This window comes from Girardinichthys multiradiatus, chromosome 11 (genome assembly GCF_021462225.1).
Source record: "Girardinichthys multiradiatus isolate DD_20200921_A chromosome 11, DD_fGirMul_XY1, whole genome shotgun sequence".
NCBI classification, from domain to species: Eukaryota; Metazoa; Chordata; class Actinopteri; order Cyprinodontiformes; family Goodeidae; genus Girardinichthys; species Girardinichthys multiradiatus.
The window spans coordinates 33,757,846-34,032,880 of record NC_061804.1 but is presented as its reverse complement, the minus strand read 5'-3'; the positions used below and the strand labels follow the sequence as shown (position 1 = coordinate 34,032,880).

Below are 275,035 nucleotides of genomic sequence, written 5' to 3'. Positions count from 1 at the left end.
CCACTCAGGTAAGTGAGTGGTATGATAAGTGAAAACTCACTGTTAGAGAACAGCAGTGAGTGGCATTCTAGGGTCATCAAATTTCCATACCAACCATTAGATACTTTCTACATGCCAATCAGTTGTTTAGGAGGAACGGCAGCAAAATACCTTTTCTGCCGTATTTTGGTCAAATTAGACTAAAATTGAGCTTTTTAGCAATAAGCACTCCAGGTAAACCTGGTGCGAAACAAAGGATGAATATGAAGCAAATCACATCATACCTACTGTTAAGTACGGTGAAAGATCTATGATGCTGTGGGCTTCTTTCTCTTCCAAAGGGCCTAGGAACCAGGTTAGAGAGCATGGTATCAATAATTCTTTGAAATGCTAAAATATTTTCAATTAGAATCCAGAGGCCTCTGTCAGGAAACTGAAAATTGCCCATCATTGCGTGTTTCAACTGGATGAAAATCCAACACAAATGGCTAAATCAACACATAAATTGTTTTCCAGACAAACAAACAACACTCTTGCATGATCATCTCATTTCCCAGACATAAATCCTACTGTAAATCTGTGAGGTGAGGTAAAGCCAAAATAACTACAAAAAGGATCCGGGACTGTGATCTAGAGCCTTTGTGCAAAGAGGAATGGTCCAGGATTTCTCTTTCTCTCTTTGTCTATTCCAGTGTTGTGAAGAGTTATAAGAGAATGCTCAAAAGCAAAGGTACCAATAACTGTGCTACTTGTGTTTTTGTTAAAAACAGTATTTTCCCAAATTAATAGTGTGAGATTATGTGACTGTAATAAAAGGTGAATACATTTGAAGTATTTTTTTTTTTTTTTACATATTTTCATCAGTGATGCCAATAAATATGGCTGGCACTGTAACATATCATACCTTTAGCATTACCTTTTAGGCTACCTTTAAAGGAAATTTAAACAATGGTCAAATAAGTCAGTAAAAATATAAATTTTTTCAAGCAATAGTTTAATGGTAATTACTTCATACTAAATGGACTGAACTTATATAGCGCTTTTCCAGTTATACAGACTGCTCAAAGCACTTTACACTAGCACCACATTCACACTCACACATTCATACACCGATATGCAGATTGGTAGGCAACTTGAGGTTAAGTGCCTTACCCAGGGGCACATCAACATATGGCAGGAAGAAGCTGGAATTGAACCCACAACCTTCTGATTGCAAGACAACTACTCTTCCTACTGAGCCACAGTCGCCTCTACTATACATATCATATAAAATTATACATTAAACTGCTGAATATAAAATTCCATCCCTGGATCCAAATCCAAAGTCTTCTCCTGCAGCAAGATGGGCTTCCCAGGAAGTGGAGCTCATTTTCTTAGGGTGAGTACTATCCAAAAAACCCTGTAAGAAAGCAAAAGCAACAACGGTAAAGTGCAACAGTAGTGTGGCTCTATCTGAAATTATAATTTAAGATCTTAAAAAAACTTCATGGCTCTGTTTGGTTAATTAATTCCTGATCTTTTTGTCATTTATCATCCTTTGGTGATTGAAATGCTTTTTAATGTTTTTATTTTAGTTCCATTGATCTACTTTCAAAGAAATGTCAAGAAATACGCAACCAGAACTGTAATTTATGAAATGACAAGTTGAGATGTTCACTTCTTGCTATAAATAACAAGTAACAGAGATGGAAACTACAATTAAAGTAAGACTTGCTCTTTACCTTGTTGTGTTGTTGAGGAATCGCTCTTGAATGCAGCAGCAGAAAAGTAATGAGCACAAAGAAAGATCTCAGCAAAGAGGAATACGAAGACATTGCATTTGGTGTTAACTGAAGAAAATTCAAAAATCATAAATGTGAGACGACCTCTGAAGAGCATTGTTTTATAGGTCTACACGATTCAGCAGCATGACGACACAGCTGCTGTGCTTTTGTTTTGTTTTGAACAAACCTTAGAAAAACTATCCTGTAGGTCCAGAGGGCTGTGCTATGCTCAGCTGCTTTATAGGTGAAGCATTACCATGTTAATTCAGATTTAATATGAACTGTCTTTTATTCAACTCAGCAGGAGGTATCATTAAAAGTGCAAGAAGTGTTAAAAAGGAAAAGGATTAAAACGAATCAGTTCTTCAGTTCACAAAGTCTGGATGAATTACTATGTCTTATAAAACAAGCAACTTTGTATAGCTCTGTTGAGAAAAAATATTTTAAGAACAGTTAATAGTTGGCTTTAATTCCAAATTATACCTGAGAACATTTACAAAATGAGCAGTGCCTTGCAAAACATTGAACCTTTTCACATTTTTTCTTATCATAAGCACAAACTTCAATGTATGTTATTGGGATCTTATGCGACAGACGAACACAAAGTAGTGATTAATTGTCAATAGGAAGGAAAATGACACACAGTTTTCCAAATCTTTATGAATGGAAATCTTACATTTGTGACGTGCATTTGTGATTCAGCCTGTTTTTCTTTGCAAATGGGAGCACCACCATGAGTCAATGTTCACACATAGCACTTTACAAGTAAAAGGTTTGCAAAAAGTAGTTTTTTGGTCTGATCTTTGTAGTGCAACTTCTTCTATATGTTTAGTCAGTGCATGTTTCGTGGCAAACTGCAGATGGGACGACTTGTGGCTTTCTGCTGCCTCTCTTGCATAAGAATAAAATTGGTGAACAAGAAATTTAGAGATAGTTCTGTCTGAACTGTGGATTTCTGCCGCTTAACCAGTTACCACGGGCTTGCTTGCTCCTGGCTGCTTCTCTGATTCCTTACCCCAGCTTGGGCTGACAGTCTCCTCTTTGTTGGTTTCCATTTTTGGAAGATGGCTTTTCTTTCTTTACAAAATGTTGCACAAGTTAGTGTTGCTCTACCACATTAGATCTCAGAAACACACATTGAAGTTTGTGGTTGTCGTGTGAAAGTTCAAAGGGTGTGAATACTTATGCAAATCACTTTAACATTTAACCTGAGGTTCAGTCAATAAATGTATAGTCTTTAAAAACCTTCATAAAGATGTGAATCAGTTGTAATCAATATGTGACAAACTGAAGATAGCTCAGGTTTATATGTCAATGCAGTATGTTGTGCACACACACACACGCTACACGCACACACCATATTTTTAGCTCTATTGTTTCTGACATGTTTCATTCAGCAAGTTGCCCAAGCTCTTATTAGTTCCTCTCAATGGCTTTGAATTAATTAGAATATTTTCTTGGGTGAGCTGTGCTTTACCAAATTTTAGCCTTTTATTATTTTTAATAAAACTGCCTGTGACTCATTCCGGTTCTATTGACTCAGACCAACAGAAGGTGATGAGGATAATGAAATTAATGTTTTATTTTGCAGCACAGTATTGGCTTTCTGCACACTATTGTTGTTTCTCCGGATTTTAAGCTGGTTCATCGATCTGTGACTCCTGTTCCACTGCTGAATGTTTCTTGGTTAGGCCCTATATATTACTGACTAAAGTGTAGATCAATAGTTCACTGGGCTCCCTGAAAGTCTTTGGAAGTTTTTCCTCTGCTGCTTTTTCATTGTACTAAATCATGACAGAGTGCAGCATGTGCTAAAGAAGAAGGAAATAGGAAAACAATGCATCAAAGACAGACACAGCACTGTGGAAATATAAATGCCTTATCATTAGTAGCTAAAGCTAAGATATATTTGGGATTTGCTGCTTATAGATTGATTATTATTAGGAGTTTTTAGTTATGCTTTTGAGAGTTAAAAAAATCCTTAAACAGTAGCTTCTAGTGTGGTCACACAATGAGTGTTTATTATTCAAGGTTAAAGCTTGCAGGTGTTTTCTGTCTGTATCGTGAGAAGCTGGCAGTATATTATGGAGGCATGGTACTTCTCTCCTTGAAGATTCCTGAAGATGTGTGGGAAACAATTCTTTAATTAAATGATGTGTCTCTGTTTCTTTGATACTGTTGCTGGGGAGACATCCACAGACAGAATGATTGTGTATGTGTACTGCATAGCAGCGTGAGGTATAAAATGTAAGGTGGCGCACCCCCAGTGAGACAGCACACAGACGTTTCCAGGTACCAGTGTAAGTGTGATGTCTCCCTCTCTGAATTCAGATTGGTTTTAATAAACTTGTGGAAGCGTACAACTGATCTCTGACTGAGGATTGTCCTTTGGGGTGTCAAATAAAAAGAGTCGATGAGAGGTGAGGAGTAATGTACGGCCAGTAAAGTTTTCCTACCTCAACAATTGGTGCCGTGACCCGCATTTGGCACTAACTAAAGGATAATTAATTGACTATGAGGCGGATGTCATTTTACAACACCACAGGGTCGACCCAAAACAAAAGGTAAGGAGATCTATATTTATTCTCCTTTTGCCTGCTAATAGTGTAGGTGGTGTTGTGGAATAGATATCTGTTTTCTCTTAAATTTACAGTCTTGATCAGTTTTGGGTAAAATATTTATTGGTTGAAATAATGGATTACGGTAAAGAAATGATATATTGCGTAAAAATATTTGTTGATTGACACAAGATAAATTTTAGCCGAGATACTTGAATGTTGAGGCTGTAACATACTTTTCACTGAAGATACTTAAATGGTGACGGTGTTGAAGTAAATAAGTTCCGGATTTGGCAATCCAAACTCAGTCCTGACGAGGACTGGGGTATTTAGGCTGGGGTTAGTAAGACCCTCCCCGAGGGACTGAGGACGCCTCAAAGTGGCCAGGGATAGGACCCCGAGACCCTGTACTGGCAGGTGAGGGAAGACAGTTGAGATACTTAAATGGTGAAACTGTAAGAATAAGATTAAGTAAAAGGAATTCCAGGGAGTCCACGGAGGGTTGATTCCTAGGTGTCAAACTCGGTTTGGCATCACAGCAGTCGAACCAGGAGAGACTGAAAAAGTCCCGCTGAGTGGAAGGGTTCAAGGCCCTCTGCAATTGTGTTAAATATGCTTTAATTTGGGAAGATAAGTTTGGTTTTTCACAGAGTGGAAGTTTTAGGGTAAATAAGTTAAATAGTTTCAAGAGTTTCAAGTAAAACAGTTGATGGATGGAGATGAGAAAAATAAAAAACATAAGAAAAAGATTAAAAAGGACAGAGTGCATCAATTAAGGTGTTAAAGAGTTAAAACTTTCCTGCAGGAAGTTTCGTTTGTCTTAAATATTGCGATCAGTCGGAAAAGAAAGGAGTATAGTGCATGTTATGGTGGACAACTGACTGACTGACTGATAATATTTCTGTGTGCAAAATCTCAACCTATACTAAACTTCTCATCTGCCTCTCTCACACACACACACACACATACATACATGTATGGGATTTAAGTGTAACATCTGCGTTTTTGAGTCTGGACTTTAGAAACCTGTCTCATGGCCACTCGACCAGAGACGCTTCTTCAGCATGGCCTGAAAGAGAGAGATCTGCCTGCCTGTCTGCCTGCTGCAAATCACAGTGTGAGTTTCCACCAGAACGAAACTCAGAAGAAGTCTGGCCCCAAACCCACTGAGATGGACAACGATCCATGCTGTTTGCCAGAGCCAGAAGAGCGATACACTGGATTTATATTGAAAGCACATCTTATGCGGGCAGAAGAGAAACAGGCCGGAGCAAAGTTCTTTCTCCCTCCTCGAGAAGTTAAAGAGGACAAGGAGTGAATGTCTCACCAACAGACCTGAAAGGCTTGGGTTGTTGTTTTGGACTGATAAAAGACTGTGTGCCATCACAGTCTGACTCTGGAGCGATTTAGAAACTGATGGGGGTAACGTACAAACACACACACATTTACATAACTCTTTTCCTATTTTCTGCAATGAAGAACGCTTATTAACCGCTGCTCATGTGACACGCTGGCCTGACGTTGACAGATATAGCGGGTTAAAATATTATTTTAGGGTTAGAAAAGTATCGTCAAAAGGGTGATAACTTAACTCATTTGATACTTTCCAGTTAATTCTTTTAGAGAAACAAGTTCTCTTTCGTCGTGGAATATTCAGGGTCAATTATTCTAGTTATTAAAAGTTATTAAAAAGCAGAGGAAGTTACGACATCTCCAAAACTCAGCAGTAACCAAGTGTTTCTATGTTATTCTCAGGACAGATCTCATGAAGGAGCATTTTTAAAACCCATTGCATACGTAAAACCTGATGGGTTTCTCCTTCAGGTATTATTTTCTGTTGTCAGAGTTTGTATCCCATAAATCTAATGGGTAGAGACCTCATTAAAACAGGCTTAGTTCTACTGCAGATGGTCTTCATACAGTCTCTGACACAGTAACGTTTGGTGCAGTTTTTGTCCGCAAGTGCTAACTGACGCTTATGGAAAGTACAAATTCATTGTTTTTCACAGCAGCTGCTGGGAAGAGGTTAAATTAATTTCTTTCCTTCCCTCTTCTGATTCATGCAGCGTGTTGATTTACACTGTACCTTATATCAGGTCCTGACAAAAACTATGAAAGGCTTGGTTCTGCAGGTTCTTTTTTCTCCCTTTGGGGAAGGAAAGGAAACCTAATCAGTTCTGTGCTGCATAGGAATCTTAAAACACTTGTTGTTTTCTAAGATATCACCAGCTAAAACATTTTTAAACTTTTGAGAGTAATTGGTTTTGTTAAACACATTTTCCTTGGCAAGACAAACCTTTAAAATGAGAATTAAAAAATTGGGTTATTTTTGAAGGTAAGAAAGATTCTGATTGGACAGTGGTACCACACAAAAATTAAACAAATCTCATGTTTCCTAAAAGACTCTGCATGAAAAGGCCTTCAGAACCATGGAGTTATTTCCCACCACAGTACCAAATTTTTTAAGCATGCTTTTTACTTTATTTTAAAACAGATCTGTGTTTTTTGTTTTTGGTTTTTTAGCATATTGATGTCTGAAGCTTCTTATGAACTGTGTTAGGAGCAAATATGATCTGAGGTAAATTAGGATATGTGAACTAGTTATTTTTAAATCTGATTATTGTGCAAGCAGAAATCATACACTAACAGTTCTGGGGATATTTAGCCAATCCTTTAAGAGAGCTAACATCATTGTTCAATGCAGCAATACTCAACCTGTGGATCCTGGACTCCTGAAGCCCGTAAGCCATAGATTTTGGGTCCATAAAATTATGATACTTAATTAAAGGTAGACCAATTACCTATTAAAATAGATCTAAGCCAATGATGAGTTCCAGTCATTTGGTGGCTTTGAAATGCAATAATACTCAAAATTTCTACTCTGGGGGACACAGATTGGGGTTGAAGAGTTTTGTTTTGGAACCAAGGTTAGGATTTTTATAACGGAATAAAGAAAATCCTTCATTTTAGGAAAAGAAAAGAAATAAAGGCTCCTTGTTTGATTTCTTAGGGTTTAAAGATTAAAATAATACATAGGAGTACAAAGGTACACAGGGTAATTTCAGATTATTAAATCATAAAATATTGGAACATTTATCAGCATTTGGATTATTAAAGAGGGGTTCTAGTAATAATTTTCTCCCCAACTCTCAAAATTTAAATAGCCAAATTAAGGAAAATTATGTGTGTCTTCCCTTTGAAACACTATGTGGAAAAAAGTCCAGTTTGGAGTCAAGCTTCTTATCTTAATTTCTGATTAAGTCAAACACTGCAGTTTTTGTTTTGTTTGGGTATACCATAAAAATGTCAACGCCGGCTTAAAATACTTCTTTGCATTTAACCTGAGCAGAGAAATTCTTGAATGCAGCTGCGATCAAATTGAGCAAAACAAAAAGAGAATTATAACAATAACTCTCAGGATTGTAGTTATTATTATTATAGGATTACAGTACAAAGAATTGGCAAAAGGGTTTCAGCATCAGTGAATTTGGATTCATTTAAGAGAAAACTGTTGCTGTGCTTCTAAATAGTTTGAGATCTTTTTGGACTACATGCACTCATCTTAAAACAGGATCCTGAAGATTGTCATAACAAAATTGATCAATTATAGCATTAAAAGATATGGCTGAGAAAACATATTCTGAAAAGAGATTGTTAAAAAATTTATTTGAATTCTTGAAGTTTCAAATTTGGCCATTTGTCTGTCTTTGATGTTTTGTGTGTGTTTTGTTGGAATGAATGTTTGTTTATATGTTGCATGAAACAATAATCCATGTTTAGAATGTTTCTAAATCCAAGATTGATTAAACCTTGAGTTTTCAGGAGAGTTAAGAAGCAGCTTGTTTCTGAGGTAGGTGCATGTTAACAGTTTTGCAGTTTAAGGTTCATGAAGATGAGTTGGAATGAAGAAACTGTGGGTCCGCCCATAGGCTGCCAATCAGAGGTTAGTTCTGCCTGACTCCGCCCACCTATCAGGTTGGTTCATGCCTTTGTTGTCATGGTAACGCTCAGCACCTCCCTTCCTGAGTTTTAACACTGTTTAAGAGACAATAGAATCAAAATGCTTGTAGTGATTGTTGCCTTGAAAACATGTTTTTTGTGTAATAATTAAGGATGTAGCATGACATTTAGATTTATGTATTTTACTATTAAAGGTTAATGAAATAGTTTGAACTAGTTTGAAGAATTAGTTTTACATACAGAATCATTGGTGATTTATTAGATTGAAAGTTTTCCCTTGTGCCATTAAGCTAACTGACAGTTCAAGATATGCCAAAAGTAAGGAATATATTTTTGATGAAGAATCAGAGTTATGATTTCATATTTGACAGGAATTATTTATTCAATTAAATTTGTAGAGTGTATGTGTCAATATTACATTAGATTTCCATTAGTCCAATATTTATCTTCATACAAGACAAATCAGGATGATATGTGACTTATTTCTAAGTGAAATATTGATGAACTGAATAATGACTGAAGTTTGTGTTTTGTTGTTGATGGAACTGAGTTACAGTTAAAAACATCTGGATTTTATTTATGTTGCTTTCGTTAAATTCATAGAGACACATAGTTATGTCAGAATTCATTTCTTTGGTTCTATGTAATGTGATCTTGGTTTCTAGAACATTCTTGTTTAAACCTTTTGCTGGATTGTCGCAGGGGTTGGACCCTGCGCCAGAAGGGGGGAATGTCAGAATAAAGTAACGTGGGGACATTGCCAAGATCAATTTAAAGTAACATGGGGATATTGCCAAGATCAATTTTTTCCACATCTTTGTGTGAAGGTAGGATGGTGTTCCCTCCTGGACTTAAACAGGAACTTTTTTCTGAGGCACATGGAGTAGGATACGTTGGAATTAAACAGATGCTGGAGAATCTGAAGGAGTGGAGGCATCCTTTTATGACAGACATGGTGAAACACCTTGTGATGTACAGTGTGTGGGCAATTCAACCCAAAGAAAACTTTGACACCGTTGCAGGGAAAATTTCCTTTAATCACAAGGCCAGGAAAGGACATAATTATTGACTATACAGACATGGTGCAGTCAGTAAGAGGTTTCTGATATCTGCTTGTGTGTGTGGATGCTTTCACAGGATGGCCAGAAGCATGGCCAGCAAAAAGGAAGATAGCAAAACTGTGGTTAAATGTCTCATTAACCATTACATTCCCAGACACGGGTTTCCTGAAAAGATAAGGACTGACAATGGAACCCATTTTAAGAACCAGGAGCTGCAACAGGTGGAGTCCAGTTTGGAGCTGAAACACAGGTGTTCAGTGAATTCAACCACAGGATACACTCCATACGAGCTGGAAACCGGAAGAAGTTTTCCGGGACAATGAAGAGCAGGTGATATACAGAATCCCCACGCAGTGAGGCTGAAGGGCAAAGGAGACATGTGGTTTCATTGGAGCCAGTGCGTCGAGGCACCGGAACCAGGGAGACCCCTGGAGGAGATTGGAGGAAACACAGCTTCATCACGAGGGGCAGAATAATCCCCTGAGCTGTCAGACAACTAGGCAGTCTACCTTAGGTGTTGAAAAAAGAAGACCAACAGACACCAGCGCACAAGATGTCACCTGTATAAGGGACCAACGAACAGCGAGATTTCGCCACCCGGAGGACGAAAGGACGAGAGAAAAATAAATATATATTTTCAATTTATGGTTTTTACATAACAAAAGTTATATTTTATATGTTTTTGCATTTTTACTCTTTTATTATATTCATCTATTGTTGTGCTTACTGTTCAGGGGCCATAAGGATTGTAGTGATTGAACCCAGACATTGTTTGTTTTTAATTAAGAAACGCAGTTAATTAATAGGACTGAGAAGACATCCTCCACTTAGAAGGGGTCAAGACATCCCTGCAAAGGATCAGAAGGTTTTAAGCACCCTGAGACTACAGAAGCAGGAAATGCAATAGTTCTCAGGCAAAAGGTGAGGCAGAGGCAGCAGGGCCTAAAGCATAATTAATGTAAAAGAATCCTTCTGTTCCCTCTGGAGTAAGAGGTGTATATTGATATTGGTTTAATTCATTTTTATCTTCTCTCTGAAAGTCTTAATTAAAGTTCACAGGATGATTCAATTTCAGCGAGTTCCATTGCATTGTCGGTTCCAGGCATGCTTAATTACAGTAACTCTGAGTAAAACTATGCACAAGCATTCAGGGATTGACAATGCATTGGAGCAATGGTTCACTGATATGTTTGGAAAATGGAAAGGTTTAGTCATGTCATTAATGATTTCTATAGCTATTTTTGTTGCCACTATTGTTACCTGTGGTTGTTGTTGTGTACCATGCATCAGGGCTCTGATGGTTCGCTTCGTCACTGCCACAATTGAGAAGGGGAGTGCTGAATCTAAACCTCCTACTTATCAGATGTGTGCTTTGACGGTGGGACTTCAGGGGCTGGAGCTGGCTGCACCCTATGTGGAGTGATCTCCTGGTGGAGATCAAAAGGAGGAATTGTGGAAATATAAATGCCTTATCATTAGTAGCTAAAGCTAAGATATATTTGGGATTTGCTGCTTATAGAATGATTATTATTAGGAGTTTTTAGTTATGCTTTTGAGAGTTAGAAAAATACTTAAACTAGCTTCTAGTGTGGTCACACAATGAGTGTTTATTATTCAAGGTTAAAGCTTGCAGGTGTTTTCTGTCTGTATCGTGAGAAGCTGGCAGTGGATTGGGGAGGCATGGTACTTCTCTCCCTGAAGATTCCTGAAGACGTGTGGGAAACAATTCTTTAATTAAATGATGAAATGTATCTCTGTTTCTTTGATACTGTTGCTGGGGAGACGTCCACAGACAGAATGATTGTGTATGTGTACTGCATAGCAGCGTGGGGTATAAAATGTAATGTGGCGCACCCCCAGTGAGACAACACACAGACGTTTTCAGGTACCAGTGTAAGTGTGATGTCTCCCTCTCTGAATTCAGATTGGTTTTAATAAACTTGTGGAAACGTACAACTGATCTCTGACTGAGGATTGTCCTTTGGGGTGTCAAATTAAAAGAGTCGATGAGAGGTGAGGAGTAATGTACGGCCAGTAAAATTTTCCTACCTCAACAGCACCTAAGAGAAGGATTATATTTCAGACGATAGTCTACAATATGCAGAGTTTTCAGCTAATAAACCTTCTGGAATCCCCTTCTCGATGCTAATAAGCCATTTTAGGTCTGCCAAATTGTCACACTTGTTCATTTCTAAAGATCGTAAGAAGTAGATACATTGTGATTGTGTTTCAGGCTGCTAATAACAATAAAGTGCTTAAAATATTTAATTTATAGGTAATCTTGGGTTTCTGTTCTGTGTAAACAAACACTGGTTCATACGTTGGAATTTGAATCATTCATAGGACAAAGTTTAAAAACTAAACAAACTAAAGCATTACCTCATCTATTTGCCTGTAATAACAGCTAACAAGGGGAAATAAAATTATAATAGGTATAAAAAAAGACTATTCATAAAACGACTCTGCCAAGGTATTCATGCCCGTTTCACAGTTTCTTCAGTGTATTTTATTAGGATTTAGTAGTGCATAATTGCAAAGTTTCTTTACAAATCTGAAGTTTATTTTTATTCAGCATCCATCACTTTGACTCCCCAAAATAAAGCCCTGTGCAACCAACTGTCCGCCGAAGTCAATCAGTAAAGAGAGCAGATCTGTTCTAATTGATTCTCAGTTTAATTACAGGAAGGGGCACAGCAGGGACAGGTCAGGTTAGGTTCTGGAGAAGCTTAAAGCAGGTTTAGCTTATAACACAGCCTGCTAAAGTTGCAACATCTCACAGAGCTCTGTTCAGTCATTCAAAAATTTTAAAACCCAAGCTGACAGCCTTTAGTCAGAGAAGCAGCCACAATGTCAATGGTAACTCTGGAGGAGCCACAGAGACAGAAAAACTATTACCTGCGCCTTTCATAACTCTGGCCTTTAAAGAACAGAGGCAAGAGGAAACCCATAGAATATCAGCAGCTTTCAGTTTACCACACGTCATGTAGAGGACAGAGCAAACATGTGGTAGAAGATGCTCTGGTCATCAAAATCTAACTTTTTAGTCAACATGCAAAGCTCCATGTGTTGTGACCAACTAACACTGCACATCACGCTGAACACACCCTTCCCCATAGTAATGCATGGTGGTGGCAGCATCATTCCGAAGTAGAAATGTGTAAAACCGAGTATCCTTTTTCTTACAGTTCACAATTATGCTCTGCTGTAAACAGCCTAAAAAAACACATTTAAGTTCTTGGCTTTCATGTCACAAAAAGTGAAAAAGTTCAAGTCAGTGAAATAGTTTCACACAGGAGTGAAGTGCCACTTTAGTTATGGTGATATAAAAGTCTGAATAACAACACTACAAATAATTATTTTTCATAATGGCTTTATTATCAAGAATTATGTGTCAATTAGCATTTGTAAAGAGAAATTATGTAACTTTCCTATTACAACAAATTATGGCAACACAGTCCCATTTCAATTCATTTCACTCTTTATACAAACAACACATTTGTCTTTACCTCTCAAGACCTTTACATAGTTTATGGATTATCAATCTTGGTTTATACTCTGTACATGTAGCATCTGATAATCTAGGCACATTCTAAAAAAACAAAATCTGTGATAATTAACATTTGAAGATTATACATTTCCATTTGTTTCCGTTAATAGAACAAAGCTGAAACATAGGAAAAAAAGGTACAGTACAAAAGATATTTGAAGCATTTTGTGAATAGGAAAACAATTAATTCATTGCAAACAGGTTCAAATCAACCATTACTAGTGCAGGGGTCACTGGGCAGTAGAATGTGAAGGAATGTTAATAATCCACAGTCCTGCTGCACCTTCATACCCTGCCCACTAAAAGATAATCCCCACAATTTGTTCATCATATGTAGTGTTTCCTCTGTCTTAAGATTCATGGACTTATATCAAATCATCAAATAATTGCACTATTTCTTCATAGAAAAATCAGAACTCTTAATGTACATCTCCAAATACAAAGCTTGTTTGACTATGTCGACAGTAACACAAAATGACCATAAAAAACCCTGTGTACATGGTTTTAGAGTGGTACAGATCATCAAGTTATAACAGTAGTCAATAGTTTTCAGCTTTAGATCCAATTTGTATAATTAATATTTATTTTAGCAATAAAACATTATGGCCAAACCCACTTAAGAATTCCACTTGTGAAGCTTTTTACATAAATCAGCAGGTTTGACCCAAAACAGGTCCTTAATTTTATAAGACCTGTCCTGATGTCAGGTTACAAATAAAAGCATTTTCCATGCTGATTAATACAGCTACAGAAACACAAGCTCTCTCAACTTTAAAAAAAAACAGGAAGCAAGTTATTAGATTACGGAACAAGAGACAGATCAACAGGAAGAATATAATAAGAAAAGAAGGGAGTGTCTATATCGACTATTGATTTGCAGACATTTAACACACACGTGAACATCAAGGCCAACATAAGTCAACGCACTTTATCCCGAAAACGCTTTTCAACACCACAATTCTCAATCTGTACGTAAATAAAAATGTAAAAAAAGAAGAAGTAATTTAGGTGTGGGTCAATATTTCAGAGTAAAAGAGAAGCAAAAACCTAAAATTTCATTTACATGACCAAACCCGACTGCTAATTGTTTTGCACTTGCTTTTTCACTTACAAACCCAAAATTAAATGTTTTAATTGTGAAAGAAACCTGAGTTCACTCAACTTAATAAATGGGATAAAGCTAAAAATTTGAACTACCTACATAGCAATGTCAACAACAATGTAAAAGCAGCAGTACAATGTAAAATGTTTCCAATGTTCTATTATAGCGTAATCATCAAAAACAGAAGAATCTAGTTCTCTTAAGAGAAATAAAACTAAAAAGAAAAACATTGTCACCTTCCCTGTAGTACAAACATCTAAAGAGATGATTGAAAAGAGCGGAAATGACTGGGAGCTTTCCTTCATAACCCACTTTAACCAAAATAACTTTTTTCAGACTATAAATCTTCCATCTAACTTGTCATGCTCAAACAGCATGAATAGAGGCAAAACCTTCCTCCCCGCTTGTTTTGCCTTCTTTTAGGATTAAAACTTTCCTAATATTCTTGTAGTTAAGTTCAGACCACCACTCCGTTCCTACCAATGAGCCGAGCTGTATCATCCTCACTGTGGTGCAGATCCTCTTCTCCGTCACCACTTTCCGAGTCAGTGTCCTCCTGTGGGGAGTAGTAGCCTTCGTAGCCCAGGATGGGAGAGTCACAGTGAGCTGGAGAGACGAGGCACTGGGCAGCAGTGGTGGTGGCTAAGTAGGCCCCTGGGGTCCCAGATGGAGAGCCAGGGTTGGATGGGCGCAGCAGAGGAGTGCGCTCAGAGTCTCCCTCGCCCTCTCTTTCTTCCTCCTCTCGTCGACCTCCTGCTTCTTCCTCAGAGTCGGACTCGGAGGGCTCCGTGTTGCTCCGGGTGACGCGCTGTTTGCACACGGGACACGTCTTCTTGGTCTGGGTGAGCCAAGGGTCGACGCACTTGCAGTGATACGCTATATAAAAAATAAAATAAAAAAAGAAATAGATTCCAGAAAAGAAACAATGTGATGAGTAGAGAAATACAGTTAAAAATAAACTAATAACACAGCAGAACACTATGAAAGAGAGAGGTAAGTGTTTAACCAACACCCATAAAACCTTCACAAAATATAAGAGAATTTCTTAGTAATCTCTTACATTCAAAATTTTAAACATCGAAGTTAACGTAACGCCATACAAAATATTCACCATGTGAGCAAGGTAAAACTCTCAGCTTGTCTCCTTCTTCATACTCATCCAGACAGATAGCACACAAATCATAGTCATCTCCTGAAATTAAAGAAAAGCAAGGCATCAGGGGGGGTGTCAGCTGATGGACTCTGTCATCGAAATAAAAATAACAAAAGTTTGTAGTTCCAAAAAGGAGCTCAGGCATCCTCTCAGCTCATTTTTAAAGACCGTTTATCAAATGCACTGAGAGGAAAATATCAATAAGAAATCTAGATCTAAGTCATCGTAGCTGTGAATGAAAAAGTAGCTATTTGTGGAAGAACTGTAACTTTGACAGACTACACAGTTCTGACAAAGAGAGTCTGATTAAATTGATTTGTCAGACAAGCAATAATACACATTTATAAAACAGCAAGGGAAATATCACATCTGTAAAGACCCACATTATTAAATCTCTTCTGAGAAAGTTCCACATAACATACACAATACAACAACAAAAAATCTATAGATTGCAGTGCCAGTAAAATGATTACAGCAGCAGTTACCTTTCCTGAACTTATGAGTTGGAATCCGCTTTAACTGATCCTTGGTCAACCGATTTTTCCTCAGACGTTTTCTGTACTGCACACACCGTATAATCTGAGCAACACAGAAGAGAAACCGAACATAAACTGAATTTAATAACTAAAACGGTACTTCTTAAGCTTATATTCAACTCACACCATAAGAAATTAGGCAAAGAAATTAGAAAACAAACTAAGAAACAGAGACAAAGGAAGGACGTTTCCAGTGAATACATGTAGCATTTAAAGAAGAATTTCTGCTGGCTCTAACTCAATAAGGTCATAATGTTTTGCTACAACAATAGCAAAGTGAGCCTCCAGTACCCATGACCAAATCAAAAGGGAAAAAAAGATTATATATATAATCACCTTGATATTCAATAAACTACACTAATAATTTTGATGTTTTTTTACCTAACAACATAAATGTAAAGAACAAAATCAGGAACCAATTAAGACAACAAAAAAATACTTTTTTAGGAATCATTCCTATTCCCCTCCAGCCACTGGGGTTATAAACCATTCCCTCGGACTGAACAGTATCCCAGAAATCAGCTCTGGTATTTTTTTAAAATATATTTTTTCGGCACTAGTGGCCTTTATTTTTATTTTTTGACAGTAGGCAGACAGGAAAGAGGTGTAGAGAGAGGCGGAGACATTCTGCAAATGTCGCCGGATCCAGGACTTGAACCCGGGACAGCCGCCTCAAGGACTGTAGCCTCAGCACATGGTCGCCCACTCAACCCCTACACTATCAGCGCCACGCCCCGGTAGACAGGTATTACCCCAAACCTTTATAGTGGAGATCTAATCGGATTGGTTGAATTTTCTCATCATCAGGTTTCAGTCATTCCAGCCATATTTTCTGTTAACTTTCTGTAACAGATTTTAAATCACTTCGACTTCGACAATCAAAGCCCCTCAAAAGTGTGCATCAGTTAATAATTTTTGAAAGAAACAAGGCCTAGGTCTGCAGTGTGTGAAGCGCAATATTGGAACATCGTTTGGCCTAATTTACCAAATATTATTAATGTTAGATGATTCCTTTGAGCTTGGAGGGGTCTTAATTTGGTTTCAGTCAGACATTACGGCGGCAGAAGAACATGTGGTAATCTGCTTGGATTTCCCATTTTCTCCTCTGCCACATATGTGAGTAAAAAGAAGTTTAATTGTCCATGAAAAACATATGAAACTTGTTGTAGCTGCACCAGAGTTTGGAGTAACTGAACATGATTTCCAGAGAGAAGGGACTGTGAAAGAGTCATTGGTTATAATTTTATTGCTGAAAACAGCTGTTTTTGCTTACGCGAGAGACACTGCAGAACATTCCTGCAGTAAGCAGTAGGTGGGCATAGAGGCATCATAAGATGTATTTCACATAAACAGCACCAATAGCAATGGCCCTTCTAACAAACAGCCAAGAGTAGAAAGAGGGTTTCCAGTAACTAAGTTCAGAGGATAAATGGTTAGGGTAGTAAAATGGAGATGCACCATCTGCAAGATACCCTGGTGCATCGAAACTTCATCTATTCCAGTGCCTGCATCATATATACTTACCAGGATTACACACATCACGATAATAATCATGCCAACTACCCCAGTGAATGGAATAAGGTAGTAAGAAAGTGGAAAAATAAATTCCGGCTTGAGTATCACATAGGCTCTGTCGACAGAGAAAAATCATGCGTCAAATCCAACAATGTGACAAAGTCTGTAAATTGTTATCATGTCCAAATACAATGCTGACTATTAAACAGTTTGTGGACTTTGTTCATTTTTAATGAATTACCTAGAGTACGTTCTAAACATATTTTGTTCCTCACCCTTGTTCTTGAATTACAACGTCCTTAAGCAAGTTTGCAGCATAGTTGCTGGTGAACACAGAGGGAATTTCAATCTGCTTTGCAATAGTGCCTGAAAAGAAAAAAGTAAATTGCTAAATTAAATGTTTTAATCACTTAGAATGACCTTAGTGTGTTACATTTGTGACTGCACATATTTTCTGTGTGAAATATGCAAAAATAAAATGTGTTTTCACTTAAAAGGGCTTTTATCTCATTAAATCAGTCACACAAAGAACAGCAGTAGATTCCTTTTGAGTCAAAATGCAAACAATTCAGAGATACCCATTGGTATCTGCTAGTAGTGCTAACAGTAGTTAGCCTAGTCACAAAGCACAACAACAACCGAGTACAAGTTTTCCAACATCCAATTGGAACACAACTTCATTCCCAGATCCAAGCTTCACCCTCCAAGGTAAGGCAGCAATTTAAACACTTACCGTTGCTGAAGTTCATTCTAAGAAGAAGGTCTGAGTACATGTTGTAAACAACGGCTGCACTGTATCCAGCCTGCTGTGCATTCAAAACCTGAAATAACATCATAACAGCATAAGCTCAGTTTGTGTCACAAACTCCACTAATCATTCTTTGTCAAACACTGCTCACCTTTATATCAAAATCACATTCGTAGCGCTTAATGAGAGCGATAAATTTAGTGGTGTTGGCATCGTAGTTTGTTGGCAGTAGAGGAGGAGGATCCATTATTGTACAACCATTGAGTGGACTGGAAACCACCAAAACTCCCTTTTTGAATGCAGGAAAAAGTAAAGTCAGAAAAAATATCATCATCGACAATGATCATCTATGTGCAGTAATAAATAAAAGATAGGCTTCACCATCAATCCCTGCTTAGGAAGAGAAGGTCCAAATAAAGCAGGTAGGTCCTCAAACAACATGGAGGTCATGTTGTTAAAATGCTGGTGAAAGAAAAACACAATATTAGTGGAATATGATTACAAACTCACTTTCTAGACAAATCCTATCAGTAAATGCATTTTAAATCCTTAATTTTACTTACGACAAATATGTAAGCATGTGATGGTGAGGGAACATACATGCAGCAGAAAACTAGTAAAAAGACACTCATTTGAGTCTGCATACACCAGACACCAAGGTGAGCCATCCTTGGTCGCTTTCAGGGACACTAAAACAAGAAAAAATACAAAATAATACTTCATGATCAAAAATGTGTGCCTTTGCCAAACAAAAAAAAGACTGAAATAAAACAACTGGCATAAATCAACTTGAGTCTTATTTTCTTATTCTAACACTTTTACGCTTTACTGACGTAAGTCTTAATGACACTCGAGTGGAGAGTTTCATCTCATCAGCCTGGAGCACCACTTTGAACAGACAGTTCCACCCAAAATTGTTCAACCCCCACTATAGATTTGATTCATTGACAAAATTTTAAACTGACCTGACGTTTACAATGAACAACTAATGCAGTGTCAACATTATTCAACCCCTTGAAAAGTGTTCTTTATTAGAGCACACATTGACAAATTAGCTGTAGTCTCAGACTTTCCTGATGCAACCAATCCAGGCCTTCATTAGTTGGATGAGGCGTGTTTGAGCTGGAGAACCTCACATAAATGTACTGCAGACTGTGACTTTTCATTGCGAGTTAGAAATACTGCCAAGTCAAGAGAATTTCAACGATGAGTGCATTGCCTTCCATAACAGGGAAAAGGATACGAAAACACAGCAAAGTCCCCAAATGTCCTTAGACATAACAAGTTTGCAAATTCAAACTTAAAGGAACAGTGGCTGCACCACCGTGTGGTGGCAAAGACAAAAAGCTATCAAGGCCTTTTGTCATTTTGGAGAAATCAGTTGTAATATTAGTTGTGTTAAGATATTTAAATTATTCTTGTTTATTATTCTGGTTTGTATTTTTTTTCCAGTAAACATAATTTGTTTTGGTGTTGAATATTTTTATTTGGCTGGAACAGTAAGTATTGGTCTAAATAAACAAAAAAGAGGGAGATATAATTTGTCAAAGTGTGTTTTGTTTATATCAAAGCTTAACTACAAAACCAACAGTAAGTTCTGTTTACAGAATATAAGGCACTTTAGGATTTATACTTTTAAGATATTTACTGCCAAGAGATTCTCCTCTTGTTATACATTTGTTTTTTTTGGGAATGCAGGTAGTGACATAAGTGGACATAAGTGAAAATGCAGTGATTTCTTCAATTATGAAAGAAAATAATAGAATAAAATTTCCAAAGATCCTCCTACTAGAAGGAAGGAGAATGAAGGGATTGCTGATTACAGTCAACATTAACATTTGTAGGTAAACAAGACAATTCAGGTTCTTTAGGAATGGAAATAGACAGAGATGAACTGTGAAGTAGATGAACAGCAGGCATTAGTTTGAAGCAATTGTCATTTAGCAGGGATTGAGATTCTGCTTTTCAGAATGCAAATCTATTCTCTAGACTTCTTTTGTTTGAAATTAAATGACAAAGGACATTTCTGCCAAAAGAACTACTGCAGTGAGGATCGTTGCACACCGATCAGACTTTTAGATCTTAACAAGGACTCATGAAGACAATCTACTACATTGCACTTATCTACAATATCAACATTACTTGCACAAACTACAAACAATTTTATAGACCAACAAAAAGTAGTGCATATTGGTGATATGGTAGGAAATCATACCTGGTTTTATAATGCTTTACAAATAAAATATGTATGGTGTGCATATTTAGCCCCCTTTACACTGACACAGCAAAATAAAATGCACCATTAGTTGCAGAGTAATATTGTGCACTCCGTAAATTTATGTTAGAGCGGTGAGAAAGACGATAAATTTAACTTGACCAAAAGGTATGCAGTGGACACAGCAAAAATATGGAAGAAGTTGCTCTGGTCTGGTGAGACCAAAATGTGAACTTATGTTTCTTTTCTGTGCTAACAATGCAAATCTCTCTGAACACAGCACACCCACAATGGCACATGGTGATGGCAGAATCATGCTCTGGGAATGCGTTTATTCGCAGAAACCGGAAAGCTGCTTATAACAGAAAATGGAGACTGCTACTTACAGAGCCGTACTGGAAGAAACCCGGAAGTTCACCTTCCAGCAGGACAACAACAAACATACAGCCAGAGCTACAATGCAACGGTTTACATCTTAAGCACAGTAATGTTATGGTCCAAACAAAGTCCAGACTTTCCATTCAGAACATTTGGCAAGAGTTAAAAATGATAATTACAAACGCTATTTGGCAAATAAAAACGGGCAAACGTTTAGTTCTCTAGTGTAAGACTGCTCTCCAAAAGTAGCTGTAAATGCAGCGAAATGCGGTTCTACAAAGTATTGAACCTGGTTTCATTTACATTCAACTTTACATGCATTATTTTTTCCCGGCTTTGCAATATGTAGCCCAAAAGTAGTGAGGACTTGTTCACTTGCACAAAAATGTGACTAATACCGATACGAAGTTACTTCCAAATCAAACCGATATAATTTTAAACAGCCTAAGTTGCTTCTCCTCCAATGAGAAATCAGAAACCCGTTGAATGGAAGCACTGTATTCAGTAATGTGTACATAACTAAGTAACACAGCAATATTGTTTATGTGACATTGTATTGAGGCACTCACCGTATTCCGGTTTATGTCTGTACACCGTGGGCTATAATCGACACTGGGCGTCTAACTACAATTCGTAAATGAACCAGGCTGTTCCGGTCCAATGTGGACTGTTTTATTTCCCCAGTGTATATATATTTCCAGCAGAAAACAAAGCAAACGGACAGGATTAACTTGAGGTTAGCCGACGTTTAGCTAGAGTTAGCAACTGTTAGATAACAGGTTCAGATGTCGTCTCCCTTTCGGGGCGGCGATACATAGTTTATACAGAATCAGTTAAATAAGAATAACTAATCTACTAAAACGTAAACCCGGCAAAACTAAGACCTAATGTTTCCACAAGCTAAATTAGCTGGTCTCGTTTGTTTGTTTGCTAATGTTTCTGTCTTCTTCTTCGTGGTCGTCGTTGTGTTTAGCGTCCGTCAACTTTCAAACCACTTAACGCGCACTACCGCCACCAACTGGTATGGAATGAGTAATTTGAGGTTTTTTTACACGTCTAATAAATAAATAAATCCACTGTCAGTTCTAACGAAACCCCTGCTTTCAGTGTCTTGTCAACAACTGATTACTTACTTAGTAAAAAACAATAATGAGACAAAACAAATTGTTTTGTGGAAACTTTGAATTTTAGATGCAAGCATGCAATTCCAATTCATTATAAAAGAAAATATTTTAAGTTTACAAATTATTTAATGCATAGAAACTGTAAACGACCAACGAATTGCACAGGAAAGCACAGGCAGCATAAGTTCAGTTTTACTGCATTCAGTGGTCATTAGGCATTTCAGATAGGAGTCTTTTTCTATCATTGTTTATGTTGCAACAATTCTCTCCTAATGTTTAAATAGATAGATAGATAGATAGATAGATAGATAGATAGATAGATAGATAGATAGATAGATAGATAGATAGATAGATAGATAGATAGATAGATAGATAGATAGATAGATAGATAGATAGATAGATAGATAGATAGATAGATAGATAGATAGATAGATAGATAGATAGATAGATAGATAGATAGATAGATAGATAGATAGATAGATAGATAGATAGATAGATAGATAGATAGATAGATAGATAGATAGATAGATAGATAGATAGATAGATAGATAGATAGATAGATAGATAGATAGATAGATAGATAGATAGATAGATAGATAGATAGATAGATAGATAACCTAAAATATCTTAAATGCAACGCATGGGAAATGTAAAAAAATAAATAAGTCTAGAATTGATATATGCCCAACAATGTAGAAGTACAGGGGTTGGACAATGAAACTGAAACACCTGTCATTTTAGTGTGGGAGGTTTCATGGCTAAATTGGACCAGCCTGGTAGCCAGTCTTCATTGATTGCACATTGCACCAGTAAGAGCAGAGTGTGAAGGTTCAATTAGCAGGGTAAGAGCGCAGTTTTGCTCAAAATATTGAAATGCACACAACATTATGGGTGACATACCAGAGTTCAAAAGAGGACAAATTGTTGGTGCACGTCTTGCTGGCGCATCTGTGACCAAGACAGCAAGTCTTTGTGATGTATCAAGAGCCACGGTATCCAGGGTAATGTCAGCATACCACCAAGAAGGACGAACCACATCCAACAGGATTAACTGTGGACACAAGAGGAAGCTGTCTGAAAGGGATGTTCAGGTGCTAACCCGGATTGTATCCAAAAAACATAAAACCACGGCTGCCCAAATCACGGCAGAATTAATGTGCACCTCAACTCTCCTGTTTCCACCAGAACTGTCCTTCGGGAGCTCCACAGGGTCAATATACTCGGCCGGGCTGCTATAGCCAAACCTTTGGTCACTCATGCCAATGCCAAACGTCGGTTTCAATGGTGCAAGGAGCGCAAATCTTGTTCTGTGGACAATGTGAAACATGTATTGTTCTCTGATGAGTCCACCTTTACTGTTTTCCCCACATCCAGGAGAGTTACAGTGTGGAGAAGCCCCAAAGAAGTGTACCACCCTTACTGTTGCATGCCCAGAGCGAAGCATGGGGGTGGATCAGTGATGGTTTGGGCTGCCATATCATGGCATTCCCTTGGCCCAATACTTGTGCTAGATGGGCTGCCAAGGACTGCCGAACCATTCTTGAGGACCATGTGCATCCAATGGTTCAAACATTGTATCCTGAAGGTGGTGCCGTGTATCAGGATGACAATGCTCCAATACACACAGCAAGACTGGTGAAAGATTGGTTTGATGAACATGAAAGTGAAGTTGAACATCTCCCATGGCCTGCACAGTCACCAGATCTAAATATTATTGAGACACTTTGGGGTGTTTTGGAGGAGCGAGTCAGGAAACGTTTTCCTCCACCAGTATCACGTAGTGACCTGGCCACTATCCTGCAAGAAGAATGGCTTAAAATCCCTCTGACCACTGTGCAGGACTTGTATATGTCATTCCCAAGACGAATTGACGCTGTATTGGCTGCAAAAGAAGGCCCTACACCATACTAATAAATTATTGTGGTCTAAAACCAGGTGTTTCAGTTTCATTGTCCAACCCCTGTAGTTATTTCTGTGTGACGTTTATCAACAGTTTAGAGACTACATGTCTGAGTCACTTCCTCCTGATAATGTCACATTTACTGTGTCTTTGTAAAAGCAGAGTCACCAGTCCAATCTGAAGGTCATTGTGATACAGAAAACTGCACTATGTCATTCATCTTATGGAACGGTTTAGAGGTAACCTACTATAATAATCGCATGGAGCTCTGGCACCTAAAGCTTGTTCAAGCAAAACTCAAGGCTTCAGTGTTAGACCAATGTAAGACCTTACAGCTTTAGGTGCAGAGCAAATAACAGAAAATAGTTGTCATAATATTAGTCACAAAGTCCAGTTCCTTATTTATGCTCAGATACAGTATATCTTTCCTGTGACAATTAAAATAACAATAATGTTTTCTATGAAAGGAGTCTTTTGACATTTCATGAATTAATAATCATCTGAAGCTGTGAAGACAGAAATAAGCTTCTGTGTGTCTTAGATCAACATTACCAGTTGTTAACGGTCTGATTCCAGATAAGTTCTTCATCGAAGCTTCCAGCACCTTTCAGTCTGTGCTGCTGAATGAACTATCTATAACTATGCATATGAGCAACGCTTGCAGGGTCTCAGTCTTTGTAAATTTGTATTCCCCCCCGTTTTCAACCGTGCATTGATTGTATCCCACTTTCACAATCTGAAAAAACATAGAGTTATGTGAAAAGTATTCGCTTTTTTGCTGATTTATTTTGTTGTTGCTTCACTGTCAAACGTAAATGTTTCAGATCAACAACACATTTTACTACCAGACAAAGAGATCCAGAGTAAATAAAAAATGCACGTTCAAGTGAATTCATTTATTAAGGGGGAAAAGTTATTGAAACCAACCTGGCCCTGTGTAAAAAAGCATTTGCCCCACTTTAATTAATTGTTATTACCAACATTTTTGGGTTCAGCACAGATGTAGCAACTGAAATGATTAAACTAGCAACATTACATAATGACTGTTAGAGAATTGAAGTACACCCTTTCATCAAACGTTTTGACAGGTGGGTGGGACTTCCGGTGAGGGTGGGACTTCCGGTTGGCGCCATGTGGGCGCAATGTGGGCAGGAGGTCACGTGGTCAAGCAGGTGGTGTGTCCAAGGGGGCGTAACCGTGGATGCTGATTGGTTGTCGTCATTAGGGGCGATACCGTAAATGAGTCAATTAAAACACAGGGGTGTGTTTAAGGGTGTTACGGGGAAGGCCTTAAATGAGCCAATTAAAACACACAGGGGTGTGTTTAAGGGTGTTATTAATAATCTGTATGTTTTTTCAGGCGTTAATACATCTAAAAACAAAAAGACATGCATCCTTTTATATTTTAAAGGTATAATCAACTTAATGTTGACCTATCACATGTAATCCTAATAAATGAACTGTGTAACCTGACAGAATTGTAAGTTCATTTTGCTTTTACAGCAGGACCTATTTTGTTGAATATATGAGCCAGTCTAAATCAGTTCAAAAATAGAAAAGACCTAAAAAGTAAATAAAAGATTGTGCTTCACTACATCGATGGAACGAGAAAAACCTTCAGCTTCTGCGTCAACATACTGGAAAAGCAGCTGAAAGAGGTAAGACGAATATGAGATTAACAGAAAAAAAAAAGAACTTCAGTATACTGTTTCCAAGTTATAAATTGACTCTAGCAATGATGTGTTTGTTTTTGAATCATGAGAGACTCCATTTTAGGAAAAAGGAATGATAATTTTAGTTACCTGTAGCTTTTCTAAAACGTTTACTTTTCATCTTAGAGTAAAAGGTTATTCAGGGCGTTTCAGTTATTCTATATCCAACTGTTAGGGGCGATGTCAGGAAGGGCAGTTAGGTCTGTTCCTTAGATAACCATATCACCTTTGAACTCAAGAAGGGTTTTGGTCTTAAAACATAGAGTCTTTGCAGTTGAGATAACACTGTCATTTGGATTGCCTCATCCCACCGAACCTCTGTGTTATTGGAGAAAAGCTGCAAAAACCATTATTAGAAGTTTTGATGGTTAGGAAAATTCCACAACAGATAACACTGTCATGTTCTGGTATAAATACTGTGTGTAAATGTTGTCCGGGGGCTCTGTTTCATTGGCTATCCTCAGTGTCAGGGTCTTCAAATGCTGAATGTCTTTGAACCATAACACTTGTTACATTGAAAATACCAGTACTGACAAGAACAAATGTCGGTAAATATTTCAGGAAACCTGGAAATTGTGGAATCTACTTCTAATAATAATTCACAAAAGTACAATGACATCTTTAAAAGTAAGTAAGTAAGTAAGTATTCATCTTTAAGAAATCATTAAATGCATGTGAATGTTCTCTAATTTTGTTTATATATATTGTTTATATATATATATTTGTTTCTTTGTCATAGAACCCACCGCTGATGACCTTGATGATTTCATCTTGACACAATCAGATTATGGTAAGTAAATGTTAAATGCAATAAAATATATATATATATATATATATATATATATATATATATATATTATAGTTAACCCTTGACAATGTTTCAATTTATAGATTTGATGAGAGAGGTAAACCTGAATGATCAAGTTGGAGGATTCAGCGGCTGGAATCGACAGTCAAAATTGAGAAGGCGAATTATTTCCAAACAAGAAAAACCCCCAACAACAACAACAACATCTGAACTTTCTTCTAACACAGAAATTAAAACTGATTCTTTGAATACTCCTCCGCCACTTATCATCATTTCCCCTGAAGACACACCGGATAAGTTACCGGCACCTGTCAAAAAGTTTGATGAAAGTAAGTAAGTCCTAAGAACTAACTATTTTTCTTTGAGAGTGAATGTATTTTAAACCTCAGAGAAAACTGTTTACAGATTTGACTGAGAGCTCTGTGGAAGACACAGCTGTCGAGCAGCAGCAGCAGCAGCAGGGTAGAAAAAAAATAAAAATTAAATAAAAACAATATATATATATATATATGTATTTTAAGCATAGTTCAATAAAATGTCATATAAACCTGTTTACAGATACATCCAAAGATGCCACATTGAATCCGCCCACCAGAAGGTCGCTTTTCAAAGATCAACACAGCTTTCAGCAGAGAGGCACCGTTTCAGTCCAACAAGAAGCGAAATCTGGAGGTTTTACCGCAAAGAATCGGAGTAAGATTTAAAAAAAACTTGCGTATTTTAAAAACTATTTTCGTTTTATTTATGAACGCTGTGCTGCGCAGTGTAAGATAACTTTTATTGTCTTCTATTTTTACAGAATATTTAACCCCGGCCAAAAGACAGCGACTCTCTGCGCTACAAAGCAGAGCAACGCTAGTGAGTGGATTAATGAACGGTACGTTTTAATTCATACATACTGAATTAATTTGAATTCCCTTTTTTTTTCAGCTTTAATGTGATTATTTCAATATATATATACATATTTTTATTTATTTATTTTTTGTTCATTCTCCTTACAGAGGTAACATTGATGGTAGGACAGATTGGCTACAGAAACGGACAACACAGGAAGACAGTCTCTACAGCCTCACGGAATCTTCGTAATAAGACCTCATCGTTAACGCTTCTGGCAGCATGTCAGATTCTGTTAAAGAAGCATTTTGGTGACATCAAGGTGATTTTAAACTGAACTGATCACTGTGTTTTGTTTTTGTTTTTCTGTAGGTTAGTTTTATTTTATTTTATTTATTTTTTCTTATGTTTATAGAAATGGATAACCAAATCAGACTTGCCCTGGATGAAATAAGAAATTTAGTTAATGAACTTAACGAAATTCCCGTTAATGCAGAAGTAGCAGATAACATCGTTTTAAATGCATCTCCTGCTAACAGTGAAAATGTAATAAATGAAGATCAGCACGGTGACTTTTTAAACGTAATCAATCAGGCTCTTTCCGATTAAAATAGCGCACTGTATCCACTCAGCATTGAGCAAAATGATTCACCTGACAGTCATCAGAATCCTTCTACGTCACACGCCGCAGATCGGCACGGTGACGTTTTAAACGTAATCAATCAGGCTCTTGATGATTTAAATAGAGCATTTTGTCCACTCAGTATTGAGCAAAATGATCCACCTGACACTCATCAGAATCCTTCTACGTCACACGCCGCAGATCAGCACGGGGGTCATTTCAATACGGACGTAGCATTTAGTTCTGATCAAATAGGACGAAACCCTCCAGCCGTGGTTGAACGTGAACATTTTAATAACCATGAAATAAGGAGACCTTTTACCATACCGCCGCCCTGTCCAAGTAACGTTCCAGATTTAGCAGCATTCTATACAGACATCATGCGTATTATAATTGAATTAGCCGACGCTGCGAGATCGTTAACCAGACGTAACGACGTTGTGCAGCTGGAATTAGTGGGTGAAAATCTCAATTGTCACATCACATTTACTGTTACAGATGATGGAAATATGATCCTGCCTGCTTTCGAAAACTTCCTCGACGATTTAGTACAATCGAATGCAAATATACCTGTAGATAATAACATGGAATTTGTTCTTCAGGTTGTTAATGACCCAGCAGGAGGTTCTAAGCGTAAAGCTGCAGGAACGTTAGACTGTGAACTGTTTAATAAGAAAATGCGTCATTTGTATATTATAAACAATACCGGTAATCAGTTATGTTTTGCAATCAGCCTCGCACACGTCTCTGATCCTGAGCTCACGGATCACCGTGCTGTAGAACTGGGGAGGAGATGGCAGCATCAGGCAGGCCTCGACGAGCAAACAGCAGTTACTTTTAGTGATATTGGTAAATTTGAAACCATTCTGAAGAGAAAAATTGTAGTGTTTCACAGAACCACGGGCTCTACTGCTCTGTGTAAATTTGAGACCAGTTTCCCTGATCGTTCAAACCCTGTGTTTTTGCTGTTATTTCAAGGTCATTACTATGGGATAAAAAATCTCAAAGGTTTTATGGGGTGCAGATATATTTGTAATTACTGTTACGCCAACTATGAGAATGCAAACACACACCATTGTGAAGGTTATCGTCCACTGTGTGAAACATATAAATGTATGCAAGAGATTACCAATGCTGTAAGCTGTGCAGGCTGTCAAAGAGTCTGTCGTAATTCCTCATGTTTCAGCAGACACAGGGAACCGTGCATCAGAAATAGTGCTGAAAGGCCTATGAGTGACTGTGAGTTGGTAAAACTGTGTAAAGTATGCAAACGGATATACGTTATTTCAATCAGTAAACCGAATAAACCACACGTGTGTAATGTAAAATGCAGTATTTGCAGTGAAAATGTACCCCCCAGCCTAGACGTTACATGCGATGATCATAAGTGTTACATTCTGCCTTGCAGTGCAATTAATCAGCTTGATGATAAACTGATTTTTTATGATTTTGAATGCCTCGTCAATGAGAGCGGCGTGCATACCCCCTTTCTGGTCTGTGCTAAAACAGTGAAAGGTGATAAATGGTACGCTTATGGACTGAATTGCACCCAAAAATTTCTCCTGCATTTCAGGAGGCCGAAGTACAGAGGCTTCACCTTAATAGCGCACAATGCGCGGGGGTACGATGGTTACCTGATTCTAAATGCAATGTTGCAGTTAGGGATTAAACCTCATCTCGTCATGGTAGGAAGTAAACTTCTCTGTTTAACCGACCCTGATTACAGGTTAAAATACATTGACAGCTTGTCATTTATGTGCATAAAGCTTAGCGCCATGCCGAAAGCGTTAGGCTTTACCGATCAAAGCAAGGTTTTTTTTTCCCCACCTATTTTCCTCTGAACAACGTCTCCAGTATGTGGGGCCTTTTCCTCCTCCATCCTGCTACGCTGTAGAACGCATGAGTGTTCAAGAACAACAGGTGTTTAGCAGCTGGTACAGAGAAGCGAGCAAAGAGGTCTTTGACTTTAAGAAAGAAGCTATTCGTTATTGTAAAAATGACGTTGAAATTCTTTTTCAAGGATGCTTAAAATTCAGAGACGAGTTCTTTAAGGAGACAAGTGTGGATCCGTTTAAAAGTATCACAATAGCATCAGCCTGCATGAAGGTTTTTGTAACCAATTTCCTTCCTCCTCAAACCTTAGCCATTCCATCACCTCTGGACTACAGACGTAGCAGTAAAACGTTCTCCAGCACGTCCATTCAATGGCTCGGCTGGATTGCAGACTGCAGAGCCATATTTATCGAGCATGCATTAAATAGGGGTGAAAAGAAAATCGGCCCATATTCAGTGGATGGGTATGCAGAGATTAACGGTGTCAAAGTTGCGTTTGAATTTTACGGCTGTTTTTTCCACGGCTGTAAAAAGTGTTACATGCCTCATGACAAGTGTCCGTTGAGAGGGGTCGCATTTGAACAGTTTTACGCAGCCACTGTTGAGAGAAGCAAGGTGTTACACACTGTGTACGGCCTTCGTCTCGAAGTCATATGGGAGCATGAGTGGATTGAAATGAAAAAATCAGACCCAGGGGTGATCAGCTTTCTTGAGAAAGTTAATGCACCCGAACCGCTATCCCTCCGGGATGCGCTGTATGGTGGACGCACCTGTCCTATGAAGTTGAGGTACGCAGCAGAACCGGATGAAACTGTACACTATGTGGATTACACATCTCTGTACCCTTATGTAAACGCCAACTGCGTTTTTCCCCTCGGACACCCCACCATCATTTACAAAGATTTTGATGACCCCAGCAGCTACTTCGGTATAATCAAAGCTGTGGTCTACCCACCACGTAACCTGTTGTTCCCTGTTTTACCTTACAGAACATCCCAAGGTAAACTTGTGTTCACTCTCTGCCGCACATGCGCTGAATTAAATTACCAGTCAGGTCCCTGCATGCATAATGATGAGGACAGAGCTCTGACGGGTGTATGGGTGAGTGTAGAACTCTGTAAAGCGTTGGAGTGTAGTTATCGTCTTGCTAAAATCACAGAGGTGTGGCATTTTGAAAAGAGAAGTGATACAATCTTTAAAGGTTACATTCATTGCTTTTTAAAGGGTAAGCAGGAGGCTTCAGGCTATCCGTCTGAAGCAGTGGATGAGGAGAGTAAGTCAAAGTATATAAGCGACTACAAATTGCATCAGGGCATCCAATTAGACCCTGAGAAAATCGAGATGAATCCTGCCAAAAGGCAGGTTGCAAAATTGTGTTTAAACAGTTTTTGGGGAAAATTTGCGCAAAGAAGTGATCTGTCTCAGACCACAGTCATCACTAACCCTGAAGACGTTTTCAGCTTCATGTTCTCGAGTAAATACAGGGTTAACTATTTTCATTTTTTCAACCCTGAAATGTGTGTAGTGCAGTGGAATTTCAGTAAACGTGTCATATATCCACCAAGTAAGACAAATAATGTGTTTATAGCAGCATTCACCACCGCCTATGCACGTTTAAAACTTCTCAGCAGCATGGAGAAGTTACAGGACAGATTGATTTATATTGACATGGACAGTTTGATTTATGTGACAAAAAGTGGTGAAACTCCTCTGGAATTGGGGAATTATCTGGGTGATCTTACTGACGAGTTAGATGGTGACAGCATTTCGGAGTTTGCATCGACAGGACCCAAGAGTTATGCATACCAGACCAAAAACCGTAAAAATGTCATGATACGTGCTAAAGGCATCACTCAGACGCATGAATGCAGCGAGAGGGTCAATTTTGACAGCATCAAAGGGCTGGTCGAGGGCTACTTACAGGGGTCAAGTGAGGGTGTCATTGAAATCCCTCAGCACACGATCAGGAGGGATAAAAAGAGATTCCGTTTGACAAACGCAACATTTCTTAAAAAGTTTCAACTGGTGTATGATAAGAGACGTCTTTTTTCTGACGGGACAACTCTGCCTTTCGGTTATTAGAGTTGAAGAATAAATAAAATAAAAAGTCACATGGATTTACAGGAGATTGATTTTGATCCTAGATTTAGAGCACCTTTCTCATGTATGATAGTTGGACCAGCGGCTGCGGGAAAACTTTCTTTGTAAAAAGTATTTTACAAAACTGTAATCATGTCATGGATATTGTTCCAGAAAATATTGTATGGATTTACACATCTTTTCAACCCATGTATGCTGAATTGCAGAAGATGAATAAAAATATTACCTTTGTGGAAGGATTGCCTCATTCTTTTGAAGATGAAAACCTGTTTCCTCCTGATCAGAATCATCTGATTATTCTAGACGATGTTATTGCTCAAGCCTCAGATGATGAAAACGTGATGAAGGTCTTTACCCAGTATCGACATCATCGAAATATGAGCGTTATTATGCTGACTCAGAATGTTTTTCATCAGGGAAAGTTCAGTCGCACTATTAGTTTGAACTGTAATTATATGGTGTTGTTTAAGAACCCGAGAGATAAGCTGCAGCTGAGTATACTGGCCCGCCAAATGTTTCCATCTCAAAAGGGTCTCTTCTTGGAGAGTTTTGAAAACGCAACGAGAGAAGCTCATGGATATTTAATCATCGATTTTACGCCTACCTGCCCAGAACATTTCAGATTGAGAACAGGCATACTTCCTCAGCAGTGGCCTGCTGTGTACGTGCCCAGAACAAAGTAAGTCATCATGTCTGCGCGTATAAAAAGGAATTTACCATTATTCAGAGCTTTGTACCAGGCCTGTCCACAGAAACGTAAAGATATTCTCGCACACTGCTCTCCCGACTTTATTCAGGCTCTGTGCGAGATTGCACTGAATGTCCTAAAAGGTAACATTAAACTATCACCCTCTCAACACCGACAATTGAAGAAACAAAGAAATATAATCAGATTGTTGGGTGATAAAAGAACCGGGATAAAAACTAAACAGCTGGCTCTCAAAAGGTAACGAGGTGGTTTTATTCTCCCCATCTTAACGGCTCTTGCACCCTTGATTGGTGATCTAGTGGGTGGAATCATCAGGAGATAATGTCTCTCAGAACATCGCAGAAGATGTTTCTCATTTCACCTCATCAATTCAAGCATCTGACCTAGTCAGACACGTCCATCAGACAGACGGCGGAGGAGAATTTGGATGCTGAAATGAGAGCAATATTAAACGAGCCGGGTTTGACTTCTTATGAAAAAATCAAGAGATACGATGCTCTTCTCCAGAGGTATCTGACTTTACTTAAGCAAGGTATCAAAGAAGAAAAACAGCGGGTCAGTTTAACGCTGCAGCATGACACAGAGGTTCCTGAACATGAGCGGTCCCAAGAAAAACAAGGCCCAGGGCAGGACGAGGCCCCTAAGGATCAGGTTCTTACGGAAGTACTGAAAAGCCTTCCTAAACACAACTGTAAAAATGCCGAGTACGTTTTGAAGAAATTATCCGAGAGAAGTGAGAGTTGGACTTCGCGAGGTGAATTTGTATTTAAAGGAAATGTTATAAAAGGGTCCCACATTATTGATTTGTTGAAAAATCTCATGCTTCCGTTTAAAAAATCTGGAGCATCACAAACCCGAGGATGGTCTGACTTTCTACACACCTTGTCAGAGGTAAACATCCCTATATCTTCAGTCATTAACCTCGTGAAGAATATAGACAGTTCAAAACAGGGGGTACGTCGATTGAAAATGGGGGTACACCCCCCAGCGTTAAGCAGAGAAGAAAAAGAAGAAGAAGGCAGATAACTCATTCTCCCTACTGGTTGAGATCTGAGCTGGAAGGTCCAAAAAATGCTGATGGGAGATCAAAAAGGTCTCTTCGTAAGACGACACTACCACCCCGATGGATTACATTTTCACCATAAACCGTTATAAGAAAATGAAACATGTAGCCTATTTCTTTTATTCAATAAAATATTTATTGATTATATTTTTCAAGTCTAACTTCGGTCTCTACTTCACACACTAACATATGATATCATTACACAAATATTAAATCATAAGAAAAAAAAAAAAAACAAACAATGAAAAAAAAATAAGACAATTTAAATTCCATAACAATCCATAAATATCTCCAAAGAGCATGTTCCGTGAGTATAAAATGTACAACTTTGATTAACGACACATTTCTGATATTTTTTCACAAAGTTAGATACCATTAAATCATTCTTAATCACATCTCCAGTGTATTTCAACAACACTTGCTGCATTGATAATCCGCACGCTCTATGACATGGATAAAAAATGCAATGGTGACCGCACACAGTGGACAGAGTGTTTTGAAGCTGATTATTATGATACAATATTTTTGAGGATCTGTCTTCTAAAAATGTTACGATGCTTGACGGGTAGAACTCGAAATCCGGAGAGAATCCATAAGAGTCAAAAAAGCTGGATTGACCATTCTCATCCAATGTCAGAGCTAGCCAGTGTTCTCCAGGCATGTGTGAAGGATGTGTGTTCACAATAAAGTAGGCCGGCCCTGGGAATTTGTCAGCTAGCAGCGGCAGCAGGTTGCACGGCCATACACCACAAAACAAATCTCCCAGCAGATGACGCATCAGGCTCTCAATTTCATGATTATTCATGCCTGATTAGATTAATAATAATCCACCAGCACACGCCTCTTTGAATCAATCTCTAAAATAGAGTCATAACAAGCGTAGATGATTAGCGTGGTGGTATGAGGCAACGGGTTTCTGAAGCGCATTTCCAATCTTAAATTCCCACTGGAAACTGGAGATAGAGCATTTGTGTCCTCGCTCGGGTTAAGATTAAATGTGAATAGAGAGTATCCTTGATTAAATTCCTGACGTGTTATACTCAGTGGAAGATCTTTTAGATGTCGTCCTGTAGCTGTAAACAAGTTGTAATACTCTCTCACTGAATGACCTTGGTTAAAATTTGGCTGGAAGGCTTTAGCAGGAATTTGTCTGCCATCCTTACACAAAGCTAAATATTCCATATCAAAATGATTAAAGTCAAACGGATTGAGATTGCGTGTTCCTGTAAAAGCGTCATGATCCAGTAACGCAATCACCACATACTTGGGAAAGACGCCTAAGAAAAGATTCTCTTGGTTGCATACCCTTGAATTTTCAGGGATGGAATATGTTTTTACATTCACACGTGAAAGTGGATACAGAGCATTTGCCTTCATTAAAGCTGTAGTGTGACCCAGTCGTACAGCTGGAGAGACAGTAACTTTTTTGATAAAAAGAGATGCTCCTAATATCCTGAGTTTGTAAGTGGAGTCTCTTGCTGCCATGAGACAAAAGGCATCGTTGGCTCTTGTAAGTTTAATTTTGAGGTCAACAGAGTTTAAAAGAAGTCTCTCACAGAAAAATATGTCTGCATGCAGGGGGCCTAGGAGATGTACCTCCCTGGAATTTGCCGTAAAGCCTGCTCTGCTGTTAAGACCTTGGTTAGGGCCGTTAGTTGTAACAATAGAGTTCAGAGCACCTGCAGTGTCTTTATAAAAAAGACCAGAGCTAAACTGGGTTTTTAAAGAATCCTCAGAAAAGTTTAACAATGTCTCAATCATGGCTCTATATGGATGTGTAGGGCTGACTGACGTCACACTGACTGAAGATGGTGTTTAACGGGTAGTTGATGAGCCCTACAGGTGCATCATCTGGCAGGTTTGTTCCATTCTCGTTAGTAATTTTCACTCTGAGATGCAACAGCGTATCGTTGAGATCCAGATACTTTTCTCCGTCTCCCGGAATGAAAAACTCGATCGGGCCTCCATCAGTGATTGCTGATAAAGGCTGGATCTCGGTGTAAATTTTATCTTCGATCGATAGCTGTGTCATCTGGGCAGAAAATAAGTCCAACTCTGCCAGCGTGCACTCTGATGATTTGTTATGTAAAAGAGCCATTATTTAAATATATCAAAACTTGCGGATGACTTCCTTCCTCTTCGTTTGTCAGCTGCGACTGATCTCCTTTTTCGCGTTTGTCGTTGTTTTTTAACCATCCTTAAACGATCACCAGGGGGTCTTGTTCTGGGTCTTTTGGATAAAACCATAATTCCTGAACCTTCTTGACCGTCGGTGTGTGTAGAACCACTCATTTTACTCACGGCTCTACCGATGACATCCGAAGCGATATTTGATGCAGCCGTTTTAAGATGGAGTTTTGCAATTGCAAATCCTTTTTTAACCAGAGGGGATACGAAGCGGAATAATTTTGAAAATAATGATCCAATTCCACGTCCGTACATGACCGGGGCCCCATAAAACCCTGGCAGATTACCGCCTGATTGACTTACATAGTAATTTACAAAGCGATTTGGATCACATCTCAGACTTAGCTGTGCCATGTTCTCTCTTGCCTGCTTGATGCAGTGTTGAATGACCAGCGTAATATGAATGATAACCAATCAGTCTTAGAGGTTATATACATATCTCTGGAATAGTTTATACAAATAAAATTTATCTCAGGCTACGTTGTGATATCACCGGTCTGAAGTGTAGTCTTATGACGGTCTTTCCATAGACGAAATTTACAGGAACGTTTTGGTCCGATTTAATTTCTATATTGATATTTTCAATATGTCTTCTGGAGACTGGAAGGTAGTGGGCGGGGTTAAACGTCTGAGTAATCATATCACTGAATTTGCCTTGTACTTTGACGGTCTGCAGTAAAGGTGCAAAAGTGTCGCCTACTATTTGTGGGTTGACCACGTCGCTGTAACAGTATAGGTGTTAGAAACCAGCCTTTATATCCGCCGGAAAAGGAGCCAGTTTTGGTTCAGAAACATGAATCCATTCCCCTGGTTTCACGCCCATCATATAAGCTAGAGTGTTGAAGAAGCGTATTTCATACGGACTGTTTGCTTGAAATGCAAATCTCTTTTGAACTTTGCTGAATTTAATGCGTAAACCCGATTTCAATTTTTTAAAAAACATTTCCATCTCTGTCTCGAGTTGAATAACGCTGTTATAGTTGCCACTTCTGATCCTTTGCGTATTGATCTCCACATCACCAACCTTCCTCCATTCAAAGTAGGCATCATAATCCGGTAAATTATGCCATGTATGAGGATATGAAATCTCTGCTAATGCAACCATCCATTGGCCTTCTAAATCAATATGTTGAGCTAAATTTACACGGAAACTTGAACTGGTATTATTTTTAAACACTTCCATGCTAGCATTAGATGGAAGAGTAACGTAAAAGCCATCATCCTCTACCTGACGGTTCATGATGCTGTGTCAACTGTGAGGTTTAGTGCAAACCTTTTTTATACGTTTCGAAGTTCATCAAACTTGATCCAACTGTTGAATTTCTCAGGCCAGTTTTTCCAGCTTACAAAAACCTGTTTGACTCCCTTGACCGTACGTCGTTTTAATATTTTTTCCACTTGATACATCTTGTCGTTAAATATTTTTACTTTTTGAAGTTCCTCAGCGTAAAAGGAACCCTTGATAGGTTCTCTATCCAAATCTTTGAGTTTGTATACAGGAGGAGAACGGGGTATCCGCTCATACACTGTAAACACTTCATCCGTAAAACTCTGTTCGTATTTTTTGTCAAACACTCCACGGACCTCGGATATTCTGACAAGATCCCCTTGTTTAAACGTTGTCACTGAGTCCTTGCAATATTTGTTGGACTTGACATCATACAGATTCTGAAACACTTGAAAGGCATTTTCTGGGGTCACTTCCATAGGGCTCATTTTAATGCTGGAGTGGTAGGAATGGTTGTAGCTTCTAGCTAGGTTTTGCAGTACATCGACGTACCGCCGGGTATTGTTAGCTGTAAAATATCTCCACATCCTTGATTTTAATGTGCGGTTAAATCTCTCGACCACTGAAGCTTTTGCTTCACTCGCTGTGGCAAAATGTTCAATACCGTGTTTCTCCATTAAAACCTTACATTTCTTGTTAAAAAAGTCTTTACCGGCATCAGTCTGAAGTTTTTTGTGGATCTGACTTTCTGTAAAAACTGATTCAAATGCCTTTACCACCTCAGCGGCTGTTTTCCTCTTCAAAACTCGTACATACGCCCTTTTTGAAAAGATGTCAATGACTGTTAATAAATAATTATAACCATAATTTTCCATGGCCAGAGCTTGCATGTCACAGAGATCAGCCTGGAACTGCCTCAATGGTCTGGTGACAAATACTCTGTTTCTCGGGAACTTTATTCTTGCAGGTTTATGTAGAGTATAGGTATCTTCTCCTGATAAAAAATCTTTAACTTTTTCAACCGCAACCTTCTTTCTCCTCAGCCTATCTACACCCCCAAAACTTCCCGGATTTGAAGGGCTATAATATACTTTCTTCATCAGCCGTCTTCCTGCCATCTCTGCCTTATGCTCACTCTGCCGATTACTTGTTAAATAATGAGAAAAAACACACAGGAGGGTAGATTTATCCTTATTTTTTTATTTATTTTTGTATTTAATATTTAAAAAAAAATCAACCAAAAAACAAAATCAGATAAAATGCAGATTAATGCAGATGAATTCAAACACTACTAGCTTTTAAGCAACACTTTTGGGAAAGGTTACTATGTTCCTACTTTAATTGTATTTAATAGTAAAAAGAAAAAAGAAGACAAATCATATAATGCAGATTAATTAAAGTACTGGAATACTAAAAAAAAAAAATGATACAACAAGTCATCAAACATGTGAGATCAGTTTGTCAGTCCATAGCACTCTGAAACAGAGTTAAGTTGTTTGAGATGTTTCTCATCGACCATGCGATCATAAACGTGCGCTATTGCACTGTGGATGCTTTGTACCGATTTCAGTTCATATAAAACCGTCTTGGCAATCGTCTTCACTCTGAAGTCATTCGCTTGTATGCGTCGAAGTACCAGAAGATTCTGAATAGCAGGAACGAGTTTGGGGGTTACGAGTCGTCGTACGATGCGTTGAAAGTTGACTTGGTAATAATCCTCCCCCAGTACCTCCAGGCAATGGTGTTGACGCTGGCTTGGGTGGTTCGTTATACATCCATAGCAGGTTTCTCTGAGATAGTTCAAAGAGGTTATGTTGAATAAATGAAGTATCGCTGTTTTCACCGTATTGATGAGGGTGGTTGAGAACCAACCGTCAATTTTGTCCTCCTGGTTACTCTCATCCTCTGCTGAAGGCTGAGGGTCCTCCATCGGTTCCAGGGTTTGTGTAGGGGTTTCGGTAGAGGGTGAGTAGCTGGTGGCTACCTCCTCCTCCACGACCACCTTCATGTCTTCAGGCAGGACATTCGCGTCTACAGACTCAGCCATGAATAGCGGTGATGGTGAGCAGAGGTCTGGAGAAAGCGGTAGATATTTCATGTTGTATCCTGTAGGTGATGCAGGACTGAAGTGGTTCTCTGAGAATGAGGATGTTGAGGTGGATGGTGAGAAGAGGTCAGGGGAAGGCGGATGATATGGTCCAATGTTGAAGCTTTCATCGTGCTCAGGAGAGAAGTGGATCTCTACTCGGTGGTTGTAGAGATCCCTGTATGGTGTCGGTCCACTCATTCTCATGATACGATTCTCAGTGTCTGTGAGCTTGCAGTTATCCCCCCGTATATATTTCATAGGAAGGGGCATGTCCTCAGAAGAGGGTTCGTTCTAAACGTAAAACAGGAAACGTCAGGGTTTTTTTCACTGACATGACATCGATCCAACTTCGTGACTTGTGGAAAAGGTCGGAAAGACAATGTCCAATTTCACTCATCTTCTCTGCCCAAGCTTCAAACGGCAGAGCCAGCATTGTCTTGAATACGCCGCAGTCCTGATTGAAAGCCTCCAACACAAACAGATCTGAGGGACTCGTCCGGTTGTTCCTGCGTCTGCTTGCCCGAAAAGACCAGCGGCCATTTGCTGTGGTTTTTGACCCCCACACTGCGCTAAAGAGAGGTTCTCTCTCAGCTATTTCAACATCGGATGGTATATGAAACATTCTCGCCCGTTTTACAGGTCGAGGAGACAGTTCATTTTCTTCTTCTTCTTCCTCCCTCTCCTGCCTTGAGACTGTTTCAGGGCTATCATTAAGGTGCGGGATTGCAAGCCTTAACACAGCCCAGTCGCTATGGGTGAGAGTACACAGAGCCAGTGATCCATTAAATACCTCATCTTGATCCAATTGATACAGGCAAAGCTCTCCTATTTCATACATGAAAATATAACCCCAGCTGCCAACCAGGCCATATGGCTCCAAAGACCATTCTTCCTGCAGAGTGTCGAACACGGGTCTTTGTACCCTGCAGATGTAGTATGTTGATTTCTTAGGAGCATTCAATTCACGGGATGAATACTGGTAGACGGTCACTGGGGTTTCGCACAGAACTGACATGGCGCCAACCGGAAATCCCACCCTCACCGGAAGTCCCACCCACCTGTCAAAAAGTTTGATGAAAGGGTGTACTTAAATTCTCTCTACTGTTAACTAGAAAACTATAAAGACTGTCATTTGTATGATCACAACTAGTATATCTGTGAGCTGTTTTAAGTGCTAAATACATTTAAAATATAAATTTAAAAGAATTTGAAACACTTTTCAAATTAGCTATTTTTACATTGTTTATCTTAATAAACATAAAAGTTTTAAGCTCCATTTTCTGTGTGAGAAAACAGTTGTTCTTGCCGTATTCCGATCTACCAGAAGTAACAAAAATTACACTGTGAACGCAATGAATGGTAAAGTGGTAAAGACGGGGGCAATAAAATCAAGGCAGTGAATGAAAATGTTAAATTTGATAACCTTAATATTTATAACATTAACATTTACCATGTTATCATTTCAATGACCTCCAAATTCATGGACTCACAGAGGCGAAATTAATCACATGTTGGTTTTTACGACACTCACTTTTACCATGTTCAGTATTTCACACCTTCAGTTTATTTCGAGTACATTTTTGTTACTTTGACCCTTCATATTGGTGGGCTTCCTGCTGTGTTGTGGACCCTAAGCTGGAGCTTAGTTTGCTTATATCTTAGGCTGTCTCTGCTTGCCCCTTGCCATAAAACCCTTTCTATTTACCCTTTTACTTTCTCAAGTTTTTCAGATTGTGCTTTTTTATTTCCAATTAAGCCCCCAGCTGATGATTTTCCTAAATTCTAAAATGTTACATCTTTTTACCCTCCTACAGCTAGGAAAATCATTGATATAAAGAGTTTCACCCTCAGCAAAACTTATCTAAATGATACATGCAATAGAACGTATATAGGTGAAGCATCTTGCTTTCTCAAAGACCGCATTTATAACCGCTAGTTCTATTATGAGCAATGTGTGTAACAAAGTGCCTTTGTTACACACGTTAATTAAAACATTTAAATACAAAACACTACAAAAGCTTTATTTTTTAATTTTTTACAGGTAATAAATAAATAAAGCCAAAGAGGTGAGAACATCAATTCAATTAGAGAAAAGAGAGGAATGATTAATTTACTTCAAGAGTTATTTCCTGGGAGAATAAATGAGGATTTTTCAATCAATGAGTTTCTATAATTAGCTTTATTATGCTTCTATGATGTTCCCAACTGTGCTACATGGAAGTAGAGCAAACCTTAGATAAGAAATAAAAAGAAAGTTGTTTTTTTTTTTTGCAAATGATTTTAACCAAATACTTAGTTTTGAGAGCCAGCTTTCTTGTCAGATATATTTATAAAACCCCTTAACAGTCTTCTGGGATCATTTTCATTACACCATTGCATAATTGGAACTAGGCTGCATAGTGGGATTGGGCGGTTGCTAAAAACTGTTACCTCGCACTAAGAAAGTCTTGAATCCTGGTGCGGCCTTTATGTGTAGACTCTCCATTTTTATCTGGGGTCTTCAGTATCCTCCCACAATCCAAAAACATAAATGTTCGGTTAATCTTTCAATAATCTTTAGATGTGTGAATGTGCGGTTGTTCGTCTCTGTGTTACTTTATGATGGACTGGGGACCTTTAAAGGGTGCACCCTGCATTATGCTCAACAATTGTTGGACGTAAGCCATCAGACCCCTCTGTAGATAAAGATCAACATTGCTTTGCCATTAATAAAAATAATGAGTAAAAACTAAATCTGAACGTAAGTCTAAACATGTTTGCATTAAAATAAAAATCACAATAACAAATTTCAGAAAAGAAAAAGGTTTGCATATTTTATTCAAAACAACATTTTTGCTTCATTAAAATGAACAAAAAGAAAAAAAAATTAGCATTTAATAACAAGTTATAAAATACACTTTGTTATAAAAGCCAAACACAACTCTCTGCATACGTGTTGTCTGCTTCACTTTATCTTTAATCCATGGAGCATCTATTAGCATGACTGGATTACTGCAGGTACAGATCAGGTCTGTCCGCCTCAGAGAAAATGAGAAACACAGCACCTAAGAATGAAAAAGTGAAACATGTTGCATTTCTTTTGCTATGATACGTTCTCAGTGCATTCACATAAAGCATCTTCAGAATAATACTCACAAGAAGCCTTTGCCACAGCCCAGCGGTCCAAAAAACATTTCTGTTGGAAGGCATACCTTCCTGCACACTCCACTAAGGCTGGGACAGGACCAAGGAAATGATGCAGTTTCACTTTCAACAACTGTGTAAAACAACAGCAGGTTTTCAAGATGCTTTGCAGAGAAAAACCTCTTTAAATCCCATCAGTTTGCAGGAAACCATGTAGATCTTTAAGAACAAGACTCACCATGTTGAAGCAGGAGCCCTAAGACAAAGAAAGCTGCTATACGATATGAAAACATGGTTGTGTCTGACAGTCTTGCTCCAAAATGATGGTTTGGTCTGGATCTGTGTAGTTTTGGTCAGGAAGGAGGAGTGAAGTTAATATGATGCAGCAGACTGGTCACCAGATTTTTATTTCGCTGCATCACAAGAAGCCTTAAGAGAGTATGCCTTTCTTAATTACATCAAGAAAACAGCATCAGCATTTTTAACCCATGACCCAAGTGTTGTCATGGGACAAGTCACTGAAATATTCCAAAAGAAAAATGGCCAGTTTTAAAGCTGATTTAAAACACATGCACATTCTTAGTGGCTCTTGCTCCATGGAGGATACAAGATTCTCTTCTCCATGAAAAATGAGAACGGTCTCAAAAAGTGTCACTGGGGCTTGCAAATCTGTGGAAGAGAGCACATTTGTTTCTAAAATTGTACTGATATTCAAAATGTATCTATTTTATTCTTGATCAGCATGTCAACCTGATAAAAAAAAGAGGTTAAGACCACTTACAACAACCTATAACACAAGCCTTATCTCTGGAACAAATTTGGTCATGTTATAACACAAACCTCAATTAATTTTTAATGGGATTTTATGTGATACACCAACACGAAGTAGTGCCTATTTGTGGGCCATACTCTGAATGTGAACTTGTCTTTTATTCTGTGGAATAGTTACATGTTTGAAACGGTTGAAATGTGAACTCAGCCTTAGTCATGAGACCGTTATTATGGCTATAATAGATTTTGACATTTTTAGACTAAATAGAAATCTCAGACATCTAAAACGAGGAGTTTTAGAAACAATATTAGATCCCGTTTGTTTTGGCTGTCTAACATGACATAGTTCTCACAGGGTCTGAAACAATTAATTGGATTAATCGATTTTTGAAATAATCATCAACTAATTTAGTGATCGAATAATTGTTTATCTGGAGGAAACAGACTCTAAAACATGCCATTTGCTGAAAGAACAACCCACTCAGAGCTGTTTTTGAATGGTAAATGGGCTGCACTTGAGTGCTTTATCTAGTCCGAGGACTCCAAAGTGCTTTACACTACAATCAGTCATCCACCCATTCATGCACACATTCACACACTGACATTGGTAAGCAACACTGTAGCCACAGCTGCCCTCTGACCACCATCAGCAGGCAAGGCGGGTGAAGTATCTTTCCCAAGGACACAAAAACTGAGAAGTACAGAGCAAGGGTCTGAACCAGCAACCCACCGCTTACAGGACGAACCCCTACTACTGCCCCTAATTAAGTAATTATGCCAATACTACCAAAAAATATATACATTTTGCACTTAAGATGAAAAACCTTCTGGTTTAAATGTTATAAAAAAGTCCTATTAAGCACTTTTTGCTGTCCGATTATTAATCGGTTAATCGAAAAAAGAGTCAACAGATTACTCTACCGGGTGCAGTGGTGGAACTGGAGGTAAGCGTGCGATCCATGCCTGGAGGCCTCGAACACGTTGTCACGTGTTCAAGTTCCGGTCCCTTGACGTTTGCTGAATGTCTTACCCCTCCGTCCACCACATTTCCTATTGGTTCACATTCAAAAACGATTTAGAAAAATAAAGATCACAACTGCCTATAAAACTATATGTAAAACAATAGATTAATAAATCTGCAAAATAATCGTTAGTTGCAGCCCTAGTTCTGACTGATGGAGGCTATGGATTGGTGAGAACATTAGTTGTCTTCTAAATGGAAAGTTGTGGGTTCAGTTCCAGTATCCGCCAATTTAATCCCAAATTGCTTATCTGGGTGAATGAGACGCTAGTGTAGAAGTGTTTTGATTGTCATTTATGACTGGAAAAAGTGCTTCTTAAGTTTAGCCTATTTATGTTACCCTAAGTCTGCTTCTGATTTGCTCATTAGTCCCTTGTGTCAACACTTCTCTTGGAGGAGAATGTTTCCAAGAAGCTGAATCTGGAACCTAAAGAAATAACTTTAAAATCCATAAAGAAGACTTGCCCAACCTATTGAGGAGAAATGATCATCAACATCCAGTTGTGTTAGATGTGTTTTTTTGTTTGCATCATATGCTGTGTTAGGTATTTTCATGTACAATTACTGCAGGACTTTTTTTTTGTTTTTCCTCAAATCATTCAAGGGGAGTGTTTCCCTTAAATACTGTTCAATTGTTTCCACATTGATCCAAAAGCACCCTCCAGGTATCCCAAGTTGTGCACCAGAATAAATCACCACGCAGTATCATTCACAAGAATTAAACAGCCCATGTCTGACCAAATAGGCACTTTTTCCCCTTTGTTGCATTTCTGGTGTAAGCTTTTCATCAATCCACATACCCAGGCACTTATGGGACAACACCCCTTTTGTACCATTAAGTGTGATGAATTTTAGACTGTCAAGATTTTGCAAGTGAGCCTACAATAAATGTAGTAGGTGAATGGTCAACTGAATCAAAACCTCTTGAAAAATCTATACACTAATGAGATCATTTGTCACAAACATGGCAGCAGTAATAGTACTGTGATTACTACTAACACCTGACTGATAATCACATAAAGTATTATTACACTCTTTCACTGCTCCATGCTCCATGCTCCACGCTCCGTTGACTCCATGTTCCCTATTTCTCCATTGCAATGCCTGATCTGCATTTGCTGGTTTACATGTGTTAAGTTCTTGAACCTTGTAAGTCTTTCTATTTTTATTTATTAAAAGATTATTTCTCAATTCAGTCAGACTCTTTTCTGAGGTCCTTTAAACCAAAATACGTCAGATTTAGCATTGTTCGTCTTTGTTTGTCAACCATCATATTTGCTAGTTTGCATGTTTCTTTTGCTTAATTAATCAATAGAGAGTAGATTAATTAAATGTAGCTCTCATTCAATCGTATTGTATTATCTGAATAAACTGAAATCCTTCTCATGCTTATTTTTAAACAACAGAAAGTATTTCCTGGAAAAGGTAGGAAGGATTCTTCAGATTGATTTTTGAAACTTTATTAGACTGGATGGCCTTTGAACATTGATTTAATTTAATGTAGCTTAGTAGTGCTACAATGGTTTTGCCAAAAACGTTTAATTTGTAAAATCCAGTTTGAAAAACTGTATGATAAGTAAAACAAATATTGCAGTGAATGACCTTACCTAAGGGTCAAGAGCCTTGGACAGAGTTTCAACTACTGGTTGTCTCCTGACTTTTATCTCTGTTCAGTTGTGTTCATGACTTTCAAGAGGAACGACACACATTTGACTGAGTTTTGCTCTTAAGTCTATTCACTAGAGAGGTTTTGGTGGAAAATTTGACCTGACACACAGTCAACTATAGTAAAGCATAGATTTTACACTCCAGTTTGCCACAGTGTGAGTGATTAACAATAGGATTTGTTAAACTTGCTTGCAATAAAAAGTCAGGGGGTAAAAATGCTGAGCTTGTTTTTGTTGATTAGACACATTAAATTGATGTGTGGTTGGGGATGCAATAATATGGGTCTTTTAAATGCTGGGTCAGTATGCATAAGTTTTCATTACGCTATATTTAAATTTAAAGAAACAAATAAAAATGACTTTGATAACAAGTTCTATGAGATTAGTGAAATTTGTTAAATTTTGAACTTTGAAAATGCATTACTTTTTCTCTTTTTTAACAGTCCAGATAATTGTAAATGACAGATTTCAAGACATCATTACTAAAAATGTGAAATGTATTTTGTTTACATACTATGGGCAAATTAACAGAGAACTAATGTTATGTTCTTTCTGAATGATTTCTGTTTCTTCCAGCCTTGTGAAACAACTTAGGAAAATAAATAAACAAAACACATACAATTTTATTTTTGCCCAGCAAGGTGATTCCCAAAAATTGTATCTCTGTGTTTCTGTCAGGCTTCTAATGACTAAGACCTCCAGGTCTGCAGGCCATCTCATGTCTTGTGAATTTCCTAAAGGCACTGCCTGCTGCCCCTCCCCCAATTTATTGTTTATCTCCTATACTTTCAGTGGGAAACAATTATGTTTGCATGATTGACCTCTTAAAACTGACATACAGATGCAGTCAAATTGTGTGGCTCTCCTGGCAAAGATGTGTAAAAAGCCTTAAAATAAATATATTTTCTTGCAGTGGCATGATCTAGCACAAAAGTTTTATAACTTCAGTATATTATTTAGTGTTAGACAAGAAATAATTGTTTTTAGCAAAATCACAAGGGGTAAAATTGCTTGCAACTTGCTGGTTGAGGCAACCAGATTGATATTAAAACCTCTTATTTCAAAGACTCCATTAGCCCATGCTTTCTAGCAATATTCCGAGGGCCTGTACAAGAAAACAGGTCCACAGCATCATAGATCCTCCACCATACATAACAGTGGGCATGGGTGTCTTTTCCACTTACTCATTCATACTTTGTTGCATTTGGCATTTGGTATTTTGGTAAAGCTAATTCATTTTATTGGGTCTAAACTTAAGATAATCAGATCAATAAAAAAATAAATGTACGTAGATGATGTAATCTATAACTCCCCATGTCTTGATCTTAGATGATCCAAACCAGTGCTTGTGTGCTGTGAAGTTATCGCTGTACAGGTACAGAGAGTGACCTTCTCTGACAGGGGAACAAATATAAAGCTGCAGTTTTTCTGCTCAGAGCAGTTAAATGCCAAATTAGGTTACCAACTCAGATCAAGTTGTTTTAACATGCATTTCTCTTTTGTTACATCTTTTTATCTGTCTGCCTCAGCTACTTAATTGTAAACTTTGCATGCTCAGATACATTCATAGTTAACATCATCTGCCTACTATGTGCAGCTGTTTACACAGTTTCACAGCTGATCATGATTTTTTACTCATACAGACACATCCTGCCCATTTGCATAATGTTGATCAGCATATCCAAGTTCAAGGCCCTACGGACTTGCATTCCCCACTTACTAGCTGTAATCAAATACGCCACAGGATGCCTTTTTGAGCCACCACCGGGTTGCCTTGACAACAGACACATGTCTTATCATACTAAGCTGTTTTTGTCCCTGCACATTTTGTTAATTCCATTGCTCCTAAATCCACTAACATATGGCTTGGGCACACAAATTAGAAGAGGTCCGACTCCTAAGTTTTTTAGCAAGAAAAATGCAAAGGATGTAGTAAAGACAATCATATTTGGTTTCATTAAATGTGTATCCAGGATGGCATTCAGAATACTTCTAGATGTGGCTTTATTTTAGGCACATTTGAGCACTTATTTTAACAGCAGTCTGAATTCATGTCATGCCAGACTGTTTGTTTCTTCATGACGCATGAGTACAATACCATATAAAGACATTTTATATTGTCAACCTTTGTAATTCTTGTCAGTCTAACCACCATTTTGTTTAATTTTAGTGGATGCACAGATGATTTAAATACACACTATCCCCTCTGAGCGGTGGAAAAACATTTGCCTCTTATAGGATTTCCACTAAATGTTTCAGATCATCAAAGAAATGTTGATATCAGACAAAGATAACCTGGGTAAATACAAAAGGCAGTTTTTATTTAGATTTTATTTATTTTGTGGTCTTGACTTAACTTTCTGATAAGAGGACTTCTGAAGTCAATTGGTTACACCAGATCCTATTTAGAGATATCACAGTAGAGGGGGGTGAATATAAATGCATACCAGACAACTGAAATGTCTATTTATAAAATACTGTAAAAAATCATCACATTTTCTTTCCACTTCACACTATCTAAAGGTCTGTGGCAGTAAGAGGGCAAAATGTGATTTAAAGAGGTTGAATATTTTTTTGCAGTATATTGATCATTGATATCCCTTTGAACCAACCTTTGTCAGGCAACTTGATTTTTTTAGCAGTTTCTCACTGACCTGAACAACATAAAACAACAAGCCTCATTTATGCCTGTACCATACTTTAATCTTAAAATAGAAAAAAAAATATGTAGCTACAATATGGCACAGGTGTGCAGTATGAGTCCATTTCAAATAGCATGGTAATGTACTTTAGTCTTACAGAGCATGCTTCTCCATTAAACACTTACTAAATACATTTTTTTCCTATATTTTATGGTTAACATTAAGAGAAAAAAAAATCACATTTTTGGGCCAGTGTTTATAATAAGTACAGAAAACACACTGTGCTGGTTGTGGGCATGTGGTGTGGGATGAAGGGTGGGAGAGATAACACCAGTATTCTCTGAACCAAATGCACTTAGAGTTACAAAACTGTCATACAAACAATCAGGTAGACAGCATGCATACAAAAATAGACAACTATTCTTATCGCTCCATTGTAATTTACAACATTAGCTCATTATTGCCAGGCGTTACATTTTTGTGCCTCTGTTCTGAGGAATTAGCTCGCTCTCTGAATCTTATCTCGTCTCTCTTTATTTAAAAAGGTACAATTTACATTCACTATCACTGAGGCACAGCACTTGATGTACAGATTAAATAAGTAGCCAAACAAAACGTGGTGTGGTCACTGTTGTAGGAATGTAATATTAAATATACAACATATGTTAATATGTTTAACACCCTGTACACTCACAGAACATACCCAGGGATCAAATGTACATGCACAATAAAAAGTGGCGTAGAACCAAAAATTGCTTTTGAAGAGGAGCTGTACACAACTCCAGCATAAAGGTGTAAAACAATCAACAGAAGAGAGGGAGGTTAAAATGCATGGAAGTGATGATTTTAAAAGCTCTGAGATGAATATGTGTAATGGAAACAAAGTGCTTTCAATTAATCCAATCTTTGTTTGGATCCCTCCTTGAGAATGAGATAAGGCAAAAAGCGACATCAGTTGTTTTTGTTTCTGCTTTTGAGAGAAGCAGTAGAAAGAAAAAAGATAGATGGATGGCTGAGGAGGTAAAATGTGTGTTTTTGGTGCCTTTGACTCCAAATATGCAGAGGCAAAGCTGTGGGGGTGGCGCTCAGCGGGCTAACCTAAAAACCCCAGCGACTGGTTTGTGTCTTGAAGAGGAACATTCTGCAGGAAAACACAACCACTGATTACTGATCGGGAAACACAGCACAAATGGATAAAAATCGGTTTTTCAACATTCTTTCTATACCTTCAGTGAGCTGTGAAGGATCCGCAAGCGGTGGAGCTTGTCATTTAGAAGGGGGTCGTTAACTCTGCGGACAAAGGACCGTTTGTACTCTAGGCGACTGGCTGATCGGTGGTCAGCAGAGGTGGACAAACTGGTCTGCTCCAGAGCCCGGTACAAATCCACCAGTGAGTCGGTCTGCATTCTGCAGTCACGTCCACGACCTTGGTAAAAGGATCAGCAAATAAAAGCAAAAGGTTTATGTCTCAATAAAAGCTAAAGCTACTCTGCCATGCAAAATAATTTACACCTCTTACAGACATCAGGGAATTTTTCTACACAAAGTAGTGCATAATTATGAAGTGGAAAGAAAATGATGCATGGTTTTTAAAATGTTGTTACAATAATTAAAGAAGAGTGGCATTACTCTGACACTCCTACATAAAATCTAGTGTAAAATCCAGATGAACAATTATGCACTACTTTGTGCTTTTACTTTACTTTACTTTACTTTACCTGTTAGATGAAACACAAAATCAGACACATGTTAAGTTGTATTTTCTATCTAAATGCCTGTATGAAGGGATACATAATGTGTTATAAGCAATAGTTGGGGTAGAAATAAAAGCAGAAATTTAACTTCTCCCTCTTGTCTCCTTTTAACATACAGTACCCTCTTCTGGCATTATACGCACATTACACTAAGACATGTCCTGCGAGGTTCTGGTTCTGTAGTTTGACGGTGGAGGGGTATGATCTAAAGCTTTGAGGCTGTGCTTTGAAATGTATGACACTCTGATGCATGTTTAGCGTCCCTCTCATCTTCATGGGAAATGTTGGAGAGAACAAACATTGGAGCGATAGATAAATGAGGGCATCAAGACAGGGACCCTCCGGCATGTTTCTTTATCTTGTTCCGAATTCAATATTAACGCAGACTGAAAGGATTGCTCTTCGCCTCTCTGTCCAAACAGAGCCGAGAGGATACAATGGCATCTGGATCGGGCATGAGAAAAAGCAAAATGAAAGAGGGGTGCGAGAGAGGAAAAAGAAGAGCAGACTGTCAAAAAAAATCAGTATCAAAAAAGATAGAGTTTGATTTTCCGTAGACAAACGCCCTCAAGGTTTAAGAGGGATGGCAAATAGGGCAGCTTCAAATCTAACCCTATAAAGGAATAATAGTGAGCATTAAACCTTTGACATTTACCGGGTCTGACTGAATGTTTGGAATTTAAAAAGATCCCTGATGACAAACAGTGGCAATGGTGCACTCCAATCCAGATGAAAGACTTCACTGCTTTTAAAATGACAAGACGTTTTGTGTGATTCCTTGATCTACTATAATGGTCTACTTCAATGGTTTTTGTGCTTTATGTAATGTTAGTTAGGGTGGCTTTTCATTTGGATCAAATATGCTATAAATACAATGCTTTGAGCTGTCTTTCAGTCCTGTGTTATTTAATGTGTTTGGTAAAATACAATAGGCATTATTTAACCCCCTATTTGTTTAATTCTTCTTTGCAAAATAGCTCAAGCTTGGTTAGGTTAAGATTCTCTGCAGCCGCTAATGTTCCTTCTTCTATTATTGCCTGGTGTTTAGTTCCATCCATCTTCCCAAAAAAGAAAAGCATCCAACAGCATGATGCTGCCACCACTGTGTTTTACCATGAGAACAGTGTGTTCAAGGTACATTGTTACATTGTATGCATGCCATACCTTTCTGATTTTTATTTGTAAAACATGTTGAAAACACATATCCTTTTCCTTCCACTTTGCAGTTGTGAAGTGGACGGAAGAGAGCACAAGCTTTTTTATTGATTGATAGATAAACCCTTTGTGTTAGTCAATCACATAAAATCTCAAAAACGAAATATGTAGTTGTAACTGTAATTGTGTTGAGGGAAATTAATTGACAGCAAAAGTATTGCACATTTCCAAATTAATAATAATAGATTAAATTATTTGCAATATAGAGCTACATGCTTTGTTTTATATTTATGTAGTTTAAAAAATAATTTAATTTATTCTGAGACTAATTTGTGTGCATCTGGGTAAAAAAAGGTAATATTAACATATTCAAACACCTTCAAATTTAATTTTCCCCTTCAAACAAGAGTTAAAATAAATTTTTTTGCCTGTTCTCGTACCTCACCTCTCAGGAGATTTAGTGAGGTAGTTTTCAAGGAATCTCACAGAAAAAGGAGGAATGTAAGCAAATGGATCAATGTGTAGAATATGTAACTACGAAACAGATTCCCTAAATATATATTTTTGGTATTTACACTTCACTATGAGGTGAAACGCACTGTTTAGGCACTATGAGTCTGACCTGTTTCTCTGGCCCGGTCAAGCTGGTAGTTCTGGGTCTCCCTCTGATCCGATGCAGCAGTAGCAGCCAGGATAGCATGGAGTCCACTGTCTCTGGGAAGTGTAAAGCTGCGAGGTTTCCCTCCTGCGTCGGACTCGATGCTTGCCCTGAGGGGCAGCGGCAGGGCCCTGTACTGCTCCTGCAGCAGGCTGCGCTGTGCAGGTAGAGTGGACTGCCTGCGATACTCCATGGCCAGGTGATCTCTGTCCGTAGACTGCATGGATTCTTCCACAGGATACGTCTGCAGGTAGTGCATCCTGGAGTTGCCTTCCATCTGGTCATGCCACGAGTTTCGTTGGCTGTTCGTCTTCCGCCCGGGGGAGATGCTGTTGTTGATGCTGTTTTCCTGAGGTTCCGAGTGAAACTCCTCATGTGAGGAACGGGACTGGAATGTGTCAGAAGAGGAGAGATGGCTACGCTTTGGCTCCAGGTAGGGACTTACCTACATAAAAAAAGATGGCTGTGGCTAGAAAACAAGGCCGTGCCACATAGAGTGATACCTGCTACTGCATCTTTTAAACTACCAGTGTGGAAACTCACTGAGGCTGCTCTGGGATAGGTGTCATAAGGTGGTGGTGGACTGTCCCGTTTGGGCACTGGGGGCATCTCTAAGTCCTCATGATCACTCTCGCTCCAGTAATCTGAAATGAATCACACAATTATGTCAGTACTTACTTACAGTCAAAACTCAAGTTGACCTACACATACAGATGATATTTATACACTCTGAGTGAACCAGAAAGCTGTGGCCTTGAAATAGTGCTCTGACTGTATCAAGACTGTTGAAGTTGAATATGAAGATGGACAGATATAAGGTGTGAGAACTTCCTGTGAAATCTTCTGGAGGTGTTATGAATCTAATAAAAAAAAACTTGGCTATAATAAAGAAAAGCCCCCTCTTCAGAGACAAAACTGTTCTCACACACCCACCTTGGCAGGGTTTGTACGTAGGCACCTTCAAATAGCAGAAGGGTCAGCTGCATTACTTCCTTTCTGTTTGTTAGAAGCCAAAGAACATTAAGCTGTATGAATAACAAAAATATCCAGCCTGTCTCAGCCTGGAGCAGAAATAACCTCCTGGAAGAGAAAACCAAATGCACTAGCTGCTGGCAGAGAAATGAATGTCTTCACTAAAATGAATAAATCTGATCTTATTTTACCAAATTATTGCTTTAACACAAAGTAGAAGAATATGTTAAGTTTAATTATATAAGATATTCCCCTCTATAACTTTCAGTTTTTGACAAAAAAGGTCTATGACAGATGATTTATTTTCAGAAGTATTCCTAATTTACTTAAGCCAGAGTTAATATTGAAAAATGTATAATGTGTTCTGTGTAAAATCTAATTTCAGGCCTGATTTAGTCTTTGTATAGGACTCAGGACCTTATTTTAGTGATGTACCAATATGGAAATGTACCGATTTATATATATTTCCCTACGCTTTCAACACGTTTTTTTTGCAAGAACACAAAACTTAAGAGTTACTAAGTTAAACAAATCTAAGACATCTGGTCAACAAGTATAAGAATATAAATATTTTAATTTAGCTAAAAAAGGCTTGCATGTTTTGAGTGATACCAACAATGACTGCACTAATTAAAAAAGTGGAAAAGTTCAACATTTGATTTAAATATATTTATTGAGTAGAATAATAGAAATTTTTAACAAAGTCAGCAGTGCCACAATTACTGGCACCCCAAAAACCCCTACAAAATAAATGTAAACAAAATATTTGTATACATTTTTCTTTTTTTAACATTTGATTAGAGTGTTGAGGAACGTTTTGTAATCTGTGATTTTCTGTTTTAATGAGGGATAACTAAGACGTACCACAGAGGCCAATTTCATCACTCCGCACAATGAAAACGACAAGAGAACAATCCACTCAGGTAAAGCAGATGTGTGTTAATCTTCAGAAGAAAATGGTTATACAAAATAGCTTGTCCATATCTCCTTTCAAAACGGTTACCAGTGTTAATAGTCGCCATGAGGAAACTTCCAATGGCTGGTGTTGTTTTAAAAGGAAATAACCACTAAAACCATTCTTGATTAGCACACTTTTTAAACACTAAGTGATTCTGATTCTGTGATTGACCATCAAATGCAATATCTCAGTTTTCCACAGACACAAGCAGAGGTGTTGAAAGTAGAGCTGAGATATTTTGACCCACAGAAAGCCTCAAGAGTTAAAGGTAGCTGCATGTTGAACATTATTTCTGTCCAAGGAAGAAAATATTTGGGTCCTCACCACATGCAAATGGAAAATACACAAGTTACGCTCTGCCTCTGGCTGTCACTGGCTGCCTAGCAGCTAATGCCAATCAGTTAACTTTCAGCTGGATGTAGGCAGTCTTTAGAAGCTTTGAAAAGTTAGATCGGCAGTATGTCTGGAGGAGGAAGAATGATACAAACACACACTGCCTACAATGAAGCATGGCAGTGGCTCAGTGACACTCTGGGGCACTTTAGCTCCTCTGGCACTGGGAAAAAACTTTGTAAACTCATTATTTATCTATATAACTGATTTACATTCAAAATCTTAGCCTTGTTTATATACACACTGTCTCATTCTTAAGCCAAAATATATGGTTAGAAACAGATGTGATGTAATACAGTAAATGTTCTGCATGTGTCAAGGTGAGAATCAATATGTGAAATTATGACAAATAAATCAATAATAACAATAATAATAGTAAAAATGTGCTAACCCAACCCTTGACAACATTTATAGTGCAAGATAACTGATTACTGCACTCCTAGTACAATACCCTCAGCATGCAATCATGCTTTTAGCTTACATATGCAACATATTCTAACAAAACTAACTGATTAAACTGATTACTGTGATGTTTTTTTACACAATAGCCCTGATACATAATTTTTACCTTATTACATAAGTCGGAGCGCTCCTTAAAATTTTTAAAACAACTGGAACTGTGATGAACAAGACTGGAAGAGGATACAAGCTTTTGTTGTCATTACTCAGTGAGTAGGATGATAAATGAGCTCACTGTAAGAGAAACCTGCAGCAAAGAGTAACATCCTGGGGTCACCATGTTACCATAACAACCAGGCTATACATAGCCCCAGTGTGTATAACTTTACTAGATGTGATGTCTATATAGCAGGGAATAGTTTGTCACAGTTACCCACCAGCAAGGTCACTGAAAGCTTATAGCATCTTTACATGCAACGATAGCATCCTTTAATACTGAATGAGATGTATAACATTTTAAGTTTAACTATGACCCCCCTAAGAAGGGCACATCGTCACAACCAAAAGTGTCCCAGTGTGTCATTGTAGCAGCTCTTGACCCCTAGCTGGCATTTTGTTTGAGGATTTATGATGAGGCTCTGTGACTAATCTCACCTTGTTCCTGGCGCATTTTCTCCTGCTCAGAGAAGCTTGCAACAGCCATACTGAGGCGACTTAGCCACCTATGGGGGAGAATAACACTGATGACGCATACTGTAAATTAATTTGTCTTTTTTTAGATAGCTTATATTTCTCTCCTTGACCAATTACCTTGCAAAACTACCCAATTTTGAGGAGAGTGGGAGGTTTAATAAGGCAGTTCAGTTCTTGGAGAATAGAGGGTTTGAAATGCAGGACTGGAGGAGTTTGCAGCATGGCTGTCAAAGCCTCGGATACTCACCGGGACATGTCATCTACATTTTCCGCAGCAAAGTAGAAGGTCTTTATCTTGGGATGGCAAGCCTTGAAAGCACTGCAAGAGAAGGAGTTTAATTATATGTGAGAGCACAAACAAGGGCAGGCAGTATAGCAGGCATTACCATATGAATGCAAGACTAAGACATGGCTACATGTAAAGTAGTTAAAAGTTTAGATTTTCACATTTTTGTTTTTATTAGATAACAAATACAAAACTGCTGCTATTTTGTCACAACGATAAATAAGTACTGGCTGATATATCAGTGTAAATTTGTAGGAATAATAATTACTCTTATTTGATTAGTTTACAGTTGAAGGAGAATGTTCTTCAACTTTTGACATATTGAAACATTTGTGGACATTTTGAAGAAAAAAAAACTAAAATATAAAATGTGCCATTTGCTTAGGTTTACCTTGACAATGTAAAACATTTTAACAGACAAATATCCAAATCTATATTAATAATTGTCAGCTGACAATCATGGATCTCAAATTGATCATATTATCAATTGTTCCTCATGCAGGTTTGCCAACTTTATTTAGCTACAGCAGTGGTTCGTTTTGTCTCAGCCAACTAAACAACAGTTTCCAAATTAATAGTATTAGCTTCAAGTTACTTTTTTGAGTCTAAAAAATGTTGTGGGAATATGAATATAGACAGAATCATAAAGCTTGAGTGGTGTGATAGACAGTGTCTTTGAAATAACATTTTACAGTAAAACGCATACTGATTATGTGAAGAAAGATGAAACTTTCAGCTGCTTCCATTCACTGCTGATATGTTTTACACAATCACTGAATGGCTCACTGATATATGCATTCTGGTGAGAGTTGTTGAGAAAAGGGAGTGCTGAAGCCCATCTGTGCCATCAAAGCAGAAATGCTGGTCAGAACCAGAGCAAAAGCTATAAATCTTAGTTGCTGCAAGAATTTGGGTTTTTTTGAACAACAATTTCTGTAAACACTGTGTTGAGTTACAGGTACACTTGGCTCAGTACAGAGTGCTTTTAAATCTCTGAGTAGGGTGCCAGGCTGTTAGGTCTTCAAGTCACTGCTCTCAGACAACATTTCTCCTAACTTTAGAAGCTTTGTAATTCCTACTTTTTTCTTAGGGAGGCATTGTGCCGTCCAACCGTGGTTTGTAGGTTACTCCATTAATCTTTTGCTACTGTCAGCTGTGTTCTCTTTTGCCTTGGGTTTGATTTCTTTCTTTCCCTGCTTTCATACATCTTTGTCCACTTGAGACATAAAAAAAAATATAATTATGAGACACAAGTCCAAATATGAGATACAAGACAAAAATATAAAATGACAATACATGACCTTTTTGGAACTGTATTACATTGCATGCCATAACTCTTTGCTGATGGCTTTATGAAGTGTTTAAATCTGAGGCCAAATAAACATCTCAGGGCAACAGTATAAATTTACACTCACTATTTTCTTCTGCATTCAGTGGCACGATCAATCCTGAATTCTGGGAGGCTCACAAAGCCCTCTGCCTTTTCATCCTGAGACAAGCAAAGATAAAGTTTCATCCAAACATCGTCATTTTTATTAGTATAATGGTCTATGTTGTAAAAAAGAAATCTTCCTACTCACCTCTTCATTCATGTACCAGTAAAGGCACGTGTCTTTCAGAATGAACCAGTACTTCTTCCACTTCTGCGAAAAATATGTTTTAGCATCTTTCTTCTTCCACAGCCAGCCCTGGCAATCCCCCTGACCCAGGTCCCTGCAGGAAATCCTTCGTTTACTGATTGAAGACATCGGGCTTGCAGCTGCAGGTGGCAGCAGGGGAGCAGAAAAGAAAAAAAACATCTAATGAAAGAAACACTGAGTTTGAGCACACATGTGCATAAAATGATTCCTACCTTGTTTTTTCTTCTTAGACCTAGACAGCATTGAGGATCGCTCAAACACCTGAAAATTACAAAAACTTAAATTCAAATACAGGTCCTTCTCAAAATATTAGCATATTGTGATAAAGTTCATTATTTTCCACAATGTCATGATGAAAATTTAACATTCATATATTTTAGATTCATTGCACACTAACTGAAATATTTCAGGTCTTTTATTGTCTTACGGATGATTTTGGCATACAGCTCATGAAAACCCAAAATTCCTATCTCACAAAATTAGCATATTTCATCCGACCAATAAAAGAAAAGTGTTTTTAATACAAAAAACGTCAACCTTCAAATAATCATGTACAGTTATGCACCCAATACTTGGTCGGGAATCCTTTGGCAGAAATGACTGCTTCAATGCGGCGTGGCATGGAGGCAATCAGCCTGTGGCACTGCTGAGGTCTTATGGAGGCCCAGGATGCTTCGATAGCGGCCTTTAGCTCATCCAGAGTGTTGGGTCTTGAGTCTCTCAACGTTCTCTTCACAATATCCCACAGATTCTCTATGGGGTTCAGGTCAGGAGAGTTGGCAGGCCAATTGAGCACAGTGATACCATGGTCAGTAAACCATTTACCAGTGGTTTTGGCACTGTGAGCAGGTGCCAGGTCGTGCTGAAAAATGAAATCTTCATCTCCATAAAGCTTTTCAGCAGATGGAAGCATGAAGTGCTCCAAAATCTCCTGATAGCTAGCTGCATTGACCCTGCCCTTGATAAAACACAGTGGACCAACACCAGCAGCTGACACGGCACCCCAGACCATCACTGACTGTGGGTACTTGACACTGGACCTCTGGCATTTTGGCATTTCCTTCTCCCCAGTCTTCCTCCAAACTCTGGCACCTTGATTTCCGAATGACATTCAGAATTTGCTTTCATCCGAAAAAAGTACTTTGGACCACTGAGCAACAGTCCAGTGCTGCTTCTCTGTAGCCCAGCTCAGGCGCTTCTGCTGCTGTTTCTGGTTCAAAAGTGGCTTGACCTGGGGAATGCGGCACCTGTAGCCCATTTCCTGCACACGCCTGTGCACGGTGGCTCTGGATGTTTCTACTCCAGACTCAGTCCACTGCTTCCGCAGGTCCCCCAAGGTCTGGAATCGGCCCTTCTCCACAATCTTCCTCAGGGTCCGGTCACCTCTTCTCGTTGTGCAGCGTTTTCTGCCACACTTTTTCCTTCCCACAGACTTCCCACTGAGGTGCCTTGATACAGCACTCTGGGAACAGCCTATTTGTTCAGAAATGTCTTTCTGTGTCTTACCCTCTTGCTTGAGGGTGTCAATAGTGGCCTTCTGGACAGCAGTCAGGTCGGCAGTCTTACCCATGATTGGGGTTTTGAGTGATGAACCAGGCTGGGAGTTTTAAAGGCCTCAGGAATCTTTTGCAGGTGTTTAGAGTTAACTCGTTGATTCAGATGATTAGGTTCATGGCTCGTTTAGAGACCCTTTTAATGATATGCTAATTTTGTGAGATAGGAATTTTGGGTTTTCATGAGCTGTATTCCAAAATCATCCGTATTAAGACAATAAAAGACCTGAAATATTTCAGTTAGTGTGCAATGAATCTAAAATATATGTATGTTAAATTTTCATCATGACATTATGGAAAATAATGAACTTTATCACAATATGCTAATATTTTGAGAAGGACCTGTATAATGGCAGGTAACCGATCATAGTTCTAATGCATGTTGCTTTTGTTACTTCTTGCGTTTTGGAGGGACTGACATGATAAAGCGATGCGGAGTCGGAGCTGGACGTGGACATGGCGACTTCCAGGGCAGGAACAAGCGTGTAGTGGGTGGGGCTGCTTCCTCTCTCCATCTTCCTCCTGTTCTGACTCAGACTGCGGCCCAATAGGAAATTCTCACTAGAGGGTTTGTCCTCACTGGGGAAACGCAGGAGGGAGTTCTCTGTAGGGACAAGAAAGAAGCAAACTCAGGACTGAACGTAATATAGACTTCAGGAAGAGATAATTAAAAGTTTTGAGGTCAATTTACCCATGCCTCTTTGTGTAAGAAAGTGATGGATGTTTGCCTGCTAAAGGACGGGCAAGGAAGTCAGGTATCTGAAGCCACAATTTTTTTTATTTACCTCTTGAAGTACCCAGCAGGCTCATTTTTGTGGTATAAAATATTTGTGTGGGTATATTATGATACCAGCTATCAAGCAGACTCAAAGCAATCCTCTTGTGAATGAAAGTAGACACATTTCAACCAGTTTACAGGCAGCTGCAAACAGGTTTTAAATGTTACTACAGTTGCAGTGACAGATTCATTTCACAGACTGTCACAGTAAGTCTCAGTGGGACATGAAACAGAGGCTCGCTTTTAAGGATGATGAACAGATGCTGCAACCAGTCCACTTCCCAATTATTATTTGTTTTGAAAAATTGTTGCAATGGCTTGTATGGCTAAAGTATTCATATTCCTTCAACTTTTTTTTATATTTTGTGTGTTTTTTATTTTTATGTTCTGTGACAGAGCAACACAATTGAACATAATTGTGCTACAAAAGTGGATAAAATGTTCTACCTCATTTTCCTTACAGGTATGGCATGCATCACTATTCAGCTCCTCTAAGTCAGTACCTTGTAGAACCACCTTTTGCTACAATTACAGCTACAAGTCCTTTAGATTGTTTCTCTACAAGATGTGAACATCTAGAGACTGAACATTTTCTCCATCCTTCTTTGTTGCCATAAAGAAAGTCATTTATAGACACCTATCAGAAAGTCCTTAGTTCTTTAGTTTGCCACAAGCCATGTAGGGGACATAGCAAACACATGGGAGAATTTGCTGTGGTCAGATGAGACCAAACTTGAACCTAATGACTTACACACAACACAAAGTGTGGCAGAAAACTAACATCCTGAACACACCATCACCACGATGAAACGTTATGGTGGCAGCATCAGGGACAACAAACCTTGTCAGATCTGATGAGAAGGTGGATGATAGAGCTAAACACTGGGCAATTCTTGAAGAAAACCTGTTAGAGGCTTCTAAAGAATTCAAACTGGAGCTGAGGTCCAATTTCAAGCAGGTCAGCATCCCTAAAAATTAAACCAAATCTATAATGGAAGGGTTCAGATCAAAGAATACTATTTAAGTAAGTAAGTAACATTTATTTATATAGCACCTTTCACAGACATTAAAGAGCTTCACAAAGACAAAAAACATAAAAACAAAATACACATTAGAAATAAGTAAAGCAGTCTAGTTATAAAAGCCTGTCAATATAAAATTGTCTAAACAGAGACAGTGGAGTTCATGCAGCATGGTCCAGTCAAAGTCAGTCTCCAGATGTGCTCACCTGGCAAATTCATAACCCAAATGACTTGCTGTGAAAGGTGACTCTAAAAGGTATCAAATCAGGGAGGTGAAAAACAATGTACACAAAACTTGTCCGATTTTTATTTTTAAAAACATGTGTCAGATTCCTTCCACTTCACAATTATGTGATACTCGGTGTAGGTATACCACATAGAATCCCCGTAAAATGCAATGAAGTTTGAGTGTGCAATGCCACAAAATGTGAAACTGTTTAATTCTGTGAATGCTCCTTCAACACATGGTATTCATCAGCCTTTAAACCATGGCTAGTTGACCGCTGTCTGATTACAAAAGACTAAAGACAAAGTTCAAACAACCTGTAACAAGTAGGTTAGTGGGGCACAACACTATCAAATCCAGCACCCATCCTAACAACATACACAATACCGAGCACTGGTCTGTGTGATATCCTGACCAGTCTGCAAATAATGTTTAAAAAACTTCTGCTGCAATACCTAAAAGTCATTATGCAATCTGCAGAGGAAGGAATTGTCAGACACATGCCCCCAAACGTCTTTGAAAGGTCTCTTTCCGATAAATATAGCCCCATCACTTTTTTTTTGAAAAGCCTAGGAGCAAGTATCCCTCCCTGAGGAAACAAACACATCACTCAAGTCTTTCTTGGGTCAGATTTAAAGGAAATGCAGCCCCCTCCCACAGTACATTTACCACCGAGCTTAGCAGCCACCAATGAAAAGTAAGCACCTCAAGAAAATATATTTATACCTTTGCCAAAGCAAGTGTACTTTTTATATCCAAACAGAGAACAGCAGTGCCGACAGAGACGGGGATAAAGAAGAAAAAGGAGCAGCTATAGATTCCGAACATATGGAGGAGAAAGAGGCAGGAGCTGATATCCAGCATGTTATCAGTGTTGACAGACCACCTCATGCATCAACTTCTTGGCTCAGAGATCTGAGAGGGTGCGGGTATTATAAGATATCCACCCCCTCACCCCAGCTTCCCTCTGTCCTTCTCTGCCTCCCTTACTTTCTCTCTCCCACTACCTCCCACTCACCTCTCCTGCTCTCTCTCCTCAGCTTCGCCAGGTCTTCGTCATCTCCCACCCAGTTGTATTCCACGGGCATTGAGATGGGCCTGAGCCTGCCTGCAGCAAGTAGGCGCAGGGGGATGTCAATATTACACCGCCATCCACACACAACACATCAAACAGCTGCAGATGTCTCAGAAGCACCTAAAAACCCACACGCAGCTTATTCCCATGACTTTGTGCTGCTAATGATCACGATTTCTTACCATAGGTGGGAGTGCTTCCCCTGCGTACCGATGAAGCCTCCTGGTTCTGGTCGTACTCGTAACAGTAGAGTATGGAGTCTTCCTCCACCAGAGGGAATTGTCGCCGACACTCCTGGTCCAGATAGGAGTTTGGTGAATCGGATCGCTCTGCGGCTGGGGCATCCGACTGAGGATCTTTGTCTGTCACATTTGCCTTGTCGTCTCTTTTGAAGAAACCAAGATTTCAAAAAAGGCCAAAATGTGACACAACTAAGCTTTCAGTTGAAACAAACAGGTGGATCTTAGTCAATGTATGTTTTGGGTTTCGATTAAACCAACAGCTTTAAGCTACTAAAATTGTGACTCACACATGTTTTTATTATATATTTTACAACCATTTACCCATGGGAGAGAATGGACTTTGAATGCTTATTAGTTTTGTGCTTGTCTTTTTAATTGGGCATTCTCATCAGAAGAAGTCTCATACTGGTGGAAAATATTTATTGGAATCTCATAACCACATTTCCTTACAGCAAATCTGAAATGATCAGTTGTCAAAGTGGGCAGTCATTTATCCATAGTCGCTGCAAAAAGGCCGGTGGCAGACGGATCCTTTAGGTACCCAAAACCATCAAGCTGCAAGCGTTCGAAATGGCTAAAGAGCAAAAGGGACAGAACCTCTTCCAGAAAAAAATTTACATTCCTAATGATTGCTAAATGCAGAAATAAAAAACAGTCCTTTAATATAAAGCATAATTATTACTTCACAAAACCCTTTCTATACAGTTAAAAAAAATTATGAGTTTGTGGGGTTCCTTTTCACTTCCAAATCTTTTCATTAAATGTTTTTTGCTATTGTCTTAATATTCTACATGAAAAAATGGCTTTAGTTTAAATCATTAAAGGAAATAAAACTTATTCAATCAGCTGAGCTTCTTTTATTGGCAAAATTTTGTTTGGCTTTGGTTGCAAATCCCAGACATCAAATATATATGGTTCTGCTCAAACATTTTCATATAGATTTTAATTTACACTTTTCATTTAACTTGGAAGTTTGTTTCTGATAAGAAATCAATTTGAAATCAATTCAAATCAATCAAAAGATAAAGTACAAAGGTTATCATGTAAAGAAAAACAACAATCTTTTTATTTACATTTGAACAAAGAAAGTTGAATGTCAAAAGTTATTTATACCCTTCCCAATAATATGTGGAAAGCCCTTTTTTTGACCATTCATCTTTTGCGATTAGCTCAAAGTCTTTGAGGTTGGAAGGCCTCCATACCATCACCCTAATCTTTAGCTCCCTCCACAGATTCTCTGTCAGATTCAAGTCGGCACTCTGACTGGGCAACTTCAGAATGTTGGGATTACTTCCAGGCAGAAGAAACATGTTGGTAAAATAAAAACATTGCTATAAATTAAAACCTGTCTGGGGTAGGAATAATTTTACGTCTGTCTAGCAATGGATTGCAACAGAATCCGTTGCTTCTTCTCATTTTTTCCTGCTTTGTCTTGTTAGTTAATTTTACAAAAAACAAGGTCAGTGGGGGAAAAAACTGTTGTGTTACTGCACAAAATCAACAGAGATGTTTGACTCTGAAACAATGTACCTAATATTTTGTACGGCCACTACAGTAATTGAACTTTTCAGTGTTTTACCTGGGAGTGTAAGGCTCTGGTGGAGGAGGCGGAATGTACAGATCCTGCAGGGCGCAGCTACTCCGCCTGGAGGGAGTGCTTAAAGTGCTGGTGGGCGTAGCGACGCTGCTGCTGGGGCTCTGAGGGAAGATAGGCTGTGTGAGTGAGGGTGTGTGTGTGTGTGTGGGTGTGTGTGTGTTTTTGTGTGTGTGTGTAAGAGAGAACGTGTTTAAATATGTGAGAAAGACAGAGAGACAGGCAGACAGAGAGGAAAAGGAGACAGACACAGTTACAGCAAATGGCACAAAGAAGATTTGGACTTCACAACAGCTGAGTAAGTCCGTGACTGTTCATTTTAGTCAGACAATGAGGCGGCGGATCTCAGCTGTGAAATGAGTACAGGGGGTTTGAAAAGCTCCACTATCAACTGGTTCACTGAAAGAGACAGTTTGGAGAGCAGCACAGTCATCGCTCTGATGGTTATAGGTTAAATAGTCTCTTTAATATTGTACCAGATCTGTAAATAGACTGCATGTTTTTTGTTTGTTTTTATTAATGTAAACTTTATTTTTACCACTGCATTATAATCATCTTGATATTTTGACTGTATCCATAGACGGGGCTGCATATTGGTTAACTTATGCTCTACGGTATGAATGCATTACAGTTGTTAAAATGGACTTCTAACGAACAGGTATGGTAAAGGAATTGGAAGTGACCAAAATCTTGCATTTTAACAAACTTTGCAGGATAAGATTTGTTTTGAATCATAGTGCATCAGATCAGATAGATTCATTGCAAAAACCTTTACTAGCTTAAAAAGCTAGCAAAAACATGCCTCACTGTATTTTTGCACATAAAACTAAATGATCAACTAGCTTCTTTTTCATCTAGACATATCAAAAGCACATGTGAAGTTGCGAGTCCAACTGAAATCATTTTAACAAACTAATCAGTAAATGATTGCTTTAAATTGAAGGCATCCATGCTTGCTACCAGGTTAGATATGGCTGTCTTAAAAGAAAAGCAAACAGGCATCATCACTTTATATTTTAGCTGTATAGAAGAAGATTCCAGCAAGCACCAGGACAGTCTCCTCCTGGGGAGTGCATAACATAATGATGCTGCCGCCAATACAGAGCTTGCTCAGCATTTGCAGCACTAGCCAACTCTGTCCAAACAAACAAAAATTCAGAAGAAAATACAAAAAACAGGCTTTTCTGATTGGTCTAATGTTGCACAAACAGAGAAATATCCTGACAAAAGGTTTAAGGTTGTTTCTCATTTAATATTGAGTAATGCACAGTTTTGCAGAACAACAACGAGCAGTACCTAAACATCCACCAAGAGCAACACCTTTAAACAATCCAGGCGCAATTTGGTGATAATTTGTGTATTTTCCAGTGTAATGCAGCACCGTATGGTGAGGCCATAACATTTATGACCAGTGACAATCTTCTTAGCTTTAGAGGGTGCCAGGCCCCACTGTGGCCTGACAGATACATGTGGTCTTATTTTCTTATATTTTACGCATCAATATGAAAACAGAAGTTTTGATATGTTGCAACATTTATTTATATTTATGCTTTCTGTTTTAGTACTGTAGCGTGCAACTGTTTAAATAAGTGTCACTCACTTCTCCCCACTCTCAGAGAATACATTCAGCTAAAAACTTTAGGAAGATTTCAGTATTTTAAAATTATGGACAAGTTTTGCAGGGAATAAAAACAGCAAGTTCTAATCAGATAATTTGTGGTAGATTGGCACTTGAATTCACAGAATATTGCAATGTTTCGAAGAATCTTAATGAGAATAAATACTTTTTTATTTTTTATCTGACCTAAATTTTAAATTGTCCCTTAGTGACATACTTATAAAATTCCTGTAATTCCTGTAATTCTCTTGTGCCTTTTGGTGTTGGTGTACAACACCGAGACTATTATTGCCCCCTTCAGTCCAGCCTTTACAAAACCTTCTGGAGGCACCCCTGAAACTGTGATCAAATCCACCGTATTAAGGCAAGAATTGGTCTGTCAGCATTAGGTTAAGAAGGATCAACACAGTCAATACGTTTTCACATCAATTTAGATGTTTGTATGCATACATTTGATTGTGAACATGACCAATTTAGAAATATGTAAAAAAATAAAAATCATCGGAAATGTTAAATCTACAAAACAGATTTTTGTCACTGCTAAACAGTTCGTCCATGTTATTTATTTATTTCAAAAACAGGAAAATATAAGACGCTATCTAAACTGTGCTCATGTAGTATACATCTTACACTATCATGAATGCTATGTTCATGTTCAATTATAAAACTGAGACTAAATTTATGCATATTGTTTCTGCAAATGAAGGAAACCTAGCCGATTAACTTTTGCATTTTAGTCCTGTGTAATATCTGACAGACTTTATTTTTTTCTCTCACTTCTGTCCTTAAAACTGCCAACAGGCAAAAAGAAATCAATTTTGGAGGAGAAGATGAGAGAGGGTACATTAAGGAGGAGGAGGCTGAGCACGACCGTACTTTGTTGCCTCAGGGGAGAGAAAACATTTTCTTTGGAACGGGACTCAAGGAAAGCCTGGACTACTTTAATGCTTGTCCCTTTCTTTTCCACCCATTCTGGTGCTGGCACACTGTCCTAATAATGTAACTAGATTGGCTGAAGTAGGACAACAGATGCCACTTAGGGATACAATGATGACATCTAAAGGAATGATGCCTGAGCACTCAACTAATTAGTCATAAGTATAAAATTAGCAACAACAATCTGTTTTCTTTCTTGCTTTGTGAGTGATAAAATAGCACATACCTGAATAATAGAGTACAATCCTAATATCTAGGAAAATGCCTGAGGCAAACACTATGGGGTTTTCTAGGAAACTGTTTGTTGCATGACTACAACCCCCGGCTTGTTTTAGATTTTGTTCGTTTTAGAGGCGATTCTCATTTAAAGGACAATGATGTATGGACAGAAATAAGCACACATAAATGACAGAGAAACAGACTGAAATACACTGAAAGCTGCCATCATACCTGCAGGGCTAATGGTTTCCATCTCATGTTTTTGAGCAGAGCAGGAGTTGACGTGAGTGTGCTCTGTGGGCGTTTCTTCAGTGTTAGGGTGACACCTGCAGGGTCCCCACGCAGCAGGTTCACCAGGTTCTTCAGCTGCCAGCCCACCTAGCAAACAAGAATGGCTTTATTCACATGTGTCAGATTAATGTATATTTCATTTCAGTCAAGCATTTAGAGGAGAGTGAAGCACTTTAATTCAGTTTAAACATGTTAATGTGCCTTGAATAAGTATTCTTTCCGCTTGACCGTTTATGCATTACAACCACAGACTTCAGACTATTTTATATCAACTTTATGTTGATAGACTAGCTCAAAGAAGCACATAATTGTTTTGTGTAAATAAAATTGTATATTGTTTATATATAGTCACAAATACAAATCTGAAAATTGTGGCAAGCATTTGTTTTGCATTCAACCCCTCTAAGTCAATATTGTTGCTGCAACGACTGGTGCAGCTCTTTTGGGGTATGTCTTTACCAGCTTTTTTAACATATGGACACAGAACACGTTCAGTCATTATGAATGTACAGCGTCTGCTGTACAAATCCCACCAAAATAGTTGAAATTGGTGGTTGGAACATTACAGAATGTGGTAAAGTTCAAGGGGTATGAACACTTTTGAATGTCAAATCCACCTTATGGGAAAATTACCTTGGAAGGGAGCCATTTGTTTTATGTGCTCTTGTATTTATTATGGTACTTCATGGATATATGGTTAAGACCCGTAGCAGACAGCTGCAATCTCTAAGCTCCATGTAGATTGTGATGTTTAGGCCGAAATTAAAAGCCATGGGGCAACTGGTCCCCCTCATGCTGTGCATGTCTTGTAAGCCGTTTTTAGCCAGCCCCTAGTAATATTTGACACAACAAAAAAATCCAGTCCAGACAAACAGTCTCTGCTGCTGAACTAAATATGCCAGGTCCAGTTTGGGGAGAGAAATCTTTGCCTGCACTGAATCTATGTGCATCTTGGGTCTAGCCTGAGATACTGAGCATTTTTCACTTTCTCTAAAATAATTTTTTTTATCTTTATAGCTACTTCACAGATATTTCTCATAGAGACTGCATTATATCGCGTGACTGCAGCAGCCTTTTTTTTACTTGTCTTGTTAGTTTTGCTATGTCTTGTTCTAAAAATATTTCCAAAGAAATAAACCTGTAGTTTCGGTTATCTTAGTGATCAGTGAGACTCCTTGGTGAGCAATGTATCTACATGCAGAGTTTCCATGGTAACTAACTTCTGTAATGGCAGATGGCTGCTGGTCATGTAACATTACTGCTTCAAGATTTACCTCAGATGTGCCCCACAGCACTAAGATATAGATTTTGCAGCAAAGCCACCGCCTTGTCACTTACACAGAAAAATGCCAGTTAACAGCACCTCTAGCATAGCAACATGTGGGGGTGAGGTAGTATTGTGTTTCATTATGCTTCATACAGCTGTAGAAAACTTTAATCACTCCAGGTTTTTTTCTGACACTGCATCAAAATAACTTTGAACCATAGAAATTATATGAGAGAAAATTTAGCAAACTTGAAATTCTAACTTTTGAAAACGATGATATATTTTGATACCAGTAACTGGCCCATGCCTCATCTCAAGCAATCTTAATGCTGGTCCACCTCCAGCTGCCTTGCTAAAAATTCCCTCAGCTATTTCAAACACCAGTTCTTTTCTTGTTGGTGATTTTTTAATAAACATTTAAAATTAATTACTTTACCTTTTAATCCTTATGTATTTTATTGACCGTAAAGAGCTGTATGGTATTTTGTCTCGTCATCTTACTGTGACTAGATGTCCTGCTAACAACTGAGGCGCACCTAATCACAATAAAGTTAATCCAGCTAAATCAAGGTTTTCTTGGCACGTTCAAGGTCAATCAACATCAGTATTTGTCCTTAACAGTATGCCACAGTGAATTAAAGATACAATATAAGTTACAATATGTGTGCTGTTATAACGTTCATTCTGAGTGACAACGTTTTGGATCATTTGACATGTTGGATGTGTTTACAAACAACATTGCCTTGTTAAGCTGTCAAACCCCTAAACTGCTCCTCACTCATGAGCTGCCGTATCAAGACATGTACCAGCGCCATACCTTATACTACTACTATACAGTAGATATAGTATAATAATCTGCATATTTCAGACATTTTAATCAAGGAATACCGTAATCTAGAGAAATTATCTTTGATTTTATTTTCTGTTTTAATAATTATCTGAAATCAGCATAACCTGCTGAAACATTTTTCAGCATTGATAAAAGCACTGAGACGTTAAAGAAATTAAAATGTGGATGCTTCTGTTGGTTCTTGATGATAACGAGGATCTAGCACCTCCATTTTGTAACTTTTACATGCTTTGAATATCTGTACGTCTCAGTGACATGAAAGAGTCTTGACACCCAGCGTTGCTTCTCACCACGTTCGTAATAAGAAAGACTCTATTCAGTGGATGAGCTGACTGAAATGAGCAGCTGTGGAATTATCATATATCTTACTGTTGCACACACAGGCAGTAATTATTTTTAACAAAAGGGGCTATATTTAAACTCTGCACTGTGGGAGGCTTTTTTTATTCACAAATAAACTGCGTACACTTCATCATGAGACACTTTTTGCAGTTATGGGTTGATGTCAAAGGACAGTTTAAGAAAAGATTAGTTAATGTTATAGTAGGAGAAGGATAAGCAAGGCCAATTTTGCTTCCAATTGCTCACTTTCATTAAATATACCTGAATAATTCATAACACCCTTAATTTTAATATAATAACTTCAACTTGGCTGCACTGTGGCACGTTTGGTAGCACTGTTGCCTTGCAGCAAGAAGGTCCTGGGTTTGACTCCCAGCCAGGGGTCTTTCTGCATGTTCTCGCTCTGTATGTGTGGGTTCTCACTGGCTACTCCGGCTTCCTCCCACAGTCCAAAAACATGACTGTTAGGTTAAATGGTCCCTCTCAATTGAATGGGTGTGTGCATGGCTGTTTGTCCTGTGTGTCTCTGTGTTGCCCTGCAATGAACTGGCAACCTGTCCAGGGTGTACCCCACCTCTCACCCATAGACCGCTGGACATAGGCACCAGCTCCCCTGTGACCCTGTACAGAAGAAGCAGGTATAGAAAATGGATGGATGGAGGAATTCAGCTTCTACATATCCTGTTTAGTAAAATGTATGCTGTGACGTGAGTTTTTCTCAGGTTAATAATAAAATGTCAGCAAGCAGCATCTCTCCTAGTTTGAATAGAGAAAAGAATATTTTCTAAAGCTTGTTATTGTCACATCCTTCTTCCTGTGATTTTTTTCTTTTACTTTGCACAGTTACATGCGCCAAAGAGGTGTGCAGTTTATGTCATCAGTTTAAGCAGAGACATTTCACTGTTATGTAAAATCAGCTGTGGGTGGATTGAGACGTTTTAAAAGAATCCCCACTAAATATATTGGCTTCAGCATTGAATTTCTCCACAAAACAAACCTCCATGTATTATATACAAATTTTGTGTGTTAGACCAAAGACAAATGTAAAAATTAAGTGCATAGTCATAAGGATCATTGTTCAAAAGGTATTACTCCAGGATTGCCCTGTTTTTAGCCCTGTCTATCTTCCCATAAAACCCTGACAAGCTTCTCTGTTCCCGTTTAAAAGAAAAACATCACCACAGCATGATGTTACCACCAACATGCTTCACAGTAGGGATGGTGTGTCCCGCCTGATGTGCAGTGTTAGTTTTCTACCACACATAGCATTTTGCATGTAGGTCAAATAAAGATCTTCTCTGACCAGAGCACCTTCTTCCATATGCTTACTGTATTAATGCTCTTCTTGCCCTTTCTTTCAACGTAAATGGATTCTTGGAAGGTTTGCAGTTGTGCCATCTTTCCATTTTTGGATGATGGGTTACACAGAGCTCTGTGAGATGCTTAAAGCTTGAGATATGGATATACAACCTTAACTTGATTGAAAACTCCAAAACTTTAGCCCTGACCTGTCTGCTATGCTACCTGATCATCATGATGCTGTTTGCTTAGAAATGTTCTCCAACAAACCCCTGAGACCTTCACAGAACAGCTGTATTTTCTCAAGGCAATTAGTTGCATGGGATTTTATTAAGGAAACAGAGGCTGAATACAAATACATACCAAACACTACCATGGAAAATATGTTATTAAATTACAGTTACTTTTATCTTCTATTTAATTTATTCTAAAGTTTCCATGTGTATACTTAATGTCTGTATGCTGTGAACACATGAAGCTGTGAACACATGAAGCTGAAGTCAAATTCCTTGTTTGTGCGCACAAACATGACACATAAAGCTGATTCTGATTACATTTGTTTTACAACTAATATTTGTTCCTTACCATTTATTTTTACATTTGTTTACACTTTTTTTTTTTGCTGTCAAGATCAACGCTTACTGGGGTAAATGTCAGATTTCCAGGTGCAAGTGAATGCATCGCAGAATGCTATGCAGCTACATAGTGCATTCGGTTGAGTGTAGGTGAACTGATAGTGTGTTGATGTGAGCCAAGTTGACATTAAAAGCCAAGGCCAGAGAATACCTGTGATGACCTGATTTGGTGAGTCGACCTGGCTGCAAACGCCTGAACATTCACATGTGTGATTAAACCCTGACAGCGTCACCATGCCAGACATGTATTTTGTTTGTCTGAATCATGCTGGATTATAATGCTGCAATCATGATCATGATAGTGACACTTTTATTAATTTTAATTTTATGTGGTGGATATAAAGTCAAAACAACATCAAATTAAAATGAATTTAATTACTCTGTTTATCCAAAGCTCTGTGATAAATTCAAGTCTAGATCAACAAATAATTTGAATCTTCCTAGTAATTATTTCCTTAATTAAATCAGTTACCCTATGCTGGCTACTTAATAAATAATTCATTTAAATGGGCTGGTCTTTTGAATCACTCAAAAAAAATTCAAATCCACAAGATCTGGTTCCCCTAAAAGAGACTTAAATCCCATCTCTACTCATCAAGTACTGACTTAAATTTGCAGCCCTACCCACCTTTGACAGATCCAAGTAAAAAGCTTCAAAAGTAACCAGCAATTTTAAAGTAACCTACCCAACACCGGTGGCAGGGATGTGTGTTATCACATAAAGGTCTAATGAAATACATTGAAATCTGTGGTTTTAAAGTATAAGAGAGTTGAAAAGTTCAAGGATTATGTAAGGTGCTGTATATTAGGTATTGCAAAGTAATCTGTAATGAGGAATGTAGCAACAAAATCCATCCAGTTCACTCGTTCATGCCCTCAAAACCTAATTACAAAAGACACAATAATCAGTATATAACTCAATAGCAGCACTTCATCACTATGGATGTAATGAGCTATAGATGTTAATAGGACTGCAAATGTAAACAGAGCCAACAGTTATGATTGCTTTATGTTTCAAGTCATAAATAGTCTGCAACTGCAGATTGAAATAAACATGCAAATAAATCATAAGTATATTCAGACAGGGAAGAGGAAAATAAAATAAACAAGCAAGGACTTAAACTGGACATACTACTGTCTGATGGTTGACCTGAATGACTTCATCTCCAGCATGGATCTTCTTACAGCGATCAGCCAGGGACTGATGGAGAGACAGAGATCATTGTTACTGTATGGATATTTATGGAGCTCTCCAAACTACTTATTTAAAATTATTTATTTTTTTAAAACCCTCACTTTTAGTGAGTAACAGCTGGGAAATGTATACTTTTGCCAAGTAGATATGATGAAACCTTACTCAAACCTTTAGCTTATTCTATGTCAGAACTACTAATCAGGAAAGAAATAACAGCCTCATAATAATCAATTTGTGATTCTAATGTTAATGAGCCTTAACTACTGATCTACTACATTTGTTACAACAAAGACAATGCAAAACAAACTCTACAAACATTTTAGTCAAATCACTCCCAACAGTCCCCAAATCTGACATTATATAAACAAGCTCCAGAGAAGAAAGGGTTAAAAAGGCACACTTCAGTCTGCACGTCCATTACATGTGTATCAATGATGAAACAGACAGGGGTGAAAGAGGCTTGCACTCACTCCTTCTGTGGTCCCGGTGATCACATGTAAACCATCATATGTTGACTTGATGTACATACCCTAGAGGAATATAACAGTGATGTGGATTATCATATTAAAGGCAAAGGAACTAGAAATATTGTACATCATCACAGGTATCTGCAAAATAATGGAGCAATTTGTACTTGCAAATCTGAATTAATCTGCTTGAAGTTTAACTGAAAGCTTTGAAAACTCAATAAATTTTACTTTGTATTTTAGTAATTACTCAGCTGCATAAGTGCTATAAAACATAGAATTTGTGTACTCAGCAAATGTACCTGCCACATTAAAACAAATATGTTTGCATTAATACATATCTTTATTTAACAAACCATTATTTCATTCTTTGAATATTTTCTGTTATGTGAAGCAGTTGATAATAGTTTTGATTGTATTAATCAGTGTCTTGCAATGCAGGCTGAAAGTAATTATGGGTCAAAACATTTTTAAAAATGTAACAAAATATTTTTACTGTGGATTTTATTTTTATTTGTCCTTTTTCAGCAGTGAATTAAAAATGCAATATTTTTGTGAGACATATACTGTATTATGGGTATTCCATTTGCACAACATTGTATGTCCAAAATATGAAAATTCCTTCTCAAAAACGGCATACAATTGAGAAGTTAGGGTCTTTTACTGAACCACAGTGATAATTGCACAATATTAAATGAACAATGATAAATAATTGATGAAATAATCACAACAAACAATCACAATGATGAAATAATTTCTTTGACTTTTTAATACAATGTCTTCAAATGTCAACATTGCTTATTTATCTATTTAACAAATTATCAAGATAATTAGGTGATTTCAGATAAATGCATTCACACAATGACCATTTAAATCACTAACTCTATTATTAATTTATTATATTTGGCACTGTTGGCACTCTGTACCACTCATCTGCATCCTAGCAGATTAAAAACAAACATGAAGGATTATGATTCTGCAAAAAATGCTATCGGTTTGTTTGCAAAATCGCTGAAACTCAAAGCTTTCACAAAAAAAGAGGCAAGTAAAGAGCTTAAGAAAAAAATGGAAATGCACCGAAGCAGCATGCCAGGCTTCAAAATGAGTGGAAGAGATTGTTTTTTAGGCCACTTGGCCCACTGTTGTATTCAGGGTTCACTGAATGGATGAGAGAACTTCCATGCCCAGTCCCGGCATTTGTGTGGGGGCAGGGCTTTTATTGTGGCCCTGAGCAGGGAGGTTGTGTCTGAGTGTAGGTCAATGCAAAGATAAAGTCCAACAAAGTGCTCATGGCTACACAGTGGAAGCAAGGATTTTTTTCTGTTTTGCTAAATAATTATCTACTATAAAGGCACACATGTTTGCCAAGTGCTGCAGCTGCCCAACATGTTGGGGCTTTTTGTTGCATATTAACAGATTACTCACATGCCCATCAGCTGAGCAAAACTCAGTTTTGGAGCCGCTACAATGAGTTTCATTGGACACTGGACAGTAGGCACACATTAAAACTGCACAGTGCATTTATCTGACCTCAATATTTCAACCTGCACTTTCCTCTTACTGTTGTACAGTTGGGGAACATCTTCAGTGAGTAAGAGTCATGCTGAAAGATATTCTGCTAATGCTAAATTTGAATAAAAGAAAATACATAGTTAAGAGTTATGCTATTATAATATTCATAATTAATAGGTACGATCATCCAGCAATAACTATAGACTGTTTTTTGTTATTTAATTTTTTTTTGGTTTTTTCCTGAGTCTGTTTCACCAACCTAAAAAATTATTTAACATCTTTACGTATTAAAAGTGGGCTGCACGGTGGGGCAGTTGGTAGCACTGTTGCCTTGCAGTAAGAAGGTCCTGGGTTCAATTCCCAGCCTAGGGTCTTTCTGCATGGAGTTTGCATGTTCTCCCCATGCATGCATGGGTTCTCACCGGGTACTCCGGCTTCCTCCCACAGTCTAAAGACATGCCTGTTAGGTTAATTGGTAACTCTAAATTGCCCTTAGGTGTATGAATGAGTGTGTGCATGGTTGTTTGTGTGTTGCCCTGCGATGGACTGGTGACCTGTCCAGGGTGTACCCTGCCTCTTGCCCATAGACTGCTGGAGATAGGCACCAGCTCCCCTGCGACCCACTATGGAATAAGCAGTAGAAAATGACTGACTGACATATTAAAAGTATAATTCAGAAATCTTAATGAGGTTTTGTTAAAACTTTATGGCAGTTTATATCTTAGTCACAGCAGAAAACTCTCTCGAAGCCTTCATTTAGTATAAATCCAGATTAGTTGGTCCCAGAGGTTGAAGCTAATGGTTAGTCCAAGAAGAGCCAAGACCATAGCTGACTCCTGCCCTTGTAAAACAACTTCTATCTCAACAAATGTTGTCACTGCTGTCACACTTGCATTGGGTGGGTATTTACACAGAAGCTAATGATTTTTTAAATGCGAAATGAAGCTAGGGATGTATTTCAAACAGCAAGATTATTTTGGCCTTTATTGTAGAGATTTACCAAGTGAGCCACCAGCGCCCCTCCTACCTATATTTGTTATTCAAAATTATAGACTTGTTTTTAAATAAGCAACCAATGCAAGGCTTGCGTTAAAATAAACTACTATGATGTTTTTCAGACTGGAGCTGTTTAAAGATGATATGAGTTCGCTTCTGTCTTCATGTCTGAAAAGCGATTAACAACTAATCTGTATACTAAAATAAGACACAGAGAGAGTTATTTACTGCAGGTCAAAAATAAAAACCTAACATTAATACTAAAGTACCCTTTAATGCTAAGTCCATATTCATGTTTAATACAATCTATAATGAAGGGATGACATTTTGAGCAGATGCACGGTGAAAAACTTGGCATATATTATTACAAATTCCTGCGTGATTTGCGATGTGACTGTCTGCTCAGCAGTGACTGGATGAACAAATTCATAGACTCAGAGCTCAAGGTGTTAACCTTGATTTTTTATCAGTTCAGTTTCTCAGCTATGCAATTTATTTTCTATAACCTTCATATTTACAGACTTTTAAGGCTGTTAGTCCAGCCTGCAAGCTGCACCTCTGCAAAAAGGTAAATAGCAAAAAACTAAGCAGTGTTTGTCTATTAACTTGCTGCAAGGGTATAATCAAAGATGAAATCAAACCTTATTGCCTCCCTGCATGCCTTGTGTTTGGAAGTGCAGCCCCCAACCCATTTTAGTGAGGGAGACGATTCAATACTCCCTAACTAATCATTAAAAACAAATGTATTCACTTGAACGCAGCTTGACAGTAGCATTAGTCTGCTGACCAGCTGATTGTTAGTCCTTCTGTGGTGCTCGCTGTTTATTCGAATAAAAAACCTGAAGCCAGACGAATCAGTAATTGGGGTAGAGTGGACAGACCTGAGATCTGGATCCTTTCTATATTGAACATGACAGCACTGAAGATGATTACTAGCCCCTAGAAGGGTGGTTCAAAAACCTTTCTCTGTAGTTTTCTGAGAGTATTTTACACACGATGTTAAAAATGCTCTTGCACTGATCTCAAAACATGAAAACGTTTCAAAAGCACTTATTTATTCGATTGTATGGCAGCTACAAGTGACATAATACCATAATTTTAGCCTTTGGTTTATATTGAAATCTTTACATCAATCTGGACACAAAAACCTCCTAAGGGTGCTATTAATTAGCAGCTACTTAAACCACTACCAGCTGCTATTATATTTTTTATAACCTACTGATTGTTACCATGCATTCAATGAGATTTTGTTTAGTTTTTTCTTCAGTACAAACATATTTATTAAATCAGGATTTTGATTTTGCTAAAGTGAAGAATTGATTAACAGGATTTATTTGATAAATATGTTAAGATAAATAAATACTTAAGATAAATTCATACTTTTTTGGAGTACCATAATCTCACACTAAAACAAAAGTAGGAAATGTTACATTTAATTAGAGTTCATTTAACCAGTGGAGGAACAAATCCTAGCTGTACGATTGCTGTCAATACTTAGCAAAAATCCTTTTTTACCAGTACGACAGCTGTTAGTCTGCTTCTGCAACATTTTTCAAGCACTGAGCATAAAGAGAGTAGGATTGTTGACTCTTTGAATACTCCTTGTAGATGATCCAGAGTCCTTGATCCTCTCTTATCCACTTTTGTCTTCAGCTCACCCTTCAATGGTTTCTATAGGATTTAAGTCTGGGGACTGAGAAGGACATGGAAGAAGGCTGATTTTGTGGACAGTGAACTATTTCTGTGTTGATTTGGCCTTTTTTTGCATTGTTACCCTTTTGAAAGAGGCAGTGATGAACCGTTTTACATTTTCTAGAAAAAGCCAACAAATCTTTATTAAAGGATCCTGGTATCTAAAAGAGTTTATGATACAATACACTCTAACAAGGTCTTACAAGAGGCTTTGGAAGAAAAACAGGCCAGAGGCATCACTGAACTTCAACCATTTTTAAGTATCAGTGCTTTTTGACAAATTTAAACATTTTTTCATGCAAAATTTGCCTAAAGTGTTACAGAAAAGATCAATCTGAATCCGGTTTTATCAAAGCACACAGCTCTATTAAGCAAACTCCACATATTTACATTTGTAATAGTAGGACAGAAAAGATGTTTTTCTGGCATCACTCCCAGAAAACCCGCTGGCAGCTAGTTGCTGCCTAAGGGTTGTTATAGAGACTTAGTGACTCCAGGGTGCCACTCTTTGCTGCTGTTGTTTAACAGTAAGCTTTGCATATTTTTTGTCTCCCTTACAATCCTGCTCAATGTGTTGTGGTAAGATAAATATGGGTCTTCATTTAGCCCACAGGCCAATGCCTAAAAGAAATGGACCTATGTGTCATGTCATCTTGTGCCCCAGGGAAACTAAAGGTCATAGATTACTAGTTAGAAATTCCTAAAAACTCGGACCAAATTTATTTTAAAGGGGTTGTTAGCTGTACCAATAATTGAGCCACAGGTGTATTTTCCTAAAGCTTTCAGTGTGAGAAAATGCAACTGCGTTAAAACATTTATTTATTTTAAGATTTTTCACTGATACCAGGGATTCTAATAAATGCAAAAGCATTTTACAGTGGGAATGTAGCTGAGAGTGAGTCTTACCAAGCCTTCGGTGGACTTTATGTTGGCGAGCTGCACCACCTCCAAGTGTGCGGACTGAGACACCATGGGGTCCGAGGACAGAGAGATAATCTGGTCGCACACTTCAGACAAAGTTTTACACTGAGGACAACAGATAGCGGATAAGCACGTTCTTAAAAGCTGCACACACCCACTTAAGATGACTTCATGTTCAGTCCAGTGGGATAAAGTTAGAAACTCACCACATGCAGGATCTTGTTTTCAGTTTCATACACAGAACAGTCCTGGAGAATATTTAGAAAAAAACGGTTACCTCGAGAGAATTAGACTAAAATGGAGTTATTGGCCTTTCTGTTGTAGGTGGATATAAGAAGAAATGGAGCAGCTTGGCACCTACATCATAAACCCCCTCCCCAACCAACCCTCCCACACAGGCATGCACAAACACCAAACAAATGAGTCACCAATGCGGAGGCAGGACTCTCTCTTGCTCTCTGCTAGCTTTCCTCTCACTCAGTCTTCAGCTCCATCTAATTTGGCCTCTTTAACTACCCCCCCTGCCCCTTTTCAATTTGTTCTATCACTTTAAATTTTCTCCAGATAAACATTATCCTCCACAGAGACCAAGCTAAAGGCCATTAACTATCACTTCCCTCATTATTTACTGGGCAGAGGCGAGTGACTGTTATTGTTCACCATCCACAAGCAGAAGGAAATGCAGCGCCAGAAAGAATCGAATATAGTGCTTTTCAAAGTATTCATACGCTGTAAACTTTTTCACATATTATCACATTACAGCTATCAACTTTCATGTGTCTTATTGAGATTTATCTGTTACATCAACACAAAGTAATGAATAAAGTGGAAGCAAAAAGTGTTGAAGAATTTCCAACAGGGAAAAATGGGAAAAGTGTGATATGCATTGTGCATTGTACCACTATCTTTTGCTGCAATTACATCTGTGAGTCCTTTTGGAATACGTCTCTACTAGCTTTGATCATTCTTTTTGCAAAACAACTCAAGCTCAGACTGATTGAGTGGGGTGCATCTATAAACAGCAATTTGAAAGCCTTGCCACAAATGTTTGGGGCAGTCTACAAATAAGTAAGCTGTGATCTAAACCCTTCTATTGCAACTCTGTCCATAGGCTTAGGGTCGTTGTCTGACTGGAAGGTCGTTGTCTGACTGAACCTCCACCTCAGTGTCAGTGCATGTATCTACATCTGTCAACTCTAACCACCTTCCCTGACCACACTAAGGAACTTATCTGCACAGAATAATGCTGCCACCATCATCATTTTACTGTAGGGACGGTATGTTCAGGGTGATGTGCAGCATAGCTCTGACCTTTGGAACTCTGCAGCTCCTCCAAGGTTGCTATGGGCCTCTCGGCTGCTTCTCTTGTTGTCCCGGTCCGGCCAGAAAGTTTAGGAGTCGGACATGCTCTGGTATGTTTCCAGTTGCATCTTAATACTTAGTTTTTCTAGTTGTAGATTGATCAGTACTCTGGGAGATGTTTAAAGCGTTGGATATTGTTTAATCACCTAACCCTGCTTTAAATTTCTCCACAACTTTATCCCTGACCTCTCTGCTGTTTTCCTTAGTCTGCTGTTTGTTCACTAATGTCAGCTAAAAAAACTCTTAAGCCTTCACAGAACAACTAGATTTAAAGTAATCACGGATGGACTTTGTTTACTAATTAGGTGACCTCTGGAGGCATTTGATTACTCTGTATTTCATTTGCAATAAAGAGGGGTGAACACAAATGAATGCCACTCTTTCTGATTTTTTTGTATAAAACTTTGAAAAAAACATGTATCCACTGTAGTACTATGTACTAATTTGAATGGGTTTATTCACAAATGTTGAATAAACAAAAAAAAAAAAAGGAAACATTTCAAGCGGTATGAATAATGTTGCAAGGCACTGTAACACAGTTATTGCCATATAAGACAAAACATTTAAATGATCAGATGACTGTTTAATCATGCTTTTATTACATAATTTCTTAAAGTGCATATTCCTACATTATCAGTACCTGAATAAGTCTGAGAGTCTTTGACAATAAATATGGAACTCAATCCTTGAATCCTTTGTTTTCTTTCCTTTATTTCTAACTGAGATTTAAATGTTTTAAAGCAAATTTTCAAAAAGATAGCATGATTTTTTTGAACTTACTACATTGTACATAATAAATAATTAAAAACATAAAATGGCAGTATAGGCCTTACAGTTTCGTGTCGCTCAAAGAATCATATGTGGGTCAAGACACGCCGAGGGCATGGGTTGAACATCATGATGTGATGTTGTACAGTTTATTTACCTGCTGCACGATTGTAGTGAGCTCGAGACACAGCTGGATCACATTGTTTCTGGTCACAGAGTAATCCGCCACTGCAGCAAAAGGTGACCTGAAAAAGAAAGAGCACCTGAAATGAACCATTAGACTGTTCTTTATCACAAATTGAATCACTGCTAATATGGTGGAGACATTTCAAAGACTCAATGGAGTGCGCAACTGTGGGAGAAACAATGTCTTCTCTATTAACAAATATGCACAATATGAGCAAATATGTAAAACATCTTTTGCTTGTTAAAATTTCGACCAAAGCAGTTCTGTCTAATTTTAACCACAACTATACATGTGCAAACAAAGATTGGAAACCTCATTCAGAATCAGTTTCGACAGGATAAAAGCTACAAATTATGTGTCTGGTTTACAGCAGAAGCACACACTAGAACTCTTTATTTCTGTTCAATGTTGTCGGCTTTGTTGTTTAATTTCATCAGACACATAAAGACAAACACACACAAAAAGACACGCACTCAGAGAAACAAGGCATAAAGTCACATAAAAATAGACTTTTTTTGTGTCAACCTGTCTGCAGAATCGACTTATGTAAGACCTCCCTGTTAGCTGATATGTCATGGACAGGATAGAAAAATATGACTTGTCTGTTCTGTCAAAAAATAACTCACAAAACATTTTCAACCCCCACTCCAAATAGATTTCAAAATTGTTCTGGAATTTGAGACAAAATAAAGCTAAAATTGCAATGTTTTTCCTCAAATTCAAAATCAGATTCCTATAGACAAAGGTGATCAAAAATCCAAAACTGACGGCAACAGACCTGCAGCCTTGATGGTTGCAGCCACTGAGGTTTCAGTTTTCACAGTAAGGCACAAATTGTACGCATAACCCCAAGACGAACACCGATACTTACCCAAAAGAAGAAAAAAAAAAGTCTGCTACAATTTGCCCAGAACTATATAAATAAGCCAAAGATGCTTTGGTGTTCTGTTGTGTTGCCCATTGAATCAAAGCTGGAACGTTTTGGGCTCATAGATCAGCAGTATATTTGGAGGAGGAAGAATGAAGCAACTGCTGAAAAGAACAACATGCCTACAGTGAAGCATGGTGGTAGCTCAGTGATACCCTGGGGTTGCTTTGCTTTTTCTGCCTCTGGATACCTGCAGCTTGTGGAGGTCAAGATGGATTCAATCAAGAATCAGGAAACCTTGGAGAAAATATGCTGTCTGTGAGGAATCTGAAGCTTGGGCGTCACCAGGCCTTCCAACGATCCAAAGCCTATCTTAATGTCCATGAAGGGTTGGTTTCAGAAGAAGTCCTAGAAGATCTTCAAGTCATATGAACTGAACTCTTGAAAATGTCAGGTGGGAATTGGAAAAAGGAGGTTGCAGCTTACAAACCCAATAATATTAAAGAACTGAGGGCCTTTCCCCATGACAGGTGGGCTAAGATTCCTCAGGAACGATGCCAAAAGCTGGTGTCTGGGGGCTCAGCGCATAGCGTAGTGGTAGAGCATGCGATCCATGTAAGGAGGCCTCAGTCCTCGATGCCCCAGGTTAGAGTCGCGATCTCGTGAGACCTTTCCAGCATGTCTTAGCCATCTCTCCATCCTTTTTCAAGACTGTCCACTTTGAAAAAAAAGCCACTAGTGCAACAAAAAAAGCTAGTGCCTGACTATGAATCGTGTATACAGCAGGTCATAAAAGCAAAGGATGCTCTGACGTGCTATGGATGTTTGTCAGGAAGGGGTTAAATAATGTAGAGACCGCTGAAGTCATTAAAAAGGTTGGTTTGTGTTCCATCTGGAGAAAATACTTGATTGAATTAAATTACTCAATGGAGTTAAACTATTTAAATTAGTTATTGACAAATGTATTTAAAGCAAACAGCTGCTAGTTTGTATATTTTGCCAATAAATGTAATTTGCAATTGGGGTTGAATAATTTTAGGTGAATCGGTAAGTAAAAAAAAAAAAACTGACTACATTTTTGCTCTCTGAAGCCTGTCTTTTATATTTAATTGTAAGCATGCTATTTTCAACACATCAATACAAAAATTACGTTTTAGAAAGGTTGGATGGACAGATAACTTTATCCAGGACCATCATTTTGCAAATCTCACCTGTCTAGCCATGCAAGCAGACTCTTGGCAGCAGCGATGAGGTCCACCACAGAAGTGAGGAAGTCGTTGGGCAGCTTGCGAGTGGCTCGGCCATCGTAATGGCCGCTGCGTCGCCGGCCCGTGATGAAATTTTGCAGGTTTTTTGCAGATGCGCTGAGCTTGTGAGAAAGCGTCTTCAGATTCTCAGTCTCCAGACCGTAATTCTAGAGAGGAGAGATGTAAAAATCTCTATGTTTGACTTCAACTTATTGTCGCTCTGACATGACTATGAAAAGCACGGGCAGAGTGGGTCCCCAAGAGTAAAGTTGCAGAAACGAGAAAACATTAGAAGCCAAATGTCACTTTAAATGTCTATACATAGCTGAACACTTGTTTTTTTGTGTAAACTCCACATGCAGGCCTGTGGAATCTCTCCCGTTAGGGTTTCTTACGAGGAGAGAGCATAGCAAGAGGGCTGCTAATCATATTTAATACAGGAGAGCCTGACAGACTTAAAACTAAATCTCTGTTATGTAAGAAGCTTTGGAGCACCCCCACCAGTCTGGTAGGGATGAAAGATGAGAGAAGTTCAGATTCTGATAGCATCTATGACCTCGGTCCACTAAATCTGCATCTACGTTTTCCATTAATGTGTGAGATTAACACACACCAAGGCGCATTTCTCTTTTCTACCCACCAGTCAAATTCATTATTCCTATATCATCTGAAATTATTTAGTGTTATGTCTTAGTACTTTAAAAATGCAAAATTACGAACACATACATTTGAAAACAGACAGTTACATACACTCTTCCTCACTGTTTGATATTAAATTAGACAAAACGTTTCCTATTTCCTGTAAATAATAATAATTAGAGGGACTTTTAAAAAAAAAAACATTCTTCAAATTGAGAAATTAACATGCATTTACTTACAATTTGGTAGAATTACACTATAAAATGTATAAGCTGGGTAAAACGTCTTGGGTATCCCCCTTCAGGCTTTTCGCCATGGTTTGCAGGAATTTTGGCCCATTCCTCCTGACAGATAGGCTCTACCTGTCATTGGTGAAACTCATTGAAATCGATTTAACTGGCCCAGCTCTTGCTATTTTAACATGGTCCAAAAAATCTTCGATAGGGTTGAGATCAAGGCCACTCCAGAAGCTTAATGTTAGCCTGTTTTATCCATCCAAAATAGATGTGTGTTTGGGATCATTGTCCTGTTGGAACACCCACAGTCCGAGTTTCATCTGACCTGGCTCCCTCAGTTGAAAGGAAACTGGTTAGGATGTTCCAGAACAAACAAAGCTCATCATTAACTTAAAATTGCTGTAACATCACTGTCTATGTTGCAGCAAGTCTTAAATCACCATGGACTAAGAGGGTACAGACCAAGAAACCACACCTTAAAGCCCAAAGCCTTGTAGTGAAAAGTTCGATGGTCAGATGAGACAGACTGAGCTATATTTTTATCACAATGACAGGAAATCAGTTTGAAATAATCAAGGTAAGGCTTTCAAACCTAAGAACGTTGTATCAAATGTGAAGAACCGTGGAGATGACATCCTGCTGAGGGGCTGTCTTGCTGCACAGGGGTTAGTGCATTGTACAGAGTGGATATCTGGAGGTCTACCTACAAATTTTCCAACCTCAAATCAAAAGCTAGATGGTTGAAACCTGGACACCACTAGATGAAAACGCAAAAAATATATATATCAGAATTGGTTTTGGACAGTTCGTTGAACGGCCTCCCTGAAGCCCAAGCCTCAGCCCTTGAAAATCATTTGACTTCGCTCAAAAGCCGGAACCATGCCTGGAAACCAACCAGTTTTAATGAGGTCATATACTCAGCCTAAGCTTGTTGATGGCTGAAAAAAGTGTGTGGTTTCTCTGCAACTTGGTTATGTAATATTTATCCAAATATCACTCAGGGGTGCATGCACATAATTTACACTGTTTTTGAAAAAATTGCCGATAAACTCAAACTATTTCAGCCAGTTCTTGTTTTTGAGATTCACTGACGGTGTCTGTTGTATAATCATTCCACCCGAAACCAAACTAATTTCACACTCATGCCAATGATGTGTGTGCTGTATGTTAACATCTGACAGAAACTGTAGCTGTCAACAAGCTGGTTTTACAGCACAAAATGTCCTATTTATGATCCGTCTGTTGAACTCCAAGCCACTCTTAATGTTGTTGCTCCTCTCCTGAGCACAAAACTAAATTTTATGATTTTATTTCTAAGACTGATGTAATCCCACCAGTATCATTCAAAAAGTAACAAAGGACATAAGTATTCTAACACCACAGCCGCTAATTTGTCAAATAAGTAGACAAGCAGTGTTTCATGCTGACACAAAGCAAACGTCTGTATCTCTGACAGTAAGTGGAGAAACTACTTCAAAATGAGCCAGTAATGTGTTTCAGCACTAATGACAGCTGACAGATTTGTCTGCTTGTCTGAAGAAGACATTTTGTTTAGATTTTTACTGTAATAGATCTCATGGGAGATTTTGAAACTGGACCGAAAAGCGGTCTTTTTCACATTAATGACGTTTTCAAACCTAAAGTGGCAAATCTAACTGGTTAAGTTGATTAAATCATTTTCAAATACAAGCAATTGATAGGTTTACCGTCAGTGCACAGATGGATACACAAAACTGGAGATGCATCCAACAACCTCCAACTAAACAAGCCTGTAGGATACAAAAGTGTAATGAGATAGCCCATCAAAGAATGTGGAGACAACAAAGCTAGATGGTAATGGCCACACGTTTTGGACCAGTTTAAAATAAGATGGACCAGCTCTTAGAAGGACCAACACTGTTACCGATTAAAAGACTTGTTGGGCTGAAAGTAAAGTTAGCCTATTATTAATTCCAGGTCACATCTTAAGTACAGTTCATCGCAAAAGGAAATATACCCTTTGAACTTTTAGTTCAGTTGGACACATTACAGCTGCAATCTACAATTAATTTTAAAGGGGCTTTAGCTGATAGGTGACCAAAACACAATAGTGCATAATGGTGAAGTGGAAGAAAAATTATACATGGGTTTTAAAATTTGTATTTGGCATGCATTTTCTAGTATTCTGACGGATTCAAAATTAGATGTAGGTTTGGACTAGGCCGATCTAAGACAATAATATACTTCGTGCTTGACCATTGCATTGTAGTTCTGCCTGTAGGTTTTGAGTCATTCTCCTGCTGGAAAGTGAAACTCTGTGTCAGTAACAAATCATTTGCAGTTTTTAAAAGATTTTCCTCCAGGATTCACCCTTTTTTGTGTCAACTCTGACTACCTTGCCTATTCCTTCTGCTTGTCCACAGCATGATGCAGCATGATGATGTTATGTTCAGGGTGATGTGCAGTGTTTTCCACCCAACACAGCATTTTGCAGGTAGGCCAAGCTTCTTCCCAGGTTTGCTGTGTTCTCTATACATGAGTTGCAAACAGAAAGTGGGACATTTTGTGCCAACTATGGCTTCTTATTGACACTGGCCAGATTTGTGGACACCAAAGGACACTGCATTTTCTCTGTAAATGTTTCAGCAAATAAGCTTTTTTTCTTATTTCTCTATCACCTCACATTGTATTAAGTCTTATAAACTAAAGAGACACACATTATTCATTTGCAAATCATTCTGTGACTCAAAGGTAACAGTAGGAAGTAGTGGGTAGATGGGAGGGAAGCCTTGTACTCACCAGTGCACAGAGCAAGTCCACAGCTTCCAGTATGAGCTCCTGGTGGCCAATCCTGGACACTCCCAAATCTTCCAGTTCTTGGTGGGTGATGCGTAGCAGCTGGTCTCCCCCTACTTTTTCCTTCTCGAAAGTCTTGATGTACTGCTGCAGGCAGTCGTCCAGGCCTGAGATAGCACAACACACTTAGGTCTGATTTCCTCTAAATTCTTGCAAAATCTGTTTTTACTTTCTACATGCTAACTGGGTTCCACGTTGCCTTCCATACCAGAATATGTGCTGTAAAACTGTGATCACAGGTCATGTTCTGCCACATTTAAGTATAATAACAGTCTGTGTGACACAAGAAATGTGAAACATTCCCCCTCCACAACATCACGGAAACTACACTTTCAGCGTTGAGCATGAAAAAAAAGTTTTTATTTAACAGGGTTATGAGTCTGCACCACAACTTGTTTTACATGTTTTAGCACTGCAGCAGGTGTGAAATCCTTGATGAAATGCAGCAGACTAAAACAAAACAAAAGGAACAATCATTCGAACTAATGGTTGGTGCTTTATATTTGAAATTACATAGGAATGCTTCTGTATCGTTCACACAACACAGGTTTATAAAGGATTCAATCTATTATTACTGCATTACAGAAAACCTTCAGAAATCATTTCTCAGGCAAGAATAAGAATCTCTCTGATGCAGAAGTCAACACAATTGCACTCTGATGGGATACTGATGGAGTGCTCACACAGACTGCAGTTTTATGACTCACACTGCCACAAAAATGTGAAATCTACTGCAACCAAATATGCTGGATTTCCTTGAAAATAGAGGAAATGCAGTTTTTTGATCTAGAAATTATTTTGAACTCAATTATATGCCCGATTTTGCTGTTAATTAGATTTTTAACTGAGGGAGCTTACAGAGGATAGATCAAAACACCATTATTTAGTTTACATCTTACATAAAGTATGACATCAAGACCTCCATTTCTCTTTCTCTTTTAGTGTTTGGATAAATAACTGCTAACGGGGCTCAAGAAAAAATATTTTTAAAACTATCGTGTGAATGAAGACCTTTTGTAATTAAAAGTTATTTTTCACTTCCTTAATTACCACTTTGAGAATTGGGATCAATTTCTAAATCATAATAACATCTCTTTTTTAATTAATAGAACAATTAATTAGCATAATGTAATTTTTATTATCATTATGTCTTTACATTCATAATAATAATAATAATGATGATAATAATAATGATGATAATAATAATAATAATAATAATAATAATAGTCTCATACAGAGCTTCACCTGCACCTCTTAAGTAATTCACATCATGTAAATACATAAAACCAAACATAATTAGTTTTAATTATTTGTTTGTTTTGGTATGTTTTAAGTGGTAAATGATGATCCATGCATTATAAGTATCTTATGTTTTATTGTGGCTGTACCTGTTTTTTTATCAGCAAATATTGCTAATTTTTCTCTTAGCTTATAGTGATGAGTATAAATTATAATCATTCAAGATTAAACAATAAAAATCCCAACTTACTAGGATACTTGCTTTTGTTTTCAAAGTGCACTTACCACTCACAATATGCTGGCGCGCTAATGTCTCACTTCTACTCAGCAACAAAACCAATGAAGCATCTACTCTTCTATATCTATGGATCACAGCGTCTGGGAATGTTTATATGGTAACCCATGACTTCCTGTTTCCTTTGGGGATAACTGTGATTTGACCCAGAAGCCACTCTTCAAAATGGAAGAGACAAGAGAACATGAACACTCAGGTAAGGATGATGCTAGATGGTTTAATAGGTGTGGATTAAAGAAAATTATAGATATCTTTACTACGTTCCCACATCTAAAGTCAGGGTAGAAATTAAAAAGTTTTAAAAAGCTTGAATTGTGACAAACAAAGATGGAGAGGGACCCAAGTTTATCCTGCCACCATGCACAGCAAGGAGGATGGTAAGAAACTCCAACATATCTGTCGTTGTGAGATCGGCAATAAAATAATAATTTATTTTAATGCTTTTCATTTTAATGCTTTTCACACATCCTTTAATATAAGTTTATGTGACAAGAAAGTGGCCACTTTCTGCCTAACTGGCAGTCCTTTTTAGAAGTCAAGACAGGGAAGTCAGCTTTTGTATGGCTTATGCAGCGATTTTCTCTTATTTTTCTTCCCTCATACTCATGCAACTCCCTCCTCATCTCATCTCTTTACTGTGGTGGATGAATCACACACGTGGGACTTGGAGCCCAGACTCGATCAAGCATTCACGTCGGGTTCAGCTAGCAGACAAGTGGTAGGGGGGCCCACAGACAGCTTTACTAATCAAGTCTCTCTACCTAGTTTACTTAGACTCATTATGTCAGTGAAGTATACAATGAAACCCTCTGAATGTTGTCTAATTAAATAAAATTAAGCAAAATATTTGATAGCTTTGCATAGAATACGTTGGTGGGTAGAAGGGGTAAATAATGAAAATTATATGTAGCATGACCAACCTTTGAACTTGGATTTTCTGCTCCTGCCCTCTTCAAATGCCCTGCTAGATTTTAATATGTGGAGTAAACAAACACTTATGCCAGCAAAAACAAAGTATCTTTCTAAAAATTAAGCTAGTCTCTGTTTTCCGGACTTTTTAAACTGCTGTGGTACCGCCCTGTTTATGTGAAAGCCCCATGCAGCTATATTGAACTCTTGATTATTAGACATAAGAAGAAATCAAGGTTAACACTTTTATTTAGCCTTATTTGAAATCTTTTCCTTTCATCCTTTCATCTGAGTTTCACAGTGTGGATTAGATTATTAAAACTTAAACCCTAACACAACTGGCCTGCTTTTTGTTTTCCTTAATTGGTCCATTAGAAAGAGGTAGACATCAATGCATTGACATTACATGTAATATTTTTCCCTTTCATCTCATAAACTGTTTAAATAAAAATAATAAAAATTAAGTTCTATTAAAACTCCATGGAAATGCCATCTATAGTTGAAAGTAATGTTATTGATTTGATGTTTAGATTTAATTACTCATAATGACTGAAATCCTTTAAGGTGGCTGATTAATTGCTACATATTAAACGCAGATATCTGTCCTATTCCGCTTGGCAGTCATGGCACGTTTAAATAGGACACCAATTGATGAGTGCACATAATAGTTTCCGCTACATCAGGTTTCCTGTCCATTTCATGTATGGGTCAGATTATCCAGCACCTAGAGGAGAAATTAAAAAGCACAGTGCCGACATGCACAGATCTCCATTATGGATAATCCACTTTTAATGTCGGGGTAAAGAGCAATTCGAAACAGCTATATGAGTGGTTGTAATCAGTGTCACTGTGTGAGTCAGACAAGGGGGGTGAGGAGGAGTACAAGAGGAGAAAAATCCGACTGCTACTCTTTGCAAAATAGGGTAGCATTGACAATATATAGATTTTAAACTTGGATTTGGTCTGCAGCCCCAAATAAGACAATTTGCAGAATAGTGCAACAATCCTTTGTTTTTCCAGTTGTATGCTATTCATGTGGTATGTTGTGAACAAATATGGATAGTAAGGTGCAATTCTTTTCTCTCTAAAGATGAGACTGTTTAAACAGCTCCATCACAGCTAGGAACAAAGAGCTTTGCTCAAACAAAGTTGATGGGACATGGGAGTGGGACTGTGGGAAGGTCACGGGGTGCTCCCTTTTATGGCCTCCTGTGACATCACGGGGCGCTAAGAAATAAAGGAACCTGGGAATGCTGAAAACAAAACGGTCCCAGTCGGCAGGGCTTGAGGATGGATATTTAACAGGACTCCCCACCCCCCTCAGCTGTTTCTTCTTCCTCAGAGTCTCTCATAGTCACTTTTGTCCCTCACTTCACATTACCATTACTGAGCTCTGGCCACAGAAATGGTCTCTGCTCCACTTGTCAGAAATGGGTCACAGAAGAATCCAGTAGTCGTTCTTCCTACTTTTCTCATTTGCTCTTTAAGTCTGCTCAAAGATCATCTTAAAGTTCAGCTATGATTACCGCCTCGCTCCCTGTACTCTTCTTCTCTTTCAATGACATTTAGAGCTTGTATTTCTACAATGTGATTCTTTAATGAACACATATTTACAAGGAGGCATCCAACTCAAGTAGCAATACACTGCTAAGACAGGAGAGATCTGATGCTTGTCACCCGGCATGGGCTGCTGAACGATATAAAGGAATACCTAGGCTTTAAAATGTTAGCTTCAGATAGCTACAGTTTACTATCACACTGTTCCTTTGGTTTAAAGTCCTTTTATTGAAATGCCAGAGAAAGTACGATGTAGTAATGGAGAAAGTCCCTCACCCAAGCAGGTTGCTGTGAGCTGCCAGTCAGCTTGCAGAAAGAAGGCTAACAAAATGTACCAGAAAAAGGGCTTAAAATTAACAGATTCCTGAAGCTGTATGGACATTAGGAAAGATCAGCAAAAAATATATAATATTCTGTAAAAAAAAAAATACATTTGTTTACAAATATAAGCTACTGGCTGATTTTTATTCAAAGATTTTTTGTATGTCTATCAAAATATCTTTAAAAAATATGCTATGAAATCTCCCTATTGGAGATTTATCTATCTAGTTAATGTTTTAGCTTATCAAACTATTTTCAATATCAGACAAAGAGGTCAATCAAAGCACCTCCGATCAAATGCTGCATCTTGACCTTAACCATTCAAGGCCAAAATCCCTCCAATGTGGCTGAATTAAAATCATTATGCAAAGAGGAGTGGGCCAAAGATCCTCCATAGGGATGTAATAGTCTGATTGCTAGTTATCACATTTCAGTTATTGCTGCCAAGGCTGGCACAAGCAATTATTAGATTCAGAAGGCAATTACTTTTTCACAAAGGGCCACTTTCATTTGGATAGCTTTTCTCCTTAATAAACGAAATCAGGATTTGAAAACTTATTCTTGTATATACTCAAGTCATCTTTGTCTGATATTAAAATTTAAATTTAAATTTGATAGAAAAACAAAAACTGAACAAATCTTAAAGGGGACAACACTTTTTTACATCACTGTGTTTAACAGTGTTTTTTGGTTCTTAGTCTTAAATGAAAGTAATTATACTATGTTGATCTGTTCTTTATTTTTCGATAAATACTGAATGTAGCTGAATGTTATAATACCATGAGCATCTCAGACAGATCTACAGGGGTTGGACAATGAAACTGAAACACCTCTCATTTTAGTGTGGGAGGTTTCATGGCTAAATTGGACCAGCCTGGTAGCCAGTCTTCATTGATTGCACATTGCACCAGTAAGAACAGAGTGTGAAGGTTCAATTAGCAGGGTAAGAGAACAGTTTTGCTCAAAATATTGAAATGTACACAACATTATGGGTGACATACCAGAGTTTAAAAGAGGACAAATTGTTGGTGCACGTCTTGCTGGCGCATCTGTGACCAAGACAGCAAGTCTTTGTGATGTATCAAGAGCCACGGTATCCAGGGTAATGTCAGCATACCACCAAGAAGGACGAACCACATCCAACAGGATTAACTGTGGACGCAAGAGGAAGCTGTCTGAAAGGGAAGTTAGGGTGCTAACCCGGATTGTATCCAAAAAACATAAAACCACGGCTGCCCAAATCACGGCAGAATTAAATGTGCACCTCAACTCTCCTGTTTCCACCAGAAATGTCCGTCGGGAGCTCCACAGGGTCAATACACACGGCCGGGATGCTATAGCCAAACCTTTGGTCACTCATGCCAATGCCAAATGCGGTTTCAATGATGCAAGGAGTGCAAATCTAGGGCTGTGGACAATGTAAAACATGTATTGTTCTCTGATGAGTCCACCTTTACTGTTTTCCCCACATCCGGGAGAGTTACGGTGTGGAGAAGCCCCAAAGAAGCGTACCACCCAGACTGTTGCATGCCCAGAGTGAAGCATGGGGGTGGATCAGTGATGGTTTGGGCTGCCATATCATGGCATTCCCTTGGCCCAATACTTGTGCTAGATGGGCGCGTCACTGCCAAGGACTACCGAACCATTCTTGAGGACCATGTGCATCCAATGGTTCAAACCTTATATCCTGAAGGCGGTGCCGTGTATCAGGATGACAATGCTCCAATACACACAGCAAGACTGGTGAAAGATTGGTTTGATGCACATGAAAGTGAAGTTGAACATCTCCCATGATAAATTATTGTGGTCTAAAACCAGGTGTTTCAGTTTCATTGTCCAACCCCTGTATGTCGCCATAACATGTCTAAAGCTGCAGCAGCGGCCAACAAGCTGCAAATTCAGATGCTATATTTATATACATGTGTGTGCTGAAGCGGTACAGATGTATGGATGAAGATGTGGAGGCCTGTGGCCTGACACATGAGCACAAAGCCCTGCTGAATAATACACAGTACTGAGACAATTACTATTGAATAAAAGACAGATCTAAACAGGCAGAGAATTTCCTCCAAGCGGGATGCATATTTCCACTTACATTTCTATCACATTTGGATGCCAGAGTAACTTTGTAATGCAAACAAAGAAATATAGGCATAGCTGATGAAGAATCTGTGCAGAGAGTGGGCTGAGGATGCAAAATCCCTAACAGCTGTTTGGGGCATTTACAGATCTTTGGATCAAAGCAAACACTAATCTGACAGAGCTACCAATGCTGGGTAGTGACAAATTAATCACAACAACTTCAACATTTCTAAATTTCCAGGCTTTTAGTAATGACATGTCGGATTAGTTTAAACATAAATATTTCTTGCATAGAAAATGGCCTCAGGAGCGCTTCATTACCAGTCTGAAATGTATATCTTTGTGTTTCAGGCTTATTATTCTGCTAGTCAGAGGATTCCCCCATCATAATAATAAAAGCTTTGTACGAATAAACTTTGGAACTGTACACGGGCTCTGTCTGTCCTATGATAGTTTAACAAATGTTATCCACTGTTGTATTTTTTTTCACTAACTGAAAAGCACACTGAAGAAAAAAACTAATTCTGCTTTGTGTGTATTTCTGTTGATGACATCACAAGAGGCACAGGTATCGAGCAATCTGTTTTTTAGTGGAAGTAGCAGGTGATGGCGCAGTCTTGCAAGAAAATTATTTAACACAGACTAGGCCTTTTTGATTACTTGGTTTGAAATGATCGTTTCACTGTGAAATCTGACCTTTCCAGGTTGCCTTACCTGTCTTCAAAACCACTTTTATGTTTTCCGTGGCCATTTTTTCTGAACTCTAAGCAATGTACTCACAGAATACAAGTAAATGTATTTGAATGAATGAAATCGCTTAAAATCATGCTAATAAAAGGAAAATACATATAGGTGTTGCAAAAAGAACTTTGATCAGCTGTCTTATGCCTTTTGTGATGTCACCAGGGGGAATGAAGCCTGTTTATGGAAGGATAGCTTCCATCTTTATTAAATGACTGACAGAAAATACCAAAACAAAGAGAAAAACTTGCCAAAACGTGTTGTCCCATATGTGACAAACTACATCTAAAGTGAGTTTGATTGATTTTATGAAAAGTATGAGGAACAGCTTTAACTCCAAAGTCAGGTGTTCATTTCTGCCTGCTGAGATTTAGCCTACTTGGAGACTTCCAAACATCTGTGGATGAACATTTAGCAGATGTCTGACACAATGCTGCAAAGGTCGTTCTTTTCAATTCTATGCACGCACATTCTCCTGACAACTTTAGCCCGTTTTCATCTAAACACAGATGGTGACCCCATAAGTCGGTGTCATTTGAGTATAATTACTAGATTTCTGCTGTTTTCCCAACCTCCGTTAGGAGTGAGCTCTGATTTAACAATGGACACAATGGGCTTTAAAACGTTGGGAGATGTTAAGATGCGCTGTGCTCTGCAGAACATCGCATCCACTTCGCTATTGTTCCAAAATAATCTATGATAAATAAACCCTATTTCTATAAAAGCCAACGAGGTGGAGAAGCGAGGATCAGCAGGTGTTTTGTTTTCTTTTTGGCGTCTCGGATCAGTTTGTATCGGAATGTGTTGAATTGCTGCGCAACACTTGATTCATTGCAACAGTTTGGTGGAAATTGTATAATTTTAGGCAACAAAACCCACCTTTCATCCAGTCTACCACTTGACTGGGGCTCCACTTGCTCACAGGCTCCATAATCAGGGCCATGGTAGAAGTTTGTCTTGAAGCTTCACAAAAGAAAAACACACCCAACTCAACCAACTCCCTTTTTAAAAATTATAAAAAAATGAAAACAATAAATAAACACAAAAAATGCATTCACAATTCTATAACGAAAAGTCCCTCTGGCTTTAAAGGGTTTTAAACATCAATGGAGGTAGGTCCAAGATGTCCAAATTTGTGGTAGAGCAGAGACTGAGTGAAGCCCGGCAGGTTTGTGCAGATGCCAGATGCTCGGTCCTTTGAATGAGGTCTTTCACTTATCATTCATGTCAGGCTCAGAGGCGGTGATGCTGGTGGGTCTCTGCTGCCCGGCTCTTCTTCCTAAATACATCCCAGTACCGTCCAGAGCAGCGAACAACACGCACTGTTCACTTCATCCTCCCGTCTGGAGAAGTAGCATTCGCTCAGAGCATCCTCCCTCCCCCTCCCCAGACATGGAGTCACAGCTCTGGCTGCCTTCAGCAGGCGAGGTCTTTATGTATGACGGGTGATTAGTGCCACAGAAGCGACAGCAGCGAAGACTCAGCTCAGTCCTAGTATGTGCGTAGGTCATTTGTCAGTGAATAGACTATTTTTTTCTGCAGGAATCAAAGTCAGTGCCTTCAAGCTTTCTCTTTCCTCAGAAATCCATCCAGGTCTGTTTTATATGAATAATTTTAAAGGATAGTTCGAGATTTTTAAAGAGGGGTCCTGTTAAATCTTTACAAGTCGTTAATATCGGCTATGCACATAGAGAGAATATTTTTATATAAATCTATGTGCAGTATATACAGCAATATATGTTTAAATCAAGCCTTGCAAACTTGTCAAATGAAATGCCTGACAAATTAAGGTTTCTAGATCTGTAAAATGTTACAACTTTTTTTATTTAGGTGTGGAAATTTGTAAAATAAAAAAATAAAAAATATGTGTGTGTCTGTAGAATAGACTTGTATTTGTAATTCAGTTTTGAGCAGTTTGAGAACCCTCTGCCCTGTTTGGTTGTAACACTTAGGCTACAACCACAAAACTCTTGTGAATTATGGTATAATATTTCCTCTTGTCAATTTGTTCTCCAGATTGGACAATGAGAGCTCAAGGGGACCAATCAGAACAGAGGTCGTTGTGTTTTGTTTGCATTTACCCAATAAGTGTTGTAGATTTTACAGAATGTCCCAGAGAGAGAACGAACGGGCAACAAGATGTGGATTTCTTTAAATATTCTGCCAATTTTCTGTGACAAAAAGCTGCTTTAGGATGTGTTCAAACAAGAATATAGATGTCAAAAGGAAATGTATGTTGTTTATTTCTCAACGTGTTGTTTTCGAAGTAGCAGCTGTCCGTTGCAGCAGGCCTGGGGATGTGACCAGAGTTGCTCTCCCTACTTAGCACCATTAGCCATGATGATATTCCAGAGAGTCTAATATTCTGTAATAAAATTTAGTTTTAGGATATGTTCAAATGAGAATATAGAAATTGACAGGAAATATAGGGTGATAGTTTGCCATGAGTTGGCTTTTAAATTTGCTCCAGGCAAACAGCCCAGGGTGCCTGGTGAGGTCAGGTACTGCTGAGCAGAGTTTTTACCTGGAAAGTCCGCCTAATATTCGCAACTCTGTGCTACAGGCCTGTTCTGGTTTGTGGTTATAAATTTACATGGTTTTGCCGCTTTAATTGGAGTGCTGCCCGTTAGCTTTCACAAAGTCCTCACCCTCTTAAATATGCAAATTTATTTCATTTGTTATGCTGAATTAATGCAATTTGGGAGATTTTGAAGTGGACCAGCCACAATTTGAATTTATTAAAAAACCTGAAAAGGAAGCGAATGATTAGGGTGATGTAAAAGGGAGCATTCCAAAGTCAAAGACTTAGAGCTCAGCACCAAATATAAAGAGTCAAAATACAAGTGGAAACACACAAAAATCTGGTCAGCAATTATAGAAAGGGTTTGATTGCTGTTATGATGATAAAGATTTTCAAATTATTGTTGAGAAAGGGATATAAAACATCAATTTTTTGTAAAATGCAATTAAATACAGAAATTATCTTATTTCAAAATTGGTACTCTTTTTACATTGTTTTATTATGTTTTGAGAAACACCCTTGTTGATTGAAGAAACTTAATGATAAATCAAAATCTACCCGAGATATGAATAATATAAAGTGTTCAACCTAAGATTTGCAAATCACATTTGTGTGTAGGTGTTTATAATACAAAATCCACACATCCATACAATTTTTGTGTTTTTGTCCATTTTCTTTCGAGCTTAGCTTCTCTTTCCAGCTTCTCTTTCCTGAAATGCACTTGATTGTTTTGTTTAATGAAACACATTATTAATATCTCTGGAGGTTGTTAAAGAACATTGGAATATAGTAGCTCCCCTGTAGTACATTTGGAGTGCAACAACATGGAGAACTGAACTACAAAAGAGCCATCAGCATAGAGTTCAGATTGCAAAACCTGTAATTCTGCACCACTACCACTAGTGGACAAAGCTGAGTAATTTAAGGGATGGAAGAAAAAAGTGATTGACATAGATTGACCAATAAAATGTGATCATAATATGCATCAAAAGAACCTTGACAGAGAACACTAAGCCAGCAGCATTTATGAGAAGATGCAATCATGAATTGGTGTTTGTTTACCTTACTGTTTTAATACCCGAGGGACTTTTGTGTCTAGATCAACTTACATATGCATGCAAGGCAACAATGATGGCAGGCATGCTGCTAGAACATGGCGCACAACCTTTTGATTTAAAGAATCAGTATAAAATTAGGCTTTGATACATGTTTCCAATGAAGAGGAACAGAGCAATGATACTAATTCCCTTACATCTTCTCCAGGCACTGATCACCCTCTATACAGGCGACTGTTTTCTCTGTTTTCTGTTTTCTTTGTCGCTGCTCATGCCTCCATCACACAAAGCGCAGTGTAGTGAAACAGTGGTCACCAAGGAAAGCAGGATGCTGACATGCCAAAGCTCTAAATATATACCACTAAACAGCTTCAGGGTATAAGTCTTTTCGTACTCATGTAATGCTCAATATTAGGTCATATTTGCAATACACTTTACAGATAATAAATACATAAATAATACATTTGATACGTTTGATATTAATTTATAATTCAATTTTAAATTATTTTATTATTAAGTAGCGCAACCTTTACAAACAGATGTTTATTTTACAAAAATAGTTAATAACTTTACAAATAAAGGTTCAAGTTTGACTAATATGATGATTTGGGCTCGAATTGCAAACATTCAGCTTTGTCTTAAGGGACTTTACATACAAATTGTCAGAAGAGTATTAAAATCAGGTCTGTATCATTCATATTACTTGAGCCCCTTTTTTCAGGAGATTCCATGTAATTGAGTACTGACTTAGAAGGTGCTTTGTGGCTAGGTGTGGGGTACTGCAATCCAGTTGCTCATTATTCAAGTAGGTAATGGGTCTGTCTTTGTTTTCAAGTGACACATTTGCATCTAGAAACGGTCAAATGTTAATTTGCTCCCAATGCAAATTATAAAGGCTCCAAGAACAGAGCCAATCAATGTGAAGGTGAGCTTTAAAAAAAGCTCAATTCATAGTCTGATATATGAGTACAACAGATACACTGGTGAGCTTAGCCTATATGTAGAGGAAGGAAGATAACATAATACTATGTGTGGATCATGCAGAGACTGAGGCGAACTAGAAGACAGTAAAGGTTGGAACAAATAAATAGGATTCATCAAAAAATACATAAAGACAGAAAGTCAAGAGAACACATAGCTTCCAATAACACTGGGTTACTTATACTGGGTTTACTAAATGTAAGATATAGGACAGAAGCAACTGTGTGAATATTGAATTCTTTTACTATACCATACTCTTTATCCTATGTAATGTTATATTGTACCATACGATGCTATGTTATATTGTACAATTGTATATAGTACTACACTGACCAATATTTTACCGAACTGTAATATACAATGCTTACTATGCCACTGTGTGCTGTGCTGTACTGTACCGCGTCATAATATACACTATACTGTGCGATTCTTTGCTATGCTATACTAAGATGTACTATAGCAGGCTGTACTATACTTTATTATACTCTTCTATGTTATACTATATTATATATTACTATATTATGTATTTTACAATGATATGCTATACTATAGTAGGACTGTATTATACAGTGTTATACAATGCTGTGCTGTATTATACTACACTACACTATACTATACTTTGCTATAGCAGGCTGTACTATACTATACTATATTTTGCTATAGCATAGAAAACCATACTATACCATACCACACTATAGTAAACTGTACTCTACAATGTTATACAACGTTATACTATATACTTTATTATACCATACTGTAATGTACTCTCCAGCAGTCTATGGGCATTAACCTAACAGTCATGTTTTCCCCATGTTTGGGGTTCGGTGGTGCAACAGTGCTACCAACTGCACCACCGTGCAGCCGGTATACAGTAGTTTACAATAAAAATTAAACAATATAAAAAAGAGTAACAGATAATTGTCTACTCAGTAGTTATTAAATGTTTATTTGCAATCGTCTTTATGAAAGCTGCTGTAGCAGATTGAAACCCAACAGTTACCACTGACCATCAAAATTATCAATAATCATAGACAAATAGAGCAAGAGGAAAAGTGCAAAATGTGAGAATGTGACTTACATATAAAAGTCATGATTTTTTTTTAACTTTATGAATCATATTTTGCAGCCCAAAGGAAACTCCAACATTACTGCCCATGCATGACCACGCAGGGACTTGACATTCAGGCTCGGGCTTACATAACAGCAGCATCATTATATGGATTTAAACTGAATGATTTACATTTTATAGGGAAGCAATAAATGTCCTGTGAATTAAGGCTCATAAAACCATCAAATTATGTGTTGCGATAAAAGCCTTTCTTCCCACATGTGAAGTAAAATGTATTGGAACAAATCCTTGTCTTTATGAACACAAAAAAACCATTGCATCTAAAAAGAAAGTTCATATCATCCATGTGTATGTGATACAAACACTTAAATGCTGTTGCATGTACAGTGTAATCATACTATTAGCAAGAAAATCTAATTTACTGTAACTTTATCTTTCTCACAATGAAAGCATTTCTGTGGACCTTTATAGGTTTTATTCCAGTAATAACACTCACTGTTTTTAACATGTTTAAAAAGATCAGTTAGTTATGGGGAAATTAGTTGATTTTGCACAGAATAAGCAGATATCATGCTAAATAGCATTGGAGAGTTTGAGATTAAATGACATGACTACTAAAAGGACATCAGGTGGTGGTCTTCTCACGGTGATCTGTTCGCGGATGTTTTTAATGGCTCAAGCCTGTAGGTGGCAGTCGAGTTCTGTGATCTTGGAGATTGACAGCGAATAAGAAAAAAACAAAACAACTTCCTTGTAGGAACCACTTTATATGCCGAGGTAAGGTTACTTCGCATTCAAAAGGTGATTTATTCATTAACAATAGTATATTATACTTTATCCTACGGTTTTCCATATTTATATAGGTTATTCCAGTATTAGGCAAAGTTTTGAATAAACTGGCTCTGGCTGAGTTGTCTTTGGTACACAGGGGAAGTTAGCCTAACAGCCCACACCTAAATGCTTTAGAGAGCTAACAGAAAACAGGTTTTTAAGAGAAGTTAAGTGGATGACAGAACACGGTCTCTTATGTCTGGTATGTAGAAGAGTGAAGTCAAGCATCATAAATTCAGCTGTCTAAATATCTGATAAAAATCGCTTTTAACTGAAAGTCACGTTAAGCTATGATTCTACTCTTGAAAAACGGAAGCGTTTATGTACAAAAAATCGTTAATTGTGAATTTACAGGATGTCGTATTTTCCAATCTGCCACTCTGCCCTCCAGTGGGTACACATCTAGAATTAGATCTCCAAAACACATCAACCTGTCACATTATTTATTCAATTGGTGTGTGAAAACTACAGCTCATGTGCTGCTGTATCCTCCCATTGCTACGTATTGAACCTTTTAAACAATGTTTCCTTGACACAGTCTGGAAAAATTGGAACTGCAGTATTTTCCAGATCTATGTGAGTATTAAAATAGGAAATATATTAGGGAAAATGTTTTAAAAAATATTTTCGCTATCCCATAACTCAGGAAACTAGCACTATTGTGGGATATTAATCTGTTCATAATGTATCCATCCACAAATGTATTTACAGTTGAAACCAGGTATGTATATACTGCATATTTACATACACTCAACCTTGTTTTCTTCTAGTCTGGAATTACATCAAACTATAATTTTCCTGTTTTATTTTTATTTGCTAAACACCACAATGATGACAGAGAAAAAAAAAATCACAGGACATTTCTTTAAAAAAAAATAAAGGTTTTTCCTCCTGAGTTCTTTACAAATCACTATCTTGCTTTTTATGTTTCATTTGGAGTAATTACTTCGTCCTCTCTTGAGTGGCCTTTAAGCCCACATCAGTACAGGGGTAGTTTCATATAGCGACAGTCTCTTACCAACTTCAGCCAGCATCTTCACAAGGTATTTTGCTATCATTGTGGTGTTGATTTCGCACCAAAACAGGTTCATCTCTGGGACACATAGCTAATCTCCTTCCTGAACATGGCTGAACACTCTGAATAGGGCTGCACAATATTAGAAAATCTTTCTATGGTGATAATATTGGTAAATATTGTAATGATGATATCAGGGGTGATGTATGACTATTTTCTTGTTTCCTCTCTCATTTTGTGCTTCCATCACTCTGTGACCTTTAGCATCCTGCTGCAGTGAGACTCTGTCTAACTGGCTAAATATTACACTAGCATTTAAATGCAAGTTGCACTCCGAACATTTCTTTGCGAAAAGAATATTGCATACACTGGTATTGCGATGATGATATTTGTGCAGCCATAATTCTCATGTTATTTATACATGTATATAACTCTTTGAACAGATGAAGGGGGCACCATTAGGCATTCGTGTCCATGGATGAGTCAGACTTGTTGAGGTCCACAGTTTGATTTCACAAGGAAGCAGTGTGCCACCATTAAACGGAAATGTTGTGAATTAACAAATCGAAAGGCTTATAGAGCCATACTGAAGAAAGTAATAAAAACAATCTCTGTCATTATTCAGGCATTTAACAAAAGTAAATCATTTTGGTCATTCTAACTGACCTTTAACGGGAAACGGTTGGCTTAATTTAATGCCAGATGGTAAGAATACTTCATACTGTGTTTGTTAACATCTGGCAAAATTGGTCTAAAAGTTTACAGATTTAAAAATTTGCTCTGAATAGGTGTGGAACTGTACCTTGAAAATGAAAAAACAATATGTTTTGTTACAAACAAAATACCTTTAAGCCCAAAATTATTCATACACCTGGCTGATTTAGATTAAAAATTGTTTTCATTCAACCAAGTACTTTGTTTCTGATAGGAAATGAGACAGGACTCTATATATCTCTTTAAATCTAAATCTGCCTGGGGTCTGGATAATTGTGGGCTTAACACGATCTATTTTTCTAGTTATCTATTGAAGTTTTGTCGTGAAAACAAAAGAAACTTGATTTCACCCACCCATTAGGGAGAGGCTTATGATATCAGAAGTTGTTGATCCTGATGAAGAAGTCTGATGCTGCTGAGCCCACCAAGTAGAATTTGCTGCAGGCAACGTAGTCTTAAAAAGGTTGTTCTTCATTTTGTACAAAACTGCCTTCCTGCTCCAGTGTGGCCACTTTGTTCTCTTGTTTACCAGTTAATGGTTCCCTTGTTTAGACATGACTAAGGTGTGATCTTCTGGTCCCACTGTAATAATAGAATTTTTAAAGGGTTTGGCAGCTTGAGATTACTATATATGTATTTGCAATAACCTGAACATAAGAATTTTAAAATAATGTTGCACAGCTGTTAGAATTATTATCACCATCTTTGAATAAAGCAGGATAAAATGCACAGAACTCATATTTGCACACCAATTGGTGTTGGCTCTTAACCTGTGATTACCCATTTTATTTTTAATGCTCATGCTATTTTTGTTCAAAACGTAAAATCATATAACCTGGAGCAGACGGGCGCTGATTAAACCTGAATATCTGGTCCTCACAAATATTTCCTCTTGTGTCTTGCTGCTCTACAGGTACAGACAGGTTACCCTGTGATAATACTGGGCAAACGTTCTGTTGGAGCTCACCGCATCTGTCGAGTGTACTTCTATATGATATAATGGCTGACTCATTAGTCATGTCGTCAGAGAACTCTTCCATTGGTGATGCAGTATCTGGTAGAGGAGAGGGTGCATCCAATGAGGATGAGGATCTTTACTACATTCCTGAGAGGAGACTGTCTCTTGACCTGGGACCAGCTCCAATGGACACCAGCCATTGGTATGCAGAGGTCTTTTTATCTTCTAATGGTCCTTTGTATTTCTCTGCTTCATCCAACTGGTACTTCTAAAGGATCTAAAGATGCATATAGTCGCTTGAATAATACAGAGATGGAAAGAATGTGTGCCGGTGATTGAGAAGGGGGCAAAGGTCATCACTGTATATTCTCAGGTTCCACTTCACCAAAACTTGTATCACTTTAATGAAACGAAAGCAGCCTTTACTTTTGGACAAAATAAAGCACAAGGGCTTTTAGGGTTACTGTTAGCTGCTTTCAGTCCAAGTGTCAGTCTGGAGGTATTGATGTTTGACAGTCTGCACTTGAATGTAATCACAAAAGCACTGAGCATAACCTTAGCAGAATGCACACAAAAATCTGTAAGAACAAGAAAAACAGCTTTATTAGGTTATGTAGATATATGATCTGTAAAAACCAAGCAACTGGAGATGTACCAGTTAGCTTTTACTGGTAAATAAAGACTGGTAAATCTAATTTTGTCTGATGTGCTAATTATGATTTTCTCTCTAAGGACTATAAGAAATGTAAAGTATTTATTATATTATTTCTGATCTCTGCTTTTTGTAAAGATTTGATCTGTTCATTCAAGTTTGAAAAACTATAAATATTAGTTTTTCAAATATATTTCCAGTCTTCCTGCGGTTAGCAGAGGAAATGTCACACCCTGTGTGTCAGATAAGTTACTGCAGAGTTGGGGTTTGACATTACTTGATAACAAGGACAAAAAAATCTCAAAGTTGACTTTTAGCAGTCTTTAGCAGTTACAACTTCAACACAGAAGAGAGATGTTGTTAGAGCTACCTGTTGGTGCTTACGTATGGTGCGTTGGCTAACTGGAAAAAAATGGAAGTTTTGAGTTTCAGAAAGGCTGGACAATGGTCAGGGCAGATCAAGCTGGAAACTGGTTGATTTCTAGCTGCAGTTTTCTATTCTATCCCTAACACTTTTACAAAACCATGATATGTTGTTTGCTGGTTTATTTATAGACCCCATAAAAGGAGAAGTTTTTCATTCAGTGGAAGGGTGACAAAACAGATTTTTCAATATTTGACCTGCTGATCATCAACCAAGGCTAACCAATGGCAAATTGTCTGATTTCAATTATTAGACGATTGATTTGTGCACCACTACAACTAAGAAACTTTTCCACCACTCCTTTTTTCAGGCATTTTGTGGATCAGGCTTTGAGTCCAGCTGAGAGCTATGGGTCATTAAATAGTGACGACCCGGAAGAAAAGGAAGATGAGGAGGGATCTTCTACAAGGTACAGTCAGCATAAAAGTCTCGCAAAAAGCTTAAGCATAAAGCTTATAATCACTTTAGGTGCTCACATTCCAATCTGAGTATTATGCTGATAGAAATGTACTCGTATCTTCATGGTCATGCTATGTGCTGTCCCGGTCCTTCTGGTTTCAGGGTCCAGCTGGAAAGAGCAGAGTCATTTTCCAGCTGCTACTCCATTGACAGCAATGACTGTGAAAAGATCATTCTTAGGTAAGAGATGTGACCAAGTGTTAAGATTTCAACAGCTTAACGTGTGCAGCTGTTTAATAGGTTGTGCTAAAATGTAATTAAATATGTTTGGGTTTCACCAGGGAAAAAAGCAGAGATGACACTGCAGAGCCCTCAAACAAGCTCGAATTAATCCAAGACCCAGATGAAATCAAGCATCCATCTTTGACCCTGAAGTTCACCTTTAAGGTCAGCTTATGTTGCACCGTTACCTTTACCAGGCCTTCAAAACCAGTTCAAACGGGAAGTAATGAATTTATTTGTCATTTTGCCGTTAGGCTCTTTGTGACACCCTGAAGAAGCTGCAGATGGAGTTCTCAACGTTCAAGTGGAAGCTGTGGACTCATTTCCCGCAGCCTTTCAGCGGCTCTCAAAGCATGGACATCGTGGGCCTTGTGGACCGACTACTGGAGACTTATGGCTGTGAAAAATCTGTGGTGATCACCAGGACTGTTCTCGTCACCATGAGTAAAAACAAGCTGGCTGAATTTTTGCAGACCTTGTGCACTAAAAGTAAGTACATTCACTATGTTGATTTTCAATTAAAAGTTACAAAAATGATACAACGCTGTGAAAAAGTATTTTCCCCCTTTCCGATTTCTTCTGTTCAGCCTTTTTTTTTACATTTAAATAGTCAGTCAGTCAGTCATTTTCTACCGCTTCTTCCATAGTGGGTCGCGGGGAAGCTGGTGCCTATCTCCAGCAGTCTATGGGCGAAAGGCAGGGTACACCCTGGAAAGGTCGCCAGTCCATCACAGAATATTCTGTGATATTCAGATCTAAAAAAATGTTAATATAAGATAATCTGAATAAATACAAAATACAGTTTTTAAATGACAACATTTTTTTTTTTGGTTCAATTTTGTAAGCCACAACCAGGCCTGATTACTGCCAAGCCTGTAGAATAATTTAAATACAACCTATCTGACGGCAGGAAGTAGGCTTAAAAATCTCAAAAACACAACACGACTAAAGCAACCCACAGTGAGAGCAAATATCCACAAACTGAGAAAACACAGACCAAAACTATTCCAAGAGGGTCTCAACAAATCATCCAGGAGGTCACAAAAGAACCCAGAACAACATCTAATACGCTGCAGGCCCCACTTGCCTCAGGTAAGGTCAGTGTTCATCACTCCACCAAAAGTCTGCAAAAATGGCATCTATTGGAGAGTTTCAAGGCAAAATCCACCGCCGACCAAAAATGATATGTAGGGCCATCTCACATTTGTCAGAAAACCTCTTGGGATTTAGAAAAATATTCTGTGGACTGATGAGACCAAAGTGGAACCTTTTTGGAAGGTGAAAGTCCTGTTACATGCATTATCAAACTAACAAAGCATTTCAGAAAGAACAAAAAAAATCATACAGTCAAACAAGGCCTGTGATGGTCATGGGTTGGTCTGCTGCTTCAGGACCTGACAGCTTCTCATAATTCCTGGAACCATGACCTCTGCTCTCTAGCAGTAAATCCTCGAGTAGAACATCCATCCATCAGTTCGTTACCCAAGAGCACTTAAGTGATACAGCAGGACAATCATCTGAGGTACACCACCAAGTCTATGGCTAAATGGCTTAAAAAGTAGTTTTGGAGTGGCCTAGTCAAACTCTACTTACATTTGATTGAGATGGTGTGGCATGACTTTAAACAGGCCTCCAGTATAGCTTTATTAAAAACAATGGTTCAAAGTCCTCCACGGTGATGTAAACAGCTCATTGTCACAAATGTCATGTTTCTCTGACATTAAAATTTGTATGATGATCTGCAAAAAGACAAGAAATCTGAAGAGGTGCAAGTCTTTTTTTCACGGCTCTGTATATTAGGTTCTTGATCTTAAGCTGATTATTTTTTCTTTCAGATGAAGTACGTTATGAATTATGCACTGCTCTGAAGAAGAAGTTTGCTGAAGAGTTGATCATGGAAGGAGAGACAATGCCCCTTGATGACATCTACACGGACCTCCTTATTTCATCTGCTGCTGACAATGGCCCGAATATTGAACACGAGATCATGAAAATAGACAAACTGAACACCAAGAGGACCCCAGACAAACTGCTTTCTTTAGCAGAAACTCTCTCCCAGGAGATGTTAAACAGTTGCCATGCAAGGCTGATGTTTCTCCATGGAGTGGCAGGATCAGGGAAGTCCATGTTTATCAAAAAGTTGGTGCTTGACTGGGCTTTGGAGCGATCACACCAGCATTTCTCCTTCATCTTCCCCCTGGCACTCAGGGAGCTTAAACAGTTTGAAAGCTCTGAAATCTCCCTGGAGGAAATAATATGGACTCTTTACCCAGAGACAAAGAGGTTAAAAATTGAGAGCTTGAAGGGTGAAGATAATGCCTTGTTTATCTTTGATGGTCTAGATGAGTACACTGAGGAGTTTGACTTTGCACAAACAGAGATTCATTCCGACTCCAGTTCTCGTGTCAGCCTGAACATCAACCTGGTTAACATCCTCAGAGGCCGGTTGCTCAGCAACTCCATGTGCCTGGTAACAACCCGGCCTCAAGTTAATCCCTTTGCCCCGTGGGACGCGCATTACGACGAGCTAGAAGTGTGCGGTTTCAGCGACGCCAACAAGGACGAATACTTCAAGAAGAGGTTTAAAGACCCAAATCAGGCAGCCACAGTCATTCAGTATGTCAAGTCTTTGAAATCTCTCCACATCATGTGCCATCTGCCCTTGGTCTGCACATTGGTGGCAGACGAGTGTCAGCGCATCTTTAGAGAGACGAGATCAGTTGCAAAACTCCCCAGGAGCCTCACATACATGTACACGAAGCTGTTGCTGACGCTTGTTCGTCACCTTCGTAAAACAAGAGCTCCGGATCTGCTCAGCCCAGAGGCAGAGCAGAACTTTCTTCTGGAACTTGGAAAATTGGCCTTTACCATGTTGGAAAAGGGCCAGTTTAAGATCGCCAGCACGAACTGGCCTGAAAGCATTGCCAAAGAGGCAGTGGTCAGAAGCGGCCTTTGCACACAATACACGATAACTCCATATGTCTTGTTTTATGAGGACATGGTGAGTTTTCTCCACCCCACCGTACAGGAGTACCTGGCTGCTCTTTATGCATATCTCACATCTAGAAACCAGGAAAAGAACATTTTTGATGTGAAACCCAAATTCAGCATGTATCCAAAGGGACACAAAATAATGGATCTGTACAAGGCAGCAATGGAAAAAAGTCTGCAGTCTCAAGATGGGAAACTTGACATGTTTTTGCGTTTTCTCTTTGGGATGGCCTGCAAAACCAACCAAGAACTTCTCCACCCGTTTCTCAAGTCTCCTACAAAGGCGGGGGACTTAACAAGAGACTGTGTCTCTCTTATCAAGAAGGTCAAAGAGCCTTCAGCATCCAACAACTTGCAACGGTGCCTGGAGGAGTTGGGAGATGTGAGCTTTTGAATTGGCTCCAGGTTATACTGACTATTAAACAGCTAATTACTACACGAGAAGACAAAGTTGTGCACTTTAGCATAAGACAAACGTTGTGTCGTGGGTAAGACACACTTATGCAGGCAAGTTTCGTTTGAGTAGATATCTTATTCATATAATTGAGGAGCATATGAGGATAAGCTGCATAAGAACATTTTTGATCATTTATGTGAGATCAGGATATTGTCTGAGTGATCAGATCTCCATGTTTTCCCTCTACATCTTGTGTGGTTTCAGTAGTTAAACTCCATGACATTTCCCACGTTGTCACATTATTACCTCAAGCCGTAACACTTTTTATCGGTATTTTATGGGATACACCGACATAAGTGAGTGGATAATTGTGAGATGGATTTAAAAGTATACACAGCTTTCAACATTTTTTGAAATTATTGCAAACTTGGCATGCATTTACTGAACATTCAGCCCTCCCGAGTCACACATTTTGCTGCAATTAAATACGCAGGTTTGGAGGTTTATCTGTTAGTTCTTCTCCTTTTTTTTTTTTTTTTTTTGCCAATGCTTAAAAACTGTTTAGTCAAGACTGGATAAGGAGTGTTTTAGAACCATCAGTTTTCAAGTTCTGCCAGATTCCCAGTTGCATTTAGGTCTGGATTGAAATCTGTAAAACCTAAATTGCTCCAACTGCAACACTTTCTAAGAACAAAAATATTCTGCTTTCCTACAATCCATTGCTGATACAGTAACACATATACACTGAATGCTATGTAGCTGTTCCAAAGCAGCTGACTTTAAGTATACTAATCTGGTTCTTTTGACAGAAGTTATCCCATTTGTTTCTCCACCATGATTTCAGTGTTTTCTGTACAATCAAAAGCCAACATAGGGCCTACACCTGCGTGAGGGTGGAACTGAGGGGCTACCTCCTGATATGATACATGAATCATCACTAAAGTTTGCAATAATCAGCAAATTAAAAGAAAATCCTAAAACTCTATACAGCAGTATCTTGTCTTATTGTTGGATGAAGTCCAATACATTACTCTCTTGATTAACTGATTATAAGTTGTGTAATAGAATAACTAAACCATATTTTTGTGTGGTGGCTGTAATTTCAGCTTAACATTTTCATCATTGAAGTCCCCATCAGGAGCCATAAAGTAGGGATGCTGACAGGAGAGAAATGTGTTCATCGTCCCTTATTTTACCAGTTGCATGGTTCAACTCCTACACCTTAGATTGTTTTTCATATTCGGTTCTGCAGAGCTATGAGAAGAACCATTAAATAATCAGGCCAGTAACTGACACAGGACAAATAACGCGTAAGCACAGCAACAATGTGTGCTTATGTACAATATAGCAGAATTAACTCATAAGGAGAGGCAGCAGCATGTTTGATATTACACAAACCCCCACTTTACACATGGCCATTATTTCAGCTTTTGTCATTTAATTCAAAACAGCATAATTTGCTGACTTGGCATCAGCAAAAAGAAACATAGCGGACAAGAATAGTAAAAGGTTTAGGAATTTATTTTTGATATATTCTGCATATACTCAGAAGTCAGAGTAAAGTGCCTTTGTGTGGCATCTAAATGACAGTGTGTTGGCAGCGAAGAACATTTACATCCCAGCTTGTTGAGGTTTTCACAGAAACATCGCTGTGGATGTTTCAAACACAGACATTTCTGACATCTTCCAGTCAGCGTTTCATCTTAAAGTGCTTCCACATACAAACGACCAGAGGATAAAAAGGGGTGTTGGTTTTTCTTCTGTTCAACACGACTGTTGAAGCTGAAGGGACTCATTCATCAGCACAACGTACATTTAATGTCAAACGTGCATACTACAAGAGAAACATAACAGTAAGCTTCGTTTACCAGCTGGCTTGAGATTTTCTTAATTATCACTACAATCGGTATTTGCTAACTTTATGAACTTTTGTGTCATTCCCACAGCATTTGTCACAACACAGCTGAAGGTGGACTTCAAGTCCTCCAATGTGACGTTTTTCAACAGCAAACTCTTCTGCAGGATCGACCCTTCCATTAAAGTTGATCTAAAACAAGATTTTTCATTGCAATCAGAACCAAGTTAAAAGCAAAAGATGCAAATGATTTTCTGCTGTGACTTCTATTAAAAGTGCTCAAATAATTCTTACTCGTTTGTTTCGATTATTCTGTCGTGGCAGGAGGTTTCCTCGGGGAAAGAGCCATTTACGAGCCAGTAGATCAGAGCCTCATCATCTTCACAGTTTGGTAACGCGTCACAGTGGAGAACCAGCTGCTCGCCTGGAAAGGTCACCAAACCAGCATTGAAATACCGCTTTGAATGGACTTCATTTGAAAGCAAAATAGGTACTTTAAACATCAAAAAGCAACAGATCTTTTTAGACGTGAATGCCAGAGTACAAATAAAAAGGATAAACCATGCATTCGTTACCTAGATCTGCTTTTACTGTGTTGTGGAGAGGCCCGATGATCTTTGGAGAGTCGTACTCTGAAACTGAACAACTTAGATGAGCCAATATAATAAATAAGAAACCCGCCTCATATTTTATTGCTCCTTACCTGGAAATCCATCTGCAACCAGCAGACACAGACATCCCAAAGCTGTTGCAAGAGACCACATATGAGAAAGGCGAAGAACAAGGCTACTAAATGTATTCTCATCAATGTGCAACATTACCTTTGATGGCAGACTGCAGCTTCATATCGATTTGTCCCGTTCGCAGCGTCTACTGTCTACAGTATCTGCAACTTGGGATCACTTTATTTATTTGAACACACTTCCCCTTCGCCCACTCAGTTTATGGGGATTTCCTCAGTTCTGTCCATTTGTGTTCCTTTTGAGGTCAACATACGGCTTTCCATCTTGTGTCCCCGAGTCATTTACAGTTGCGTCCATATCTGTGGTTGTGCAACGTCATTCAGTAGAAACCCTGGTAATGTGCCGGATAATAATAACCCGGATAATAATCTAAACCGTTTTGCCGTTTATTAAATGGTACTGATTGAAAGTTTGGCTGCTTTAGGGTTATTGTACAGACCAGTTACTTTTCCCCTTAAAACTGACCTTTTCAATGCTTCTAATGTAAAAAAAATAAAATAAATAATAAATATCTAGCCAATTTGACCAGGATCATATTGTTTTTTTTATTTATTATTATTTCAACAACCAGTATGACGCCTTTGAGTATCTTCTAGTTTATTTTCCCCATTTGGCCTTATAGAGTGACACCAACTAAATAACTTCTATTCCTCAGGAGCTAAGAAATGTTAAAATTAAGAAATATTTTAAAAACAAATAAGTTGTGTGAGGGTATTCTGAAGGTTTCATAATAAGCCCTGTGTAGGAATCCTGGGCTTAGTATGATTAAAAAGTTTTCCCCGGTGACAGGATGCTTCCAGTCACAAGATATGCGACATCAGTTTTATGAAACCTGTGTAGCTTAAAGCTAAAAATACACAAATGTAAATTTGTGATTACATTAAAAGAATAAAATGCATCAGGGTTCACATATTTGAGGAAGTAACGATTTGTGACGTTTTCGATTCAAAATTTATGACTCATAACATTCAGACATGAACATGACAAATTCCAGCATGACACTTTTAACAAATATTTAAGACATCAGTAAAAAGCACCTTTCTAATGATCTTGAAAACCAATTTACTAGTTGAACCAAATCACGGACCCCATGGGGTGACGTTGTGTGAAAGAAACCCTGGGAAACTGACAGACCTCCAGAATGAGAAAAATTTGAATGAACTGTAAATACAGATATGCACCTATAAATATTTACAAAAAGTAGAGACACTTTTATTGGTGTTTTAGTTTAATGTTAGGCCCGCAGTCTGTTTGAGCCAGAGCATATCTTCTCTGTCCACTGAGGTCTTTAGTCCAGAATCACTCCAGACCGAGGATGTAGTTGATACCTTGGACAAACCCGATGATGACGGGCTGCCAGGCCACCAGGTATCGAAGCCAGTCTAAAAGTTGTCCATACATGACATGTGGCCTTTCCCAGCTGAGAAAATAGTTAAAGAAAACAACTTGAAATAATCAGAATTGAAATGAAGGTTAAAAAAAAATAAGCGATAACATCTCATTTCAACAGAACATCAGAAATTAAATTAGATCAATAAAAATTAACATTTATTTAATTCTGACCATAAAAAATTAAAGTGGTACATCTCAAGAGTTTATTTTTGCTCATTTTGATAATTACAGCTAAATAAAACCAAAAATTCAGTTGCTCAGAAAATTACAATATGAGAAAATATATTTTAAACAGAAATCTCAGCTAACTGAAAAATGTATGCATGTACTGCACAGCATATGCACTCCTTACTTGTTGAGGCTCCTTTTAAATAAATAGCTGCATTAATGCAGCATGACATGGATCAGCCTGCTAAGGTGTTCATGAAGTTTCATGAAGGTCTGCTGTCTCATCTTCCTTTACTCCATAGATTCTCTGTAAGGTTTGGTTCAGTCCAGTTTGCTGCCTGCTCCCCAAAAAGCTCTTCAGCAGAGAGAAGTATCAGCTGCTCTGACTTTGGACCAACACCATCAGATGACTCCCCACATTGTCAGTGACTGTGGAAACATCCCACTGGACCTCAAGCAACTTGGGTTTTGTCCCTCCAGATTCATCTTAGATACACCTCTGTCTGGTGGCTCTTGAAGCACCGACTCCAGCTGCAGTCCATACCTTGTGAACCTCCCACAAACTCCTAAATGGGCTGTTTTTTTTTAGCCAATCCTCTCCAGGTGATCTCTTTTTATCCACTTTTTTCCATCCTATTTTTCCAATTAATATCATTGGTATTACTAAAGAAGCACTACATCCTTCTTTGGCAATACCCTTTTGTGGCTTATTTTCCTTGTGGAGTGTGTCAATCACTGTCTGCTGAACTACGGTCATGTCAGCAGTCTCCTCCATGATTGGATAGGACTTTTGTTTTTTTTATATTGGCCTTATGCATTATTTACAAATTCTGAGCAACACATTTTTTTGGTTGCCAAGTCATAATCCTCTAAATGAACAGAAATAAACACTTAAAATATATCCCACGGTGTGTAACGAATCTCTAAGCTGCACCTGTAGAATTGTATTTCTGTTTCTGGAAACTGTTGACACATCCCTCTAATGTGTCTTTATCTGACCCATAAAAAAGGAACAAGAACTTGATCATTCAAGCAGTAAATTTCTAGAGTACTACAGTTAATTGCCGTTAATTAGCAGGCTGAAAGTGGCAGCTAAATTCCAAACTTCCACTTCATCAGAAAACATATTGTTCTCTCACACCACAACAGGTTTTTCTGAATGCTGTCAAGAGTTCATCTGTCAATATGCTTGTTGTCGATTTGGTCCTTGAAAGCACATACAGTGATATCTTTATTCCACTCAATAAAAACCTCTAAGAATATAAAAGACAGTTTGCTGTTCAGTTTAATTTCTTCAAAATACAAAATAGCAAGATTTAATGTTTAACAAAAAAGTAGTACATAAAGTTATGACGTTTAAAGCTGATGTTTTATAGCTGAGACAATAAAAAGGATACGGATTACTGAACACCCTCTTCAGATCCACCTTCTCTTTGCAGTAGGGGCACATCTGCTTCTTCCCAACGATACACCAGCCTCTTATGCAGAACTCGTGGAAACTGGACGTGTAGTTAAGTTGAACTTGAACTTGGGAAAGTGTATAAATGAAAGCATCATCAACAGGATAGAGGCAGTAAAAACGCTGATCGCAACCCAGTGACTCATTGCCCACCTAATTGGCAAATTCCAGGAGTTCATGTGAAAATGTGGAAGTAAAAACTTATAAAGACACATATTTAGTCTAATTGCCTCAGTGTAGCAGTGGGATGAGGGCTCTTTAAAAATAGGTTATTCATCAATCATGAGACTTTTTAAACAAAAGATAATTTAAGTTATCCGTTTTGCTAGAAGGTTCCTTTAAACACTGCACAGTGTAACATTAACGTTTTACATCAGATTTGGAAGAGAACCTTTTAGTGGAATGTAAATGGATATTTATTACATCTATTTTTGTTTACAGTGTTTAATGAACTTGTAAGTCTAAATGCTTGGAAGATATTAATCACTGGATTCCAATATTGAAAGAGTTGCATCTAATGCATCCCATGATGGTATTTGAAATGTTGGAAAGTGTGATTACTGACAATGTTCAGGTCAGTGAATGTAAAGCTGCTGCTGATGTGTTAAGCTGAGGACACGTTACACGACTTTCACAGTCACCGCAGGTTTTAACAAGACCGGGTGTTCACACTAACAGGCTGTTTTTTTTTGTCCCGACTGAACGACTGAGGGTTCACAGACCACAGGATTTTTCAGACCAACTAAAGCTGACTGAACGCATAAAACTGAACTGGAAACTCTCAGAGAGCGACAGTTTGAAGGAACAAACACACCAGTAGGTGGCGGTATTAGAAGAAAATTGACAGGTTATTTATCTGTTACACACCTACATAGAAATCAAATTTAAAATAAGTTTAACCCACAACTGAATATGATTTCTATAGTGTTGACCTAGTTTTTCTTATACTCATTGTGAGAGTTTGGAACATTTACTTGAGGTTGGGAGGTTGTTGGGGTTGGGATAAGTTTGGGCTGGAGACCACAAACAAAAATTCTTGAAATGTCAATTCATGAAAATAAGTCCCCTTACCTTTCTGTTCAGTATGTGAAGTTCTTCATTATTACTGTTTTTGCCTTAAATATCACAGGATCTCTCTGTTGTTTTGTTTGTTTCACAATGTGATTGTAACAATTAGTTGATAGTTTGTATAATGCACAGTGCTGTTGTGCATTTATGTTCATAATGTGTCCCTACAAATAGTTTTAAAACAAAGTCGACTTGCAGCTGTTGTTAATTCCAGGCCTTTTTTTATTGGCTGCCAGAGACGCACATTTGCAGTTGTCGGTGATCAGTTCACACTACATGACTGCATCCAGATCAGCCTCAAAATATGCCTGACTGCGACCGAGATGGGGTCGATTCTCCCTACACCCTTGCAGACTCCATTCTTTGCCTCCCCTGACATTAACAGATCTCTGGGTCAACTTTCCCTGCCAACTGACTGCACCTAGCGCAGACTGACGCAGACTTTCCTCGACTGGGAATCGGGCAGAAAAATCGTATAATGTGGCCCCAGCTTTAGCTGTTAAGCTGGCAGCCAACTCAGTGACAAACAATTTTATGGGAGAGGCCAACACAAAGTGGTGCACATGTGTGAAATGGAAGGAAAAGTATACGTTTTTTTTTTTTATTATTTCTATTAAGGCCACTTTACTCTGATACTCCTAAATAAAAACATATTGTGAGGGCAGTTTCATGCTGTGGGGATGCCTTCCTTGACCAGGTTCAGGGAAGCAGGTCAGAGTTCATGGGTTGACAGATGAGGCTAATGACAGAGAAATTCTGGAAAAACACTATTTAGAAAATAAGAAACATTAGGTCCCTTTCCAACAGGACCATAACCCTAAATATAGAGCCACAGCTTTAATGGGATGGTTTAGATCAAATCATAATTCTTTTTAAGAATGGCCTAGTCAAAGTCTGCTACATCCAACTTAGAATATTAAACTTGATAACATATGCATGTCAAGGATCTTTTTTTTTTTTCTTCATAGAATTACATTGTCACTAGAAATATTGCTCATATTTTTTTAGATCTATTTCTTGTCAATATGTTGAAAACTGTTTTTTTCTTTTACATCATTTTCCAAAAATATCAACCTCCCACAGAAGAAAATGTTCCCATCTCTTTTTGCAAAAGTTTTTATTTTAAAACCTAAAAATAAAAAGCTGGTTCTTTAAAAATGACAACCAATCACCTATCAGAAATTTTAAGTTGTCTTTTTTTTTTTTTTTTAAAAAAGGTCGTGTATTTGTGGCTCTAGGTTGCAGACCCCTGCAGTGGACGCATGTAGAGAAACATTTTAATGCCAGGCATGAAAACAGGTACGCAGAGTTTTCTACTGGTTTTTGGATCAGGTATTGGAGTGCATGCCAGAACCACCTGTGACCGAGGCTTCCACATGTATTCATGCGTTGAAAACAGTCAGCAGATCACAATCATCAGTGGGGAAGTAGAATATGGTAATTTCAGACAAAACAGACTGGGTAACCCCTACCAATTCCTCTTTACATTGTAAAAGACTACATATTGTAGTTCCTGAAACAAACACTAAAAGAACACTCCATGATGCCCCCCAACTTCCCTTTGGCTGATAAGTCCGACTCAAAAAGCAAATCTGAACATGTGACACAAAGGATACACATGATTGCAGGATAATCTGTAGGTGTTCTCAATTATCCCTTCTTCGCTGACATCTACAAGAATGGGCTGACCGCACACAGCACAGATATTGTCCGAGAGGTGTTTTGTTGGCATCCCAGATGCACTATAATACTGAAATAAGACACAGAAACAGTTTAAGTAACAGTTACACTCACAGACATTTCCTGTAGGACATGCAATTTATCTGCTTACTCCAATGGTTGAGGCCATGAAGTCTGCACACATCTCAGCAAAGTCTCTTCCAAGGACCCCATAGTACAACCCGTAGAATAGCAGTGACACACCAAAGTCCATAGCATCCTCTGGCTTTATTCTGGAAAGATAATCAGAGAGCTAAACAAGATAAATCAAATACACACGAATATAATACCCTAAATGATCCATTTAACAATATTTTACGAACACTGCTTTGACTTTTTGGGGGATTTTTAACCCAGATGGCAAATTAAAAATGAAAAAGCTTAATCTCAAGATGCAACTTATAATAAATAAACCCTGAAAGAACTGTAACCATGTTTTAAATGTAGCTGCCTCATCCTGTAAACAATGTCACTGAAAAAAAAGCAGTCCTCTCCTTGGCAACCCATCTCTTTGGAAAAACGAGAAGAAAACACACATTTGTTACGTGCAGATTGTATGTTTCACTTTTAACAAAAGCTCAAGCTTGTCACATGATTTTTACAAGCAAAACACATTAACCTTCATAGTTTCAGGAAGCAGACAGACTCTCTTATGCATGTTCCTAAACTGAGTCATTTTACTCTTTATCCAAACAAAATGATCAGAGGAGCACTGTTATGATTTCCAGTCATAACTTTCTTAGCTAAAGTGTTTAGTTCATTCCAATTCACTTTATTTATGTATTTCACTGGAAATGCACTTGCCAAGACAAAATTTTTATTTGTATACAGAAATTAAATATCGATTGAACTTAAATTAAATATATATTTGAATTCAACAAGGAGGTCAGTAACAGGATTGTGAGCATTTGCCCTTTAACCTATTCCAGTCTATATGTGGAGTTAACCTCAAGGATGGGGAAATGAAACAGTGATGTGTCAGACAGCTTGTTCACAGGAAGATGGGCTAAAGAGATATTTAGATATTAAGGCAGCCCTGTAGTTGAACACAGCTAGTTACAACGGTTTCCATTTATAATGCGGTTCTGCAACTAGAACTCAATCACAGACAAGCAAATTCAAAGAAAAGAAGCAAAGGAAGGAGATTTTTGACCGCTTAATGTACAGCTACCTTCAAAATTCAGTGGCTCAGAATGTTTGAATATTGTGCATAACCAATAAAGAAGGAGATTTTTAATATAAGATGTTATTGAGAGCGTATGACACAGTCATGGGTAAAACTGCTGACTTGACAGACAACCTGCAGACAGTCCCCACAGGTAGGTCACAAAAGGTTGTGGGTTCAGTGTGTGTTATCAAGTCCAAAGTCATTGTAGCTGTGTAACAGGATATTTTTGAACATTTCATGTTTTCCTCTGCATGCTAGCTTTATGGAGATGCTGATCTCATTGTCCCACAGGACTTGGGACCTGCCCACACTGCCCTAACTACCAATGATCTGTTTAATGACTGTGCTTGACTTGCACACAAACTGGTCAGACCTAAACCCCATGGAGAATATAGGAAGATTGGACACTAATCCCAACAATACTATTGAAGCAACCTGGGCTTCCTTAAAACCTCAGCAGAGCCCAGTCTGATCACCTCCATGCCACATTGCACTGACTCAGTAATTCATGCAAAAGGAGCCCAGACCAGGTATTCGATGCCTATAATGTACAGTACATAGAAAACTTTATGGAAGACCAATATTTGTGGATTCTTTTATTTGCCCCATTTAATATTCTATACATTTTCTTTAATATGAGCTTCACTTTCTACTAAAATAAACTGTTCGAAGGCCTTCTAATTTATTGAGAGGCAGCTGTAGTTGGATTCTTATGGCTGTGATCACAAATAATTTAGAAATAGCACCATCTAGTGGTGATAAAGCATCACACAACAAGGAGCCCAAGCAGCTAAAGAAGTGGCAAGTTGTACAAATTTCATTAACACCATATATGCACTGGAGATTTTACAGTGTCTGGAAAAAGGGAGAACATGTTTTTGTACAATTATACGTACCTGAATATAAGGTTGATACCAAAAAGTGTAAACATGACAACACTGTAACCAAATATTCCTATGGCATAGCTGATCTTGTACAGGAGGAGGAACCACTTGTACACCAACCTACAAAAACAGACAGTGAATGAGCTTGACTTAAGAGTGAAAAAAGATAGTCTATTTTACAATTAAAATAACACAAATCATTTTAAACCTCTAAACCACAACCAAAGAAAGAGAACAGCACTGATCACCTTGTTTCAAAAGCATTTTCATTACTGAAACCTCTCCTCACTTTCAAGTGGATTACCATCTAGAACCGAAGTTTTTACACACATCTAAGCATTGGATTTACCTTGGTGTGGTGCAGGCCAGTGGCTTTCGAGTGGCACGGAAGGAAATGTATGCGGTGATGATGGAGAAAATAAACCACGTGGTCAGAAACCTCCACCAGTGAAGTTTGGTAGTGAAGTAGAGAGGAACTACCCACATCTGGAACAGTGTCACCAGCTAAAGGACAGGAAAATGTGCAGATAGTAAATAGTGGATGTGAGCAACGGACATAAACTAAACAAAATGAAGGAGGTCACAACTATAAGAGATGAGACAAACTAAAAAACATTAGGATAAGCAAAACAACATTACCGTCACGTACAGCCACAGATATAATCTAATTGCATGTTCTTCACCAACACAGATTCCAAAAATATATTTTTCACATTAATGCAAACACACATACCTCTTGTCCCACTTGAATAGATTTTGTACTCAGTATGAAAACCTTTACATGATGGTATTTCCAAATTCACACTCAGAGCTTGTGTCTTTTGTGCCTTACATTGTACGACTTTGCGTGTCTCTGTTTCCACTGCACGAGTACCAGCTGGGCGACGACCAGGGTGACAATGAGGATCAGCACCATCTCTGCGTGCATCGCCTCGTGGCCTTTGTGTTTGGCATGCATTCTCGCATGCTCCACTCTGTTGAGAGAGATGCAGGTACGCATATTATGTTAGCAAGCAGCCACATGATCAGAAGATTAATACCAATACAGGATGTGTGCTCATGCTGGTAAATAACACAAATGTGATGATGCAAAATCATTTAACTGGTTTTACAGTCAAATGTTTTTGACTTTTAACCTTGGTAAGGTTAGATCATGTCCTAAACAAATGCATAAAACAGAAGCAGATAGTAATTTATTATTGATACATAGTTACAAAAGTTGTTTGTGCATTATCAGGTAAAAATATACTGATGTGCAGCGTAGTACAGATAAGTCCAACTGTGGTGCAGAGACTAACCTCCATTTTTCTTCTGGTGAAAGCTTAGACACATCAAACTATAAAAAGGCAAAGTGAATAAAAGTTACTTAGGAAAAGATAGGAAATAAAAAGGTGAATAAAATTACAAAATGTTAGCATGTGAACAAATGGGGATAATCTTGTGATCCTTGGTTCTCTGCAGGACCCAAAACTACTACCTCTGTCAAAGGTCCTTCTCTTTCAAGTAGTATAGTTCAAAGAACAAATCAATTTCAAAAAAATAATTTTGGCCAGGAAAAGCTGGATCTCTTCATCGCTGGATGTTACCGTTTTATTTTCTTTCAAACTTTAATTAACAAGGTGAGACAGTTCAAAATTAGTTCTCAGTTATGATTAAAATTAAGAAATCATTGAGTTGAAAATAAACCCAAGAAACTTTGTGGTAAAAAAAATTGTTTTGTAGTCATAGGTATTCACAATACTGCAATAAATCAGCCAGTGATTAAAATTATTTATGCCATATTATGACAGTTCTTCATTTTGATCTGGTGAGTAAATTACTGATCATTAAATGCACCAAAACTGACAACTCTCACTTTTTTTTGGATAAATGGGCAATTTTTTGTAATTGCTTCAATTTCAGATGACATCCAAACTGTAAGGTCTATCAAAAAAACCTATAGCCCCTCTATTTCTCTTTTTATGGACAATATTCTAGTACTTTTATACTATACTATGCTTTTATACCTTTTAACATTTTAAAAAGAACATAAAAATAAGTGGGTCAGTCCTAAAAACATAAATATTAGCCAATATAAGCCAAATCGATGCATCTCTAACAGATACAACATTGTGCTGGCCTTCTTAAGTCTACCTATTCATATAAAGCATTCCAGAGTAATATTCAAAATGCCTCAACTGTGCTTAACAGCTGCTGTCCCTCCCAGCTTGCTGAGCTTGTTTAACTACCTGAAATGAATTTTAAAGCTGATAGGAAACACTGATGCATGTCTCTCCAATTATCCTTACCTCAAACAACAACAAATAAATAGTAATTGCCATCATAAACAGGTTTCCAAATAAAAGTTCTGATGAATATAATGATTCACATTTTCTGCAGTGTAGTAAGTGAACATTGGATAAGCCATTCATTCCCAATTGAATGTGAACTAAATCATTGATTAGTTCATATAAGATCAGTCTAGCACACGTTTGGATACTATTTGTAAACACACTTATTTGCTTTACACAATAAGCTGAAGGACAACCACGCCAAAGGTTACAAAAATCATCAATAAATATTGGTTTTAGGAGAATTTCAAGCTATTTATGTAACACAGTTTATGCAATAACAGAGCCTAACAGACTTTTACAACTGTTTAAATGACCCTTTTGTTTACTGTACTCTAAACTCATCACTTTACATTTAGTAACGTTGAGAGGAAACAAAAGACTGAATTGTCACAGGAAGTGCTTCCAGTAAAATTACCCGACCTTTGAGCCCCACCAGCCACATCATCTCATACTAAAAATAATTTTAAAAATGTCAATCACTGCTCAGTGAAATTACAAAAGACGAAACACCTAAAAAAAAAAAAAAAAAAAAAAAAAGTTAAAAAGGAAAACAGAAGTAGCTTTGTGTAATAGCAGGTGATGCTTTTCATCTTAGCAAGACGTAGTTTTTATTTTTATTTGGAGCACTGTTTCTACAAGTTTAGCTTACATCGTTCTTTCTCTCAGACATAGTTGCTTGGTAATGGTTTATAAGTTAGCCGGGGCAGTTAGCTGCTATCAGAGTGGGAGCAGAAGCTGGCTAGGAAGCTAGCTCCTCCTCAGACTAAACTACGGCGGCCTGTTCAATCTGTCACTGTCAGTGCGACTCATTGATCTAACCTGGTTTGGTTCATTGTGCTGCTCTAATCCGTGGTCGTGCTCAACACCGTCAACCTCCACCTCAAACACCCCTGCCATCTTCGGAGAGAGCTTCTTTATCGTTCCGGGGCCATTAGCATTAGCAGAGCAGTTTAGGAGAATCACTTCCGGTTTGAAACACCTTCAAAATAAAGTTCGAAATTAAATGTGGGTCAACTTGTAAAACTGAGTCTTTTTCGTTGCTATAACCAAACAGTATCAAGTTCATGTTTTCAAGTACCAGTGTACCATATATCAGCTGATATTTAGAATTTTTTTAATGGGTTAAAATACTGTGAATCAGATAGGGTTCAAATGTTTAGTTTGTAAAATTGCAAAATAAGAATTCTACCCAGCCTAATTAACACGTTAAACAAATTCTCTGTTACTATTCTATATTTTATGGTAAATGTTACACTTCATACAGAAAAAAACGTACAAGACCTTTAAAAGTACACACTGCAAACCGCATCATTGATATCTTACTGTAAGTCATGTTACATGTTACTGTATTTTGTAATACCGTCAAAAAAGAAATTATAATGGTGCATTTCTTCTGAGTTATTACTGATTAAGCGTCACATTCCTGCAAAAGACTAAATAAACTATTAATTGTGTTACATCTTAGCCTTATGCACTTTTCTCTTAAACTTAACTGTAAAAGTGAGAAGAAACTAAGGGAAAATGTTTTAAAAGCTAAAAAAAAAAAAATACCAGGACTAAAAATAACCTGAATTACCTTTTGACAAAAGGGAGAATTGAAATTATTGCCTCTTTGATAGGTTTATATCTGCATTGCACAAACAGAACTATTCAAAATGAGCACTTTACCTTCATTGCTATTTATTTGATAAATAATGTTATGTTATATATATGACTGTCAAGTAAAACACAATCTGCGATTATTTTAATTCATTTTTTCCTGATCAACAAGCTGTGTTAATTGAGAAATAACACGTTTATAAACCTATATAGGTCGATGGCGAAGTTATCATTAACATGCATCATCAAACTGCAAAGTTACAACCATAGCCATATAATGTGTTTATGGGTGTAACAACCAACTGCTTTAATAACGTCGTAAAAACAACATCCCGCCAGATTATTCAAGTGAAGGATGTTAAAGGACTGTGCTCAGAATGTGATTGGTTTAGCGGTCTCACGGAGTCAGCCCTGATTGGCTGAAAGCCAGCACTGCCCAGAATGACTCGCTTTTAATAGGTTTCTGGCTTGTTGGCGCTTTTACTTTGAGATTTGGCGTTTCTGAGAGTAATATAAACAGGAATAATCGTTTTGTAGTAAAGTGGTTTTATAATTTTTCTGTCTCCGCGCTAAAGCCTTCTGTCTGTGAATAAGCAGCTACTCTACTATCAACATGCATGTGATTAAACGAGGTATCGTAACCAAGTTTTGTCTTTTTTACTGTCAGATGTAACCGAAGAAAAGTTATTCTAATTTTGTGCAATCTCTCTAAAGCAGTATGCATATTTGCACCGTGAAAGGTAAATAGTTTTACTTTACAGTTTAGTTTCAGACGTCTAATAGTCGTCTTTGACGTATTTTTTTTGTTTTGTTTGTTTCTTTGTGTGCAGTTTCCGCCGAAACGTAGAACAAAAAATCCAGTTATGAAATGACAGGGTTGGCGATTTCTGTTTGTTCCAGGATTTTTTCTTTATGTTTATGAAATATATGTTCAAAGCAAAAATAAAAAATAAAAATTGGCGAACAAGCGTCTGAACCTAAAGTTTAAACGAGTAAATATGTCTTCTTTAGTTGTTTTTTTTTTTGTTGTTGTTGTTGTTCTGTGTTTATTCTATGCCCTTTGATTTTTAAAGCAAATTCATTTATTAAATGTCAAAATCAGCGCAAGTTGCATCTGTTGCCTTTGCGCGCTCCTTTTGCTGGCGCTGTAACTCGCCAAACAGGTGTTTACTAATGGGCTTCCGTAAGGAGACCTGCCAATCTGAGTGGCCCCAAATAAATAAACCAGTGCTTGCCTCTCAATACCGTTCAACTTGTCTGGTAATTTATTTCAGAAAGTGATTTAATGCATATGAAAACTTCTCTTTTGTATTTTTATTCTTTCAGATGGGCGCCATGAGGCCGTTAGTTTTGATAAAATCACATCCCGCATTCAGAAGCTCTGCTATGGACTCAACGGTGACTTTGTGGACCCCGTAAGTTCAAGCAAGCATAGAAAAAGTCTTGAAGGAAGCATCAATTAAATAGACATGTATGTCTCTACTCTGATAATCCTCTTGCCTCGTTTTATGCAGGCCCAGATTACAATGAAGGTGATCCAGGGTCTGTACAGTGGGGTCACCACTGTGGAGCTGGACACTCTGGTTGCAGAGACTGCTGCCACACTCACCACCAAACATCCCGACTATGCAATCCTGGCAGCTCGGATTGCTGTGTCCAACCTGCACAGAGAGACCAAGAAAGTTTTCAGTGGTATGTATGCTGTCGATTTTCCGTTAAATTAAACTTTTATATAACAGTGTCTGTTATATATTTTATGGAGATTTAATGTGGTAAACCAACATAAAGTGGCGCATAATTGTGCAATTGTTTTCAATTTTTTATTTAATTTCTAATCAGCCACCTTTACTTTGACACCCTTTAATAAAATCATGTGCAGCCAATTGTTTTAGGACATCACCTAATTAATAGAGTCCACCTATGTGTAATTTAATCTAAGAATAAATCCAGCTGTTCTGTGAAGGCATCAAAGGTTTGTTTGAGAACATTAGTAAACAAAGGCGATCATGAAGACCAAGGAATACAGATACAAGTCAGGGATGCAGCTATGGAGACTTTTAAAGCAGGTTAGGATATAAAACAATATTCAAAGCTGTGAACCTCTTATAGAACAGTGATCAGTCCAGCTGCAAACCTACCAAGACCTGGCTCCCTACCTAAAGTTATAGGGCCGACAGGCACATCATTAATATCAGAAGCAGCTGGGGCCCATGTTAGCTCTGTAGGAGCTGCATAGTTCAGCTGGGAGAATCTGTCTGGTTGCATCAAAAATGTGAAAAGGTCCAAGAGGTGTGATTTGTTTTGCAATGCACTGACAATATAGACAAGTCCCATGTACCTTCATAATTAACTCCACTGCCTTCTGTAAAATTTCACTTACCTCTGCCATGACTCAGTCCTAAAATCAACAACCTGTCTGCTTCTTACACAGATGTGATGGAGGACCTGTACAACTATGTCAACCCCTTAAACAAACGTCACTCCCCTATGATCGCCAAGGAGACACTTGACATTGTCCTCGAAAACAAGGCTGTAAGTCACCATGGGGGGAGTGGGGAATCTTATGTTTGTTCTTTCGATTTTCAACTTGAACTAATTATGTTTAGCAGGTATTAACATATCACTCTCAATCCTTGCAGCTTCTCAACTCAGCTATCATTTACGACAGGGACTTTTCTTACAACTTCTTTGGGTTTAAGGTAACATCTTGCCTTATTTTGTACACATTTTGAACAATTTGCAAGGACACTGACAGATTTTCTTTTGTTCTTATAGACTCTGGAGCGCTCATATTTACTGAAGATCAACGGCAAAGGCATGTTTCCTCACTTACTCAGAACTATGTTCATGGCTGCAAATGTCCCCTTCAAATCATTTTAAAATCTAATTGTTGATGACCACTTTTTATAGTTGCTGAGAGACCCCAGCAGATGCTGATGAGAGTGGCAGTCGGGATTCACAAACGAGACATTGATGCAGCTATTGAAACGTACAACCTGCTTTCAGAAAAGTGGTTCACCCATGCCTCTCCTACCCTGTTCAACGCAGGCACCAACAGGCCTCAGCTGTCCAGGTAAAAAAAAAAAAGGTTCCTGTGAGAGGTTCACATTCACTCATCAGCGGAACGAATAACATAATGATTCCTCTGAACCAAGCTCTTTCCATGGTTGGGTGGTTATACAACAAATAACTTTAATGAATTGGGTGCAAAAGTTTTAATTCATTGTGGATTCTCTCTAATCAACAGTCAAAATTGGACACAGTCTCAGATATAAACAACAGAGATCTCAGCATATTTCATTTTGACAAAATGCTTTTTGTTGCCAGCAAACAAGCTTTTGTCACCATTCTTCCTCCCTATCAGGATTGGTAGATCTCAGGTAAATTGGCTAGTTTTCTGGCAACCACCCGACTCTTAAACACAGTCCATACATTTTCAAGCATTTACGTTTGACCATTTCTAAAGCTTAATGTTAACCTGCTTTATCCATTTCAAAACCAGTTTTATTGCGTGTTTCTCATCATTTTCCTGTTGGACCACTACATTGTGTCCATGTTTCAACCATCTATCAGCTGATTTGAGGTAAAGTTGGAAGTCTTCTTGTCTTCATTATTCCACCCACCATATGCAATGCTCCAGGGTTGCTTCATTGTGGGCAGGACTGGTGTTTGAGTCTTGGATGTTCTTCAACATCTTAACCAATTTGCTTATATTCCAGTGTAAGACTTTGGGTCAGATGGTTGAACCATGTACACAGCTGGTGTTCCAGCAGGACAATCACCCTAAACTCATCCAAGCCGGTTGTGGAATAGATAAGCGTGGCTAATATTAAGCTTCTGGAATGGCCCTGACCTCAACCTTATTAAAAGCTTGCGCCCTAGGCATGAAATCCAGGGTCTAATCCAGTAAATTAACCAATTTACCAGAAAGAGGAATCAGATATCCATCCAGAAGCTTGTTGGTGTTTTAAGAAGTGTGTGGTTGCACTGCAACTTGCTTAGAGACATTTATGCAAATAATAATGGGGGTGTATGCGCATGCTTGAGCCTGTAGGTATGGCTCTGACCCTGTGTGAGAAAAATTTTAAATAATTTACATCATTAAAATTCAGAAATTGGTAAGACTTTCACGACTATATCATGAATGCAAACCTCTGACTAGAAGCTTTGAGGTTCATCTTAATTTTTGTTTCCTAATTCAACATTTTGGGTGACTTTGCAGCTGTTTCCTGCTAGCTATGAGTGAGGACAGCATCAATGGTATTTACGACACACTGAAGCAGTGCGCACTCATTTCCAAATCAGCAGGAGGCATTGGCGTGGCGGTCAGCTGTATCAGAGCAACAGGCAGCTATATTGCCGGGGTGAGCCACATAGATACAGCTGAGAATGAAATAAAACACGTATTTTTTTTTTTTTTGAACAACCAAATGTAATATATATTCACTTTTTTCCAGACTAACGGGATTTCTAATGGGCTGGTTCCCATGCTACGAGTGTACAACAACACAGCGCGATATGTGGACCAGGGCGGCAACAAGGTGAGGAGATGTTCCGAAAAAAGGAGTCTAACAAGGATGCATAAAAAGGTAATTGAGGTGCTTCTTAAACCTTTAACCACACAGGCCATTGTGCTTGCCTGTTTATAGAGACCCGGCGCCTTCGCTGTGTACCTGGAGCCATGGCACTCTGATGTGTTTGATTTTTTGGAGTTGAAGAAGAACACGGGTAAAGAAGAGCAAAGGGCCAGAGACCTGTTCTTTGCCCTGTGGATCCCAGATCTCTTTATGAAACGAGTGGAAAGCAATCAGGTGAATCCTGAAGGAAATATCCTATCCAGTAGATCTGAGGTGGATTTAATACTAATCATGTGTCCTTTCCTCTGTCCCTGTAGGACTGGTCTCTGATGTGTCCAAGTGAATGTCCTGGGTTGGATGAATGCTGGGGAGAGGAGTTTGAGGAGCTCTACACTCGGTAAGTTCGGCACAGCAAAGTTTTTTTTTTTTTTTTTCACCATTAGTCAGGGCTAAAATTTTCTGCTTATCATGTCCACCTTTAGTTATGAGAAGGAGGGCAGGGTCAGGCGTGTGGTGAAGGCTCAACAGCTCTGGTACGCCATTATTGAGTCACAGACAGAGACAGGTACACCCTATATGCTCTATAAGGACGCCTGCAACAGGAAGACCAACCAGCAAAATCTGGGCACCATCAAGTCCAGCAATCTGTGCACAGAAATTGTAGAATACACAAGTAAAGATGAGGTGAGTACAATAACCACCACATACGTTTCTCCCCTATTGAATACCATTCTACAGTGCATTGATCATAGATATGATCAATCAGCTCTGTTCTTTCTCTAACTCAGGTTGCAGTGTGTAACCTGGCTTCCATTGCCCTCAACATGTATGTCACCTCAGAAAGGAGCTTTGACTTCAAAAAGCTTGCATCTGTAACCAAGGTCATTGTCAGGAACCTAAACAAGATCATCGATATCAACTACTACCCAGTGCCTGAGGTACGATTTCCGTGTTGATTGCTGCGGAGACCCTGTCCTCCCTGCAGCTACGCCTCCAGACAGAGGGTTACATGCATTTAACCTGGCCATCAATGACATGACGTTTGGGCTTTTAAGTGTGCATTTTAGCAGTAGGTTATCTAGGGTCGGTTTCAGAACATAAAATTTGATTTAATTTCATAAAAAAAACATTGTTTGAATTTAGAATGGATTTTTCCACAAATCTTTTAACATTATGCACACAGATTAAAACAAACATACACCCCCAGTCATCTGAAATAAATGTAACAAGCTTCTGGCATCGTTCTGGATGAATTTATGATCACCCTTCTTATCAGAAATGGTGGAAGTAATTTTAATTGATTGGTTTTCTGGTAATATCTGGCTTTAAAACATAATCCACAAATCTCCAATAGGGTTCAGATCAAGGCCATTGCAGAAGCGTAATGTTATCTGCTTTATCCATTACAAATTGTGTTTAGGATCATTGCCCAGCTGGAACATCCAACTGTGTCCAAGTTCCAACAATCTGGCCCAGACTGTCACCCTCAGATGAAAGGAAATTATTTAGGTTGTTCAATAATGACCAACCAGAAACCACCAAAGCTCAAGAAAAATCATGTCTAGCTCCCAGTGGTACTGGTGAATTGCACACTTTAGGTTGAATAATGACAAACGAGGGTCACCTCCAAATACTTCAACTTTACCTCTAAACAACAGCGAGACAGTTGAGACTTGGACACAGTCGAGTGTCCTCACAGAACAATGATCCAAAACACATCAAAGCAGGTTTTAAAATGGATTAAGCTGGGTTGGCATTAAACTTCTGTAATGTCTTAATCCATAATGACAATTTATGGACTATGCCTAAAACATAATAACCAGTGACAGTGTATGTATACATTTGAGCCTGCGTGTGTCATTTTAACCCTGTGTCAATTTAAGAAATTGACCAAAATTAGGATGGCAGCCATTCAGATAGTGAGTGTATGTAAAGTATCAACTTCTTTTAAACACCTTCTCCTTCCTGCTTCACAGGCTGAAAAATCCAACAAGCGTCACCGGCCTATTGGAATCGGTGTGCAAGGTCTGGCTGATGCCTTTATCCTTATGCGCTACCCATTTGAAAGCCCTGAGGCCCAGTTACTCAACATTCACATCTTTGAGACCATCTACTATGCTGCCCTGGAGGCCAGTTGTGAGCTGGCAGCAGAATTTGGCCCCTATGAAACTTACGCTGGCTCTCCCGTCAGCAAGGGAGTGAGTAGTTTTCAGACTTCAATCTAAGCAAGCAGATTAGAGGTGTTCGATTGTGGGCTGATGATGGCATTCTAATTTTCAGATCCTTCAATACGACATGTGGAATAAAACCCCAACAGACCTGTGGGATTGGAAAGCACTAAAGGAGAAAATTGAAAAGTAAGTCCATCTGGAATCTTCACTTGGTCTTGTCTTTAAACGTCTCCGTTTTCCTATACCATATCCTATATAAACTATACCTCAAACTTGTTTGTCCTTAGGCACGGTGTGAGGAACAGCCTGCTTTTGGCCCCGATGCCCACAGCCTCCACTGCCCAGATCCTGGGCAACAATGAGTCCATTGAGGCATACACAAGCAACATCTACACTCGCAGGGTGCTCTCAGGAGAGTTTCAGGTCAGCTTACAATACATTTGGTGCTTTAAAAAACAAAAGAAAGGGAAAATTAGGATTTGGTTTATTCCTGTTCTCAATCTGAGTCGTATAATAATGATAATGTCCAACACTTTATTAAAACCAGTGCCAATTGGGTGCATTAAAATGAGCCGCGATTCACCTGTATGACATGGTGTCTTTCAAAAACGTGCATCTTGCTCCTGTTGGCTGTTGCTACTGCTAGACCAATGCAAGCATATTTGTTTTCAAGTTTGATGCAACTTGTTGATAATTTGCCTCATAAATATGAGGCTAAGGGGAATCATCTGCAGACACAACTTACAGAAAAGGTTGTGTTCCTGTTTCCTTAACTTACATTTTATGGCATTCAAATCAAAAAGCTAAGGATTAGTTTTCAGCTGCTTTCTGTGCAACTCTCCCCTACAAGACAGCGGTCTGGGTTGTGCTTCAGACAGAGCTGGTCATATGACAGACTGGTAGCTTTAGTAGTAGCTCTTAACTTCTCTTTTACTGTGATCGTCAAAGCATGAAACACACTTTATGTAAAACAAGGTTTTGTTGGATTTACAGAATATGCAAAATCATGTGTGCAAGTTTAGCACACAGAATTGACCATGATTTCAAAAAATAAAATAGGTTTGCTGGGAATGCAGCTTATAAAAGAAAATCACAAATATTAGATGTAAAATGAGTATCAGGAGTGGAGTTTAGACCTGGATTTCAATGCTGATCCTTTAAAAATGCTGAGATTAGGACCCCAATCAGCCCAACCTTGAATGAAAGACTGCCTTAAGGTTTTTCATCTTTTCTGTCTTTCATATAGATTGTGAATCCTCACCTGCTGAAGGACCTCACAGAAAGAGGACTGTGGAATGAGGATATGAAGAACCAGTTAGTTGCTCAGAACGGCTCCATCCAGGTAAAAAAAAAAATGTAAGAACTGAAGAAATTTTAATAAAGAAAGACTGTAACATGTCCTTACTTCCATTAGGACATTAAAGAGATCCCAGATGATCTGAAGCAGCTGTATAAAACAGTTTGGGAAATCTCCCAGAAGGCTGTCCTCAAGATGGCAGCAGATCGTGGCACCTTCATTGATCAGAGCCAGTCTCTGAACATTCACATTGCTGAGCCAAACTACGGCAAACTCACCAGCATGCACTTCTATGGATGGAAGTTGGTAAGTCAGGACCCAAGGGACAAATATGCTACCTCGGAGTGTCAGTAATAACTCTTTAATCCCTGTTTATGTTTTCCTGCAGGGCCTGAAAACCGGCATGTACTACCTGAGAACAAAACCCGCTGCCAACCCGATTCAGTTCACCCTGAACAAGGAGAAACTGAAGGAGAGCCAGTCGACGAAGAGTGTGGAGGAAGAAGCCAGAGAGCGCAACACAGCAGCCATGGTCTGCTCCTTAGCCAACAAAGACGAATGCCTGATGTGCGGTTCCTAAAACAAGGAATGACTCGCTCCAGCTCCGTTCCCCTCAAACATTCACAACCTGATTTATAATATTTCTGGAAACTATTTGGTGCTTTTTAAGTGAACAAGAACAAAATCGCAAATTTATACAGTTATTTAATATTTAGGGATTTTTTTTTTCATATCATGAAATGTATGTTGTATTTCCATAATGTATAGAATTGATTGTACTTAGTTTTATAATTGCAGTTTTCTTTTTACTGAATTTCATGTTGATCTTTGTTTAGAATAGAATCAATCATCTGGCATTAAATATTATTACTGCATCTTCCACGATTACCAGCGCCGCAACACAGATGTGTTTAGAGATTAATTCATACTTTATTGCAGTGGCATAATCTCACATTGAAAAGAACAGAAAACTCTTAGTTTGAGTAAGATTTCTATGGGAAAAACCTTAAAGGTAGATGTTTTATTGTTAGTGTCATAATTAATGGAACAACTGGTAATTCCTTTAAAATAACGTAAGCAATTTTTAAATTCTACTTTTCGTTAGGTTGAACTCAGTGTGTAGTAACTTTTAATAAGTGATCCTGTTTTCTTGCCACTCTTCAAAATGGGAAAGAAAAGAAAATGCTACTCCAGTAAGGCAGATGTGGCATGATCGTAACTCAGGAAATGGGTTGAAGAAAATAGCTACTAAACAGAACGTACCCACGTCAAAGCCATAATTAAAACAGCTGGAAATTTGGCAAACAAGGCTGCCACGCAGCACATCAATTAGGATGGTGATGGAGGTAAAGACAAAAAGGAATCTCCAAAGTCCCGCAGCACATTTTCAGTGTGACATTTTTCTACAGCAACACCAGATCAATTATTTTTGAGACTTTTTACATCCATACCAGGGACACCAATAAATGTCTAGTAGGTTTTTTACTTTCTTATTGGTTTGGGTTTTTATTGGATTTTATTTATTACAGAAGAACCACTTTTCAAATCTTACTAAATTGAAAACGATCATGAAAACAAGTGGGGAATGAGTACTTTGAACATTTTCTACCTTGTTTTGGAGATTAGCAGCAGAGAAAGCACATTTTCCTCCATCTCTGCTCAGATTTGTAAACAGCTGCTCTACAGCAGGATTTCTACTGATCAGACGATGACAAACACACAAATTACTTTGTTAAAAACGTTTTGAGTTAGTCTGTATTGACTAAACCGAAGCTGACATGAAACAAACCAGATCCAGGCAGAACACGCACCTTATGCAACGCTAAATATAAGGGAATAAGGCATGGTGTTTTTCCATTGGAGGAGTATGTAATGTGCCCTGGGACCGGTGATGCAGCAGGTGAGAAACTAATGACTTGGTGTGTTGGTGCATGCCTCAGGGGGGCAGATGGTGCTAAACAAGCAGGGACCTGCATCTTTCACATTGTTGCATTAACTACAGATAAGCTGCTTAATGGAAAAACACTGAAGAAACATTCATCTGTGAACCCAGGTAACTCATGCATTTCACCACAACAAGCGGCATAGAAACAAACGTAATTTCAAATACGTTTGTTTTGAAGTTAAAAACTGGACCAATTATATTTAAATCTTTAATGATCTTGCAACTATGATGACAAAAAAAAAAAAAAAAATTGTTGTTACTATCAATTCTCCAGGTACACAGACTTCAGTATAGACAAGCTATTTGTCATCAAAGAACATTTTAACGAGATAGTTGGTTCAAAACTAAATGAGAAAATATATTACCACAACAAAAAATCCATTCTGTCCATCTAGTGTAGACATCATTTCAATTATTTTTCCTGAAAATCAAATCCTGAAATATTTTGTTGCATTTTTCTTCATTTTTATGGGTCAAAATTTAAACGTCTCACCTCAGAAGTTTAACTCAGGCCCACGCTGAGCACGTTCCGAGCTGCAAACTGGAAAACTGGTGGGATTTGCTAAATATGGCAGCCATATTGGATATTGATCTCCGGGCTGTTCTGCTTCTGACTAAGAACTTGAAAAATCTGAGTTTAAAGTACAAATGCAACATAGATCCTATGTAAGAAAAAAAACAATCATCCAATGTTTATTAGAAACAGTTGTAATAAATAGAAACTACACCTTGTCACAGTTATATGGTTTTCATTTATTGATGATGTGGTCTTCACCAACTTGTACAGTAGTCTAAATCTAACCTTAAATGTATAAAAAATAAGAGCTGAACAATATAGCGAATTGCAGTCATCATCTTAACATTAGATAAGTACCTGGATGCAAGTGTCATGCATTCATGTTCTGCATATGTGTAACATATTCGGCCAGTAGAATGGATTTTATCTTCCTTTAATGCCCATAGCAGGTTTATTTCCTGAGTGGCGAAGATGCTGAAGCTCATGGACAGTGGTGAGGATATTATGAAATAGTAAAGAAAGAAGAGCCATTTCGAAATTCTGGGTTACTGTAGTCACAATTTTCCTGTCCAGAATGTATAATGTTAGCTCTGAAGGGAATTTTAGAATAAAAAATATTGATCGATTGTTTTTTTTATTTGTACAGGGACAGTGCACAACAATACACTGACCTAAAAATAGGAAATTTGCATGGTGCCAGGTTATAGCAAAAAATGCTAATTCCCACCTGTAGTCCCTTGACAGGTTGATGTTAATCATACAACACAATCGTAACAGACCTCGCCACTCAGTTACACCAGTTATTAAAGACTTCCAGGGATTTATCATTTCTCTATCACATCCTGCACCTATACAATAAACATACCTATTTGTTCATACACACATACACTTTTGCACTCTCACATACTTTCCAAAAGAACCAATTATACTTTCATTTACACACATTCATCACTAATGAGTGCAGACCTGCTTGGATAAAAGCCATTTCTTTGTCAAATGTGGAAACATTGAGAAACTTGTACATGTTATAATCTCAGTTGGTAATGTATTCCACTGACTCATGGCAACAACAGAGAAGGCAGATTTAGCAAAAGATGTCTTACATTTTGGAATGCTGCACTCTCCTCTAGATGTTGCCCTTATTACTCTAGTTGTTTTTTTCTGAGCTCAGTGTGACGGGTTTTGGGCTTTGTTTAGCTGCATCTCAGGTTATTTCTTTATGCAATAGGCTACATGTACGTAGGCAATGTGCACTCATAGCTGAAAATATCTGTATCTAATGTGACATTTATTTACTGAGCCTTTATCTTTTCAAACTTCTCAAATGTCCGGGTTCCCCACCTTATCAGACATGAAGACCAATCATGGCCAACAGCCTCTGTGGTTAAGGCTTTACTGGTATGCCGTCAATCGAGCCTTCCCCCTCCTGTGAACCAAAGCCGGTGTCATTTGAGCCGCTGCTCCCTGTTGGAGACTGAATCACTTTCTTGTTTCCGTTTTTCTCGTCCCCCTTGGTTACATGAGATCTTTCCACACCATTCCTTTCAGACTTTTTTCCCTTCATCCATCCTGCCTCCTCTGTTCTTTCTTTCAGCTCCATGTTATTGAACTTGTTTATCATTTTCTTTGCATCTGTTGTTTCACTGTTAGTATTGGTGCTCTCAGGGTGTTCAGGCCTTATCTCTGTGAGTTCTTCTGTCACCTGTGGGTTAATCTCTCCTTTCCTTTTATCCTCCTTGCCCTGTGTACTCTCAACATTCACCATCTCCTCTGTGCTAATGAAACTTGTCCCTTCTGTGACCTTCTCTCTTACTTTATCATCTTTGCTTATTTCTACATGCTCGCTTTCCTCAGTTTCTTTTCCATTCCCCAGCTCTGCATTCGCTCTTCCCTCTTCCATTTTCACCACTTCACATTCAGTCACCTTATTCAATTCTTCTTCACTTTCATCCACCTGATCCGCATCTGCATCCTGCTGCACCTCTGAATCGGCCTTCCTTTCATCCGCCCCTTCCTCTTTGTGGTGAACTGTCACGTTAAGGGATGTGTTTTTGTCATCTTGCCTGCTGTTAAAACCTCTGAAGTTATTCTTGGCACCAATGAAGTACTTCCCAAGCATAGAGTAACCACCCTGGGTCAGTGTATCATTTGCAGCATGTCCATCAGTCATCAGAAGCTGCTGGATCCCTTTCATTTCAATGTGCATCCTGGAGACGGCTTTGTTCAGCTCTGTGATTCGGTTACCAATATCTGAGACGGGAAAACACAAATCAGATCACATTTGCAAATGACACAATTAAATTTAGTTTAAACCCCTCCTTAGTGTGAAAGGCTAACACTTGGGATATTTTATTTCATTACACAGACTTTACACTGTAATCATTATAAATCAAGGATTTTGGTGATCAGCATCACTCAATCTTCTAGATCTTTTCTTGAGTTTTCAGAACATTTTGAACACTTGAGTTCAAAATATTAACATTTAGCTGCTTGAACAGTATTCTGGTCTCATTTGTAGATTCCACAAATCTAATGGACCTGCAAATAAGGACATTGGTGCCTTCATTCTGTTTTCTTATAAAAGCTGTTTTTTTAAAAGAGATTAAATAGTCGAACAGGCAGCAAAAATGGCCTTTTTGCAGTTGGTTGGTCAAAATCTAAAATGCTGATGAGTAAAAAGAAAAAAATTAAATTGGATTGCAGCAAATCAAAAATAAAACATCTCATTTAAATATAATTTAAAATAAAATATTCTAACATGTTTTGTATTATTAATATGTGTCCTTTAGAAATTTAAAGCAGGAAAAAAGTCTGGAAAATCAAAAATTTTTCCATAGTGCAGACCTGGGAAATGTACTTCCAAGACTGTCTATACATCTTTAATTCATGTTTATATAAGAATTTAAGTCAAGTTTGTATCGTAATGCCAAAGATCCTATCCAGTTATCTGTACCCTTTAAGCTTTACGTGTTTTAAGAACAAACATTTCCAGAGGAGGCTTTAGAGTTTAAACTACTTTATCATTTCTTTACCGTGTGCACTGCTGCTTGAAACAACCAAAAGATCATGTCTAAAGCCATTTAAACAACATTTCTGAGTGTAAATCCCTTATTTTAAAACTAATGTCAGCAAAGTTTTAAAATGTTTTGAACATAAGTTGTTTACAGTCGAAGGAGGCTCAGGCGGGACATCTCAACCTTTTATAAGACATCATGCGGACAAATAAAAACAAAAAAATATCCAGTTACGAAACTGCACAAAACTGGTGGATTTCTTCGATAATAACATCTTGGAAGATTCTGTGAATCCAAATTAATTTCTACACACAAGATAAAGCAGAAAACTGATGTTGTGTTCTTCGGGCCCTCAAATGGCACAGCATTAGAACCGGACATTTTCCCCGAGTTAAATTCATGGCATGGGCTCAGAATAACCTCCTTGTTAGTGGACATGGTTTTCAGAGCATTCACAAATGCATGGTCAAATTCTTACATTCATTTTAAATAAGTTCCTTGTTCTCAGGGTTAAAAATGGGCTGCACTGAACTGTGCTAAAGTGCAAAACTATTTGATGGTTTGATTAACTGAAATTATTTTTAGAACAGGGGCAATGCTCCCAGCAGGCTAAAGGAGAAGGGAACTGTCTGCCTTGTTACGAAATACATTTTGCGAAATAAATTTTAACAGTCATTTTTAGTCTGACCGCTATGTTGGAGTGTCAAAAGAGAAACTTATTTGAACCGTTTTTGAGCTGCTAATCTCCTAATCTCCTAAATCGATTATTAATTAATTAAAAACTATAGCCAGTAGGACTTATCTTAATCTGAGCTAAAAATATTTCTAATAAAAATATTCTATTGGACCATAACATAAAATTGGGATTCCTAACTCAGTTTGTCCCCCATCAGTCTTACTATTGTTCCCATATAGAGCCCTCGTCTCTTTTTACTTGAACAATCTCAGCAGTACTTAAAGAACTCTTTTAAAGTCAGGAAAACTTATAATCACACTCGGCCTTTTTGCAGTTTTTCAAAGCAAAAAGGAAATTTAAAAAACACAAATTTTTGACACAAAAAGAGCATTGCCTCTGCAAAACACAAATGTACTATCAAATGGATGTCACCTGGAAACATAGACCACAACTATCAGAAAACGCAATTATGTTTGACTGCAACTTCTGTCTGATTAGTCATTAGCATTTTCTTCTTCTCCCACCACATGTGTAGCATTAACTTAAGCAGCCTTTTTTTCTATCCGAACAACATGTGGTGAGAAAACTAAGCTGCGTTTACAGAGTATTCTCCTGACAAAACTGTTGGGAGAAATGGGAGCAGCGGGCCTGGAAACAATGCTGGTCAGAAGTAGATCAGAAACTAGATTTCCCAGAATCCTGGCAGAATCTTGGTTTTTTATTGGTTTTTTTGTTTTTTTGACACATAATTAACGATTGTGGCAAATCATAGATAGACTGTTTGCTGCAGATCCTTGGTTAGGCTGCTGGTTTGTTTCTCTGCTGCCTTGTACTTTGTTTCTTTTTTAATATTTTTTCCCTGTTTCTTGGCTTTGAGCATGGAAATGAATAGAACCATAATGGACTACAATCCCAAACTCAACTGAAAACTAAAATATTTAAAAATGCTAATATCTGCCTTTTACGTCTTGATTGTTTTCATCATTCTTTGTTATATATTCTGTTTTGTCTCCTTTGTTTTGATTTTCTTTCCTTTAATTTTTACATGTCTCTGATTTTTTATGTTTTAATCTAAAGGTTTCTTTTTTTTTTTTATTGATGCCACTATCAGGGACTTATGTCAAAACAAATTATTGTACCATGACAATTTATTGCAAAACAGCTTATTTTTATTTTGTTAGTGTCTCTAAGACTTCACGTTAGCAAGGTGTCCTCTCTATTTAAACCCATCAGAAGATGCAAGTTATCAAGGAGTCATAACCCAAACAAATGTGTTAAGTTAGCCAACAAAAAATATTAATTGGCATAAAATGGGAAGGACAACAATAACAATATGTTTGCATGGGGAGAAATGGAAACTTGAAATAAAATCTGACTTGAAATCACAATTTTTAAAAAAATATTTATGCACAAATTGCAGATTGTGTCGTATGTTACTTTTCATACGGTTTAATGCTGTTTTTATGACATTTCTTACAGAACATAATATAAAAACCTATACTACAAGTCAGTTACCTTTCCTCTTGGTCTCTTCAAACTCCCTGCGAGCTGACTCAATGTAACGCTGCACCAGCGCTCTGATCACCTGCTGTCGGTAAGGCAGGCCTTCCTCTGATCCCTTATCGCTGGACTTTTTTCAAAGAATACATTTATTCTAAAGCATTCTTAAAGCAACACTGAAATTGATTAGCAAAGAGTTGCAGCACTGAACACACACTTACCATAGAGGCTATAGCAGGATATTTTTGCTCTGAGTTGAAGTTGCAACAACAGCACAGAAATTTGAAAAAACCCCTTGAACACAATTGCAGAACAATAGGATTAAAAAAAACTAAACAAAACTTCAAAGTTTTGTGGAAGATCTGAATTTACCTCAGGATGTAAAACCCAGCTTTGGGCGAAGGGATGATGTTGAAAGGCACAGGCATGGTGAGGCCCTCTCTGAAGTAACTCAGGTACAGCTTAGACCGAGCAAATTTCCACTCCACATCTGCATCATCCTAAAAAGACATTAAGGAGGTCAGGTCGCATCACCGAGCTCTGTCTTCTACAAAACAAGTACACATAAGACCCGTTACTCTGTACCTCAATTTTCTGAAAGGAGTTAGTAATCATGGCAATGAGCATGTTGAGGAGGACAATGACAATGATTAGGGTGAAGATGCCGTACAAGATCCTTCCTACAAACTCTGCCAATACAAACTGCGGCAGGTCCACGTAGTCTTGGCTGGCCATGCCAAACATAGTCCAAAATAAGAAGTTGAAGGTCTCATTAAACCTGCAGGAAAGTCGTTAAATGTAATTGAAATGAGACAGTTTTCATACAGATTTTCATTAAAACATCACTGCTTCGAGAATGTTTGCAAGAAAACTAGAGCAGATACAATGCATACATTTCAAACCAGCTTCTTACTATTGTGCTCATATTATCACTTCATTCCAGTACTTCTCTAGAACTACTGTACTTTGCAACCTGAACAGCCCATGTTCTCACCTGCCAAGATGTGGAGACATGACATATGGAACATAGACATTGTTGATGCCACAGAGGAAGGCCGTCCCGATGATCATCAGTATAAACATGAACCTGTGAAAGAACAAAACCTGCTCATTTTGTCTGCTTTGCTGTGTGCTCTGAATTCCTCCTTAAGCTGTATGAAAATGCAGATGCAGCAATGCAGTTACCTCATCATGTCGTCAATCATCTTCCCTATGGAGATCTGCAGCGTTCCCAGGGACTCGTGGGCCGGCAGGATGTAGGCCAGACGGGTGAAGCTCAGCATGCTGGTTACTGCAAACAGCACCTCGGAGATGAGCTGAGGGTCCTCCTGATGCCAGCTGTCACGGACTTAAACATAAAAACAAAGGGTTAACGTTGTCATGTTACAACTGTACTTTTTAATGCTTGTAATTAAGATTTCATGTGACCCTCCACAATTTGTATTGAATTGTCTTTATCAGCCATTAAATAATAATTAGAATCCAGTGGATTACATTTTCCCTTCAGAAGTCACCCAATTATTTAACACAGTCCACTTGTACAAATTTAATGTAAGATAAAGTTGTTCTGTGAAAGCCTGGTGTTATCCTTTATTTAAGGCCTTCCTTCTTTCTATTAACTAAACAAATTATCTGCTAAACATAAAACATGACAGTGGCAGCATTTTGCAGTGGGATAAATCTTGTTTACAGTTTGCCATAAGCCATGTAGTGAAACAGCAACATGTGGAAGAAGGTACTCTGGTCAGATGAGACTAAAACTGAACTCTTTGGTCTACATGTGAAAAGCAATCTATAGCTGACACACCATCCCCTATGGTGGAAAATGGTGGTGGTAGCATCATGCTGTGGGGATGGATTTTTTTTTGTTTTTGGGTTTTTTTACAAGCAAGGACATGAAAGTCAGTCAGAGCTAAAAAATAGTACAATCCTGTTAGAAAATGCAAGAGGAAAGACTTGAGACTGGGGCAGAGATTCACCTTCGAGAAGAACAACGACCCAAAACATATAGACACAATGGTTGTATGGTTTAGATCACAGCATATTCATGTGTTAAAATGGAACAGTCAAAGTCCAGAATAAAGTACAACTAAGAAAAAGAAAAGACTTAGAAATTGATGTTAATATCTTTTATCTATTTTGTAAATAAGAATGAACAAAACATTCACTCTCTACATCTGCAAAGCTGGCAGAGACACAACCCAAAAGACTTGCAGCTTTAATTGCAGCAAAAAGTGGTTCTACACAGTATCTACTCATGGGGAACACTTTTTTAAATTTCCATTTGTAAAACAAATATGCATTCTTTTTTTCCCCTTCACAATTTAGTTTGGTGCATCACATAAAATTCCAATAAAATACAATGAGATTTGTTGCAACGTTTGAAAATGTGAAAAAGATCTACATATTTTGCAAAAGCGCTGTAGCTGAATATTTTCTCACCAGTCTGAGTAAAGTAGATGCACTCGTCACTGCCGCTCTGATCATGGCATAGGAAGTGACCTTTGAGCATGATGAGCACACGCAGAGCAAAAGATGCCAAGTACATGCTCAACACTATCATGTCCAAGCAGTTCCACCAGTCCAGGAAGTAGCTTCGTAGCCCCTCAATCCAGACTTCCTTACACTCGTACCAGAAGAATCCTACATGAAAGAAATTAACCCACTTTATATTCTACTCAGGCTGGAGTTGTTTGTACAAGTTTTAAATTCGAAGACTGGACTTACCAACCACCCACACCATGTGGAATGAAGTGAGCAGAATGTTCTGCTGACGGTGTGCAAATTTATCACGATCAATCTCCATGGTTATGGATTCTCCAAGTAATGCGATGAGAAACCACAGGTAGGATGCAGAATGAAGGAGAAACTTGATCACAGGGATTTTAAGGATTTTTCCCGACTGGAGAGAAACGAGAGGACTGTCAAGCGTAAACCACGCCTTAACATTTATCGCTTCTAGTCTTGAAACTCTGCACATGCAGCAATTTTCATCCAACCTTTGACTTTGGGGCTATCCAGTAAACGAGGCAAAGAAAGGGCATGGTAAGAAAGATCCCGACAGAGACTAAGAGCTTCCAGGCTGTCCGGCTGCCTCTCCACCCTGCTAGGTTTCCACACCAGATGGAGGAAAGGACTTGCTGACAAATCGGATGGGCCACAAACTAACAAACACAAAGAGAGAATAAGGTTATTAAGTCAACCAGGGGTTTTTCCATATCAAGCTAATTGTCTCAGTCTACCCACCTGCTTCTGGTTGTAGTTGACAGCGAGCCTTAGACGTGAAAGGTTGGGTATTCCCTCCTCGAAGGCCTGCTCATCCAAAGCATCCTGGCTCTCATCTCCACAGCTGTTCAGGATTGTGGTGACCTCGCTCTGGTTGCGGCACATTCCCAGTAACTCAACGGCAAACTCCTGACAGAGTTGCTCCAGGCCCAGGTACTGAGGCTGCAGGAGAAACACAGTAGTAGTAGTTCCAGTTAAACAGAGACAAACAGTGCTATGAAAAAAAGTATCTGCCCCTAGCAAATTTCTTGTGTTCTGCTTTCTTGTCACACTTACATTTTCAGAACATCAAAAACATTTTGTGAGACAAACATAACATTAATAAATCCAAAAAGCAGTTTTCAAATGGTTATTTATATGTTACAGTGAAAAGCTGTCCAAACAAACCTTTCTGAAATAGCTGTGATTAACCTTCTGTTTTTGGAGCTGTGTTCAATTCCACTAGCCAAACCCAGGCCTGATTACTGCAAGACATGTTGAACCTAGAAACCAACTGAATAGAAACTATAGGCTAAAAGACCTTAAAAGGCAGCAAAGGCGATATGCTATGAGGCTAATGACATGATGTCCTGATCTGAAGAAATTTAAGAAATGAGAAAAAGCAATCTGTCTGGAGGTGATCACAAAACCATACCAACCAAGGTAACTCCAAGAGCGCATCAAGCTTGTGATGGCAAAAGCCCAATTTGGCTATGCAGCAGGGCAATGATCCAATGCGCACCCACAAGTCCATCTTTGAATGGCTCCAAAAAGCGGTGACTTCGGGTGACTTAGTGAAAGTCTAGACTTAAATCCAATGAAAATGTTATGGCATGACATTTAACATGCCAAAATCAGGCAGGACAACATTCTGTCACAGCAATCTCAAAAATATATTGCGAGTTGCCGCCAGTGTTGCTTTAACCAACCATTTTAAGAGGCAGTGACATTTTCATATAGAGCAACATTGATTTGGATTGCTTTTTCCACGTAACAAAATCCTCAATTGTACAAAGTGCTTTTGTATTTGGGTTATATTTGTCTGATCTGAAGCATTTAACTTTGACAAACCAAAAGAAGAAGAAGGGAGCACCTTAAATTCTGGCTCTTTTTGGGACAGCTTGCGGAGCTCTTTGCTGAGACTGAAGGCAGTGAGCATGGCATCACTGGATGTGACGGACAAGTAGGCACGGCTGGCGATGCCACGGTAGGTGTTGATGCGAGACAAGGAGAACTTCAGCAGGTCGTACTGACGACCGTTGCGACACTCCAGACAGGCACAGGAGATCTTATGAGGCCATGGTATGACATGGCCTTTCTGAGTGAGCATGGTGACGATCTCATAGAGATCTTTCTGACAAGCAAGTGTCAGAGGTGTCACACCTGGGGCAAACTGTGAGTTGTCAATGGACCGGTCAAAGATGGCTTGAGAGAAAGATCGTACGTCCATCTTGTTGCCTTTCTCCTGGTCCAGGCGGTCCAAGAGGCGTTTCACCACCTTGGGCTGGTTTGTGTCCACAGCCACCAGCAGAGCCTCGTGAATCTGCCGGAAGTCAAACTTCACCCCCTGCAGGAGGGCATCCATGGCATCCTCATTGCCCAAGCGGATGGAGAGATTGAGAGCCTCCCTCCACTGGCGGTCCTCTGATTCATCCAGCTGGCGAATGATGCCATCCCCAGTCCTCAGCAGTCCACACAGTAGCTCTATTTTCCCCTCCTGAATGGTGTTGAGGAGCTCCGGAGGGAAGCGCAACTTCTTGTTCATAATCTCCCGCCATTGCTCTGGCTGTGGAACAAGGCAGTAAAGTTATCATCTGGCCACAAATAAGATTAATTTAACAGCCAAGATATCCTTCAACTCAAACAAAATGTTCTCATCAGTCTTGATAAAGAAACAATTGACTAAAGAAGGCTTCTTAAAAACAAAAAAAATGATATTTGGAGCACAAAAAAGTTTAAATCTACCCTAATATCCTTGTGATGGCCCATTCTGTGAAGAACATGAAAATAAAAGGACTTACCGTGAGGTTTTCCATTCCTGACGACAGACCAATACACCTTTTAGCGCTGCAATCCTAGAGCAAAAGCCTGATCAGAGTCTTAGGAGACATGAAGTAGATTTCCACCAACTATTTTGAGCTTCAGAGATGGAGGTGAAAGATACCGATAGATTTGTACGTCCACTTTCAATCAGAGAACTGAGCACAGTGGGGATCATGTGCTACCGCCTGACTAGATGGATTCATCATCTTCCATAAACTCAATAACAAAATTCAATGTCCCCAGGGCCAGGACCAATTAAAATGTAACCTGGTTAAAGTGTTTCATGCATGGCTGGGCTAAAAGCAAACTGTTTCAAACAGGAATTATCCCCAGTCTCCCCATTAGTAACAGTGCCACAGGACAATTATTGCAGCTGTCATTGTTGCTCCCCAGAGGAGCAGCAAGGAGCTCCGAGCAGCTTGAATAAACAAGCATCTCATAGTTAAAGATCACTAATTAATTTGACTGATTTCTCAACACTTCTCTTTATGAAAGGTCCATTTTTGGCAACTTTAAATTTTCTCTTACCTGCATAAACATTACTTCACACATTTAATTTTGGCATATTATGTGAACTGAATGTTTTTGCTCACTCTTTATAGGTTTCAATCATTTATAGTTGGTCAGCTTGTAGATTTCTTAACAACCTTCTGACACCATGCTGATTTCCAGGTGTGGTAAAGTTGAAGTTTTAATACAATCCCTGCAAAACTATTCAGAACCCTTTGACACAGTTTGTTCACAGTATTAACAAACTTTAATGTATTTATTAATTTAGGTGATGTATTCAGCCCCCTTTACTCCGATACCCAAGAATAAAATCCAGCATCACCAACTGCCCTCAGAAGTCACCTATAAGCAAACAGAGTCCTCCTTTGTCTACTCTGCTTTCTGTGTAACACAGCTCTTCTGTAAAGGCCTCTAAAGTTAGTTTAAAACGAGCCAAACCATAACCAAGAAACAGGGTAGACAGGTCAGGGATGCGGTTGTGGAGAGCTTTGGAGCAAGGTAAGGTTATACAACAATATACCAACCTGTGAACATCTGACACTCGATTGTTCGAAAGACAAGAAACAAGTCATGATGGTCCTCTTAAACTGCCAAGCTCTGCAAAGAGAGCCTTTAACAGAGGGGCATCCAGAAGGGACAAGTTAGCTTTGGAGAAGCTGTCAAGATCCACAGCTCGGGTGGAGAATCTGCTGTCAGGACAACTAATATGAAAGAAAGTAATCACAAAACTTGTTCAACATTTGCCACAAGCCATGGACGGGATACAGCAAACATGTGGAAGAGAGAAACAAAACTGAACTTTCTGACCTACAGGCAACATGCTGTGTGTAGCTGAAAATTAACAATGCATATAAGCCTGAACACACCATCCCCACTAAGAAAAGTGGTGGTAGCAGCTTCATGTTGTGGGATTGCTGTTCTGCACCACTGCTGATCGAAGTTGATGGGAGGAAGGATAATGCTAAATTAAGGGCAATCACTGAAGGAAGCTTGTTAGAGACTGCAAAAGACTTAAGACTGGAAGTGATGGTTCACCTTCCAGCAGAACAGTAAGTTTAATTCAGCCAGAGTAACCCTGGCAAAGTCAAGTCCTAAATCTAATTGAGAATCTGTGGCAAGACTTGAAAACTGTGGTCACAGAAGCTTTTCATCTGACTGGGAAGGCAAAAATGTCAGTTTATTGATTTACAAAATTAGTAGAGACAACAGACCCCTAAACACCAACAGCTGTAACTGCAGAGGATTCTATATAGTACTGACTCGGGAGCGCTAAATACAAAAGCAAGCCACACTTTTCAGATTTCTATTAGAAAAATTATTTCACTTTAACCACTAATTTGCATTAGTCTATCAAGCGAAATCCCAATGAAATAACCAGAGGTTTGTGGTTGTAATGTAATAATAATGATAATAAAAAAATTATTGTAGCATTGATAAGGGTTTAAATAATACTCAGTTAAGAGAGGTTTTTCCACACTAGTTTTAAATGATAATTTCGTATCAAAATACTGTGACATAAGAATAAGGGGGTTTATTGTTCAGCTAACGACATTACAATCTTATCTGAAACAGAAGCCTGATGGCCTGCTGCCACATGCAAATATAACTTTATACAGCAGAGGGTGAGAAGGTACTCTTGTAGCAGAATGAGCTCCTAATTTTCTGATTTTCTCACAAGTTGGTGGTTTAAATGTAGAATAACTTAGGGTTAAACAAAGTGAGGAAATGTACTAATGTGTAAATAAATGAAACTTATTTTAAAGGAATACTCTAAAAGGTTAAAAGTGTCCCCAGGTTGTTCCTAGGAGGTTTAATCTGACATGACCGAAACATCATTGCATCATCTAATCATGCAAAATATGGATCTGGGTGAACATGCATTTACTATCTTTTGTTTTCAAAAGAAAAGAACTTCATTGTTTCAGTTAAATAGACTTAAAAAATGCTTTGAAATAAAGTACATTGTCAACAGAAAATAAAAAGCCGTTAAAATTTAAAACATTTGTGTATTCAAGAAAAACGCAAACCCAAAATCAAATCTTATCAGCTGAGCAATCTTCTTTCCATAAATCAGTTTAACCAACTGCAGCACAGCAGGAAAAAAAACAGCTTTCAACAAATGAAAAACAGATTAACTCAGAGCTGGAATAAAGTTCTCCTACATTTTTCCCTGTTTGCTGAAATGTATTAAATTGATTAGACTATAAACACATTTATCTTTCCATAACTGCTCTATGCTCTTTCTACACATGATCAGTTATGTATTTCTCCCATTCTCTATATCTATTACCTCTATTTCCAAAAATTACAACAAGTATAAAGAACAAAACGATACTTTAGCTTAAACCCATTTGGATGTGCTTGCATTTAAGGTTATTTTTTTACAATGAAACACAATAATCATTGGAAAACTACATTTTACACCACATAGAAAGATTTGCTGTGTCCTTTGTGTCTGTTCATCATGCTTGACGGCCTGTTGTGTAAAATCAGAGGTAAGCTCCTATTTCTGCATCCTATGAATTACATTTGGATTTCATGAATCAAACTGTTTTAATATCAAACTGTGTTTTAATATCAAACTGTGTTTTAATATCAAACTTTGTTTTAATATCAAACTGTGTTTTAATATCAAACTGTGTTTTAAGAATCATTGTCCAGAGTTCAAGTTTTAACAATCTAAACGTTTCAGGTTTTGACCTTGAGATTATCAAATGCTATCTAGGTTCCTTAATAACAGTAAAAAGCACTTCATTAAGCACAGAACAAGAGTCTTGAAGTATATACCAACATTGGTGGCACAAAATAACACTAGAAAACTTGTTTGGTGCGAAACTGACACGTATAATTTTTTAACATTTTTTTATTTTTTATTTCTGGGTGTTTATGCAGCTCCCTGACAAAATACCACCCTGGCCAGTGAACCATATTGCCCATATGAAAAAAAAAACCACGGTATAGTTTTCCCAGTTTAAGATTTCAATTGCATTGAAAAGTAAAATTAAAACATTTACTCGTGTTTTGTGGAGGATAACCATGATTTAACACTAGAAATGTCACATCATGATCACTGCTTTTGAAATATAAGAAAACCGGCATATTGTGTCAATATACTGAAGATTCAAGAGGGGGGAAACAATGACTTCCTCAACAACAAACAACTAATAACACTCCTAAAACCAAATAAATGTTCTTTGAAAATATCAGATTCCAAAGAACAACAATAAAATTTGTGTAGTAAAATCAGTCAAAGCCTAAACACAAAAGCGAAGAAACTCTTTTGCATTCTTAGGTTACAGAGCCAAGTTAAATACAAACTAAAACACATTAAATGTACAGAGAAATGTTGTGTTCAACTTTATGTGTGAACTAACAGTAGTGTTCACAATGCGACAAACAGTGCAGGTCAGTCTGGTGGGCTTTACTGTGACCCGTCCCCCATTTCGGGGTCCTCCTTCATCTTCTGCTCCTGCATGCGACTCCAAGTGGAGCCTGAGGAAGAACAATTACACTTCATGAACAAACAAAACCCACCAAAGGGCTACGATGAATTGCAAAATTTAAAAATAAAAAACAGAAATGGAAACCGGCAGCTGCTTTCACTCACTCATCTCTGTAAGTTTCTGTATCAGGGTTGAATCTCCTCCAGGTTTGCTGCATGAAAAGATAAGCAAACTGAAATGAACTGTGAAGACTGTGACAAACTTGACCCTTTGGGGAAGTTTTAATTGTTATATAATTCATTTGCCAAACAAATGATAGAAATTGTCGTTCATGCTCAACAAAAATAATTTAACTGTGAAAAAACATAGAAAAAACATCTTTTTCATATTTAAGTGACCAGATTTATGAGGCCAAGTGTATAATAATATATTTAGCTTATTATCCTTTATTAGTACAGCAGGAGGCATTAACATAAGCACCTGCTGAAAGCTTTTGAGACCAACCTGCCATCAGCTTCATCCTGCCCGTCCATGTCAAACCGCAGCCTCTTCAGAGGCTTTAGAGTGGAGCCTGGATCCATCGTCCTCTTGTGGGAGCGTTCGCTGCTGTTGACCATCTGGTTGATCTTCTGGAAGCGATTGCCCAGCTGCAAGTGTGGAAAAGACAAAATGAAGGAGAAAAACGCAAAATATTGCACAGCTGTCATCAAGATTCGGGATGGGTGATATTTTCAGGTGTTTATTGTGACAAATTTAAACTGTATTTTTGAAAATGGCTCCATTACTGCATACACTCAGAACCTCACAAACACAAATATCATTAAATGCTCTTATGTCCATTAATTAATGATTTAAAGTGCTTGTGACACACTTTTCTCAGAATTGCAGCAATTGAAAAAAAACATCCATATATTGAAGGAATTGAGCAGTAACTGACATGATATTAAGATTAAAGACACAATAAAGGACAACTGTGACACAAAATAAGCATATTTCGATGGTAAATTTTGCAAGTCAAAGGGGAAGTCTCTGGTCATTCATTGTGTGAGCGTCAATGATAAATGGTTCCGGTAGAAGCCAAGTTAAGCTAAAAACAGCATTAATATGGTGCATTGCTGGTGGTGGCATCAATACTACAACAGCAGCTGTTGGTCTGCACTACTTTCCTGCAGCAAAGAGGATCAGAGCTGGAAAACTGACGAGGGACAGATGGTCTGGTCCCACCAAGCACAACCAGTTGTGATCGGAGGACTTTTCGGCAAACTGTTTCAAACAAGAAACCTCTGAATTCACAAGAGAAATTATGTCAGAGGTCGGGATGTCTGACAGACGAAGGAGAGCATCAGAGCATCTGATGGAAAAAGATCGCCAAAGAAACGGTTGTTGTTGCTGCTACTAAACGGATCAAGACTCAGCAGGTAAGAACACCTTCTTGTCACAAAAGTAAATTTAGATATTGGCAGTTATTGTTAATAAAAATTTTTTTTATTTTTAAATAAGATAAATTACATTTGCATACAATATTTTTAATAAATGTTTCTCTAAAGATTCTGATATAAAGTTTAAAAAATGACCCACCAGGTAGTGTCTTCAGATCTTGAATCATCCCTTATGTCTGCTTCATGCTGCTCACTTCATCTCTGGTTGTTTCATTCAGCGCCATATTTACTGTAACCCTGGATTTACACTGTATCTGGTCCAGTCCGGTCTATAGCGAAGCCCGGAGGACCTCCAAAAACCATACGCAGATCGCGCAATAAAATCCAGTGATAAATGCGGCAGCAAGTCCAAAACAACTCATTGTGTGGAAGTTAAACCAGTTAAACTTTATTTTTCGTTTTATGCATCCAGATATTTTCATGTGTTTTGTTCTACAATGGATGGGTAAACTGAGTGCAGACAATTTGGTGCAATTAATGTTTGATTGCTTGGTTTATAATTCCTTAGTTAACCCAGTAACTGATCTAATTGTTCTAATGTTAACAACCGCTAATATATATATGTGTATATATAAATATATGTGTGTATTTATTGATGTAGCGAGATCTAGTCTGTCTTTACTGAAATATTTTTAAAATCCTAAAGTTGTGCTTCTTCTGTTTCCTGGTGGTGTGGCATGATTCATGCAGATTGACTTCGGCCGTGCTCCGACATCCGTCAAAAAAAGACTATGGTCCAATTAGATGGCCGTCCGCACGCCACAGCACTTGTGCTCTGCCATCTGATGACAGCTGACTTTCTTCTCTTGACTCTGCTGTGTTTCTCTTTGATAGTGACTGAAATATATCTAAAGAAAGATCAGATTCTTGGCTGCTCTCTGTGTTGCTGCCATTGTAGCAGCAGTCAGTTTACATGCAGGGGTTCCCCTTTGACATCATAAAAGAGCGCAAAGGAGTCGTCTGGACATGTCTTTTTACTGAAATTTATGACCATATATCACAAAAACTGTTCATTTCAGTGGCATGAAGAAACAAATATTGATTTTATCACTGTTTCCTTTCCATGAATGTTGGATTGATTGGAAAAAATTGATTTATCATGAAAATTCAATGTGACAGGCACTTTAATGGGATTGAAAGAGGAAAACAGTTTGAAATGTAAAACTAATAATCCTAACTCCTAATCTTGACACCCTACAGTGAATAATGCAGTGCCTTGCAAAAGCTCAACATATCCCTTGAAATCTTTCACATTTTGTCACATTAAAATCACAAACGTCAATGTATTTTATTGGGATTTCATCTTAGAGGGCAACACAAAGTAGTGCATAATTTTCAAATAAAAAGACACATGGATTTCAAACTTTTTCACAGATAAAAATCTGCAAAGTGTACCATTCATTTAGATTTATTCCCCAGTGTAGAATCCACTTCCGCTGCTCTTACAGCTGCAAGCACATCACCACCATCTTTTCAGATCTGCAGACTGAAATGTCTGACTGTCATTCTTCACAAAACACCTAAAGTTCAGTCAGACTGGGTGGAAAGCGTTTAAACATCAACTTTCAAGTCTTTAAATCTTTGAGTGGGTGATTGCAACACATATATGTGATTTAACCAAAACCATTCCATGGCTGTATGTTAAGGTCCGCTGTCCTGCTGGAGGATGAACCTCAACTTGAGTCTTAAATGTTCTGCAGCTTCTAAGAGGTTTTCTTCCTTTCCTGCTTTGTATTCAGCCTCTTATCAACTCTGAACAACTTTCCTGTCACTGGAAGAAACTAAAGACTATGTTTCACCATGGGAATTATTTATCTGGGATGATGTGCAGTGATAGTCCAAAATCTTCCAATATGGGATCCGATCTGACCAGAGTGTCTTCTTCCAGATAACTGCTGTGTTGTGTACATGGTTTGTCACTACCTGAATACTGTACTTCATATACGTGACTTCTAAAGGCTGATTGTTACATTTTATTTTAGCGCTAATAGTAACAAAAATAATTTTTATTTATAGGTGCCTTTCAGAACATTCAGTGTCCCCGTACAATAAAACAAGGTCACATAAGAACAATGTAAAAAATATAATATGTAAAAGTCATATACTGATTATCTAATTCTAGTTTTGTCAAACAAAATCCAGTTATGAAGAGTGTATTGTAGCCATATGCATGCTGTGGATAAGGAATTGCTGCAAAGTTCTGCTACAAAAATGTCTCCACATGATTAATGAGGGGGAGGTGACTTGCTGTAGTTCTGGACTAACTGAAGTTTGTGGATGACTTCTCCAGAGGACCGAAAAAAGGGAACTGCAGTGGTTAACGTGTGACGTAAATGAGGTATATACGATAACAGCAGCACTGTCGGGTGTAAGGGCGGAATACATATGTACTTCATATCTTTTAGTTTTTCATTTATTAAAGTTTTTAAAACCATGTATCATTTTCATTTCACTTCACTTTGCACTACTTCGTGTTAATCTATCACAAGCAATCCTAAATATGTTCAAGTTTGTGTTTTTAGTGAGGCAAAATTCAAAGAAGTTAAAGGGGTATGAATAATTTTGCAAGGCACTGTACAACACTGCCAAACGCTAAATAGGATGACAACGTCTGAAAACCGCTTACCCCAAATGATTCACCAATGGACACCAGCATTCTGTAAAGGCAAAATACAGAAATGCATAAAACAATGCATGTATTTAGCGTGTTTTATTTTAAATTAGCCAAGAACAGGCAGGACTGACCTGGAGCGAGGAGTCATGATGCCCGGGGACATGCGGGAGCTTTTCATAGGCGAGATGTAGACGTTGTTGCTCCCAGGCACACGCAGAGGAGAGTTGGGGAACTTGTATGGGCTGCGAGGTATTTGAGGGATAGGAGAGAGGGGAGGCGGCTAAAAAATAAACAGAAATCAGCAGAAAAAACATTTAATGAGAACTTGGTTTGCCAAAAATATTTGTATAAAAACTTCGCTGCAATTGTGAGTTCAGATGTTTCACCCTGGTGGACGCATGCTGCAGGATATTTGTTTTTAACTTCTGCATGAATACTTGGTTGTAGAAGACAATGATGGAGTCATAGTGTCCTTCAGTGATCAGCACGTTCTTAAAGGTCTGCAGAATTCAGAGCAAAGTTCAGGGTTTAATGTGCTGTTATTTTAACTTTAAACCAGTTTGCATCAGCGATGTGGAATTTGTCTCAGGCTGTGTCACCTCCTGGTTGGTGTTGGGCAAGTTCTTGTACGACGAGACGATGGACTTGAAGCGCAGATCCACGCTCTTCACTTTGCAGATGGCGTACATGGCCGACATCATCAGCTAGCAAGGAAAAAACATATGAAAAGAGGACGTCGGAGAAAGATAAAAGTAAATAAAGTGAGAAATCTAAGGTAGTTATGAGACAGAACCTAGGGAACGTTTAACAGCTTAGGTACCTGGTCCAGGTGGCGGTCTCTCATCAGCTCATACTCGTGCTGCAGGGTGTACTGAAACAGGGTCCATATTATGGGCTCAAGTTCAGGGTTAGAGGACAACAGGTAGGAGCAGAGTGTCTTTAGCCTTGTATAGGCCAGGCGGTACACTGCAAAGATAAAAGCAACAGGCGGTGGTGTTAAGCGAACACATTTCTCTCCCTCAAACCTTTCACATTAAGTCACATTCCAAACGAGATTCCTCTTAAAGACCAACATGAAGTAATAAATAACTTTGAATTAGAATTATTGTTTGTTTTGAAAATCTCTACAAATAAAAATGTGAAAAGTGTGCCATACATTTGTGATCAGTCCTTTTTAACTTAACACCTCAAAATAAAATGAATTGCAATCTCAGCATAAATAGAGCACTAAGCAGGCCATTTAGGCAAGAAATTTCAAAGACGTCTAGCATGCAGTTTTCAAATAACCATGTAGGAGACATGTAAACGAAGGTGCTTTATTGAGATGAGACAAAAACTTTTATGCATGTAGACTTTTGGTCTGCATGCAGACCACTGTATGAGGAGGATAAACAACAGACATCGCCCCGAACACTCCATCTCTACAGTGAAACACGGTGGTGGCATCATCATGCTGTGGCGATGCTGTATTTCAAGAGGGACTGAGAAGCTGGTCAGACTTGGCGGGAAGATGGGTGGAGGCTCATCTACCAGCAGGACAACAACCCTAAACATACAGCCAGAGCTACAATGGTTTAGATCAAAGCATATTCATGTGTTAAAATGGCCCATCTAAGGTCCAGACCTACATTCAATGGAGAATTTGTGGCAAGACTTCAAAATTGGCTTTCACAGAAGTTCGTCATCCAATCTGACAGAGATGGAGATATTTTGCAAAAAGCATGAGCAAAACCTTTTGTCTCTAGATGGGCTACGAGACATACCCTAAAAGAGCTGCAGCTACAATTGCAACATAAGGTCAAATTGTATTTTTAGATAGTTTTGTTCCCATTTTCATGGCAGTAACAGTAACAAGTCGGTTTTACTGGATGAACTTTGAAAAAACACCTTTTCTAAAAACAAAAAATTGATTTTGGAGGCTATACAAACTTCACTGGTATCTGTGAGATGTTAAAATTTGCCACAGTCACCTTTATAATATGAATATGAAGAATATCAACAAATACATCTTACATTTTTTATAGAAAAGACTGAGAGAGTTAGATTTTGGCAGCCTTGGAACTTGGCAGGGAGCCTGGGAGGTGGACTGGGAGGCAGCGGGTGGCTGGGGGGGCGTGGCCGGGGAATGAGGAGGCAGTCCCCGCAGGCCTGGGCGCATTGGTGAGAGATATCTGTAACACGCAACACAGGAAGCAGTGGGATAAAAAACTGAAAGCTATGATTTATTGGAATCATAATGACTCAGAATTCTCTTTTTGAGATTCATGACTCATTTCAGTTTCACAATAGTTAAAAAAATGGTTTTAGGTAATAAAACAGAGATTTAGTTTCTGTTTATTAAGAACTGAACATCAGTTTGGTAGTGTGATAACTTACAGGTCAGCAGCGGTGTGGTTATGCTGCAGTGGCTGGTTGAGACTGGCTGGTGTCTCCGCCGGCTCTGGTGCTGCATTCGCATGCTCCTGTTTCAGGAGCTCAAACAGCGGGGAGTCCTGCAAAGACACAAACATCTGCATTTACTTTCAGCTTTATGTGTGTGCATCTCACTCACGCAAAGAATCGCTCTCTGTTAATCCATGAAAACATGCTACGCTCAGTTTGATCTGATCAAAGAATATCGACTCTTCCTCTGTTAAAACTCTGCTGTCTGTATTATTAAGGTAAACTGTTTTGTAATAACCTGATAAATTGTTTTGGCAATAAATCAAACCATTAGGAAAAGGTCTGTTTATCTATGAACACTAATGGCTTACATTATCTTCCAAGGAATAAAACACTAAATTATCCAAAGAGTGTTGCTACACCTCTGGTATGATTCTGGTAGGATCCTGGATCGCTGTCACTGAAATAAATATTAGTTTCTTTAAATTAAGTGGGGGATATTTTTGGGCACATATATGGCATTCAAGCAGATTTCACAAAATGTTTTTGAAAGCAATGAGGTCAGAGTCACTTCTGGAGCTTAATGTTAGCCTGCTTCATCCGTTTCCAAAAAGGTTTGAGTACATATTTGGATCTGATGATCTGAGATGAGGTTTAACAGTTTGGAGGTAATCTTCCTTCATTGTTCCACCCACTTCATGGAAAGCACCAGGAGCACTGGCAGTAAAACAGCCCGACAGCATGATGCCAACATTAAGCTTCTGGAATAGCCGCGTCAGCAACACTATCGAAAAGTCAAAACAATGCATAAAAACCGTGCCTTTATCAGGAAACCAAACAATTTATATGAATTCTGCAAATTCAACCAAGTAGAACATTCAAATATGTATCTAGAATGACACCGGGTGTGGTCCAACCACTAACAGACATTTCCCCAAATCATAGTGGGTGGCTGGATTGTATATATTTGAGCCTGTATGAATAACTTTGACCCTTTGAGGATTAGAAATTGAAGCGGTTTGTTGTATAATGTTTTTACATAGAAAAAGATTTAATTACAAGACCAAAATGAATATGAAATCCGTTTCCATAATGCTGTCCTCATACTTTGACTGACATGTTTGTGAGAAAAACCTTGATTAAATATTCTGTTAATTTACTTTTCAATAAATTCAAAGATATAAATGTTTATTAACACCATAATCGAGAAAGAAGTACACCTAAGTTTTAGTAATTCAAATTCGTGTAGGATATCTTTTATTTGCAGCTTAGACTACCACAACTAACACAAATTTCCCTTGCAAAAAAACTCCTCATAAATGAGATCAATGAACATCTGTCACTCCCATTACGTTTACACAGGACACTCCTCACTGTGTGAGTCACTGACACAGGCAAATCCATGGCCACCTACAGTCAAGCCTTAACACTTGGTGATTTCATCAATTTACGGTTCAGTTAAGGAACCATGTTTATATTAACATGTGCCCCTATAGTATAAAACCAGACACTCAGGAAAAGGAAGTCAAGCATTACCATGAAGGTAATGAAAATAGTTCCTGCGCGTACAGACATGCCATGAACACATTCTTTATGTTATTATTACTACACCTTGCTGATGTCAAGGACATTTCAAAAGTACACTGCTTGATAGCTTCAGCGGTACTGAGTGACAACGTTCAGTACCAGTACAGTCACATTTTCATCAGATTAAGTCATTTGGTTGAGAGGTCTTCAGGCGACACATATGTATTTGTAATCTTAATAAAAATCAGAGGTGTGGCATTTCTTCTGATTTAACAAAATCCAAAAGAATGACCTTATCTGAGTGGGAAAAGATAATTAAATGCCTTACATGGAAAGTTAGGTTTCCAAATGTGTCAGTGCTTACTTTAGATTTCATGCGGAGCAAAGCATCAGAGGGAGGACTTTGGTTCCAGGTAAAGGCTCCTCCCTGTCTTTTAACTGTCCAACCAATTCTTTCTGTGAGATTCATATGTGCAGACAGCTGTGTAGTTGTCTGATTTACAGGAAACCAATAGTACATTTAACAACCACCATATGCCCTCGGCACGGCTGGAGGAACAGATAGAACACAAGAGGGGAAGAGCCACTCGACTGTTCACAAAGCTGAGGAGCAACACATGACTCATCTTTCTGAGGAATTAATCTTCTCTACTGAGAAGACAGAGAGGACACTTAAATTTGTTTTACTTGCTGACAATTTAACAATTGAATCATTTCACAAAGGGAAAGACTTTTCAAGACAAAAGAAGGAAATTTGTGGAGCTGCTGGGTGCAGATTTTTAAACCTTTTTCCTGCCTGTTGAACATGACTGAGAAAAAAAGTTGAGTACACACGAGAGGAGTACTTTTTGAATATTATAAACCTAACAAAAGGACCTAAACATGAATAGCAGTGGTCAAAACAGCTGTGAAAAGAATGATGACTTTAAATACTTTATGTACAGCGTGGTCTTCAGCTTGGTGTTTGTGGTGGGACTTTTATTCAACGTGATAGCGATGTACATCTTCTTCTGCACACTGAAGGTACGGAATGAGACCACCACGTACATGATGAACCTCGTGGTCTCGGATACTCTATTCGTCCTTAGCCTGCCTTTTCGGATTGTGTACTTCATCCGACGTGACTGGCTGTTCGGCAGCATCCTCTGCAAGATCTCCGTGGCCCTGTTTTATACCAACATGTACAGCAGCATCCTCTTCCTCACCTGCATCAGCATGGACCGCTTTCTGGCCATTGTCCACCCGTTCCGGTCGCAGAGGATCCGCACAAAGAGGACCGCCAAACTGGCCTGCCTAATGGTGTGGGTGATGGTTCTCTGTGGCAGTATACCCACTGGGTTCCTTCTGGACACCACCTCACCTAACAACACCAACTCTTCCTCGAACTTCTGCTTCGAGAACTACTCGAAAAAACAGTGGAAGGCTGAGTTGTCGAAGGTGGTGATTTTTATTGAGACTGTGGGCTTCATCCTACCACTATTGCTCAATGTATTTTGCTCAGTGATGGTGTTACGAACACTGAGGAAATCTCAAACCATCAGCCGTGGAGGGAGCCTCAACAAGGCAAAGGTCTTGAGGATGATCTTTGTGCATCTGCTCATCTTCTGCTTCTGCTTCATTCCATACAACGTTAATCTCATCTTCTACGCCCTGGTGCGCTCCAACATCCTAAAGGGGTGCTATGCAGAGCAGGTGGTCAGAACGATCTACCCCATAGCTCTCTGCTTAGCTGTGACCAACTGTTGTTTTGATCCAGTTGTTTACTACTTCACATCAGAGACAATTCAAAGCTCCATCAAGCGAAAGTCAACAGCTTGGTACAATGGGACCAAATTAATGCAAACAGAAAGCATACAAGGTAGTCCGAATACAGCAGTCAAGAACCTTACACTAAGGGGCATGAGATTAAATGACAATGAGTCCACTGTTGATGAGTTCTACCAGAGATGTGAGTGATAACCCAGCAAGTGCGGTTAATGAAACCTGAATTAAAGCAAAGTGACTTTGAATTCCAAACAGAAATATTAAGGAGTTGCTCCCTTCAGTGATGGTGTTACAATGTGAGGGTGAAGGCAACAGACTTTGGATTCAGATTAGAGATGATGATCCCTAAGCAGCAATAAAACAGAAGAAAGGTGTGTTGCAACTATTTATATAACAGCTTTTAGTGATATTCATTGGAAAATGAGTAAATAATGTCCAGTTTAGTGCTCTAAATAATTGTTGCACCCATGATTTTATGTTTGTGTTGCTATTTAATAAAGCTGAACCAGCATTATTCCTCCTTTTAAAGGTGCTATGTTCTGCAGTTTGCAGTCATTCATGTATCTTGTAGTCACATTAAGCCCAATGTGCAGCATGTTATGTAAAAACTTTCACTTACGTACTGAGTCAATAAAATTGTTTCATTATTTTAAGGTTTGAGAAGAAACTGGCTTTCTGTTTGCTGAATAAGGTGGGGTAAACTGATCAGCTGCTTCTATATTTATCTTACTGGTTCAAACACAATTTTTCATGTCTGAATTCCAGACTCAAATTTCCAGAATTCTCAGTCCTTTTTAGCCCAGTTATAAACTATAATTACAAAAGAATATGGTGAATTTATGGCAGATATTTCAATGGAAAGCTACGCTTTAAAATGGAACATGCAAAACTACAGACTAAAAGGAAGCATCTATGAATGGATGCATGGCTACATTCAAACAATGGAAAATTGAAAACAATCTGAAAATGCATTTTTTTTTTTCATATTCTCTTGTCTTTTTCCATACTTTGATTTAAGCATTTCCATATCTAAGTCCACACCTATTCAGTGTATCCAGAAAGAGTACCCACAACAGTCCTAATGAGCTTTAAGTTTTAAAATGTACATTTCAGGTCTGGTCATTGACTGATAGCTGTAACAAACACATCAAACAGATATCTTTTGGGACTTTCCCCAATAAATTTACAAGAACGTAATAAACTTGTATCTGCCCTACTGCATTTCTTGATGCCTATCTACAAAAGGGGCAGACAGAAACCAAATTCTACAAATGTCACATGAAAATATTCGTAGTTTGAAAGTAATATTTCACACACAAATATACAGACTGTCTGTAGCCATGTTTCCTTCCAGTGAAACCATAGAGCTTTGCAAACAGAACACTGTGGAGCTTAAAAGCTTGTGAAATATTTGCCCCACCTTATAGAAGCCGTGCAAGTCAAGACGGAGCATTATCACACTTGGCCTGAAGGTTTGCGCCAACAAGAATAGACTCATCGTCTCCAGGGACAGAGAAACATGCGAGCAAACACATGCCTCTTGAGAAGAAAACTTTCACAAAATACAGCGGGGAAGGTTGCAGCTGTGCCTCAAGTGTTTAGCATGAAATAATGGTTCAACTTTGAACTTCAGTGGTGAAAAAGAAACGGCAGAGCTGGATTATAGGTTATAGGTAAAATGAACAAGATTGCATACGATGTTGTGATTTTTGCATTTTGTTACACTTTTTTTACCCAACAACAAATCAAATAACTGAAATTCAGTGACTGTGGAGAAATTCTGGCCCACTTTTATTTCTACAATTGCTTGATTTCCGCCTCACTGTTTTTTTTTTTTTAAATGTCTCAATCAGATTTAAGTCCAGACTTTGACTAGGACTCTCTAAACCCTTCATTTTGTTTTTTTGAGCATTTTAGAGATTGCCTTGCTGGTGTGCTTTAGATCATTATCATGTGGCATAACCCAAATGTGGGCTGCACCGTGGCACCGTTAGTAGTCCTGTTGCCTTACAGCAAGAAGGTCCTGGGTTTGAATCCCAATCTCCTAGGGGATTTTCTTCTAGAGAGAAGAATATACGGTTCAATCTATTACAGCAAGTTTTCCAAGTCCTGGAGCAGCACAGTGGCCTTTTTCAGATCATTCTTTAGTCCTGTGATTTACATATGTTCCAAATGCCTCGTGACGAACTGAAAGGTTCCAACAAAGGATGGAGGGTTTAAGCTGACCACCAATATACCAGCCCTGATCCGTTTCGGGACAGAGTCACAAACCCGAAACAAGTATAAACTGTAATGGGTAAGACGGGGTTGTGTAACAAGTATGACATAGCGATGATAAAACGCACAGCATCAGGCTGCAGTGTGCACAGAGCAAATACACCACATGATCTGTCTGGTCGGAGAAATATGTTGATCAGCAAAACATCAAGAAGATAACATGTTGAGGATATGTTGTATTTTAAGCACTAACTGCCTTTCAAAGGTTTGCCTGAGGACCGTGACACAGAGCTCAGCATTTTACCTTATTTATTGCTTAATAAGTGTTAGACGTTGTAAACCACAGTGTCCGTGATCTCAGCTGATAGACTTATATAATGTAAAAGCACAAAGATAATGCATAACGAAGGGATTGTGCGTGTGTGTTTTTGTGGAACTATGATTTCAAAGGTTGTTTTTTTTCCCCTTGAATTTCTCTCCACCCGGACGTGATGTGTTGCTTTTTGAGATCTTTTATGGTACTTCATGTTGCCAGAGAGGTTTCACTTAAATGAATTCTTGATTCAACAGGTCAGGCAGTGATCTGGCCTGGGTGTGGCTAGTGAAACTAAATGCATGTTTAAAAATAATGTGGCTAATCAAATTTAATTCATGGTTTTACCTTTACAGTAATCTGTAAGGGTAAAAATATTTTTTTGCAGTACTGCATTTAAAATAATGAAAATTCTTAACTGTGGCAAACACAAAAGCATATAGTTACAAAATTATTGAGCAAAACAAAAACATTAACGTGAGCCTTTTAGGTAAACAGAAAAACAATCTCTTTAAATTAAATGACTGAAACATGCTCAGGATCCAATGGTATAATCTGTGCTTCTACCCCATCAATGGCTCATAAGTATTTCACAAGCAACTTCTTGTTGCTGCGCGCCTATCAGCTGGACAGAAATGTAGTACATAGGTATCGTCAATTACTTCTAAGTGTTCTTTTTTTCAAAGAAGCAGTAAATGTATCCGCCTCTGTGAGTTAATGAAGTAATCTAACTTTAATAAAGGGCTAATGGCTTTATAGTTGAATAAGTAAACCAACTAGTCAAACATACAACCTAATGAACAGGATGTTTAAAGCTTTCTAAATGACAGATATTTAAAGAACATATTAAAATTTTTCAAGCAAGCAGGGATAGAGGGTGGGAGTAGATCAGGACAAAGGAAGAGAGAAAGGTTGAGATCCTGATGTGTAGCACGGATCAGTAGCATGCAGCTGATGCAGCATGAAGTAACTAGTTCCCAACAGCTCACGGGTTACCACTCTAATGGCCTAGAGATCGGTGTGTTTCACTGTTTTATTTATTTACTTATTTCAGTGCAGCTCAGGCAACTCTACTTTTGCAAAAAAAAAGCAATAGATATGTTTTAAATAACTGCATCATTTCATCAGTTGTTAGTGGAAATTTGAACGCAATGTATGCATCTTAATATTAATTTAGTCACAAATATAAAGATTGATACTGTTCGAAACAGATCCCTTCGTTAATTGACCATTGGCATTGTGTCAGAAGAAGAAAAGCATTTCAAAAATATTATTAACGGGATGCAAAGTCAAATTGCATGTATTTAAAGAGCTCTTGCAAATAATTATTTGCATTTTTATTTAAAAGTCAGCGGCTGGATCTTGCGTAATGATGCTGCGTAACAACCCCAGTGAGCTTCAAGCGCCAGACCAGAAGGGATTTGTTCAATGCATGGTAGAACGTGCAGTGCTAGGCCAGCTGTGGTTCTCACTGAGCCCATGGGAAGATCCACCATTAGGAGCGGACGACTTCCCTTACAGTCCATGGCCGAAGATGCTCCTTTGTGGTTTTCCTGAAGTTCCGCCGATCCTGCAGTCCCTCAATTAGATCACCGTTCCTCCCGCACCCCATCCAGGACCCGCAGGATCAGCAGAACCGAGCGTTTTCCCATGTAGTGGACCTGGACATGATGTCCGGTCCTGTTCAAGACCCCGAGGATGCACACTGTTCTGAAGCAAAGCAGATTTGTGCGAGCCAGCATAGCAGAGCAAATATAAAACATAAGGATGGATAATATATACACTTGGGATGCATATTTAAGACAATTATGAACCAAGGATAAATTCTGCTTGCTTCTAACGGGTCACAGATCATCTCCCAACCCTTGATCACACTGTGTTCACTCTGCTTCTCTGTGGTGTAGTTTCTGTCTCTTCTCACAGTTCTGATGGAGATGGAGCCAAACCTGAGGATGCACAGGGGTGCAGGAGCAATAACAATAACGCCTGCCATCTGTGTGCAGACCTGTTGCAAATTGCAGCTGCCTTTGGGACGTGCAAAACAATGATAAACAACAAAATAAGCGCAATTATTTGCAGCTTTAGTGAATCACACTGCAGGTGAAAAATAAACATGGCAAGTACCAGTGTTAATTGGATAGCAGGGGTTCATTTTGCAGATGTTAGTATATAATGCTGCGCTGTTTTTGCCCATGCTGTCTAGTTTTAAGAGGCACATGTTTCTCAAATCTGCCCGAGAGAGAGAGAGAGAGACTCATCAGTCACATCCTCTAAGCACAGTTGGGACAGGCAAGCGTTAATGCAAGAGGAAGCTGGAATCGAACCCACAAATTTCAGATTGCAAGATCACAACTCCTTCCCACCGAGTCACAGTTGCCTCCTTTCCCTGTATTCCCCTTCTTCGTCCATTCCAAGCTCTTTTCTTTAGTTTTTCCAACGCAACAAGGCAAATTAGCTCTCCCTTCTCGTCAGATGATGCTATGAGAAAGTGTGGGAAATGTAAGAATTAGTCACAAGCCCCCCATTGGTACGCCCCACTATAAAATCTCAACTGTCTGTGGACAGTACACGCTACACATAGTACACGCACAGTACTTCTGACATGATTAATTAGCTAATATTTACTTACAGTTCTTATACAAACTGTGTACAGTAATATTATGATAATGATAAACTTGCTATATATTGTGTATCCCCTAGCGTAAGTCACTGGCACTGATTTAAGTCAACCATTACATGTTTTTGACTGAAGTGAACCTGATTAACTGTGTAAATACCAAACATTTCTCATAACAGAGAGTAAACATTAATAAGAATTGCTTAAAGTAAAAGCCTCCCATAACACTGTCAGAAAGATGCTTAATGACATGTTTGCTTATGTGTCAGCATCCAAAATTAAAACATCTGACCATCGCAATCAACATAAACTTTACGAGTTATTTAATGTGTCAATAGTGAAACATCGAGAGGTGCTGCTTTCAATGTTCACTCTCAATGTAATGAAATCAAATGTTTACCTATTTTATTAGAAAAACCTGGCCTTAAAATTTCATTGGCTGGATACATCTGGCCATGTCAGTTATAGGAGTATTTATAGTAGTCGCTTAAGCAAAATGACCTTCATAAAAATCTAATGTTTTAATTTCTCTCAACTTGTCACAGGTATATCTTTGGCAGAAGCTACAGAGAAGGCTCCGCTCAGGACATGAAAGCAACACGGTGATTTGGGTATTTAGAAAACTTCTGAGCTATGGAGTGGAATATAACAGATCTGCAAGGAAAATCACACTTCCCTTTTACTAACTGTACTGTGGACACAAGCTACCGCTTCACATTTTATCTGGTGTCCTACAGCGTCATCTTCCTGCTGGGACTGGCTGCCAACGGCCTGGCTCTGCGCAGACTTTGTGTGTCTCCTTGCACCATGAACAGCACAGCTATTTACATGGCGAGTCTGTCCTTCGCCGATATGTTTTTTGTGATCTCTCTACCTATGAGAATCTACTACCACTACCAAAAGGCTCGAGCTTGGTCTAAGATCGGTGACCTGACCAGCTCGACTCCTGGAGCAGCTTTTTGCCAGATCACCTTCATCCTCAAATACATCAGCTTGTATGGGGGCATCTTCTTCCTGGTGTGCATTGCTGTGGACCGATACTTTGCTGTCGTACATCCTCTGGCACCGACCCTCCGCAGGCAGCGTGTTGCACAGGTGGTGACTGGGGGAATATGGTGTGTGGTGCTGGGACTCAGTGTGATTCTGCCTCTGCTACGTTTAGCAGCTTCTCGTCAAAACCAGCCCTGCCTTCTGGACCCGTCCTCCCTGCGCTACAGAACTTTCATCCTGGTCTCTCTGGGTTCAGTTTTAGGGTCATTCCTGCTTCCTACTGTAATACTTCTCTACAGCTACTGCAAAGTGCTGCGCGTGCTCCGCAAATCGAGGCAACGCGGTCCCCGCCAGCGCCGCAATCGTCGGCAGAGCCTTAAAATTATTTATTGGGTGCTAGGAGTCTACCTGCTGTGCTTTCTACCTTATCATGTCAATCTGCTGGGATATACCCTGACTCACATGAAGCTGCTGCCCCACTGTGGTCTGGCCAAGCTGACAAAGGCTGTACATCCGGTGGTGCTCTCCCTGGCCAGTTTTAACTGCTGCCTCAATCCACTCATCTATTATTTCTCAAGCAGCCTGGTGCACAGGGATGCTGCGGGAGCTGGAGGCAAGTGCACCTAAGGACAAGGATAGTTTCAAATAATACATACTTTTATTTAAAACCCTTTTTGTGCTAAAGAGAACTGCTTTTTGGTGTAAATGCTGTTACTGAGTAAAGAGGACTCAAAGTTGGCTATTTTCATTATCAGTGAGGTGTTTAATAAGTCAGAGAAAGCAAAACAAGTTATAAGAAACTACTTATATTTAATATACATACTATTATATTTTGTACATGAGCATTTTGGCTGTTCATCCAGGCTACTCAAAGAAAGCACCGAGATGTAAAATATATTGACAAGGAAGCTTTTTTCTTTCAGGCTGCGAGTCTGAAAGTCTGAATGAAGTACAGCGAAGTTTCATTGTTTTGAGCTTTTGACCTCACATTTGTAAATATTGACACTTTTTGAAAAATCACAGTTAAAGTAAGGATATTTATTCTCTAAGAAATGTATGCAGAGGCGACGTTTAAATTTAGTAAAGCTGGTTGTGATCATCACTAATATATTAAGTATAAGCAGGCATAAAATGTCAACTTTGTAAGGGTTTTTTTTTTAAGTAATAAAACCTTGCTTTACAGTAAGCACTCTCTCTCATAACAGAAGGACATTGTCTCTGCCTCTTATATAAATATTAAATGACAGGTCTTGGTCATTAAATATTTCAAATACTGTTTTTGTATTGGAACTCAAAAATGGCTAAAATCGGTCTGTGCAGGTCAAAACTTGACAGAAACATGAGGATCAGCCCATGTCAGATTATTACCTAAAGGTTTAAGGTTATACTGTAAAAGAAAACTTCTTGTTAATTCATGGTCTGTCTTTTAGTGTAAATGCAAACAGTTTGAACAGCAGTCTATTCACTTTATGCCTGGTGTTTGATCATTACATGACGATTGAGATTGTAGTGTAGCTTATTTAGGTGAACTGATCCCATGGCAACATTCATAATTGTTGGTAATCAAACCACAAAAGCCTGTCGTACTTATTACCAAATATGTAAATGGCTGATGTAACATTGGGGCATTGAATGCTTGGGAAACCTAAGCTGGATTTATAAATGCTAAAGAACTATATACCTTAAAATGACCAAGCCTGGAGAACAGAAAAAAGATGGTGTATGTGTCTAGTGAACTGAATAAATCTATACATGGAGATGATGAGGTAGCAAAACTAAAAAAACTACATACAGTCTACTACATTTAACAATAACATACAGTATTCTCTCAAACAGCGATGCCCATTTCTTTACAGTGAATCTCAAAAATGCACAGACCTCTGCCAAACTATGATGTAAAAGACAAGTTTATGACGAATCATTTCTCATCTTTCTTTTTTCTTTTACTTTAATTTTAAAATTTTAAAAGGCTAAGCCAAGTCCAGAACTAAGTTTTACAGGCAAACTCTGGCATTGCCCAAGGAGGGCTGTGGACAAGAGAAGTCCTCACAATTTGATCTACCTGGACAACTTTTACAAGGTGGAGTCAACATGTGTGCTGATAAAACTCCAACCAAAAGGGACTGAATGCTGAAATCGATTTCTGTTGATTTTTGCAGGATTTTAAAGGTGAAAATGTTTTTAATGGCCTCAGTTTTTTTCTTACAATTCTGTAAAATTTTTACTTGGGTTTGTAAACTTTTATATTTTTTCTTTAACACTTTGGGTCACAAGGGAGTACAGTAAGTAATGGTAACCTCGCTAACCGCTAATGTAAGATTTTTAGCTGCACAATACACTGGATCTTTATAGTCGCCACAATACCAATGTTTGCAATACCAATCGCAAAGGCTGCAATATTTGGTAGGGCATCATATTTCCAGTGCCATGCATTCAGACTGAGCATAACAATGCTAGAGCCCACAGAAATGGTAATAATGGTAAAAAAGAAGGTTCAGGTAAATGTGGGTTACTTATTATTTATATCGTCATCATAATATTCAGCAGCAGTATCGCAATTACATGTTTTCCTGATATTGGATTAGATACTTAAAAACATGCTTAAGACGGCTCAACTCTACATTCATTTTGGGTTTGTTTAAATTAAGTAAAACGTTTTATAGCAACGGGTTCCTCCCACACAGCGTGACTTCATCTCTGCTTCTGCTATAAAATATAAACAACTTCCAGCAGAAAAGCTGGAAAAAATACTTTGGATGCTGCTCATAATAATCCCTGGAGAGAAATTGAAGTCGGCTAAAGCTGGTGTAGGTAGGTCAAAGGTTTACGAAAACTAGAGACCAGAAATTGGCTAGAGAGCTTGGATCGCTGCATCTTTAGTAGAAACTAAATGTCACTCTTTGTGCAGAACTACCCATCTATTTTGTTTTTGCTGCCCCCACAAAACCCCCTGCCTAAAGATAAGCCATGCAGTTAATGAAAAGAAAAAATGAATAGTTTTAGTCTGTGCAGGCTAATCTCCTGATGTAAACCCTAAGTAACAGTTTACCTCCTAAAGAGAAAAACAGAAGGAAGGAAACCCCAAAACAAAATGTAAACAAACAAAAGAGGCAGCGGTACAGACCTATAAAATACAACAAGAAATATGGCAGATATGTGTTGCAGGGAAGGGTTTTGGAAGTCAAGAACTAATCATTTACTTTAATTGTATGATCTGTATATTCCTACCTTTGCCCATCTAAATATCAGATTTTTGCTACAGTCTACACCATCGTCTAAGATGTGTGAGAGATCTATTGAGGATTAAACGCTGTGATACAGATATCTTGTCTCAAATTCATTGATTAGTTAATTAGTAATTCGTTTAAAAAAAAAAAATGAAATAAAGGAACCATCATCTGATTAATTGAGGACTGCATCTGAGAAAAGAAATATACCATGTAAACCCACCGCAGGGGTCAAACTCCTTATATTTATCAGGTCTACAGCAGAGGACCAGGGCTTGGTTGTTTGATCCAAAGTGAAAGCTTCACTATAGTGCTAATTTCAGAACATCTGTAGCTGTCCGGGCTCATGATGCCCAGTTTGTCTCAACTGCATTTAGTGGCTACAGTATCTATGCGGAAAAACACATGAAATAAGCTGTAGGTATTAAATGTTGAATTTGAACTCTGTACCCTGATACACTGTTAAGGCTACTGTTTTTCTCCTTCTAACTGACTAATAAATGCCATCTAATCATATTTACTGGTGTATCATCTTGTGCGGTAGTGGGTGATGATACTGACCGTCCTCCACGCGATCCTCTCCATGATGAGGTTCTCACAGGTCTCCAGATGCTTGATGATGTCTTTGCTTAGTGTCTGTTCAGCCTTGATGAAGCTCTCAATCACTTTGTAGAAGTCAAAGGCAGGCAGGCTGAGGACGTTCAGTATCCAGGGGAAGCACAAATTTGTTCCAGTTTGGTCACTTCCTCCGTTCTTGAAACTACTCTCTGGCCACAGAAATAAGAAAAATGACTGTCTCCAACAGTAATATGTGTAAAATAAAGACACAGAATTAAAGGGAGCTGGTAACTGATTCATTTAGGAGAAGATCATAAGGAGCACCTTCATATGTTGCCATGACCACCTCCAAAGAACAGGCCAGGAGTGATGTGTGAAATGTGGAGTCATTGAGCAGTTTGCTAGAAAGCAGATGACAGGATTAGGTTCAAATAAAGATGGAAAATGAAATACAGAAACATACCAGTCGTGGGAAAAAGAAAACAAACAAACTTCCACATAAAGGACTGTACAACTCAGGACTTAATACATATGATTTGGTATAAATTTATTTAGATCTAACCTTAAGGTTATGAAAATATACAACAGATTCATCCTTTTGTTAATGAAAGTCAAAGCCAAAAAGAAAAACTGTACTTTAATAACAGCAAAGGTACACCCTAGCTGCTTCGAAATGATTATCTGAAATCCATAATTCAGAAAGGCTTTTCACATGGAGAAAACATTTAAAGTAGTAAACAGTCTAACAAGGTAAGAACATCCTGACAAATTCACCCCAAGGTCAGATCAAGCAGTGCTCAGAGAAAACTAGAAAAACCAGAGCTACATCTCAGACTCTAAATGCTCTAATAAGTATGTTAGGAATCAAAGAGCATAACGTTACTGTTAAAAACATGGCTTGTTTGCTGGGGCTGCCAAGAAGAAGTCCCTTCCCTCCATAAAGAAAAATATGAATATGACATACGTTTGCAAGCTTCATCTGAATGAAGTACAAGGTTTTACAACAATGTCCTTTTTGACAATGTCCAGTCAACTGATAAGACAAACCCACGGATGTTTGGTTATGATGCAGAGCGGCACGTTTGACAAACACTGCATATCAGCTGAACCACCTCATACCAACTGCCAAACATGGTGATGGATCTTGGCCTGTTTTGAATAAAACTGCTGTGTGCCAAATGATAAGGTCAATAAAGCAAGGACCCTTAACACCGCAGAAACTCTATAACCAAAGAATATTTCTCAAATAAATAAATAAAAAATCAAGGTGTTGCATTGGCAAGAGTTTAAAACATTTAATGATATTGTAAGGATTATAATTATTGATTATTAATATTTATCAAACAATTATAATTAAAAACCATAATTCAGAAAAATCGTTTCTTAACCAAAAAAATCATTCCTTACAAATAGAAATCAGAGATGTCCTCTGGTGGTGTGATTATGGGCTGAAAGCCCTTAATAACTACAATTAGTTAATTATCATTAATAATTGATCATTATTAACCAAAACCACGCTAAATGTCACTGTTTAATCAACCGCTTCACAAAGGGGATAAAAATGACTACCTAACAATAATAATAAAAGAAAAATATATGCACATTGAGTGTCTATGAAGATCAAACCAGTAGTTTTATGGACAAAATGTGCAATTTGGGTTAAGGAGATACAGCAGCGCTTGCACAGCAAATCAAAACACAGCTCGGCATAAAACACTTCAATCAGTATAGGATGTAATAAGTTGATACCTTGGATTAACTACTGGTGATTCTAAATCACCTTAACTATGCTTCACCCTGCCCAGACCTCTAAATGCACCTATACAGTTTAATAAAAAGGACAAAATTACTTTGACGTTGATTTATTCTGTTCTCGGGCTGAGGATGGGTAGATGAAGAAAAAAAAAATGAGGGGGCGGGGGACATAAACTTCTCATCCGTCCAAAATGGTGAAAATATGAAGAACCGTTGCAGTCGACAAAATCAACAAGGGATCTCCTTGCAAATAAAACCTCTGTGGGTTTTTCACCTGCGCCGGGTGTCGGCGTGGTCTTCGATCGGCGAATAAATCTGCTGATCTTCTTGTATCAGTCAGATTTCCAGCTTTCCAGTTCTTCCGGGAATGGCCGTGTGGAGAAAACGTTTCCCTGTGAGCTTTTGTCTCTCCAGATATGCGCCTCCATTGCGTCGTCAACAAAAGTTTATTTTCCGCGGGTTTTATAATCCCGGGTGAAGTCAGAGCATGTCGAACTGCGCAGTCCAGCCGATCTATCCCCCAAAATGGATGACCCCAACACCATGACGGGACCTATCCCATCCTGTGCATTTATTTTTGCCCCACGCAGCTTTTCCATTTTGACTTTATCTTCAGTTAATACATAAAGACCGTGTGGAATTTATTTTGTACTTTTAAGGTTAGATTGAAATTATTTTATAATCTGATAAAGACTAGACCATTTTTAATGTGCCCTGATAGATAAGACCCTCATTTTAAATAAAGGTCTACTTTCTTAAAGTTAAAGGCAACAAGAAAGTGTTTTACATTTTTGCTTCGCCGCAGAAAAAGACTGGTAAATACCTGAAGTTTTGCACAGACAGACGCTTCTCCTCCTATAAAATAAAATAAATAAAATGTTTTCATTGAGTCCAGTCATTTTAATACATCTACTTTAAAATATAGTAAGGTTTACTTAATCAAACTAGTTACCGTACCGATTTCAGCATCGCCTCCATTACTTTGTAGTATAATCTGACACCAAGGGCAAATCTCTGAAAGATAAAGAGATTTTTTGCTTTTTAAATAAAATCAGTTTAGGACATGTGGTGGTACTGTTCAGCTGCTGTCATCCAGTGGGTCGTTCATACCTGCCTTCCATACACAACACAGCGTGGCCCCACTGCCTCACCAAACTTCTGGCTAAACACCTGTCCAAGTGTCTCTAAACGTTTCTGCACATCCTGCGTCGGGTCCACAGTGCAATTCTGATCACAGCAATCAAGGAAACAGGAATATCTTAAAATAATCAAATTACAAACTCACTGGTTTTGTTTAATTGGATAAAAATGGTGTAAGCAACTTACTTTGAAGTATGTGGCCAGGGCAGTTGAAGGCTGATCCCCGTTGGGGGGGAGATCTCCCCTGAGCATCTTAATGGAGGTCATGGCAGCTCTGTGGAGAAAAGAAAATGTACTGTGGTGACTAGAATAACTCAGAAGGAAACATAAGATAATGACTGTCATGGCAAGTTTTTTTTCTTCACCATAACTTTTCATAAAAGGTGTTCGTTTACATATTTTATGATATTTTATTATTTATTTTGTGCCTTTAAAAAAAATAAGGCTATAGTACGGACATTTATTGTCTGTAAGTCTGCGATGAGCTTCAGCATCGACAGTCTGACAACATGCCACGCCAGAAAATCGGATCGGATGCCGCAGAGGATCCCAATATGAAGAGCAGCGAGGTTAACTAAGAAGCTTGCCTGGTAGTCTAGCTTGATTCCAATCGCAGGGGGTAATTATGGATCCAGCGGTCCAAGTGGTAATCTGTGAAGTGACTGCAAAGCTCCAAAAATTCATTGAAGATAAACTTGGAGCGTTCCCCCTGCTTTTGCAAGCACAGGGTCAAAAACTGTTGGACCATGAGACGAGCATAAAAGAGGTTGAGGCCTATCTCTTGGCTGGGGAGGATGCCACAGCGCCAACCCAAGACGAGCTCAAATCACTTAGGAAGCGAGTGGGTGCAGGACAAAATGGAGGGAGAAAGAATATTCATATTATTGGTCCTCTGGAGGACACTGAAGGCAACAATGCCATTTGTTTTATTGAGACCTGGTTGCCTGAACTTTTAAACATCAAAACAAAAGCGGACAGCGATTCAAGCTGAAGCTCTATAAAGACGTGCTGTGGTTTACTAAAAGAATGTGGGTCACTAACACAGTTCACTTAAAGGAAACATTGGAAAAAAATCAATAAATGTGGAGATCTGTGATAAGACCTTTAACAAAGCGGTGGGTGACCTCATTTGCTGTCTTTGGTCCTGTAGGGAAATACAACAATCTTTTTTTGGTATAAAATGTGAAGTATGTAAGATCTTTTCTGCTGTTACTGACTGTGAAATGGCAAATAAAATTAAGGGGAAATATGAAACACAGCACAACAGGTTGCTCACATTCTGTGCGAGGAAGTGTGTTCTTCCGAACTGGATTACAGTCAAAGGCCCATCTAAAACAATGGCAGCGCACTATACTTAAATGTGTGTCAATGGACTACCTAACAAGCAAGTTACACAATTCGGATAATGTGTTCATAAGACGTGAGACCCTTTTGTGTTGTAGGTTGGTTTGGATATTTCAGCTATTTTTCATGGGGCTTTGTATAATGCAGCCATACCCATGTTCCCTTATATATGATTACTGTGAAGCCGGGTTGTTGTTTCGTATTCTGTTTGAGTTCTGGTGTTTTTTGTTGTGTTTTGTTCATGTAAAAAACTTCAAAAGCAACAAACACGTGGGAAAAAAAGGAAAAATAAATAAAACCCGGGGCAGTTATTTTATAATTTTGATAAATCATTGTTTTTCCTAAATTGTTTCACATTCATTAAATCAGTTTTTTTTTCCAATAATTTACCTTATAATGATGTAACTTCATTAACACTCAAATGCACTAATCAGGTGAGAGACATCTAACTACTCACCTGATTGGAGTCTGAGGAGGGATCATCGGCCCATCTTCATCTGGCTGGTTCTTCTTTGGAGTTCTCTCCACCTGTGATCTGAACAAAGAATATTAAAAATATGTTTCCTCCTTTCGTTTTGCTAAGCCAACAATAACCACTAAGGAGAGGACTTTAAAAAAATTTACATCTCAACTTTAGGAGGAAGAACGCTCTCATCCCCATCAAAAAACAGACGACCATCAATGTCTCTGCTCTTGAGGTAGTGTTCTTCATACTGCTGGTTGATAAAATTCACCTGGGGAAAAGGTTACACCACAGAAAATGTACTTTTACTTTCAGATTAAGAATTGAAAACAGACGTCATGAACGCAGTCAACTGCAGCCAGCTCCAGGAATTATCCATTTTTAGGAGATTTGTTAAAGGAGCATTTGTAGTGAAAGTACTTCGGAAACGTGCAAGACAACACTGTCTACCCTGCCGATCACCATTTAGTTTTAATTCAAAAGCAGACTTGGGCACTCCCATTCATTAAACCTGGCAAAATACTGTAAGTGATTTCCAAGAAAGTGTGACCCATGTCCCGTTCTCGTTGCTCAGTCAACAAAAAAAATTATTCGTGAATTTTTCTAACCTTTGAGTTCTTAGTTAAAATAGAAAATCACAGCACGAGAGCTTTGTTTTATTTGAACGGAAATGTACTGTTATGAGTGTCTCACTGTACGGTTAAATATTTTTGAGCTTACAGTGGAAAAACATTACAAAATAAAAATAGCAAAAGTTGGGTGTACATTTGTATTCAGCCCTCTTTAGTTTAATGCCTCCAAATAAATTCTAGTTAACTCCTTTCCCTTCAGAAAATTACTAAATGAAGTTAATCTGTGTCATCAATGAATACAACTGTTCTGTAAAAGGTCTCAGAGGTTTGTTACAGAACCTTTTTGAACAAACAGCACCATGCAGACCAGCGAACACACAAGACAGATGAGTTATAAGGTAATATTTTCACAAGCATTGTTCGTGGAATCTACAAATTTGGACTTTTTGGAAGAATGGCAAAGAAGAAAGCCACTGTTGAAAGTAAGCTATAAGATGTCCTACTTGCAGTTTGTCACAGCAAACATGGGGATGAAGGTGCTCCTGTGAAATTAGACCACAATTCTACTTTGTGGCCTAAATACAAAACGCTGTGTGACAGGAAACTAACATTACTCTGAGCACATCATCCCCATTGTGAAACATAGTGGTGGCTGCATCATGCTGTGAGTAAACTTTTATAAAGATGAGGGACATGAGAGCTGTTTAGAGTTTATAAGGAGATGGATAGAGCTAACTACAGGGAAATCCTACAGAAAAGTCTGTTAAGACAGAAGAAGTGTGACAAACTGCAAATATAAAAAAGAAATAAAAAATTGGAAAATGTTTTATCTTTCCATCACTTCCCTTTGTGTTGGTTTATGACATAGACGCCAAAAAAAAAACATAAAGGTTTGTGGCCATTACTAACGTGACCCAGATGTTCAAGGGTAGTGAATACAAAACATAACCCTGTAGAGGACAGGAAAAAGTTGCTGCACTGGAAAGAAAAGCAAAGTATGTGTTTATCTAGCCTCAAATCTCTCTGAGAGTTTTATGTTTTCTAACTGTTTATCCAAGCCAATTCACGGTAGCATAAATATGATTGGACAAACATTCACACGTATACCACTAAAGTCTATAGGGTTGACCATCTGTGCTTCACTGGGGCAATGGTATAGAAAAATCAGTTATCTTCTGTATCATTCTTCACAGAAGTGTGTCAGTGTCAGAAAACAGAAGCATCCTGCCTCAATGCTTTCATGTCTGCCTCTGCAATAAAAGTCTCTGACGTCCTACATAGGTTCCCCTGTTTGATTACATGTTTTCCTAACTCCATCTATGTGAGAACAAATATTAAAGGGCAAGCTAGGAGAGATACTGTTGGAAACTGTGAGTGCCGTGGAATAGAGTAAAACTAAACAGTGGAGCGGGTGTTCTGATAACAGTCACTTACTTGTGGAAAATCTGTAGATTTCGAAAGATCCACTGACTCCAGAAAAGCCATGAAGCTGGTCTGGTACACGTTCTTCACCTGCACATGTGTACAGCAGAGGGGACAGCTGACCAAAAGTAAAACAAAGACATATTCATATGGTGACTGTGTTTTAAACAAGGAAAAACCTCTTCGATATTGCATTCATTGTCTTTGCACAAGGTTTCGAGAAGCTGCGCATCAACTTCTGGTTCTACAGGTCGGGATTTGGCTTTGCTCAGGCTGCGACGAGATGTGCGGGTTGATGGGGTCTGAACCTTGCTAATGGCTGATTCTGCCAGACATCAAACAAAAGAAAGCAAGAGACACACTACATTAAAAGAACCATTAATGTTAATTTACTCAAGATTACCATGGTTTTCATTGCTGACAAGCATGACTCATATTTAATTATTTCAATATTTAAAAAATGATCAAAATGTATAAATCAAAGACAGTTTGAAAGAAATGTTGCTGAAGCGTACGATAGAGAGGCTGTAACTGGTCTGGAGAGCAGCGCTTGATAAATAACTCCAACGTGCAGAGCAGCAACTGGAAGGATATGACCAGGTCATCCTCCATCTGCAAGGCCCTTCCTGGAAACAGCCGAGATGAAGCACATGAGAAGCACCAACACAAAAACACTGACGCTGACGAGAAACCAGAGAGCTACCGCCTTGAGGAGAATGATGTTTGAATTAACCTGATAGCTACGGTAGAGCACAGAGCGGGAAAACACGCAACAAAACAACAGATGACTCAACATGAAAATGATTCCACTGATTTTGTTTTATATTTTGTCTTGTTGAAAGAATAAAGTACCTTTTGACAAAAGAAACATTGTCCAACAGGTCCGTGTGGTCTCCCTCACCCTAGAAGGAGACAGGAAAGGGTTAACAGCCTTGATTAATGAGCTTAGAATTATCAAACACCAGACTACAACTGATGAGATGACATGACGATAGAAAAAGCTCAATTAAAAAAGCCTGTTAAGAGACAGCTAAAGACTTGAGACTGTTATATACTGTGAGTTTCTATAACAGGACAACAGTCATAAACATACAGCCAGAACTATGACGGATTGGTTTAGATCAAAGCACGTGTATATGTTAAATTGGCCTAGTCAAAGTCCAGACCTTAATAAATTGAGAATCTGTGGTAGGTTTTGAAAATTGATGTCAATAAACACTCTCCAACCAATCTGACAGAGCTCGAGCTATTTTTAGAAAGAAATGGTGTCAGAAATGTCTCTAGATATGCAAATCTGATAGAGACAAACCCAAAACAATTGGAGGATTTGGGGGATTAATGTAAACACACACCACCCTTTTTCAGATTTTATTTTTAAAATTGCACTTCACATTTAGCTGTACTAACAGTGATGGTTGACAAGTGTTAAACACCAACTTACTTGCCATCGGGAGTAAGAACAAAGATATTCTTGCAAGTTCTGAAACACAAACAGATTTGCATTTAGTTAAGTTTGTGCCACATTTCGCTTGAATCTGTACTCTGTTGCTGTGCTCACTCACTTCTCAAATCTTTGATAAAGAGCCAGCATCACATCATACTTCTTCTCCAGTCGTGTCAGTGCAGAGTTGACCTTTGTGCTGATTGTATCTAGGTTTACATCCAGCTGTCTCACCACAACCAAAAACTGTTTTAAACTAAAACAAAACGGGAACATGTGAGAGGGAACGTGTTCCCCCAGAAAGAAAAAAAAAAACCATAAAGCTTTTAGTGGTGAAACAAATTAATCTAAACACTGTATGTAAACATTTGTGCTGCGTAATCAATGGTAGATGTCCACAATAATTCAAAGTTTTAAAGACACTTTATAGGTGACAATCCATATCTAAAGTGAGTATTACTGAGAAATCTTACCACATACTTCCAATGGGCCTCATCAATACAGTAATATTAGTTTAATTTCTCTAAACATTACCATCATCAAAATAACCTTACATTGTCTCATTGTTCATAATCATGGAACCAGGCCATTACCATTTAGCTGCATTTTGCAACCATGAGAGAAGCAGTGTGTTTCAAAGATCCATCTTGGAAACATGTGCTATTCTTGCTTTTCTTCTTTAATTGCATATATTAAGAAGCTTTACAAGGAAACCAGAATCTAAGTTCTCGTCGACAATTTATCAGGCTGTCTTAATCATCTGTCTTTCTGAAATAGACTTCAATTCAATTCAAATTTAATTCAAAAATACTTGATTAATTCCAAAGGGGAATTAAATGTTGTAGGTCATATTATTTAAGGTTTCTTCAAAGAGCCGTTGTAGATGCTGATGGCTGTGGGCAGGAAGGATCTCCTGTAGCGCTCTGTCTTACAGCAGATCTGAAGAAGCCTCTGACTGAAGAAACTCTGTTGTTGTAGGACAGTCTCATGAAGAGGATGCTCAGGGTTCTCCATAATGTTCTTCATTTTATGAAGGATCCTTCTTTGCACAATGATCTCCAGAGGTTCCAGAGGAGTCCACAGAACAGAGCCAGCCTTCTTTATTAGCTTGTTGAGCTTTGCTGTTTTGCTCAGATTTTTCTCACCAGATACTACAAGTAGAAGGTTAACCCAAATAGCACACTATTTAACAACGCACACTGGCATTTATTGCAAATATCTGAAAGACGGGAGGTTGGCTTGTCCAACGTTTGCCTTCATTAGGTAGTGATTCTTGCAGCCTTTTACTACAGGCCTATTTGCTTAGATATGTTTCATTTGCTGTACCATCTCCTTAATAACTACCTGTTAAAGGTTTGTTTCAGACATATGGTACGTCCTGTTTGCAGTTTGTTTGAACTTCCAACATTACAGCAGATGTTTGTTCAATGCATTGTGGGAAACATGTAACGTGTGTAAACTGATCAAATGAAATCAGTGTTAATGGATACACTTCAATCTAATAATAATGCATAGAGAGCACTTACTTCAGACTGACAGCTTTCAAAACTTGAGTGACAGTAAAGCAGCCGATATCCATGTCTGTCACGATAACAAACAGACAAGCGCCCCAAAGTCTTTCCTGACTGCCCTAAAAAAAACATTCAGAACCGTGAGAGAAAATGTCAAAAAGGATACAATAAGTTCATATGTCAGCTGGGTTTGAAGAGCTCCTTCATGCTTTGAGTTATTTTTTCAGGTAAACATGTGCAGAAGGATAACTACATACAATAAATACATACAGGGACTTTATCCATGGATTCTTGAACGGTTTTCCATAGAGCCCAGGCTCGGTCACACACCAGGTCTGATACATGAAGGCTCTTACACAGACTCACAAACTTAGCATCCTTTTCTCTGTGCCTAAAGATGCAGAACAAGAAGAGCAAAACATTGAGAGCAGCTGACAGCAGCCTCCCAGTGTAGCACTACTGTTTGTTTACCAAACACCGGTTATTTCCCTGCTTTATGACAGCGTCGTACCTCGTGTTACTTCCAAGTTAATATCCTGGGTAAGTGTTTATTTTATGTTAAAGGCTGTAAACTCACTGGTGTTATTTGAAAAGCAGGCCTTACTGTTCAAACTAGCTAAACAGTTGGCCTAACGGCTCGCTTGTCAAGCTAACAGAAAATACTTTAATGAAACACTTTTAACAAACAGCCTAATAAATGAAACACGGGGTCATATGTTTATAAAGAAACCAAACTGCTTGGTGCTGAAACGCTGCCTGTTTTCCGAATAACTTGTCTTACTTTTTCTCTGATAACTCTGGGCTATCCTGTTTGTCTGGAGAAGACGCGCTGTCAGCGTCGGGCTTCGGCTCCCTGCTCTGTGTCACTCCGGAGTGGCGCTTTTTAGGCGGCATTCTTATAGTCTCCGCTAACCTAACGGGAAAATAACATAAACGAAAACTCAGAGAGGTGATTTTTGGGCCACCACTAACGTCGGGTAAATTTAAATCCCAGTGAGCAAGTTCCGTGACAACAATACACAAAACTCTGCCCCACTTCCTGAGACAGAGTCACAGCGTATGTTCGTTTTGTAAAACGGTGTACAGGGCGGGGGGGCGGTGATGCCATCCTCCCAATGTCACGCTCCCAGTTCCAAGAAAAAGTCCAACAAGTGTCATCTTTTTATCATTTATCTCTTTTTTTTTTAACCAAATACAGTAGATGTTCTAATCAGATATGTTGCCAACTGCTATATTGTATCTACAGTTCTTCATATAACAAACAGTGACCTCATTAGGATCATGAGAGACACAAAACCAAACGTACACAAACTCACGAGACAAAAACGCGGGAAAACTATTTGCGTAACATCCGCTTGTTTCCTTTTGTCCCGCCGTGGACAGAGAAAACGTCAGAGGGTGTTTGCTTTAAAAAACCTTGTGAACGTCCGGAAACGTTGCTTATTTTATGTCCAACACCAGTTTTTTGCTTTGTATGTTAAAAAGGGCACGCTTAGAAACACACGATTTCACAAGAGATAACCTATTTTGCTCATTAATTTGGCTATTTTTTGCAAACATTAAAAAACAAACCACAATGTGGGTTTAAGATCTGGGGCTATCTTCCTACCATTGCACGTTTGTAAGTATTTGTGTGTGATGGTGTTGATTTGCACTTGTCATGCCATTAGACCTGGCATCAGTTTGTTTTATTTTTAATCTTTTTTGCATTTTTTGAGCAGGTCACCACGCGTTTGCTGTTCTGTATAGCAACTGTGTAAATGAGGTTTAGATGATAATTCAGTGTTGACCTGCCCACAGCCATCAGCATCAACTACAACTACAGGTCCTTCTCAAAATATTGATATTGGGATAAACGGCATCTTTCAGTTTGCGCAGAGACTCCCTCATTACGTGAATATTGTGGATGTCCAAGAACACAAGTTCAGCGTTCTGATACGCCTCCTCGCTTTCATATCCACCGCCTTTCATCTGCAGAAAAGAAGCCAGAGAGAATATAGCCATCAGGGACACAGAAAACAAGTCAGTGTCCAAATTAAGACATGAACACACAACTTTTGACCGTTTCTGCCCTAATTTCTTTCTTCTCATTTTTTCCCTTCCCTACCCGAATGTCTCACTCTGCTGTATGTTTACTGGCAAGTTTTCGACTCCACATGATGACATTTCAGTCAAACATCATCATGTGGTTCTCATTTTATAGGTATTATGGGGGCCTTACTGCTAATGTGTGGACTTGACTTTCCAGCAAGCATTTCTTTACCAACTTTTGCTTGAATAGAAAATTATATCCTGACTTTGCTCATTTATGGGTTCAGATGTGCAAAGAGACAAAAAAACTATTTTACTGCTTTAGAGTACATTCAGATAAACCAATTTACAAATTATAACATCCAACCTCCTCAGTGGTGGAGAAATCTAACTAAATCACCTAATATTGCACCCATGCTGTCAGTACTCCACCATTTTTGCCAACAGCACAGCACTGTCTTCTGTTATAACAATTCATAAGGTTGAAGCGTACAGAAAGAAGGATCTTTGACCATTCCTCTTTGCACAATTTCTCTAGATTGTCCAGAGTCCTCTTTATTGATCTTTTCTCTTCAGCCACCCTTTGGAGGTCTGTGGACTGAGATGGACATGAAGGAGAGTTGATTTTGTGTCTGCTGAACCATTGCCGTGTTGATTTTTGCCATATGTTTTGGATCATTATCATTATATTATATTTCAGTGCTCTGGAGGAGGCCACCAGATTATTTAAAGAGTTCATGATACCATGCATTCTAACCAGGTTACAAGGAAGAGAATATTTTAGATTCTTCAAAATAGCCGCCCTTTGCTTTGATGACTGCTTTGCTCTCTTGTCGTTCTCTCCATGAGCTTCATGAGGTGGTCACCTGAAATGGTTTTCCAAAGAGTGTTGAAAGAACTTCCCAGAGGTTCATTGAGAGACGCCCAGAGGTTAATATTTCAGTCATCACAGCAAATGGCGGCTACTTTAAGGAATCTAAAATATAACATATTTAAAGTTCTTTTACAATTTTTTGTTTTGCCACATCATTGCATGTGTTTATTCACACTTTTGATGCCTTCATTGAGAATCTACATACAATGTAAATAGTCATAAACATAAAGAAAACCATTAAATGAGAAAGGCTTTCTAAAACTTTTGAACGGTAGTGTATAGAAGATTTAATGGCTGTAATGGAGACATGATGCTGCTTAAGCTGCAGAGAGCTTAGCAATTTCCTTCTACCTCATTATTCATCCTGCTCACTCTGCATGGTGGCAAAATATATATCATTATATACTTCATAATTATACCTTAGGAGAACCAAAGGTTATGGATCACCAAGGAAAAATACCTTAAAAATCTGACCAGATTTAAAAGTTAAAGTATAAACTGCTTCAGGTATATTTATTTTAATACAGGGGTACTAATATTTGTGCCACCAGTAATTTTGTTTAAAATCAAATAGCTCTTAAAATTGAATTTTCCCCCATTGAATACATTTCCTTAAATTAAAGGCCAGATTTTCTACAGTTTTCAGTGTAAATGTTATCCTACCACATTAAAATATAATTTACAGGTCCTTCTCAAAATATTAGCATATTATGATAAAGTTCATTATTTTCCATAATGTCATGATGAAAATTTAACATTCATATATTTTAGATTCATTGCACACTAACTGAAATATTTCAGGACTTTTATTGTCTTAATACGGATGATTTTGGCATACAGCTCATGAAAACCCAAAATTCCTATCTCACAAAATTAGCATATCATTAAAAGGGTCTCTAAACGAGCTATGAACCTAATCATCTGAATCAACGAGTTAACTCTAAACACCTGCAAAAGATTCCTGAGGCCTTTAAAACTCCCAGCCTGGTTCATCACTCAAAACCCCAATCATGGGTAAGACTGCCGACCTGACTGCTGTCCAGAAGGCCACTATTGACACCCTCAAGCAAGAGGGTAAGACACAGAAATAAATTTCTGAACGAATAGGCTGTTCCCAGAGTGCTGTATCAAGGCACCTCAGTGGGAAGTCTGTGGGAAGGAAAAAGTGTGGCAGAAAACGCTGCACAACAATAAGAGGTGACCGGACCCTGAGGAAGATTGTGGAGAAGGGCCGATTCCAGACCTTGGGGGACCTGCGGAAGCAGTGGACTGAGTCTGGAGTAGAAACATCCAGAGCCACCGTGCACAGGCGTGTGCAGGAAATGGGCTACAGGTGCCGCATTCCCCAGACCTGGGCTACAGAGAAGCAGCACTGGACTGTTGCTCAGTGGTCCAAAGTACTTTTTTCGGATGAAAGCAAATTCTGCACGTCATTCAGAAATCAAGCTGCCAGAGTCTGGGGGAAGACTGGGGAGAAGGAAATGCCAAAATGCCAGAAGTCCAGTGTCAAGTACCCACAGTCAGTGATGGTCTGGGGTGCCGTGTCAGCTGCTGGTGTTGGTCCACTGTGTTTTATCAAGGGCAGGGTCAATGCAGCTAGCTATCAGGAGATTTTGGAGCACTTCATGCTTCCATCTGCTGAAAAGCTTTATGGAGATGAAGATTTCATTTTTCAGCACGACCTGGCACCTGCTCACAGTGCCAAAACCACTGGTAAATGGTTTACTGACCATGGTATCACTGTGCTCAATTGGCCTGCCAACTCTCCTGACCTGAACCCCATAGAGAATCTGTGGGATATTGTGAAGAGAATGTTGAGAGACTCAAGACCCAACACTCTGGATGAGCTAAAGGCCGCTATCGAAGCATCCTGGGCCTCCATAAGACCTCAGCAGTGCCACAGGCTGATTGCCTCCATGCCACGCCGCATTGAAGCAGTCATTTCTGCCAAAGGATTCCCGACCAAGTATTGAGTGCATAACTGTACATGATTATTTGAAGGTTGACGTTTTTTGTATTAAAAACACTTTTCTTTTATTGGTCGGATGAAATATGCTAATTTTGTGAGATAGGAATTTTGGGTTTTCATGAGCTGTATGCCAAAATAATCCGTATTAAGACAATAAAAGACCTGAAATATGTCAGTTAGTGTGCAATGAATCTAAAATATATGAATGTTAAATTTTCATCATGACATTATGGAAAATTATGAACTTTATCACAATATGCTAATATTTTGAGAAGGACCTGTATTTGAAGAAACCTGCATTTTATGAGATACAACATTTAATTTAGAAAGTATTTTTTGAATTCAATAATACCTAGAAAAGACAAAAAACAAACTTTGTTTGCGGAGGGTGAGTTAATAATTCTTATAATACTATGATACAAATTTTTGTTTAGGGATTTCATCTTAAACATGTATAATGTAACCTGTTTTCTCCGTCTTAACCGTAACATCTACTTCAGTGTTACTACACATATAACTCCGAATCCCTTCTTTATATAAAATAAAATTCTTACATGTGATATTCACTAATAGTGACATTTCAGGATCAACCTGGAGCTCAATGTTTTAAACCCACTTTTTGTCTGTAGTATTAGCAATGCCCTCTTGTGGCAGGATCCTTGTACAGCGTGTTGCAGCAGATCTGATGAAGCCTTTATACTACAATTACTGTGCTGTGAAGTTGCTTTGGGTTGTCCATAATGTTTTTTATTTTATAAAGCATAGTTTATAAAATAACTCTAAACACTCCAGCACAGTCACCAGAACAGAACCAGCCGTCTTTATCAGCTTGTTCAGCTTCTTTAAGCCACTGGCTCTGATGCAGCTACCCCAACAGATGATGGCAGAAGAGGTTGTACTCTCCACAACAGACCTATAGAAGACAAGCAGCATTTTCCTGCAAACATTGAAGGACCAAAGCTACCTCAAGAAGTACAGTCTGCTCTGTGCCTCTCTGTAGATGGCTTCACAGTTACATCTCCAGTCTAGTCTGTTGTCCAGGTGAACATTGAGGTATTTATTCTCCTCCAACACCTCCACTTCTTCTCCCTTGATGGAAATAGTGTTTGATATATTTCTGCCACTCATGAAATCCACATTCAAAATAAGTTAATTGTTTCCACATAATGCCATAGCATGGTCTACCAGCTCCCTGTACTCAGCCTCTTGTCCATCTCTGATACACCCCACATTGTAGAATCATCTCCAGAGGATTTCTGCAGATCACAGGACTGAGTTGTACTGAAAGTCTGGGTTGTACAGAGGGGGAAAAAAACAATGGTGAGGGTTACCTCTGTGGTGCTCCTGACCATCTGATATTCTACACAACCATTCAGTCTCACAAACCCTGGTCTGTTTTCTGGTAGTCATTGATACAGGAGATTGTTGAGTCCTCCGCCTCTGTCTTCTGAAGTAGTAAACAGGCTGAATTATGTTAAATGCACAGGAGAAATCAAAGAACAATGATCCTCACAATGCTGTCTGCTTTGACTAGCCGTAGGTTTGTTGACACAGGTGTCTTATGACTTTTATTTAGCAAATGGAAGACACAATACAGTGGAACCGAATAAGGACTTTTTGGTTGATTCATTTTTAATTTTCCAAATGTTTTAACTTTATTTAGGATCATGTGGCCGCTAGAGTCCCTCCAAAAGGTCACCAGATGAAAAAGGAGGGACTGTCAGTACATTACAGATCACAAATATTTAACAAAGTTTAAAAGTGGTGATCTGAAGTTAATACAAAACATAAAAATGAAAAGAAATCTGAAAATAGAAACGGGTTGAAAAGCAACAGTATAATGGTTTCAGATTGTTGAACACAGACAGTATACAGAAATCATTCAAGGTGCTTTCTTAAATCAAACCACATCTCCAGGCACACAGGGTCAAAAGTGCAACTGGTGTGGCAAACAAATATGGAAGGTTGACGTTCATTTTGTCACTACTGATGATCACAAACAAAAACATCTATTTCTGATACTTAAAAGACATGGCAACAACATCAATATAGTTTTACTACAATGACAACATTATTATATTCGCATGTAGGCCGATGCAGCCAATAAGTCAATAAATTCGTTTTCTACTGCCTATAGGTTTTCTTTTTTTAAGACTGCCCTGCAGTTAGCTACATCCATCTTCCCATCAACTCTGACCAGCTTCCTGATCCCTGCCGAAGAAAAAACGTCCCCAAAGCATGATGCTGCCACCCCCATGTTTCACAGTGGGGATATGTTCTAGGTGATGAGCAGTGGTAGTTTTCGCCAACAGTGTAGGGCAATGTTGTAAGTAATTTATTAAAATAATTTGTTTCTGGCATAATTGAAATTGCTCATTTGAAAATAAATTATTCAATCAAGACATCTAAATGGGTCCCTTCATAGGTGTGGACACCTTTGTAATACTTCATTTGGCAAACCCTTTGATGTATTTATTCTCAAAATACGTTTTATTCAATTTAAATAGGAAACATGCTTAATATATATTTATGACTAAGATGTTTGTGGTGAACACCATTTAGTCTGGCAGGATGAAGATAAGCAGTCTCCTCTACAGGTTCATTGGTATAAGGAGGTTTTACTATAATGTCCTTCCTTCGCGGTTTTTTAATTAAAATCTGGTTTGTACAACAAACCAGATTTTGCATGCCACACTTTTCAGATTGTATATCTTTATCAATACAAGATAAATTGTTTAAAAATATTATTCACATATACATACATAGTAGTATAAATAAATCTATCATTCCACACTGGCCTGCAGGACACAGTCTGATCTGACACAGCCACCAGAGCCTTGCTGGGGTGAGTAACAAAATAAAAAGAAAAATTCCTTTGTCTCTTAAAAGCTTAGTTTGATCATCACTGTATGTTTATCCCCGCTGTCTCCTTATGCATTGCTTCCTGTTTCCCACGTCATTGCTGTGAAATCCATGTCTGTGAGCGTGACGGTGAAAGGAGCCTCCACTTGCTCGGGCTCCACGTGCTCCTCACTTCTCGCTGCACTGTTTTGGTTATTTACCCTCCAGGAGTTCAGAGGTCGAATGGATTTCTTAAAGCGCTGCAAAGGAGAAGTCAGAGTCACACCAAATTTATGCAGCGAGATATGAACCATTTGAATGACGGTGACAGTGGTATGCAGTGTACACATTTTGTTCTGTTACAACCACAAACCTTGGGATCTTATGTGATTGACCAACATAAAGTGCTGCATAGTTATGTAGCGGAAGGATAATCATTTCGTTTTCTTTTATAAATCTGAAAAGTGAAGCATGCCTTTGGATTCAATGCTTGGTAGAACCACCTTTCAATGCAATTACGACTAAGCCTCATTTGGGGTATGCCATCAGCTTAGCAACTCTAGAGACCAACATTTTGGGTTTTTTTGTTTGCAAAATAGCTCAGGCTCAGCCAGACTGGATAAAGAACAGCTGTGGACATTCATTTTCCTGTCACAGATTCTAAAACAGATTAGCTCCATTTAACCTACCAACAGTTACAACAGTTTTCCATATCCCTGCTCAGGAAAATAATCCCCATTGTGACCTGCAGTGTTAGTTTCCCCAAACACATCAACAGATTCTTCCAACTGAACAGCTGATCCCTGCAGCTCTTCCAGAGTTACCATAGGCCTCCTGGTTGCTTCACTGATTAATGCATTAATAAAATACAGACAGTGGTGGTTGTAATGTGACAAAATGTGAAAATGGTGAAAGGATAGGAATACTTTTGCAAGGCTTAGTAACTGGACCTCACAGTGACAAGCTGACACTGAGGTGATACTCACTTCCTTTAGAGTCCCGGTTTCCCTGCTAATGGCCACAACGGCCCAAATGAGGATCTGCAAACAGCAGGTCGCGCCCATACACACGCCCAAACCTTTACCCCACCGTGGATAAACATAAGAGCCGTAGTGGAGGGGTGTGTTGTACATCTCCAAAAAAATGTAGATCAGGATGAACTGTGGTGGGACAGGCACAGAAGAAGAGAAATGTTTTTTTGTAAACAAAAATAACTATAGGAAGCTGAGAGAAAGACAACAGCATAAATACTGCAGGGGGGTAGAGATCAGACTGCCTAAGAGTCTCTACCCTAAATATTTAACCTGGACCAAGATTCCAGGACAAATGGCAACTAAAATTATTTGAGTTTGTTCGGTAGCATGGGATCCTTTAATCATTTCCCTGCATTCAGCCTGTCACTTGACACACTGTATGACCTCTGATCAGATTACCTTTTCATTTAAAGGACAAAACCGCTTCAGGCAACACACAATAAAGAGCTGAAATAATTGTCAGTGATGTCAGAACAGGTTAAGTTAACTGTGTAAGGCAACAATGATGAAAGTATAGAAAGTATAATTCAGTTTAGGATTAACACAACAAGATGCTGGTTATTTCTGAGCCCTAGTCATAAAAACCTTATTGCCTTAACCTAAGATAGTTTACATTAAAACATGTATGCTAAATATGAAGATTTTGCAGAACATATTGCGGCAAGTAAGAACTGATATGAACTGACACACATTTGTTTGCACTCACCAGCAGGAGAAAAGGTGTGCAGAAAACCCAGCAGGCTTTGAAGTAAATCAACACTTTGCTGCACCATGGAGGGCAATGGCAGATCATGTCAATAATGTCCTGACAAAACTGGTTCACCCCTGATAGAAAAAAAAAAAAAGGTAGTGAACTGGTGCAAGTTAGAAAATTAACATCACCAGGACAACAGAGACTAACGGCACAGAAACATGTACAGTGGAATGATTGGATTAGTTAGGGATGACGTGACGGTAAGGAATGAGATGGGATACCATAGAAGAAGGAGATGCCAATGCACATGAACAGGGTGATGATGATGAGGCCGAAACTGGTGCTGAAGGAGTCAATGAGAGTGAACCAGTAAATCCCTCCCTATGGAGACATACACAGCAGGAAGGGAATGTGAAAAATGAATGGTGCTTTTCAGAAGTTATTCTTAACTCTCAAACTTTACAGCCAACTGCACTGAAACATGTACAGAAACATGATTATTTTTTTATTGTCGCAAATAAGAATCAAAATATTGTGGCAAGCATTTTTATTCAACACCTTCTCAGCCAATACTTTTCAGAACCACTTTTTGCCCATTCTGCTTTGCAAAATACCTCAAATATAGTCATATTCAACACATTAGAATATGTGTTCCAATGAGGATCATTTGTCAGATTAAAAGTAGCATTTAAAAACCCTAAAGCAGATATTACAACATATTTTTCATTAAGCCCAAATTTGTGCATAAAATTTTTTTTTTTAACACAGATATGCTTTGATTCAAACCATTCTTTTCACCGTTTGTTAAGGGCCGCTGTCCTGCTGGAATGTGAAACTCTTTCAGCCTCTAACAGCGTTTCTTAGATAATTGTCTTCATTAATCCATCATCCTAATAACTTAGCTTCCTTTCTTTCCTTGAAGAAAAACATTGCCACAACAGGATGCTGTCATTGCCACGTTTTATGTCGGGGACGGTGTGTTTAGTTTAATATACCAGGGTTTGTTTTTACACATAAGCCTAAAAATTCATTGTCTGTATTTCTTGCATGCCCTACATGTCTTGTGGCAAACCTGAAACATGACTTCTTTTGGCTGCCCTTCTTCTTGTCATTTTTCTATAAAGGCCAGATTTGTGGGCTGTGCGATGATTAGATGCCATATTGATAAGTTCTCCCACCTGACCTGTGGATCTCTGCAGCTCCTCCAAAGTCACCATGGACCACATGGCTGCCTTGCCAATTTAAGTGGATGGTCATGACTTGGTAGGTTTGCAGTTGGTTGTGCCACCCACTTTTCATTTTTGGATGATGAACAGTGCTCCGTTTAAACCTTGGGATATTGTTTTATAACCGTACCCTTCTTTAAACCTTTCCACAATTTTTTCCTGAGCTGTCTGCTGTATTCCTTGGTCTCCGTGATGCTGTTTGTTCACTAATGTTGTAACAAACCTCTGAGGCCTTCACAAAACAGCTGGACTTGATTTTCTAACTAGCGAACTTCTAAAGGCAAATGGCTACAGTGGGTTTGTCTTAGGCGGTATCACAGTAATAGAAGCTGATTAAAAAAATGCGTGCCACACTTTTCAGATTGTGTGCGTAAACTATTTTTTAAAAAACATACATTATTTTCTTTTCAAGTAATATATTCTTTCCAACTATCCACTACTTTTAGTTTCTCTATCACATACATTTTCTGTAAAATTAACTCATGTTTGTGGATATAATGTGGAAAAGTGTGAAAAAGTTCAAGTTGCAGGATCACTTTTGGGAGGTACATGACAGATGGCAACAAATTCACATTATTCACAGCCTTACATCCGTCACTAACAGGAGGCCCATCAGGTAGAAGGCAAAACACAGGGTGCCCAAGAACAGAGACTTATGCAAGGTGTTCCTCCTGAGGTTTGGGAACTCATCCAATACAGCTGTGGTGATGCCCTCCATGTTACCAAACTATGAGGATACAAAGTACATGGTGTCATGTCAACCACTGATGCACAGATTAATATTCTTCCTGATGTCTTCGTCTGGTCCGTCTTACCAGAGTATCAATCCCGAGCATGAACAGCATGAGGAAGAACATAATGGACCAAAACACTGAGCCTGGCAGCAGAGCAAGCGCTTCTGGATAAGCAACAAAAGCTAGTCCAGGACCTGAAGACATACAAGGGATACGTTTATGATTTCTGTTTTAGGCTGTCGATGGCTGCAACGCAAAACGTGGACAGAAATAAGCCTGGTAGCTACCTGTGTCTGCCACCTTTCCCACAGGCACTCCCTTCCTCCAGGCCATGTGACCCAGGATAGAGAATATAGCAAATCCTGCAAAGAAGCTGGTGCTGCAGTTTCCGACTGTGATAATAATAGTGTCCCTAAAATCAGCAAGAAATATCATCAACAGAATGAAGCGATCAGACGTGATTGTATTGACAGAGTACATGATACAGCACACTTACCTGATGACGTTGTTGTCAAACTTATTGTAAGATGCCATTGAAAGCAGCCCTCCAACCCCTATGCCTAAAGAATAGAAGATCTGAGAGGCTGCGTCATTCCACACCTGCAATGTTTCAGTGAAAAATTTAGTTTGGATCATGGAAAAATATATACAAATGTTTTTAGAGCCTCTCAGCCCAGGTCATATAGCAAGGGTTTGTAGTGTAGCTAGCACAGTTTGCCAGATCTGCTTCAACTAGATTATTTTTAATGGTTTGTATGTCTGACTGCCATGTTAATGTATGGATGGTATGCATTATGCACAGTCTGCATGGTTATTTAATTAAATTATGAATTTTCACTTACATCTATATTTAAACATTCATGTTTACATTTTTTATAATATTTGGGAACTGTAACTTTACATGTACTTTGCAAAAGTATTCATACTTCTTAAAGTATTCCACAGTTTCACAAAATGATGAAAACGATTAAGACCCTGTGTCATTTTCATGACATAAGGTTTTCAAAATGTTTGATAAAAATCCAAAAATTGTGCCATTTGTATTTAGCCATTTTTACTTTGATACCCCCTTAAAACAGTTCAGTATAACTGAGATTTGAAGATCTCACAAAGCACTGTTCAACGCATCATCTGAAAATAGAACAAGTATAACACAACTGCAAACCTGCCAAGACATGACTTTATATCAAAGGCCAGACGTAAATCTAATTGAGATTGGTAAGACTTGAGCATGAATGATCAATCTGTCTGAGTTTGAACTACAGATGAAGAATGAATAAGAATTTCAGTCTCTAGGTGAACAAAGCTGTTAGAAAGCTACAGCAAAATAGTTGTAGCTGTAATTGCAGCGAAATATGATTATAAAACTATTGCTGAATACAAATCCATGCCACAATTTTCAGATTCTTACTTATAAATAAACTTGAAAATCATTTAACATATTCCTTGCCTTCCACAGATGTGTACTATGTGTTGGTCTGTCAAATAAAATTCAGATAGAATACACTGGTTTGTCGTTGTAACGTCACAATAGATACTATTACAAAGCAACATGCATTGAGCTCTGACATACTTGCGCATTAGCTAGACGGCTCCAGTCTGGTGTGAGGTAGAAAGCGACGCCCTGAAGAGATCCCTCCAGTGTCGCACCTCTGATGATCAAAACAATGAGGACGATGTATGGGAAGGTGGCTGTTACATAAACCACCTAAAGAACACACAAATCACAGACACACATTAGATTGAGAAAATATGGCAGTATAAGGAACAGACTGTGTTTGAGTGTCAGAATGATTTTTCTGGTGGAAAACATGGTGGTAGTTCACCTTGCCAGAGCTGCGGATGCCTTTGAGCATACAGAGGAAGATGATGATCCAGGCAGCCAAGAGGCACAGTGCCAGGGGCCACCGCACGGGGCCCGGGTCATGAAGGCCCTCACTGTTCACCACACCCAGTACATTCTCACTGCAAGATAAGCAGACATGAATTATGGAAGCAGTAGAATTAAGTTTTGGTGACGACACATTTCTCAACATGGGATTCACCCCACAGAATAATAAACTTTTCCAAATTCTTTTTCTTAAACTTCAGTATGGTAAATTGCCAGAAAAAGTTATTTTAATGCTTTTTACACATCTTTGCCATGGTTGCCAATAAGTGTGAAGGACACTGTTTATTAAAAACAATGTTTTCTTTTAGGATATGTGGCATGCAGTACATCTTAGTTGAGTCAAATTAAGAGAGAAACACTATTTGAATTTCAAGAGTATGAACTGTGTGGCAAACAATGCACTTACTTCCAGAAAACCTCTGTAGGGCTGCGGGGTCTTTCCAGGGAGCTGTTGCCAACAGTGCCATTACCGCAGATGGCGGCATTGGCCACGGCATCACATGACCAGGGCAAGGGGCTCTGGAACGAGCTGCCCAGGTAGTAAAATGTCCACGCGATGATGACGTTGTAGTAGAGGCACACCAGCGTGGACACACACAGCATCCCAATTCCAATGCCTACATAAAAAGATGGTGTGTAAACATCTCACAAAAACCTAGACATTATTATATAAACATTCTGCTGTATAATATGAAGAAAAAATGGTCTATGTGAAATTTAAATTATACTCTCCTCTAATTACAGCATTCAGGAAACTTGAGGTTGTACTGTATTTCCAAAAATGCACAATTTGTTTTTCTTGAACTACACTAAATTCAGTTTCAGCTTTAGCATAGTAATGTGATTGTGTCATTTTATCTTGAACAAAAATCCTGCCTTTGTTATGAAATCCACTTAAGTTTAATGTATCTTTATTTCTTAAACAGGGCATGCTTGTCGTTTTCAAATTAAATGTTTCTATTTGACTTTTGGCCTGTAGACCTTTTAGAAATTTAGCTTTAGCGTTAGCTAAATGACGTATTTGGTGAGACGGCAAACTAAAGTGAGTCAGCAACTAGAACTTTTCCCGTATTGTGAACTTCCACCTGCTTTGATGCTAAAATGAAGTAAAACTGTATGGTTTTTTTTTGTTTCTTATAGACAATTTTTATATTTAGCTTATGGCCAGCAGATCTAGCATTAGCTACAGTTGCTCTTAAAAGTGTACACACCTTTATTAAAAAAGCCATATTTTTGCAGTGTAAAAAAACCACCATCTCTCACTGAAGGTATGGTGTTCTTTTGGTGATGCATGGTGTTGTTTTTGTGCCACACCTGCCGTTTTGTTTTGGAATAAAGGAATTCTGTACTGCAACACTACTTCTTATTCCTTCTTATATGGAGAATACAGAAGGTTGTTTTTTTTCATTGAACACAGAAATGTATCTTTCAGTGTTGCTTTGTGTCGCTTGACCAGTTTCAGTCACATTTTTTTACCTTTACATATGATGACTTGCCATAGTGTTGAAATAATGCTGTGGATTTTTTCAGTGTACCCTTTGGCTACATTGAGATCATTTTGATCCTTTGTAACCTGTTTGCAGACTGTTTGCTAAGCTTTAGTTGAATTGAACATCACAAAAACCAGGCGTTTTATCTTTTAAGAGTCAATGTATAAGCACATATATATATATATATATATATATATATACACAGGTCCTTCTCAAAATATTAGCATATTGTGATAAAGTTAATTATTTTCCATAATGTCATGATGAAAATTTAACATTCATATATTTTAGATTCATTGCACACTAACTGAAATATTTCAGGTCTTTTATTGTCTTAATACGGATGATTTTGGCATACAGCTCATGAAAACCCATAATTCCTATCTCACAAAATTAGCATATTTCATCCGACCAAAAAAAGAAAAAAGTGTTTTTAATACAAAAAACGTCAACCTTCAAATAATCATGTACAGTTATGCACTCAATACTTGGTCGGGAATCCTTTTGCAGAAATGACTGCTTCAATGCGGCGTGGCATGGAGGCAATCAGCCTGTGGCACTGCTGAGGTCTTATGGAGGCCCAGGATGCTTCGATAGCGGCCTTTAGCTCATCCAGAGTGTTGGGTCTTGAGTCTCTCAACGTTCTCTTCACAATATCCCACAGATTCTCTATGGGGTTCAGGTCAGGAGAGTTGGCAGGCCAATTGAGCACAGTGATACCATGGTCAGTAAACCATTTACCAGTGGTTTTGGCACTGTGAGCAGGTGCCAGGTCGTGCTGAAAAATGAAATCTTCATCTCCATAAAGCTTTTCAGCAGATGGAAGCATGAAGTGCTCCAAAATCTCCTGATAGCTAGCTGCATTGACCCTGCCCTTGATAAAACACAGTGGACCAACACCAGCAGCTGACACGGCACCCCAGACCATCACTGACTGTGGGTACTTGACACTGGACTTCTGGCATTTTGGCATTTCCTTCTCCCCAGTCTTCCTCCAGACTCTGGCACCTTGATTTCTGAATGACATGCAGAATTTGCTTTCATCCGAAAAAAGTACTTTGGACCACTGAGCAACAGTCCAGTGCTGCTTCTCTGTAGCCCAGGTCAGGCGCTTCTGCCGCTGTTTCTGGTTCAAAAGTGGCTTGACCTGGGGAATGCGGCACCTGTAGCCCATTTCCTGCATACACCTGTGCACGGTGGCTCTGGATGTTTCTACTCCAGACTCAGTCCACTGCTTCCGCAGGTCCCCCAAGGTCTGGAATCGGCCCTTCTCCACAATCTTCCTCAGGGTCCGGTCACCTCTTCTCGTTGTGCAGCGTTTTCTGCCACACTTTTTCCTTCCCACAGACTTCCCACTGAGGTGCCTTGATACAGCACTCTGGGAACAGCCTATTCGTTCAGAAATTTCTTTCTGTGTCTTACCCTCTTGCTTGAGGGTGTCAATAGTGGCCTTCTGGACAGCAGTCAGGTCAGCAGTCTTACCCATGATTGGGGTTTTGAGTGATGAACCAGGCTGGGAGTTTTAAAGGCCTCAGGAATCTTTTGCAGGTGTTTAGAGTTAACTCGTTGATTCAGATGATTAGGTTCATAGCTCGTTTAGAGACCCTTTTAATGATATGCTAATTTTGTGAGATAGGAATTTTGGGTTTTCATGAGCTGTATGCCAAAATCATCCGTATTAAGACAATAAAAGACCTGAAATATTTCAGTTAGTGTGCAATGAATCTAAAATATATGAATGTTAAATTTTCATCATGACATTATGGAAAATAATGAACTTTATCACAATATGCTAATATTTTGAGAAGGACCTGTATATATATATATATATATATATATATATATATATATATATATATATATATATTTATATATATATATATATATATATATTTTATTTTTTTTATGAAACATGTTTAGCTTTTGGCCCATAAAGCAGTCAGGAATATTTTGCATTAGCTGTAAGACATGTAATCAATGAGGCAGCAACTTGTAATGTTACTGGATTGTGGTTTTGAGTTGGAGCAACTGGTGACATAAAAAACAAAAATGGAGCTTTCTGAAAAAATAATTTAGAGAAGCTGTGAGGTGCTTTTCATACTGCAGACCACGGTGCAACTGATCAGTCATTGAGTTTGGGGACATAAGTCTACACAAATTATCATTGAAAGGACATGTATTATAACCAGGCTGAATAACTTGATGAGGGAGATTGTTACCTTTAAGCAGAGGGCAGCATTTCCACACCATGATGGGACCGGCTGAGCCATACTGGCCTAAACTCAGCTCCATGAGGAAGAGAGGAACTCCCGTCACAAAGAGCATAATGAAGTAGGGAATGAGAAACACACCTGTAAAGATTGGAAACGGGCCAGTTTGAAGAAAACCAACATTGGGAAGACAAAAACATAGTAATATTTTGGAATTATTTACGTCTTGTGAAGGCAGGTTTGATTATAAGGCCATGACGTTTAAGAGGCAGTTTCATAGAAAGATCTTAATCCTTCTTACAGCCAGTCAGGCTTCAACATGTTTGATCTCAGATGAGTGTAAGGCTTGGATAGAAAAATAGACTTCATGTCTGGTGTGTAATCAATGTAAAACACAGGTTCTGCTTAGACGGTTTGTAAACGCTTTGAGGCTCAGCACCCAGTTCTACAGAAATGTCTGGACTAAGTCTCCCAATTAAGCAAGCATGCTCAGAAGCAACGCTCACACCCTGGAGTTAGGCGAAGTTGACCTCTAATCCAAATTAGTGCCAGGAATCATTAAACGCACACACCTAGATATTAAAATATCAGGATATGCAACATACTGTACGGTAGCTCACCTCCTCCATTGCGGTAACACAGGTATGGGAACCTCCACACATTGCCCAGACCCACGCAGTAACCGAGACAGGACAGCAGGAACTCATACTTCCCACCCCACTGATCCCTCGGGACAACCGCGGCTGAAGTAGGCACGGGATTAGGGGTTTGAGAATCAGACTGCTGCTGTGGGGATGGTGTAATTATTGGGTTGTGGCCATTTGAAGAATCAGTATGTCCATTCAAATGTAGTGAGTTCTAAAAGATATAAAAATATGTTATATATATGGTGACATTAGTGGAAATGCATTGTAACGCTGGCAATTATTTACCACTAATAAAGATTTAATCATTATAAAGCTGAGGATATGCATAACTTTGAGGAAAATTTGCTAATGTAATACTATGAGAATTATTTTTACATTATTCACACCTCTTAATCATTTCATATTTTGTCACATTAGAACCATAAACTTAGCATTTTTTGGGGTGTAATGATAGACCAACACAAATTAATTCAATTCGATTTATTTATCTAAGGCCAATTCACAACAAATGTTATCTAATGACACTTTCACTATACAAACAGGTCCGATTTATACACATAAATATTTAATCAAATCAGTCCAATCATGTAGACAGATTCAAACCCAATTACATATATTCCAATACAATTGAGAGTCAAATTCCCTTTATAATGCCAAATGGTGAAAGTCCTATCTAAGGAAGCACAGCCAGTTGTGTTGAGGCATTAAGTTTGCAGCAATACCTCACACTGAGCAAGTATTTAGAGACAGTCAAAGGGAACAACTTCCTTAACAGGAAGAACCTACAGCAGAACCTGGCTCACTGGGAGCAGCTATCTGCAGTCACTGGCTGGGACCGAGACGGTACACGAAAAAGACACACAGAACACTGGTCCTGGAGTACTTTCTATGTTAAAGAAAACATACACAGGGAGGGAGGCACACAACTAAATAGTAATACAATCTATGAGATGAAAAACAGAATATATAGTTAGTGGCAACAGCAGCTCCTTCAATGGCTTTGTCCACGGGAGAGACAAGGTCAAATACAGCTTTGCATATCTAGTGACGGAAAATGTTCCCCATTCTTTTTGTTAAAATAGCTCAAACTCAGTCGACCTGAATGGGCATCTTTGAACATCAGTTTTCAAGTCTTGCACATATATTCAGTTAGATAAATGTCTAGGCTTTGACTGGGCCATTTTAACAAATGAATAACCATTTATTTAAATGATTTCATTGCAGCTCTGACTGGATGTTTAGGGTGGTTTTCCTGCCAGTACCACGTTTCACAGTGTGGATGGTGGATGTGTGTGCTTTTGTATTGAGTTCTAATAACAAACAGGGTTGCTTTATGTCAAACAAAATGTCATGATGTTTAAGGGGTATGAATACTTTTGCAGGGCACTGCAGAGTTTATAGGCACTATAGATATAAGCACACTTTGTGTAACATATATTCTTTCGATCAAACTCAAAAGCTTTCAAAACCACGCAATTATAATTTACCATTCAATTCTTCCTATTATGGCAATCAACCTTCAGAGTACAGAGGAACTTCTGCCAGGCCGCAAGGAGGAACTTTCGTGGAGATAAGAGCAGAGCTTCTGCATTATGTGCTGTCACAATATTTACGATGATGAATTATTTATGAGTTAAGTTTTACTGGGATTATATTTTACATTTTAGTAAAAAAAACAAACAAACAATAACGTACTTTATTTACACACTTTACCATCCTGGAATAGGATAGGAAAACTGTAGGCATGTAGTTGTCTTGCAGACAGAAATATAGAACGCTAAATACTTGTTGCATAAATATTGAGGAAGAACTGTGGAGGAACTAATTACACCTTAGAAGAAACTACTTTAGGCCCACTTTAAAATAGAAACTGAATAAAATGATCTAGGCGGATCACCTGCATCGGTGGCGTCATATCTTGAGAATAATGTGCACAAATGTTATGAGTGAGCAGGCCCCTGTGGGCCAGTGCCCCTATAGAAATGGTCCTGGCCCATGTTGTGGCACCTGTACTGAAGGCATACTAAATCAATTTTTTATGATGATATGTGCTGGCACAGAAACCATAACTGATTGGTCCCTTGGACCAATTAAATTTTTTTACCTTTACATTGAATTAAAAATGAAATTGCTGTACTTTTAGCTTCAGCCATATTGAGATACGATCAGTGTTTTCATCTGCTAAAACTTTGGTCTGCAACTTGCAGCTGTGACTCCGTGGCTCACCTGATATATGAAACGATAAAATATTGCCCTGTTTTATTGATTTTGTTGTGTGTCCCCACCCTGCCCGGCCTGGTAAATTTGGTCTAGAACCGCCACTGCTGGCGTGTCCAGTACATCTTCACCAGAACACTGGATCTCAACTCCCAGGGTAATGTCGACGGACAGGTTTGACCGCTTCATCTGCCTGTGAAGATTACCCGTCGGTATCAGCCCGAAACGTAACGCGGAAAAGCTTGTAAAGATTTTAATAAGGAAACAACAGTATTTTCAAAAGCTCACAGAGTGACGTTTTTGGAGCTAAAAAAAAACCCCGAAGCTCCGCTCTTACCTGCGCTGCGGCTGCTGAGCCTCCCCCGGAGGGGCTGCCGCCGGCTGCTCCTTTGCCGTTTTTGTCCTGCATTTCCACCCGGCAGAGGTGGCGCTTTACTGTTTAAAAACACAGTCGATGCTCTTCATTTTATTCTGCAGACTGTAAGAACAACGAGATGTTAAAGTATCTCGGCAGCCCTCGACGAAGTGGGTCAGTTGGCAAGTCAGACTCGGCAGGTAGTAGATATCAGCGGTGACGATGAGGAAACGGGCCCGGCGGAGAGTGAGGAGAGGAGAGGCAGGTGCTGCATGCAGGAGAAACCTCCACCTACCACTTTAAAGTTGGGCGGTGACGATTTAAAGGATGTGTACACAGTAAGTAAGGGCATAGAAACAAATGGAGAATGATGATGTGAAGTTTAAATTTAAAAAAAGGTCAAATACACCACCATCAGTTTGCGGTTAAATATGTGTGCTGTGACTTTAAAGAAAAATGATGGCACCCAGACATTACTGCAGCGCCTTGAAAAAAAGGTTTTCCTACCCTACGTAGTTTTGTCATATTTTGTCACATTACAACACCACAGTTCAATTTAAATTATTAGGAACTCATGTAACAGACCAACACGAAGTGTCACATTTGAGAAAGGAAAGGAAAATGATACACGGTTTTCAAACGTTTTTCCCATATAGAAATCAGAAAATTGTGACATGCACTTGTATTCAGGACCCTTGAGTCAATACTACAACCACATATTTAAAGACAAAAAGCTTTGCAAAAGTAGCTCAGGCTCAGTCATATTGGACGGGGGAGCATCCGGGCACATCGGTTTTCAAGTCTTGCTGCAGATTCTCAATTAGATTTACAAGTCTGGACTTTGACTCTGACATTCTAACACATAAATATTTTCATCTTAAGCGTTGCATTTTAGCTCTGGGTGTTTGTTTAGGGTTATTTTCCTGCTGAATGGCGGTCTTGAGTCTTTTGCAGCCAGTAACATTGTCTTGTTTCAGGATTGCTCTGCATTTAGCTCTATCCATCTTCCCATCAACTTTGATCAGCTTTCCTGTTTCTGCTGAAGCGAGGCACCCCCATATCATTAAGTGGCAGCAGCTCTTTTTCGCCGGGTAATGTGCAATGCAGGTTTTCCACCGCACATTGAGTTTTGCATGAAGGCCAAAAAAATCCACGTTAGCTGGGTCCCTTTCATAGCTTGTGGTAAACTTTAAAAATTACGTCTCATAAGTTTCTGTTTACATTGTTTCTTTGTGTGTCCTGTCGCAGATTCTCCTACCTTAGCGGTGAATCATTGTAGCTCCTCCAGAGTCTCCATGGGTCTGTGGGATGCTTCTCTGATTAATGCTCTTCTTGCCGAACCTGTCCGTGTAGGTGTATACTCGTGTCTTGATATGTTTAAAGTTTTGCCATACTATGTGCTGTGTGAGAACTTCTACAACTTTCTCCCTGACCTGATCTGCTGTCATCATGATGTTGTTTGCTAAGGTTGTGTAACAAACCTCTGAGGCCTTCACAGAACAGCTGGATTTATACTGACATTAAATTGCGCAAAGCTGGACTCTATTTACCTCTGAAGGCAATTACTTCCACTCAATTTTATTTAGGGGTACCAGAGTAAAGGAAGGTGACCACAGATGACCACAGCCCACAAAAGAAAAGGAAGTATTTTTCAAGTATTTCAGAAATAGAAACAGGTTATTTGTAAAACTGACATAATTAACACACCGTTAGGCAGAGGTTGAACTTTTGGTATGGCGTCATATTCCTGCCAAAAATCACAACAGCGCATCTTTTAATCGAGAGGGCGCATAGCTCTGATTGCGGGTGGACACTTTTATTCGAGAGCCTTTGAACGCAGCACGGCGAGCAGTAAAACACGCCCCCTGCATCCATCTGTTCGTTCTCGCAGAAAAATTACGCTGCTCTCTCGCTCTGTTTAGTGGGCGTATTTGTCAGTTGTGGGCAGAAACTCTTCTGATTGATCTGATTGTCCGGATTTTCACCTCATATCCGGTCGCAGCCGGCACAGGACATTGCCTTATAGGAGAAGAAGAGCAGGGGACGTGACGTGATTTCAAAGCGTTGAAGAAAACGAGGAATAAATAAGAAGGTAAGGAAAAGAAAAGTTGATTGCAACACTTTTTTTTTTTTTTTACCGGTGACATTTATTTTATTTATATTTTTCAAGGGTGTCCTCTAAGGATGCTTATTTTTTGTTTTTCTATGTGTTTTCTAAATGTTTTACATTTCTGACTGTATCCTTTATTGCATTCTGAGCCGGATGTCTCAAAAAAAATTTATTATGGCCTCATAATGACAGTAAAGATTCTTGAATGATTATTGGTTAATTTATTAGCAATCGGTTAGCTGTGGATATGTTAAATTAATTAGCCTGCTTTGAATCACGTCACGTTCCCTGTTCTTCTTCTCCCATAAGGCAATGTCCTGTGCCGGCTGCGACCGGATATGAGGTGAAAATCCGGCCAATCAGATCAATCAGAAGAGTTTCTGCCCCCAACTGACAAATACGCCCACTAAACAGAGCGAGAGAGCAGCGTAATTTTTCTGCGAGAACGAACAGATGGATGCAGGGTATGGGGGTAAGAACGCTGTCAAAAACAATGTGTATGTAAAGACGAAATGTGTGCATATTAATCAATAGTTGTGCATAAGTAAAATCCAAAAGAGGTATTGTATATTTTCTCTATAAGAATATAAAATAAAATGTTACAGCTTCAAGAAATTACAAACACAAAGTTCAAGTTTACAGTTGTGGTTTATTCTTTATGAATACAATATGCTATAACAGTTTGTGAATACAATTTCTTTTCTATGAGAATACAAATTTACAGCAGCGACTTGGTGTCACGTGATCTCAGGCTGATTAGTGGAGCACCGAGTTAGTGGATTTGCATTGCGCATGCGCTGTCACACTCGCCACCGCCAGTAAACGTATGGGAGGTAATTCAGTCTAAAAGGAATATTAGGAACATAGGGGAGGGGGGGGAATCAAGAGTATTATAAATAAAGCATTGTCCTTATTTTTATGAAATACAAAACTAAAACATAGAATATAGTGGGTGGAGTTATACAATGGTGTACAGTAAGTGGCAGTATGCACCTTTGAATTTGTTGCGAACCGCCAGCAGAAGAAGAAGAAGCAGCAACACTAGCGCCAAGATGACGGATGAAGAAACTACGGTACAAAGCCAGGTAATGTTAAAAAGTTTATATATGTCTTAATGTCGTTAATATAGGCTCTTGGTCCGTCATCTTGGCGTAAGTGTTGCTGCTTCTTCTGCTGGCGGTTCGCAACAAATTCAGAGGTGCATACCACCACCTACTGTACATCATTGTATAACTCCACCCACTATACTCTATGTGTTAGTTTTGATGTGTTAGTTTTGTATTTCATAAAACTAAGAACAATGCTTTATTTATAATACTTTTGATTCCCCCCCCCCCCCCCCCCCATCTGTTCCTAATGTGAGGAGTGTGACAGCGCACTGTTATAGCATATTGTATTCGTAAAGAATAATCCACAACTGTAAACTTGAACTTTGTGTTTGTAATTTCTTGAAGCTGTAACATTTTAATTTGTATTCTTATACAGAAAATATACAATACCTCTTTTGGATTTTACTTATGCACAACTATTGACTGATATGCACACATTTCCGTCTTTACATACATATTGTTTTTGACAGCGTTCTTACCCCCATAGCAGGGGGCGTTTTTTACTGCTTGCCGTGCTGCGTTCAAAGGCTTTCGAATAAAGGTGCACGTCCGCCTGTCTTGATTAAAAGATGCGGTGTTGTAATTGCTTAATACGTTCCTCTGATTTTTGGTAGGAATGTGACCCCATACTTTGGGCTTGGCTCAGTCCAAAATTCTGAGCCTGTCTCCACATCCTGAGAGCCTAAGAAGTGCTTTTCTAACTAGTCATAGATCCACACAAAAACAGAGAAGTGAATAACACAACAATAGACATAGGTGCTAAGCTGAGCTAATTCAAACAGACACTTGCGTTCTGTGCCGTCACTTAATACGCATTTGTTTACACACAGAACCACACCCAGCTGTTGTGAAAGGTTCAACAAGCCTTCACCTTCCAACACCTCCAGCAACATTTTTCCGCCTATGATCTGATAGGGTGGATTTATGTTGTGAAATGTATATTCACTGAATTAAACTCCTTGTGTCTGTCATGTTTTTCTGCCATTCCCCACTTCATCTGTTGCTTAAGTGGACAGAGGTATCATTTTTACATCGTTACGTTTTGTCTGAACTCTTTTCTCAGTCAGCGTTTCAACACTAAACTAATGAACGTCTTTACACAGGAAATAGATTGCAACTGTGTCAAGTGAGACAACATATTACTGGCTGACTGATAGAAAATAGGGAACTATTTAGAAATTAGAGCATCTTTTTGGGGAGGTTTTAACTGCAAAATATTGATAAATTTTTTTCAGACAGGTTCACAGGCAAATAATCAACAGAACTCATAAAACCTATGTGGTTGTGCAATAACTTTAGGTATAACATTAGAGAGGCAAACATAATCATTCAAAAACACAGATTGCATCCAAAACCACAGATTAACAAAAGTGTATTCCCTGATAAGGTATAGCATGATGACCGCCTTCCTAATAGTGAACCATAGAGACATGGTCTCTGTTGGATCGCTAAAGGTTCTGCAGCTCATGTAAGTTGACAGATGTGGCCTCCATGGATTGGACTTTTTGTACAGCACATCCCACATAATCTATGTTTACAATAGCTTTTATGCTAAACTGAGCTAAAATGTTAATGTTAGCTAACTTGCTTTAATTAGTGTGTTGGCTAACCTTAACTTTGTCTACTGTCCTTAGAACGGCTGCTACTAACTAAAATGGTAATGTTAGCTAATGGTAGTAAGTTGCCTCACACTAGCATGTTAGCACACAGCTTCTAAAATGTTAGTATAAGTGAAAAATATGCTTGATTAGATTAAAATCTGTGGACTTTGAAGGCCAGTCCAACACTTCAGCCTCATTTTTGTTTCTACTTAAACCATTCCTAGATAGGTTTTGCTTCATGGCATGGTGCATTTTTTATCGAAAGGGTGAACGTGGTCCAGCAATGCTTCGGTAGGTGGTATGTGTCAAAGTAACGCCCACATAGATGGCACGACCCTAGGTTTCCCAGCTGAACATTGCCCAAAACATCACTTTGCCCTGGCCAGCTTGCTTTCTTCCCATTGTGCATCCTGATACAATGTGTTTCTCAGGTAATGGTAAGAGATGCACAAACTCTGGCCATCCATGTGATGTAAATGAAAATGTGATTCATCAGACCAGGCCACCTTCTTCCACTGCTTCATGCTCTAGTCCTGATGCTCACCTGCCCATTGTTGGTGATTTCAGTGGTGGACAGGGTCATCATGCGAATCATGGCTGGTAAGCAGCACCATAACACCACTGTGTATACTGATACCTTTCTATCACATCCCATTTATTTCTTCACACGGGTCAACCTGCGTTCCCCATGTGCATCATTGATCCTTGGCCACCTATTACTCTGCTGCTGGTTTGTCCTTACTTGGACCACTTTTTGTTGATTGTGACCTCTGCAGACTAGGAACACCCCACATGACTTGTAGCCATCACGATTTGGCCTTGGTCACACCTGCTGGTATCCAAAAGCTTGCCTATTTTTCCAGCTTTTAACCCATCAAATTTGATTACTAAATATTCACTACCTTACTAACCAATCCTGTACACTAACAGCTGCCATGATGAAGAGATGATCATTCACGTCACCTGTCAGTGGTCATAATGCAGTCCATCATCTTATCCTCCTGCCCTAACTATGTTGAATCAACATAGGTCTTGACTTTGGGTATGAAGAAGAAGAGTCTTTGGTTTAATTTGGCAGCAGGGAAAGCTGTAAATCTGTCTGTTAATCTGTAATCTGCCTGTGGATGAAGACCAAACCACTCAGTCTTACTTTGTCAAATGAAATTAATGTTTTGACCTTCTCAGTTCCCCTCACTGTCCTCTGTAGGGTCTTCTGCTGGTCCCAATTCCTAATCCCACTGGTGTTCTTTGAACATTTGAGGTTATCACAAATCAAAATGCAACAGGATTCAACACAATACCCACAAAACATCTGCAGCACTATCTAACATTTATTAGCGAAAAGGCAACAGAAAGGTAAAGACATAGAACATTGTGATGTGTGTGATTATTTCTGTAGCCTAAATACAGTGTCAATGTTAGCAATGACAGTGTGATCCCGACTGGGTCCTTTTCTTAGTAGCTACCTGTGGCCTTTTTAATCCACTTAAGCTCATGACGCTTCTCTAAATCCATCCAATCTGTTGGGTCCATCACTTAACAGCCCTACTCAATAAATCTGGGTCAATAGAAGTTGCCATTGCTGTGTGTGATGAACAAAACGAGCAGAATCTTATGACTTTAAACAACTATTTTACCAAGATCCATTCGAGATTCTATCAACATTCCCATGTGGGAGCTTGAAACCACAAGGAGGTCACAGGATTTCATGCAGAAAATGGAACATCAAGACCACATGAAAAGCAGCTGGAGACAATTTTTGTGCAGTCAAAGACAGGTAGAGTTTGGTGCGAGTGTGAACCATCATGCAATCGGTTATGAAGTCAAAAACAGCAGTGAACAGCTGGAGGAACAGTGCTGCAACGTCTGGACTGATTCTGAGCCAGAGCCAGCAAGAGTCAAGAACTGCACCAGCAGATCATTTGCCATGGGTGCTAGAATAAGACTAGATAGTTTGAAGTCTGGGTGTAATTCACCGCAACCATGGAGCAGCTCAGACAACACTTTGTACTACTATGACAGTGAAAAAGACATCTGGGATGATGAAGACTTGGAGAAAGAGCAGTCTGCTCTGGACGTGGTGGAGATCCTTGATATGGAGGAAAGCATGGAAGATGAAGAGAGCTGGTAGGTTCTATCAGAGCTCTGGATATAGTCTTTTAGTGGGGCCTGTGACAATTTGTGTGCTTTCAAAATCAGAAGTTATGTAAAAAGGTTATATTTAAAACATCAGTGAATAGGCCACATGCAGTCTTTCAGAAGTTTTTTTTTTACATTTGGTCAAGTTACAACCACACGCTTTAATGTACTTGTTTTAGATTTCCATTATTTATTTATTTTTTGGCTAGACTGGTTGTAGCTAAATACAAACACTCCACATCACCTTGAGCATGTAGAGTGTTCAGGGTGCAGAAAACATTCAAGGTGTATAAATACTTTCGCAAGGCACTGTAAACAGCCCAGTTCCTTATTGTGAGCTGAACTAGCTGAAATATCTTTTGTTTTCTATCAGGTTGTATGAGCCTCCAAATAAGCAGTCGTTTGTGGAGAGGGAGTCTGCTCTCAGATGGTGCCGACACGTTCTGGATAACCCCAGTCCTGAGATGGAGGCTGCATGTCGTGTACTGATGAATAAGCTGGATCAAAGTTAGAAATCAGCTGCACATATTCAGTATCTTACAATGTTTAAAAATAAATGGAGTTCAAAGTGACACATGATCACTGACGTACTTTATTTCTACCATTGCCAGGATCAAGATATTACTTCTACAGACATGCAACAGTTTCCACTCATTCTCCCAGTGTCTCCTTGGGCTTCGGTCGGGACAAAATGTCGGTCAACACATCACTCAGTGACTCTGACAGTTTAGGTAAAGCCCTGGTTTGAGCACCCGCACATTCTCTTTATACAATTTACTCAAATGCTAATTTATTTTACTCAGAAAAGTGTCCAAGGGTCAAGTTTAACATACAATGTGGTTGACACTGCTTCATGTTTCTTCTGCAGCTATGGTGGTTTATACAGAAAGTAGTTCTAAGGTGGTATAGTCATATTAAAGAGTTGATCTGTGATAGTAATGAGATTGGGAACATCTGCCACAGTTATATTACAGGCTATGGATCTATTGAAGTAAGCAGTTTGGTAAATTATAAAAAAAAACACTCTGAGTTAAGCTGAAAACTAGGAAATTCCAAACAAGCTGTTGTATCCTAAAGTCCATGAAGAAGTGTGAATTAGCATGGTGGCAAAAACAGTTTAAGAGAATACCATCAGGATTCTTTCAAATCAGATTATACTCCTCATAAATATGCAAAGAAAACATGCAGAGTGATAAAACAAACAAAAAGGACAAGCTCTGTCCTGATAGAGGTAAGGCAAATGGGAAGTGGACAGAGAACAAAGAAGTTGACCCACACACCCTTTCAATCTGTCAAACATTTACTATGATATTGTTGAAATACTATAGTGGACTATAATAAAGATTCCACTACAAGGTATCTATCAAAGCAAGCCAGAGATACTGTGCATTTTAAAAGCTCAGACTTACTACAGAGAGACCACACAACAATGAGTTGGTGGCTTTGGAGCTTTTTAGGGAAATATCATTCAAAAAGTGGAAATAAAACCTGAAGAAATCTAGATAACTTTTCATCAACCTAGTAACTCAGATCTTAGATTTGACACTGTAGCACAATTATCAACAAAAGGTCTCCATTTATTACTTTCCACAGATCACGTTCAGGTGACCAGCTCTGATGACTTCACAACGACAAACTATCGGCTACAGGATATAACAGACGTCCACATTATGGCCAGAATACAGGAAGACAGTGAGTATAAATGACATAAGGGGCTTGGTGGTGCAGTGGTTGGCACTGTTGCCTCATGGCAGGAAGGTCCTTTCTCTCTGGGTACTCCAGCTTCTTCCCACGTTCCAATTTTATTTAATTACATTTATTTAGTAGGGCAAAAAAAATCTCATTTAAAGAAATCATTGTTTTTAACAAAATAACCAACAATGCCTGTAAAATGCTTTTTTTTTTAAAGTTGATCAGAGTTATGAAGGACCTTTTTTTAGCCCATCTTTAATAGCCCGTTTTCAAAATGGGAAAGACAAGAGAACATGTCACACAAGTATAGCTACACAATAAACTTGTTAAAATTTATGACTAGAGCAATAATTAAAATGTAACAGGCTGGATGAGAACCCAACCAAGAGAGGCATCCTGGGGCCATCAAGCATCTATAAGACCTTTAAGGCTATTTTACCAGATGTGCTTTTAACTGTGAAAGGCGTTGAATCACTGCATTAAAATTTGATATGATTTTACCCTATACATTCAAGATAGGTCAGACTATAACACTTTTGATCCATGCTTTTCAGGTTTAAGACAGGAATATATTTCCATGCCTGCTGCAGCTTCCTTGAGGAGAAACCCAGACAAGTTTTCCTCATATTTATACACCGAGGATGACCAAGCTGATGACTTCAGTCCCAGAAATAAAAACAGTGCTCCAGCTTCTCCTTGGAAGCCTAGTCTATCAGCAGTGGGCTCTCCCAGCTGCAAGTTACCAATGCCAGCGGCTAAGCAAGGCTGCCAAGGTCCAAAATTGACCAAACTTCACCAACAAGTAACCCAATTCAAGCTGCTGAGGATTGCTCAGAATAAAGGTACACACACACAAACACACAGCTGTACTGCACTGTCATTTGCAAGTCATACAATAGGTTATGGAGGGATTTGATACTGGTTTCAAGCAATGTTTTAACAATGATCTGCAGAATTGACAATGTTTTGGCTTAAATTTCTTCTCCATATAAATTTCCAGTTATCATTAGGATGTTCTATTTATTTTTTTAAAGGAAAAAGCACAAGAAAATGTGTTCCTTTTGTGTGTGCAGCATCCATGGGCAGGACAAGGTCACCTCGGCAGACAAGCCTGCGGTCCCTCCAGGCTGTTAGGAACAGCCGAAGCTTAGAGATTGTTGACTACCAACCTGCTGGCCAAACCAACCACCATTCACTAGGTTTCAATCCATCCATGCTATCAACACACTGCAGAAGTTTCATCTTTTTCATGTCTTTCATTGCATCTAATCACTTAACCCTGCGTCGCAGTTCTTCCATCTTCCAGAACAGGGTCAAGCCGTGGAGCTGCATCCCCTTGTGCTGCATCTTTGAACTCCAGCAACGTGGCCTGCTTGATGAGAGACTCCTCAGACCGGATAACAGCGTTGAAAAGACCGCAGAGATCCCAGTCTCTCAGTCCCAGCAGGATTGCTAACCCTTCCAAGGGATACCTGTCTGTTCATGGACGAATTTTCGCCTCACCAGAGAGGCCGACCACTGTGGCGTGGGGCAAACATGCCTCACCCATTCAAAGGTGAAAGATTTAACCAGGAAATCTCTGTTAGATGAACTAATGAGGTAGAAAACTAAGAGTGGCTTACAAATGTATTCATAACCCTTAAACTTTATCACATTTGTGACATTACAGCTATAAGCCTCAGTGTATTTTTATTGGGATTTTATGTGACAGATTAACACAAAGTAGTGCATAACTGTTGAGTGGAAGGCAAATGATTTGTGGTTTTCAAAATAAAAATCTAAAAGCGTGGCATGCATTTACATTCAGCCCCCTTTATTCTGATACTGCCTTAAAGATATCCAGTGAATCCAGTTCTGTTCAAACATCGCCTCAATAAATAGAGTACAACTATCTGAGAAATTTAATCTCACTATAAATCCAGCCATTTTCTGAAGGACTCAGAAGTTTGTTACAGAACAATGGTGAACAAACAGCATCATGATGAACAAGGAACACAGTAGACTGGTCAGGGAGAATTTTGTTGAGAAGTTTAAAGCAGGCTTGGGTTATAAAACAATATCCCAAGCCTTCATCATCTTATGGAAGACTGTTCAATCCATCCTAAAATGGAAAGAATGCAAACCTGCAAAGACATGTCGGCCTAAACTGAAGAGAGCATAAATCACAGAAGCAGCCAAGAGGCGGATAGCAACTTTGGAGGAGCTGCAGAGATCCACCAGATATCAGTGGAAAAATCTGGTAGGACAACTATTTCAGGGTTTCTTATCCCTGGTCCTCAGGGCTCAGTGTCCTGCATGTTTTAGGTGTTTCCATGGTGCCACACACCTGACTTAAATGTGTGGGTGATTTAACACGCTTCTGTGGCACTTGAGGGGACCCTGAGAAAGTGATGCAATCATTTTAATCAGCTGTGCTGGAGCGGAGACACAACTAAAACATGAAGGACTGTGGGCCCAGAGGACCAGGATTAAGAAACACTAATTTGTTGGGTGCACCTCTACAAATTAGACCATAACAGAATAGTGGCAAGAGGAAAGCCATTGCTGAAAGTTATAAGAGGGCTACTTTTGTTTGCCATAATAATATGTAGATATAATAAGATAATGCTCTACGTGAAGACGTGTTTTTTGTTTGTATGAAGCTTCTGATTGGGAAAGCTTCAGTCTGGGACATCTCTGAATGTATTGTTAAAAATGTAAAACGTTTATAACATAAACACAGCAGCTCTTTGTTGATATGTCCAACCTGATAGATACTTGAACCTGAAAAGCTACGATCAGCGTATTTTTTTAAAATACACCACAACACATGTGATCACTTTCTCAACACAAATACGACACATCAGAAGGCTGATATGAAAGTAAAAGTGCAGTTAAACTTAACTTCAGGGCGGCTGACAACAGAAAGATCTGCCCTAAGCATAATTGTTGTAACAGGAAATGTGCCGTTTACCATCATTGTGTCAGAGATACCTTACAAGTGAATGCATTGTGAAAGAAAGCGTCAGCAGCCGGATGCGGAGGTGTGGAACCTAAAGGTAGTTCAGCATTTAAACAAGATGTCCTTCAGTTTTACAGTCTAGGGATGGCAGGTCAGAGGGAAAGTGCATTGTTCTTTTTTTATAATTTTGGCAGCACTGTTGGTGTTTTGGTTATTTTTTCCAAAGTAGGCAGTTTACCACGCACCGTTGACCTTGACTTTAAACATTTTATTCTTAAATAACATATCTAGCAAGGTCACTTTGATCTACACTGCTCAAAAAAATAAAGGGAACACTTAAACAACACAATATAACTCCAAGTAAATCAAACTTCTGTGAAATCAAACTGTCCACTTAGGAAGCAACACTGATTGACAATCAATTTCACAGCTGTTGTTCAAATGAAATACTGGTCCTTCTCAAAATATTAGCATATTGTGATAAAGTTCATTATTTTCCATAATGTCATGATGAAAATTTAACATTCATATATTTTAGATTCATTGCACACTAACTGAAATATTTCAGGTCTTTTATTGTCTTAATACGGATGATTTTGGCATACAGCTCATGAAAACCCAAAATTCCTATCTCACAAAATTAGCATATCATGAAAAGGGTCTCTAAATGAGCTATGAACCTAATCATCTGAATCAACGAGTTAACTCTAAACACCTGCAAAAGATTCCTGAGGCCTTTAAAACTCCCAGCCTGGTTCATCACTCAAAACCCCAATCATGGGTAAGACTGCCGACCTGACTGCTGTCCAGAAGGCCACTATTGACACCCTCAAGCAAGAGGGTAAGACACAGAAAGAAATTTCTGAACGAATAGGCTGTTCCCAGAGTGCTGTATCAAGGCACCTCAGTGGGAAGTCTGTGGGAAGGAAAAAGTGTGGCAGAAAACGCTGCACAACGAGAAGAGGTGACCGGACCCTGAGGAAGATTGTGGAGAAGGGCCGATTCCAGACCTTGGGGGACCTGCGGAAGCAGTGGACTGAGTCTGGAGTAGAAACATCCAGAGCCACCGTGCACAGGCGTGTGCAGGAAATGGGCTACAGGTGCCACATTCCCCAGGTCAAGCCACTTTTGAACCAGAAACAGCGGCTGAAGCGCCTGACCTGGGCTACAGAGAAGCAGCACTGGACTGTTGCTCAGTGGTCCAAAGTACTTTTTTCGGATGAAAGCAAATTCTGCATGTCATTCGGAAATCAAGGTGCCAGAGTCTGGAGGAAGACTGGGGAGAAGGAAATGCCAAAATGCCAGAAGTCCAGTGTCAAGTACCCACAGTCAGTGATGGTCTGGGGTGCCGTGTCAGCTGCTGGTGTTGGTCCACTGTGTTTTATCAAGGGCAGGGTCAATGCAGCTAGCTATCAGGAGATTTTGGAGCACTTCATGCTTCCATCTGCTGAAAAGCTTTATGGAGATGAAGATTTCATTTTTCAGCTCGACCTGGCACCTGCTCACAGTGCCAAAACCACTGGTAAATGGTTTACTGACCATGGTATCACTGTGCTCAATTGGCCTGCCAACTCTCCTGACCTGAACCCCATAGAGAATCTGTGGGATATTGTGAAGAGAACGTTGAGAGACTCAAGACCCAACACTCTGGATGAGCTAAAGGCCGCTATCGAAGCATCCTGGGCCTCTATAAGACCTCAGCAGTGCCACAGGCTGATTGTCTCCATGCCACGCCGCATTGAAGCAGTCATTTCTGCAAAAGGATTCCCGACCAAGTATTGAGTGCATAACTGTACATGATTATTTGAAGGTTGACGTTTTTTGTATTAAAAACACTTTTCTTTTATTGGTCGGATGAAATATGCTAATTTTGTGAGATAGGAATTTTGGGTTTTCATGAGCTGTATGCCAAAATCATCCGTATTAAGACAATAAAAGACCTGAAATATTTCAGTTAGTGTGCAATGAATCTAAAATATATGAATGTTAAATTTTCAATATGACATTATGGAAAATAATTAACTTTATCACAATATGCTAATATTTTGAGAAGGACCTGTAGATGACAGGGGGAAATCTTTGGCGATTAGCAAGACACTCAATGAAGGAGTGGTTCTGCAGGTGGGGACCACAGACCACTTCTCAGTATCTATGCTTTCTGGCTGTCTTGGTCACTTTTGAATGTTGGTGGTGCTTTCACACTCATGGTAGCATGAGACGGACTCTACAACCCACACAAGTGGCTCAGGTAGTGCAGCTCATCCAGGATGGCACATCAATGTGAGCTGTGACAAGAAGGTTTGCTGTGTCTGTCAGCGTAGTGTCCAGAGCCTGGAGGCGCTACCAGGAGACAGGCCAGTACACCAGGAGACGTGGAGGAGGCCGTAGGAGGGCAACAACCCAGCAGCAGGACCGCTACCTCCACCTTTGTGCAAGGAGGAACAGGAGGAGCACTACCAGAGCCCTGCAAAATGACCTCCAGCAGGCCACAAATGTGCATGTGTCTGCACAAACGGTTGGAAACCGACTCCATGAGGATGGTATGAGGGCCCGACGTCCTCTAATGGGGGTTGTGGTCACAGCCCAACACCGCGCAGGACGCTTGGCATTTGCCAGAGAACACCAGGATTGGCAAATTCGCCACTGGTGCCCTGTGGTCTTCACAGATGAAAGCAGGTTCACACTGAGCACATGTGACAGATTCTGGAGACACCGTGGAGAGTGATCTGCTGCCTCCAACATCCTTCAGCATGACCGGTTTGGCAGTGGGTCAGTAATGGTGTGTGGTGGCATTTCTTTGGAGGGCCGCATGGCCCACCATGTGCTCACCAGAGGTAGCCTGACTGCCATTAGGTACCGAGATGAGATCCTCAGACCCCTTGTGAGACCATATGCTGGTGCGGTTGGCCCTGGGTTCCTCCTAATGCAGGATCCCATTGAGCACATCTGGGACATCATGTCTCGCTCCCTCAGGAGACCATCCACCGTCTCATCAGGAGCATGTCCAGGCGTTGTAAGAAGGTCATACAGACACATGGAGGCCACACACAATACTGAACCTCATTTTGACTTGTTTTAAGGACATTACATCAAAGTTGGATCAGCCTGTATCGTGTTTTTCCACTTTAAATTTGTGTGTGACTCCAAATCCAGGCCTCCATTGGTTAATAAATTTGATTTCCATTGATTTTTGTGTAATTTTGTGAATACTTTGTACATAAAGTATTCATGAGAATATTTCATTCATTCAGATCTAGGATGTGTTATTTGACTGTTCCCTTTATTTTTTTGAGCAGTGTACATTGTTCTTGAGTTGGAGAAACAGATTTAGTTTGCTCTAAAAGCGCCACCTGCTGATCAATGCTTGAATTGCAGACTCTATTGTTTTCTACAACTAGTGTCAGATGACACTGGGATCCAAACAACCTCACTAATTCAGCTGAGGAAAACCCCTCTTTAAATTAATTTACCATACTGAAAAATAAGTTACATTAAATGTGTTCTTTTACTTTTTTCCCCACATAGATCCAAAGTTTTTCTTTTTTAAAATTAATACCACAATTAATTACATAGGACCCATCAGATTAAGGGGCTGTAGGTTAGGTTCTCTGCAAAAACTATTTCATCAAGCAAACATGCAACTAATGACGAATTGGAAGTTTCATTTTTCACAGCAATATCTATATTTTAAATTTTTTTATTACATATTACTCAGATGGTAGCGTAGAAACATCTAACAATTGCTGTTGTTAGAGTTACAGTTAAAATGGTTAAAAAAAAAAAAAGACACCACCATGATGGATATTATTTAGTTTACATAAAAAGGAACAAGCTATAATTTACAATTTGCCACTTTGTTCACTTGAGGTTCTACAATAGCAATAATCATTTACAAAACGTTTGTACATACAGTATTTACCAGAGAAATTACATTTCTCAGTATTTAAATGGGGATTCCAACAATGTTGAAGGATACTGTCCACTCGGGGAAAAAAAGGGAAATTAGACTAATTATCGGAGTCCATGTCACTGTCTCCTCCGACGGATCTGAACTCTTCACTGTCTTCATCTTCACTGAGCTGGACTTGGGACAAGACAGCTGGGCCTCTTCTCCGCGCTTCATCTTCCTCGTCTTCCTCCTCCTCTTCACTGATGCCATACTCTTCGCCGTTCCCCATGCTGGATTGCTGCATTTGACTCCGACTCTCTGTTTCCTCATAGCTGCCATAACTGAAAGAAACAATATGGAGAGCTAAAAACCAAATTTAAAACGATTTACTCGGGTATTTCATATTATGGTAGAAATGTGGGCAAAAACACAACTACTTTGAATCATGATGTATTTTACCTGATGTTGCTGTCTTCCATGTGTTCATTGCCAACGCCTTCATATGACATCATGCTCTCATCCTGCTCCATGCCCATGCGGGCTGTATCCTGAGCTCTCCGTGGAGGTGCAGGTCGTATATCGACTTCCCTGTCAGAGTCGCTGCCACTCTCTGACAGCTGTATGGCTGCGGGGAAGGACAACACATCGAGACACTGGCATGGAAACTTTGAAACCCACAAGTGACATAGAAGATTTTGCGATAAAAGCCGATTCAGAAATTCTTAATTTAGGATGCCATTGTTGAAAAGCAACAAACAATAAGCAGTAGGAAGAGTTCAAATACAGCACCTTGCAAAAGTATTCGAAACCCCTGAACATTACAACCACAGATGTCTTGCACACAAAAGAGTGAACGATTATGAAGTGTAAGGAAAATGGCACTTTGATTCAAAATGTTTCACAAATAAAAATCTGAAAACTGTGGCGTGCATTTGTGTTCAGCTGCTTTACTTTGATACTCCTTAATAAAATCCAGTGCAACCAACTATACAGAGGAAACTATTGGTCATGGCCTCCATGTTTTTTGGCATTTATGGAGGAAGAAAGCAAGCTATAAGAAGTTCTGTTTGGACTTTGTCACAAGCCTATTAGGCGGGACTGCAAAAATATGAAGGAAGGTGCTCTGGTCAGATGAGACAAACATGGAATGTTCTGGCCAAAGTGCCATGTGTTGGAAAACTAATACCTTGTAAATTACATCTGCCTTGTAAAACATGGTGGTGGCAGCATCATGGTGTGGGGTTGCTTTTCTTCAGCAAAGAAAAGAAAGCACATCTGAATTAATACACTGAACTAAATACAGGTCAATCCTGGAGGAAAACTTGTTAGAGGCAACAAAAGAACTCAGGCTAGGGTAGAGGTTCACCGTCCAGCACGACAACAACTCTAAACATAGAGCCACAGGTACAATGGAATCAAAGCATATATATGTTTTACAATGGCCTAATTAAAGTAAAGGCCAAAGTCCAATACTGAATATGTGGGCAGACTTAAAAATTGTTGTTAACAGACAATCTCCAATCTGACTGACCTTTAACTATCTTGCAGAGAAGAAGGAGCAACCATAGATTATGATATATATGAAGTTTGTGGTTGTAGTGCAACAAAATGGATAAACAGGGGTATGAATACTTTTGACAGGCACTGTAGAAGAACATAATTTCTGTGCCATTTTCTGGTGAACTCACCAGAGAATGGGTTGTCCCCTTCTTCATCGGTGGCATCATCCTCTCCATCAGACATGAGCAGGTCCTGATACAGCACACTGGACTGAGCTGGGTGATTAGATCTTCCATGTCCTCCCTCATCATCATCATCCTCTAATTCATGGTCGTGTGGCCGCCTACGAGGTGGTAGCAACATCTCTTCATCATCTTCATCCTCCAGATCTCCGTCAGCATCCTCTGCCTAGAAAGCGACAGGACAAAACAATTATGTAAAAAGGTCAAATCTGGACTTTATAAACGATAACACATTTATGCACTCTATTAGTGCAGCAAGATTTCATTTTTATGTTAGAAATTTATCTTTCTTACAGGAGCAGGGGTCTTGGGTTTGCCATCATCTTCCTCCTCAAAGCCTTCGATGTCCACGTCCGAGTCCTCCTCGCCAGGTCTTCTCATATGCCGACCCTGAGAGTCAGAATAAAACAAAACAATCACAAACAGACCAGACGTTCTGAAATAAAAAAAAACATATTATATATACATTTCTTTTGCATTAAACAACTTTTTGATAAGCAGGTAAAAAAATTGTGCCCGATGCTCTGAGGAAAGTCTGAGGAGAGGTGGCATGTGTCTCTCTCCATACCTGCCCCCCTCTCTTCTCTTGAGCAACCAATAGAGGTCCCTCAGAGAAAAGGCTGCTGGGCTCTCTGGGTAGACTCCCTGAAGCCACGCTGTCAAACAGATCAGCAGGCTGGCCAACACCACACAGAGTGGCATACACAAACAAAGAGAAAGGAAATGAAGGCAGGAGTGAAGCAGAGGAAACACATTAGAGGTAAAAGAAGAAGACACTATGGTTAAGAACCCAGACTGTGCAAATACAATGTAACAATCTGGAGGAGGAGAGTAAGTACAGTAAATAAAACAGAAACAAGGGCTGGGAGAGTACCGAAAGCTGTGGGAAGGAATCTACTACACGTATAAAAATGTACACTAGTGAAGCTGCCATCCTCTATGCCACCAACCTAACTGGGCCATGGATGCTCTTACCTGCGGTGTGTAAGGCCCGGGCGTCATTGGGTCCAGGCTCTCCAAGTCTGCTGCATCCAGAGCTGCCTCCTTGGCTGTAGAGATGTCCTTTTCCAACTGTGTCAAGTGCTCATCGTACTGAAAACGCGTGAAACGTTATTTCAACAGCACTTCTCCCCCTCTTAACACCTTCTTTTGAGAAAACTAAATGTCAGACTTTAAATCAAGCTCAAACAAACTCTAACTTGATACTTTTGTCAAAATGAAAGTAAGTAAAAATCTGTTCTTTAAAGGAAGGCTTAAAATCGGGTGGCTGCGAAAACCACAGAAAATGAGGAAGAGGATGGATGGACACATAAAATGATGGATGGATGAAAGACGGATGTCTAAATGGATGGATGGAGGGACGAGAAAATGGATTGATGGATGCATAGAAACAACTTTAGATATTGGGATAGGGAATAAGGTTTGGAGATCCAATTATTTTCCATACACTGTTTTTTTTCCATACTAAATCCAGACAGGAACCCAGACTGATGTAATCCAATGAATACATTTATCCACAGCTTTATAGTTCAGCACCACATTTGTGTTATTTTAAGAAAATTCCAAGAACAGATCCTTACTGGTTCATACATAGCAAAAAGGTGTATAACAAATAAAACATACCTCTGCTAAGGTCCCCTTGCACACATTAACAATGTCCAGAGCGGTCTTGGTGTAGGGACTGTCAGGGCCTGTTCAAAATGCACATAACTTAACATGTTGTTGCACTGCAGATCCTGCTTTAAATCTGGTCCAAGCCCCTAGTCCACATAGACCACGAAAAAACACGAATTGCCAACAATGTCAAGATTTTAGGATTCTTTGTTGAATCGTAACAAGTTCCTGAATTCTGAACTGATTCGTATTTATTTTTCTCTCGAAGGAAAATGAGGAAAATAATGAATAAAAAAGTAAAAAAACAAAAACAAAGTAAACTTACATTTTTAAAATGTAGTTCCAAAAACAATTGTACTGAATTGTTGATAATATTCATGCGAATCAAGCCGAATCTCATGATTTATCGTCATTTATCGTACCTGTGTCGTAACAGAATCGTAGGGCGTAACAGATTGGACGCGAATATTTGCAAAATTCTAAGAATGCTCACAAATCCTACAATTTAGCCATTCTTTGGGACTTGTGTTATTTGTGGTCTGTGTGGAATAGTAGCTTCAGGGAATACGTGCAGCAGATGTGATGGGAACGATTGTAATGAGAAAAAAAAGTACCGTTGTATTTGATACTGTTGGCATGGATGAGACTGATATCTGACAGAAACGTTTCCCGATTCTGGTATTTATGCTTGGAGATGTTCTGCAGAGCAATAAAACAACAAAAACAGAAAGCAGCATTTAGTAGTTTCAGTCTGATTCCTTCGTAATGCTAACAGTTTTATCAATTACAGCCTCGTGTTTGTTTCTCACCTTCCGGATAGTCTCCAGATCCATAGGATTTACAATAACCTTATAATAATCTGGGATGAACTTTTTATTGACAGGATGGTGAAACGGCCACGACTGCAGAAAGTTAACAAATGATAATCAAACTTCTATTATGGATCACTGCACTGTATATTGTTTCAATTAAGAAAGAGTAGAGTAAACTCACGTCAGGAACCGCCATCATTTTCTGAGTGACAATGTTGTCCAGGATGAAGGAAAAGGCCACCTGATCATCATCATCCAGAAGGGGGTTGATTGCCTTCTCCAGCCTCACCAGCCGATCCTCCTTCTGCGTCACAGGCAGGAATATGCTGATTAAGGTGGAAACTATTGAAGCTATATCAAGGGGTGCTGGTATTAACTCACCTCTTTGAGTTTAGCATCGCACAGGTCAAGCATGGACTGTGCCACTTGTGTTATGGGATGTTTCGCTCCTGGTAGAACAAAAACAGAGATCAATCTTGAAAAACCTAAGGGAGATTTTGAAGGCTCGTAATTCTAAGTCAATTTTAAACCTGATCTTCCAAAGTTACCATTGTATGTAGCGCTGTTTTTGACAATGAGCTCCACTGCCTCCCGGAACTCCTCCCTCGATGGGTACATCCGCTTTCGTACGTTCTCCCTCAGCGTCTGAAGGTCCATGGGGCGATTGATTATCTTATAGTAATCCTTGACAACCTTGGCGTTGACTGGTGTGTGGAAAGGGTACGTCTAGATTTAGAGAGAAAAATGCTTCTGATGAGACTGAGCAGGGATAAATACAAAGCTGAGCGTGTTTCTAAGATCTCACATTGGGGTGATCCCGCATATCATTGATGATTCCTTCCAGCACAGAGGACAGTGTAACCATGGGGTCGGTGCGTCTGCGGTGGATTGCCTTGTGTGGCTTCTATTAAAATCAGAAATGAAATCCTTCAGCTAAAGAGACTTAAAAACCACCGGGAAACGTAACTTCCAATAATTTGTATGTATTTATATGTAAAAGTGACAATGCATATTCATGATCACAATGTAAACCTGTGAGATCTTAGCCAGAGATTAAGTCCCTCGGCAGGCTAGGCCAGCCACATAAAACAACTCAGTACAAGACAATAATTTCCACCTATGCTGATGGCACCCAGCTTTAACCAAATATGAAATCAAATATGTCTGATCCACTGTGTTGCTTACAGGATAAGACAAAGCTATTGTTCTTAGCCCTAAATAGTTCAACCTTTACAGGTCGACAGTTTTTAAAGCTGCAATTTGTCCTGTATTTTATCCCTGCTAACATCATTGCAATGATCTTAACGTTAGTGCTGACAAAGACACCGTTTCATTCTGATGGAGTCAGAAGAGCCGTAGGTTTTGCTTTAAAAGGGAGCGGTGCCTGAAATCATTCAACTACAACTACCTTCAAGGAAACGTGCTGTCATCGTCACAATGCATGAAAAGGACTTCACAGGCAAGCTTGATGCTGCAAGAAATATTAGACTCAAAAAAGCATCAAGTCGCCCCAACAAAGTCCAACAACTGGTAGTAATGTCTGTTGAAGGGGACTCAACTAAGTTAATGGGTTGACAACTGATTAGAGCTTCCTCAGGAACGGCAGCAGGCAGGGGAAAGTATTCCAGAAGCAAACAAAAAGGACAGGCTGACCTTCTGCAGGAAATACCAGGATTGGACTTTAGAGGACTGGTTGGGAAATCTGTAAAAATGACAGTCTAGAGAAGAGAAGGTGAAGCCTCCCGAGACTATTCATGTGTGCTGTTGCCTCTAGTCCAATAAACAGAACTCATTCACAGTTTTGCTATTAAAACAGAATAAGATTAAACCATCCTCTAAGAACTATTTTGTTATAAAAGTGTTTTTTTTATCCAACGCGATGGAGCATTGTGTCACAAGGCGGCGGTACGTACTAAAGGCCTCAAAGGTCAAAACATTTAAACTTTGGGGGGACATCCAGGACACTCCCCAAAACCTAGACAAGCTTTACATAAACTTGATGTATTTCTTAATTACAGGATTTGACACTTGTGAATTATTGTATTGTCTAACTTCAGCATACCGTAAAAACATCCAATGAAAAAGACTTAAAACACTGATGCCGTAATGTTGGTGGAAGACATTTATACCCGCAGACTCAACTACTGAAATGCAATTTTACCTGGGTGCCTTCACTAGTTCCCTTTAAGTTCTTCAGTTGATTACCAGCGACGACGAGGAACCTTTTGACTAAGTGGCTCAAAACATCTCATAACATCTATGAGTATCGTCACTCCGGCTTCTTGTAAAATTAAGAATTAAATATGAAATCATTCTCACTACATTCAAAGCCCAAAATGGCCTATCATCCTCTCACTGACAACAAGTACTTGTTGCGCAACACCCTCCAAGAACTCTCGACTCTCAGGATGCAGGTTATTGAACGTTCCCAGAACTTTCAAGGCCGCTTTTCAGACCCCTGTGGCATGGGATCCGTTTCCTCTTTTGGTGCAAGACACTTTTATTTAGTATTTATTCATTCGAAATTCATATTTTGTTGAAATTTTAGTAAATTGTATTGTGATCTTTTCAACCTCTTTTATGCTCTTTTAACCCTGGTGTCTTATATTTATTTATTTCATATGTCATATTTGTATCCCTTTCCTTTCTTTAATTTGTTGTTTTGCAATGACTAACTCGTTTTCGTCTCGGATTGGTTTTGTTCGGCACTTGGACTGAATTAATTGCTGTACAAGCATGCTTACATTGAGGTAATCACAATGGACCGCACTGCCGACGCGTCTTTTCTTCTTTTGTGGTAGCTGCTGCTTGGGAAACTTGAGTACCAAAGACTTTCTGCGCACCTCATCGGCACTGTTAAAGAACAACACGATCAAAAACATAAATAAACAAATAAACATAACCACTAAAAACACGTATCCCTAATAAGAGTAAAAAATTAAACATTAAATAGGCCATTTTGAGCTGTGAGATAGATTAGAAAGAAACAGCTATCCATTACCTTTCAATGAGCTGCTTGCCCAGCACAATTTTAGTGCCCTCCACCTTGATGAGTTCCTCGTTGTCGTTGTGGATCACCGTCTTTTCCAGCTCTTCCTCCTGCTCCTCTGTCATGGCGACTGGGTTAGAGGGCGGGGCGTTGGTTTGGTAGTACAGTGGGCAGAATTTGTTGGTCCTCATGTGTCCAATGGCGCCACACGCACCGCACTTCAGCTAGAAAAAAAGAGGCAAGCATTAAGGAACACGACAATAATCAACATGAGCAGTAGAAGGATGTTACAAATGTAAACTACTTAAACTCAAAACAAGCTTGTAAGGGAAAAAAGGTCTATAGAACTGAATCTGCAAGCTTACTTTTACCTTGAGGTCTGGTCTCTCTTTGACCTTCTTGGACTTCTTCTCTGGGGGTCCTTTGATCTTGTCCTTCTCTTGGTTTCTCTTCAGCCTCCTGAGTTGCTCTTGAATACGTCGCCGCTCCTTCCTCATCTCTTCTCTGTGCTGCTCATCAAAGAGGGCAAACTTTCGTCTGCAACCACAAAAAGATAGAATGAAGGCGTCAGGGATCCTCAATAACAGGACACCTGGTCATGCGTTGCCGTGGAAGCGTGACCACGAGCTGTGCTGACAAGGAACTGGTAAGTCCATTCAATCTCACTGGGAAAAGAAACACGTTCACTGGAATAGAGAACATGTTTGACGTAAACCAAATACAAAAATTTCAGAAAAAGAATCTGATGTCAACTTTAAAGCATGGAGCTGGAAGTGTCATGGTTTGGGGATTCTTTCCTGCAGCAGGTTCTGGCAAAGTGGATTCACCATCATAGAATCCACCAGAGGAGACCTCATAAAAATGTGGGACAATCTGTTAGAAAAAGACTGGAGCTGAAGCAGAACCGGACCCTGCAACATGGCAATGACCCATGTTTGGGTGACTTGAAATGGGCTGAATATGCAACAAACACCTGAAACATATCACAGCTGAAAGTGAGAAGTGGGGCAAACTTTCCTCAGACTGATAGATGGTAACAAGAACCATCTCAGTAAAGTTACTTCAACCACATGGGGTAACACCAGCTATTAGGCGGTGGGGTGTCCTAACTTTGTTTCAGTTTGAAACCACATGGTTGAAGTCTTGTTTATTAATGCAAAACAAAGTTAATTTTTGCTGTTTTGAGTTTGATTAGATGAATTATTCCCGAGATAAACAAGAAATACGATTAGAACATCAATATGTGAACATTTCTGACTAAACAACTGAATATTTCACGTGTTGCTACATTTTTTCACATGACAATATTGCCCAGGCCTCTGGATCACCACAATAACCAAAGGTTCTGTCAGGATCTGATTAGGTATCTTCTTCCCAAATAATCATTTCGATGCTAACAGACCAAAAACTCCAGGTTTGGTTCCGAAACTCACATAAACTCATCATCCTTGGTGGCTCTGATCCTGGTGTAGGCGTCGATGACGGCAGCTTTACGAACCGTCTCACAGCGCACGTATTCTTTACCATCCTCATCCCTGAAGGTGCGATAAATCTTGAGACGACGTCCCGTAGCTGACGAGTTCAGACTGGTGACGGAGGATGTGTCATCATCTTTGTGGGAGCTGGTGGACAAGGCGCTCGCTATGAGGGGGAGGACAGTCACGTGATGAGTTTTAGCAGCTAAAACTTGCCCTTTTTGCTTACATTAAGACCTGGTTTTCTTACACAAGCCTTTGCGCCTCTCCTTGCGTCCCTTGTTGTCACGATCGCTTTCCTCGCCCATCAGCATTCTCTGCAGTTCCTTCCTCTCCTGCTCCTCCCTCTCACGGGAAAGCTGTGAGCTGGTCTTTTTATTCTGCAGCATGTTCTCAATGTTCTTACCCATCTCCTCAAAGTCACTATCTTCAGCCGAACTGCTGTCTGTGTCTGTGGACAACACCTCTGTGGACTCCAACACTCTGTCATTGGGGAGTAACAAGAAAGAAAAACGTAAAACTTGCACAGGGTGATTTCTGAGTGCTAAATGTTTTTCTACAAAATTAGCCCCACTTGTTCTGCAAGTCAAAGATCCTCTGGCACTCCTCCTTGTAGCGCTCTTGGTGTTCGGCGACAGAGAAACGAGAGCCTCTGGCAAACTTGCTCATTGGACCTTCACCTGAACGTGCCTGCTCCGTGGACATGGTCCTCACGACATCAATAACCTCCCAACGGGAAAGTTTCTTGATCTGACACAAGAAGAACCAAAGTAAACGCTGAGAGATGCAGCAATACCTTTCCCACAGTAAAACACGGTAGCAGCTGCATCATGCTGCGATGGGTAGATGGATAGAGCTAAATAAATGGCAATCAGTATGAAAACTAGTTAGAGGCTGCAAAGGACTTAAGACTAGAAAAAAAAAGACGTGGACTTGGGGGCTATGTTCAAAATGTACGCCATACTTTTTCAGATTTTCCTTTGCACCATTTTTTTTCCACCTCACGATTAGGCACTACTTTCTGTTGGTGTTTCACATATAATCAGGGGTGAAAGTAGTTTTGAATTCTTCCCGGTACTTAGATGCTTTTAACTGGGGTCTTTAGCAGCGAGCAGACAGACATTAAACGTAGCGGTTTTAAAGGCTGGCCATTCACAAAAGCCTAAAGCTCCGAGGGGAGAGAAGCCAAGCAAGAGCATTGAGGCTCCATCATAGCAGAACAGTTCAGAAACAGTTTGGAATGAGGAGAAAATAACAATATTTATAAACAGATTAAGTCGTGTTTTAGACTACCTATTGGTAGCGGATCGGATCTGATTTTCTCGTGAATTTTTGCAGCCGTAACTGGTTCTGGATGACGGCTTCATAGCAGACAGCTGTTCCTCCCTCTTCCCGGTACTGTGTACCGGCGCTGAATCTTTTAGTGATACGCAGCACCGGACTGTACCGACTCACTTTCACCCCTGCATATAATCCTGATCTAATAAGTAGCATTTTGTGATTGTACTATGATAAAATGTCAGAGTTCAAGCTGTGTGAATGCTTTTGTGAAAAACTGTATATTTTTTCACCGACAGTTGACCAGACATAACTTGGTTTTACCTCTTCCTCTGGGACACCAAATTTGCGAAGGAGCTGCTTGGCGTTCTTCAGAGAGAGCCTCCTCAGGTCAGCATCCGTCCCTGTCACAGTCTTTTTAGCAGGCTGCGGCTCTTTGTCATCCTGAAAGGGAAACGAAAATACATTTTTTTAAAAGCAGAAAAAGTGAGAGAAAAGATGCAGGGATGAAAGGGTCCTGCTTCAGAAAACAAACCTTTTGTTGGGTGGGCTTGTTTGGCACTTTCACATATGAGAAACCTTCTCCACAGCCTGTGGGATCTGCCACTCCAGTAACCTCCAATAGACACTTGCCCTTCATGGCAGAAATGAAGGCCCTTGTTGTGTTCCAGGGAGCTGTCCGCACCTTTGGTCCAGGACACAGGGTTAGTGTGAATCTGTCTCAAACATGGATCTGTTAATGTCATCACGCACGACACCTCATCATCGATCTTCATTTGAAAGTCCTCTTCGTTCTCCTCTTCTGGAGCAAAGAAAGACTTCTCGCCGTACCCAGCATCCTACAAATAGATAAATAACATGAAGTTAAGTAGAACACAACATATACTAATGTTTTTTTTTCCAGGAATGGTTAACCTTAGGTTACCTTAAGCCTCTGCTCTGCAACCAGCATGCTGTAGTACGCACAGCATTGTTCTGGAGAAACCATAGCTCTAATTTCCTCTTCTGTGGGTAATCTGAAGTCAGGCTTCAGCACCCACCAGTTTGAGTCCATCCCTGCCATGAGGACAAGATACTTGTAGTTTTCCTGTACTGGTAATGTTCCCTCTGCTCCCAGTACACAGTGTTATAAGCGAACATAAATCTCACAATCCTTTCACCAGCATTCCAACTAAATTCCAGACTCTTCTCTGGAATTTCAGACTCAAATATCCAGAGCTCGCAGTCCATTGTTGCTCAACATAAATACAAAGGTTTACTGTGAATAAACAGCAGACATTTCTAGTAATCAAGCTTTAAAAACAGAATCTACAAAAACCAGAGACCAGAAAGAGACGGAAAGACAGCCGAATGGGCAAGGATGGATAGATGGAGAAAGACAGATGGACAAATATAAACGAGGGATGGAAGAATAGGTGGACAAACCGAATACTGGATGGGTGGACACATGGAAAAATAAATTATAAAGACAGACAAACAAATGGGAGAGACAATGGACCAATAATTGGTTAGATGGAAAAAATGGGTGAACGTATAGATAAAGTGAAGGATGGATAAATGAACAGATGGACTAAAATGGATGAATGGATTTTTAATCCTTCTAAACTATGTTTTTTTTTTAGATTATATTAACTTGGATTATCTGCAGTAGAAAAACACTCCCTGTATCGTTTAACTACCTTTAGACGACACCTTCCCCTTAGGACAAAAACAAGCGTTGAATCCATGTGTAACAAAGGCTCCTCCCAAATTCAGCGTGCGTTACCTGTACGTTTGAAGTCAGCACAGAGTTTGAGTCGCTTCCTGATGCTGCTCTCTGAGTGCGAGGGAAAAGCTTTTTTTATATCCTCCATGCGGATTCTGCGAGGTCGGTCTTTGCTCTTCCAGAACAAGCGGTAAATGAACACCTACAGAGGACAGAGACGAGGCAGCTGACCTTAAGCAATACCAAGAGGTGAGGTTTGTGGTCAGCAACAAGACAAACGCACCTACCTGCAGGAAGTCTCTAATGTGAGTATTGGCACGTTTGGAATTTGGACCTGGAACTTCAAACAAGGGGCACTCTTGACCAACAACAAAAATGTCCACAAGCTCCCTGATGTAGTAGCCATGTCGAGTTCGTATGACCAAAAAATCTGTCTCTGGCATCTTGTGCAAGTAGATCGGGGCACGAAAGAGGTTGTTTTCAAAAGCCTTCAAGAAAAAGATAAAATCACTGAGCCATGCTGTGTCAGAAGGTCAGAGAGATTTTATATAGTTATTTACATAATCAAATACATGGTTATACCGACCTGGAGAAGCTGACCAGGATGCAGAGAACCCAAGAAAGGGGAGGTATGGCAATACACTGTCTCTCCATACTTACAGTCAGGTGCTCCTGGATCTTTTCCAGGTTTCTGAGGGATACAAGAACATTGCATTTATAAACACCTTTATACGATGAAGAGGCATAAACTAATAAATAATAATATATCTATAATAATATATCTTAAGGCTGTTCCTCACCAAACTAAAGACAACACACGTAAAGTGACAGCTGAAAACAAATAATCTATTCACCCTTTTGTAGTAGTTTTTGATCTTGGTTGCCATGCCAACTTGCATGATGATAGGTGCGTATTCCTCACTGTACTCTGCCAGGATAAGATCTCCGTCTTTGCCCGTCAGGTCCTGTGGCGTTCGCATGAAGAACATGTCTCCACCGCCTGATGCCTGCCGCTCCTGCTCTCGCATCTATTCCAGACATGCAGTATGTGCACCAACGTTAACAAGAGAAGCTTTGTGTTTCATCTATATAACACGTTTCTTCTTTACAAAAATCTGCTGAACGATCCCAGAGAGACGCTGTCACATAGCTGTAATTTCAAATAAAATGGATCAATACATGTTTGTTTTGAGCAGGGCTTTCTTTACTTTAGCTTTCTTCTTTATGTGTTTGAGCAGTGGCTGAACAGCATGTGGACCTGGCTGCGCCAAAGCTCCAAAAGAGTATTTCTTCAGGGCCGGTCGATGGAACTGCCGAAGCTTCATTGGACCCATGTGAGTGGGGAAGAAGGGCTGTCTCAGCTCGAGGGCTGGAATGGAGTGCTGTGTAGGAGAGAAAATAGGCTCAAAAATGACTAAAAGATTAAGATTTGGCCACAAATGATTTAAACTAAAGCACATTTGGTCAGCTTTGTCTCCCTTAGCCACCTGAATAATGTTGCCACCGAAGGTTCCTCTCAGGCCCTGCTGTTTGGGATAGTAGAACTCATCATTGGAGAGGTTCCAGGGATCTTTAACTTCAGGTTGGGACATGTTCTGTGATTAAAAAACAAATATATCTTAAATTATGAAACACCACTCTCTTCTCTTTTGTGCTTTATTTCATAGTGTCTTAAATCTTGCCCATTAGAAAAGATAACCTAACCTAACTAAAAATAAATGGAAGATTTCATCATTAATGCCTAATTACAAAGAATAGTGTTGCTTACAGTGCAAATGTTTTCATACACCTTGACCATTTTGTCGCACTACAACCATAACAGATGCATCCTCAGAGAGCAACCGTAGCCTTTCAACCCCAGGTCAAAGTTTATAATATGAATGACAGTGATCTATAGAGGGATATAGCTCTGTGTTTATTTCTGAATGATGATAAGAAAGGGGCTTTCATTTTCTGCCTAACATGGCGTTTTGCACATCGGCTAACAAGTTACATTTCCATCACCAGAGCACCTTCCACATGCTTGATGTGTCCCCTACATGGTATGTAAGTACTGCAAAAATGACTTATTCTTGCCACTCGTAAACAGAGGCCAGATTTATGGATTACACGACTAATAATTGTCCTGTTGAAAGATTTTCCCACCTGAGAATTAATTAATTCACACACGGGTGGACTTTTCATTGATTAGGTGTCTTCTGGAGGTAAACTGAACTGGATTTTATTCAGTGGTATCAGCGTAAAGGGGAGCTAAATGGAAATGCACTCAACACTTTTTCAGATGTTGCTGAAAACCAAGTATTTGTTCCATTCCAGTTTAAAATGATGCACTTCTTTGTGTTGCTCTATCACATAAAATCCCAATAATACCGACAGCGAGAACGTTTTCTGAATACTTTTTCAAGCCAATGTTGTCTTCCACAGCTGAATTAAATCAACACAAGATATCCCAACTGATGCTTACTTATTAATTACTGCGTTGCCTTAGATCCAAACAATGTTACCTGTGAATATGTATTCCCATTTCAGCTGATGTAATCAGATAGAGTCATTAAAGATGTAGATTTTATGTTTTGAAGGGCTGATATACCTGTTGTGGCTCATCTTTTATTACGCCGGTCTTCCCCAACAGAATGCGACTCTTCTTCAGCGCTGTCTCCTTCTTATTCTCTTTCGATGGGGAATGAGAAGTTGTCTCCTCCTTTTCATCGGGAATTTCTGGAAGACACGGGAGCTCAGTATGGATCAAATAAGCCCAGTGAAGCTAAAAATGCTTTCCAGAATCAGATCTTGGCAAGATCAGAGTTTCTAATCTACCTAGAATTATATTCTCATCATTAGGATCCAGTGTGAGAACAGGCGGCATGAGGAAGCGATCCATCTCCTGGTCATCCCAGATAATGTTATCTTCCCAGCGACCGTACACCAACTCCTCATTGTCAATGGGAAAAATGGAAAACCACAAACAGTCTTCTTCTAGGGAGGCTGCAAAGAAAACAAAAAAATTCAAACCATGAATCAATTTGAGCTGGAAAATCTTGATGAGCTTAGAAACTGTATTTGAAACCTTAGCTGTGCAGTGGGATATAAAAACACACACACCTTGATTGTCATGGCTGCTTTTTTCCCGCTTCGAGCCAGAGATTGAGGAAGCTTTTGGAATAGGCGGAGGTGTTGGTGGGACCAGCTGGGAATTGCTTCGGGTCAGACCTGAACATTTATATAGTTTATGATTTTTAATTATTTTATTTGTTGAGAGGTTTGTAGCAAAAAAGCCACTTTTTGGGACATTATAAGGTTTATTTGTGCATGTTATCCAGGCATCTAATCTTACCCTGTTGTGCATTATAAGCGTTAGCATTACGGGTCATGCTGGAAGGGAGCCACCCGGCCAAGCTGGCTCTTTGAGTCTTGGTACCTTTGTGTTTCACATCTTCTCCATTCCAGATAATATCATCCTCCCACTGGAGCTGAGTGACCATTAGGAACAGCTCGTTCTCCAGAGCCTGTCGTGCTTTATCTCCATCATCGTCATCATCACCATCAGTATCCATGTTATCGTCGTCCTTCTGAAACTAAAGAAATATATAAAATGACTACTAGTCACTAGTTAAGCAATTCTAATTATCCTCTGTAAGCAACTGTGGAAACACACCTTTTGAGGAGGTTCTGTTATTTCTTTAGGCAGATCTTGCTCCTCTGTCTCACTGGGCTGATCTTCTTTAAGTTTAAAACCATAGTTGAAATGGCTTCCGTCCTCAGGTACTCCCAGCATGTCGTACCAGAGCTGGGCTGGACCGTATCTCCATTCTGCTACTTTAGGTCGAGACTCTGTCTCTTTGTCTGCGTCCCCAGATGTCTGAGAGAACTTTGATTCTACTGGAGCCATCATGGTTATCTAGAACACAAAAAAAAACACATGAAAAAAAGGTTTAAACGCTTTGCATATAAACCAGAAGTACTTGATGAACCACAGGGAATTTTTTTTCCCCAGATTTTTTTCCTTTCGAATATAAAATAACTCTTTAATTCTCTTTTTGTCACAATTATGTCAACTTGGAACATGATTTTAAAAAAGCAGTGCAAGATTGAGTATGAACCTCTACACAAGCGGATGCCACGAGACCTTGTTACCCTCGAAAGCTTTACCTCATCATCAGAGAGACACTGCTCTGGAGGTGGAGGGAGTGCGTACTCGTAAATCCATCCAGACCTTTTCTCCTGACTTTGTTCTGAGGCGTCTTCCTCTGGCGGAGGTGTTCCAGGCTGAGGGTCCCTGTGTTTCCTCTTCTTCTTCCTGCGGGCGCTCCTCCACACTGAAGGCATATTCTTTCCAGGACCAAACAGTCGTAAAAACCTAAGGACCTATTAGAAATCCAAAAATATATAAATTCTTAGTTAAAAAGAACTTTCAAATAGCAACATGAATATTTTATGTCTGAAAAAAAAAAATGACTTACCTTGCCGGGCTTAAACTCTGGAAAGAGTTGTGTGACACTCGGCAATGCTTTGGCAGCATCCTTCTGCATGATGCCAGCAAGAGGGAGGGTGAGCCTGTCCGGGGGCCCTAAAACTCCTGAACCCTGGCAGGGTCGGTCAGTTTCTGACTCAGAGTCTGAAGAGCTGCTGAAATCCACCTTATCGGCAGTGGAAGATGGTGCAATAATGGAAGGCAAGATGATGCCATCACCCTCTTCCCCAGCTGCTGAGATGGGGGCAAATTAAAGTGGGAAAAAATTACATTTCATCATCAGAATTGAGTAATCCAGTTTTTTTTATAAATAAGAATGTATAAGAAAGTTCCTAACAGGGTCAATAGGTGTAAGCCAAACACAATTTCTTTCTAGGCACTGCTTAAAAAGTACATATTTATTTATTTTTACCATTTGTGCTGTTGGGAGATTCCTCTTTCTTAGCTGCAGTGGGAAGACTCGGCGGTGGTGGAGGAGGCATAAGCTTCGAGTCAATATCCTCACAGTCGGCATCATAATCATCCTCATCATCTAGGATGAAGGAGTTTTAGGAAGTGGTTACACAAACAAACACACAAAAAAAGGAGTAAAAAACAAAGTCCAGAAAATACTGGTTGAGATTGCAAACAGTAAGGACTTATAATCAAACCAGAGTTAAATAGATGAGTGTCGGTTTGTTTGCTCTCTTACACTTTCAACTGTCATAATCAACTTTTTTGAGTACAAAATTGGGACTTCTTCTGTGGGACATTCAAGTGTCAATTCCTTCCCACCAGGGGGCCATTTGACAACCAACAAATTAAAGTCAGAAACACTTAAATACCGAGAGAAAAAGAAACTAATACACAATAGCTAAGTGCAGAGGTAGGACATGGTTTGTTTACAGGCAGAAAATGGAAAGTGGAGGGGTCAAAACAGAAATCTATGGGTTCAAAATGTTAGTACAAATAGACCTAGAGCGGAAATTGACACTAGGGAACTTTAGGATGCTCACCTGTTTTCCTGCTGGGCTGCAAAGACCCCATTGCCTGGCGGTACTTTTTAGTCTCATCCTCAGCAACCTCACTGATGTCAGAGTAGTCCACTGCATCTTCAGTGCTTTTCACCCAACCTGCAATAGGAGATACAAATATATTATAAATATGCTGCAGCCGGTTGCTGGCTACAATCTTACCAAGTGCTACAATCCTTCATCCTCACCCTCTGAATCCACGTTTACAGGGTCTCTGTTTTCCTCCTTATCCTCATTCTCATTGGCAGTGATCTCGGTGATGAGAGAGCCCAGACCCAAAGTCCCCAAACCTGCCAGATGCTTCTTGGACTCCTGGAGCAGGACAATAGGCCAAACAGAGACCGAACCTTCTTATAAACTGGTCAAATACTCGCAGATAACAAGATCCAACTACGGCTTATCGAGTATAATATTGTAATAAGGAATATTTTTTCTCGGTTAAAAGTAGTCTTGAAAACGCTCACATTGTCCAGAACACTGTCTCCCTCTAACTGTCCATCTTCATTGATATTTCCAAACAGGAAGCCAGTGAGGGAAAAGGGCCGATCCTGGTCTTCGTCGCTGTCTGAATCAGACATCCTGCAACAAAAACAATTACAATATAAACTCGTTGTTCATCCTTAAAACTCTGTGAGCTACACAGGAAAGCCGACGGTACGTAAGCTGTGCAACACTCCGCGTTACTGTTTACGTATTAAAACCTTTACTGTATTTAGAGATGGAGGTTATGTTGGACTTACCTTCTCTGACTTTGTTAGATTCTGTAGGTTTTGGTATAAATCAGCTCGGTATATTCACTGCATGCTACCTCAGGCAGCTAAGCGCTAAATGGTTAGCTAATGCTAATTAAACCCAAAAAGCAATGTTCTTATGCATGTTTTTCACTGCACCTACGTTAAAATGGCCAGGTCAGGCTAAATGATGTCGATGCGTTTAATAAAACCGTGAGACAACCTGATAAGATACAAAGTTTTGTTTTTATTTGTGCGACGCACTAAAGCGATCCGCAAACCAGCGGAAACTGCGACGCGACCCGGATGAACTACGTGATGCGTTCGACGGCTGCTCGGAAAACAGCTACGTTTTGACTGATGACGGAGTGAAAATGTGCTGATCTTTAAAATTTCTTTGTGATTTTTGGGGAGATACCTTAAAAAAACACAGAGTGGTGAATTTCAAGCGTTTACTTTATTTAATTGTAATAGTCATGGCTTTCAATTTAAATGAATCCAAAATTCAGTTTCTCCGAAAAGATTAAATATTTCATTAGATCAATAAAATTAAATGTTTATATCATAATAGTTCTGTTATCCGGACTTGCCAGTTACCCATTATTTTGCTGTATCCCTGCATAAGAAACTGAGAGCCAGAAAAGGTCCACAAGCTAGAGGGGTAACTGGCACCTTAAGAGGACTGAGGAACAAAGCCCGTTCAAGAGATTTGGGAAAGTAGTCAGTTCCGGTAGTCTGAAAGTTCTTAGTTGTTGCTCTCATAAACATTAACACGTCCATCACTTTAATAAAATAAAATTAATACGTATTAATGTCTATGGTTGCTCTGACTGGAGATGAGGGCAAGTTTGGGCTAGCAACGTTTTCTCGAAGCCGTTTCATGGGTGGAAAGTAACAGTTTGTCGGTGAGCTCTGCCAGATAAATTCTACATTTTCAACAGTATTTCCTTCAGATCACGTTTCTTGATCGAGGAAGATTATAAAACTGAAAAGAAAAAAAAAATGACTTTAATGCATCTATTACACACAAATCACCTTTCATAAAAACTACATTTTATGTGCTCCGCTGCAGAAACAGTTAAAAACCTATTTACATACACTGTATAAAGACTTTTGTATTTTTGCTCTCTTCGACATCGAAACGTTTCCTGCTCTAGGTCAGTTAGGATTAATCAAATTTGTTAAATTGCAGAATAATTAAATATTTCATTGCTTTGCCTTTTAAACGGTATAACAATGTTTTGAGGGTATACTCAAGTGTGGCTCATACTGTAGTTTGCTGGTATTTTGGTCCATTCCTCCTGACAAATTGTGAATCTGAGTCTGGTTAGTGGGGGGCTGAGATCAGGGCTACGTGATGGGCACTCTAAAACTGTTTTTTTTTTTTTATTAAGACACACCATAATATAGGCTAGTGGTATGCTTATGGTCAATGTCCATTTGCAGGCAGTTTTAACGTTCTGTAATCAGTTTTTGATGTTGATTTGTAGTAATGGCTTCTTCGTCACTGAGTGGCCTTACAGCTCATATTGGTGGTGGATTCGCTCACCAGGGATAATGGCACTCTTACCCGCTTCAGCCAAACTCTGCAAAGTTTTTGCTGTTCTGCAGTCGATACCTGCATTTTTACCCTAAATATGTTGACCTCTGGGTCACAGAACCTTTCTCCTTCCTGAACCATATAATAACTTTCATGTTATATTTAAACACCAGGTAAAAAAGAAGTTTGTTTGAATTAAATGTTTCTAGATGTTTAGAGCAATTAAAAAAAAAAGTGTAAATGACCAGAAAATATCTTCGTTAGTAATCACAATTATAGTTGAAGGCACTGCTTATATAAAATCATAAAAAATGACAGCTGCCAGATTATAAATCTATAGTTAGACAGGTAAAGGTCAAGAAAAACAGGTACACTGTAACAGTTTAGCCAGTTTGTATTAGTTTTAAACACTTGAGTTTGAAAAAAAGTACAAAAGTGATCCTGAACGCCACAGTATGAAACCAACCCAGTAATGTAGGGTGATAGGTGTGTTCCTTTAAAAAGCATTTTCTACAGACAACTTAATTTCAACTGGCCTTACTATACACATAACATACTCACTAAAACAGAAGCAATGGTTTAATACAATGGCTGAGCCCAAAAATACATTTAAAAGTTATTCTTAAAAACAAAAAAACTATTAAAAGGAGGAGGAGAAAGAAGGTTCACCACAACATCATTCTGGTGTCTGGCAGTAAAATCATGCGGTGTTACAACCGTTCCAATACAGAGAACCAGTAAAGCACCACAGCTGTCACAGAGTGAGAAAGTGGGAAGCCAATAGGCCTCAGACAACCCGAGTGCTCACTGGTTGTTTTCTGACTCGTTCCAGGGAGTTCTCTGCTGGTTGATGGTAACCCTTTTGGCATTTGCATACATTGTAAAGTTTCACATAATTTCTGTTAAGAACAGATCATCTTGCACAATTGCATTAACTTAGAAAAATATTACTGATGATTGCTATTGGAAGAAACCCCCAAAATGTGGGATACTGTTCCAGTATGCTGTGAGGGAAAAAACAAAAATACAGCTGAATAAATAAATGCATGACATCCATAAAATCAAGTCATCAGAATGCTTTCCACATTATCACACCAAGCTTGTTTTGTTTTTGGCCCGGCAGTGTTAGAAACAAGGGCTCCATCCTCCACGCCATCTAAAGTCATAACCCTCAAGGGAATCTCCCCACGTCACACCTAAAATGCTGCGTTTTAGAGAATGGTTTTATTAATGTAACAGCTGGTTCCCTTGTACAGCATGGGTCTCTGGCTTCAGCAAGTAGGAAGCAATCAGAGTAGATGGCAATGTGGAAAAACATGAGGGAGACTCTCACAGTGATAAAAGAATGAAGCCGCTGTTTGCCTTTACTCGTTGAGCGCTCTATTGTTAGGGCAACAGCAATGAGCTTCCTGTCCGGTCAAACTTTTTGCCCTTCGAAAGGGCAGCCACTTGTTTCATCAGTTCCCTGTTCTTGGCCTGTGGAAAGACACAACCGGTAAAAATCAGAACGGACATTTCTCTCCAGCTCTGGAGGTGACTTACGTATCACCGAACACGCTGCCTGTTTTCTAGTTCAAGGTATAACATTTGCAAAGTAAATGATAAGATCAGACCGACAATACCTTGGACTCACTGTAATAATAAAAACAGAAAACATATGCTGTCAAAATGTATTTAATGAGCCACCACGCCACATAACCAGGCAGTGTTGAAATAAGAAGACCCAAAAAATTTGAAATGCAGTAAATAATCAGGTATATTTTCTGTTGATGGGCTTTGATTGGCAGGTCGCAGGGCAACACAGAGACATACAGGCCAAACAACCACACACACACTCTTGTTTTTGGGCTGAGGGAGGAAGCCGGAGTACCCGGAGAGAACCATGCAAACTCCATGCAGAAAGACCCCCGCCCGGGAGTCCAACCCAGTACCTTCTTGCTCCAAGGCAACAGTGCTACCAACTGCACTGATTTATGATTTTTCTTAATATTTCCAAATCTGATCTGGTGTGAACGTCACAATCTGACAGGAAACATCTCTTTAATGTTTCTTTATATAAAAATTTATATTATTGTTGACTTTCAGAACTTTTAATAACTATAATGTATTATAAAATGACAAAAAAAAACTCTTAAACTTTTGACGAAGCGTGCGCAAAAAAGGCAACAGTGTTTAAAAATGTGAACCAGCTTGTTGCACATGTGCATTTGAGATGCAGAGGATTAAAAAAAAATGTGCGATAGCGACCAAGATGACAATCATGCCAAGAACAGTTCAGGTTCTAAAACACTAGACCCAAGTGTTCTTGGATGCTACACACCTACAAGGTTACCCATTAAACAGATCTCAACACAGATGGGAGACTTGATTACATGTTTAAAAAGAAGTTAAAAACAGCTTAAGACCAAAGTATTTGTTAGACTAGTTGTACACTACCCTACCTGCTGTAGCTCCATGGCTTCTTTGTGAGCCTTCTCCATTTGGTTCATCTTCACTCTCATATTTGACTCCTGGTACTGAAAGTCTGCTTTAAGCTCTGTGAGCTAAAGGGGGAAAAATGCAATGTTTTTAACCGCAGATAAAAAAAAAAAAAGAGAGCTGAAACTAACAGCTTTGACTAATCAGTGCTGAAGTGCATCTTTGGAAGACGACTCACCTTTCGGTCCTTCTCAAGGATGGTCTGATCCCTTTGCTGAAGAAGCCTCTTCAGGGACATCACTTCCTCTTTCAACTGGCTGATGAGAATGAAGTTGTCTGTTCCACCAGAGTCCATGGACTGGGCGATGGAACTACTGTTGGGATGAAAAGAGAAACAAAGAAGGAATGTAGGAGAATAACATAAGCAGGTGTAGGCAGCTGTAAAGTCAAGCTTGATATTAATCTGTGAATTGAAACACCGGGACTACCTGTCCCCATTGGATGGCTTCATCTCCAATTTTGGTTTCTTCTTTAGAGTCTCCTTCTGGATTGAAGATGATTTATGACTGCAAAAAAAAAAAAAAAAAAAAAAGCCAAGTGCAAAATTAAATGATAATATTGAAACTACAATTTAAACATTAATTTAGTGACTGCCACGCAATTTAAAGAAGAGCAGTTGTACCTCTGCTTCCACAGTCCCGGTTCTTGCTCAGGACTCAGGCTCCCACTCAGTCTGTGAAAGATGGGTAAACTTAGCAAACTGCACATGATTGTATAAACTTTTTACTCTCACTCTTAGAGATGTACCGAGGATTGTGTGGTTGACTGAAAGGAAGTGATTTTCAGCCAAGGAGAGTGAAGAAGATTCTAAGTCAGCCATTTTTAGTACCAGTGAGATGTTTAAAAATAAAGTCCAGGGAAGCAAAGAGATGCGAGATGCTATTCAGAAGAAATATATCTGCCATTCATTTCTCAAAAGAGCAAAAAAAAAAAAAAAAAAAAGCAGATAATAGGAAGGCTAAATAAGTTGCTCTATTCTGTCATTTGGGGGCTTTCAATCACTGTAATGAAACTGCTGATTTTGGAAATGTTCACAGCCTTTTGGAAATATCATAAATAAAGTACAGATCTGCATTTTCTAGAATATACACAGAGACTGCTGTTTTTGGGAAGGCTTGCCACACTAAATGCTAACACAAGAGGATAAATGGCTTTATAATTTTGTCTTAGTCTCTGTATTCATAGTCTATATTTTAAAATAATAGTAAATATGTGTCTTAAAGTGCATGCTCTTTCACACTGGGGGTGTAACATCTCCTCGGATCCTAATAATTCATGGAGGAAAGCCAGTAAACATTTTCAATTTTCCTATATTACAGTTCTTAGGGAGAAATCCGAATTACCCAAATTTGGGATCAGCAGGTCAAAGTTTCTACAGAAACCAGTCACGAAATTCAGATTGGTACATCTCTACGAATTATATTGGCTTAAACCAACGGGCTGAGAAGGCTGGGGTTGAAGACAGAACAGACAACTTGTGGCAGACATACTTGTGGTGGGAACTGCTGTGTCTGTGCGGGTGGTGGTGGTGGTGATGATGATGGTGATGTGATCTGGAGTGGTGGTCTTTCTCATTGAGGGATGAGGAGTTGGAGGAGCCAAAGCCCTTCCTCTGTTCCTTAGTTTTCTGCAGGACACGGCGGTAAGACAGAGTGCAGAGCCAGCACAGCAGCTTGCCATCCACCTGTAACACAAGCAAGAGACGGCAGTAGATGAGCCTCCATCATTAACCACTAACGGACGTGCCATAAACTCAGACTGCATGTCTCTCTGGCTTTCACCTTTCTTCTGCCTTCCTCCTTACGGTCAAAAGCGCACTGCTGCTTGCACTGCTCACAGGTCTGTGGGGGTCCATATTTCTTTTCTGAATTGGTACAGCGCTGGCATTTTGTCCCGATGAAAGCTGCAATGATGTTACAGTACTGGCAGGGTTTGGGCTGTAAAAAAAGATAAATGACAACTTTTAAAAACAGGATATCATTCACCAACCATTTCAATATGCGAGTGCTGAAATACGGCCCATCTTCAGTTTCGGCTACAAACGAATGAAGCAAGAGTTGCGTGAAAACACTTGGGTAGGATGGATCTACTCACCGTTCCAAACTGTTTGACGTTCTGAGCACATTTCTTGCAGATTGTATTTGTTTTACTGTGGAAGAACAAACAGGGTTTAAATCCACAAAAGAATCACAAGTAAAAGATAACAGAAAATATTGGAACACATCTCACCTCTCCTGCTGAAACTCAGATCTGCAGTATGTACACTTCACAATTGGATGCGCAATGCGACACTCCTGCAACAGAAAATGTTCAGATGGAAAATATAAATGCACCATCCTATAACGGATGTGCCATGTATTCTAGATCATGCCATGTAGCGTTTTTTGCACATCCATTAGGATCGACACATGACCCAACATAAATGCATGCTCTCTCTCCTGTTTTTTCATGTCAGAAATTACATACTTTTCCAGATTCAAATTTCTAGAGTTCTTCATCCTTTCAACCCAAATTTTAAAATATAAATAATCATTTAAGGAAGGAGGGGAAATCTGACAACGGGATGGATCCCCTTGGATAACATGGCTGTTAATCAGTGGGATAGAACATATAATTATGTTCCTCCCTCAGATCTGATAAACTCTGTAACCTTCCAGTCTGGTTAGGAACAGTGAGAATGTCTATTGTACTTTTCTTTTAGTGAGAGATCATGCCAACATGATCAATTTATTATACAGTTGTTCTGTTTAACACCTTTAACAGGGATGGCAACATTGGCAAAGGGCTCTATATACAAAAAGAACATTTTACCATTCACTTTCACCTTTTAGAGACCCTTGGCCATTATCACAGGAGAAAAATCTTTATTTGCCATCATTCAACTTTAGAAAGACATTAATGGTGAACATTAATGATTTAAATCAGTTCATAGATTTAGTAGTTGATCTAGCGCTTTAAGAGCAATTAAACCAGAGGTGATTGGGGGAACATTTAAAAAACTTCTAAAGCATATTTATTTATAGAAGCTAAGTACGGACATGTAGAAATTATATAAGGCTTTTCTCTGACTGAAAAGGCCATTAATTCTCAGCAGCACTACAAGTACCACACATATTGAAAAATATATACACTAAGTGACCCGTCAACAAGTATTTAGCAGGTCAGGGTGTGGTAACATCGCTATAACTGCAATAAACTGAACATTACGTTCACATGGACGTTTTCCAAGTTGTTACATAATCTGAGTCTTTGCTAAATCTCTTCAAGGTGGCCATAACAAATCACCCGCACACAACCACACTCCTAAGGTCGGTGATTGTTTGGGTTTGTCTCCCTCTCACACACTCCAACCTTGCAAAGCTGCTGGCCCTGCGACAGCTCCTCGAAGGGGTACCGCTGGTTACACTTCGTGCAGGCGTACAGAGCCGACGTTGCCATTCTCGCCCAACCTGAGCAGCCGTCCGAGCTAAAGGAGGTCCACCAAACGGATAACCCGCGCTGTTTTTCTTTCCGTCAGAGCCGCTCGCTGTTGCTCAACTGAGAGCTGGGAACACACACCGCGTTGGCATCCAGCGCTGGCCGACGTTCGGCTACGTAGCGCAGGGCAAATACAGAAATAGCTCAGCTGGAGGGAGCGAGCAAGAGCGGCGAAGAACAATAAACTCCTGACCTCCGGGCTCTCTTGCTGCCTCGACCCGCTGCAGTGGCTTATACTTGACGTTTAATCGCGTCGCCTCCGAGTCAGTAGTTAATAATAATCGACCCCGTAGAGTTGAGTTTCCGCTGTTCTCCCCGAGAATTGTATTTTCCCTGTGTTTTCCGTGTCTCTTTTTGTGTCATGAAACCGGAAGAGGCCGACGGCTCCCGAAGAAGGAAGGAAACCTATCGCGACACAACATCCGTCCGCGGGATTTACAGTTTGAAATTAGTACAGCCAATCAGGTGCCCGCAAAACTGTAACAGTTTTCACTGTCGCTATTAACAGACAGACAGACAGACTGCTGAAAAAACAAAGGGAACACTCAAATAACACATCCTAGATCTGAATGAATGAAATATTCTCATTGAATACAACAAAATTACACAAAATCATCAATGGAAATAAAATTTATTAACCAATGGAGGCCTGGATTTGGAGTCACACACAAATTTAAAGTGGAAAAACACACTACAGGCTGATCCAACTTTGATGTAATGTCTTTAAAACAAGTCAAAATGAGGCTCAGTATTGTGTGTGGCCTCCATGTGTCTGTATGACCTCCCTACATCGCCTGGACATGCTCCTGATGAGACGGTGGATGGTCTCCTGAGGGATCTCCTCCCAGACCTGGACTAAAGCATCCACCAACTTCTGGACAGTCTGTGGTGCAACGTGACATTGGTGGATGGAGCGAGACATGATGTCCCAGATGTACCCAACCAGATTCAGGTCTAGGGAACAGGCGGGCCAGTCCATAGCTTCAATGTCTTCATCTTGCAGGAACTGCTGACACACTCCAGCCACATGAGGTCTAGCATTGTCCTGCATTAGGAGGAACCCAGGGCCAACCGTACCAGCATATGGTCTCACAAGGGGTCTGAGGATCTCATCTCTGGCAAATGCCAAGCGTCCTGCACGGTGTTGGGCTGTGAGCACAACCCCCATTTGTGGACGTTGGGCCCTCATACCATCCTCATGGAGTCGGTTTCTAACCGTTTGTGCAGACACATGCACATTTGTGGCCTGCTGGAGGTCATTTTTGCAGGGCTCTGGCAGTGCTCCTCCTTGCACAAAGGTGGAGGTAGCGGTCCTGCTGCTGGGTTGTTGCCCTCCTACGGCCTCCTCCACATCTCCTGGTGTACTGGCCTGTCTCCTGGTAGCGCCCTCCAGGCTCTGGACACTACGCTGACAGACACAGCAAACCTTCTTGCCACAGCTCGCATTGATGTGCCATCCTGGATGAGCTGCACTACCTGAGCCACTTGTACAGGTCCTTCTCAAAATATTAGCATATTGCGATAAAGTTCATTATTTTCCATAATGTCATGATGAAAATTTAACATTCATATATTTTAGATTCATTGCACACTAACTGAAATATTTCAGGTCTTTTATTGTCTTAATACGGATGATTTTGGCATACAGCTCATGAAAACCCAAAATTCCTATCTCACAAAATTAGCATATTTCATCCGACCAATAAAAGAAAAGTGTTTTTAATACAAAAAACGTCAACCTTCAAATAATCATGTACAGTTATGCACTCAATACTTGGTCAGGAATCCTTTTGCAGAAATGACTGCTTCAATGCGGCGTGGCATGGAGGCAATCAGCCTGTGGCACTGCTGAGGTCTTATGGAGGCCCAGGATGCTTCGATAGCGGCCTTTAGCTCATCCAGAGTGTTGGGTCTTGAGTCTCTCAACGTTCTCTTCACAATATCCCACAGATTCTCTATGGGGTTCATGTCAGGAGAGTTGGCAGGCCAATTGAGCACAGTGATACCATGGTCAGTAAACCATTTACCAGTGGTTTTGGCACTGTGAGCAGGTGCCAGGTCGTGCTGAAAAATGAAATCTTCATCTCCATAAAGCTTTTCAGCAGATGGAAGCATGAAGTGCTCCAAAATCTCCTGATAGCTAGCTGCATTGACCCTGCCCTTGATAAAACACAGTGGACCAACACCAGCAGCTGACACGGCACCCCAGACCATCACTGACTGTGGGTACTTGACACTGGACTTCTGGCATTTTGGCATTTCCTTCTCCCCAGTCTTCCTCCAGACTCTGGCACCTTGATTTCCGAATGACATGCAGAATTTGCTTTCATCCGAAAAAAGTACTTTGGACCACTGAGCAACAGTCCAGTGCTGCTTCTCTGTAGCCCAGGTCTGGGGAATGCGGCACCTGTAGCCCATTTCCTGCACACGCCTGTGCACGGTGGCTCTGGATGTTTCTACTCCAGACTCAGTCCACTGCTTCCGCAGGTCCCCCAAGGTCTGGAATCGGCCCTTCTCCACAATCTTCCTCAGGGTCCGGTCACCTCTTCTCGTTGTGCAGCGTTTTCTGCCACACTTTTTCCTTCCCACAGACTTCCCACTGAGGTGCCTTGATACAGCACTCTGGGAACAGCCTATTCGTTCAGAAATTTCTTTCTGTGTCTTACCCTCTTGCTTGAGGGTGTCAATAGTGGCCTTCTGGACAGCAGTCAGGTCGGCAGTCTTACCCATGATTGGGGTTTTGAGTGATGAACCAGGCTGGGAGTTTTAAAGGCCTCAGGAATCTTTTGCAGGTGTTTAGAGTTAACTCGTTGATTCAGATGATTAGGTTCATAGCTCGTTTAGAGACCCTTTTAATGATATGCTAATTTTGTGAGATAGGAATTTTGGGTTTTCATGAGCTGTATGCCAAAATCATCCGTATTAAGACAATAAAAGACCTGAAATATTTCAGTTAGTGTGCAATGAATCTAAAATATATGAATGTTAAATTTTCATCATGACATTATGGAAAATAATGAACTTTATCACAATATGCTAATATTTTGAGAAGGACCTGTATGGGTTGTAGAGTCCGTCTCATGCTACCACGAGGGTGAAAGCACCACCAACATTCAAAAATGACCAAAACATCAGCCAGAAAGCCTAGGTACTGAGAAGTGGTCTGTGGTCCCCACCTGCAGAACCACTCCTTTTTTGAGTGAGTCTTGCTAATCGCCAAAGATTTCCCCCTGTTGTCTATTCCATTTGCACAACAGCATGTGAAATTGATCAGTGTTAACCATTTAGCAGAAAGTTTAATTTTAACCTGAATCTAAAATTATCCAATAATGGGAAGCCTTCCAAGTGACTACCATAGACTTTAATGTGTTTTATTTGTGATTTTATGTGACAGACCAACACATCTGAAAAGTGGAGAGTCCTCCACTCCTGAGCGTTTAATTTAAACAAGATTCTTCTGTTCTATGTAGAGCCCAGAGGTAGAACATTATAGAACAAACAACGTCGTGAAGATAAAGGAACATAGACTGATCGGGTTAGGAAGTTGGGGGAAAGTTTTAAGCAGGACTAAGTTATAAAACAATATCCCAAGCTTTGGATGTCTCACTGATCACGGTTTCATCTATCTTAATAAAAAGAAAACACATTATGTATAAACACAGTATGGCACAATTTCAGCTTCTCACTAGTTCCCTGTAAGAACAAAGCTGAATTTAAAAAATATTCTGATTGACCAAACCTCTGCTTAGATGCTAATAGTACCATATAGTCCCAATAAAGCACTTCATTCTCAGACTACAGGAGTTTCTGTAAGTAGAATGGGAGGCAGATTTTTCAGTTATTTGGCTCCTCTCCTGTGTAACAATTTTTGTTTGTGTCTGTAAAGCAGGCACCCTGTCTACTTTCAGCACTATGCCTAAAGGTTTCTGTCAAGTTTTGTTCTTCATCTGAAGTCACTTCAGCATTTTCCCAAACTTGAAAAGGCTTGCTTTCTCCAAAGAGACACAGGAACAACTCAGCTCAGTCACATTTTGTTTATTCATCCTTTCTTTTGACATGGATCTTAACATCAGTGCACCATTTCTTGAACTTAAGTAGGTTGATAACCTACAAACAGATGAAACAAACACCAAACATCAGAAACAACAATGTTCTCTTTGACCCCTCACATCCAACCACAGACAATCAGCAAATATCAGCACAGTTTTAGCTTTTCAAATTAAATATGTATTATGTTCTTCAAATAATATTGTCCAGTTCCTACCAGTGGTGTCTTTGGAGAAGCTTTCAGCTGAAGTTCTTTCTCTGAATAGAATTCCTCTGAGCACAGGTGAACAGGATTACCTTATTAGATTTGCCTGCTGAGATAGAGCAATGACAGGGATGGGTGCGCTTGATTCGTTGTAGAGTGCACCCCAGTTGCATGGAGATAGTAAACCATTTAAAACTGTCAGATTTGTTAGATTAACTTGACAGTTTCATTTTGAAATTCTGTGTGTGAAATTCTGCCACATTTTTATCAGTAATAGTTGCCTTAAATTAAAGATATATCACAGTTTGCAGAAAAGTGAAGAAACCCTCTCAAATCACTTTATAATTAATGTCCAACATACAAATTCCAGATTAGCCTTCCTGGATTACAGACGTTCAGCATTCAAAGAGCTAAGTTCTGCAGTTTCCTTGTCCACTCAAAATTAAAAAACATTAAAAATGACTTCACAGTGTCACTTTTATTAAATAGTTCAATACAGTTTGACAATGCAGGAGATAAATGAATAAAGGTAGTGCATACAGCATAAGGAATGATGTGAAAGTGTATGACATTATTAGCTGAACATTTTAGAGGAACAGTAATGCAATATCAGTGACAGAGATGTACATGTAGACACAGAAAGAGTTAAATAAAAAAACTAATTAAAATCTAGGAAAAATTAGTTTGTTTAATGGGTATAGGGTATTTAAAAGCTACAACGTAAAAAGATAACAGTATGAGTCCCACAAATAGTCAGCTCCAGAAAACCTTTCCTATTTTACCACAAAAGGCACTTTTTTAAACTAAAGATCATCACTGTAATGCTACTAGGGCATTTAGTTAACATTTGAACAGTTCAGATGTGAGGAAAACATTATGAGGCTAATTAGTGTTTCATGCAAGTGTTGTGCACTCAGTTTTCACTTCAGTTTTACTCTCAATTAATCATAAAAGGCACATCATCGAATTATTATATTTAGTGAACAAAATTGACTCAAATTATTGCATATCCTTTACAGCTTAGCGATATCATCCAGAAACATTAAATTACGAGGCTAGAAAGAGGATGCTTAGAGTGATGAAAACAAGTCTAAACTACAAGATAATAAATAATTAAACTTACAAAAGTTAAGTAAAGGAATGTTATACATAGTATCTGTTCTTAAAGTAAAATGGATATTTGGTCACAACAGTCTAAAAGGATTGATTTATAAGAGGGAAGCATTTTTTTAAATGTTGAAAACATTAGCATCATCTCTTTTTAGTTATAGCTTGAAACTAATACTTAAATATTTCTACTTGGTTTGGTTTCTCACAGCACTCTACGTTCACAAACTGTCAGCTGCTGTGCTTTGAAATGAATATCAAGGAGTGAAGGGGGTGTTCCTTTGATGCATATAAGGCATAAACATTTAACCTCAATAATAATTAATGTAGTTAAAACAAAGAAGGATTGTGGGTTGGTCAACAAGGATTAAAGTCCTTTCTTATTTTCTTTACATGTCCTCCTACCTCAGAGGACTAGTTTATTATATATGGCTACTGTCCAGTGATCTCAGAAACCTTCATTGATAGCACACTCTACCCTAATTGTGATACAACTCTGTTCAAACATTTGGTGGCAGTGTATTAATCCTCTAAAGAGGCCGTTTGACACAGGTCCTTCTTGGCTCCAGTTGTGACACCGATTCCTACTTTATCAGGTTCTCCCAGGCAGGGCTGCGCTTTCATAAAATCATGCGTCAAACAAAGGTTTGCACGGGAGTGATGGAGCGTGTGGGTGAGCCCGCCCTCTCTGAGGATGATGAAACGGAGCGGTTTGACACCTCCCTCTGTAACTCGTCGACTCTCTTCTGAAGCTCGGCTCGCTTCGCCAGCAGCTCCTTAAAGCGCTGGTGAACAGGTTCCTTGCAGAAGATGGAAAAAGAGGCCTGCATTTTAAACCCTGGATCACTCGAGGAGTTGAGAGACAATGAAGTAAAAGCAGATTTTGTGGTATACCTGCGGTTTCATGCGAGGGTTCCAGCGGATGTAGTAGCCAACCCAAAGCTCCAGGTGGCGTAAGCTGACAACAGGGAACAGCACCTGGTTTGAATAGTTTACATACATTGGGTTGGTGAACTCCTCAAGCTGGCTGTTAATGTAGGACCACAGCGAGACTGTCCTCTTGGGGATCTCCTTGAAATGAAAAAGAAATAAAAAATAAAGGATTTGAAACTGCATGATATTTTTGCACATCATCTTGTCTGTTTTTGAGCTTTGGTTTAGATTCTCCCGCTCCTGTCATATTATGGTGTATCTGCCTTGTGTTTCAAATGTATAAAGAGGTATATGAACTTTACTTCACTTTAGCATGCAGAATGCTTTAACAGGCAGAAATAGCAAGATTAACTCAACCAATGTAGTACAAATGAAAATGTAATTAGTGTTACATTTTTAGATGATTTTGAACTGCTCCAACAGATCAAATACAGTGTTGGCACGCTGGGTGTGAATGCATGGCACTTGAAATATGATATTCAGCATTCAAGCAGTATTTTTGCAACTGTGATGCTGCAAACATTACTAATGTGACGATGACTGCAATTCAATATATTGTGCAGTTCTAGTTTGCAGACACAGCAGAGATATTTGCAGTAATGACGCTGCAGCCTAACGCTGGCATTTCTAGCTTTTTTCTTTGACCGTAAAGAAAAAGTCCTAACAACAACACGGACTCTGTTTTTATTTGCCTTGAGTGACGATTTTTTCAGCTGACGCGCTTAAACAAAATCAGAATTTCATTAAAGAGGGACACCCATCTCATAGAGCTTTAACAGCGGCTACAATTATAAACATAGACTTAATAGGTTGTTTTGAAGTCAAAATGTCACTCATTGTACTTTATGACAACTAGGGCAGGAAAATATGTAAATAGGATCACCTTCATGGAGACTTATGCCACATTAAATTCCAGTTTGAGTAAAGAGAGCAAGAAAGGATTAAAAATAAGTAAATACAGAGGCAAAGGCCAGGTTGCAAATACTAAGTGATGACATAATCAATGTGCTGATTAGGAACTGATCTGTATAAAGTGGAGATTTATTTAGTTTAAAATGGTTGAGGTGGACCATGAACATAAATTAATTCAATTTGAATGTGTGATCTGATTTCAGCTAAGACCGTGTGTGTAGCATTGAACTTTCATCCCTTGCATTAATTAATTATAGAGAAGAAAAAAAGAAATAAAGTCGTGTTTTAAGAAACTCTAATATATGTGGCAGTGTGACAGCAGCTCATGGTAGTAAAAAATGGCAATAAAATAAAATCCTTGGAATCAAAGAAACAGAGAGAAACAAAGGCTCCTTACTTCCTTCAACCTTTGCTGTTCGCTGTTACACAGGAATGTCCCAAACAGGCAGCTGTACAGGTGATCCAGGATGGTTACCAGGAAGTATTCGTTAAACTCAAAAGCTGCAGGAAACTTCAATAAAACAAAATACACATTATCTTTAAGGATAACTTCTTCCACATAGAAATGTCTCACACTGTTGTCCTTTAACTTGCCTGTCGAGTCAACTGCCACACGCAGTCGATGAACTGGATAAAAACAGGCGAGCGATCGGCATCGGTGTGGTTTTTATCACCGTGACCGATACGCTGACAGAACCAAAATAAGGACAATCAGTCATGCATTTTTAAACTACAACTTGGAACACATTTTTTAACTAATAAGAAGTTAGTTTACCAGCTGGAAGCGATGTCCAAAACTTAGCCACTCTTTCTCGAGCAAAACCTCAAAGCCGCGGATGGTTCTGTAGTAACCGTCCAGCATCAGCATGGACAGAGAGGTGAGCTGGGCTGTCCTGTCCCAGCCGTCGCTGCAGTGCACCACCACAGACGTTTTTCCGGACTCCACCTTGTCTGCGATCCTCAGTGCTCCTGCCAGGATCAACTGCAAACACACCAGCAGAAATATGAACCCAAAGTAGTCAGTGAATGTAGGTGGTGGCTCATACAGTGCCTTACGAAAGTACTCGCCCCCTTGAACTGGTCACCTCTTGCCACATTTCAGGCTTCAAACATAAGATATAAAATTCAAATTTTTTGTGAAGAATCAACAACAAGTGGGACACAATCATGAAGTGGAATGAAATTTATTGGACGTGTCAAACTTTTTTAACAAATAAAAAACTGAAAAGTGGGGCTTGCAATATTATTCGGCCCCCTTGTGTTAATACTTTGTAGCTCCACCCTTTGCTGCAATTACAGCTGCAAGTCGCTTGGGGTATGTCTCTATCAGTTTTGCACATCGAGAGACTGAAATTCTTCCTTGCAAAACAGCTGGAGCTCAGTGAGGTTGGATGGAGAGCGTTCGTGAACAGCAGTCTTCAGCTCTTTCCACAGATTCTCGATTGGATTCAGGTCTGGACTTTGACTAGGCCATTCCAACACCTGGATACGTTTATTTGTGAACTATTCCATTGTAGATTTGGCTTTATGTTTTGGATCATTGTCTTGTTGGAAGATAAATCTCCGTCCCAGTCTCAGGTCTCTTGCAGACTCCAACAGGTTTTCTTCCAGAATGGTCCTGTATTTGGACCCATCCATCTTCCCATCAATTTTGACCATCTTCCCTGTCCCTGCTGATGAAAAGCAGGCCCAAACCATGATGCTGCCACCACCATGTTTGACAGTGGGGATGGTGTGTTCAGGGTAATGAGCTGTGTTGCTTTTACACCAAACATATCGTTTTGCATTGTGGCCAAACAATTCGATTTTGGTTTCATTTGACCAGAGCACCTTCTTCCACATGTTTGGTGTGTCTCCCAGGTGGCTTGTGGCAAACTTTAAACAAGACTTTTTATGGATATCTTTGAGAAATGGCTTTCTTCTTGCCACTCTTCCATAAATACCAGATTTGTGCAGTGTACGACTGATTGTTGTCCTATGGACAGACTCTCCCACCTCAGCTGTAGATCTCTGCAGTTCATCCAGAGTGATCATGGGCCTCTTGGCTGCATCTCTGATCAGTCTTCTCCTTGTTCGAGATGAAAGTTTAGAGGGACGGCCAGGTCTTGGTAGATTTGCAGTGGTCTGATACTCCTTCCATTTCAATATGATTGGTTGCACAGTGCTCCTTGGGATGTTTAAAGCTTGGGAAATCTTTTTGTATCCAAATCCGGTTTTAAACTTCTCCACAACAGTATCTCGGATCTGCCTGGTGTGTTCCTTGGTCTTCATGATGCTCTCTGCACTTTGAACAGAATCCTGAGACTATCACAGAGCAGGTGCATTTATACGGAGACTTGATTACACACAGGTGGATTCTATTTATCATCATCAGTCATTTGGGACAACATTGGATCATTCAGAGATCCTCACTGAACTTCTGGAGTGAGTTTGCTGCACTGAAAGTAAAGGGGCCGAATAATATTGCACGCCACACTTTTCAGTTTTTTATTTGTTAAAAAAGTTTGACACATCCAATAAATTTCATTCCACTTCACGATTGTGTCCCACTTGTTGTTGATTCTTCACAAAAAATTCGAATTTTATATCTTTATGTTTGAAGCCTGAAATGTGGCAAAAGGTTGAAAAGTTCAAGGGGGCCGAATACTTTCGCAAGGCACTGTATGTTCAATTTACTGTTATCCTCAAGGTAATTAATCCTGCCCACCTTGATGTGCTCGAGCCAGTGAGTGGACTCCAGATTGGAGAGCCAGTGGGAGTCCTGGATATTGGGATAAACGGCATCTTTCAGTTTGCGCAGAGACTCCCTCATTACGTGAATATTGTGGATGTCCAAGAACACAAGTTCAGCGTTCTGATACGCATCCTCGCTTTCATATCCACCGCCTTTCATCTGCAGAAAAGAAGCCAGAGAGAATATAGCCATCAGGGACACAGAAAACAAGTCAGTGTCCAAATTAAGACATGAACACACAACTTTTGACCGTTTCTGCCCTAATTTCTTTCTTCTCATTTTTTCCCTTCCCTACCCGAATGTCTCACTCTGCTGTATGTTTACAGGCAAGTTTTCGACTCCACATGATGACATTTCAGTCAAACATCATCATGTGGTTCTCATTTTATAGGTATTATGGGGGCCTTACTGCTAATGTGTGGACTTGACTTTCCAGCAAGCATTTCTTTACCAACTTTTGCTTGAATAGAAAATTATATCCTGACTTTGCTCATTTATGGGTTCAGATGTGCAAAGAGACAAAAAAACTATTTTACTGCTTTAGAGTACATTCAGATAAACCAATTTACAAATTATAACATCCAACCTCCTCAGTGGTGGAGAAATCTCACTAAATCACCTAATATTGCACCCATGCTGTCAGTACTCCACCGTTTTTGCCAACAGCACAGCACTGTCTTCTGTTATAACAATTCATAAGGTTGAAGCGTACAGAAAGAAGGATCTTTGACCATTCCTCTTTGCACAATTTCTCTAGATTGTCCAGAGTCCTCTTTATTGATCTTTTCTCTTCAGCCACCCTTTGGAGGTCTGTGGACTGAGATGGACATGAAGGAGAGTTGATTTTGTGTCTGCTGAACCATTGCCGTGTTGATTTTTGCCATATGTTTTGGATCATTATCATTATATTATATTTCAGTGCTCTGGAGGAGGCCACCAGATTATTTAAAGAGTTCATGATACCATGCATTCTAACCAGGTTACCAGGAAGAGAATATTTTAGATTCTTCAAAATAGCCGCCCTTTGCTTTGATGACTGCTTTGCTCTCTTGTCGTTCTCTCCATGAGCTTCATGAGGTGGTCACCTGAAATGGTTTTCCAAAGAGTGTTGAAAGAACTTCCCAGAGGTTCATTGAGAGACGCCCAGAGGTTAATATTTCAGTCATCACAGCAAATGGCGGCTACTTTAAGAAATCTAAAATATAACATATTTAAAGTTCTTTTACAATTTTTTGTTTTGCCACATCATTGCATGTGTTTATTCACACTTTTGATGCCTTCATTGAGAATCTACATACAATGTAAATAGTCATAAACATAAAGAAAACCATTAAATGAGAAAGGCTTTCTAAAACTTTTGAACGGTAGTGTATAGAAGATTTAATGGCTGTAATGGAGACATGATGCTGCTTAAGCTGCAGAGAGCTTAGCAATTTCCTTCTACCTCATTATTCATCCTGCTCACTCTGCATGGTGGCAAAATATATATCATTATATACTTCATAATTATACCTTAGGAGAACCAAAGGTTATGGATCACCAAGGAAAAATACCTTAAAAATCTGACCAGATTTAAAAGTTAAAGTATAAACTACTTCAGGTATATTTATTTTAATACAGGGGTACTAATATTTGTGCCACCAGTAATTTTGTTTAAAATCAAATAGCTCTTAAAATTGAATTTTCCCCCATTGAATACATTTCCTTAAATTAAAGGCCAGATTTTCTACAGTTTTCAGTGTAAATGTTATCCTACCACATTAAAATATAATTTACAGGTCCTTCTCAAAATATTAGCATATTGTGATAAAGTTCATTATTTTCCATAATGTCATGATGAAAATTTAACATTCATATATTTTAGATTCATTGCACACTAACTGAAATATTTCAGGTCTTTTATTGTCTTAATACGGATGATTTTGGCATACAGCTCATGAAAACCCAAAATTCCTATCTCACAAAATTAGCATATCATTAAAAGGGTCTCTAAACGAGCTATGAACCTAATCATCTGAATCAACGAGTTAACTCTAAACACCTGCAAAAGATTCCTGAGGCCTTTAAAACTCCTAGCCTGGTTCATCACTCCAAACCCCAATCATGGGTAAGACTGCCGACCTGACTGCTGTCCAGAAGGCCACTATTGACACCCTCAAGCAAGAGGGTAAGACACAGAAAGAAATTTCTGAACGAATAGGCTGTTCCCAGAGTGCTGTATCAAGGCACCTCAGTGGGAAGTCTGTGGGAAGGAAAAAGTGTGGCAGAAAACGCTGCACAACGAGAAGAGGTGACCTGACCCTGAGGAAGATTGTGGAGAAGGGCCGATTCCAGACCTTGGGGGACCTGCGGAAGCAGTGGACTGAGTCTGGAGTAGAAACATCCAGAGCCACCGTGCACAGGCGTGTGTAGGAAATGGGCTACAGGTGCCGCATTCCCCAGATCAAGCCACTTTTGAACCATAAACAGCGGCAGAAGCGCCTGACCTGGGCTACAGAGAAGCAGCACTGGACTGTTGCTCAGTGGTCCAAAGTACTTTTTTCGGATGAAAGCAAATTCTGCATGTCATTCGGAAATCAAGGTGCCAGAGTCTGGAGGAAGACTGGGGAGAAGGAAATGCCAAAATGCCAGAAGTCCAGTGTCAAGTACCCACAGTCAGTGATGGTCTGGGGTGCCGTGTCAGCTGCTGGTGTTGGTCCACTGTGTTTTATCAAGGGCAGGGTCAATGCAGCTAGCTATCAGGAGATTTTGGAGCACTTCATGCTTCCATCTGCTGAAAAGCTTTATGGAGATGGAGATTTCATTTTTCAGCACGACCTGGCACCTGCTCACAGTGCCAAAACCACTGGTAAATGGTTTACTGACCATGGTATCACTGTGCTCAATTGGCCTGCCAACTCTCCTGACCTGAACCCCATAGAGAATCTGTGGGATATTGTGAAGAGAACGTTGAGAGACTCAAGACCCAACACTCTGGATGAGCTAAAGGCCGCTATCAAAGCATCCTGGGCCTCCATAAGACCTCAGCAGTGCCACAGGCTGATTGCCTCCATGCCACGCCGCATTGAAGCAGTCATTTCTGCCAAAGGATTCCCGACCAAGTATTGAGTGCATAACTGTACATGATTATTTGAAGGTTGACGTTTTTTGTATTAAAAACACTTTTCTTTTATTGGTCGGATGAAATATGCTAATTTTGTGAGATAGGAATTATGGGTTTTCATGAGCTGTATGCCAAAATCATCTGTATTAAGAGAATAAAAGACCTGAAATATTTCAGTTAGTGTGCAATGAATCTAAAATATATGAATGTTAAATTTTCATCATGACATTATGGAAAATAATGAACTTTATCACAATATGCTAATATTTTGAGAAGGACCTCTATGTTAAGACTTTTTACAATTATTTCCCAGGGGAGTAAAATGTATGTCTATATAATCTTTTCTGCTAATGAAAGAAAACATGACGTTACTATAGATCTGTTTGGGAGCTGGAAAATTACTGTTTTTGGATACAAAAAAAGTAGCACCTCTAAGTTCAGACCTCCATTTGTGTAAAACCAAACATGTACATTCTGCTTAATGATGTCAGCAAACACTAGCAGTTTGCAACTCTTATTCTTGTCTATATAGTTTTAGTGAAAACCGTTTTATAGAATAATAAAAGTGACCTTGTTGGCAGCAGCGTTGACGCCGGGTCTGGCATCAAAAATAAAAAGCTTATGGGACTGAGCATTAGCATCCATGATAGCCTGCAGGTATTTCTCATCCTCTTTGCTGCGCTTCCCGTTCACCCCGACCATCGGCTGGCTGCAGCGTGTCACCGTGGCTTGGCTCTCTGGATGGATCCACGACAGCACCTGCCTCACAAAGTGTAGGAGAACATCAGCACAGCAAGCAAAAGAAATATTTAGATCTTTGGAAAAGGTTACTCACAGGTATCCTGCCCTTCACTCTAAAAGCTGCCACCCTCTTCATCTCTTCATCTGGTATGTTGACTGGAACCACCAGAGTTGATGGGTATGTATCACACAGCTCAAAGTGGTCGTTTACTTTTGCTATCCTCCAGCTTTCGTTGGGTATACCCTGAGCAAAAAAACAAAAGGGACAGCTGTAAAAACGCTTCCTATAAGATTCAGCAAGACGTTCAGACTGCAGCTCCTGGAAGTACCTGTCTTTTGTACTCAGATATGGGATCATACACCTTCCATCCGTTCTCAGGAAAAACTTGCCCGTATTCAAAGGCAAAGATTTGCTATGAAGTGAGAAGGAGAAATAAATACGTTGGTGATCTGTGCCGCGGTACTGTGACAGCAGTAGGGCATCGGGGAGTGACTCACCAGCCCGTTGGAAACAGGAAACGCAAATTTCATCAAAACTTCAAAAACCGACTTCTTGAGAGTGTCCTCAAACAGTTTGTGAGCAAATCGTAGATTACGCATATCCTGTAAAAGGGCAGAGCAGCAGCAGATGGTGAGAGTCAGTCTGTTTTGAAATGTTTTGTCACCACAGCAAAAGATCAGTTACAGTAGAAACATGTTTTTTTTAGTCTGTGTGTTCACCTTGCAAACTACTCCATAGGACACATCTGCGCGGCTCGAAGTATTTCCGATTTTTTCCACACGAGTTACCACTCCGAGAGGCAAATCCAGCATAAATGCTGGCTCCTAGATACAAGAGCCAAATGAACAAAATGATTCCTCTACAAACAGCACTTGATCTTCAACATCACCCACACATACCCTGTCCATGGATTTAAAAAAAAGCCTGTAGTTGGTGACCATCACTGTCCCCCTCAGCGCTCCGGTGAAAGGACAGAAGTAGGTAATGTCATCTGCTATAGAAAAAAAACAACAGGAAGTTCAGGTTCAGTTATTTAAGAATTATTCCCATTTTAGTAATTAGAAGATGTCAGTCTGCTTTCAAAGAGTCGAGCTGCTGTAATCACAACCAAAGAAAAGGAAAAATTACCCATATCTTGCACAGTTTCATTTGGAAGCAACTGTGGTTCTTCTTTGTCCGAGTCTCTATGCACCTTCTGAAAACATCCCGAAAAACAACAAAAACACACCTAATGCAAAGCAGTCATTCCATCTCAAATATGATTTCAACATACACAAATCTGAGCAGCCTGAAGCCATCCCTTATTTCTATAAATTCAGCTTCCAAGTGGCCAGACTGACTTGAAATCTTTTAAAGCAACACTTTTACCTCACATTCAACTCTGCACCCTTAAAAATGTCTTCCTGTTCAACAGGAGTTCTCCTTTCTACTGTGGCAACATCCCTGCTCAGTATGAAGGATTGCTAAAGTGAAGTTAATGCCTCAATGCAACTGGCATGCAACTGTTAATGAAACAGAAAACCATTACCAGATAACAGGCTTAATATGACTGCACTGGTTCATAACTAAGATCGAAGTATAATGCACTTAATTGAATTTGAATCCATCTGGGATTAAACTGAATGGACTTTATATTTTTGTCTACAAATTTAAATTTTGATTTTTTCGTAAAGAGCCTTGAGACAACATTGAGGTAAATTGGCTCATATAAATAGAATGAAATTGAATTAAACACGAATCATCTTCCCAATTCCCTCATTCTCTGTTCGATACAAAACTACCACCTCTGTCAAAGGATGTACTGCAGATCGTTTCTCTCTTGCGTTTCATAGTCCTTAGAATTTAAATAAATAAATAGAAATCGGCATGCCAGGCCTACCCTAAAAAATATTATTTGTTATAGGCCAGGAAAAGCCAGACCAGTGCATCCCCATTTTTTTCTTAATTTTCTGTTATGTGCAGACATTGTTTTTTTTTTATATATGTAATAACAACAAAAGCTTCCTTTAAAATTGTTCACTTACTAAACTGAATTTAAAACCACTATTTACAGAAAAGTTTTAAAATACCACTAAGAAATCCTTGAGAACTGCTGCTGAAGAGCCCTTTCCAATGTCAGAGTTTGGAACAGTTGCTCTATATGGTTCAGAATACATTCACATACCTTGGCAGCAGCTTTGGGCTTTACCTGAGGGATGCATAAATGAGGAGAGAGATGCTTCAGTTATGAAAACTCACTTTCAAGAAGCTGCAGAATAACAATGAGCTGCGCGCAGGCTACTAACCCGGAGCTCTGGAGAGAACTCTGCAGAGGTCGACACCGAGTCGGAGGACAAAGCGGACGGTGGCTTGGCCTGAGCAGAGCGGTCTGAGCGAGAGGTGGACGTGCTGAAAACAGATAAGATGACAAAGACAGAAGATTAAGAAAATGTACCTAATAGTGCTTCCCTTCACCAAAAATCAGCATCTGCCAAAACATTTCTAGATACAGATATATGAAGGCAACAAGCCTTCTATAGCCCACACCTCTTTCAAAAGTTTTCATACCTATAGGCATGTTTCATAAACATAAGCTTCAGTGAATATTTGGCATTTCTATGTTGTGATGTGTGATAGACCAACACAAAGAGGTGCATAATTGTGGAGGGAAGACCATATATGGTTTTAAATTGTTGTTTATGTGTTACAAATCTGAGAAGCGAAGCGTGGATTTTTATTATTCCACTCAGACACCCCTAAATAAAATCCTGCGCAACCAGCTGCCTAAACTACGAAGGAACTTAGTAAATAACCCAACAAAATACACTGACGATTGTGGTAACAAGAGAAAAGGTGAAAAGGGTTATGGAGTATGGTAACGGCATGGTACAAACACTTAAATACAAATAATTGATTTCTTGGTAATCAGAGATGTATGCTAATTAGAGCTGCACAATACATTGAATCACGATCGTCATGGCAACATTAGTGTGTGCAAAACAATCGCAAACACTGCCTGGAGGCAACATTTGGTAGAAGAGTGCCATGCATTAACTGTGTGCATATTGCTATTGTATTCGGCCAGCTGGCAGGACTAACTGCCCTGAATGCCAATGCCTGACTTATATTTTAAACTCTTCAGATCATAAGGCTGAAGGAGAAGGGTGGGGAAAATGTTTGATGGTTAAGAAAACAATGTCATTACAATTTTTACCAAGAGAATCCCTAAAATAACATAAAAAACGAGTGGTTTTTATTAATAAGCTGCACACAGTCACTACATTTGATAGTGTTTTTGAATTTATTGACATTTATTGAGGCTCCCAGGGCACCACCAGCAGAGAAAGTAGTAAAAGTAACAATAACAACAATAAATCAAAATTCTTATTGTGATAAGAAATGTTTCACAATAGCGATCAACGACACAATAAATGCTCATCCCCCACCAAGAAAGCCGACAACTTTGCATTTCACAGTTTTTGAGATACGGACACAGATGTTTCTTCAGTCAGGTGAGAAGCCTGAAGTCCCGAGACTGAAGCACAGGGAATAAAACTGTTCCATGGCTCGCATAAGCTTTGTAGTCTTGTGTCCAAGGCATAAAGGACCGCAAAACCAAAGCGCTTGGAAAGGCAGCTTGGAAGTTTGGCTCCTCTCCTGTGTGTGCTCTTTTTCTTTTAAACAGAAAGCACCCCTGGCCCAGTGGTATTTCTCTGTGTCTGCTTTCTTTCGCCACATGCTTGTTCAGGATTAGGGATTGCTGCAAAGTCAGCAACTCAACAACATTTGCTGGAATTTATGAAACTTTTACCATCTGGCATTGCATCATCTAGTGAATTTGACAATATTTTTTAGAATTGGGATAATTCTGGATTGCATGTACAGGTCCTTCTCAAAATATTAGCATATTGTGATAAAGTTCATTATTTTCCATAATGTCATGATGAAAATTTAACATTCATATATTTTAGATTTATTGCACACTAACTGAAATATTTCAGGTCTTTTATTGTCTTAATACGGATGATTTTGGCATACAGCTCATGAAAACCCAAAATTCCTATCTCACAAAATTAGCATATCATTAAAAGGGTCTCTAAACGAGCTATGAACCTAATCATCTGAATCAACGAGTTAACTCTAAACACCTGCAAAAGATTCCTGAGGCCTTTAAAACTCCCAGCCTGGTTCATCACTCAAAACCCCAATCATGGGTAAGACTGCCGACCTGACTGCTGTCCAGAAGGCCACTATTGACACCCTCAAGCAAGAGGGTAAGACACAGAAATACATTTCTGAACAAATAGGCTGTTCCCAGAGTGCTGTATCAAGGCACCTCAGTGGGAAGTCTGTGGGAAGGAAAAAGTGTGGCAGAAAACGCTGCACAACGAGAAGAGGTGACCGGACCCTGAGGAAGATTGTGGAGAAGGGCCGATTCCAGACCTTGGGGGACCTGCGGAAGCAGTGGACTGAGTCTGGAGTAGAAACATCCAGAGCCACTGTGCACAGGTGTGTGCAGGAAATGGGCTACAGGTGCCGCATTCCCCAGGTCAAGCCACTTTTGAACCAGAAACAGCGGCAGAAGTGCCTGACCTGGGCTACAGAGAAGCAGCACTGGACTGTTGCTCAGTGGTCCAACGTACTTTTTTCGGATGAAAGCAAATTCTGCATGTCATTCGGAAATCAAGGTGCCAGAGTCTGGAGGAAGACTGGGGAGAAGGAAATGCCAAAATGCCAGAAGTCCAGTGTCAAGTACCCACAGTCAGTGATGGTCTGGGGTGCCGTGTCAGCTGCTGGTGTTGGTCCACTGTGTTTTATCAAGGGCAGGGTCAATGCAGCTAGCTATCAGGAGATTTTGGAGCACTTCATGCTTCCATCTGCTGAAAAGCTTTATGGAGATGAAGATTTCATTTTTCAGCACGACCTGGCACCTGCTCACAGTGCCAAAACCACTGGTAAATGGTTTACTGACCATGGTATCACTGTGCTCAATTGGCCTGCCAACTCTCCTGACCTGAACCCCATAGAGAATCTGTGGGATATTGTGAAGAGAACGTTGAGAGACTCAAGACCCAACACTCTGGATGAGCTAAAGGCCGCTATCGAAGCATCCTGGGCCTCCATAAGACCTCAGCAGTGCCACAGGCTGATTGCCTCCATGCCACGCCGCATTGAAGCAGTCATTTCTGCAAAAGGATTCCCGACCAAGTATTGAGTGCATAACTGTACATGATTATTTGAAGGTTGACGTTTTTTGTATTAAAAACACTTTTCTTTTATTGGTCGAATGAAATATGCTAATTTTGTGAGATAGGAATTTTGGGTTTTCATGAGCTGTATGCCAAAATCATCCATATTAAGACAATAAAAGACCTGAAATATTTCAGTTAGTGTGCAATAAATCTAAAATATATGAATGTTAAATTTTCATCATGACATTATGGAAAATAATGAACTTTATCACAATATGCTAATATTTTGAGAAGGACCTGTACTTGAATCTAATTGTGTTGAAGATGAACTTTTTATCTTTAGATGGTATTTACTGTATCTCCGTGCAATATAAATAAAATTGAACTGAATAAACTGGTATAAATGCACAAAGCTCATATCGGTCGTACACAAAGTCTAGACTTTAAATAAAGATTCAATAAAACATTAATAATGTAAACAAATTAAATTGTAACTTATTACGCTTTAGCTCTATTAGGAAGAAGACGTAATATCTGATCATTAGGCTTTTAATGCTTTCATGTTTGCATAGCCAATCTCTGTTTCTGGAATATACTTCAAGTTTTTTGTTGACTATATGCTGACTGTATCTTGTTTTTTTTTTGCATCAGCATTCCTTTTTTTAGAGGAAACACCAACATAATGGGCTGACATCTCGTTAGTCTCATAGCATAATTGCCTAAGTGACATATGAGTTAGCCAATTATGCTATGAGACGTAGAAAAATCCATTATCTGTTCCCACCATGCTGTTCTATGACATGGTTTATAGTTTATACTTATTTTATCTATTTAAACTGCTTTAATATCTGCTTCTTAAATGATTTTCTGGTTCTGATTGTGTATTGTCTTGTTGTGTCTTTATGTGACTGACAGCTGTGACATTTTTTTTTATTAGGCATATTCTATGCACAACTAAAGGACTAATAGACTTTTATTAGACTTACCAGATGTTACCAGTGGATTTCAATACCTTATAAATGACTGCCTACTGAGCAGATCTGAGACATTCATCGCATGATTTCAGTCAGATTTCATGGTCTGTGCTCACGACCAAGACATACCCAGTAACCCAGAAAGTTTTCCAGCCAATTATAAATCAACCACTACTTCTGCATTCAGGCTGGACATCAAACCCACCTTGTTTCATCTTTCTATATTGATTTAAAACTAAAATCTCCTCATCCTCTGTGGTTGTGCAACCTTCTAGTTTGCATTCCTGGAGTCATTTTCATTTCATTTCCCTGCATCTGTAAATTTAAATTTATTTAGAATATCATTGAAAAGTCATTTGTCTCAGTAGTTTCATTCAAAAAGTGAAACTCATGTCATACAGAAGGATATATGTTTACTGGTTGCAGCTAATGAAAATCCAACATGTATTTTTTCAGAATATCAGGAGGAATAAAAAAAAAAAAAAAAAAAACATTTTTAATTTAGAAATGTCAGCCTGTATATGCATCAGTAACTGCATCAACATGGCATGGAGGTGACCAGCCTGTGGTTTTGCTGAGGTGTTGAACAAGATTGCCTCACCTGCAAGGTAGCCTTCAACAGGTTTTCTGCCCTATATTTAACTCTATCCATCTTCACATCAGAAGTTCATACATTCACTCTTACCAGAAAGGTAAGAGTGAAATGCTCCAAAATTTGACTTGGACTTAAACAGATGGCATGGCTCCTCACATCATCCTTGACTGTGCAAACGTCACACTGGACCTCAAGCAACTTGGATTCTGTGCCTCTCCACTCGTCTTCCAGACTCTGGGACTTTGAATTCCAGATAAACTGCATCGTTTTCCTTGCTCTAAAAAGAGCATTTTGAACCACAGAACAACAATGCAGTGCTTTGTCTCTTTATCCCATGTAAGATGCCTCTGATGTCATCTCTGGATGAAAAGTGGTTTAACACAAGGAATGCAACAGTTGTAGCCCATTTCCTGCGGTGTGTGGTGTCTTTCGAAGCGCTTACTCCAGTCAGTCGCCTTGTTAATCTTGTTGAACTCTTGAATGTGCTTTGCTTCCAGAAACTCTCAAGGTTGTGATTATCCATACTGCTTGTGCCTCTTTTTCAAACAGTTTTTCCTTCCACTGAACTTCCAGAAATACGCATGTCAACTGGACCACAGTCAACCCAGCAGTTTTCTCCTATGACTGTACAGCCTTATGTATAAGAATATTTCAACTTTCCATTCGCATTTTCTTTAGTTTTATTTCGGCGGTTCAAATAAATCCTCCACCTACTCATTCTAATCAGGTTATTGCTCCAAATGGATACAATAATTGACGCATGTGCGAACCATACTTCTATTCTGTTTTACTGACAGTGATCGTCTTGGTACAATTTAGGACGCGGACTCGATTATTTGAGTTTAAACTTACTGCTGGAGTGAAGGAGCGGTTGTGAAACTCCTATAACTAGTAGCGTATGGGTTTTCAGACTTTTACCCTTATTCAAAAGCAATAAGTCGTGAAGGGTTTAGCTACCTGGACAATGAATCAACGCTTGGTTGTCGGGAGGAGGAGGGTTTTGAGCCCAAACTGTCGATGCTCCCGCTCTTCTCCATCTTCTATAGTTTGGGCGAATGGTAGGGCGATCCCCAAATACGTGAAGGAGACCCGGGTTTCCGCTGAAAAACGCCTTTAACTGCTCACTCCCAGCACAGCAAATCTTCACAAACAAAAGGAAGCTGCCATTTTTTCCCAGAAGCCTCCCAATCCCTGTCACAAATAGGCTGTTATGGAGGATGGCGCCCTCTGTCGACTCTCTGAGATATTACCGCTCCATGTGAAATTAGATTACAACAAAAATATTTTTATTACATGTAACTAGAAAGAAATCAAAAGGCAAAGAAAAAGGATTGAGAGATAAAACAAACTTTCATGAATAAGGCAGTGAAGCTGTCAAATTACAACCACTAACTTAATCGACGTATGGTAGTGTGTAATTGTATGGATCATTGAATCAATTATTTGCTAAATAAAAATTCAAAGGCTAGCATGCATTTTTATTCAGCCCGTTTAATTTTGATACCCCCACATTTACATCCAATGTAACCAATTGTACTTAGAAGTTATCTAGTTAGGAAATTGCCATCAATTTGTAGAACCACCTTTCGCTGCAAATTCAGCCGTAACTCTGTTGCAGTCTAAATCATTTTATTGTTGCCATGCTAGGTGCGTCTCTACCCCAATCTCAAATCTCAACAGCCCTCAACAGGTTTTCTTCCAGGATTTCCCTATATTTAACTCCATCCATCTTCACATAAACTCTGTTTTCCGTATAGATTTACTACCCCCACAGCATAATGCTGCCACCACCATGACATTTTTTTAGCACGTTTTTTTTACCCTACATTTTGTTAAAAAGAGAAGGCACATCTGGCTGTCAACTTTGAGATGCCCCAATTAGCATCGGTCAAAGCTTGTACAAGTATTTGAGCCTTTTTTCATAAATACTGGACAAGCCAATATATTCATGAGCTATCCTACTACAGCAATTACCAACAGACAAAATTGCTTGACAGTTTGATAAAGTACAGCAATCCTGAGGTATTCGGTATTCATATTATCTCTTCTTTAGTACTCACCAACACTCCAGTGGCCCTGAGCTATCATAATCACTTTCAATGAGTGGGAAAAAAATAAGTTCTCCTATTGAGTGATGTCCTTGTGTAACTTGAAAGGTAATGCAGATGTAGTTTTTCCTCTTTGTGCAGGTAAGTTAGAAACCTACAAGTGACACTATTCTTGCTGGTTTCACTGCACGCGAGACCTCAAAATCTAAGCCTAAGGGAGACAATGCATTATTAGCAAGAATTTTACAATAAAAAAGGTATATAAATTTATTTCCCTTGGAAAAAAATTTCAAACTTTGAGTCTGAGTGCACCTGCATTGAGGACTGTATTTAAAGAGACATCTCACATAAAGATTCCAGTGAGCAAAGTCATTGTTTATTGAAATAATAAAAAAAAAACCAGAAATGTTAAGTCACATTTTAAAATGTTTTCACAGGATTTTAACAAAGGATGAAACTCACCAACTCCTTTATATACAGCGATTCACCTGTTGACTCTGCAAATTCTAATAAATTTCAATGGCAGGAAATGCCATCTACCATTGGGGGGGTAGAGACCAAAATAAAAATAAAAAAATCAAATAAAGCACGCAGCAAGTCTTTTACTTTACATATTTTTCCATAAACTTCTTGTGAAACTCTGAGCGCAGCGTATCGTTGACAAAGCGTTTCTCCTTCCGTGCCTCATCCACTCCTTTGGCACAGTTTTTAAACACAACATCATCATCCCACCTAGAAAGATGATACATGCGTTCACTGATGGAGATAAACAATTGTCTTATTTTGCATTAACAATGCTAGCTAGACTCCACATACAGAGATACCATATACTAGTGTTTCTGTCTAAGAGACGTACCTCCTTTTGACTCTAAATGTAGTTTGAGGTTGGTTCTGTTGCGGCTGACCTGCCAAATTTATCAGTGGATTGCCACTCAAGATATTTTCCATTCGGATCCTCTCCTCTTCGGCCTTCTGCTCCCGTTCCTAAAGCGGAAAACAAAACAAAGGCACTAAACACACAAGAGATAACATTTTGCTCCTTTCTAACAGAACACGTCACACATTAACAACTGTACAACGTGCAAAAACACAGGTGTCCAATCTTTACTTTGCGCTCTTGCTCCTCAGCTCGCTCCTTCTTGATCTTCTCCAGTTCAGCGAGAAGCGCTGCAGTGTCATCATCGTCACTGTCTTCCTCAGAGTCCTCATCTTCATCATCCTTAGAAGAATAAAGGACAAATGAGACGGCATGTCTTATGAGAATTTTACACAGGATTTTTTTGGTTTGCAATAGGGATGAGAAATATCGTACCGTTTATCGTTAAAGTTAACTTTTTTTTTTATTGTCATAAGAATTTTGATTTGCCGTGAAAATGATAAACTGCGAACCCCAGAAACAATAATATTGTTAAAATTCTTGTTTTTACTGTATCTTCCACTGTTGGTTCCACGAGAGCTGCAATACCTATCTTTAAAACTATGATTAAATACAGTTATTGTGAGCTGTTTATTGACAGCATAGCATTACATACCCCAACTGGTGTCCTGAAGTAGCATATTCAATAGATGGTAAGTTGTTCTTAGTGAATCTATTTTATTTATATTATGCCCCTGTGGGGCTTTAACCACGGTGATGTGCAGTCACAGCAACTATTTCCAAAAATCAATGCCATAGAGTTCAAAATACTCTTTATCATTTCTTTTGCAACATATTTTACAAAACATCATGATAAACTTTAATGTCCATATTACCCATCCCTTGTTTGTACTTACATCAGTCAGAGGGTCATCAGCATCAAGGTTCGCTGCTGGGATTTGATCCAGTCTGGGTCTCTTTGAAGACGATGAAGAGGAGGATGATGTGGTGTGTTCTGGAAAAATCAAATATTTCTAATGCATCTCATGGGTAAAAGCATTATAAAATATAGGGGCTGATTCAGAAATAAAGCCCAAGTAAAGTCTTTTTTAAACAGTAACCTCTGGGTCCTCTCTCTCTGGTCTTGTCACGTGCAGTGACACGCTCCCTCTCCTCCAGCTCCCTGCGGAAGTCACGGGCACGCACCTCCTCTGGTGCATCCTGGGTGGGTTGTCTGAGCACAAAATGGTATTTGTTAGACAAAAAGAGATTTTGGCTCTGGTGCATATCCACCTTCAGAGTGAGGAGGCAGGAGATACACAGATAAATATTAGGCTGAAAACACTGATTGCATGCCAATATAATCATAACACCGCACTGACTAGGTATTTTCCCATTAGTGAGTCTCCAGTTTTTATTTAACCACTATCATTAGATTTGCATTTATATACTAGTGCGATGTCCCCTGCTTCCTGTTCGCTACTGCAGGTTTTAGATTTCTGTTGATAACACATAAACCCAGTACCAAACTTGACGTTTTGGTAGAAAAAAAATATCACTAAGTCAACTAATCCATCCATCGTCTCTCGGTTATGTGAGATCGGGTCGCGGGGGGAACACGTCCTGGAGGGAAACCCAGATATCCCTTTCAATAGCAAGTGCTCCTACTCATTCTGAGGGACAAAAAAGCAATTCCATGCCAGAAAATATATATAGTCCCCCCCCCAGCAGGTTTTTGGTCTGTCCCAATGGGAAATGTTTGGAAACCACCTCAACCGACTCCTTAGGATGACTAATCCATACGTGAATTTGCTTTATGTTCTACTGACCTGTACTTGATCTTGGTATGACCTGGAAGATCTCGGCTGGAATACTGTTTGGAAAGAGCACTTAGATCCCCCTCTCCTTTACCCCTGCCTCCTCTCGCCGGCTCAAACGTTGGTCTTGCAGCTGTAGTCATCTTGGATGGCTCTGTGTTATTAAAACATAAATCATTAATTGACAACTCATCTGTTGGGAAAACACGGTTCCTAATTTGTTTAAAAGTATTTCAAATCACTGACGATATTTAACGCAACAAAGCTAACGTAATGTGCTGATGCACAACCTAACCGTAATTAGATAAAGTCCACTGATTTATCAGTTTAAAAGACAAGTTAGCATGTTAGCTAGAAATGCTAAAGAGATGCTTACAGGCTAACCTGGTTCAACGCCGCTTGTCCCGTCAACTATTTATCGTAAATAAATATCCCACTTAAATGTGAGAAAGGACGTTATTTTAAATAGCAAGCTGTGTAACTTATAAGGTCTACATAAAATAAACATTTAAAGGTACAATTTTCCTCCCCATAGCCTGAACACTTACCAAGATGCTAGCACACGACAAAAGACGGCTCCTCTACGCCGTGTGGCGTCATTTCCGGTGTTGTGCTTCTGCCAAAAACTGATCGGGTAAAATCGGGCGCGTCCCCGCGAAGGAGCGAGCAGCAAGCTGGGGAGGAGCTTGCCGCAGGAGTCCACCCAGCCTGGCAGCTGAGTGTCTGGTTTTCAGAGTTCTTTCTTGGTGGTTTAGCTCTTGAAGTTAACAAAAGAGAGACAAATAAGACAGTTTATCGTTTATCCTTTTCTTCTTATAAAACTTGCGACGTTTTCACCGTGAAAGTGTCGGTTTCACGCCTTCATCGTTTGTCATAAATATCTGCAAATTTACAGAAATTTTTAAACTATAGCAGTAAAAATAAACTTTTGATTATTTATCTGCACTAACTTTGCTTAGATTTAGGACAACTCTGTCACGCAACTGTACTGTGATGGATGTAACTCAATAAATTAAAAAAGAAAGCTTTTTGACCTACATATTTTTAAAGGTGGTTATTATTCATTTATTTTGAAAAAAAATAAAAATAAAACGGGTAGTGCCCAATGAAAACGTTGAAAAATTTCGAAATTATAAACTGTATTTCACTCAGAGGAACTACATTTTACAGATCTCACTAAAGGCATGAATTGAGTCCCAAATGGCCAAAAAACAATGTTTTTCTCTGCTAAAAAATTATTATGGCCAATATGTCTTGACCAATGAAATGTAATGTTCTGCCCTAAATAACTCTGTTTTACTGATGAGCTGAATTTCAAAGACCTCTCAGAATGCACTCTGTGCAAAATTGCCAAAATAGTCAGAAATCTAGGCTTTTTCTTCTGCCAAAAATTGATTATGGCCGTTTTCTCTGACCATAGAAACTTAATTTCAGCCTAAAAGTGCTCTGCTTCAGTGTGAGAAATTATATTTTACTTATCTTACTGAACACTGTCCGTTCCACAATAAATAACATACACAAAGTGAAAAATATTGCAGTATTTTGTTTGCCAAAAGTTGATCAAGGGTCATTCTCTGACCCATAAAATGTAATTTCTGCCTAAAATAACTTCATTTCATTCAAAGGGATTATAATTTACTGATCCTGCTACAAACAATCATTCCCACACTGAAAAAGGTCCCCAAATGGACCAAATAGGACTATTTCACCTGCCAAAAATTGATCATGTATTATTTTTTTACTCATGAAACACTATTTCTGTCTATAATTGCTTCATTTCATTGAGAAGGATCATATTTCATAGATCTTGCTGAGCACAGATCCACCCACACTAAAAAAGATTCCCAAAAGTACAATTTAGGGGTTTTCCACCTGCCAAAAACTGATTACAGCTTATTCTCAGACACATGAAATGCTACAGGGGTTGGACAATGAAACTGAAACACCTAGTTTTAGACGACAATAATTTATTAGTATGGTGTAGGGCCTCTTTTTGCGGCCAATACACCGTCAATTCGTCTTGGGAATGACATATACAAGTCCTGCACAGTGGTCAGAGGGATTTTAAGCCATTCTTCTTGCAGGATAGTGGACAGGTCACTACGTGATACTGGTGGAGGAAAACGTTTCCTGACTCGCTCCTCCAAAACACCACAAAGTGGCTCAATAATATTTAGATTTGGTGACTGTGCAGGCCATGGGAGATGTTCAACTTCACTTTCATGTTCATCAAACCAATCTTTCACCAGTCTTGCTGTGTGTATTGGTGCATTGTCATCCTGATACACGACACCACCTTCAGGATACAATGTTTGAAACATTGGATGCACATGGTCCTCAAGAATGGTTCGGTAGTCCTTGGCAGTGACGCACCCATCTAGCACAAGTATTGGGCCAAGGGAATGCCATGATATGGCAGCCCAAACCATCACTGATCCACCCCCATGCTTCACTCTGGGCATGCAACAGTCTGGGTGGTACGCTTCTTTGGGTCTTCTCCACACCGTAACTCTCCTGGATGTGGGGAAAACAGTAAAGGTGGACTCAGAGAACAATACATGTTTCACATTGTCCACTGAACAAGATTTGCGCTCCTTGCACCAGTGAAACCGACGTTTGGCATTGGCATGAGTGACCAAAGGTTTGGCTATAGCAGCCCGGCCGTGTATATTGACCCTGTGGAGCTCCTGATGGACAGTTCTGGTGGAAACAGGAGAGTTGAGGTGCACATTTAATTCTGCCGTGATTTGGGCAGCCGTGGTTTTATGTTTTTTGGATACAATCCGGGTTAGCACCCGAACATGCCTTTCAGACAGCTTCCTCTTGCGTCCACAGTTAATCCTGTTGGATGTGGTTCGTCCTTCTTGGTGGTATGCTGACATTACCCTGGATACCGTGGCTCTTGATACATCACAAAGACTTGCTGTCTTGGTCACAGATGCGCCAGCAAGACGTGTACCAACAATTTGTCCTCTTTTGAACTCTGGTATGTCACCCATAATGTTGTGTGCATTTCAATATTTTGAGCAAAACTGTGCTCTTACCCTGCTAATTGAACCTTCACACTCTGCTCTTACTGGTGCAATGTGCAATCAATGAAGACTGGCTACCAGGCTGGTCCAATTTAGCCATGAAACCTCCCACACTAAAATGACAGGTGTTTCAGTTTCATTGTCCAACCCCTGTACATATGCCTGAAATGACTCACCTTGAGGGGATATATTGTACAGATTTGACTAAATTTATGAAGTAATTCAGTGCAAAACATTTATCAAATGGGCAACAGACTTGTTTTTTCTGCTGAAAATTATTTATATCAAAGTTTTAAAGAGAAGGACTAATCTGCCCTAAAATTTGTGTTTTTCTTTCCTGTGGATTTTAATTATCCACATCAAAGTGCACTTTGTCCTTGGTATCATCTTAGAAACACTTAAAACTGCAAAAACTGGTCAATTTAGTTATCACATTCTTAAAATTGACCTGTTTTTTCAAAGCATTTTTCCTTTGACATTTCACTCCATCTTTTCCCGTTGAACGTTATAATATTGTAAGACCTTTTCAAAATAAAAGCGAATAAAGTTTGAATATATTTCAAACAAAAATAATAATCCGCATAATTACAGCTGTTGTTTAAACATTAATTACATGAACTTTTTAAGTTAATTAAAAATACAAACCCAATAAAGTATCAATTTTTATTGTACCGCCCATTATACTTTTTTATATCATTCTAGTTTCATTAGGCAACGTAACAGTCCTTGCTAACTGTTCATTGGTCAGTATTCTTAATTGGCAATTTATCATTTATGTTGCCTCAAAGACGAGAAGAAATAGCCTTTGTTGTATGAGTCTAGGATGGATGCGACACTATATAATGACATTTGGATTTATAAAAGTCAAGGAACTTTCCCCCCTGGCTTTTCACCTTCTCAGAAGTCTAATTTTTGCCGAAAAGCGCAGAGCTTCGAGCTCCAAGGTCAGTTACTAGTCTAGGTTGTTATTGCGCATATTACTTGTGCACATTACCTGATTGAATTAAATGCTTTTCATTGATCGTCTCATCTTTGACAGTTTCTTGTGGAATGTATAAATATTATCTGTTTATATCTGACCAAACATTTTATTAGGTAAGTAAATCTAGGCTAATTTTAATTATTCTATCTCAAATTAATTTTATGATAGACCAATTGCCCTGTTAATCGGAAAGAAACTTCAATAAGTGTTTTATTTTATGTTTTTTCACAATATCTTTGTACCCTATTTATGAAGGTCTTCTGACAACCTTTGTTGGTCTGGATTAGTTAATTAGGGAAATGTTCACAGTCGTAATTGCATGTGAGTGCATAAGCACCACTGATCTTTATAGCCTGATTTGTCTGGTCTGTCTCCATACCTGTTTGCTGTCCTGTAAGTTGTCATTATCTTCATTAAATCCTTCAATTCACCGTGTTGAGCGTACATCTGTCATATCCACCGTGGTTTGTGTGCAGGCTGCATGCAGGCTGTGTTTGTGTGCTGTGTTCTCTCTGTGCAGGGTGTGACTGGCAGGTGCTGCTGCACAGGTGTTGCTCATCTGAGAGCAATCAGCTGGACTACTTATGGAGTGGAAACCCAGAGGGACGTGTCAGCTTGTTTTCTCACTTGGCGTGATCACCCTTCGGTGAAGGAAGTTGTGGAACCTTTCTGGTTTCCGTTTTCACTCGTGTCACGTTCAGAGGAGTTTGGGAACTCCAGCTTCGACACCTCAGCCCTGAGCCTCCTCTCTGCTTCCAACGCCAAGCCCAGCTTCTCAAGAGTCACCTGAAAACCACCCGTCAACCTGCCTGTCCACCCTCCAACGTTAAACTCTCCAACCATAGTGGAGTTTCCTTGAAGAGAAGAAACAAAGCACTTCATCCTCCGAAAACTGTTCACACCCTGTCAGCCTCAAGCCACCATGGAGAAGCACTTATTTCCCCCGCTCAAGAACCCAACCCCTAGAGACCCCGCATTTGTCCACCAGTTCCAGCCCTGGTTCCAGTCCGACCTTTACCTGTGTTTCTAAATAAACTGTTAAAACGCTGTTTTTGTCCTCGTGGTTGTGTATCTCAGAGTCTAAGAAAACCCCATAATGACAACATCAGCTCCTTGTTACATAACAAAAATACATATCAGATATTAGAAATGTATAACGATTGAAACATTTTGGATTCCTCACCTATGACAGATGGACAATTATTCTACATTCGCCACAGAGGCCAGACTAATTCTGTAAAAGCCAAGGTTTTAGTTGGTCAGAAGGAAGCCAATGAAGTCTTTCAGGGTTTTCATGCCAGCAGCAGTGGTGCACACAGCGGTAAAAAAAACAAACAAGAGAAGCTATTTCTCTACGGTTTTACTGGCCTGGGATGTCTGAAGACATAGATTTGTGCGTCTGTATGCAGCTTTATACTCTTGTTATTATGTTAAGTCTTTGTAATGTCTTTCTTACGAGGTTAACAACTACATGTAATACATAAATATAAATGAAGTTATCTATTCGATTGGTTTTAATGAATTTCAAATCTTCTGAAATGTGATGTCACTTTTCCTCTCAGGTGAGTCAGTATGTGGCACGCCAGGCTAGCAAAGTGACAATTAAGCAAGAGGTGAGTACACGCCAATAAAGGTAAGCTTGATATTCTTATATATAAACAGACAGACATCATAACTTATAATATATTGAGAGGACATTAACATCGGTACAAAACATCAGTGGGAAAACTAAGTTAACGGAAACTGCTGCCTATATATTTTGTAGCCTGACTTTTTTCTTTGTTATTGTGTTATTGTATAAGTATGCACATTATGAGCATGGTACAATCCAAATTCAAATTTCTTCTATGTGTACACATACCTGGCAAATAAAGCTGATTCTGATTAAGGTAACTCAGCCTTTTGAATTGGTTGGCATGGATTTCGTGGGAAAACTTCAAACTACAATGAATGGATATCAGTACATCTGTGTACTGATTGATTACTACACCAAGTGGCCACAAGCTTATCCTTTAAAGAGCAAAATTGCTGAGGAGGTGACTGAGTGCCTTTTTAAGCTTGTATATCAATTTGAGGCACCAAAGCGGATCCTCACTGATCAAGGAAAATAGTTTGTGAATGAAGTAAGTATAACTTCACCTAGGTATAAGTTAAGTAAATATTTAAAATTTTTCGCATTCATATGTTGACAACATGCATTTTTGTTTTACAATAATCATTTTTAACCAACTGGCATTTAAATTGCCCCATCACATATATCAACAGAAAGGTGTGTGAGAAGCTGGGCATCCAAAGGAATCTTTGTGCACCGTACCAGTCAGTCAGTCATTTTCTACCGCTTATTCCATAGTGGGTCGCAGGGGAGCTGGTGCCTATCTCCAGCAGTCTATGGGCGAGAGGCGGGGTACACCCTGGACAGGTCGCCAGTCCATCGCAGGGCAACACACAAACAACCATGCACACACTCATTCATACACCTAAGGGCAATTTAGAAAGACCAATTAACCTAACAGGCATGTCTTTGGACTGTGGGAGGAAGCCGAAGTACCCGGTGAGAACCCACGCATGCACGGGGAGAACATGCAAACTCCATGCAGAAAGACCCCTGGTTGGGAATTGAACCCAGGACCTTCTTGCTGCAAGGCAACAGTGCTACCAACTGCGCCACCGTGCAGCCCACCGTACCATCCGCAAACAAATGGACTGGTGGAAAGAATGAATGGCACCATACTGAGGTAAAACTTGTTCAAAATTTTTTTATACCGACATTTCGTTGAATTTGTTTTCCTTACCATTAATGTTATCAAGTGCTTTTAGATAGAATTTCAAATTCTTCTCCATTGTTCATTTAGAGCACTGTCTAAACTGGTCGAGGGCAAACCAGAGGTGTGGGACAAGCATTTAGATGCAGTGTTATTTGGCCTCAGACCAAGCGTCAGGTGACAACAAAGTTATCACCAAATTTTATGATGTTCAGGAGAGAACCAAGGTATCCTGTTGAAATCCCTGAGGATTACATGGTGAGGTTTACATAAAAACATAAAAGCATCAACTTTTTTCATGTAGTGCCATTCCTCAAAATTTCAATTTACCTGAAACTTATTTCAAAGGTTGACAGCAGTGTGGAGGACAACTTGTCTGTGGAGGAGGTTACCGAAAACATTCTAAAATGGGATGAAGCCATTCAGGCTGTGTTGTCTTCCAAATGTGATAAAAACAGCAGAGGCAAAACAACCCCTAAATTCCATGTAGGGATGACAGTGTGGCAGCTTAACATGAGGAGCCAACAGAGAAAAGGAGGAAAGTTGGACCCCAACTACCTGGGGCCCTACACTATAGTATCTATTACTGGAAAAAGTGTGGATCTCCAAGACAACCAGGGTGTCATCAAACACAAAATTAACATGGATCATCTGATGTACTCGGAGGAGAAACCCAGGTGCTCCAGAAGACTTATGAAGTTCCATCCTCGTCCACTTCCCCTCAAGTCTCGTCATTGGCCTCTCCAGCCTCCACAGCCCCGTCCACGGTTCCTGCAGCACCCACGATTCCTCCGGCACCCACAACCCCTGCAGCCACCACCACGGTCCCGTCTATGGGTCCACCGGCCCCACACGCCTCCCCTGCCCTGTCCACGGCCTCTGCAGCCATCACAACAGCCCCACCGGCATCCACAGCCCCATCCATAGGCCAGTCCATGGCCCAGTCCAAGGCTCCTCCAGACTCCACGGCAGAGTCCACACTGAACACCTCAATTATCCAAAGTAAGTTTCAACATAAAATTAAACAATACAAGTTATCATAGCTCAATTGAAAATGCTAAGACAGATTAAATTTATGCTTATGATAAGCTATATGGAGTGTTCTATTTGAAAGCAAGTCAAAGTTTGCATGAGCGTGCTGCAATGGTAGAGCAACATACTGACCTAACATATAAACATTTTTTATTTAGAGAATAATCATGATGAGAATTTTTTCTGTTGAATTTTCAACACGGAGTTAAACACAAACATTGAGAAGACCAAATCTGATTTAAAGGAAACAATAGTATTGGAGATATTGTGGAATCCTTTCAAATTGATTTGGATTTAAAGCTGAAGATTAACGGAAAAAAATATCACATATTGATGTTTCATGACAGATGTGAAAGATGTATGGGCGGGTAAAAAAATCTATGTTCTAGTCTCCAAAATTGGACTCTACAAATTATTCTTCAGTGACATTTACAACACTGCCCCTCAAAAAGAAGTTGAAAGTGAGGTAAGATGTCAATATATTCAGAACTACTGACTTCAACATCTTGTAAATGAAACTTGAAGGGTTTTTTTTGTACGCTAGGTTATCAATGCATACCTGACCCTGCTTGTAAATAAATTCAATGACAAAAACACAGAAAGGGCCTTTGTCATTGATTCCTTTGAAATGACAAACATCTGGCAACAAAAGAAACCAAAGATGAAGTTGAGAGACCTTTTTTTTTGGTCTTATGCTGAATGTTGAAGTACCCTGACAATTTAAATACTTGAATTAATTTTTTTCTAACCTTCAGATTGACAGATTGCTTGTACAAGTATCTCATAGGGATAGTCAATCAAAGCCATCACTGGATGCTTGTGGTAACAGTTCATGACTTAATGATCTCTGTTGTCCATTCAAGATCCCTTAAAATTGTATTGCCACGACTATCACCTGGACTTAATTTTCTATGTGTATGTACAGGTTATAATGCCAGGAGAAAATAAGTCTTTTCTTGGACATATTGGGCGAGAGCAAACGGCAAATTAAACACTGTGAAAACATTTCCAGGTAACTTTTTTTTAAATTAACATTTATTTCAATGTCTTAGTGGAAACGCATAAGGATGTGTGGACATGTCTGTAATTTCTGGTTCCTTTATGAATCTTATGAATTTTAGGTCATTCATGAGACTCAAAGGCTTAAATGTATCTAGATGGGCATGTGACACAGTCAGTCACCCAATCCAACAAGATGCCACTTCATGTGGCATTTACGCACTAAAGGTATGAGTTTCTGATTTGTTATGCACAAAAAACAGCCATGTTAAGACCTGCTGCATTGATGCTAAGATGAAATAGGCATATACAGGTCCTTCTCAAAATATTAGCATATTGTGATAAAGTTCATTATTTTCCATAATGTCATGATGAAAATTTAACATTCATATGTTTTAGATTCATTGCACACTAACTGAAATATTTCAGGTCTTTTATTGTCTTAATATGGATGATTTTGGCATACAGCTCATGAAAACCCAAAATTCTTATCTCACAAAATTAGCATATCATTAAAAGGGTCTCTAAACGAGCTATGAACCTAATCATCTGAATCAACAAGTTAACTCTAAACACCTGCAAAAGATTCCTGAGGCCTTTAAAACTCCCAGTCTGGTTCATCACTCAAAACCCCAATCATGGGTAAGACTGCCGACCTGACTGCTGTCCAGAAGGCCACTATTGACACCCTCAAGCAAGAGGGTAAAACACAGAAATAAATTTCTGAATGAATAGGCTGTTCCCAGAGTGCTGTATCAAGGCACCTCAGTGGGAAGTCTGTGGGAAGGAAAAAGTGTGGCAAAAAACGCTGCACAACGAGAAGAGGTGACCGGATCCTGAGGAAGATTGTGGAGAAGGGCCGATTCCAGACCTTGGGGGACCTGCGGAAGCAGTGGACTGAGTCTGGAGTAGAAACATCCGGAGCCACCGTGCACAGGCGTGTGCAGAAAATGGGCTACAGGTGCCGCATTCCCCAGGTCAAGCCACTTTTGAACCAGAAACAGCGGCAGAAGCGCCTGACCTGGGCTACAGAGAAGCAGCACTGGACTGTTGCTCAGTGGTCCAAAGTACTTTTTTCGGATGAAAGCAAATTCTGCATGTCACTCGGAAATCAAGGTGCCAGAGTCTGGAGGAAGACTGGGGAGAAGGAAATGCCAAAATGCCAGAAGTCCAGTGTCAAGTACCCACAGTCAGTGACGGTCTGGGGTGCCGTGTCAGCTGCTGGTGTTGGTCCACTGTGTTTTATCAAGGGCAGGGTCAATGCAGCTAGCTATCAGGAGATTTTGGAGCACTTCATGCTTCCATCTGCTGAAAAGCTTTATGGAGATGAAGATTTCATTTTTCAGCACGACCTGGCACCTGCTCACAGTGCCAAAACCACTGGTAAATGGTTTACTGACCATGGTATCACTGTGCTCAATTGGCCTGCCAACTCTCCTGACCTGAACCCCATAGAGAATCTGTGGGATATTGTGAAGAGAACGTTGAGAGACTCAAGACCGAACACTCTGGATGAGCTAAAGGCCGCTATCGAAGCATCCTGGGCCTCCATAAGACCTCAGCAGTGCCACAGGCTGATTACCTCCATGCCACGCCGCATTGAAGCAGTCATTTCTGCAAAAGGATTCCCAACCAAGTATTGAGTGCATAACTGTACATGATTATTTGAAGGTTGACGTTTTTTGTATTAAAAACACTTTTCTTTTATTGGTCGGATGAAATATGCTAATTTTGTGAGATAGGAATTTTGGGTTTTCATGAGCTGTATGCCAAAATCATCCGTATTAAGACAATAAAAGACCTGAAATATTTCAGTTAGTGTGCAATGAATCTAAAATATATGAATGTTAAATTTTCATCATGACATTATGGAAAATAATGAACTTTATCACAATATGCTAATATTTTGAGAAGGACCTGTAGGCATGACAACGCTAGCTGGCAGATGGTATGATTAATGGGCACACAATGATGAGAAGTACAATTTGTAACAGTTTTTTTATTTGTTTTTTTCAGAAGAATGTATAAAAGAAAAAGAAAGTCTTCAGTTATGGTGCTGTGACATAATTCTTAAACATAGAACATAAAATGCTTGTTTGATGTAAAAGTTTATATTTACAGTGCCATTTTAGTATGGTAAGTGGTGAAAACAAAACTAAAGTGTACCTGTGAGCGGTTTATAATAAAAATCACGAAAGCCTTTAACCCATTCTTTTTGTTTTCACATTCCTTTTTTTTTGGCCAACAGTTTGCAGAATGCATCCTCGACGGGTCTCCAGTGGCATTTCACAACTCGGCAGAAAGTGTCAATTCTATCGGAGTGCAGATTGTGGTCTGCCTCCTGGAAAACACAGGTATCTTGCTAAAACCGCACACATGTACTGCCTTGCACAATGGATCCCAAAACTTTGTATGTTGAATCTAAATATTATCATTTACAGTTACATTTACATTGATGAACAATGTATTTGTTTTCCTTTTTGTCATGCTATGTAGAGGACTTGACAAACTTATGTTATTTGTATGGACTGATGGATGGTGACACTAACGGGTAACATTTAACATGTTTTATAAAAGATGAAAATACTTCAACTTTAAATTTCCATAAAATGTAATAAACCTCAGAATAACAAAGTGCACTGACACAAATCTTCTAAAATCAATGTTGCCAACTGTTTGCTTTTGTCCAACACAGATTGGATGTTATGTGTGCCCAAGATGGTTCAACCAAAACTGCGTGAAGATGCAAGTCAAAGCCAATACAGGAAAATTTGTCTGTGAGGCATGTCAATGAAAAAAAGAGTTGTGTTAATGTATCCAGGGTTCTGTTGCATATTGCCTCTTGTCAAGATGTAAGTAAAACTGATAGTTGCATAGCCTATTTTTTTATATATTTATTTGAATTTCTGAGAGGACAAAATATTTCAAGTTGATTTTTTTTGTTCATTTTGAGTCTTGCTTGATTTTTGATAAAAGTTTTTCTAACAATTCACTTTTTGAAGCTGTGTTTCCATTTTTGATTTGGGCATACAAATGTGTTCATAGATGTTGATAAATTCTGAAGTGATAGCATTGAATAAGTTATTTGTAAGGAAAATCTTGGTTGTGATCTCTGGAAAAAGTTTCTGTTATATAGTTGAAGTGAGACCAGGACTACCAGGTATGTAAAAATAAAGAATAGCATGCTATGTAAATATTGTGATCCAGGAGGTTCCTTAGGCGTTACTGCTGGATCAGAACATTCCGTTTCTGTAGTTTTCACTTTTATTTGTGGAACAAAGGATCTTGCGTCAGCTGATACAGAACAGGTCTTAATTGTTCCCTTTTCCACATAAGAGTTCATTCCATCTGAAATCTTCTTTGTCATGGACTCTTTTCCTCTTAATATGGAGCTTTGAGATTTTAATACACTCAATTTGGTCACATGAGCAGCAATCTCCTCATCCAGTTTGAGTTGTTCCTTCCGTTTTCTTAATATTTGTTCTTCTTCTTCTTCTAATTGATGTCTTTCTTTTAACAGTTTTTGTCTCACCATTAAAGCTGCTAAATTGGCTTCAGCTTGGAGATGAACAGAAGTTGTTGAAGAAGCAGATCTTCCTCCTGAAGCTGATGTGATGCACTTGCTCTGCTTTCCACATTTGACACTTGGGTTTATATTATTTTGCAGATCTTCCATTTTCTCTGAGGACAGTTTACATCATTTATTTCATCAGCAACAAAAAAATGAGGTTCTTGAGGGTTTTCATTTTGAAGCAACTCATCAGATTCATTCAGCCATTGTTTAACAGTGCCTTTAAATGTATTGCTGTATTCCATTATGCTGCTAAGCCATTCACTTTGGTTGCTCTGCTCCTCCTCAGGGAGTAAAGGAAACAATGTGTTATGTGACAATGTCGCACTTTCACACAAATGGATGAAAGTCTTCAACTGAAGATGCATATTAGAAACATTTTCTTTTGTTTTCAAAAGCGATTTAATTTCAGGAATAAGATCTTTAATTTTGCTCACAGCAACTTTACGTTCTTCCTGTAGCTTCTCAATTTTATTCGCCAAAGCCTTTGCAGTTAGTTTTATTTCTCTTTTACACCTTTTTCATTGCATCAAAACTTGATTTATTCCTTTACAGACTTGAATATTAGCATTCTTCACGCTTATTGCATCAT

At 39.1% G+C, this 275,035-nt stretch overlaps 15 protein-coding genes across 29 annotated transcripts; 4 read left to right on the top strand and 11 right to left on the bottom strand.

The window, feature by feature from the left end:
• Nucleotides 1-12,674: 12,674 nt before the first annotated feature.
• On the bottom strand, nt 12,675-21,504 carry rnf167 (ring finger protein 167). 2 transcript variants are annotated; one of them, XM_047379704.1, is made up of 10 exons: nt 21,085-21,504; nt 18,486-18,611; nt 18,304-18,384; nt 18,074-18,211; nt 17,908-17,995; nt 17,450-17,540; nt 17,184-17,289; nt 15,609-15,702; nt 15,082-15,162; nt 12,675-14,846 (listed from the first exon to the last, which is right to left on the bottom strand). In XM_047379704.1, exons 2-10 carry the CDS (start codon nt 18,588-18,590, stop codon nt 14,428-14,430), a joined length of 1,203 nt encoding a protein of 400 aa, XP_047235660.1. In that variant the 5' UTR covers nt 18,591-18,611; nt 21,085-21,504; the 3' UTR covers nt 12,675-14,427. The 2 variants fall into 2 exon arrangements, with proteins under 2 accessions (XP_047235660.1, XP_047235661.1); XM_047379705.1 differs by lacking the exon at nt 18,486-18,611.
• Nucleotides 21,505-47,987: 26,483 nt separating this feature from the next.
• LOC124876835 (connector enhancer of kinase suppressor of ras 2-like) lies at nt 47,988-94,243 on the bottom strand. 7 transcript variants are annotated; one of them, XM_047379844.1, is made up of 23 exons: nt 93,931-94,242; nt 93,752-93,835; nt 85,672-85,835; nt 81,983-82,185; nt 79,874-79,979; nt 77,793-77,834; nt 77,572-77,691; nt 72,469-72,528; nt 71,936-72,004; nt 66,351-66,497; nt 63,332-63,465; nt 61,693-61,895; nt 61,454-61,543; nt 58,829-59,013; nt 57,069-57,117; nt 56,797-56,975; nt 56,632-56,705; nt 55,178-55,249; nt 54,892-54,959; nt 52,059-52,159; nt 51,480-51,960; nt 49,175-49,374; nt 47,988-49,089 (listed from the first exon to the last, which is right to left on the bottom strand). In XM_047379844.1, the coding sequence occupies exons 2-23, from the start codon at nt 93,813-93,815 to the stop codon at nt 49,042-49,044; spliced, it is 2,859 nt and encodes a 952-aa protein (XP_047235800.1). In that variant the 5' UTR covers nt 93,816-93,835; nt 93,931-94,242; the 3' UTR covers nt 47,988-49,041. The 7 variants fall into 7 exon arrangements, with proteins under 7 accessions (XP_047235800.1, XP_047235803.1, XP_047235802.1 ...); XM_047379847.1 differs by having other exon boundaries at nt 51,480-51,903; nt 93,752-94,243; XM_047379846.1 differs by having other exon boundaries at nt 79,874-79,961; nt 93,752-94,242.
• A 4,911-nt stretch (nt 94,244-99,154) lies between these two features.
• On the top strand, nt 99,155-108,146 carry nlrc3l1 (NLR family, CARD domain containing 3-like 1). Its single transcript, XM_047379034.1, has 7 exons — nt 99,155-99,275; nt 101,972-102,218; nt 103,403-103,501; nt 103,654-103,731; nt 103,833-103,938; nt 104,028-104,262; nt 105,609-108,146. The coding sequence occupies exons 2-7, from the start codon at nt 102,058-102,060 to the stop codon at nt 107,156-107,158; spliced, it is 2,229 nt and encodes a 742-aa protein (XP_047234990.1). The 5' UTR covers nt 99,155-99,275; nt 101,972-102,057; the 3' UTR covers nt 107,159-108,146.
• Nucleotides 108,147-108,664: 518 nt separating this feature from the next.
• On the bottom strand, nt 108,665-110,125 carry LOC124876358 (interleukin-18 receptor 1-like). Of its 2 annotated transcripts, XM_047379037.1 has the most exons (5): nt 109,838-110,125; nt 109,720-109,761; nt 109,592-109,654; nt 109,311-109,440; nt 108,665-109,208 (listed from the first exon to the last, which is right to left on the bottom strand). In XM_047379037.1, exons 1-5 carry the CDS (start codon nt 109,860-109,862, stop codon nt 109,049-109,051), a joined length of 420 nt encoding a protein of 139 aa, XP_047234993.1. In that variant the 5' UTR covers nt 109,863-110,125; the 3' UTR covers nt 108,665-109,048. The 2 variants fall into 2 exon arrangements, with proteins under 2 accessions (XP_047234993.1, XP_047234992.1); XM_047379036.1 differs by having other exon boundaries at nt 109,720-110,125.
• Nucleotides 110,126-110,279: 154 nt separating this feature from the next.
• On the bottom strand, nt 110,280-120,921 carry rnf121 (ring finger protein 121). The gene is made up of 9 exons (XM_047379038.1): nt 120,770-120,921; nt 118,916-118,953; nt 118,450-118,591; nt 117,967-118,121; nt 117,630-117,737; nt 115,678-115,798; nt 115,463-115,596; nt 112,717-112,818; nt 110,280-111,179 (listed from the first exon to the last, which is right to left on the bottom strand). The coding sequence occupies exons 1-9, from the start codon at nt 120,845-120,847 to the stop codon at nt 111,059-111,061; spliced, it is 999 nt and encodes a 332-aa protein (XP_047234994.1). The 5' UTR covers nt 120,848-120,921; the 3' UTR covers nt 110,280-111,058.
• A 1,102-nt stretch (nt 120,922-122,023) lies between these two features.
• LOC124876466 (ribonucleoside-diphosphate reductase large subunit-like) lies at nt 122,024-130,469 on the top strand. Its single transcript, XM_047379272.1, has 19 exons — nt 122,024-122,181; nt 122,876-122,964; nt 123,064-123,241; nt 123,981-124,081; nt 124,189-124,248; nt 124,325-124,364; nt 124,460-124,622; nt 125,772-125,913; nt 126,007-126,090; nt 126,199-126,360; nt 126,444-126,523; nt 126,609-126,810; nt 126,915-127,064; nt 128,103-128,324; nt 128,407-128,483; nt 128,585-128,720; nt 129,544-129,639; nt 129,712-129,900; nt 129,983-130,469. Exons 1-19 carry the CDS (start codon nt 122,163-122,165, stop codon nt 130,172-130,174), a joined length of 2,382 nt encoding a protein of 793 aa, XP_047235228.1. The 5' UTR covers nt 122,024-122,162; the 3' UTR covers nt 130,175-130,469.
• Nucleotides 130,470-132,260: 1,791 nt separating this feature from the next.
• Nucleotides 132,261-142,670, bottom strand: LOC124876644 (short transient receptor potential channel 2-like). Its single transcript, XM_047379583.1, has 13 exons — nt 142,532-142,670; nt 141,604-142,296; nt 140,493-140,693; nt 140,246-140,410; nt 139,974-140,148; nt 139,689-139,889; nt 138,432-138,594; nt 138,241-138,333; nt 137,832-138,024; nt 137,619-137,746; nt 137,468-137,540; nt 137,262-137,376; nt 132,261-134,306 (listed from the first exon to the last, which is right to left on the bottom strand). The coding sequence occupies exons 1-13, from the start codon at nt 142,544-142,546 to the stop codon at nt 133,441-133,443; spliced, it is 3,081 nt and encodes a 1,026-aa protein (XP_047235539.1). The 5' UTR covers nt 142,547-142,670; the 3' UTR covers nt 132,261-133,440.
• Nucleotides 142,671-144,579: 1,909 nt separating this feature from the next.
• On the bottom strand, nt 144,580-176,844 carry rb1 (retinoblastoma 1). Its single transcript, XM_047378652.1, has 27 exons — nt 176,584-176,844; nt 176,073-176,193; nt 175,818-175,921; nt 174,413-174,547; nt 174,292-174,330; nt 173,703-173,752; nt 173,366-173,476; nt 173,030-173,175; nt 172,863-172,940; nt 171,018-171,127; nt 170,851-170,928; nt 169,236-169,323; nt 169,020-169,136; nt 168,867-168,923; nt 168,733-168,764; nt 166,479-166,555; nt 166,158-166,363; nt 152,936-153,051; nt 152,573-152,730; nt 151,380-151,525; nt 151,159-151,263; nt 150,946-151,059; nt 150,691-150,839; nt 150,572-150,602; nt 147,011-147,153; nt 146,671-146,717; nt 144,580-146,555 (listed from the first exon to the last, which is right to left on the bottom strand). The coding sequence occupies exons 1-27, from the start codon at nt 176,694-176,696 to the stop codon at nt 146,485-146,487; spliced, it is 2,742 nt and encodes a 913-aa protein (XP_047234608.1). The 5' UTR covers nt 176,697-176,844; the 3' UTR covers nt 144,580-146,484.
• On the top strand, nt 154,960-156,885 carry LOC124876123 (lysophosphatidic acid receptor 6-like). The gene has a single exon (XM_047378651.1). The coding sequence runs from the start codon at nt 155,351-155,353 to the stop codon at nt 156,422-156,424; it is 1,074 nt and encodes a 357-aa protein (XP_047234607.1). The 5' UTR covers nt 154,960-155,350; the 3' UTR covers nt 156,425-156,885.
• On the top strand, nt 176,220-206,455 carry LOC124876122 (SLAIN motif-containing protein-like). Of its 2 annotated transcripts, XM_047378649.1 has the most exons (8): nt 176,220-176,342; nt 201,267-202,962; nt 203,348-203,481; nt 203,586-203,705; nt 204,568-204,666; nt 205,221-205,508; nt 205,740-205,865; nt 205,957-206,455. In XM_047378649.1, exons 2-8 carry the CDS (start codon nt 202,505-202,507, stop codon nt 206,223-206,225), a joined length of 1,494 nt encoding a protein of 497 aa, XP_047234605.1. In that variant the 5' UTR covers nt 176,220-176,342; nt 201,267-202,504; the 3' UTR covers nt 206,226-206,455. The 2 variants fall into 2 exon arrangements, with proteins under 2 accessions (XP_047234605.1, XP_047234606.1); XM_047378650.1 differs by lacking the exon at nt 176,220-176,342 and having other exon boundaries at nt 199,728-201,435.
• On the bottom strand, nt 182,306-197,659 carry slc6a7 (solute carrier family 6 member 7). The gene is made up of 14 exons (XM_047378647.1): nt 195,998-197,659; nt 193,417-193,654; nt 192,806-192,937; nt 189,503-189,713; nt 189,032-189,170; nt 188,779-188,913; nt 187,702-187,805; nt 187,493-187,617; nt 187,287-187,399; nt 187,061-187,198; nt 185,527-185,626; nt 185,258-185,376; nt 184,504-184,677; nt 182,306-183,777 (listed from the first exon to the last, which is right to left on the bottom strand). Exons 1-14 carry the CDS (start codon nt 196,067-196,069, stop codon nt 183,607-183,609), a joined length of 1,971 nt encoding a protein of 656 aa, XP_047234603.1. The 5' UTR covers nt 196,070-197,659; the 3' UTR covers nt 182,306-183,606.
• A 4,833-nt stretch (nt 206,456-211,288) lies between the features above and the next one.
• taf1 (TAF1 RNA polymerase II, TATA box binding protein (TBP)-associated factor) lies at nt 211,289-229,629 on the bottom strand. Of its 5 annotated transcripts, none has more exons than XM_047379459.1 (41): nt 229,336-229,629; nt 229,060-229,174; nt 228,784-228,907; nt 228,578-228,694; nt 227,995-228,114; nt 227,572-227,816; nt 227,261-227,476; nt 226,767-227,009; nt 226,446-226,686; nt 226,214-226,321; nt 225,929-226,096; nt 225,702-225,829; nt 224,599-224,706; nt 224,320-224,493; nt 223,966-224,139; nt 223,698-223,802; nt 223,399-223,599; nt 223,172-223,313; nt 222,332-222,462; nt 222,165-222,245; nt 221,942-222,091; nt 221,731-221,850; nt 220,703-220,878; nt 220,379-220,611; nt 220,087-220,294; nt 219,019-219,190; nt 218,666-218,877; nt 218,409-218,517; nt 216,470-216,568; nt 216,213-216,390; nt 216,046-216,113; nt 215,846-215,968; nt 215,662-215,754; nt 215,467-215,551; nt 214,862-214,929; nt 214,214-214,330; nt 213,807-213,914; nt 213,533-213,628; nt 213,185-213,404; nt 211,956-212,121; nt 211,289-211,837 (listed from the first exon to the last, which is right to left on the bottom strand). In XM_047379459.1, the coding sequence occupies exons 2-41, from the start codon at nt 229,171-229,173 to the stop codon at nt 211,615-211,617; spliced, it is 5,964 nt and encodes a 1,987-aa protein (XP_047235415.1). In that variant the 5' UTR covers nt 229,174; nt 229,336-229,629; the 3' UTR covers nt 211,289-211,614. The 5 variants fall into 5 exon arrangements, with proteins under 5 accessions (XP_047235415.1, XP_047235417.1, XP_047235416.1 ...); XM_047379461.1 differs by having other exon boundaries at nt 219,025-219,190; XM_047379460.1 differs by having other exon boundaries at nt 227,572-227,813.
• Nucleotides 229,630-231,242: 1,613 nt separating this feature from the next.
• On the bottom strand, nt 231,243-237,213 carry fam76b (family with sequence similarity 76 member B). The gene is made up of 10 exons (XM_047378759.1): nt 236,696-237,213; nt 235,574-235,638; nt 235,439-235,493; nt 235,126-235,281; nt 234,835-235,028; nt 233,967-234,017; nt 233,773-233,850; nt 233,523-233,658; nt 233,308-233,409; nt 231,243-232,342 (listed from the first exon to the last, which is right to left on the bottom strand). The coding sequence occupies exons 1-10, from the start codon at nt 236,780-236,782 to the stop codon at nt 232,253-232,255; spliced, it is 1,014 nt and encodes a 337-aa protein (XP_047234715.1). The 5' UTR covers nt 236,783-237,213; the 3' UTR covers nt 231,243-232,252.
• Nucleotides 237,214-241,532: 4,319 nt separating this feature from the next.
• mtmr2 (myotubularin related protein 2) lies at nt 241,533-258,537 on the bottom strand. 2 transcript variants are annotated; one of them, XM_047378757.1, is made up of 16 exons: nt 258,302-258,537; nt 252,890-252,992; nt 252,769-252,792; nt 251,733-251,799; nt 251,504-251,598; nt 251,324-251,428; nt 251,102-251,206; nt 250,933-251,016; nt 250,698-250,847; nt 250,433-250,621; nt 246,733-246,918; nt 244,801-245,007; nt 244,620-244,712; nt 244,423-244,536; nt 243,075-243,251; nt 241,533-242,980 (listed from the first exon to the last, which is right to left on the bottom strand). In XM_047378757.1, the coding sequence occupies exons 1-16, from the start codon at nt 258,379-258,381 to the stop codon at nt 242,816-242,818; spliced, it is 1,944 nt and encodes a 647-aa protein (XP_047234713.1). In that variant the 5' UTR covers nt 258,382-258,537; the 3' UTR covers nt 241,533-242,815. The 2 variants fall into 2 exon arrangements, with proteins under 2 accessions (XP_047234713.1, XP_047234714.1); XM_047378758.1 differs by having other exon boundaries at nt 251,504-251,595.
• A 1,209-nt stretch (nt 258,538-259,746) lies between these two features.
• cwc15 (CWC15 spliceosome associated protein homolog) lies at nt 259,747-266,600 on the bottom strand. Its single transcript, XM_047378761.1, has 8 exons — nt 266,459-266,600; nt 262,614-262,822; nt 262,078-262,219; nt 261,370-261,482; nt 261,166-261,263; nt 260,501-260,611; nt 260,249-260,376; nt 259,747-260,124 (listed from the first exon to the last, which is right to left on the bottom strand). The coding sequence occupies exons 3-8, from the start codon at nt 262,206-262,208 to the stop codon at nt 259,995-259,997; spliced, it is 711 nt and encodes a 236-aa protein (XP_047234717.1). The 5' UTR covers nt 262,209-262,219; nt 262,614-262,822; nt 266,459-266,600; the 3' UTR covers nt 259,747-259,994.
• Between the last annotated feature and the right edge of the window lie 8,435 nt (nt 266,601-275,035).

Coding starts and splice junctions, on each gene's coding strand:
- rnf167 (XM_047379704.1), bottom strand. CDS start 18,590: ATGGCTCACCTTGGTGTCTGGTGTATGCAGACTCAAATGAGTGTCTTT. Junction 18,385..18,485: donor CACATGCTTACATATTTGTC/GTAAGTAAAATT, acceptor TTCTTTCACCAG/CATTTTAACAACATGACCTC. Junction 17,996..18,073: donor AATGTGATTTTGATATAAAG/GTGAGCAGTGTT, acceptor ATGTTATTTCAG/GTTTTGAATGCACAGCAGGC.
- LOC124876835 (XM_047379844.1), bottom strand. CDS start 93,815: ATGGCCCTGATTATGGAGCCTGTGAGCAAGTGGAGCCCCAGTCAAGTG. Junction 85,836..93,751: donor AGTGGTAGACTGGATGAAAG/GTGGGTTTTGTT, acceptor GTGCTATCTCAG/GCCTGGACGACTGCCTGCAG. Junction 72,529..77,571: donor TAAAGTCCACCGAAGGCTTG/GTAAGACTCACT, acceptor ATATTCCTCTAG/GGTATGTACATCAAGTCAAC.
- nlrc3l1 (XM_047379034.1), top strand. CDS start 102,058: ATGGCTGACTCATTAGTCATGTCGTCAGAGAACTCTTCCATTGGTGAT. Junction 103,939..104,027: donor CCCTGAAGTTCACCTTTAAG/GTCAGCTTATGT, acceptor TTTTGCCGTTAG/GCTCTTTGTGACACCCTGAA. Junction 104,263..105,608: donor GCAGACCTTGTGCACTAAAA/GTAAGTACATTC, acceptor TTTTTCTTTCAG/ATGAAGTACGTTATGAATTA.
- LOC124876358 (XM_047379036.1), bottom strand. CDS start 109,834: ATGTTGCACATTGATGAGAATACATTTAGTAGCCTTGTTCTTCGCCTT. Junction 109,655..109,719: donor GGTTGCAGATGGATTTCCAG/GTAAGGAGCAAT, acceptor TAAGTTGTTCAG/TTTCAGAGTACGACTCTCCA. Junction 109,441..109,591: donor CACAGTAAAAGCAGATCTAG/GTAACGAATGCA, acceptor TGACCTTTCCAG/GCGAGCAGCTGGTTCTCCAC.
- rnf121 (XM_047379038.1), bottom strand. CDS start 120,847: ATGGCAGGGGTGTTTGAGGTGGAGGTTGACGGTGTTGAGCACGACCAC. Junction 118,954..120,769: donor AGCACAATGAACCAAACCAG/GTTAGATCAATG, acceptor GCCTTTTTATAG/TTTGATGTGTCTAAGCTTTC. Junction 115,597..115,677: donor TCATGGCCTCAACCATTGGA/GTAAGCAGATAA, acceptor GTCTTATTTCAG/TATTATAGTGCATCTGGGAT.
- LOC124876466 (XM_047379272.1), top strand. Junction 123,242..123,980: donor GACCAAGAAAGTTTTCAGTG/GTATGTATGCTG, acceptor CTTCTTACACAG/ATGTGATGGAGGACCTGTAC. Junction 124,623..125,771: donor AACAGGCCTCAGCTGTCCAG/GTAAAAAAAAAA, acceptor GTGACTTTGCAG/CTGTTTCCTGCTAGCTATGA.
- LOC124876644 (XM_047379583.1), bottom strand. Junction 137,747..137,831: donor ACTCCTTTCAGAAAATTGAG/GTACAGAGTAAC, acceptor ATGTCTTTTTAG/GATGATGCAGATGTGGAGTG. Junction 137,377..137,467: donor ATCCTGCTATAGCCTCTATG/GTAAGTGTGTGT, acceptor CTTTGAAAAAAG/TCCAGCGATAAGGGATCAGA.
- LOC124876123 (XM_047378651.1), top strand. CDS start 155,351: ATGAATAGCAGTGGTCAAAACAGCTGTGAAAAGAATGATGACTTTAAA.
- rb1 (XM_047378652.1), bottom strand. CDS start 176,696: ATGCCGCCTAAAAAGCGCCACTCCGGAGTGACACAGAGCAGGGAGCCG. Junction 153,052..166,157: donor AGAGGATCGCGTGGAGGACG/GTCAGTATCATC, acceptor GTGTCTTTGCAG/GACTCCCCGCTGTTTGAGCT. Junction 150,840..150,945: donor TGCAGCATGCGTCCACCAGG/GTGAAACATCTG, acceptor TTTATTTTTTAG/CCGCCTCCCCTCTCTCCTAT.
- slc6a7 (XM_047378647.1), bottom strand. CDS start 196,069: ATGCAGGACAAAAACGGCAAAGGAGCAGCCGGCGGCAGCCCCTCCGGG. Junction 189,171..189,502: donor CCTACAGAGGTTTTCTGGAA/GTAAGTGCATTG, acceptor CTTATCTTGCAG/TGAGAATGTACTGGGTGTGG. Junction 187,806..188,778: donor GCCGTCTAGCTAATGCGCAA/GTATGTCAGAGC, acceptor GAAACATTGCAG/GTGTGGAATGACGCAGCCTC.
- LOC124876122 (XM_047378649.1), top strand. CDS start 202,505: ATGTGGGAGCTTGAAACCACAAGGAGGTCACAGGATTTCATGCAGAAA. Junction 205,509..205,739: donor GAGGATTGCTCAGAATAAAG/GTACACACACAC, acceptor TTGTGTGTGCAG/CATCCATGGGCAGGACAAGG. Junction 205,866..205,956: donor AACCAACCACCATTCACTAG/GTTTCAATCCAT, acceptor CCTGCGTCGCAG/TTCTTCCATCTTCCAGAACA.
- taf1 (XM_047379459.1), bottom strand. CDS start 229,173: ATGTCTGATTCAGACAGCGACGAAGACCAGGATCGGCCCTTTTCCCTC. Junction 226,097..226,213: donor AAGCAGCCATGACAATCAAG/GTGTGTGTGTTT, acceptor TTTTCTTTGCAG/CCTCCCTAGAAGAAGACTGT. Junction 224,494..224,598: donor TCGGTGGCAACATTATTCAG/GTGGCTAAGGGA, acceptor TCTCCTACACAG/CACTCCATTCCAGCCCTCGA.
- fam76b (XM_047378759.1), bottom strand. CDS start 236,782: ATGGCAACGTCGGCTCTGTACGCCTGCACGAAGTGTAACCAGCGGTAC. Junction 235,494..235,573: donor TCTGAGTTTCAGCAGGAGAG/GTGAGATGTGTT, acceptor GTTCTTCCACAG/TAAAACAAATACAATCTGCA. Junction 232,343..233,307: donor AAGCCATGGAGCTACAGCAG/GTAGGGTAGTGT, acceptor GTCTTTCCACAG/GCCAAGAACAGGGAACTGAT.
- mtmr2 (XM_047378757.1), bottom strand. CDS start 258,381: ATGGAGAAGAGCGGGAGCATCGACAGTTTGGGCTCAAAACCCTCCTCC. Junction 244,713..244,800: donor TTGGACATCGCTTCCAGCTG/GTAAACTAACTT, acceptor TGGTTCTGTCAG/CGTATCGGTCACGGTGATAA. Junction 243,252..244,422: donor AACAGCAAAGGTTGAAGGAA/GTAAGGAGCCTT, acceptor TTTCATTTCAAG/GAGATCCCCAAGAGGACAGT.
- cwc15 (XM_047378761.1), bottom strand. CDS start 262,208: ATGACTACAGCTGCAAGACCAACGTTTGAGCCGGCGAGAGGAGGCAGG. Junction 261,483..262,077: donor CATACCAAGATCAAGTACAG/GTCAGTAGAACA, acceptor TTTTGTGCTCAG/ACAACCCACCCAGGATGCAC. Junction 260,377..260,500: donor CTGAGGAGCAAGAGCGCAAA/GTAAAGATTGGA, acceptor TTTCCGCTTTAG/GAACGGGAGCAGAAGGCCGA.